General features: G+C 44.5%; 1 protein-coding gene across 8 annotated transcripts; it reads left to right on the top strand.

Moving 5' to 3' along the window:
* The first annotated feature begins 81,894 nt into the window (after positions 1-81,894).
* strbp (spermatid perinuclear RNA binding protein) lies at positions 81,895-266,398 on the top strand. Of its 8 annotated transcripts, none has more exons than XM_045692188.1 (19): positions 81,895-82,087; positions 146,377-146,454; positions 189,010-189,069; positions 190,842-191,236; positions 204,238-204,596; positions 204,816-204,981; positions 212,880-213,042; positions 220,380-220,474; positions 221,279-221,374; positions 225,428-225,539; positions 227,085-227,182; positions 229,842-230,028; positions 232,634-232,842; positions 239,951-240,094; positions 243,315-243,449; positions 249,146-249,286; positions 251,769-251,907; positions 252,190-252,237; positions 265,293-266,398. In XM_045692188.1, the coding sequence occupies exons 4-19, from the start codon at positions 191,234-191,236 to the stop codon at positions 265,385-265,387; spliced, it is 2,190 nt and encodes a 729-aa protein (XP_045548144.1). In that variant the 5' UTR covers positions 81,895-82,087; positions 146,377-146,454; positions 189,010-189,069; positions 190,842-191,233; the 3' UTR covers positions 265,388-266,398. The 8 variants fall into 8 exon arrangements, with proteins under 8 accessions (XP_045548144.1, XP_045548142.1, XP_045548147.1 ...); XM_045692187.1 differs by lacking the exon at positions 81,895-82,087 and adding an exon at positions 83,018-83,192; XM_045692186.1 differs by lacking the exon at positions 189,010-189,069.
* Positions 266,399-288,358: the final 21,960 nt, after the last annotated feature.

The following is a 288,358-nucleotide window of genomic DNA, read 5'->3' as shown; positions in this document are numbered from 1 at the left end:
CCCTAGTGGTCACCCCGTCCTGTCACTAGTGGTCACTCCGTCCTGTCACTAGTAGTCACTCCGTCCTGTCACTAGTGGTCACTCCGTCCTGTCACTAGTGGTCACTCCGTCCTGTCACCCCGTCCTGTCACTAGTGGTCACTCCGTCCTGTCACCCCGTCCTGTCACTAGTGGTCACCCCGTCCTGTCCCTATTGGTCACTCCGTCCTGTCACTAGTAGTCACTCCGTCCTGTCACTAGTAGTCACTCCGTCCTGTCACTAGTAGTCACTCCGTCCTGTCACTAGTGGTCACTCCATCCTGTCACTAGTGGTCACCCCGTCCTGTCACTAGTGGTCACTCCGTCCTGTCACTAGTAGTCACTCCGTCCTGTCACTAGTGGTCACTCCGTCCTGTCACTAGTGGTCACTCCGTCCTGTCACTAGTGGTCACCCCGTCCTGTCACTAGTGGTCACTCCGTCCTGTCACTAGTGGTCACTCCGTCCTGTCACTAGTAGTCACTCCGTCCTGTCACTAGTAGTCACTCCGTCCTGTCACTAGTAGTCACTCCGTCCTGTCACTAGTAGTCACTCCGTCCTGTCACTAGTGGTCACTCCGTCCTGTCACTAGTGGTCACTCCGTCCTGTCCCTAGTGGTCACCCCGTCCTGTCACTAGTGGTCACTCCGTCCTGTCACTAGTAGTCACTCCGTCCTGTCACTAGTGGTCACTCCGTCCTGTCACTAGTGGTCACTCCGTCCTGTCACCCCGTCCTGTCACTAGTGGTCACTCCGTCCTGTCACCCCGTCCTGTCACTAGTGGTCACCCCGTCCTGTCCCTATTGGTCACTCCGTCCTGTCACTAGTAGTCACTCCGTCCTGTCACTAGTAGTCACTCCGTCCTGTCACTAGTAGTCACTCCGTCCTGTCACTAGTGGTCACTCCATCCTGTCACTAGTGGTCACCCCGTCCTGTCACTAGTGGTCACTCCGTCCTGTCACTAGTAGTCACTCCGTCCTGTCACTAATGGTCACTCCGTCCTGTCACTAGTGGTCACTCCGTCCTGTCACTAGTAGTCACCCCGTCCTGTCCCTATTGGTCACTCCGTCCTGTCACTAGTGGTCACTCCGTCCTGTCACTAGTAGTCACTCCGTCCTGTCACTAGTGGTCACTCCGTCCTGTCACTAGTGGTCACTCCGTCCTGTCACTAGTAGTCACTCCGTCCTGTCACTAGTAGTCACTCCGTCCTGTCACTAGTGGTCACTCCGTCCTGTCACTAGTGGTCACTCCGTCCTGTCACTAGTGGTCACTCCGTCCTGTCACTAGTAGTCACTCCGTCCTGTCACTAGTGGTCACTCCGTCCTGTCACTAGTGGTCACCCTGTCCTGTCACTAGTGGTCACTCCGTCCTGTCACTAGTGGTCACTCCGTCCTGTCACTAGTGGTCACTCCGTCCTGTCACTAGTGGTCACTCCGTCCTGTCACTAGTAGTCACCCCGTCCTGTCACTAGTGGTCACTCCATCCTGTCACTAGTGGTCACCCCGTCCTGTCACTAGTGGTCACCCTGTCCTGTCACTAGTGGTCACTCCGTCCTGTCACTAGTGGTCACCCCGTCCTGTCACTAGTGGTCACTCCGTCCTGTCACTAGTGGTCACTCCGTCCTGTCACTAGTGGTCACCCTGTCCTGTCACTAGTGGTTTAGGGTGTGTTAGGCCAAGGCCAGAGTGACAACCCACAGGACGGCAGACCCTCAGGGCCAGGACTGAGCAGCCCAGCAGGGATTGCCTAAATAGTTATCTGCCCTGACGTGGGCATGTTTTCAATACAGACGCCTTTAGTCGTACTGTATTCCATATACGGCATCCAGACCTTATGGAAGTTGCCCACTATACCCTTAATCTTGTAATAAATCAAATCCAGTGATACTTAACTTGACATTGTGGGAGGATAGCCAACCTTCCAGTTCATGGCAATGCATTTCTTAGCCGCTATAAATGCTTAGTTACACAGTTTCTTCAGATAAGTCTCCAGTATCAACATTTCCAAGCAAACAAAAACAGGGAGAAGGGAGAATCTGTAGACATGCTGAGATAAAAGAACACACTCTATGCCAGAATTCAGCCAGCCTTCACAAGACCATATCATATCAGACCATATCATTTTTGAGTGGATGTTATTCTGTATACCTCTGGCCCTTCTTTGGACACTGTGTTAACAAACCTCCAGATGAGCTTCAATGCCATACTACACTCATTCCGTGGCCTCCAACTGCTCTTAAACACTAGTAAAACTAAATGCATGCTCTTCAAACGATCGCTGCCACCAACCACCTGCCCGTCTAGCATCCCTACTCTGGACGGTTCTGACTTAGAATATGTGGACAACTACAAATACCTAGGTGTCTGGTTAGACTGTAAACTCTCCTTCCAGACTCACATCATACATCTCCAATCCAAAGTTAAATCTAGAATCAGCTTCCTATTTCGCAACAAAGCCTCCTTCACTCATGCTGCCAAACATACCCTCGTAAAACTGACTATCCTGCCGATCCTTGACTTCGGCGATGTCATTTACAAAATAGCCTCCAACACTCTACTCAGCAAATTGGATGCAGTCTATCACAGTGGCATCCGTTTTGTCACCAAAGCCCCATATACTACCACCACTGCGACCTGTATGCTCCCGTTGGCTGGCCCTCGCTTCATATTCGTCGCCAAACCCACTGGCTCCAGGTCATCTATAAGTCTTTGCTAGGTAAAGCCCCACCTTATCTCAGCTCACTGGTCACCATAGCAGCACCCACCCGTAGCATGCGCTCCAGCAGGTATATTTCACCGGTCACCCCCAAAGCCAACTTCTACTTTGGTCGCCTTTCCTTCCAGTTCTCTGCTGCCAATGACTGGAACAAAAATCACTGAAGCTGGAGACTTATATCACCCTCACTAACTTTAAGCATCAGCTGTCAGAGCAGCTTACCGATCATTGCACCTGTACATAGCCCCTCGGTAAATAGCCCACCCAACTACCTCATCCCCATATTGTTATTGTTATATTGTTGTAGTTTTTTTGCTCCTTTGCACCCCAGTATCTCTACTTGCACATTCATCTTCTGCACATCTATCACTCCTGTGTTTAATCGCAAAATTGTAATTATTTGGCCACAATGGCCTATTTATTGCCTTACCTCCCTAATCGTACTACATTTGCACACACTGTATATATACTTTTCGATTGTGTTATTGACTGTACGATTGTTTATTCCATGTGTAACTTTGGGTTGTTTTTGTCGCACTGCTTTGCTTTATCTTGGCCAGGTTGCAGTTGCAAATGAGAACTTGTTCTCAACTGTGCTACCTGGTTAAATAAAGGTGAAATACGTAAATAAAATAAAATGTAGGTTCACTGGCATAATGTACGTTTTATGGATGGCCTTAAACTGCAGTAATTTATGTCTGAGATGATATGAACATGACTGAGCATTCAAACACATCTGTATCCATTCATCATCATCATCAACAGTGTCTCCCAGGTCTTCCTCACATTTTTGTTTTACATGCTTTGTTTCATCGGGAAAAGCCTCTATCAAGCCTTGATCCAGTTTGGAAATCAACTTTGGATGTTTGTCAGACTGCCTTAAAATGGAGAATATCTGTATCTGCAAAAATTTCCCTCACCTCCTTCACAGACTGGTCTTCCCTAGCTGCCTGACCTTGCTGAGAGTCCTGTCACCATCTGATCCTCCTAAAATGAGGCATGACAAAGAATTACCTGGTGAATTATTAGGCTGGTGCGGTGGGGGAGATCTTCATGGGCTATACTCAGCCTTGTCTCAGAGTAGTAAGTTGGTGGTCTGTTGATATCCCTCTAGTGGTGTGGGGACTGTGCTTTGGCAAAGTGAATGGGGTTATATCCTGCCTGGTTGGCCCTGTCCGGGGGTATGTACTGACTGCACTAGAGGGCTGCATTCCAACCGGATGCCTGCGAGACCTGCGGTGTGGGCGGGAGCGGGCGGTCAGACAGACGACTTTGGGATGAAAATATTTTTGTATTTGGAAATGGTCCTCTTTCTGCTTTGTATGTGTTAGCCTACCTACTGTACTGAAAGCCTACCTACTGTATTATTCACACACTCAGAATTCGCTACTTCATCTTCAGTAGCCTACCTCTCCTAGTTGGGCGTGAGAGTCCAAGTGCCCCTAGCATGTGTGGTGTCATTGAAATAGAGAAGGCTGCCTACACCAGGGCGGAGAAGCAAGTGGCAGTTAACATACATATGAAATGAACTTAAATATGAGTAGACTCTAGTTTACTACACTGTCTGTAAATAAATATTGATAATGGAAAGAAGTGGAGGGCGCTCAACCAATGTAATCATAATTGAAAAGGCACAACGCGCACATAGGTTAGACTAACATGGTGAGCCAGCGTTGCGCCTTTTCATGTTCAATAAATATTGATGACCCATTTATTTGTCTCTGCCTGCAAATCGTCCTCCTAAATGGTAGGCAATATCCTACACTCCTATGGTCTCCTATGGTCTCAAATCGTTCTCCTAAAAGGTAGGCGATATCCTACACTCCTATGGTCTCCTATGGTCTCAAATCGTCCTCCTAAAAGGTAGGCGATATCCTACACTCCTATGGTCTCAAATCGTCCTCCTAAAAGGTAGGCAATATCCTACACTCCTATGGTCTCCTATGGTCTCAAATCGTCCTCCTAAAAGGTAGGCGATATCCTACACTCCTATGCAAAACGTAGCACGTGTCGCTGTCATCATTCTTGCTGATTCCAGTAGCCATACCAGCAAGATCGTGTGCGCGTGTGGTCTCAGTTAAATAGACAATGCTATAGCCTATAGTGCAATCGGAAAGTATTCAGACCCCTTTACTTTTTCCACATTTTGTTACGTTGCAGCCCTATTCTAAAATTGATTAAATCCGTTTTTTCCCTCAAAAAACAGAAGTACCTTATTTACATAAGTATTCAGACTCTTTGCTATGAGACTCAAAATTGAGCTCAGGTGCATCCTGTTTCCATTGATCATCCTTGCCACAACTTGATTGGTGTCCTCCTGTCCAACTGTGGTAAATTCAATTGATTGGAAAGGCAAACACCTGTCTATATAAGGTCCCACAGTTGACAGTGCATGTCAGAGCAAAAACCAAGCCATGAGGTCGAAGGAATTGTCTGTAGAGCTCTAATACAGGATTGTTTCAAGGCACAGATCTGGGGTAGTGTTTCCAAAACATTTCTGCAGCATTGAAGGTTCCCAAGAACACAGTGGCCTTCATCATTCTTAAATGGAAGAAGTATGGAACCACCAAGATTCTTCCTAGAGCTGGCCGACCGGCCAAACTGAGCAATCGGGGGAGAAAGGCCTTGGTCAGGGTGGTGACCAAGAACCTGATGGTCACTCTGACAGAGCACCAGAGTTCCTCTGTGGAGATGGGAGAACCTTCTAGAAGGACAACAATCTCTGCAGCACTCCACCAATCAGGCCTTTATGGTAGAGTGGCCAGACTGTAGCCACTCCTCAGTAAAAAGGCACACGACAGCCTGCTTGGAATTTGCCAAAAGGCACCTAAAGACTCTCAGACCATGAGAAACAAGATTCTCTGGTATGATGAACCAAGATTGTAGTGACTCTTTGTGGTGATGGGCATTCCGGCTCCCAAACGGCTCTTTAAAATAAATATGTTTTGTATTTTTTCAAGTCAAACAGTTTGTTAAAACAATTCTAATTAAGTTATTAAATGAAATCATACTCTACCTTAACCACAATGTATTTAAAAATGCATTGGTTTGTTATGAAAAAGAATGCTATTAAACATTTGCATTTAAAGTATATATTTTTTTATGTATATAAACAAAGTGCATTTAAAACTAACCATTCAAAACGAATACAATGTGAACAGCATAATAATAAAATATTGCACCATATCAAAGAAAAATAAATAACAATGTGCAAAACTGCAACATCCCAGTTAAAACATTAAACTGGTCTCTCTTTTCTCTCTCTTCTTTATTGCCATGTTATAACCAGCAGCACACAGCAATGCTGACCATATTTTGCTTTGATGAGAGATTTGCATTCAGAAATGCAAGCTGCCTCACTTTCGAGGGGCTGATGCGGTTTCTTCTCTCAGTAATTATTTGTCCCGTTTCGAGAAGACCCTCTCAGAGGGAACGGATGTGGCCACTACGCAGAGTCTCTCTGTCACACTCTGATCTGTTTCACCTGTTCCTGTGATTGTCTCCACCCCCTCCAGGTGTCGCTTATTTTTCCCAGTGTATTTATCCCTGTGTTTCCTGTCTCTCTGTGCCAGTTCGTCTTGTATGTTTAGTCAAGTCAACCAGCATGTTTTTCCCATACTCCTTTTGCTATTCTCCTTTTTCTAGTCCTCCCGGTTTTGACCTTTGCCTGTTTTGGGACTCTGTACCCGCCTGCCTGACCATTCTGCCTGTCATGACCACGAGTCTGTCTGCCACTCTGTACCACCTGGACTCTGATCTGGTTTTGACCTTTTTGCCTGTCCACGACCACTCTCTTGCCTACCCCTTTGGATTATTAAACATTGTAAGACTCCAACCATCTGCCTCTTGTGTCTGCATCTGGGTCTCACCTTGTGCCTTGATACTCTCTGTCATGACTTTAGTAAGCCGTGGGTAGACAAAGGCCTTGTTCTTCCACCAGCTCAGATGATCTGCAGACTTCCTCCAAATAGGACCGGACCTCCATTATGGAATCTGCTGAGAGATTGCTTCGTGCTGCATCCCCAGTTGCTCTCTCGTCAAACAGCATCCAAACAGCAGACGTTTGTGGCACTACTGCTGGGGCTGTCCCTCCATCTGATCCCTCTTCTTCCTGGTGTCCTGGTGCCTGAGCCTGCTGACTGCTGGGGCTGTCCCTCCATCTGATCCCTCTTCTTCCTGTTGCCCTGGTGCCTGAGCCTGCTGACTGCTGGGGCTGTCCCTCCATCTGATCCCTTTTCTTCCTGGTGCCCTGGTGCCTGAGCCAGCTGACTGCTGGGGCTGTCCCTCCATCTGATCCCTCTTCTTCCTGTTGCTCTGGTGCCTGAGCCAGCTGACTGCTGGGGCTGTCCCTCCATCTGATCCATCTTCTTCCTGGTGCCCTGGTGCCTGAGCCAGCTGACTGCTGGGGCTGTCCCTCCATCTGATCCCTCTTCTTCCTGTTGCCCTGGTGCTTGAGCCAGCTGACTGCTGGGGCTGTCCCTCCCTGCTGCTGAGGTTATTGTTTGAAGAGACTCATCAATTGCACTGGCGTCACTGAAGGCTAACTTCTTAAACCTGGGGTCAAGTGCAGCGGTTTCTGAAAGCACGTGATTATATTCCATTCTGTGGAACTTTCTGTCCATTGATGAACATAGGGTGTCCATCAACTCTGTCACATGTCCTGTGGTTACATTTGCTTCTCTCTGGCGGCAGGCTGTGATTTGCTGCAGACCCTTACATAGGAGTATCATTTTTGAGGTTGTCACATAGCTGAAAAGAGAGAACAGTAACTTATTAGTTCAGGTTCATGTTTTGTCTACTGATACTACATTCTCATCTACTGCTCATATACATATATAATATTGGATTAACCTCTATGGGCTAGGTGGGACGCTTGCGTCCCACCTACTCAACAGCCAGTGGAATCCAGTGGCGCGATATTCAATTTCTCAAACATATGACTATTTTACACCATTTTAAAGACAAGACTCTCCTTTATCTAACCACACTGTCCGATTTCAAAAAGGCTTTACAACGAAAGCAAAACATTAGATTATGTCAGCAGAGTACCAAGCCAGAAATAATCAGACACCATTTTTCAAGCTAGCATATAATGTCACAAAAACCAAAACCACAGCTAAATGCAGCACTAACCTTTGATTATCTTCATCAGATGACACTCCTAGGACATTATGTTATACAATACATGCATGTTTTGTTCAATCAAGTTCATATTTATATCAAAAACCAGCTTTTTACATTAGCATGTGACTAGCATGTGACTAGCATTCCCACCGAACACTTCCGGTGAATTTACTAAATTACTCACGATAAACGTTCACAAAAAACATAACAATTATTTTAAGAATTATAGATACAGAACTCCTTTATGCAATCGCGGTGTCCGATTTTAAAATAGCTTTTCGGCGAAAGCACATTTTGCAATATTCTGAGTAGATAGCCCGGCCATCACAGGCTAGCTATTTTGACACCCACCAAGTTTGGCCCTCACCAAACTCAGATTTACTATAAGAAAAATTGGATTACCTTCGCTGTTCTTCGTCAGAATGCACTCCCAGGACTTCTACTTCAATAACAAATGTTGGTTTGGTTCCAAATAATCCATAGTTATATCCAAATAGCGGCATTTTGTTCGTGCGTTCAAGACACTATCCGAAGGGTAAAGAAGGGTGACGCGCCGGCGCGTTTCGTGACAAAAAAAATCAAAATATTCCATTACCGTACTTCGAAGCATGTCAAACGCTGTTTAAAATCAATTTTTATGCGATTTTTCTCGTAAGAAAACGATAATATTCTGACCGGGAAACCCTGTTTTTGTTCAAAGACTGAAAATGTAAACATGGTGGAGGCTCGTGCACGAGCGCCCCAGTCTCATTGTTCTCAGATCGACCACTATCCAAATGCGCTACTGTTTTTCAGCCATGGCCTGCAAAGTCATCATTCAACGTTCTGGCGCCTTCTGAGAGCCTATGGGAGCGTTAGAAAATGTCACGTTATGCCAGAGATCCCCTGTTTTGGATAGAGATGATCAAGAAGGCCAAGAAATAGTCAGAGAGAGCACTTCCTGTTTGGAATCTTCTCAGGTTTTGGCCTGCCAAATGAGTTCTGTTATACTCACAGACACCATTCAAACAGTTTTAGAAACTTTAGGGTGTTTTCTATCCAAATCAAACAATTATATGCATATTCTAGTTACTGGGCAGGAGTAGTAACCAGATTAAATCGGGTACGTTTTTTATCCGGCCGTGCAAATACTGCCCCCTATCCCCAACAGGTTAAATAATGATGTAGTAATGATCATAATGGATCGTAATGATGTAGTCATCTCTACCCTAGGCCAGGGTAGAGATGATGGCATCCTTTGACTCAAGAAACCGTTTCAAAATATATAAATGTTGAATTCCACCTTGTAGTACAGTCTTGTTTAGGCCTCAGCTCAGGCATCCCCATCTGGCTGTCACGTTTGTCGTAAGATGAAGGAGCGGACCAAAGCGCAGCGTGTGTATCGTTCCACATTTTCTTTATTAAACTGTGAAACTATGCAATACATACAAATAAACTGAAAGAACAAAAACAACAAACCGTGACGAAGAGTTACAACATATACTTACTCAAAATCAATCTCCCACAAACCCAGGTGGGAAAAACACCTACTTAAGTATGATCTCCAATTAGAGACAACGATGACCAGCTGCCTCTAATTGGAGATCATTCCAAACAAAGCTCAACATAGAAATACAAAACTAGAACGTAACAACATAGAAAATCTAAACTAGAAAACCCCCCCGTCACGCCCTGACCTACTCTACCATAGAAAATAACAGCTTTCTATGGTCAGGACGTGACACTGGCATTGTGTAGACTTTAGTTTTTCAGCACCTACTGTGCTCCTGTGGAAGTATTCCACAGCTGCTTTCACTTTGTCAACAGTGGGCTTCATCACCTTCAGATCATCTCTTACAATCAGGTTGATTGTGTGGGCAAGACATGAATGATGGGTCCATTTTTACATTTTCATGGCTTTGGTTATGTTAGCTGCATTGTCGCTAACACAACAGACCACTTTTCCATCTACTTGCCATTCTCTGGCCACTCTCAACAGTTCCTCTGCCAAGTTCTCTGAGGTGTGTCTGTCGCAGAACTCAAAGAAGTCCAGAAGACAGCTAAACATCGAAAAATCTTCAATGAAGTGACATGTAACCGACACATAAGAAGTGGTTACCCTTGATGTCCAGCAGTCAGTGGTAAGGCAAACTGCAGTAGCTTTTTGGACTCTTTCCCGCACTGAAGCCTGTGTGCTCTCATACAGTTGTGGAATAAGTGATTTTAAAAGGGTTTTCCTGCTTGGAATTGTGTACATTGGATTTAGACTATTGCTATAATTTCTAAAACCTCTGTCCTCCACTATCGAAAATGGCTGGAAATAGGTGGCAATCATTTTAGCCAATGCAATATCAATTTGGCCTTGGCATAAACTGGTCCATAGAAGACTGTGTTGCTGTGGGTCGCAGAGTAGGCCTACTTGACTGAGTGGATACATCTCCACGTGTGGAGGTGCTGGCTCCACCACTATCACTAGCAGGCCCGCTAGTTTCTCGAAGCTCCGCTTCACAGTTGGGTGCACAGTTCGCATATGCCGGTGTAGGTTGTGCGTTTTGGCAAATTCTACACTGTGCTCTAACATTGACTACATTATTAAAATGCATCCAAATGCCAATGTGCTTCCGACTCATTTTCCAGCTGGTGTTTTCACACCTTCCTCTCTCTCCTCGGTTGCTAAGTGTGTGACTGTGAGTGAGTTGGCTCGGCCCTCCCTCAAGCATCTTTGGTGCATTGGTTGACACTGCGTGTCTGATTGACAGGAACAACAAGTGAGGCTGTTAGTCTGAGCAGACAGTCAGAACGAATGTGTGCGCTTGAACATTTAGGCCTATAATATTATATACATTTTTGTGTTCTTTGAATTAGTTAATTCTATTCATTTAAATATTTTGATTATTCACATCTTAGTATGAATCCGGCTCCCAACGTTCAACTACAAGAACCGGCTCTTAGAGCCGGAGGAAACCTGGCACCATCCCTATGGTGAAGCATAGTGGTGAAAGCATCATGCTGTGTGGATGCTTTCCAGCTGCAGGGACTGGGAGACAGGATCCAGGGAAAGATGAACGGAGCAAAGTACAGAGAGATCCTTGATGAAAACCTGCTCCAGATCGCTCAGGACCTCAGACTGGGGTGAAGGTTCACCATCCAACAGGACAACGACCCTAAGCACACAGCCAAGACAACACAGGAGTGTCTTCAGGACAAGTCTCTGAATGTCCTTGAGTGTGTCAGGCAGTGGGTGTAGCTGGTGCATGAAGTCAGGCGCAGGAGAGCAGAGATAAGTGAACAACGCACTTTACTTAAGAAATAGCACAAAGTAAAACATACCAATGTGCGAACAATAACGGTTGCCACAAAACATTGGTGAAAACAGCACCCGGAAAAAAACAGCCGGAAACGTACCGACCTGAACAATAAACAATCACACACAAAGACATGGGGGAAACAGAGGGTTTAATACATGACCAGTAATTGGGAAATGAAAACCAGGTATGTGGGAAACAAAGACAAAACCAATGGAAAATGAAACGTGGATCGGCGATGTCTAGAAGACCGGCGACGTTGACTGCCGAGCACCGCCCAAACAAGGAGAGGAACTGACTTCGGGGGAAGTCATGACAGAGTGGCCCAGCCAGAGACCGGACTTGAACCTGATCTCTGGAGAGACCTGAAAATAGATGTGCAGCGACGCTCCCAATTCAACCAGACAGAGCTTGAGAGGATCTGCAGAGACGAATGGGAGAAACTCCCCAAATATAGGTGTGCCAAGCTTGTAGCATCATACCCAAGAAGACTCAAGGCTGTAATCGCTGCCAAAGGTGCTTCAACAAAGTACTGAGTAAAGGGTCTGAATATTTCCTTTTATATATATACACAGTTGAAGTTTACATACACCTTAGCCAAATACATTTAAACTCAGTTTTTCACAATTCCTGACATTTTAATCCTAATAAAATTTCCTGTCTTAGGTCAGTTAGGATCACCACTTTATTTTAAGAATGTGAAATGTAAGAATAATAGTAGAGAGAACGATTTATTTCAGCTTTTATTTATTTCATCACATTCCCAGTGGGTCAGAAGTTTACATACACTCAATTAGTATTTGGTAGCATTGCAATTAAATTGTTTAACTTGGGTCAAACGTTTCGGGTAGCCTTCCACAAGATTGCCCCAATAAGTTGGGTGAATTTTGGCCCATTCCTCTTGACAGAGCTGGTGTAACTGAGTCAGGTTTGTATGCCTCCTTGCTCGCACACGCTTTTTCAGTTCTGCCCACAAATTTTCTATAGGATTGAGGGCAGGGCTTTATGATGGCCACTCCAATACCTTGACTTTTTGGTCCTTAAGCCATTTCGCCACAACTTTGGAAGTATGCTTGGGGTCATTGTCCATTTGGAAGACTCATTTGCGACCTAGCTTTAACTTCCTTACTGATGTCTTGAGATGTTGCTTCAATATATCCACATAATTTTCCCCTCCTCGTGATGCCATCTATTTCGTGAAGTGCACCAGTCCCTCCTGCAGCAATGCACCCCCACAACATGATGCTGCCACCCCCATGCTTCACGGTTGGGATGGTGTTCTTCGGCTTGCATGCCTCCCCCTTTTTCATCCAAACATAACAATAGTCATTATGGCCAAACAGTTCTATTTTTGTTTCATCAGGCAAGAGGACATTTCTCCAAATTGTACGATCTTTGTCCCCATGTGCAGTTGCAAACCGTAGTCTGGTTTTTTTATGGCGGTTTTGGAGCAGTGACTTCTTCGTTGCCTTTCAGTTTATGTCAATACAGGACTCGTTTTACTGTGGAAATGGATATAGATACTTTTTTATACCTGTTTCCTCCAGCATCTTCACAAGGTCCTTTGCTGTTGTTCTGGGATTGATTTGCACTTTTCACGCCAAAGTACGTTCATTTCTAGGAGACAGAACGCGTCTCCTTCCTGTGCGGTATGACGGCTGCGTGGTCCCATTGTCACGGTTGTCGTAAGGATTAGACCAAAACGCAGCAGGAATATGTATACTCATCTTCTTTTTATTTTGAAGAAGGAGAAACAACTAAATACATATACAAAAAAGAACAAAACGAAACAGTCCTGTCAGGTGCAACAAACACTAAACAAGGAACAACTACCCACAAAATCCCATAGAAAAACACCCCTCTTAAATAAGACCTTCAATTAGAAGCAACTAGGAGCAGCTGCTTCCAATTGAAGGTCAACCCAACAAACACCAAATAGAAATAGACATACTAGAACATAACCCAACAAACCCCGAAACCCTCTAAACAAACACCCCTCTCAAAACAGAACATAGCCCAACAAACCCCGAAACACTCTAAACAAACACACCCCTGCCACGTCCTGACCAAACTACAATAACAAATATCCCTTATTCTGGTCAGGACGTGACACCCATGGTGTTTATACTTGCATACTATTGTTTGTACAGATGAATGTGGTACCTTCAGGTGTTTGGGAATTGCTCCCAAGGATGAACCAGACTTGTGGAGGTCTACAATTTTTTTTCTCAGGTCTTGGCTGATTTCTTTTGATTTCCCCATGATGTCAAGCAAAGAGGCACTCAGTTTGAAGGTAGGCCTTGAAATACATCCACAGGTACACCTCCAATTGACTCAAATGATGTCAATAAGCATATCAGAAGCTTCTAAAGCCATGACATCATTTTTTCAAATTTTCCAAGCTGTTTAAAGGCACAGTCAACTTAGTGTATGTAAACTTCTGACCCACTGGAATTGTGATACAGTGAATAAGTGAAATAATCTGTCTGTAAACAATTGTTGGAAAAATTACTTGTGTCATGCATAAAGTAGATGTCCTAACCGACTTGCCAAAACTTTAGTTTGTTAACAAGAAATTTGTGGAGTGGTTGAAAAACGAGTTTTAATGACTCCAACCTAAGTGTATGTAAACTTCCGACTTCAACTGTATATACATTTGCAAAAAAATGTAAAAACCTGTTTTTGTTTTGTCATTATGAGGTATTGTGTGTGGATTGATTAGGGGGAAAAAATGATTTAATACATTTTAGAATAAGCCTGTAAAGTTACAAAATTTGAAAAATGTCAAGGGTCTGTATGCTTTCCGAATGCACTGATTGCATGGATGGAGAAGCACGGGGCAGTTATCTTTACAAGAAAATGTACTTCCTAAATAGGCCTGTGATTAGACTATAGTTTACGCCATTGCCTAGAATTTGGCCTAACTATTGATCACCCATATTTCTCTGTCTGAAAATCTTCCCACTCGTAAAGGTAGGCAATAGAAATAGCTCAAGAGAAAGAGCAAGTCTCTCCAACTCTGCTCTCCTCAATCTACATCTAGCATGTTGGCTGATACAGCCCAGTAATACAATATAAGGGCCATGTGAGAATCTCTGGTAATTTAAACTGTTCCTCAAGTTATTTTTGTGCATTTGATATTGCCTATAAGACATAAAATTGCAGGGACCATGGCTGGCAAGTGAGCTGCGTCACATACGCTTAAAATAACATTGCGGGACCGTGGTTGGGTTTGGGACCGGTTCTTCCTGTAGCGGGTGCGAGTCGGACAGAAAGCCAGCGGTGAGGGCGGGAGCAGGATGAAGAAATCGAAATCGGTCCTGCGCAAACCTCAGGACCGATGTACTCCATGACAGAGAAGCCTTATATTGAAACTGTTTATTACTGTGTCAGTGTGAACAGTAGGGAATTAGCTGGCATAGGGAGGAGTAGGGAGGAGTGTGGAGTAGTGGGGGAGGTGTGTGGAGTAGGGGAGGAGTAGGGAGGAGTGTGGAGTAGTGGGGGAGGAGTGTGGAGTAGGGGAGGAGTAGGGGAGGAGTGTGGAGTAGTAGGGGAGAAAGGTGGAGTAGTGAGGATGAGTAGGGGAGGAGTAGGGGAGGAGTGTGGAGTAGTAGGGGAGGAGTAGGGGAGGAGCAGGGAGGACGATGGGAGGAGTTTGGAGGATGAGTGGAGGATGAGGGGAGGAAGGAGTAGGGGAGGAGTGTGGAGTAGTGGGGGAGGACGAGAGGTGGAAGGAGTAGGGGAGGAGTAGGGGAGGAGTAGGAAGGACGAGGGGAGGAAGGAGTAGGGAGGAGTAGGGAGGACAAGGGAAGGACGAGGGGAGGAAGGAGTAGGGGAGGAGTGTGGAGGAGTTGTGGAGGAGTGGGGGAGGAGTTGTGGGGGAGGAGTAGGGGAGGAGTAGGGAGGACGAGGGAAGGACGAGGGGAGGAGTAGGGGAGGAGTAGGGAGGACAAGGGGAGGAGTAGGGGAGGAGTAGGGAGGACGAGGGAAGGATGAGGGGAGGAGTAGGGGAGGAGTAGGGAGGACGAGGGGAGGAGTAGGGGAGGAGGGAGGACGAGGGAAGGACGAGGGGAGGAGTAGGGGAGGAGTAGTGGAGGAGTAAGGGAGGAGTAGGGGAGGAGTAGGGGAGGAGTAAGGGAGGAGTAGTGGAGGAGTGGGGGAGGAGTAGTGTTGAACTGTTGACTGTGTGGTAGCTGGAAGGTGTTAGTAGTAGAGGGGAACAGATGGCCCCTCTGGGCTCCTCAGGGCCACAGATACAGACTGCTAATCTATCTAGGCCTGAGTACGCCACCTCAAATGCTTTGAGACTCTCTGCAGAGAGAGAGAGAGAGAGAGAGAGAGAGAGAGAGGCATGTTTCTGGGAGGCAGGCATGCGACAGAGGACAGACGACACAAACACAAATAATGAGCAGCTCAACTCGGCTTTTCTCTGTCTAGAGACAAGGAACGCAGGTGTGTGTGGGTGTAGAGAGACTGGGAACGCAGATGAGTGGATTTCCTCCTCTCTCTCCAGTCAACCTGCCAAGATGGCTGACGTGGCTTTCTTTCTCGTCAGAACCCTCTCGCTGGCTCTCTCTTCATCTCTCTGTCCCCCTCTCCATCTTTTTCTCTTTATTGCCAGCTCTATCGTTCCCTCTCTCCCTCTCTCCCTCATTCCTGTATCTCTCTCTCTCAATTCAAAGGACTTTATTGGCATGGGAAACATACGTTTACATTGCCAAAGAAAGTTAAATAAAACAAACAAAAATGTAATAAACAATCAGAAATTAACAGTAAATATTACACTCACAAGAGAGTTACAAAATAATATATACATTTTAAATGTTGTATTGGTTATGTACAGTGTTGTAACAATTTGCAAATAGTTGAAATACAAAATGCATAATAAATAGACAGATAAATATAGGTTGTATTTACAATGGTGTTTGTGCACCACTGGTTGCCCTTTTCGTATGGCAACAGGTGATGCATCTTGCCTCTGTGATGGCACACTGTGGTATTTCACCTAATAGATATGGGAGTTGATCAAATTTGATTTGCTTTAGAATTCTTTGTGGGTCTGTGTAATCTGAGGGAAATACAGTGTATTCTGAAAGTATTCAGACCCCTTCACTTTTTCTACATTCTAAAATTGATTAAATTGATGAAAAGAAAAAACGATCTACACACAATACCCCATAATGACAAAGCAAAAACAGGTTTAGAAATTTCAGCCAATTTATTAAAAATAAAAAATGGAAATATTACATTTACATAGTAAGTATTCAGACCCTTTACTCAGTACTTTGTTGAAGCACCTTTAGCAGAGATTACAGCCTTGAGTCTTCATGGGTATGACGCTACAAGCTTGACAAACCTGTATTTGGGGAGTTTCTCCCATGTCTCAGAGCTCTACGGACAATTCCTTTGACCTCATGGCTTGGTTTTTGCTCTGACATGCGCTGTGAACTGTGGGACCTTATATAGAGAGGTGTGTGCCTTTTCAAATCATGTCCAATCAATTGAATTTACCACAGGTGGACAGCTGGATTCCAATCAAGTTGTAGAAACATCTCAAGGATGATCAATGGATACAAGATGCACCTGACCTTAATTTTGAGTCTCCTAGCAAAGGGTCTGAAAGCTTATGTAAATAGGGTATTTCTGTATATGTTTTTATTTTTTTATTTGCAAACATTTCTACAAACCTGTTTTCGTTTCATCATTATGGGGTATTGTGATGTCATTATGGGGTATTGTGATGTCATTATGGGGTATTGTGATGTCATTATGGGGTATTGTGATGTCATTATGGGGTGTTTTGATGTCATTATGGGGTATTGTGATGTCATTATGGGGTATTGTGATGTCATTATGGGGTGTTGTGATGTCATTATGGGGTATTGTGATGTCATTATGGGGTATTGTGATGTCATTATGGGGTATTGTGATGTCATTATGGGGTGTTGTGATGTCATTGTGGGGTATTGTGATGTCATTATGGGGTGTTGTGATGTCATTATGGGGTATTGTGATGTCATTATGGGGTATTGTGATGTCATTATGGGGTGTTGTATGTAGATTGATGACGAACATTTTTAGAATAAGGAAAGTAACAAAATGTGGAAAAAGTGAAGGGGTCTGAAAACCTTCCAAATGCACTGTATTTCTAATATGGTCATACATTTGGCAGGAGGTTAGCAAGTTCAGCTCAGTTTCCACCTCATTTTGTGGGCAGTCTGCACATAGTCTGTCTTTTCTTGAGAGCCATGTCTGCCTATGCCGGCCTCTCTCAATAGCAAGGCTATATTCACTGAGTCTGTACATAGTCAAAGCTTTCCTTAAGTTTGGGTCAATCACAGTGGTCAGGTATTCTGACACTGTGTACTTTCTGTTTAGGGCCAAATAGCATTCCAGTTTGCTCAGTTTTTTTGTTGATTCTTTCCAATGTGTCAAGTAATTCTCTTCTTGTTTTCTCAAGATTTGGTTGGGTCTAACTTTGTTGCTGTCCTGGGGCTCTGTGGGGTCTGCGTTTTGAAAACAGCCCCAGAACCAAATTGCTTCCTTTTTGGTGGTTGTAGAATGGAACGTCTCTTTTCAGGATGTCGATCATCAGCGATATCGTCCTAGTTCTGCTCTGCATGCATTATTTGGGGTTTTATGCTGTACACTAAGAATGTTTTTGCAGAATTCTGCATGCTTTCTCAATTTGAGGTTTGTCCCATTTTGTGAATTCTTGGTTGGTGAGCGGACCCCAGGCCTCACAACCATATGAGGGCAATGTGTTCTATAGATGATTCAAGTATTTTTAGCCAGATCAAAATGTCAAATTTTATGTTCCATTTGATGAAATAGAAGGCCCTTCTTCTCTCTCTCTCTCTGTCTCTCTCGCTCTGTCTCTTTCTCTCTCTCCCTCTCATACCTCTCTATTTACCTTCCTCTCCACTTTCTTACCTTTTTCACCACACCCATCCATCATGTTTTCAAGGTTTCTCACTCCTGTCAACAGCAGAGAACCAGGTGTCTCTGAGGTGGTATACCCACCATTCCACTCCTTTAGTCCCTCCTCCATGGTCTTCTCCAGCCACAGGAAGTTCCCAACCTTGAGTGCCCTTGGCTCCAGAATGAATCCACCCATAGACAGAGAGAGACAGAGAGAGAGAGAAAGAGAGAGAGAGACAGAGAGACAGAGAGAGAGAGACAGAGAGACAGAGAGAGAGAGACAGAGAGACAGAGAGAGAGAGAAAGACAGAGAGAGAGAGACAGAGAGAGAGACAGAGAGAAAGAGAGAGGGACCAAATAAAAAGAGAAAGAGAGAGAGGAGAGAAGAGCAGAGAGAGACCGCAAGACGTAGTGAGAGAGAGAGGGAGAGAGGGAGAGAGAGAGAGAGCGCAAGAGAGAGAGGGAGAGCGAGAGCGAGTGAGAGGGAGAGAGAGAGAGAGGGAGAGAGAGAGAGAGAGAGAGAGAGAGGGAGAGAGAGGGAGAGCGAGAAAACAATTATCAGATCAATCCATCAATCAATCCCTCCTCTCTCACTGCCACCTCCCTACTTCGCTGCTTTCACACACAATCCCTCCTTTCTCAATGCCACCTCCCTACTTCGCTGCTTTCGCACTCACAATCCCTCCTCTCTCAATGCCACCTCCCTACTTCGCTGCTTTCGCACTCACAATCCCTCCTCTCTCAATGCCACCTCCCTACTTCGCTGCTTTCGCACTCACAATCCCTCCTCTCTCAATGCCACCTCCCTCCTTCGCTGCTTTCGCACTCACAATCCCTCCTCTCTCAATGCCACCTCCCTACTTCGCTGCTGTCGCACTCACAATCCCTCCTCTCTCATTGCCACCTCCCTCCTTCGCTGCTTTCGCACTCACAATCCCTCCTCTCTCAATGCCACCTCCCTCCTTCGCTGCTTTCGCACTCACAATCCCTCCTCTCTCAATGCCACCTCCCTACTTTGCTGCTTTCGCACTCACAATCCCTCCTCTCTCAATGCCACCTCCCTACTTCGCTGCTTTCGCACTCACTTTGCTGTATCACATTGAGAGCCACCCGTCAATAGAGATAGATGTATGTGATAAACCAGCAAACGCCACAATGAATGATAATGTTAAGGATCATAATCAATCAAATTAAATGAAACATTGCTGAAACTAAATGAAATCCTGTTGATGATGAGCAGACTTGATCAGCTATTTAGTTTTCAACAGGAAGTCAGCGTTTGTGGGGAAAGTTTGTGCGGTTCTCTAAACAGAGTTATCTGTCTCCATTATCAGTCTGGTTCTCAGTGCATTTAGTCACTGTCTCCGTTATCAGTCCGGTTCTCAATGCATTTAGTCACTACATAAATAGCACTTAGAAACCTAGTGCACAAAGTTAGATAACATGATAGATAGCCTCCCACTTGGTCTCTTCTACACTCACACCTAACATCCCCTGTCAGCTCTCCCCTCCCCTGTGCCATCTCCTCTGTCAACTCACACCCAAACCAGACCGGCCACGTTGCGTGAGCAAACGTTTCAATAAATCTACTGTATAAGTTATTCAAGTAATTTCATCCACACTGCTTGCGTGCATCTGCATAGACAGGTGCTAAAATAGGATTTGGTTCTATTTGAGACGCTTGATGCGCTGCAACTCCCGCCTCTCCTCTATAATCAGCTGGTTCAATCTGTTAAAGCTGGCGCTCTTCTATTTTCAAAACCTAGCGCCAGGATTGGTAATTTACCTGTTTTATATGAGCGGCTTGTGCTGAGGTGGGAGAGTGGCAAAACCTGAGGTGTCCTTAACAACGTGCTCCAAAGTGCCAATTTCAGTACGCGCTGGTGGGGATATTTAAGACCAACCAAAGCTGGTCTTAAAACCTGTTGGGGCTAGGGGGCAGTATTTTCACGGCCGGATAAAAAACGTACCGATTTAAACTGGTTACTACTCTTGCCCAGAAACGAGAATATGCATATAATTACTATTTGGATAGAAAACACTCTAAAGTTTCTAAAACTGTTTGAATGGTGTCTGTGAGTATAACAGAACTCATATGGCAGGCAAAAACCTGAGAAGATTCCATGCAGGAAGTGGCCTGTCTGACAATTTGTAGTCCTTCTGTTGCATCTCTATCGAAATTACAGCATCTGTGCTGTTACGTGACACGTTCTAAGGCTTCCATTGGCTCTCTAAAGCCCTCAGAAAGCGAAATGACGTGTCTCCTGTCTCTGGGCAAAGTACAGCAGCAGAGTTTGTAAGTGGCCTGCCTGGGGACAGTGACACTGGAGATGCGCGTTCACGAGACTTCGGCATTTTTTTATTTCACTCTTTAAATGAATACAACGTTGTCCGGTTGGAATATTATCGCTATTTTACAAGAAAAATAGCATAAAGATTTTAAACAGCGTTTGTCATGCTTCTAAGTATGGTAATAGAATATTTTGAAATTTTTTGTCACGAAATGAGCTCGCGCGTTACCCTTCGGATAGTACCCTGAACGCACGAACAAAACGGAGGTATTTGGATATAACTATGATTATTTGGAACCAAAACAACATTTGTTGTTGAAGTAGAAGTCCTGGGAGTGCATTCTGACGAAGAACAGCAAAGGTAATCCAATTTCTCTGATAGTAATTCGGAGTTTAGGTTGTCCCAAACTTGGTGGGTGTCAAATTAGCTAGCCGTGATGGCTGAGTTATGTACTCAGAATATTGCAAAATGTGCTTTCGCCGAAAAGCTATTTTAAAATCTGACATAGCGAGTGCATAGAGGAGTTCTGTATCTATAATTCTTAAAATAATTGTTATGTTTTTTGTGAACGTTAATCGTGAGTAATTTAGTAAATTCACTGGAAGTTTGCGGGGGATATGCTAGTTCTGAACATCACATGCTAATGTAAAAAGCTGGTTTTTGATATAAATATGAACTTCATTGAACAAAACATGCATGTATTGTATAACATAATGTCATAGGAGTGTCATCTGATGAAGATCATCAAAGATTAGTGCTGTATTTAGCTGTGGTTTTGGTTTTTGTGACATATATGCTTGCTTTGAAAATGGTTGTGTGATTATTTTTGGCAGGGTACTCTCCTGACATAATCTAATGTTTTGCTTTTGCTGTAAAGCCTTTTTGAAATCGGACAACGTGGTTGGATTAACGAGAGTCTTATCTTTCAAATGGTGTAAAATAGTCATATGTTTGAGAAATTGAAGTTATAGCATTTGTGAGGTATTTGTATTTCGCGCCACGCGATTCCATTGGCTGTTGACTAGAGTGGGACGCTATCGTCCCACTGGCCCAGAGAGGTTAACGTGGTTAGTTATGTCATGGATTTTGACTACTGAAGCACAGCCTAGCCAATCTTGAAGCACACTGCCCTATGCTCATGGGACCAGAGAGATTTGCTTTTTTGTGCCCTTAAACCTCATATTTAGAAACATAAAAAAACACTTTGTTTCATTTGTTTAAAAACCAAGCATATCCTTCCCTCCTCTTGTCATGCCCAGTGCATTCGCCAAATAGTCCAGACTATCAATAAAGGGTTTGGCTCTAGAGACCGCTTTGAAATAAATAGTTAATCATCAAAGATTTATTAAAAGACTAAGTTAGGCAGCAGTGAGCCAACATCCCATTTAAAAATAAATCTATGTAGGCTATTACGTTACTTTAGCCTGCTCCTGTAATTATTTTAGCTGTGTGAAACAGTCCTTCCTGTTGGCTATTACGTTACTTTAGCCTGCTCCTGTAATTATTTTAGCTGTGTGAAACAGTCCTTCCTGTTGGCTATTACGTTACTTTAGCCTGCTCCTGTAATTATTTCAGCTGTGTGAAACAGTCCTTCATGTTGGCTATTACGTTACTTTAGCCTGCTCCTGTAATTATTTTAGCTGTGTGAAACAGTCCTTCCTGTTAGCTATTACGTTACTTTAGCCTGCTCCTGTAATTATTTTAGCTGTGTGAAACAGTCCTTCCTGTTAGCTATTACGTTACTTCAGCCTGCTCCTGTAATTATTTCAGCTCTGTGCCCCATCATGTGACGAGAGATGAGGTGGTGACACTCGTATTTAGAAACATTTCAGTTATTTAACAATTTCATGTCGACATGCTTTGTATTCTTTCCATTTCACACAGGCCTGCAGTGGTGCATTCTGGTCATCCTAGTTGACATCCCCATTTCCCTCTAGTCCAGTTACTAAAGACACGCTTCTTCAAACACAGTCTGTCCTATAAAGCCATATCAACTGTAGGCTTAGGCTATATATTGTTTATTGAGAACATGTCTTTGTTAAATCACAATGGACCAGGAGTTGATTACAATGCAAAGACCGTCAATAACCTTGAGACAGTTGCATGCAGGGAGCTATTAAGCCATGGAACGATTGGCTAGTGAGTGGCCATGTCCTCGTCACAGGTACAAATGGTTTATTTGTCAAAACCCAGCCCTTTTGTGCCGCTGCAGCTATTGTGCTCATTCAATGCCTTCTACACGTCAGCACCTGCGACAGCATAGCCAGAAACTACGAAGCATAGACTACTGACGTAATAAAACTACAAATGTGCTCTTCTGATCTTTTGAAATACAATTTATTACTTGTTTAATGGTTCTTTGTGATGGTGTATAACACAAGTGGTCTTGAGTGGTGTTTTGTGTTCATAAACACAACCAAATGATTATTTTTACAATAGCATATATGAAATGTATTTATTATTAGACAGAATGCATTGGCTCAGAGCGGAATTGCGAGTCAGAGCAGAGAAACACTAACTCTAAAATGTAGCTCCAGGTGAAATAAGGGCCATATGCATTTCAGATAAAATAACAAACCAACGTTCATCTCCCAGGACAAAGGATCTACCTATAGCAAGCTGGCTAAATGTCCATGATTGTGTGTTTCGACATGCACCCAAATGAATACGGTTGGTTCACAGCTGGTTGTGAACTTTTACCCTGTGGTGTCATGATCAGGTCGGGTGTGGATGGATCAAATCAACGCTCGCCGGTGTACTTAACATGTCAGTCACACACTCCACATACACTACAATACTGTTTGAGTTTGTGTAGACATTTGATGTAAACGTGGATGACATTTAGACTGCTGTGTTTCCCCTCTTATGGTAGACTAGGTACACACACCGGGAAACAGACCCGATGTCTGTCCCCATGAGGACGGTCTCTTTCAGGCCCGCCAGCCCAGCCACCTGTCCATTGGTAATGAATGATAATGCATTCACGTGGCCATATTTACCAACTGCCAAGACACTTGATTGTTTTGTGGTGAGTGGAGCGATCATAGGCTCTCATTTACATGTGTGTATGTGTGTGTGTGTGTGTTTTTATAGCCCTAGCTACCCACTAATCACACAGAGCAGAGCAGGCAACAGCAAGACCGTTCTCACAAGTCTCTCTCTCTCTCTCTCTCTCTCTCTCTCTCTCTCTCTCTCTCTCTCTCTCTCTCTGCTCTCTCTCTGCTCTCTCTCTCTCTCTCTCTCTCTCTCTCTCTGCTCTCTCTCTGCTCTCTCTCTGCTCTCTCTCTCTGCTCTCTCTCTCTGCTCTCTCGCTCTCTGTTCTCTCTCTCTTTGCTCTCTCTCTCTGCTCTCGCTCTTCTTTCGCTCATCCCTCACATTCATCACAAAGCACCATTAAGTGGGCACTCAATAGCCCACTCGGAGTTAACTCACGCAAACGAGGGAAACGAGGGACACTGAAAGAAAGAATGGAAGCGGATGAGGCTCTGTTGAGTTTCCTCCCTCTTAAACACACTGTATGGGCAAGGAAATGGCCCTCTTCCTTTCCTCCCCACCTCCTCCCCTTCTACCCCCAGCCCCACATCAGGAGTGTTCTACAGTACCCACCGCTCCTCCTACCCCAGAGATCTTCCATAGACATGGTGCTCTGTGCTCAATCACCAGGAGAGAAAACACAGACAGGATCCATCCCAATGATGATCTCAACACAGGAGCTTAGGGCTGTCCACTCAGACAAACCCCAGGGCGGCTACACACACACAGATGCACTAAAGACATAATGCGTCTTTGACCTCATTGTTATCATCTCTGGCCCAGTGGTGTGGAACGGTGGAGGGGAGATGAGGAGAGGAGAGGAGAGGAGGAGAGGAGAGAAGACAGGAGGAGAGGAGGGGAGGTGGAGAGGTGGATGGGAGGAGAGGTGGAGGGGAGAGGAGATGGGAAAGGATGAGAGGTGGAGAGAGGAGAGATGGAGAGGGGAGAGGAGGAGAGGAGAGAAGTGGAGAGGAGGTGCGGTGAGGTGGAGGGGGAGGAGGAAAGGAGAGGGGAGAGGACGAGAGGAGAGGAGAGGAGGAAAGGTAGAGAGGAGGAGGGGAGTGGTGGAAAGGAGAGTAGAGGGGAGGGGAGCAGGGGAGAGGTGGAGGGGTGATGAGAGAGGAGGAGGGGGAGGGGAGCAGAGGGGAGGGGTGATGAGAGAGGAGGAGGGGGAGGGGAGCAGAGGGGAGGGGTGATGAGAGAGGAGGAGAGGAGCAGAGGGGAGGGGTGATGAGAGAGGAGGAGAGGGGAGCAGAAGGGAGAGGGGAGAGGTGATGAGAGAGAAGGAGGGGGAGCAGAGGGGAGGGGTGATGAGAGAGGAGGGGAGGGGAGCAGAGGGGAGGGGTGATGAGAGAGGAGGAGAGGGGAGCAGAAGGGAGAGGGGAGAGGTGATGAGAGAGGAGGAGGGGGAGGGGAGCAGAGGGGAGGGGTGATGAGAGAGGAGGGGAGGGGAGCAGAGGGGAGGGGTGATGAGAGAGGAGGAGAGGGGAGCAGAAGGGAGAGGGGAGAGGTGATGAGAGAGAAGGAGGGGGAGCAGAGGGGAGGGGTGATGAGAGAGGAGGGGAGGGGAGCAGAGGGGAGAGGTGATGAGAGAGGAGGAGGGGGGAGGGGAGCAGAGGGGAGGGGTGATGAGAGAGGAGGGGAGGGGAGCAGAGGGGAGGGGTGATGAGAGAGGAGCAGAGGGGAGGGGAGCAGAGGGGAGAGGGGAGAGGTGGAGGGGTGATGAGAGAGTGGAGGGGAGGGGAGAGGGAGAGGTGGAGTGGTGATGAGAGAGGAGGGGAGGGGAGCAGAGGGGAGAGGTGGAGGGGTGATGAGAGAGTGGAGGGGAGGGGAGAGGGGAGAGGTGGAGGGGTGATGAGAGAGGAGGAGAGGGGAGCAGAGGGGAGAGGTGGAGGGGTGATGAGAGAGGAGGAGGGGAGCAGAGGGGAGGGGTGATGAGAGAGGAGGAGAGGGGAGCAGAGGGGAGGGGTGATGAGAGAGGAGGAGAGGGGAGCAGAGGGGAGAGGGGAGAGGTGATGAGAGAGGAGGAGGGGAGGGGAGCAGAGGGGAGGGGTGATGAGAGAGGAGCAGAGGGGAGGGGAGCAGAGGGGAGAGGGGAGAGGTGGAGGGGTGATGAGAGAGTGGAGGGGAGGGGAGAGGGGAGAGGTGGAGGGGTGATGAGAGAGGAGGGGAGGGAGGGGAGCAGAGGGGAGGGGAGGGGTGGATGGGAGAGGAGAAGAGGGGAGGGGAGCAGAGGGGAGGGGTGATGAGAGAGGAGGGGGGAGGGGAGCAGAGGGGAGGGGTGGAGGGGTGATGAGAGAGGAGGGGAGCAGAGGGGAGAGGTGGAGGGGTGATGAGAGAGGAGTAGAGGGGAGAGGTGGAGGGGTGATGAGAGAGGAGGAGGGGGAGGGGAGCAGAGGGGAGGGGTGGAGGGGTGATAAGAGAGGAGGGGAGCAGAGGGGAGGGGTGGAGGGGTGATGAGAGAGGAGGGGAGCAGAGGGGAGAGGTGGAGGGGTGATGAGAGAGGAGGGGAGCAGAGGGGAGAGGTGGAGGGGTGATGAGAGAGGAGGGGAGCAGAGGGGAGAGGTGGAGGGGTGATGAGAGAGGAGGGGAGCAGAGGGGAGAGGTGGAGGGGTGATGAGAGAGGAGGGGAGCAGAGGGGAGAGGTGGAGGGGTGATGAGAGAGGAGGGGAGCAGAGGGGAGAGGTGGAGAGGTGATGAGAGAGGAGGGGAGCAGAGGGGAGAGGTGGAGGGGTGATGAGAGAGGAGGGGAGCAGAGGGGAGGGGTGGAGGGGTGATGAGAGAGGAGGGGAGCAGAGGGGAGAGGTGGAGGGGTGATGAGAGAGGAGGGGAGCAGAGGGGAGGGGTGGAGGGGTGATGAGAGAGGAGGGGAGCAGAGGGGAGAGGTGGAGGGGTGATGAGTGAGGAGGGGAGCAGAGGGGAGAGGTGGAGGGGTGATGAGAGAGGAGGGGAGCAGAGGGGAGAGGTGGAGGGGTGATGAGAGAGGAGGGGAGCAGAGGGGAGAGGTGGAGGGGTGATGAGAGAGGAGGGGAGCAGAGGGGAGAGGTGGAGGGGTGATGAGAGAGGAGGGGAGCAGAGGGGAGAGGTGGAGGGGTGATGAGAGAGGAGGGGAGCAGAGGGGAGAGGTGGAGGGGTGATGAGAGAGGAGGGGAGCAGAGGGGAGAGGTGGAGGGGTGATGAGAGAGGAGGGGAGCAGAGGGGAGAGGTGGAGGGGTGATGAGAGAGGAGGGGAGCAGAGGGGAGAGGTGGAGGGGTGATGAGAGAGGAGGGGAGCAGAGGGGAGAGGTGGAGGGGTGATGAGAGAGGAGAACTTTGAGCCAGGATGGATTGACAAGCATATTATTCATGTTAGCTCTCTGTGTACTGTTAAGGGACAGTCGTGCTGCTCTGTTCTGGGTCAATTATAATTTCCCTAAATTCCTCTTTGTAGCACCTGACCACATGACTGGACAGTAGTCCAGGTGTGACAAAACTAGGACCTGTCTTGTTAATAGTGTTGTTAAGAAGGCAGAGCAACACTTTGTTATGGACAGACTTCTCCCCATCTTAGCTGTCACGGATTCCCCTGGTACTGTTGGTCCTTCCGTGCACCAGTTCTGGAGGTCTACGTCACCGGCCTCTAGGCGTCACTGAACTGTCTCATTACGCACACCTGGTTCCCATTCCCCTGATTAGTAATTGTATATATGTGCCCTCTTTTCAGAATTGTCTTGTCGGTTATTGTCCCATGGCCGTTGGTCTTGTGAGTACCTGTGCTTTGCTGTTTCGGCTTTCGTGCTGCGTGTTTTGTGTACTTGTTATTACGGGTCTCGTCCCTTGTATTGTTATTACGGGTCTCGTCCTGTGTATTGTTATTACGAGTCTTGTCTCGTGTATTGTTATTACGGGTCTCGTCCTGTGTATTGTTATTACAGGGCTCGTCCTGTGTATTGTTATTACGGGTCTTGTCCCGTGTATTGTTGTGTACTCATTATTACGGGTCTCGTCCCGTGTATTGTTATTATGGGTCTCGTCCCGTGTATTGTTGTGTACTCGTTATTACGGGTCTCGTCCTGTGTATTGTTATTACGGGTCTCGTCCTGTGTATTGTTATTACGGGTCTTGTCCCGTGTATTGTTGTGTACTCATTATTACGGGTCTCGTCCTGTGTATTGTTATTACGGGTCTCGTCCCGTGTATTGTTATTACGGGTCTTGTCCTGTGTATTGTTATTACGGGTGTCATCCTGTGTATTGTTATTATGGGTCTTGTCCTGTGTATTGTTATTACGGGTCTTGTCCCGTGTATTGTTATTACGGGTCGTGTCCTGTGTATTGTTATTACGGGTCTTGTCCCGTGTATTGTTGTGTACTCATTATTACGGGTCTCGTCCTGTGTATTGTTATTACGGGTCTCGTCCCGTGTATTGTTATTACGGGTCTCGTCCCGTGTATTGTTGTGTACTCGTTATTACGGGTCTTGTCCTGTGTATTGTTATTACGGGTCGTGTCCTGTGTATTGTTATTACGGGTCTCGTCCCGTGTATTGTTATTACGGGTCTTGTCCTGTGTATTGTTATTACGGGTCTTGTCCCGTGTATTGTTGTGTACTCATTATTACGGGTCTCGTCCTGTGTATTGTTATTACGGGTCTCGTCCCGTGTATTGTTATTACGGGTCTCGTCCCGTGTATTGTTGTGTACTCGTTATTACGGGTCTCGTCCTGTGTATTGTTATTACGGGTCTCGTCCTGTGTATTGTTATTACGGGTCGTGTCCTGTGTATTGTTATTACGGGTCTTGTCCTGTGTATTGTTGTGTACTCATTATTACGGGTCTCGTCCTGTGTATTGTTATTACGGGTCTTGTCCCGTGTATTGTTATTACGGGTCTCTTCCCGTGTATTGTTGTGTACTCGTTATTACGGGTCTCGTCCTGTGTATTGTTATTACGGGTCTCGTCCTGTGTATTGTTATTACGGGTCTCGTCCTGTGTATTGGTATTACGGGTCTCGTCCCGTGTATTGTTGTGTACTCGTTATTACGGGTCTCGTCCTGTGTATTGTTATTACGGGTCTCGTCCTGTGTATTGTTATTACGGGTCTCGTCCTGTGTATTGTTATTACGGGTCTCGTCCTGTGTATTGTTATTACGGGTCTCGTCCTGTGTATTGTTATTACGGGTCTCGTCCTGTGTATTGTTATTACGGGTCTTGTCCTGTGTATTGTTATTACGGGTCTCGTCCCGTGTATTGTTATTACGGGTCTCGTCCCGTGTATTTATTAGAGGTTTAACCTCGCTCTTTTGTTTGGGTTACATCCCTGTGTTTGTATACGTGTTTGTTTTGGGCTTCGTCCCCGTGCCTTTTCATGGCATGTTGTATATTTTGGGTGGAGTATTAAACCCCCCCATTACGAATTCCGGCGCCTGTTTATTCAACTTGACATTAGCTACTGTTGTAACAATATGTTTTGACCATGACAGTTTACAATCCAGGGTTACTGCAAGCAGTTTAGTCTCCTCAACTTGCTCAATTTCGATTTAGTTGAGGTTTAGGGCTTAGTGAATGATTTGTCCCAAATAAAAGGCTTTTAGTTTTTTAAATATTTAGGACTAAATGATTTGTTGCCACCCACTCTGAAACTGACCGCAGCTCTTTTAAGTGTTGCAGTGTTTTCCCTTGCTGTGGTAGCTGACATGTATAGTGTTGAGTCATCAGCATACTGTACATAGACACACTGACTTTAATCAAATATGTTTTTCCAGCAGCAAATTATGATCAATAATGTTAAAATCTACACTGAAGTCTAACAAAACAGCTCCCACAATATTTTTATTATCCATTTCTCTCAGCCAATCATCAGTGATTTGTGTAACTGCTCTACATGGTGAATGCCCTTCCCTATAAGCATGCTGAAAATCTGTTGTTCATTAAAACCTCTACAGGATCGGTGGGTCCCCCGCGGGACGGTTTCAATTTGTTTACTATGAAATAAATAGCATTGTATCTGGTCAAACACTATTTTTTCCAAAAGTTTACTAAGGGTTGGTAACAGGCTGATTGGTTGGCTGTTTGAGCCAGTAAAGGGGGCTTTAATATTCTTGGGTAGTGTAATGAATATGATGGGACAGAGAGCTGGCTTCAAGCGCAGGGTGAAGCAGGTGTTTATTGTACAGGACCACAGGAGGAGACAGGTAGCTGGGTACAGGGGCAGAAAGTCATACACAGGGACTCCAAAAAGGTAACAGTACAGGCAGGGAAAGGCTAATAACGTAGTCCAGGAGATCAGGGAAGAGGTTGATGACAGGAAATCTGATAGAAAGAAGTGCAGGCAGGGAATAGGAAAAAAGGTGTCGTTAGTGAGGATGGCCAAAAACTATGAAACACAGGACGACTCATATGGACATAAACAGAGCGCCGAATAGAACATGTATCAAAACAAACAATACATCACAATGATGGGGGCAAAGAACTGAACTAAATAGTGTGTGATAATGACATACAGGTGTGTGAACAGGTGATCAGAATTCAGGTGATTGGGATCTGGAGTGAGCTGCGTTCAGAGGATCTAGGTGTTTGAGAGTGAGCTGGAAGCAGATGTTACATGTAGAGGAATGACTTTTGCTTCCCTCCAGGCCTGAGGGCACACACTTTCCTGTAGGCCTAGATCAGGGATGGGCAACTGGAGGCCCTCCTTTTGTAGGCCCACAGACCAATTTCATGTATTAAAAAAAAAAAACTTACTGTTGAGAGTTAGAATAGTAGGATACACCAGGTGCAATTTCAAAATGTGGTTTTTCTCTTGTCAGTCACTGACAGTCACTCAATTAGCCATGTCAGCTAACAGTTTTAGATTGGTAACTTAGTCTAGCAGCCAGCTATCTAAACCTGTAGTCAGCGTGGTGGAATTACCAACCGGGGTGGTGCCCATTGATCATCACTTATCATATTAAAAACTGATAACATTTGCCTCCACCCTACGGCAAAATGTGTAGAATTGTAGGAAATTAGTTATGAATTTGCAAAATCTTCTCTCTGCCCCATGGCAAAATGTGTAGAATTGCAGCCAAATTGCTTTAAAATGGCAACTTGTTCTCTACGCACCATTTTTCATCCAAGTTGTCAGGTGACTTGTAATTGTTAGACAACAATTCATTTTTCACCTCTTCCACACTCACTCATGGAATTCAAAGCTACAATGATTGTCTTTCATAATTTGGTCAGTTATGCATAGATGTGTAAGGTTCAGAATTTGTTGTTGGCATGTCATGCCTATGTTTGCTAATCTTCCCAATAAAAACATTATTTAAGTAATTGGGTTTGTGATGAATGAGCCATCTGATTCAATGAAGGATGGAGTCAAATTTTCCTTTTTGCCCAAGATTTCCTTTAAGGTGATCCAAAGCTTTTTACTATCATTCTTTATATCATTTATCTTTGTTTCATAGTACAGATTCTAATCCTTTTTGTTCAGTTTAGTCACATGATTCCTCAATTTACGGTATAAACGGCTGTGCAGCCAGACATATTTGCCATTCCTTTTACTTCATTTCTCTCAACCATAAAATTGTTAAATTCCTCACCAATCCACAGGGATTTAACAGTTTTTACAGTCATTGTCTTAATGGGTGCATGGTTACTGCAGTAGTAACTGGAATAAACAATTTTATAAATGTGTCAAGTGTAACATCATTTTGCTCCTCATTACACACAACAGACCAACACATATTCTTTACGTCTTCAACATAGAATCACTACAAAACTTATACACTATAAAGCCCAGGCTTTGGAACTTTGGTTTTCCTAGACAAGGCTTACTATATTATGATCTCTACATCTAATTGTAACATGGGTCGTCTAAAGGAGACCAAGGCACAGCGTGTATAGTGCTCATTCTTTTCTTTAATGAAAAACACTTCAACAAAACAACAAACGACCGACAACAGGTCCGTATGGTACACTTGACAAAACAGAAAACAACTACCCACACCCACTCATGAAAAACAGGCTGCTTAGGTATGGCTTCCAATCAGAGACAACGATAGACAGCTGCCTCTGATTGGAAACCATACCTGGCCAAAATATAGAAATAGAAATCTAGAAAACCCCACATAGAAACAGAAAACCAAAACCACCCAAAACACCCACCTGTCACGCCCTGACCACTCTACTATGGAAAATGACCTCTTACAAGGGTCAGGACGTGACAGTACCCCCCCCGAAAGGTGCAGACTCAGACTGCACCCAAACAAAACCCAACAAAAACAACCCCCAACACAAAGGGAGGGCAGGGAGGGTGACAAAAGTATATGGCGGCTCATGTGATACACCCAGAACCTTCCTCTCCCTCCGATCCTCCAGCAACGGAGGTGGCTCCGGTTCAGGGCGTAACCCCCGTTCCGCCCGCAGATCCCTCCGCTTCTGTAACACTGCCCTGTGGATCATTATCGGAGGAATCGGACTGTAGATCATTACCGGAAGCTGTGTGCTGTAGACCACCGCTGGAGGTTCTGACCTACTGGCCGCCGCTGGAGGCTCCGGGCTGCAGACCGCCGCTGGAGGCTCCGGGCTGCAGAGCGCCGCTGGAGGCTCCGGGTTGCAGAGCGCCGCTGGAGGCTCCGGGCTGCAGAGCGCCGCTGGAGGCTCCGGGCTGCAGAGCGCCGCTGGAGGCTCCGGACTGAAGAGCGCCGCTGGAGGCTCCGGGCTGCAGAGCGCCGCTGGAGGCTCCGGGTTGCAGAGCGCCGCTGGAGGCTCCGGGCTGCAGAGCGCCGCTGGAGGCTCCGGGCTGCAGAGCGCCGCTGGAGGCTCCGGACTGAAGAGCGCCGCGGGAGGCTCCGGACTGAAGAGCGTCGCTGGAGGCTCCGGACTGAAGAGCGTCGCTGGAGGCTCCGGACTGAAGAGCGTCGCTGGAGGCTCCGGACTGAAGAGCGTCGCTGGAGGCTCCGGACTGAAGAGCGTCGCTGGAGGCTCCGGACTGAAGAGCGCCGCTGGAGGCTCCGGGCTGCAGACCGCCGCTGGAGGCGCCGGGCTGCAGAGCGCCGCTGGAGGCGCCGGGTTGCAGAGCGCCGCTGGAGGCTCCGGGCTGCAGAGCGCCGCTGGAGGCCCCGGGCTGCAGAGCGCCGCTGGAGGCCCCGGGCTGAAGAGCGCCGCTGGAGGCCCCGGGCTGAAGAGCGCCGCTGGAGGCTCCGGACTGAAGAGCGCCGCTGGAGGCTCCGGACTGAAGAGCGCCGCTGGAGGCTCCGGACTGAAGAGCGCCGCTGGAGGCTCCGGACTGAAGAGCGTCGCTGGAGGCTCCGGACTGAGGAGCGTCGCTGGAGGCTCCGGACTGAAGAGCGTCGCTGGAGTCTCCGGACTGAGGAGCGTCGCTGGAGGCTCCGGACTGAAGAGCGCCGCTGGAGGCTCCGGACTGAAGAGCGCCGCTGGAGGCTCCGGACTGAAGAGCGCCGCTGGAGGCTCCGGACTGAAGAGCGCCGCTGGAGGCTCCGGACTGAAGAGCGTCGCTGGAGGCTCCGGACTGAAGAGCGCCGCTGGAGGCTCCGGACTGAAGAGCGTCGCTGGAGGCTCCGGACTGAAGAGCGTCGCTGGAGGCTCCGGACTGAAGAGCGTCGCTGGAGGCTCCGGACTGAAGAGCGTCGCTGGAGGCTCCGGACTGAAGAGCGTCGCTGGAGGCTCCGGACTGAAGAGCGTCGCTGGAGGCTCCGGACAGAAAAGCGTCACCGGAGGCTCCGGACTGGGAGGCGTCATAATAGGTTCCAGACTAATGACCGTTGTTGCTGGCTCCATGCCATGGATCATCTCTACTGGTTCCGGGCCATGGATTATTCCTACAGGCTTCGTGCCATGGTTTATCCCTACATGCTCCGGACTATTTATAATCCTTCCAGGCTTTTTGCCAAGGATTATTTCTTCAGGTTCCGGGCCATGGATTACCTCTTCAGGCTTCATGCCATGGAATATCCCTACAGGCTCCGGGCCATGGATCATCACTAGAGGCTTAGTGCCATGGATCATCTCTACAGGCGTCGGACCATCGATTATCACTGGAGGCTTTGTATGTGGAGCAGGAACCGGTCTCACCGGGCTGGGGAAACGCACTGAGGACCGAGTGCTCAAATCAGGCACCGGCCGTACTGGATTCTGGAGGCGCGCTGGAGGGAGAGTGCGAGGAGCAGGCACAGGACGTACTGTGCTATGGAGGCGCACTGGAGAGAGAGTGCGAGAGGCAGGCACCTGCTTACCACAAAAAGCACGGGTAGCTGACTCAGGCCTCACCCCTGGCCCAGCCAAATTACCCGTGTGCCCCCCCACAAAAGTTGTTTGGGGCTGCCTCTCGTTTTTCCCAGGTAGGCTCCGATATCTATCGATTACCTGGCCCCAAGTCCAGTTCCTCCTCTTCATCCACTCCGTATGTGACCAGGTGTCCATTTCTGCCCGGGCACGCCGCTTGATCCAGTCATGGTGGGTAGTTCTGTAACATGGGTCGTCTAAAGGAGACCAAGGCACAGCGTGTATAGTGCTCATTCTTTTCTTTAATGAAAAACACTTCAACAAAACAACAAACGACCGACAACAGGTCCGTAAGGTACACTTGACAAAACAGACAACAACTACCCACACCCACTCATGAAAAACAGGCTGCTTAGGTATGGCTTCCAATCAGAGACAACGATAGACAGCTGCCTCTGATTGGAAACCATACCTGGCCAAAACATAAAAATAGAAATCTAGAAAACCCCACATAGAAACAGAAAACCAAAACCACCCAAAACCCCCACCTGTCACGCCCTGACCACTCTACTATGGAAAATGACCTCTTACAAGGGTCAGGACGTGACACTAATGGATTGGGATACTGCTTTAGAGCAGATTTCTGCAGCATTAGTAAAAATGTGATCTTTGATTTCATTCCTATGCTGTTTGTAAATACCCTGGTAGGTTGACTGATAACCTGAACCATGTTGCAGCTTGAAGCTTCCTTTTGAGTGGACAGCTTGATTAAAACCAGTCAATATTTAGGTGACCCAGAAAATATACCTCTCAGTATCTGCCCTACCAAGCAAAAAGGCAGTAACTGCTCATAGCGTGCAACTGAGAAAAATGGCTTTTATTTACTTTGGTTTCACAGTAACTTTATGAAGTTACTGCTAACATGACCCCCATTTTCTCCAAAACAGAATACAATAGAGGCGGGATACTTGTCCACATGATTAAGCATGTATTTAATGTAGAAAAAATTACATTGCTCATTTGGTCAAAAATGTGTTAGTTACTGCCTTTTTGCTTGGTAGGGCAGCGTGGATATCACATACGTCATCAAACATTTCATACACATTATCCAGATACTGACTGTTAGCACTTGGTGGTCTATAGCAGCTTCCCACCAGAATTGGCTTTAGGTGAGGCAGATGAACCTGCAACCATATTCCTTCAAAAGTATTTAACATGAGATCCTCTCTAATCATCACAGGAAGATGGTTCTGAATATAAAAAGCAACACCTCCCTGTATTGTATCATCCAAGGTATTATCTAAGTTTGTTTCAGAGATAGTCAGTATATGAATGTTATCTGTTACTAGTGAGGTATCGATTTCAGGAATCTTGTTTTTAGGCTATATATGTTAATGTGGGCTATTTTTTTCATTTTTCTGGCATTCTTGATTGTTTTTATTGCTTTACTGGAAGGTTTATCAGAGGTAGATAGGACAGTGATATTTATGTTTGAGTTGATAGTGTAGGGTGAACTGCAGACAGTGGACTTCCTACTAGGGCAAACCACCTCAATGCTAACAGTGTAACTCTGGTTCGTAGGCTCATGATTACTGCATACAATAGCTGTAGGATAGACAGGGGCATTCAGGGCAGTTAAAAGGACATAAATTAGGTTACTTACATTATGACTGCCAACGCAGGGGAAGGGAGAGGAGAGAGGTGGAAGGGAGAGGAGGGGAGAGAGGAGGAAAAGAGAGATATGGGAGAGGTGGAGGGGAGAGGAGAGGGGGAGAGAAGGGAGTGTTGATTTACTGGAATCTGCATCTCTCTCCCTTGTGTCCTTGTTCCTCTAGTGGATGTGTATACCGAGAGAGAGCTGAAGAAGAGGGAGGTGAGAGAAGAGGAGATGCAGGAAGGTGTGTGTGTGTGTGTGTGTGTGTGTGTGTGTGTGTGTGTGTGTGTGTGTGTGTGTGTGTGTGTGTGTGTGTGTGTGTGTGTGTGTGTGTGTGTGTGTGTGTGTGTGTGTGTGTGTTAAAAGGAACTGATACTGGTGCAGATAGAACTCCATCACATTAGAAGGAAGGAGGCCATGAATACTGGCCCATCCAATCAGGCTGTCTTTAAATAAAAAATGTATTCATTAACTTGGTTATATTGCCTCCTGACTAATGACAATAGTTGAAAATGCAGTAGGAGGTTCCTGGGATCTAATTGGTTAGATCGTAATCAGATTGGTAAATCAGAAACTACAGTCGAGAAGCGCGTTTATTGTCATGAATCTTGCCCTGGAGGCAGCACTAAGCTATTTCCTTTTAGATGGCCCAGCTTTAAAATAACAATTGTCTATAGTAAAAATTCATGAAAACCAAAATGTGCTTTTTGGTCTTAATTCAAGGTTAGGGTTAGGCATTAGGGTTAGCAGTGTGGTTAGGGTTTGGGTTAGGTTTAAATTCAGATGTTATTATTTTTGTGACCACTCTACAGAGCTGCCTCCAGGGCAAGATTCATGACAATAAATGTCAAGCTGCTCGGGAAGCCCACAATTTGCGCACAACACGGGCTGGAAATATGAAATACCAGAGTGACGAGTTGCGGCTGTCATTGAGAGGCATCTAAATTATCCCTAGGCCTATCGCAACATTTCAAAGCTTAATTGCGGGATAAACACAAGAGTCACGTGTATTATGAATGATCCTTTCAAATGATTTAAGTGTGAAGTCTATTGTAGTTTATTTTGCCTGTGAAGTGTAGTTTATTTTTCTTGGCTACACAAACTCCTTTCTCCGGTCAAACGCTATGTCACGCCCACGGACATGAGTTTATTCTCAGCAATGAGTCTGGATCTGAGAACCTACCTGACAAGTTCTCGATCACAAACACATTTTAACCGTTCTGATTGGTCCCAGAAACCAATGGGTTGGGCCAGAGCCAGAACACATGTGGGTAAAGTGGCATTTTGAACATTGGTCATTGGCTTTGATTCTTCAATTGGTTAGAGATGATCCAATCGCTGATTACTTTGTTTTGTACAACACCCCTCGTTTTGGCAGTCTCAGACTGAAGTATGTAGCGAACACAGAGCAGTGGAAGAATTATTTGAAATTGTCAGGCAATAGTTTATTCCCATTAGTAGGCTACACCAGGACTAACCTCTTGACGCTAGCGGAGAGCATCGACCATGTCCCTGGTGAGTGCACATATTCACGGTCTTTCTCATTGGGTGAGTCAGTGCTACTGGAACGTTTAGGACAATCATTTCCTCCGGTCTAGATGGACATCATATTGCGTAATATGCATCTCTCTTTTTCATAGGTCTAGATTAGATGACTGTGTTCAAGACTAGGACGTTTTTATTGCTCTTTGTCAGTCTCAGCAGAATAGGCCTACCCATTTTTATAGTATGCCTATTATTAAAGATTCTGATAATATCTCCAGACATGTAAAGTGTCATAGAATTACATGAAATGTGTTTATAAAAGGCTTTTTTCCCCCCCTGGATCCCCCAAATATCCTCTAGTGTAAGAAATGTAAAACTTGTAGTTTATTTGAGGTGTAAAAAGGCTTCCCAGATCTCAATCTTGTTTTCTGCTATGAGTCATGAATATTAGAACGAGCATGGAAAAATGGTATTTTCATTACTCAGACCCCAGGTCTTGGAATTCCTTCCAAGCCAACCTAAAACTACAGGACCTGGTGTCCCTGGATGAGTTCAAAGGACAAATAGATGAACAGGTTGTTGAGATATGTAGTTGTTTCTATTTGTCACCCGATGTCACTAGTTTGTGTTCCTTTATGTTAGGAAGCATGTTGTTTTTCTGATTTTGTTTTAGTATTTCACACACACACACACACACACACTGTTGTCAGTGTCTTCTGTCTGTGTTTGTGCTGTTGTCAGTGTCTTCTGTCTGTGTTTGTGCTGTTGTCAGTGTCTTCTGTCTGTGTTTGTGCTGTTGTCAGTGTCTTCTGTCTGTGTTTGTGCTGTTGTCAGTGTCTTCTGTCTGTGTTTGTGCTGTTGTCAGTGTCTTCTGTCTGTGTTTGTGCTGTTGTCAGTGTCTTCTGTCTGTGTTTGTGCTGTTGTCAGTGTCTTCTGTCTGTGTTTGTGCTGTTGTCAGTGTGTTCCGTCTGTTTTGTCTTACATGGTTACATTCGTTGTACTTTTCCCCAACTGCTATGACTGATTGGTGGTTCGAAGTTCAATGGTTGTGAGGTCTAATTCCACATGTGGCAGATATCTTTATTTTCTCAAATCATTTATTTACAATATTCATTCCACTCTGAAAAGTGAAAGTATACCTGTGAGAGGGGTCGCCCTGGTAGTTGTAGGTTTTTATGGGGAAAAGAGCTACTGCTTAAATACTGCAATGCAGGTTGGATTGAATTGAGTCCTTAATCTTCATTTAAGGTGATGATTGCACCTGTCTTCCCAACAAAATACCACAATAAATGTGAGTCCACATTTCAAAAGGTTTTATTTGCACAAGACGGAGGATTTGAATTTACACCGCAAGTGGCAATAGATATCTGGAACTTGGTGCCTTACCACTGTGAGCTAACTGTCCAGAGACATACTTACCACTGTGAGCTAACTGTCCAGAGACATACTTACCACTGTGAGCTAACTGTCCAGAGACATACTTACCACTGTGAGCTAACTGTCCAGAGACATACTTACCACTGTTAGCTAACTGTCCAGAGACATACTTACCACTGTGAGCTAACTGTCCAGAGACATACTTACCACTGTGAGCTAACTGTCCAGAGACATACTTACCACTGTGAGCTAACTGTCCAGAGACATACTTACCACTGTGAGCTAACTGTCCAGAGACATACTTACCACTGTTAGCTAACTGTCCAGAGACATACTTACCACTGTGAGCTAACTGTCCAGAGACATACTTACCACTGTGAGCTAACTGTCCAGAGACATACTTACCACTGTGAGCTAACTGTCCAGAGACATACTTGCCAGTGGACTTTCTGCTAAGTATGCTTTAGTGAGAAAGTGTTGGGATCAGGTACAACTACATTTACCCACCCCCAAAAGGAGCATTTATGAGCAATCCCCCCACCACCACCCACAACTTCTCACCTGAATACATTATTTGAACATTTTGAAGGGGGGTTGGGCAAAGGCTGAAATTGGGGTTGAGAGGTTTTAAGTAACGTTTTAATAGAAATGAAGATATGTCTGTGGAGACATGCAGAGACCCCATAAAGGTGAAATGAAAGGCTATGGAAGACCTCAGCACACAATGAAGTTGTAGCAGCATGAATCAGACAACGGAGTTGAATGTATGGGTTTATTAATATGCTTCACCTGTCAGTAAGTTTTCTGTCTTTCCATGGCTTGCTATCCGCCAACCTGCCACTGACCTACTGTACCTCATATCCCCTGCTTCTTCTCTTCATTGCTCCCCTCTTTCGCTGTAATTCTGTATTTCCCTCTTTAATTTCCAATCTTCTCTTTCATCCATCGGTGTCCCTACTTCTAGTGTCCCTGATCATAATTATCTCTGTGAAAGATTCAAGTTGTTAGGAAATGTAAACTGGTTTTCTTTGGCAAGCAGAATGATAAAGTAAAATAAGATGAGTTTATTGTTTGATGTAAAAAGTGTTGAAACAGAAGCCCCATAATGATCTGACACTGGGAAATATACTTTATAATGACTAAAACCAAATCAGAACTTTGTAGAAATAATAATGGGCCTACATTCATACAGTATCTTGACTGTGTCCAGCTCGCTGATGATTACTGAAATGAAAGCTAGACAGTCGGGGAGCATCGAAAATTCTAAAAACGATGGATAGAGGACAAATTTTAGCACATTTTCAGTGTTGAAGATGGAATGCATCCCCCGGTGCAAAATGAGTTTGACACCCTTGATGTGGTGTGTCAGAGTGAGCTCAGACCTAGATTCAACTAGTATTTGTAATCTTTCAAATACTTAAACTGTGCGTGATTTAAGCTTGTCTGTCGTAATGCAACCACAGGAATAGTCTTAGAAATGCAACCCCCCCACCCCCACCACATCCCCACCCCACCCCCACACCTAGCAGTCCAGGCAAGTTCAATCAAACGCAATCCAGGAAAATTCAATCTAAGTAATTGAATGAAAACAGATATGTTTGGACTCAGGTCTGAGGTGAGCATTAACGCTGGCGTACTGACGGCTCTTTCTCAGTCTGGCAGGGTTCTGTATTATTGATCAGCAGGAAATGCGAGAGTCTCTCCTCCATTCTGTCTGTAAAGGACACAGCAGACACACATGCGCACACAGTCACGCACATGCACACATACATGCATGCCTGCACCAGTCTTACACAGTCAAGGGATATATCCTCCACTTCAAATACCTTGATATGCAGTGCTTGACTTGGACTGAAATAGGTGCCGGTACTGTTTACATTTAGGTGCAGGAGCTCCACAATACTTTTGAACTAATATTCTACAAGAGGAACATGAGCTCAAGCAGTAGATAATGTGAGGTGCTGGTAGTCAGTGTCAGTGAGCTCCTGCCCAAGTCAAACACTGTTGATATTTTTCGCTTGAGAAATCTCAGTTCTGTTTGATACTCATGAAACGGAGGTGGATAGGCAAACGTCTCCAGATTGAACTGTAAGCTATATGCTTTCCTTCTCCTCCTCTCCCCTTCCTCCCTCCTTCCCTCCCCTCCTCTCCTACTAAGCCTCGGAGGGTATGTCTTCTCATAACTCTGAGGTAAGAGGGAGAGGGGGGGCTGAAGAGAAAAGGAGAGGGAGGGAAAAGACAGAGACCTTGAGAGGGACCCTAAGGTTTAGTTCTGGCACGTTGCAGATAAATATGATTCTATAAGTAGATTTATAATAGAACCTGATGGTGAAAGACTTAAAGGCTGTATTCTTGTGGTCGTTTATAGATATTGAACGCAAAGGTAAAGAAAATGGAGATTATCCCTCTTTCTCCCCTCAGTGTTTGACATTTACATGTCAATACTCTCCTATAACAAAATTCTCAGTCTGACATAAGCCAGAAATAGTAGGCCTATTTCCAGTCCTGTAAAAATACTTATAAGTACTTTAAAATACTTGTACTTTTACTTCACTACATTCCTGAAGAAAATAAGGTACTTTTTACTCTATACATTTTCCCTGATACCCAAAAGTACTCGTTACATTTTGAATGCTCAGCAGGACAGGAAAATGGTCCAATTTATCAAGAGAACATCCATGGTCATCACTACTGCCTCTGATCTGGTGGACTCACTAAATACACATGCTTCATTTGTAAATGATGTCTGAGTGTTGGAGTATGCCCCTGGCTATCTGTAAATGATGTCTGAGTGTTGGAGTGTGGCCCTGGCTATCTGTAAATGAGGTCTGAGTGTTGGAGTGTGTCCCTGGCTATCTGTAAATGATGTTGGAGTGTGGCCCTGGCTATCCGTAAGTAAACAGAAAATAGTGCTGTCTGGTTTGCTTAATATAAGCAATTTGATATTATTTATACTTTTACTTTTGATTCCACTGCTGTTCAGATTCGTATTTTTTTCTATCTTTTATTGTATATTTAAAACCAAATACTTTTACTCAAGTAACATTTTACTGGGTGACTCACTTTTACTTGAATCATTTTCTATTAAGGTATCTATACTCAAGCATGACAATATGACACTTTTCCCACCACTGCCTATTTCTGTTCAACATTCATCGAGAGAAACAGTAGGCGCTAAGGCAATATGAAGGAGAAGAGGTGAGCCTGTAAAACAACAAAGCCTTGCTGCTCGTCGTCATTCTGCCTCGTTCTGTTCTGGTGCCTCCATTTCACTGTGACTTGTGAGGAGTGTGGCATGTTGTGTGATGCTATAATTAGAGAGAGAGAGAGAGAGAGAGAGAAAGACCAAACTCCTGGATACATTGTCTTTGCCTCTCTGCTCTCTCATCATCATCATCCTCCTCCTTCTCATTTCCTCCTTTTCACATCGCTGCTTGTTCTTGTCATGTCTTGCCCTCTCTCTTCACCTCGCCTGTTCTATTTCTGTCCTTTTTTGTCTCACTTCTCTTTCTCATTCTTTATTTTTGTCTCTCACAAAGTCAAATGTAAACGTTTGAGCATCTGTGGTAAAATGGTGGCTAAGTAGTTTTGCTAACAAGTCATTAAATCTAAGAATGAGAAACGTGCGCACACACACACACACACACACACACACACACGAAACGCTTTCACCTCCTTATTCCTTGCTCTGTCTGTTTGTGTGGTCATTCCTAGCATCACTCTGCTGGCTACATCCTAGGCACTGCGGTTCAGATTCCACTGCGGTTCAGATTCCACTGCGGTTCAGATTCCACTGCGGTTCAGATTCCACTGCGGTTCAGATTCCACTGCGGTTTAGATTCCACTGCGGTTTAGATTCCACTGCGGTTTAGATTCCACTGCGGTTCAGATTCCACTGCGGTTCAGATTCCACTGCGGTTCAGATTCCACTGCGGTTCAGATTCTACTGCTGCTGTTTTCTATGTTTTATTGTTTGTCAGTTCATGTCTCTGTTAGTTAATTGGCCACTGGTATCATGGTTGCTTGGCAGGAAGACACACCGCTTGTTGTCTTTGTCTGGTATGTGGTGTGTCCACCTGTCAGACAGACCTTCACTGGCCTGGTCCCAGATCTGTTTGTGCTGCTGTCATTGTCTGGTATGTGGCGTGTCCACCTGTCAGACAGACCTTCACTAGCCTGGTCCCAGATCTGTTTGTGCTGCTGTCATTGTCTGGTATGTGGCGTGTCCACCTGTCAGACAGACCTTCACTAGCCTGGTCCCAGATCTGTTTGTGCTGCTGTCATTGTCTGGTATGTGGCGTGTCCACCTGTCAGACAGACCTTCACTGGCCTGGTCCCAGATCTGTTTGTGCTGCTGTCATTGTCTGGTATGTGGCGTGTCCACCTGTCAGACAGACCTTCACTGGCCTGGTCCCAGATCTGTTTGTGCTGCTGTCATTGTCTGGTATGTGGCGTGTCCACCTGTCAGACAGACCTTCACTAGCCTGGTCCCAGATCTGTTTGTGCTGCTGTCATTGTTTGGCATGACACCAAATGACAAGGGGTAGGCATGATAACACAAACAGGCTGGCACCCAAGCTAGACCCATGCTAGTCTGGAGTGATAGCTGTTCCATTGCCACCCATTCTGTTTGACATGATAACACAAACCGACGGATATGCCTCTCTCTGTTGTAATGATATCCTGTGGAGCATTGCCATTAATATCATGCTCCCTCCCTCCCAGACAATAAAGGTATTAATGTGTGTGTGTGGGCAGCAAGCGGAGGCTGCAGCTCATATCTATGAATGATTCAAGGCATTCTGCTTTTAATTTGCGCATTTATTTCCGTTAGTGTTGATCAAAAAGCGCTCCGGCACAAACAAAGCTGTCAGGCAGATCGGTCGGACAGCAATATAATGCCGCTCCTCTGAAATGGCATCTCCAAACAATACACAAGCAACTGTTGATAACAAAATGACCTGTCACACATTTCAAGGGGAGGGTTTGGTTCATTAAGGGTCAGGAAAAGGCAGGGAGACCGAAATAGAACACACACACAGTACCAACTGGGCACACACTGGTTGAATCAATGTTATTTCAATGTTATTTCAATTAAATGAAGTTGAACCAATGTGAAGTAGACGTTGAATAGACTTCTGTGCCCAGTGGGTCCACTTATCCCCTCCCTCCTCTCCCACCTGGCTTTGTGTCTGTCTATATAATCATCAGTTATGCTGTCACATTCCTGTCACCCAACTAGCTACCCTTATATACAACAAGGCCCTGAAATGCTCATTGTTGAATAATGTGTCACAGCATTTTCTCCAACCCAGTTACAGGAGATTACTAGAGGAGCAAACTGAATAGAGGACAATAGGCAGTCATCTTGATGTACTGCCGCCTGGAGTGGCTGGAAATTCTTCCTCTTACAGCTGATGTTTTCTCCTTTTTTCAGATGATTCATGCAGACGGCAGGATACTCATCTAGCCAATTATATGCACCTTATGTCAGGACACTCAGCAGTGCTCTGCAGTATTGGGGACCTCATTTCAACAGACCTCATTTGAACTGACCTCATCTCAACCTGTGCATTTTAGATTTAATGTAAGCAGTAGCCTACTGCTGAAACAAGCTTATAACCCAGAAAGAGGTGTGTGTGTGTGTGTGTGTGTGTGTGTGTGTGTGTGTGTGTGTGTGTGTGTGTGTGTGTGTGTGTGTGTGTGTGTGTGCGCGCGTGCACGCTCTCCAGGATCAGCGTCTCATTGTGTGTGTGTGCCAGCGTAGCAGGGCCGTGATGCTGTAGGGGATTCTGGTCCCACACTGACGCAACCATCCCATTATCGTTACTGCCACCGCCGTTACCTGGATACCTACCGGTATGTAGGCTACCTACGTATATCCTGCCTGCACCCCATCAGATCCCTTTATTTTCCTCCTAATGATATCCGCCTTAGTTCCTCATCCCACTCTGGCAGGAAGAGGAGCCTGACCCAAAGCTCTTCTCGACATCATCCATACCGACCACTTATCACAGGCATTTTGCTGATTTTGTACATTACGATTAGCTCCACGATATTGTCTGTCTGTGTCTCTGTCGACCCATTTTCTGTCTATGTACCAGACAGTGTAATAGATCTCAGTGTACACAGTACAGTATCGCTTCTCAGACTCCCTACTAAACACTACCACTAGCAGTTCTTGGGGGGGGGGGGCAGTGCCCCTGTGACAATAATTTTGGACCCCCTTGTGGCCCCCCTAAATGTGGAGTATGAAATAATTTTTACATAGCAAAAATTAGTTATCGTTCTTTTTTTTACATCCGTTATTAGACAGTGGCAACGATGATGATTATGAACATGGTCTTATGCCTGCTAATGCCTGCAATGCAGTGAAGAAAACGATATGACAACAATAACGTCTAATGTAACTGGCCCCTCTAACAGTACAACTGGCCCCAGCTTGGCACCCCCAGTTGAAATGGTCTAGAACCGCCACTGAACACTATGGGGGGTTGTTTTCCTCAGTGGACTGGCTGGTCTATCGCTGACTATTTGTCAATTCATCTGTCCTAAAAACGCTCGTCCCCTTCGACCACTGTTTTAAAGTGATTACCCAGTCAGCTCACTGGTCTCATTTCTCTGACTGGTCCGTCACATGGTGTCTGTTAACATGACTGTCACTCACGCTGGAGCAGAGTTCAGGCCACATCTCAATAAAAATCAAGTGTCATGAATGATACATTCACTATATACTGTAATCTCACCACATTCCTCACAGACTTGTCTTTGTCAATAGGTCCCTGAAGAAAGACACACGTTTCACCTTCCTCCACAACATCAATAGCACAGCTAGCCTACAGACAAGGCAACTAGCCAACCATAACACTAGGGACATAATATAAAACCCAGAATGGTTTAGTGGCAGCTGAGCAATAACTGTCAACACCAAGGCAGCGGTAGCAAGGAATAATGGAACACGGTTGGTCGCCGAGGGAGATGAATTACAGTTGAGGAAATGCACTGAGTGTACAAAACATTAAGAACGCCTGCTCTTTCCATGACAGACCGACCAGGTGAAAGCAATGATCCCTTATTGATGGCACTTGCTAAATCCACTTCAATCATTGTGGATGAAAGGGAGGACACAGGTTAAAGAAGGATTTTTAAACCTTGAGAACACTGAGACATGGATTGTGTAAGTGTTCCATTCAGAGGGTGAATGGGCAAGACAACAGATTTAAGTGCCTTTGAACGGGGTATGGTAGTAGGTGCCATTCAAGAACTGCAATGCTGCTGGGTTTTTCAAGCTCAACAGTTCCCTGTGTGTATCACCACCCAAAGAACATCCTGTCAACTTGACACAACTGTGGGAAGCATTGGAGTCAACTTGGGCCAGCATCCCTGTGGAATGCTTTCAACACCATGTAGAGTCTATGCCCTGATGAATTGAGGCTGTTCTGAGGACAAAAGGGGGTGCAACTCAATATTAGGAAGGTGTTCCTACTGTTTTGTTAGGGCTCCTGAGTGGCGTAGTAGTCTGAGGCATTGCATCTCAGTGCAGGAGGCGTCACTACAGTCCTTTGTTCGAATCCAAGCTGTATCACATCCGGCCTTGATTGGGAGTCCCATAGGGCGGCGCCCAGCGTCATCCGGGGTAGGCCGTCATTGTAAATAAGAATTTGTTCTTAACTGACTTGCCTAGTTAAATTATTTATCTTACATGTTATTCTACAGTCGTGTTGGGGTTTTAATGACTGTGACATTGGCTGTGTCCCTAACAATGATGTATACAAAAACTATGTTTTAAGTTCAATATTTACTTTTGTCTAAACACGAAAAGGAAAAAGCTAATTTGACCTATGCTCTAACAAGGCTTTTCAGCATCAGCAGCTCGACTACTGCTAGAATACTGTAGCTTTATTGATCTACTGCACTTCAACAATGTCACGCCTACTCTCGGTCCCTCTCTCCAGCGCTCGACGTCGCCGGTCTACTAACCACCGGCCCTGGCAACAATCATTATGCACACCTGCACCCCATCATTATGCCCACCTGGTCATCATTATCTCCTCGATTCCTCCTTTATTTAGCCCTCAGCAGACAGCAGTCACTAGGTAGAATTGCTTCTCATGTTCTGTTCGTCTGCATTGATTCTTTATTAAACTGATCTTCTGCACTGGCTTCCTGGCATATTAAATTACAAACAGACATACTCACATTGGATTGGTTGATTTTTGGATTCAAACCTTCTCTCAAACCACCTAATACTCTTAGTGTAGGATTACCCCATTAATGTACTTGGTAATGTGAACATGTTTTTTCATGTTTGAACCCTAATCAAATTAAATTGTATTTGTCACATGCGCCGAATACAACAGGTGTAGACCTTACTGTGAAATGCTGAATACAACAGGTGTAGTAGACCTTACCGTGAAATGCTCACTTACAAGCCCTTAACAAACAATGTAGTTTTAAGAAAAATAAGTGTTAAGTAAAAAAAATTAAAAGTAACAAATAGTTAAAGAGCAGCAGTAAAATAACAGTAGTGAGGCTTTAAATACAACCCATCCAATGTGAGTACGTCTGAAGTGCAGTCGATCAATAAAGCTAAAGGAATGTACTGTAATATGGGATGATGCAGACTTCAGCCCATGTGTTATTGTCAGAGTTAGTCTAATGTAGTGAACAGTGTTACAAGTTAATGTAGCAGCCTGTATAACAGTAGTTTTATTAGTCATATGTATGGGATACACTGTCCAACAAAATGCTGACTTGCACGTTTCTTCTGGACAATGCAAAAACAATAAGAAATAATGAAAGATAAGAATACCAACATAAAGTCAATGGCTCAGTACAATATAATAAACATTTTAGCATAAGTATAATACAGGACGGCACAATTTATAGTCCAATATTTACACATGTTTTGGCGAAGGGGGGATTGGGGGGCAAGTGTTTTTAAATTGTGCAGTATTTATCCATCCTAATAAGAGTCTGGTAGCAGCTGTTGTGATGTGTGTGTGGATTCACAGACACAGCGATCAGCTTGTTGGGGGTGAACTGGAAGCACACTGCTCTAGCGATGGGACAGAGGAGACGGCTTCGTCCTCAGCCCTATACTACACATCAGGTTTTACGGAGTCAGTGAGGTAACTTTGGTCATATCAGGATTTACCGATACCATGAAAGTGCCTCACCTTTTAGCCAGGTACATTTCTGTGAGAGTGTGAGTGAGAATTATTATGAAAACAAAATGTGCTCCTCTTTGGTTCTCCAGGAACAGGATTAAGAAACCCTATTCTATCTAGACTAATCACATTCCCCACCTCTCCCTGGCTACCGTATGTAGTCCTGTTCCACCTCTATGAGCACACTGACTATCGTGTACCTGTTAGCTTTCTTTGTCGACCACAAGCATCTAGGTTCGGTATGAGATCATTGCTTGGTTTTGAAAAAGTTTCAGTGTTGCAGGTAACTATGGTGCCTGTCTATCATAAAGGGCTTGTAAGTGACACCAATCAGGCCCCCTGAGCGCTGGAGTACCATGATCAGGATAACCAGATTGACATGGAATCAACAGACTAAACGCAATATGCTGCTTGGTCTGATACAGGACTCACCTGGAGTTACCCTCTTTTAGCTTTCTCCAACCCTAATCTAGAGCATCTCATTCTAATAATTAGCTGGCTGATAAGCTACAGGAGGGTAACTCTCCAGGACATCTGAACCTCCAGCTAGTCGTCCCCCCCCCCCCCCCCCTTTACTCTTGTAACCTAGTCTCTCCCTCTACTATAGCTGTCTTTGGTGATTGGACTGAGAGGGATGTAACCTCTGTCCCTCTACTATAGCTGTCTTTGGCGATTGGACTGAGAGGGATTTTAACACAGGCGGCTTGCAGCTACCACATTTAACAATGTGTGATTAATTTACCATTACATCATCTACGATAAAGTGAATAATCTTTGTTTCATATTCTTTTTTGTGTTAAGGAAGTGAATAGTAGTGATGACTGTATTACACAGTGGTGGAAAAAGTACCTTAATACCTTAATAGAAAATGACTCAAGTGAAAGTCACCCAGTAAAATACTACTGGAGTAAAAATATTTGGTTTTAAATATAAGGATAGAGAGTAAATGTAATTGCTAAAATATACTTAAGTATCAAAAGTAAAAGTACAAATCATTTCAAATTCCTTATATTAAGAAAACCAGGTGTCAGCATTTTGTATTTATTTTATTTACGGAAAGTCACTCCGACATTGTCACGTCTGCTCCTGCTCCTCCCCTCCGGTGTACAACATCGCCAGAGTACTAACCAGTGGTACACTGTCAGCAGGCAGGCAGACTGTCATCGCAGTGAGACCCCTGTGTTCCACCCTGCGGATTGCGTCTGGCTCTACCAGGAACCTCCCACTCCGCCTGCCCTACGAGAAACTGAGCCCCCGGTTTGTGGGGTCGTTCAAGGTTCTCATAAGGGTCAATAGGTGACATGCAGGTTCAAACCCAGTCACTGCTGTATCTCACCCTCTTTTCATGTCTCCCTTCTCAGGCCGGTGGTTCCTGGTCCCCTAGCTGATGCTGTCCCCCACGGCATACCTCCACCCCCCCTGGACTTTGAGGGGTACGCTGTCAGATCCCTACTGGACTCCCGACGTCGTGGGGGTTGGCTCCAGTACCTGGTGGACTGGGAGGGGTATGGTCCAGAGGAGCAGTGTTGGGTTCCGGTGGAGGACATTCTGGACCCCAACATCATTCGTGATTTCCACCTTCGCCGCCCGGACCGACCCGCTTCCCATCCTCGGTGTAGTCCCCCTGCTGGTGTTCGACCTGCGGCTATTTTCAGGTCTCTGCAGAGATGTTTGATCCGGTTCAAGTCTGGGATCTGGCTGGGCCACTCAAAGGCATTCAGAGACTTGTCCTGAAGCCACTCCTGTGTTGTCTTGGCTGTGTGCTTAGGGTCATTGTCCTGTTGGAAAGTGAACCTTCACCCCAGTCTTAGATCCTGAGCGTTCTGGAGCAGGTTTTCATCAAGGATCTCTTTACTTTGCTCCGTTCATCTTTGCCTCAATCGTGACAAGTCTCCCAGTCCCTGCCGCTGAAAAACATCCCCTCTCTCTATCTCTTTCTCTTCAACAGTAATGGAGCTGTTTTCTTCACACACAAAATTAGAGTTAATTTCTTGAGATGAGTCAGTTTTCGTGGGTCTCTGACATTCTCACAGACGGGCTGACAGCTTGTAAGAAAGAAAGAGAGAGACGAGAGAGGGCGATAGAGAGATATACAGTACCAGCCAAAAGTTTGGACAAACTTACTCATTCAAGGGTTTTTCTTTATTTTTACTATTTTCTACATTGTAGAATAATAGTGAAGACATTTACATTTTAGTCATTTAGCAGATGCTCTTATCCAGAGCGACTTACAAATTGGTGCATTCACCTTATAATATCCAGTGGAACAACCACTTTACAATAGTGCATCTAAATCTTTTAAGGGGGGGGTTAGAAGGATTACTTTATCCTATCCCAGGTATTCCTTGAAGAGGTGGGGTTTCAGGTGTCTCCGGAAGGTGGTGATTGACTCCGCTGTCCTGGCGTCGTGAGGGAGCTTGTTCCACCATTGGGGTGCCAGAGCAGCGAACAGTTTTGACTGGGCTGAGCGGGAACTGTGCTTCCTCAGAGGTAGGGAGGCGAGCAGGCCAGAGGTGGATGAACGGAGTGCCCTTGTTTGGGTGTAGGGCCTGATCAGAGCCTGAAGGTACGGAGGTGCCGTTCCCCTCACAGCTCCGTAGGCAAGCACCATGGTCTTGTAGCGGATGCGAGCTTCGACTGGAAGCCAGTGGAGAGAGCGGAGGAGCGGGGTGACGTGAGAGAACTTGGGAAGGTTGAACACCAGACGGGCTGCGGCGTTCTGGATGAGTTGTAGGGGTTTAATGGCACAGGCAGGGAGCCCAGCCAACAGCGAGTTGCAATAATCCAGACGGGAGATGACAAGTGCCTGGATTAGGACCTGCGCCGCTTCCTGTGTGAGGCAGGGTCGTACTCTGCGAATGTTGTAGAGCATGAACCTACAGGATCGGGTCACCGCCTTGATGTTGGTGGAGAACGACAGGGTGTTGTCCAGGGTCACGCCAAGGCTCTTAGCACTCTGGGAGGAGGACACAAGGGAGTTGTCAACCGTGATGGCGAGATCATGGAACGGGCAGTCCTTCCCCGGGAGGAAGAGCAGCTCCGTCTTGCCGAGGTTCAGCTTGAGGTGGTGATCCGTCATCCACACTGATATGTCTGCCAGACATGCAGAGATGCGATTCACCACCTGGTTGTCAGAAGGGGGAAAGGAGAAGATTAATTGTGTGTCATCTGCATAGCAATGATATGAGAGACCATGTGAGGATATGACAGAGCCAAGTGACTTGGTGTATAGCGAGAATAGGAGTGGGCCAAGAACAGAGCCCTGGGGGACACCAGTGGTGAGAGCACGTGGTGCGGAGACAGATTCTCGCCACGCCACCTGGTAGGAGCGACCTGTCAGGTAGGACGCAATCCAAGCGTGCGCGGTGCCGGAGATGCCCAGCTCGGAGAGGGTGGAGAGGAGGATCTGATTGTTCACGGTATCAAAGGCAGCAGATAGGTCTAGAAGGATGAGAGCAGAGGAGAGAGAGTTAGCTTTAGCAGTGCGGAGAGCCTCCGTGACACAGAGAAGAGCAGTCTCAGTTGAATGCCCAGTCTTGAAACCTGACTGATTAGGATCAAGAAGGTCATTCTGAGAGAGATAGCAAGAGAGCTGGCCAAGGACGGCGCGTTCAAGAGTTTTGGAGAGAAAGGAAAGAAGGGATACTGGTCTGTAGTTGTTGACATCGGAGGGATCGAGTGTAGGTTTTTTTCAGAAGGGGTGCAACTCTCGCTCTCTTGAAGACGGAAGGGACGTAGCCAGCGGTCAAGGATGAGTTGATGAGCGAGGTGAGGTAGGGGAGAAGGTCTCCGGAAATGGTCTGGAGAAGAGAGGAGGGGATAGGGTCAAGTGGGCAGGTTGTTGGGCGGCCGGCCGTCACAAGACGCGAGATTTCATCTGGAGAGAGGGGAGAAAGAGGTCAAAGCACAGGGTAGGGCAGTGTGAGCAGGACCAGCAGTGTTGTTTGACTTAGCAAACGAGGATCGGATGTCGTCAACCTTCTTTTCAAAATGGTTGACGAAGTCATCCGCAGAGAGGGAGGAGGGGAGGGGGAGGAGGATTCAGGAGGGAGGAGAAGGTAGCAAAGAGCTTCCTAGGGTTAGAGGCAGATGCTTGGAGTTTAGAGTGGTAGAAAGTGGCTTTAGCAGCAGAGACAGAAGAGGAAAATGTAGAGAGGAGGGAGTGAAAGGATGCCAGGTCCGCAGGGAGGCGAGTTTTCCTCCATTTCCGCTCGGCTGCCCGGAGCCCTGTTCTGTGAGCTCGCAGTGAGTCGTCGAGCCACGGAGCAGAAGGGGAGGACCGAGCCGGCCTGGAGGATAGGGGACAGAGGAAATCAAAGGATGCAGAGAGGGAGGAGAGGAGGGTTGAGGAGGCAGAATCAGGAGATAGGTTGGAGAAGGTTTGAGCAGAGGGAAGAGATGATAGGATGGAAGAGGAGAGCGTAGCGGGAGAGAGAGAGCGAAGGTTGGGACGGCGCAATACCATCCGAGTAGGGGGAGAGTGAGAAGTGTTGGATGAGAGCGAGAGGGAAAAGGATACAAGGTAGTGGTCGGAGACTTGGAGGGGAGTTGCAATGAGATTAGTGGAAGAACAGCATCTAGTAAAGATGAGGTCAAGCGTATTGCCTGCCTTGTGAGTAGGGGGGGAAGGTGAGAGGGTGAGGTCGAAAGAGGAGTGGAAAGAAGGAGGCAGAGAGGAATGAGTCGAAGGTAGACGTGGGGAGGTTAACCTCTATGGGCTAGGTGGGACGCTAGCGTGCCACCCGTGGTGCACTCCATCAACAGCAGGTGCATTTCAAGAGCGGCAAATTTGAATCCAAATAAATGTCAAAATTCAAATTTTTCAAAAATACAACTATTTTACACCATTTGAAAGATAAACATCTCCTTAATCTAACCACGTTTTACGATTTCAAAAAGGTTTTACGGCGAAAGCATAAATTTAGAGTATGTTAGGACAGTACATTTACAAGAGTTGTGTGTAATGTTTTGTCAAGTCAAAGACAGGGTCACCAAAACCATAAAACCAGCTAAAATGATGCACTAACCTTTTACAATCTCCATCAGATGACACTCCTAGGACATTATGTTAGACAATGCATGCATTTTTAGTTCTATCAAGTTCATATTTATATCCAAAAACAGCGTTTTACTATGGCATTGATGTTGAGGAAATCGTTTCCCTCCAATAACCGGCAGTCAAGTCAGCGTCACAAATTAAATAATTAAAATTAGAAAACATTGGTAAAATATTATATTGTCATTTAAAGAATTATAGATTTACATCTCTTGAACGCAATCAACTTGCCAGATTTAAAAATAACCTTACTGGGAAATCACACTTTGCAATAATCTGAGCACTGCGCCCAGAAAAATACGCGTTGCGATACAGACTAGACGTCATGTTGGGGAGATCTAAAATCGAAAATACTATGTAAATAATCCATTACCTTTGATTCTCTTCATCAGATGTCACTTCCAGGTATCACAGGTCCATAACGAATGTAGTTTTGTTCAAAAAAGCTCATCATTTATGTCCAAAAATCTCCGTCTTGTTAGCACATGATCTAAGCCAGCCGGACTTCTCGTCATGAACGAGGGGAAAAAATATATTTCCGTTCGTTCAAACATGTCAAACGTTGTATAGCATAAATCATTAGGGCCTTTTTAACCAGAACATGAATAATATTCAAGGTGGACGAATGCATACTCTTTTATAACGTATTGGAACGAGGGTACCCAACATGAACTCGCGCGCCAGGTGTCTAATGGGACATCATCGTTCCATGGCTCTTGTTCGGTCAGATCTCCCTCCAGAAGACTCAAAACACTTTGTAAAGGCTGGTGACATCTAGTGGAAGCAATAGGAAGTGCCAAAATATTCCTCAGCCCCTGTGTTTTTCAATGGGATAGGTTTAAAGTCAATACAACACATCAGGTATCCACTTCCTGTCAGAAAATGTCTCAGGGTTTTGCCTGCCAAATGAGTTCTGTTATACTCACAGACACCATTCAAACAGTTATAGAAACTTTAGAGTGTTTTCTATCCATATATAATAAGTATATGCATATTCTAGTTACTGGGTAGGATTAGTAACCAGATTAAATCGGGTACATTTTTTTTATCCAGACGTGCAAATGCTGCCCCCTAGCCCTAACAGGTTAAAGTCACCCAGAACTGTGAGAGGTGAGCCATCCTCAGGAAAGGAACTTATCAAGGCGTCAAGCTCATTGATGAACTCTCCAAGGGAACCTGGAGGGCGATAAATGATAAGGATGTTAAGCTTGAAAGGGCTGGTAACTGTGACAGCATGGAATTCAAATGAGGAGATAGACAGATGGGTCAGGGGAGAAAGAGAGAATGTCCACTTGGGAGAGATGAGGATTCCAGTGCCACCACCCCGCTGGCTCGATGCTCTAGGGGTATGCGAGAACACGTAGTCAGACGAGGAGAGAGCAGTAGGAGTAGCAGTGTTATCTGTGGTAATCCATGTTTCCGTCAGCGCCAGGAAGTCTAGGGACTGGAGGGTAGCATAGGCTGAGATGAACTCAGCCTGCCGGAGACCTGGAACTCCACGTGGGTCGTGCGCGCTGGGACCACCAGGTTAGAGTGGCAGCGGCCACGCGGTGTGGAGCGTTTGTATGGCCTGTGCAGAGGAGAGAGAACAGGGATAGACAGACACATAGTAGGCAAGCTACAGAAGAGGCTACGCTAATGCAAATGAGATTGGAATGACAAGTGGACTACACGTCTCGAATGTTCAGGAAGTTAAGCTTACGTTGCAAAAATGTTATTGACTAAAATGATACAGTACTGCTGGCTGGTGGAGTAGGCTAGCTAGCAGTGGCTGCGTTGTTGACTTTGAACGTGTAGCTGGCTAGGTAACCTCGGTAGTTTCAGTACTACACCTTGTCATGATACAAAGCAACTTTGTAGCTAGCTAGCTAACATAACACTAATCAAGACGTTCCTTGTAGTGTATTTAGTTTCAACAATGCTGCTCGTCGGTAATAGTTGGCTGGGTTAGGAAAAATGGCGTCGCGGGGGACGGAAATAGCTGGCTAGCTAACCTCGATGGCTGGCTAGCTAACAATTATCAAGCTATGACAAAGACAACTAAGTAGCTAGCTAGGTAACACTGCACTAGTCAAATCGTTCCGTTGTAAAGTAATAGTATCTACAGCGCTGCTAGTCGGTAACGGTTGGCTAGCTGGCAGTGGGTTAATGATGACTAGGTGTGTTGAGTAAGTCTGGCGCCGCGTCGCGGCTGGCTAGCTCACCTCGATAATACTCAAACTCAAAGTCATTAAAACTATGAAATAACACATTTGGAATCATGTAGTAACCAAAAAAGTGTTAAACAAATCAAAATATATTTTATATCTGACATTCTACAATGTAGCCACCCTTTGCCTTGATGACAACTTTGTACACTCTTGGCATTCTCTCAACCAGCATTTCAATTAACAGGTGTGCCTTGTTAAAAGTACATTTGTGGAATTTCTTTCCTTAATGCGTTTGAGCCAATCAGTTGTGTTGTGACAAGGTAGGGGTTGTATACAGAGGATAGCCCTATTTGGTACTTTGAAAGTTCTTCAAGTGCAAAAACCATCAAGCGCTATGATGAAACTGGCTCTCATGAGGACCGCCACAGGAATGGAAGACCTAGAGTTACCTCTGCTGCAGAGGATAAGTTAGAGTTACCAGCCTCAGAAATTGCAGCCCAAATAAATGCTTCAGAGTTCAAGTAACAGTAATCTTGGTTTCATCAGACCAGAGAATCTTGTTTCTCATGGTCTGAGAGTCTTTAGGTGAGTCAGAATCTCTCTAGGAGAGGTGGGTGTAGAAGTCAGGCGCAGGAGAGGAGTAAATACGGAGAAGGCGTATTTAATAACAGTTCATCAAAACACCACAAGCACAGACTAAACAGCAGTCCACAAAACTCATCTAGAACAGAGTCTAGGGAAAAAAACACCTGTATAAAACAATGAACTAAAATAAACGCCACCAAAACCCAAAGACAGGGAAAACGCAAACAAACCCGCACGAAACAGAATGGGTAGGGCGAGAATAAATACAAACTAAACTAGACACAGGTGAACAATCAAAACAGACATGACTAAATGAAAAGGAAAAAAGGATCGGTGGCAGCTAGTAGACTGGCGACGATGACGACCGCCGAGCACCGCCCGAACAAGGAGAGGAGCTACCTTCGGTGGAAGTCGTGACAAGGTGCCTTTTGGCAAACTCCAAGCGGGCTGTCATGTGACTTTTACTGAGGAGTGGCTTCCGTCTGGTCACTCTACCATAAAGGCCTGATTGGTGGAGTGCTGCAGAGATGGTTGTCCTTCTGGAAGGTTCTCCCATCTTCACAGAATAACTCTAGAGCTCTGTCAGTGACTATCAGGTTCTTGGTCGCCTCCTTGACTAAGGCCCTTCTCCCGTGATTGCTCAGTTTGGATGGGCGGCCAACTCTAAGAAGAGTCTTGGTGGTTCCAAACTTCTTCCATTTAAGAATGATGGAGGCCACTGTGTTCTTGTTGATCGTCAATGCTGCAGACATTTTTGGTACTCTTTCCCAGATCTGTGCCTCAACACAATCCTGTCTCGGAGCTCTACAGACAATTCCTTTGACCTCATGACTTGGTTTTTGCTCCGACATGCACTGTCAACTGTGGGACCTTATATAGACAGGAGTGTGCCTTTCCAAATCATGTCCAACCAATTGAATTTACCACAGGTGGACTCCAATGAAATTGGTAGAAACATCTCAATCTTTATCAATGGTAACAAGATGAACTCAATTTCAAGTCTCATAGCAAAGGGTCTGAACATTTATATCAATTAAATAGTACCCGCAAAATACCAGTCTCAACGTCAACAGTGAAGAGGCGACTCCGGGATGCTGGCCTTCTAGACTGAGTTCTGTGGTGGTTAATTTCTGTATTACCAAATGAGGAGAAACAAACTTCACACACCAGTCAGAGTTATACTTAAACTACATCTTTAATAATAAGAGCTTTGCAATAGCATTGACTTTCAACGATTCCCTATTTCTAATGAACCGTTGAGTGACAACACAAAAGGTCAAAGATCTTTTATAGCCAAGATACACCCCTCTCAACCTACATGACGAACAACGGATACATAGAATGGTCACAAGGTTAAGATTTGTATGAAAGGTATCTATAATACATAGCAGACAGCAACTGCTGTGTCAACAGTTTTCATTGTACAGACCAGTGTCTGGCCCTCCTACTCCAAACTGGAACCGTCTCTTCCTGGTACGGTATAGAACAAAAACACCAACTCATCCAATGGCATAACTCAATTGTCAACTCTAGATACTCCCATTTCAAGTAAAACCCCTTCTTGACCCCACTCCTGGACAAGCTCACTGAGGGGAGTGAGTCTCTAGGTCATATACTATCCCAGGATAAGTGCAACATCAGAGAAGACATACAATGCTTCCATACACTGCCATACACCTCCCCCCAATGCCAAAGGAGGGAGTGACTTGCGCACAGACATTGTGGAGACAAGTAATTGGTTCCCCATTAATCACGCCATCCCTTCACATGGTTTAAGAATAGGTAAAGACACATTCACATATGAAGCCAATGTTCCATCCTGTCCTCTTCCCTTTCTGATATTCTGCATAGCACCAGAGACATGTAAAAGACAAGTCTTGATTTGAGTTGACTGAGCCCCAGCTGAGGGAAGAAGTACAACTGCCAACACCAGAGTCCAAAGGGATACATTCTGATTCATCCGCCACAGTTCCTCTGTCCAGTGTCTGTGTTCCTTTGCCCATCTTAATCTTTTCTTTTTATTGGCCAGTCTGAGATGGCTTTTTCAATGCAACTCTGCCTAGAAGGCCAGCATCCCGGAGTCGCCTCTTCACTGTTGACATTGAGACTGGTGTTTTGCGGGTACTATTTAATGAAGCTGCCAGTTGAGGACTTGTGAGGCGTCTGTTTCTCAAACTAGACACTCTAATGTACTTGTCCTCTTCCTCAGTTGTGCACCAGGGCCTCCCACTCTTCTTTCTATTCTGGTTAGAGCCAGTTTGCGCTGTTCTGTGAAGGGAGTAGTACACAGCGTTGTACGAGATCTTCAGTTTCTTGGCAATTTCGCGCATGGAATAGCCTTCATTTCTCAGAAGAAGAGGAATAGACTGAGTTTCAGAAGAAAGTTCTTTGTTTCTGGACATTTTGAGCCTGTAATCAAACCCACAAATGCTGACGCTCCAGATACTCAACTAGTTTAAAGAAGGCCAATTTTATTTCTTCTTTAATCAGAACAACCATTTTCAGCTGTGCTAACATAATTGCAAAAGGGTTTTCTAATGATCAATTAGTCTTTTAAAATGATAAACTTGGATTAGCTAACACAACGTGCCATTGGAACACAGGAGTGATGGTTGCTGATAATGGGCCTCTGTATGCCTATGTAGATATTCCATTACAAATCAGCCGTTTCCAGCTACAATAGTCATTTACAACATTAACAATGTCTACGCTGTATTTCTGATCAATTTGATGTTATTTTAATGAACAAAAATGTCTTCTTTTTTTTTCAAAAACAAGGAAATTACTAAGTGACCCCAAACTTTTGAACGGTAGTGTATGTAAATATATGAGAGAGAGCGCAAAGCCTGAGAGTCTGAGAAAATTGGGAGAGAAAAGGTGTGAGGGTGTAGATAAGGTAAAGTCAGTGAAGGAGAGAGAGAGAAGGATAGAAAGAAGAGTGTGAGAAGAAAGAGACAGCCCAGTGGTCACACACTGTTTGAATCAACATTATTTCCATGTCATTTCAATGAAATTTAAGTTGAACCAAAGTACAATTGACGTCTGTGCCCAGTGGGAGGATTCGGAGGATAGAAAAAGCATTTTTTATATATATATGAGTGAGAAATAAGTAGAGGGAAGATCTGATGAGGTGTCAGATCTGGGTGTGTGATTTGGATAAAACCATCAGCAGGTGTGAATGCAATCAGTGAAAGTTGGCGCTCAGCCCCACAATATGGCGTGTTGATCTGTCAAACTCTCTCTTTCTCTCACCTATCTGTCTGTCATTCTCTATCGCTCTTGCTCTCTCTTCATCCTCCCCTCTCTAAATAAATAAACAGATACATCTAGGTTGTATTTACAATGTTATTAGTGCTCCACTTATTGCCCTTTTCTCATGGCAATGGGCCACAAATCTTGCTGTTCTGATTGCACACTAGTATATTTCGCCTAACAGATATGGGAGTTTATCAATGTTTGATTTGTTTTCAAATTCTCAGTGGGTTTGTGTGATCTGAGACAGGCTCTCTCTGTCTCTCGCTGTCCCTCTCTCTCCTCCCTCTCTGCATGTATTTCTCTCTCCATCTCTCTCTGTAATGTGTAAATGTAAATTGTACTTGTTTGTAATGTCTTTTTAGGTCTGTGTTGGACCCCAGGAAGATTAGCTGACGTTATGGCGTAAGCTAATGGGGATCCGAATTCAAATGAAATTATTTAATGGTTCCTCCTATCGTTTCCTGTAGCTACCATCCTTAACACTCCAAACCTGTCAATCTCATGTCTGTAACTCCCATGACCCTGAGATGGTTATCAGCCATGCAGCTAAAGTGGTTGTGGTGGGTGGTGCAGTAACTGGGTCGTGCAGTAACTATGGTAACTGCACACTTACACACTACAAGACGAGTGACAGAAAATGGAGTCTGTAGACTTAAGAAATGACCTCACTTGACCCTGGCGATCATGTGGCTTTCTGTCACTCTGTGGCCAGACAAGCTGGTAGCTAGTCTGTGGGTCTGGATAGTCTAGCTACTAGGCTTCCTCTTCTCTCCTGGGCACCAGGGTTAGTGTAATTAATGGGGCTTGATGGAGAGAAGGAGGGGCGTGAGCTGTTGGTAATCTATCCCAAGGAGAGAAAGCATTTGGGGAATGTGCCCCATGGATGTTCTCCTGAATCATGATACAGAGGGTCTCTATTTAACCCTGAGTTAGAGCTAAAGGAATAGATGCCCCACGCGCCTCTCCTCCCTCTCATCTCCCTCCTCCTCCATCTCTCTTTTGGAGATGGCGTGATGAGGAGAGGAAGGCTCTGTGTTTCTCATTCTCCCAGTCCTAACCCTTCCACAACCTTGGTTCTAGGATTGCGGACGTACGGACGGGCGAAGACGGACGGCGCTGATGTTTAGGCCAAGGTATGTATAGTTTTTTGTGTGCTCCAGGACAACGGTGTCTAGATGGAATTTGTCCGCCGGGAATACAAATTCCATCTAGACACCGTTGTCCTTGAGCACACAAAAAACTATACATACCTTGGCCTAAACATCAGCGAACAATCTGAGAGACAAGGCAAGAAGGGCATTCTATGCCATCAAAAGGAACATAAAATTCAACATACCAATTAGGATCTGGCTAAAAATACTTGAATCAGGTCTGGGGTCTGCTCACCAACCAAGATTTCACAAAATGGGACAAACACCAAATTGAGAGACTGCATGCAGAATTCTGCAAAAATATCCTCTGTGTACAACGTAAAACACCAAATAATGCATGCAGAGCTGAATTAGGCCGATACCCGCTAATTATCAAAATCCAGAAAAGAGCCGTTAAGTTCTACAACCACCTAAAAGGAAGTGATTCCCAAACCTTCCATAACAAAGCCATCCTCTACAGAGAGATGAACCTGGAGAAGAGTCCCCTAAGCAAGCTGGTCCTGGGGCTCTGTTCACAAACACAAACAGACCCCACAGAGCCCCAGGACAGCAACAAAATTAGACCCAACCAAATCATGAGAAAACAAAAAGATAATTACTTGACACATTGGAAAGAATTAACAAACAAAAAAACAGAGCAAACTAGAATGCTATTTGGCCCTAAACAGAATGTACACAGTGGCAGAATACCTGACCACTGTGACTGAACCAAAATTAAGGAAAGCTTTGTCTATGTACAAACTCGGTGAGCATAGCTTTGCTATTGAGAGAGCCTGTCTTTTCTTGAGAGGCAGACCTGGCTCTCAAGAAAAGACAGGCTAAGTGCACACTGCCCACAAAATGAGTGGAAACTGAGCTGCTTTTTCTAACCTCCTGTCCAATGTATGACCATATTAGAGACACATATTTCCCTCAGATTACACAGATCCACAAAGAATTAGAAAACAAACACGATTTTAATAAACTCCCATATCTACTGGGTGAAATACCACAGTGTGCCATCACTGCAGCAAGATTTGTGACCTGTTGCCACAAGAAAAGGTCAACCAGTGAAGAACAAACACCACTGTAAATACAACCCATGTTTATGCTTATTTATTTTCCCTTTTGTACTTTAACTATTTGCACATCGTTACAACGCTGTATATATACATAATATGACATTTGTAATGTCTTTATTCTTTTGAAACTTCTGTGAGTGTGATGTTTACTGTTCATTTTTATTGTTTATTACACTTATGTATATTATCTACCTCACTTGCTTTGGCAATGTTAACATATGTTTCCCATGCTAATAAAGCCCCTTGAATTAGAGCGAGAGAATAAATAAATTCCTATTCACATCTTTGAGGAGAAATGAGCTGTAAAGACGAGCTGACTCTGGGGATGGAGTGATACATAGCGTGGGCCAAAACCAACAGCACCAGAGAGCCAGTGTGTACAGCAGCACAGTACGTGGCCTGGCCACATCAAAAGTGGATTATATTTCTGATGTAAACATCTCTGCTCATTTTCATAAAAGTGTGGAGGATCTAGAGCAAGACTAATGCCTGAGCTGTCATTAGAGAGCTGAGCTCAGAAGCAAGAGAGGTGGAGGGAGATAGGTGGAGAGGGTGAGGGGGATGGTGGAGGGATGTAGGTGGAGAGGGTGAGGGGGATGGTGGAGGGAGGGGAGGTGGATGGAGAGGAAGAAGGTAAGGGGGTTGGGGAGATGGTGGAGGGATGGGGAGGTGGAGGGAGACAGGTGGAGGGATGTTGATGAGAGGAAGAAGGTGAGGGAGATGGTGGAGGGAGACAGGTGGAGGGATGTTGATGAGAGAAAGAAGGTGAGGGGGTTGGGGAGGGAGATGGTGGAGGGAGGGGGAGACAGGGTTAGGTACCAAGGAGGGGGATGTTGTAGGTAACATGCATAAACTAATGGACGAAAGTGCGCACACACACACACACAACGACAACGTGGTCTACGATCCACTTAGTATACATTCCTATGTTTCTACATACTGTATACACATACTGTTGAATTCCTCTGTAGAGTTACAGTGCAGTGACAGGCTCCTCACTCACCCCTCTGTCACGTTCTACACCACACTCTTTCTCTAAAATAGGTTTGGATCCTGCATGGAATTCACCAAGAAAACCTGGATCTTCAGAGCAACACACAAATACAAGTGTTGTATTTTAATCTACTATAATTCCTGATGCTTTCATTTTTTTCACTTCCTGAAACCTCACTTTCCAGATACTTTGGGTTGTTAGGTTGTCGGTACAAGATAAATAACAAACACAGTTCAATAATAGTCGCTTTTAGGGACTTTTATGTAAGGACATGTAAAACCAGCTGCTCTGCTGCTCGGTGCCAACTTCTGAAAGATCCCAACCTGGCTTAGCATTCGCTATAATCAATCCGACAGACAGTAAATGGGATATAAAATACACTCTTAACTGCTGTACACTATAAATCGTTGCAGTTCTTCCTGCTTCATTTCCTGTCTCAGCCTTGTACACTGTCTTGTGTTATTCATTGTCTTTCAGAATGATGTGGGTCTTTTAGCATTCTGTTATCAGATAAAGCTTTTACTAGTGCCCTGGAGAACCACATTCCCTTTTTTCCGAATATGGAATCTATCTAAAATACGTGTTTTTTTTTTTTAATACTATAATTCTAATGTAAATTAATCTAAATGCACTCATTTTTTACCACACAATAGTCACTATTGTTTTCATAGTGTGCACATACTGTAGGCCTGAACTAGAACACATAATAATGCAGACAGAATAATGTGTAAATGTCTCTGCAGTGCAGTCACCATAAAACCTGTGCAACATCTTTGTGGTCAAATACAATTTATGTTTGGCAGTAATATCATGCTTTTCACTGGGGAAAGACTGTATTCTGGGTGTGCTTAGAATAGAACAGTACAACTCTATGCACTGAGAGACGGAATAAGGAAACAGATGAGATACAGTATGATAGTGTTTATTGTGCACACTGCACAACTGTAACCTTCAAGGCTAGACGGAGTGATTCAGATGGAAGATGGATTCGGACATGGATAATAAGACTTCTTTCACCTTGATAATGTGAAAGCATTATTTGATACATACGGAATGAAGGGCAGAGTGTCTTTTTTCAATCCATTTGCCATCTGCTACAAACCGATCACAACTTGGACTGGTGCATGGATATTGTACAAGCCTACACATTCTCCTTTTTATATATTGTGGACACTATAGCCACTGTATGCCAATCATATAGCATATCTGTCTTTATCAACAACAAAAAAACACAATACAACACGTATTTGTATTTTTACATAGGCTACAGTATTACATTAAAACGTTCATCATTACCATCATCATCCTCATGACCACAACATTATCACCTCCATTATCATCACCGCCATCAAGACCATCAGCATGACCGTCATCACCACCACCATTACCACCATTATCATCACTTTCATCATTACCTTCATCACCACCATTATTACCATCACCACCATCACTACCAACTTCATCAACCACCATCACCACCATCACACCTTCATCACCACCATCATCATCATTACCACCATCATCATTATCACCCCCCATCATCACCACCATCACCACCATCATTATATCATCACAATCACCACCACCATCATTATCACCATCAATACCATCATCATTATCACCACCATCATTATCACCACCATCATTATCACCACCATCATTATCAATACCATCACCACCATCAATACCATCACCACCATCATTATCACCACCATCAATACCATCACCACCATCATTATCACCATCAATACCACCATCATTATCACCACCATCAATACCATCACCACCATCATTATCACCACCACCACCACCATCAATACCATCACCACCATCATTATCACCACCACCACCACCATCAATACCATCACCACCATCATTATCACCACCACCACCATCAATACCATCACCACCATCATTATCATCACCACCATCATTATCACCACCACCACCATCAATACCATCACCACCACCACCATCAATACCATCACCACCATCATTGTCACCACCACCATCAATACCACCACCACCATCATTATCACCACCACCACCATCAATACCACCACCACCATCATTATCACCACCACCACCATCAATACCATCACCACCATCATTATCACCACCACCACCATCAATACCATCACCACCATCATTATCACCACCACCACCATCAATACCATCACCACCATCATTATCACCACCACCACCATCAATACCATCACCAACATCATTATCACCACCACCACCATCAATACCATCACCACCATCATTATCACCACCACCACCATCAATACCATCACCACCATCATTATCACCACCACCACCATCAATACCATCACCACCATCATTATCACCACCACCACCATCACCATCATTATCACCACCACCACCACCATCAATACCACCACCACCATCATCAATACCACCACCACCATCATTATCACCACCACCACCACCACCATCAATACCACCACCACCATCATTATCACCACCACCACCATCAATACCACCACCACCATCATTATCACCACCACCATCATCATCATTATCACCACTATCATGATCATCACCACCATTACTACCACCATCAATATCACCACCACCATCATTATCACCACCACCATCATTATCACCACCACCATCATCACCACCACCATTACTACCATCATTATCATCACCAACATCATTATCACCACCATTACCATCACTATCACCACCATTACTACCACCATTATCACCACCACCATTACTACCACCATCAATATCACCACCACCATCATTATCACCACCACCATCATCATCACCACCACCATTACTACCATCATCATCATCACCACCATCATCATTATCACCACCACCATCACCACTATCATCACTATCACCATCATCACCACCATCATCACTACTATCACCATCATCACTACTATCATCATCACCACCACCATTACTACCACCATCAATACCACCATCACCACCATTACCATCACTATCACCACCATCATTATCACCAATACCACCACCATCACCACCATCATTATCACAATACCATCATTATCACCAATACCATCACCACCATCATCAACACCATTACTACCACCATCAATATCATCACCACCACCATCATCACCACCACCATCATCACCATCACCACCATCACTATCACCACCATCACTATCACCACTATCACCATCATCACTATCACCACTATCACCATCATCACTATCACCATCATCACCATCATCACTATCACTATCACCATCATCACTATCACCATCATCACTATCACTATCACCACTATCATCACTATCACCATCATCACCATCATCACTATCACTATCACCATCATCACTATCACCATCATCACTATCACTATCACCATCATCACTATCACTATCACCATCATCACTATCACCATCATCACTATCACCATCATCACTATCACTATCACCATCATCACTATCACTATCACCATCATCACTATCACCATCATCACTATCACTATCACCATCATCACTATCACCACCACCACTATCACTATCATCACTATCACCATCATCACTATCACCACCACCACCATCACACCTTCATCACCACCATCATCATTACCACCATCATCATTATCACCCCCATCATCACCACCATCACCACCATCATTATATCATCACAATCACCACCACCATCATTATCACCATCAATACCACCATCATTATCACCACCATCATTATCACCACCATCATTATCAATACCATCACCACCATCAATACCATCACCACCATCATTATCACCACCACCACCATCAATACCATCACCACCATCATTATCACCACCATCAATACCATCACCACCATCATTATCACCACCACCACCATCAATACCATTATCACCACCACCACCATCAATACCATCACCACCATCATTATCATCACCACCATCATTATCACCACCACCACCATCAATACCATCACCACCACCACCATCAATACCATCACCACCATCATTATCACCACCACCATCAATACCATCACCACCATCATTATCATCACCACCACCACCACCATCAATACCACCACCACCATCATTATCACCACCACCACCACCATCAATACCACCACCACCATCATTATCACCACCACCACCACCATCAATACCATCACCACCATCATTATCACCACCACCACCATCAATACCATCATCACCATCATTATCACCACCACCACCATCAATACCATCACCACCATCATTATCACCACCATCAATACCATCACCACCATCATTATCACCACCATCAATACCATCACCACCATCATTACCACCACCATCAATACCACCACCACCATCATTATCACCACCACCACCACCATCAATACCACCACCACCATCATTATCACCACCACCACCACCATCAATACCATCACCACCATCATTATCACCACCATCAATACCATCACCACCATCATTATCACCACCACCACCATCAATACCATCACCACCATCATTATCACCACCACCACCATCAATACCATCACCACCATCATTATCATCACCACCATCATTATCACCACCACCACCATCAATACCACCACCACCATCAATACCATCACCACCACCACCATCAATACCATCACCACCATCATTATCACCACCACCATCAATACCATCACCACCACCACCACCATCAATACCACCACCACCATCATTATCATCACCACCACCACCATCAATACCACCACCACCATCATTATCACCACCATCAATACCATCACCACCATCATTATCACCACCATCAATACCATCACCACCATCATTACCACCACCATCAATACCACCATCATTATCACCACCACCACCACCATCAATACCACCACCACCATCATTATCACCACCACCACCACCATCAATACCATCACCACCATCATTATCACCACCACCACCATCAATACCATCATCACCATCATTATCACCACCACCACCATCAATACCATCACCACCATCATTATCACCACCACCACCATCAATACCATCACCACCATCATTATCACCACCACCACCATCAATACCATCACCACCATCATTATCACCACCATCAATACCATCACCACCATCATTACCACCACCATCAATACCACCACCACCATCATTATCACCACCACCACCACCATCAATACCACCACCACCATCATTATCACCACCACCACCACCATCAATACCATCACCACCATCATTATCACCACCACCACCATCAATACCATCATCACCATCATTATCACCACCACCACCATCACTACCATCACTATCATCACTATCACCATCATCACTATCACCACCACCACCATCACACCTTCATCACCACCATCATCATTACCACCATCATCATTATCACCCCCCATCATCACCACCATCACCACCATCATTATATCATCACAATCACCACCACCATCATTATCACCATCAATACCACCATCATTATCACCACCACCACCATCATTATCACCACCATCATTATCAATACCATCACCACCATCAATACCATCACCACCATCATTATCACCACCACCACCATCAATACCATCACCACCATCATTATCACCACCATCAATACCATCACCACCATCATTATCACCACCACCACCATCAATACCATCACCACCATCATTATCACCACCACCACCATCAATACCATCACCACCATCATTATCATCACCACCATCATTATCACCACCACCACCATCAATACCATCACCACCACCACCATCAATACCATCACCACCATCATTATCACCACCACCATCAATACCATCACCACCATCATTATCATCACCACCACCATCAATACCACCACCACCATCATTATCACCACCACCACCACCATCAATACCACCACCACCATCATTATCACCACCACCACCACCATCAATACCATCATCACCATCATTATCACCACCACCACCATCAATACCATCACCACCATCATTATCACCACCATCAATACCATCACCACCATCATTATCACCACCATCAATACCATCACCACCATCATTACCACCACCATCAATACCACCACCACCATCATTATCACCACCACCACCACCATCAATACCACCACCACCATCATTATCACCACCACCACCACCATCAATACCATCACCACCATCATTATCACCACCACCACCATCAATACCATCATCACCATCATTATCACCACCACCACCATCAATACCATCACCACCATCATTATCACCACCACCACCATCAATACCATCACCACCATCATTATCACCACCAACACCATCAATACCATCACCACCATCATTATCACCACCATCAATACCATCACCACCATCATTATCACCACCATCAATACCATCACCACCATCATTATCACCACCACCACCATCAATACCATCACCACCACCACCATCAATACCATCACCACCATCATTATCACCACCACCATCAATACCATCACCACCATCATTATCATCACCACCACCACCACCATCAATACCACCACCACCATCATTATCACCACCACCACCACCATCAATACCACCACCACCATCATTATCACCACCACCACCACCATCAATACCATCACCACCATCATTATCACCACCACCACCACCATCAATACCATCACCACCATCATTATCACCACCACCACCATCAATACCATCACCACCATCATTATCACCACCATCAATACCATCACCACCATCATTATCACCACCATCAATACCATCACCACCATCATTACCACCACCATCAATACCACCACCACCATCATTATCACCACCACCACCACCATCAATACCACCACCACCATCATTATCACCACCACCACCACCATCAATACCATCACCACCATCATTATCACCACCACCACCATCAATACCATCACCACCATCATTATCACCACCACCACCATCAATACCATCACCACCATCATTATCACCACCACCACCATCAATACCATCACCACCATCATTATCACCACCACCACCATCAATACCATCACCACCATCATTATCACCACCACCACCATCAATACCATCACCACCATCATTATCACCACCACCACCATCAATACCATCACCACCATCATTATCATCACCACCATCATTATCACCACCATCAATACCATCACCACCATCATTATCACCACCATCAATACCATCACCACCATCATTACCACCACCATCAATACCACCACCACCATCAATACCATCACCACCATCATTATCACCACCACCATCAATACCATCACCACCATCATTATCACCACCACCACCACCATCATTATCACCACCACCACCACCATCAATACCACCACCACCATCATTATCACCACCACCACCACCATCAATACCATCACCACCATCATTATCACCACCACCACCATCAATACCATCACCACCATCATTATCACCACCACCACCATCAATACCATCATCACCATCATTATCACCACCACCACCATCAATACCATCACCACCATCATTATCACCACCACCACCACCATCAATACCATCACCACCATCATTATCACCACCACCAATACCATCACCACCATCAATACCATCACCACCATCAATACCATCACCACCATCAATACCATCACCACCATCATTACCAACACCATCAATACCATCACCACCATCATTACCACCACCATCAATACCATCACCACCATCATTATCACCACCATCAATACCATCACCACCATCATTATCACCACCATCAATACCATCACCACCATCATTATCACCACCATCAATACCATCACCACCATCATTATCACCACCATCAATACCATCACCACCATCATTATCACCACCATCAATACCATCACCACCATCATTATCACCACCATCAATACCATCACCACCATCATTATCACCACCATCAATACCATCACCACCATCATTATCACCACCATCAATACCATCACCACCATCATTATCACCACCATCAATACCATCACCACCATCATTATCACCACCATCAATACCATCACCACCATCATTATCACCACCATCAATACCATCACCACCATCATTATCACCACCATCAATACCATCACCACCATCATTATCACCACCATCAATACCATCACCACCATCATTATCACCACCATCAATACCATCACCACCATCATTATCACCACCATCAATACCATCACCACCATCATTATCACCACCATCAATACCATCACCACCATCATTATCACCACCATCAATACCATCACCACCATCATTATCACCACCACCATCATCATCACCACCATCATTATCACCACCATCAATACCATCACCACCATCATTATCACCACCACCATCATCATCATTATCACCTCTATCATCATCATCACCACCATTACTACCACCATCAATATCACCACCACCATCATTATCACCACCACCATCATCACCACCACCATTACTACCATCATTATCATCACCACCATCATTATCACCACCATTACCATCACTATCACCACCATCATTATCATCACCACCATCATCATCATTAACACCACTATCATCATCATCACCACCATTACTACCACCATCAATATCACCACCACCATTACTACCACCATCAATATCACCACCACCATCATTATCACCACCACCATTATCACCACCACCATTACTACCATCATTATCATCACCACCACCATTACTACCATCATTATCATCACCACCATCATTATCACCACCATTACCATCACTATCACCACCATCATTATCATCACCATCATCATTATCACCACTATCATCATCATCACCACCATTACTACCACCATTATCACCACCATCAATATCACCACCACCATCATTATCACCACCACCATCATCATCACCACCACCATTACTACCATCATCATCATCACCACCATCATCATTATCACCACCACCATCACCACTTTCATCACTATCACCACCATCATCACTACTATCACCATCATCACCCCCATCATCACTACTATCATCATCACCACCACCATTACTACCACCATCAATACCACCATTACTACCACCATCAATACCACCATCACCACCATTACCATCACTATCACCACCATCATTATCACCAATACCACCACCATCACCACCATCATTATCACAATACCATCATTATCACCAATACCATCACCATCACCACCATCATCATCATCACCACCATTACTACTACCATCAATATCATCACCACCACCATCATCACCACCACCATCATCACTATCACCACTATCACTATCACCACTATCACCATCATCACTATCACCATCATCACTATCACCATCATCACCATCATCACTATCACTATCACCATCATCACTATCACTATCACCATCATCACTAACACCATCATCACTATCACTATCACCATCATCACTATCACCACCACCACTATCACTATCATCACTATCACCATCATCACTACCACCACCACCACTATCACTATCACTGTCACCACCACTATCACTATCACCATCATCACTATCACCATCATCACTATCACCATCATCACTATCACCATCATCACTATCACCACCATCATCACTATCACCATCATCACCACCATCATCACTATCACCACCATCATCACTATCACCACCATCATCACTTTCACCATCATCACTATCACCACCACTATCACTATCACCATCATCACTATCACCACCACTATCACTATCACCATCATCACTATCACCACCACCACCACCACCACCCACAATCATTGTCATCATTATCACCACCATCATCACCATCACCATCATCTTTGTCAACATCATATTGTGTGTAGTGTACTATCTTGTGTTTTAATATGAAGGAGGGGGGTTATAATAAGGAGATGGTGGATCACAGATGGAGGGCTTTACTATGGCTTTGTGTTCTTTACACACGGAGCCCCCCCGCTGCACCTGTCTCTGGGATAATACAGGGGCACGGAGTGTACCACGGTGGTGCTTCATCACACACCTCTACAGTGCAGCGTAACACACAGTACATCTACAGCAGGGGTAAATTCCAGTTGAAGTCACTCAATTCAGGAAGTTCAAAAAAGGAAACGCTTTTGAAATAAACATCTCCTTTTTAGTTGATTGAGAAATCGATCAAAATGGATGTCATTTTCTGTTTATTTCCTGAATTGACTGACTTAAATTCGAATTGACCCCAACCCTGATCTACAGGCGTTTCATCTATAGACAAATACCACAGTCTATCCAGGCTGCTTCTGAAATGGCACCCTATTCCCTACAGTGTAGTACTTTTGACCAGATCCCATAGGCTAGTAGTAAAGTGGTGCAATATAGGGAATAGAGTGCCATTTCGGACGTACTCTAGCTAACCTCTTACATCCTCATCAGCCTGTGAAGCAGACCTGTTGGGTCGAATACGTATTTAAAATATTAGAAATATGAAATACTTTGAGGTGCGCTTGATTTAGCTTGCCTGGTATGAGGAGGTTGCACTTCTGGGAATATTTTATTGGTTCCATTGTGCCTGACAAGCTACTGTATATCAAGCGCACCTCATGTGTTTCAAATATCTGAAATACATATTCGACCTCGGTCTGCTTTAAATACAGGCCACCGTGTCTTAGTCGTTCATCTAACTACAGTACCACCAGAAACCTTGTACTGGAGACCTTTCAAACAGCATCTATTAAGCATTTATTTCGTTTTTCATATGGTCGAAGTTTATATAGTATAAATCCATTTGGGCTATGTCCTCTTCTGTGAGCTGTCGGATAGACAATGTTCCCTGTAGCATTTTTCTGAATCTATATATCATACTAGTGAGGTCACCTTTCTGATGTTCCTGTACTACTCAGGGCAACATATTTTGTACATCATCACATCCTGGTTTCCCAGAATTCCCACTCTCTGCAATTGACATGTTCCAAGCATTTGTTTTCCTCTATTCTCCTGCACTTTCTAGTGTGTTGCTTTGAAGTGATGAAGAGTAGAGGGGCATAGAGAGTCTCTAGAGAGATATAGGGGGTAGAGAAGGAGATGGAAGGAGAGAGGAGGAGATGTGGAAGATGAAAGGACCAAAGGTTTCAGAGAAAAAGGGTAGGGGGGACGATAGAAGAGAGGGATAGGGTAGTGCTTGCTTCAGTCTCACATCCCATCCTCTGCCGAGGGTAACCAATGGGGTTCAAGGTCATATCAACGCTCCAATCAAACATCTCCAATCCATGCCTCTCTGGTTTAACCGGTCTGCCCTGAACTAGCAGACTGAGATCAAAAGATAACACACAGACTCTCTCTCTCTCTCAATCTTTCTCTCTCAATCTTTCTCTCTCCCCATCTCGCTCTCTCTCTTTCAATTCAATTTCAATTCAAGGGGCTTTATTGGCATGGGAAACATATGTTAACATTGCCAAAGCAAGTGAAGTAGATAATAAACAAAAGTGAAATAAACAATAAAAATGAACAGTAAACATTAACAAAAGTTCCAAAATAATAGACATTTCAAATGTCATATTATGTGCACATAGTACAAAAGGTAAAATAAATAAACATAAATATGGGTTGTATTTACAATGGTGTTTGTTCTTCACTGGTTGCACTTTTCTTGTGGCAACAGGTCACAAATCTTGCTGCTGTGATGCCACACTGTGGTATTTCACCCAAAAGATATGGAAGTTTATCAAAATTGGGTTTGTTTTTGAATTCTTTGTGTGTCTGTGTAATCTGAGGGAAATATGTGTCTCTAATATGCTCATACATTTGGCAGGTTAGGAAGTGCAGCTAAGTTTCCACCTCATTTTTGGGCAGTGTGCACATAGCCTGTCTTCTCTTGAGAGGCTAGCAAGGCTATGCTCACTGAGTCTGTACATAGACAAAGCTTTCCTTAAGTTTGGGTCAGTCACAGTGGTCAGATATTCTGCCACTATTCTACTCTGTTTAGGGCCAAATAGCATTCTAGTTTGCTCAGTTTTTTTGTTAATTCTTTCCAATGTGTCAAGTAATTATCTTTTTGTTTTCTCATGATTTGGTTGAGTCTAATTGTGTTGGTGTGTTTGTGAACAGAGCCCCAGGACCAGCTTGCTTAGGGGACTCTTCTCCAGGTTCATCTCTCTGTAGGTGATGGCTTTGTTATGGAAGGTTTGGGAATTGCTTCCTTTTAGGTGGTTGTAGAATTTAAATGCTCTTTTCTGGATTTTGATAATTAGTGGGTATCGCCCTAATTCTGCTCTACATGCATTATTTGGTGTTTTACGGAGAGGATATTTTTGCAGAATTATGCATGCAGAGTCTCAATTTTGTGTTTGTCCCATTTTGTGAATTCTTGATTGGTGAGTGTATTCCAGACAACCATAAAGGCCAATGGGTTCTATAACTGATTTCAAGTATTTTTAGCCAGATCCTAATTGGTATGTTGAATGTTATGTTCCTTTTTTTGGTATAGAAGGTCCTTCTTGCCTTGTGGAAGTTACCTGTGGCGCTAATGTTTAGACCAAGGAATGTATAGTTTTTTGTGTGCTTTAGGGCAACGCTGTCTAGATGGAATTTGTGTTTCTGGCAACTGGACCTTTTTTGGAACACCATTATTTTCTTCTTACTGAGATTTACTGTCAGGGCCCAGGTCTGACAGAATCTGTGCAGAAGATCTAGGCGCTGCTGTAGGCCCTCCTAGGTTGGGTACAGAAGCACCAGATCATCAGGTAAACAGTAGACATTTGACTTCAGATTCTCTCGTACCACATTCAGCGTTACCACAAAACAGTAGTACTCTTCTCTTTTGGTTTTTGGCTGGACTTTCAAAGTAGGCTGATATGTACTTGGAGACTCTGTCAAACCAGTCTATTTGGTAGAACCCATTTGGCACCTGGGGGGAACCATTTCATGAAAAGCGATTCTAGGACTATAGTAACCCACACAGACACCACCCTCAGCGGGGGAGCCCCCAACCGGATGCGTCTTGTTTCCATGGGAAATGTTTTTTTTTTGGTTTTTTGTTGTTGTCAGGACCAGAAAAGAAACTCCTGCTACATTAACACACACACACACACACACACACACACACACACACACACACACACACACACACACACACACACACACACACACACACACACACACAGCTGTCTTAATACTCCACTTGTAAGGACTTTTTCAGGACTAACAATTTGATTCCCATTTAAAATGTTATTTACCTTAACCCTAACTCCTAACTTTAACACTGAGCTTAACCCTATCTCCTAACTTTAACCCTAAACCCTAAGCTTAACCTTAACCCTAACTCATAACTTTAACCCTAAACCTAACCCCTAACCTTAACCCTAACCCCTAACTTTAACCCTAAACCTAACCCCTAACCTTAACCCTAGCTCCTAATTTTAAACCTAACCCCTAACCTTAACTCCTAACTTTAAACCTAACCTTAACCCTAACTCCTAACTTTAAACCTAACCTTAACCCTAACTCCTAACTTTAAACCTAACCTTAACCATAACTCCTAACTTTAAACCTAACCTTAACCCTAACTCCTAACTTTAAACCTAACCTTAACCCTAACTCCTAACTTTAAACCTAACCTTAACCCTAACTCCTAACTTTAAACCTAACCTTAACCCTAACTCCTAACTTTAAACCTAACCTTAACCCTAACCCCTAACCTTAACCCTAACCCCTAACTTTAAACCTAACCCCTAACCTTAACCCTAACCCCTAACTTTAACCCTAAACCTAACCCCTAACCTTAACTCCTAACTTTAACCCTAAACCTAACCTTAACCCTAACTCCTAACCCCTAACCTTAACCCCTAACTTTAACCCTAAACCTAACCCCTAACCTTAACCCTAACCCCTAACTTTAAACCTAACCCCTAACCTTAACCCCTAACTTTAACCCTAAACCTAACCCCTAACCTTAACACCTAACTTTAACCCTAAACCTAACCCCTAACCTTAACCCTAACTCCTAACTTTAAACCTAACCTTAACCCTAACTCCTAACTTTAACCCTAAAGCCTAACCTTAACCCAACTCCTAACTTTAACCCTAAACCTAACCCCTAAGCCTAAAATAGCCTTTTTACAAGTGAAGTCTCTGAATTTTAGTTGACTATTCTTTTGGACGTTTGGTACTCACAGGTATAGTAAAACGTGTCCACACACACACTCCTTTAGGCGTGTAGTAACTGTCATAAGTAACTCCAATAAAAAGATTAAAACATGAGGTACTGATTTCACTGCTTTACATAATCATGTTCTTTACTCTGCTTCCTCTTAATGTATGGGATCTGGAGATAGTGGTACAATCATGTTCTTTACTCTGCTTCCTCTTACTGTAGGGGATCTGGAGATAGTGGTACAATCATGTTCTTTACTCTGCTTCCTCTTACTGTAGGGGATCTGGAGATAGTGGTACAATCATGTTCTTTACTCTGCTTCCTCTTACTGTAGGGGATCTGGAGATAGTGGTACAATCATGTTCTTTACTCTGCTTCCTCTTACTGTAGGGGATCTGGAGATAGTGGTAATACCAGGCATAATATGGTTTCACTCTTTCAGAGCAGAGCAGGCCTGTGTGGTCTGTATTAGACTGCTTAGTGGAGGAGGATTGACTGACAATGTCAAGTCTTAACATTAGATGCTACTGTACTGTGGTGGTGATGGACATGTCTGTGTGTGACATGCTGTTGAAAAGCCTAGGGTGATGTGTGTGTTTGATGGTGTCAGTGGACAGAGGGCATCATAGCGTCAGGAGAAGACTAAACCCGCCAACCGAGAAAGTGAGCTACACACACATAATTGTGTGTCCGTGTGTGCATGAGTGTGTGTGTGTCCGTGCGTGTATGTGAGACTGAGTGGGAGGATGTGACAGAGGGCTCTCACCTTACTGTCCCTCATTACTGATGACAGATGTTCACTAGTCAGGTTTACTCAAGCAGACAGAGCACACTGTAGGAGAGGGACAGGTGTGACTGTGTGTGGTGCTGGCAACCTGGACCACTGAACACACGACAACCTGAGAGAGGAGGGCAGGACAGGACAGGAGAGGACAGGACAGGAGAGGACAGGACAGGACAGGAGAGGACAGGAATGGAGAGGACAGGACAGGAGGAGGACAGGACAGGAGGAGGACAGGACAGGACAGGAGAGGACAGGAGAGGACAGGACAGGAGAGGACAGGAGAGGACAGGACAGGAATGGAGAGGACAGGACTGGAGAGGAGAGGACTGGAGAGGAGAGGATTGGAGAGGACAGGAGGAGGAGAGGAGAGGACTGGAGAGGAGAGGAGAGGACTGGAGAGGAGAGGACTGGAGAGGAGAGGACAGGACAGGAGAGGACAGGAGAGGTCAGATTCTTTTTTTAGACTGAATAATTCAGGAAGAGTGTCTGGCCTTTATTCTCATCTTTATTCTGTCTGAAGACTCCAGTTCCTCTCTAGTGTTATGCCTCTGAAGACATTTCTAAAAACAACTCCTTTAGAGATGTCAGATAGCAGGCTTTTGAGAGAGAGACTGAGAGAGACAGACAGCGTGTGAGAGAGACAGACAGCGTGTGAGAGAGACAGAGTGTGTGAGAGAGACAGAGTGTGTGAGACAGACAGACAGACAGACAGACAGACAGACAGTGTGAGACAGACAGACAGACAGACAGACAGACAGACAGACAGACAGACAGACAGACAGACAGACAGACAGACAGTGTGAGACAGACAGACAGACAGACAGACAGACAGACAGACAGACAGACAGACAGACAGACAGACAGACAGACAGACAGACAGACAGACAGACAGACAGTGTGAGACAGACAGACAGACAGACAGTGTGAGACAGACAGACAGACAGACAGTGTCAGACAGACAGTGTGAGACAGACAGACAGACAGTGTCAGACAGACAGTGTGAGACAGACAGACAGAGTGTGTGAGAGAGACAGAGTGTGTGAGACAGACAGACAGTGTGAGACAGACAGACAGTGTCGAGACAGACAGACAGACAGACAGACAGACAGACAGACAGACAGACAGACAGACAGACAGACAGACAGACAGACAGACAGTGTGAGACAGACAGACAGACAGTGTGAGACAGACAGTGTGAGACAGACAGACAGAGTGTGTGAGAGAGACAGACAGACAGACAGACAGACAGTGTGAGACAGACAGACAGTGTGAGACAGACAGACAGACAGACAGACAGACAGACAGACAGACAGACAGACAGACAGACAGACAGACAGACAGACAGACAGTGTGAGACAGACACAGACAGACAGTGTGAGACAGACACAGACAGACAGTGTGAGACAGACACAGACAGACAGTGTGAGACAGACACAGACAGACAGTGTGAGACAGACAGACAGACAGACAGACAGACAGACAGACAGACAGACAGACAGACAGACAGACAGACAGACAGACAGACAGACAGACAGACAGACAGACAGAGAGTGTGAGAGGGAGACAGAGAGTGTGAGAGGGAGACAGAGACAGAGAGAGGGGGGATAGGAGAGAGACAGAGAGAGACGGAGAGAGGGGGGAGAGAGACAGAGAGAGGGGGGAGAGAGACAGAGAGTGGGGGGAGAGAGACAGAGAGAGGCGGGAGAGAGGCGGGAGAGGGGGAGAGAGGCGGGAGAGCGAGAGAGAGCGTGTGAGAGAGAGACAGCGAGTGTGAGAGGGAGACAGAGAGAGAGGGGGAGAGAGACAGAGAGAGGGGGGATAGGGGAGAGAGGGGTGATAGGGGGAGGGAGAGAGGTGGAGGGGAGGGAGAGAGACAGAGAGGGGGAGGGGAGGGAGAGAGGTGGAGGGGAGGGAGAGAGACAGAGAGGGGGGGAGAGAGAGAGAGAGAGACAGAGAGAGGGTGAGAGAGAGAGAGAGAGAGACAGAGAGGGGGAGAGAGAGGGGGAGAGAGACAGAGAGAGGGGGAGAGGGAGACAGAGAGAGGGGGAGAGGGAGACAGAGAGGGGGAGAGGGAGACAGAGAGGGGGGAGAGGGAGACAGAGAGGGGGAGAGGGAGACAGAGAGGGGGAAAGAGGGAGACAGAGAGGGGGAGAGAGAGACCGAGTGAGAGAGAGAGAGAGAGAGAGGGGGAGAGAGACAGAGAGAGGGGGGGAGAGAGACAAAGAGAGAGACAGAGTATCGTGGAGCTAATCGTAATGTACAAAATCAGCAAAATGCCTGTGATAAGTGGTCGGTATGGATGATGTCGAGAAGAGCTTTGGGTCAGGCTCCTCTTCCTGCCAGAGTGGGATGAGGAACTAAGGCGGATATATTTACACTGCATACATTAAAATTAGGGCTGCCAGAGTTAATCAGTTAACGCGAATAAAATTGTGAAATTTTTGTGCACACATTTTTTTATTGTCTGAAAACATCCAAAATACATCATCTATACCTGATTTTACTTACTGTTACTTTGGACAAAATCAACACATCAATATTCTTGTTATGCTTTTTGTATAAAAACAGTTAAATTACAGCTCAATTTGAGCAAATTCTGAATTTGTGATTAATCGTGATTAGTCACAGCAAATCCTGTGATTAACATTCTTTGACAGCCCTAGTTAACATACATGTCCATTTGACATACATACAGTATACTGTATATAACACATCCTATCACATGTTATAAACACTGGACAAAAAATACTTAAATAAACATAAGCTGACTGACAAACATGCTTAGGCATACAAATGAAATGTACATAAATGTTAATACTGTATGTGTCATGTAAACATACAGAAATGGGGAGCAGAAAAAGCCATGGTTTCAAGATACCTAAATGTTATATCTGTCTCAGTAAGAACACGTCATTTTCATTCACAGCTGTTGCCTCTTTATGCGACGTTATTTCCTTTCTTAAACGAAAGGTTTGTTTAAAACTGCCAGACCTTCCTCAATGTGCTTCTCATTCCGGCCAAATCTGAGGAGGAAAAGGGTCTGTTTCTGCCAAAAACTACACGGCTCTATGTATCACAACTGTAGCTTAAATTACACCAAAAATGAAATAGATTTACAGTAGTGAATAGACAGTGACAGCAGTATTCTTCAGTGAGACCTGGTTCTCTGAGATCAGCATCTGCAGCCCACATGTAATCTAAAATTATACTTCCAGCAGCCGACAGTACAGCAGCCATTGACTGTAGCTTCGCTGTGGTCTCTATGGCTGTGTCCTCTATGGCTGTGTCCTCTATGGCTGTGTCCTCTATGGCTGTGTCCTCTATGGCTGTGTCCTCTATGGCTGCGTCCTCTATGGCTGCGTCCTCTATGGCTGCGTCCTCTATGGCTGCGTCCTCTATGGCTGCGTCCTCTATGGCTGTGGCCTCTATGGCTGTGTCCTCTATGGCTGCGGCTGCGTCCTCTATGGCTGCGTCCTCTATGGCTGCGGCTGCGTCCTCTATGGCTGCGTCCTCTATGGCTGCGTCCTCTATGGCTGCGTCATCTATGGCACCTTATTCCCTATATAAATCACAACCTATTGTCCCTGGTCAGAAGTAGTGTACTGCGTAGGGTTGGGTGCTATTTGGGAAACACACATCCTATATGACCAGGAGGTGGACACCAGGAGGTGGACACCAGGAGCAGGAGAGTGGTGAGGAGTGTTACTGGGGTCTGGTGCTTTTAATAGACTAACCGGCCGCCCTACGTGTCAACCACAGTGTGGGCTAGGAACCACAGGTACTGCAGATGGCAAATGAAAAGGTACAGAATAAAATGACAATTTACAAACAAATGTTAACACACTGAGGTCACAAGTAGTGAGTTAATATGTATTAGAGGATAATGTAAGGGCAGTTATTGAGGGTAAAATGTGAGACTGTTCTAGACCAGTATATATGCCTCTGTGTGAAGTATGATTTTGTTCTAGACCAGTATATATGCCTCTGTGTGAAGTATGATTTTGTTCTAGACTAGTATATATGCCTCTGTGTGAAGTATGATTTTGTTCTAGACCAGTATATATGCCTCTGTGTGAAGTATGATTTTGTTCTAGACTAGTATATATGCCTCTGTGTGAAGTATGATTTTGTTCTAGACTAGTATATATGCCTCTGTGTGATGTATGATTTTGTTCTAGACTAGTATATATGCCTCTGTGTGATGTATGATTTTGTTCTAGACCAGTATATATGCCTCTGTGTGAAGTATGATTTTGTTCTAGACTAGTATATATGCCTCTGTGTGAAGTATGATTTTGTTCTAGACCAGTATATATGCCTCTGTGTGAAGTATGATTTTGTTCTAGACTAGTATATATGCCTCTGTGTGAAGTATGATTTTGTTCTAGACTAGTATATATGCCTCTGTGTGATGTATGATTTTGTTCTAGACTAGTATATATGCCTCTGTGTGAAGTATGATTTTGTTCTAGACTAGTATATAGGCCTTTGTGTGAAGTATGTTTTTGTAAAGGGGAAAGGGTATGCATGCAAGTTTTGTTTTTGTAAAAGAGAAAGAACATAAATGCAAAGTATTTTTTTTGTAAAATGTGTGTGTGAGTGCGCTCGTCCGTCCGTGTGTGCGCTCGTTCGTGTGTGTGCGCTCGTCCGTGTGTGTGTGTGTGTGTGTGTGTGTGCTTGTCCATGTGTAGGCCTGTGTATGTGTGTGTGTAGCCTACTGTGTAATAAAAGTGCAATTATTGTGTGTCAAATGTTTCTGTAAAAGAGAAAGGACACAGTGTGCACTGTGGGTGTGTGTAGACTACTGTGTGTATATCATAGGTATGCTGTTCCACAGGAGAGACCAGACCAGACAGACCAGAGTGCTGTGCTGCATGCCTGAAGTGGGGCCTGAAGTGGGGCCTGAAGAGTCACACCCAGCTGTGAAACGTTCCTGTAACTAGTCCTGCAACTGTAGCATTTGTCTGCACTCAAATGTCCCTCAGAAGCCTGTTTTAAAGAGCCTTTCTGTTTGCCTCCTGTCTATTCTGTGTGTGTGTGTGTGTGTGTGTGTGTGTGTGTGTGTGTGTGTGTGTGTGTGTGTGTGTGTGTGTGTGTGTGGGGGGTAATTTTTATGGGTTGTTTATTTCATTATATAGAGATTATATAGTGTAATATCTGATGTAATATTAACCTTGAAAAGTGGTGCTTGTGTGGGAGCATAACAGGTTTCCTCATACATAAAAAGCATTGCTGTAGCATCCCTTTTGTCCTGGCCTCACAGCAGGCTTCTCTGTCATAGTGTCGCAGTAATATACATGGATAGTGAGATTTTTTTTTTTATAGCGTCCCAAACGATTCGCCCCCTTCACCATGCTTCCTCCTTCACCAGGCAATGCGCTAAAGTCAAGTTACATACTACTTACTCACTGTAGCCCTTCATATAGAGCGGCTCCTATACAGTGGGCTCAGCTGGTAACGGTATTATTACCGAGTTTGCTGTTTCCATCCGTCAATCGTCCTGCTAGGCTGAACAGGTGCGGAGAGGAAGGGGCAATGGCAGTTTCAGCGACTCCTGGTCCTCCAATTAGGAAAAGCACACATTACCACGTGAACAAAGCCGTTGTCTGAGTGATATGGGGACAAGCAGGGGAACGCACATTTAACTGGATCTAGGTTAAAGGTACCGGGCGGAGACTGAAACCAAGCTATTACGGTAATTGATTTATCGTCACACATTTCTGCTGCGGTTATGTGGATTCGGTCGGACTGGTCAGCGGTTGGTTGTTGTCGCTGTGATGTTTGTTAGGCTACATGCGGGCATAGTGAATCCTGATCCAAAGAACGGACATCGCTAGCACAGGCATTGTAGGCTATTAGGCAACGGTACCGTGGGACTTGCTATACTCCTCAATCAAGCGTCATAAACTATTGAATGGTTCTGAGCCCCCTCAGAACCATTTGAATTCAAGTATGCTAATTGTAATGTATCCATTTGACGCCCCTGCTATTGTGAGAATAGTCTATTTGTTGGTGCAGCTAGGCAGGCTGCTATAACCTACTTGAGTTATTTTTTAGACTGTGTGGCTGGAAGAAATCAATGCTCAATTTGAATGGAGACACAAATAGCCTGGAAATGAGACATTTCTTGAACAAAATAAACGTTTTATTTATCCAAAAAGAATGTTCCCATACAAATGCCACAGGGTAGTAATTGAAGTCCCCGTAATAAGTTTGTGTCTTAATCAATATCCTATGTGTTACATTTACATTTGAGTCATTTAGCAGACGCTCTTATCCAGAGCGACTTACAGTAGTGAATGCATACATTTCATACATGTTTTTTTTTTTTTTTTCTGTGCTGGCCCCCCGTGGGAATCGAACCCACAACCCTGGTGTTGCAAACACCATGCTCTACCAACTGAGCTACAGGGAAGGCCGTGTTAATGTGAATAGTGTAGCTCTTACTACACATTTAACAAGTAAATGCATAGACATGTTATTTATAGTAGTTGGTATAACTGTTATATATCTCAGCGAGATGTTTTGATATCCGTGCACCATGCCAGTCTACCCATCCTGCCAGTATACCCAGCGCTCATAATGAACTGATCCCGTCCACGCCTGCGCAGTTACCGCTCATCTTTGAATTTGGTGTAAGAAAGAAAGTAGCAGGCAGTTCGTGCTGGTGTCAAACCTGCGAGCTCTTTCGCTGAACGTCGGCACTTGGTTTTTGGTCCTAGCAGCGAGTGTCACAACTGTGCCTGTTATCAACCAACGTATGTTTGGATAACTTTTCCCTCTTCAGTAACACTTCAACCGTAAGTAGTCAGCATATATTTTACATCGAACCCTTTTTGTTCGGGGATAAAGTAGTCACACAGCTTTCGGGCTCCGGTCTGGTCTGTAGCGGGCTCCGGTCTGGTCTGTAGCGGGCTCCGGTCTGGTCTGTAGCGGGCTCCGGTCTGGTCTGTAGCGGGCTCCGGTCTGGTCTGTAGCGGGCTCCGGTCTCGTCTGTAGCGGGCTCCGGTCTGGTCTGTAGCGGGCTCCGGTCTGTAGCGAGCTCGCTCCAACTCTGGACGGAGTGGCATGCATGATCACCGGGACCTGTGTGTCGGTGTATCTGTTGTAGCTAGCTAACTTTGTAACAACTGTGTAACTAATTGTTCTAGACAACTAAGGAAAATATACTGTTTTGTGAATTGGTACATTGTTGCTAGTTTAATAAACTCTAATGGTAAATGTAAATAACGAACAAATAACTTTTTTGACTATCAAGCAAACGATATACTCAGTCGCTGTACCTCGATGTTTTCACCACCTGTGCTGTTGGACGAGTATTTCTATAGGACTGACTAATCCGTTTGTCACCTTTTTGACACTAGTAACTATTGATATACATGTGAATATTTGTTTGCTCAGAAAAGCAGCCGTCAATAGACGCTGTTATAACTTCGTCTGTGTTCATCAGCTGCTGGAGCAGGTGCCAGTACTTCCGCAGTGAACAGGCTGTTAAGAGGACTGTTTAGCCTAGTACTAATTCTACTATGGCTAAATCACATCAACACTAAACAGTCAACATTTGCTTCATAATATGTAGCAATTTTAAATTAATCGTTATCAAAATTAGTACTAGAAATTGTTAAAATAAATGCATCGTGTTTGTGGCGTGTCTTGGAAATGTATTTGTAAATGGTTGTAGATTTTACTTCTGGTTTTGCTGTAATGACTGTGCTCTGTCTAATGTCTGGAAGCAATACTCGAGTAAACAAGTCGAGGTCTAAAGTAAACAAACCATTATGTTGCTTTATTGTCATGTTCTCTGTGAAACTCTCCAACATGAGTGTCTGGGAACAAAGAGAAAAACACTGGGGCTTATTTCCTCATTGAGGTTTGTCCCTCTCATCTCTTCCTCATAGCTGTGTGTGTGTGTGTGTGTGTGTGTGTGTGTGTGTGTGTGCTAGCGAGTGTGAGTTTAGCGTAATGCTCCGCGTATGGCTCGAACTTGCTCTTTTTGCTGGCAGAAATAGCAAATAGTTTGTGGGCATAGATGTGTGGTGCCAAAATGTTTTGTTTATTGAATCTGATTGAATTTGTTATGTAAAGGTACAGAATAACAGATTTGAAATATTGGGCAATATGCTTACATGTAGCTTCCTCCAACCTACCTGCTTTTTCAAGTGTCATAAATGAGCAGGTTTTGGTGCTGGAGTGGACTCCAGTGTATGGCCATCTGAATAGAGTGAGAGATGGTGCGTTCCCATGGGGTAAAGGTTAAAGTTCAGAGCTTTGTCACTTTAGAAAGACCCTCTGTCACATTTACTGCCACTCTGATGACTCCATGGTCTTTGTTTTCTCCTGTTGAGCGCCCAGTGGGAGATGTGTATGATGCTTAGTTCATATATTGCAGAGATGTCTGGTCAAGTGGTTCTCACCTGGGGAATGTTATGTTTACGAGAGAAAATTACAGTGACCAGACACATAAAGATACCTTTATCTTGAATGCAATCAAGTTTTTATGTTATTTCTGTTGGTGAAGAGGAAGCTGTGGTCAGAAAAATGTGTGAATTCACTGCACAGTTAGAATGAGAACATCCTGTTTTCCAGTTCAATCACCACATAATGTAACTGTACTCCTCTAAGGACTTGACTCTTGATAAACGTAGTCAGAGAAAATGTGAAGTCACACATAGAATTTAGAATATACAGTGTGTAACTGTTTACCCATCCTATGAACTCAGTAAACGGCCAGCAGTTTTCATTATTAAAAGGGGAATACAGCAGCGCTCCTCTCCTATACAGTTTCAGTTGTCATTATTAAAAGGAGAATACAGCAGCGCTCCTCTCCTATACAGCACCATACAGTTTCAGTTGTCATTATTAAAAGGAGAATACAGCAGCGCTCCTCTCCTATACAGCACCATACAGTTTCAGTTGTCATTATTAAAAGGAGAATACAGCAGCGCTCCTCTCCTATACAGTTTCAGTTGTCATTATTAAAAGGAGAATACAGCAGCGCTCCTCTCCTATACAGCACCATACAGTTTCAGTTGTCATTATTAAAAGGAGAATACAGCAGCGCTCCTCTCCTATACAGTTTCAGTTGTCATTATTAAAAGGAGAATACAGCAGCGCTCCTCTCCTATACAGTTTCAGTTGTCATTATTAAAAGGAGAATACAGCAGCGCTCCTCTCCTATACAGTTTCAGTTGTCATTATTAAAAGGAGAATACAGCAGCGCTCCTCTCCTATACAGTTTCAGTTGTCATTATTAAAAGGAGAATACAGCAGCGCTCCTCTCCTATACAGTTTCAGTTGTCATTATTAAAAGGAGAATACAGCAGCGCTCCTCTCCTATACAGTTTCAGTTGTCATTATTAAAAGGAGAATACAGCAGCGCTCCTCTCCTATACAGTTTCAGTTGTCATTATTAAAAGGAGAATACAGCAGCGCTCCTCTCCTATACAGCACCATACAGTTTCAGTTTTCACTGCCGTGGATACAGAAAGGTGATTGGATGACTTGGAATTGGCTAATCTTCCATTAATAGAATTTCCGTTGACCATGGACTAGATGATGGAGTCAGTGTGATTTATGACACACACACACATATTTAGACTTTAAAACCAGTTTTTACTATGAAGAACTCAGCCTTGTCTTTGTTTGTATGCATACTGTATGTGTTCTGGATGCAGCTTTGCCTAATAGATGAAAAGGGATCATTTTCCTCAGTCACTCTCGATGTGACTGAGATGTATGTGGGTCTCTTTTCTCTTTCTCTCAATTACATTTTGAATTTCTTTTTAAGGGCTTTATTGGCTTGGGAAACATATGTTTACATTACCAAAGCAAGTGAAATAGATAATAAACAAAAGTGAAATAAACAATAAAAAATGCAACAGTAAACATTACACTTACAAACGTTCCAAAAGAATAAAGACATTTCAAATGTCATATAATTTGCAAATGGTTAAAGGACAAAAGGGATAGTAAATAAGCATAAATATGGCTTGTATTTACGATGGTGTTTGTTCTTCACTGGTTGACCTTTTCTTGTGGCAACAGGTCACAAATCTTGCTGTTGTGATGGCACACTGTGGTATTTCACCCAGTAGATATGGGAGTTTATCAAAATTGGGTATGTGGGTCCACTCATTTTGTGGGCAGTGTGCACATAGCCTGTCTTCTCTTGAGAGCCAGGTCTGCCTACGGCAGTTCAATTCAATTCAAAAGGCTTTATTGGCATGGGACATTTTTTTACATTGCCAAAGCAAATGGAATAGACAATAAACAAAAGGGAAATAAACAAGGAAAATAAACAATCAGTAAACATTACACTCACAAAAGTTTTAAAAGAATATAGACATTTCAAATGTTATATTATTGGTTATGTATTCAGTGTGCAAATAGTTGAAGTATAAATGGGGAAAATAAATAAACAGATAAATATAGGTGTAGGATATGCACGATATATCGGTGAACATATCGGTATTGGCCGATGTCTAGTTTAATGCCGATTTATTAAAAACCGATGTCAAAGCTAACGTGTATACCTATATAACGTAGGTATATGACGTAATAACGGCACTTCAAATTTTGCGCTATACGTGCAACACAGCATTCCTAACCTAGCCCACAATGTCTGCTGTGTGGATCGAGCAGTCATCAAGTCGAGCAGTCATTTGAATGAGTAAGACAATTTCAGCGAGACAACTCAAAGGCGAAATCCATTAAAGCCAAGATAATGGAATTCATAGCCCTTGACAATCAACCGTTCTCTGTCGTGGGTGATGTTGGCTTTCGCTGACTGGTTGAGCACCATACACACTACCAAGTGCGCTATTTTTCAGATGTTGCCCTACCGGAGTTACACAGTAATGGCGTCACTGCTATCAGCTTCACAACATTCATACTATGGAACGCCGTTTGGGTCTTTGTGTGTCCAAAAAGATACAGTAGCACTGTCAAAGCTGTACATAAAATTCTGCAAACAAGCAAACCCCGGACACAAACGATGTGTTTACAATACCGCGTAGGTAATAAAGCATCATTTGTTCGACTGCAACTTCTGGGGTAGTTAGCTTTAACTTGGTATCTAGCTAGTACCAATAGAACCAGCCTGAAAACAATGACCAGTAGAAACTGCAGTCATTTTCAATATTCTTAGCAATGATTTAGGAATCCTTGTGAGTAAGTATTAGCTAGTTTGCCACTTGTTGTTCTCCTATTGAAATTGAACTTCAGTTCAAGAAAATAAATAGCTACTTAACCCTGTTGCCCAAAGCTAATGTTATAAGCAGCCAGCTTGCTTCATCTGGCGACTGAGGCTCGACCGGAGAGGGTTATGTTTTGTGACGCTAGCCACAATAAGAATTAGGCACAATAGTGGAATTTGTGGTTTTCCTTCAAAATAAAAGAATGTCATTGACAGTGATGCAAATTAATACAAACAGTAGAATTATTCCATACTTTTATTTTGAAGGCTTACTGCAAAGTCCACAATTGTGGCTAATCCTTATTGTGGCTAGCTTCACATAGTTGGCTCAGACCACCATTAATGAAATAAGAACTGTCTTGTAAATTAGGGTTATTTTAGATGATGACACCGAGCTATATAGTTAGCTAACTATAGCTACTGAAACAGATTATGTCATGTTATTTGACATGTCAACTAGTGTTATTTGACGTGTATCTTTTTTGACACACAAAGACCCAGACGGCGTTCCATAGAAGTCCTGGTTGAGAATGAAACGACTGAACAACCAAACAGCACAGCTAGCAAGTGGGTTTTGAAAGAAATAGGTTTTGATGATGTTTTAATGGTAATGGGGACATACGTAAATGCCAACAAAATACTTTTTTGGGCAGTATGGTGTGTGTGTGTGTGTGTGTGTGTGTGTGTTGGGTGTGTGTATGTGTATATATATATATACAGATCAAAAAAATAAAGGGAACACTTAAACAACACAATGTAACTCCAAGTCAATCACACTTCTGTGAAATCAAACTGTCCACTTAGGAAGCAACACTGATTGACAATAAATTTCACATGCTGTTGTGCAAATGGAATAGACAACAGGTGGAAATTATAGGCAATTAGCAAGAGACCCCCAATAAAGGAGTGGTTCTGCAGGTGGGGACCACAGACCACTTCTCAGTTCCTATGCTTCCTGGCTGATGTTTTGCTCACTTTTGAATGCTGGCGGTGCTTTCGCTCAATGTGGTAGCATGAGACGGAGTCTACAACCCACACAAGTGGCTCAGGTAGTGCAGCTCATCCAGGATGGCACATCAATGCGAGCTGTGGCAAGAAGGTTTGCTGTGTCTGTCAGCGTAGTGTTCAGAGCATGGAGGCGCTACCAGGAGACAGGCCAGTACATCAGGAGACGTGGAGGAGGCCGTAGGAGGGCAACAACCCAGCAGCAGGACCGCTACCTCCGCCTTTGTGCAAGGAGGAGCAGGAGAAGCACTGCCAGAGCCCTGCAAAATGACCTCCAGCAGGCCACAAATGTGCATGTGTCTGCTCAAACGGTCAGAAACAGACTCCTTGAGGGTGGTATGAGGGCCCGACGTCCACAGGTGGGGGTTGTGCTTACAGCCCAACACCGTGCAGGACGTTTGGCATTTGCCAGAGAACACCAAGATTGGCAAATTTGCCACTGGCGCCATGTGCTCTTCACAGATGAAAGCAGGTTCACACTGAGCACGTGACAGACGTGACAGAGTCTGGAGACGCCGTGGAGAACGTTCTGCTGCCTGCAACATCCTCCAGCATGAACGGTTTGGCGGTGGGTCAGTCATGGTGTGGGGATATTTCTTTGGGGGGCCGCACAGCCCTCCATGTGCTCGCCAGAGGTAGCCTGACTGCCATTAGGTACCGTGATGAGATCCTCAGACCCCTTGTGAGACCATATGCTGGTGCGGTTGGCCCTGGGTTCCTCCTAATGCAAGACAATGCTAGACCTCATGTGGCTGGAGTGTGTCAGCAGTTCCTGCAAGAGGAAGGCATTGATGCTATGGACTGGCCCGCCCGTTCCCCAGACCTGAATCCAATTGAGCACATCGGGGACATCATGTCTCGCTCCATCCACCAACGCCACGTTGCACCACAGACTGTCCAGGAGTTGGCGGATGCTTTATTCCAGGTCTGGGAGGAGATCCCTCAGGAGACCATCCGCCACCTCATCAGGAGCATGCCCAGGCATTGTAGGGAGGTCATACAGGCACGTGGAGGCCACACACACTACTGAGCCTCATTTTGACTTGTTTTAAGGACATTACATCAAAGTTTGATCAGCCTGTAGTGTGGTTTTCCACTTTAATTTTGAGTGTGACTCCAAATCCAGACCTCCATGGGTTGATAATTTGGATTTCCATTGATTATTTTTGTGTGATTTTGTTGTCAGCACATTCAACTATGTAAAGAAAAAAGTATTTAATAAGATGATTTCTTTCATTCAGATCTAGGATGTGTTGTTTAAGTGTTCCCTTTATTCTTTTGAGCAGTATATATATATATATATATATATATATATAACTTTTATTTAACGAGGCAAGCCCGTTAGGAACAAATTCTTATTTACATTGATGGCCCGGACGACACTGGGCCAATTGTGCGCTGTCCTATGGGACTCCCAATCATGGCCGGATGTGATTCAGCCTGGATTCGAACCAGGGACTGTAGTGACGCCTCTTGCACTGAGATGCAGTGCCTTAGACTGCTGCGTCCATGTGTGTGTGTTAACTATTGAACTGTACTAGAATGCTTAAAAGACTGCTAAAATGTTAAATAGTGGTTATCGGTATCAGGTTTTTTTGGCAAGGAAAATATCGGATATCGGTATCGGCCAAAAATGTCATCAGTGCATCACTAATGTGTTGTATTTACAATGTTGTCTGTGCTCCACTTGCTGCCCTTTTCTCAAGACAACGACCCACAAATTTTGCTGCTGTGCTTGCAGATCTCTTCTACCCTCACTCTCTTCTCGCTCTCTCCCTTCTCCTCTCTACTATCTCTCACCCATCTCTCTCTCTCCCTCTTTCTCTGCATATCTTTCTTTCTCTCTCTCTCTCCTTACTATCTCTCTCCTTTCTTTCTCTCTCTGCATCTCTCTCTCCCTCTCTTCTCTCTCTCCCCCCTCTCTTCTCTTTCTCCCTTTTCCTTCCCTCTCTCTCGACATCTCTCTCTCTCTCTTCTCTCTCTCCCCCCTTTCTTCTCTTTCTCCCTTTTCCTTCCCTCTCTCTGCATCTCTCTCTCCCTCTCTTCTCTCTCTCCACCCTCTTCTCTTTCTCCCTTTTCCTTCCTTCTCTCTCGGCATCTCTCTCTCCCTCTCTTCTCTCTCTCCCCCCCTCTCTTCTCTTTCTCCCTTTTCCTTCCCTCTCTCTCTGCATCTCTCTCTCCCTCGCTTCTCTCTCTCCCCCCTCTCTTCTCTTTCTCCCTTTTCCTTCCCTCTCTCTCTGCATCTCTCACTCTTGCTCCATCTCTTCTCCTTCCTACTGATTGGAACTATTCCTGCATTCCATGCAGAGGTGAAAGGAAATGTGAACGGCGGGAGTGAATATGAGCTTTTTCTCTCTGTCAGTCTCCAGGCCAGGGTAGTTAAGGTCTGTCTGCTTCTTCTTTCTCTCCTGAGATTGGTCAGCAGAAACTGTCTGAAACTGAAAAGCATCGCAGCCATTGTTCTCTGGCCAGTCGGGAAGATCAGACGTTATATTGTTTGTTGTATTTTTTTTGCATGACACAAACGTTTTTTTCTCGTGTATGGATGCAGTCAGATGGAGAAGAGTGAAGTGAAGGGTGGAGAATAGGTGTGTGTGTGTGTGTGTGTGTGTGTGTGTGTGTGTGTGTGTGTGTGTGTGTGTGTGTGTGTGTGTGTGTGTGTGTGTGTGTGTGTGTGTGTGTGTGTGTGTGTGTGTGTGTGTGTGTGTCTATTTGTGAGGTTAAGAGAGATAGCATCACCGAGTCAGCAGGTTTTAGCCAGGCTGGCCCTTTTTATTGCTAAGAGCAGGAAGATTCTAAACAGCTCTTTTAAGAGCTGAAGGCCAGTATCCTCCCTGAGGTTGTGTGTGTGTGTGTGTGTGTGTGTGTGTCAGGGTTTCTGTTAGGAAAATGTGGCGCCAGACATTTGACCAGCAGCATTTTAATTTACAGGACATTGTGAGAAATTTACCGGACCCCATTAACTGGTAATTGCCGGCTTTTGGCCCCCCCCCAAAAAGCCAATAAGTAAAAAGAAAGAACAAAAAAAATCCTATTGTGAAATCATGCATTTTTGCCTGTTCTTTGATGTAAATACCAGTCGATGTAAATATATTTGACTGGTCATGCTTATTGGTCTATAGGTTCATTTGCATAATTCAGTGTTCTGAGTTCCCATCAAACGACAACTGAAAACAGGCTTCATCAGCACGTCACACACCACTTTGCAATGAACTGGAGGCCGTATTCATTTTGAAAACATAAACGTAATTGTTTGAAACCTGAACTTTTTAATACATATTATGAGGCATGTCTTATCTTGCTTCAAAGTAGCCTATTATATCTCCTCTCCTAAATTTATAACTGATATTTTCATCTCTGTCACATGAAACAGCTCGCATGTGCAGTGCCCTTTTGACAACAGTGTTTTCCCGCAAATTGCATTATGGAACGAACGTTTGCGCGTAGCCTACTGCCTTGTGCGCATTGCTAATGTGACGATATCATAGTTTAGCTATTGCTTTATAACGTTTTTTTCTCTTATACCGCACATGCGAGCTGGTTCATGTGACGGATGAAAATATCAGTTTGAAATTTAGAAAGATGGGAGATCTAAAGATGCAACAACTAGCATGGGCTGCTAATATGACTAGGATTGTGCCTTTGGCTACGGAACAATGAAATAAAGTTGATTTGAAAACCAATACAACAGGAGAGAAATAGGCTACTTATTTCAATGGCATATGGAAGTCTTTTTATAAAATAATTTCCGCCACATTTATAGAAATGGATTTAGGCTAGGCAGCTTTGATGAAACGTAAGTAAAATGTTCAGGTTTCACACAATTATATTAAATCAAATGTTATTGGTGACATACACATTTTTAGCAGATGTTATGGCGGGTGGAGCGAAAGGCTTGTGTTCCTAGCCCCAACAGTGCAGTAGTATATAACAATTCACATCGATACACACAAGTTAAGAAATATATCAATATTAGATTGAGCAATGTCGGAGTGGCATTGACTAAAATACAGTAGAATAGAATACAGTATATTCATATGAGATGAACAAAGCAGTATGTAAACATTATTAAGGTGACTAGTGTTCCATTATTAACCTCTTACATCTAGATGTTCCGCTAGCGGAACACCGCTCCAATATCCAATGATAGGGCGTGGCGCGAATTACAAATTCCTCAAAAATCCCAAAACTTCAATTTTTCAAACAAATGACTATTTTACACCATTTTAAAGACAAGACTCTCCTTTATCTAACCACATTGTCCGATTTCAAAAAGGCTTTACAACGAAAGCAAAACATTAGATTATGTCAGGAGAGTACCCAGCCAGAAATAATCACACACCCATTTTTCAAGCTAGCATATAATGTCACAAAAACCAAACCCACAGCTAAATGCAGCACTAACCTTTGATGATCTTCATCAGATGACACTCCTAGGACATTATGTTATACAATACATGCATGTTTTGTTCAATCAAGTTCATATTTATATCAAAAAACAGCTTTTTACATTAGCATGTGACGTTCAGAACTAGCATACCCATCGAAACTTCCGGTGAATTTACTAAATTACTCACGATAAATGTTCACAAAAAACATAACAATTATTTTAAAAATTATAGATACAGAACTCTTTCATGCAATCGCTATGTCAGATTTTAAAATAGCTTTTCGGGGAAAGCACATTTTGCAATATTCTGAGTAGATAGCCCGGCCATCACAGCCTAGCTATTTTGACACCCACCAAGTTTGGCACTCACCAAACTCAGATTTACTATAAGAAAAATTGGATTACCTTTGCTGTTCTTCGTCAGAATGCACTCCCAGGACTTCTACTTCCACACCAATGTTGTTTTTGTTCCAAATAATCCAAAGTTATATCCAAATAGCGGCGTTTTGTTCTTGCGTTCAAGACACTATCCAAAGGGTGACGCGCCGGCGCATATCGTGACAAAATATTTCAAAATATTCCATTACCGTACTTCGAAGCATGTCAAACGCTGTTTAAAATACATTTTTATGCGATTTTTCTCGTAAAATAGCGATAATATTCCGACCGGGAGACGTCGTTTTCGTTCAAAGACTGAAAACGTAAAATGGACTCTTCACGTGCACGCCCGTTTCATTGTTCTCAGATCGACCACTATCCAAATCCCCTACTGTTTTCCGCCCAGGGACAGCAGAGTCATCATTCCCCGTTCTGGCGCCTTCTGAGAGCCTATGGGAGCCTTAGAAAATGTCACGTTACAGCAGAGATCCTCTGTTTTCGATAAAGATGCCCTAGAAGGCCAAGAAATGGTCAGAGAGGGCACTTCCTGTTTAGAATCTTCTCAGGTTTTGGCCTGCCATATGAGTTCTGTTATACTCACAGACACCATTCAAACAGTTTTAGAAACTTTAGGGTGTTTTCTATCCAAATCAAACAATTATATGCATATTCTAGTTTCTGGGCAGGAGTAATAACCAGATTAAATCGGGTACGTTTTTTATCCGGCCATGAAAATACTGCCCCCTATCCTAAACAGGTTAAAGTGACCAGTGAATCCATCACGCTGCAAGTCCTGCCTCTCCCATCTCCTCATTGGTTTATAGAAGCAGGTACCCACGTGCCATCTCCTCATTGGTTATACCCACGTGGGTGATTGAAAGTTTTGCCGGTCGTCGTGGTAATATTATGAAAGTTTAGATGCCGATCACCATATAAGTTCAAAGATGAAAAAGCTTGGAAGGAGGAGAGATGACTAGAAACGATTCGGTTGACCGTTTTATGTGTGGATTAATTGTCATTTCAGGTAAAATAACAACTCAATGTTTATATCCCAGGACAAATTAGCTAGTAACAGCAAGCTAACTAAATAGGACAAATTAGCTAACATGTGCAAGGTAGCTAGCTAAATTGCCATACATGCTTATTGCTTTTCGACCTGTCCCCAAATTAATGTAATTGGTTCAGAGTTTGTTTTGATATTTTAACCTGTGTGTCGTGATTGCGTTTGGTGTGGGGGGACAAAATACATTTATGCACGATGGTGCACACGCGCAGCCGGTTTGGGTTCCGTGTTAGGGACAAAGACACATTTCTTCAGCCTCCTGAGGTTGAAGAGGTGCTGTTGCGCCTTCTTCACCACACTGTCTGTGTGGGTGGACCATTTCAGATTGTCAGTGACGTGTGCGCCGAGGAACTAATCTTTCACCTTCTCCACGGCAGTCCCGTCGATGTGGATAGGGGCGTGCTCCCTCTGCTGTTTCCTGAAGTCCACGATCATCTCATTCGTTTTGTTGACATTGAGGGAGAGGTTATTTTCCTAGGCACCACTCTGCCAGGGCCCTCACCTCCTCTCTGTAGGCTGTCTTGTTGGTAATCAAGCCTACTACTGTTGTGTCGTCTGCAAACTTGATGATTGAGTTGGAGGCGTGCGTGGCCACGCAGTCATGGGTGAACACGGAGTACAGGAGGGGGCTGAGCACGCATCCTTGTGGGGCCCCTGTGTTGAGGATCAGCAAATTGGAGGTGTTGTTTCCTACCTTCACCATCTGGGAGCAGACCTGGGAGCAGTATACATCAACCATATACTAGTATCAATGAATGGGAAAAAAAGTTTTATTTAGAAATGGGATTTTTTTCTTCTCCTGGACAATTTTATTTATCGGCTTTTCCATCAAAAGTTGGCAATTACTGGGTAAAGGAAACCCTGGTCTTTGTGCGCACGTCTCTGAAGAATCTCCCGCACAGCACCGACGGGAATTCTGCTTTCTGCACATTTCCATATTCTGTTTATTGGACTGTTGGTAGCCAGCAGAGTCTGGGCCAATTCTAGGGTATTTTACTAAACCTCCATTGCTCCAGCCAACTGGATTTATAGAAATATTAAATTCAAATGTGCTGTTGGGATCTGCGTAAATCAATAAAAACCCTTTACATTATTAGGTAGGTAAGGAAGTAGTAGCAGACATCAGCTTATAGTGTTGCAGCGATAGGTGAAGGCTAAAACGTGTGTGTGTGTGTGTTTTTTACCCATGTATGTCTGTGTGTGTGTGTGTGTGTGTGTGAGGCCAGTGGAAACAAAGCTTCTGTTCTGTGTTGCTGTAAATGGGTTGTATAATAGTGGGAGAAGCTGACAGTAGTGAGCAGAGTGCTGAGCAGAGCCACGCAATGCAGTAAGGCAGCAGAAACAGATAGTTGCCAGCAGTATACCACCCTGCCAGCAGTATACCACCCTGCCAGCAGTATACCACCCTGCCAGCAGTATACCACCCTGCATCTCACTGCTGACTTGCCTCTGAAGCTAAGCAGGGTTGGTCCCTGGATGGGAGACCAGATACTGCTGGAAGTGGTGTTGGAGGGCCAGTAGGAGGCACTCTTTCCTTTGGTCAAATTTTTTTCCCAATTCCCCAGGGCAGTGAATGGGGACATTGCCCTGTGTAGGGTGCTGTCTTTCAGATGGGATGTTAAATGGGTGTCCTGACACTCTGTGGCCGCTAAAAGATCCCATGGCACTTATCGTAAGAGTAGGGGTGTTAACCCCGGTGTCTTGGCTAAATTCCCAATCTGGCCCTCATACCATCACGGTCACCTAATCATCACCAGCTTCCAATTGGCTCATTCATCCCCCCTGTAACTATGCCCCAGGTTGTTGCTGTAAATGAGAATGTGTTCTCAGTCAACTTACCTGGTTAAATAAACAAAACATATATAGACATGTGCTTCCCAAATGGCTCCCGATATAGTGCACTACTTTTGACATGGACCTGGGCAAAAGTAGTGCACTATGTAGCGGATAGGTTGCCATTTGGGACACAGATACAGAGATGTGCTACAGCAGTCAGAAACTAGAGCTTAACCAGGCAGAGTGAGGCATGGATAGGAATGGCCATGTAAGGCATCCTGTACAAGGTAGAGGGGAGAAGATGGACCATGGGAGGTCATAACACATGTACTGGCGTGCGCACACGCACACACACACACACACACACACACACACACACACACACACACACACACACACACACACACACACACACACACACACACACGGGAGAAAAAGGGGAAAAAAAGCAAACACTGCTATCTGTCTCTGTAGCTTACTAAACGTGACCAATTAAAAGTGTTATCCTTGAATGAAATAAAATAAATAATGTTTTAGCAAAGTCACTGAGTGACTTAATTTGTAGCAGTATTTGTATGACTCGGATGTAAACCAATTTCTGCACATAATTTGAAAGAAATAAGCTTTTTGTACGTATGGAAAATTACTGGGATCTTTTATTTCAGCTCATGAAACATGGGACCAACACTTTACATGTTGCATTTATTTTGTTCATTATAGTATAAATCAGAGTAGTTTAACATGCTAAGTAGATGCAAAGTATCAAAAAAGTAGTAAGTAGTTGAAAAGTTGCTAATATGCTAAAGTTGTCCACGATGAGATTCGAACTTGCAACCTTTGGGTTGGTAGACGTAACATATCATAGTAATTTGAGGGTTCCGGATTTACATTTACTATGTTATGTCAAGTCTATGAGATCAGGCTGGGATGATAAACACCTGTAGTGATTTACATTTACTATGTAATGTCTAGAAAGTATTCAGACCTCTTCACCTTTTGATACATTACAGCCTTATTCTAAAAATCATTAAATAGTTTTTTCCCCTCATCAATCTACACACAATACCCCATAATGATAAGGCAAAAACAGGTTTTAAGAAATGTTTGGAAATGTGTATATATGTAAAAAAAACTGAAATATCACATTTACATAAGTATTCAGACCCTTTACTCAGTACTTTGTTGAAGCACCTTTGGCAGCGATTACAGCCTCGAGTCTTCTTGGGTACAAGCTTGGCACACCTGTAATTGGGGAGTTTCTCACATTCTTCTATGCAGATCATCTTAAGCTCTGTCAGGTTGGATGGGGAGCGTTGCTGCACAGCTATTTTCAGGTCTCTCCAGAGACGCTTGATCGGGTTCAAGTCCGGTCTCTGGCTGGGTCGCTCAAGGGCATTCAGAGACTTGTCCCGAAGACACTCCTTGGTTGTCTTGGCTGTGTGCTTAGGGTCGTTGTCCTGTTGGAAGGTGAACCTTCGCCCTAGTCTGAGGTCCTGAGTGCTCTGGAGCAGGTTTTCATCAAGGATCTCTCTGTACTTTGCTCCGTTCATCTTTCCCTTGATCCTGACTAGTCTCCCAGTCCCTGCTGCTGAAAAACATCCCCATATCATGATGCCACCATGCTTCACCGTAGAGATGGTATTGGCCAGGTGATGAGTGGTGCCAGGTTTCCTCCAGATGTGGCGCTTGGCATTCAGGGCAAAGAGTTAAATCTTGGTTTCATCACACCAGAGAATCTTGTTTCTCATGGTCTGAGAGTCCTTTAGGAGCCTTTTGGCAAATTTCAAGCGGGCTGTCATGTGCCTTTTACTGAGGAGTGGCTTCCATCTGGCCACTCTACCATGAAGGCCTGATTGGTGGAGTGCTGCAGAGATGGTTGTCCTTCTGGAAGGTTCTCCCATCTACATAGAGGAACTCTAGAGCTCTGTCAGAGTCACCTCCCTGACCAAGGCCCTTCTCCCCTGATTGCTCAGTTTGGCCGGGCGGCCAGCTCTAGGAGGAGTCTTGGTGGTTCCAATTTTCTTCCATTTAAGAATGATGGAGGCCACTGTGTTTTTGGGGACCTTCAATGCTGCAGAAATGTTTTGGTACCCTTCCCCAGATCTTTGCATCAAAACAATCCTGTCTCGGAGCTCTACGGACAATTCCTTCGACCTCATGGCTTGGTTTTTGCTCTGACATGCACTGTCAACTGTTGGACCTTATATAGGTAGGTGTGTGTCTTTCCAAATCATGTCCAATCAATTGAATTTACCACAGGTGGACACCAATCAGTCTGTAGAAAGATCTGAAGGTTGATCAATGGAAACAGGATGCACCTGAGCTAAATTTCGAGTCTCATAGCAAAGGGTCTGAATACTTATGTAAATACATATTATTATTTCATTTTATAATTTTTTTGTATAAAATTCTAAAACCTGTTTTCACTTTGTCATTATGGGATATTGTGTGTAGATTGATGAGGAAAATGTTTTATTCATCGATTTTAGAATAAGGCTGTAACGTAACAAAATGTTGAAAAAGTGAAGGCGTCTGAATACTTTTACATAAGTAATAGGGTGGTATTTTTTAATTTTACGTTTATTTAACTAGGCAAGTCAGTTAAGAACAAATTCTTATTTACAATGACGGCCTACCCTGGCCAAACACTGAAATTGTGCACCGCCCTATGGGACTCCCAATCACGGCCGGTTGTGATACAGCCTGGAATCGAACCAGGGTCTATTGTGACGCCTCTAGCACTGAGATGTAGTGCCTTAGACCGCTGCACCACTCGGGAGCCCTATTAAGGATGCACACTGAGCCTGAGCCTCATCCTCCATCACTGAAATAGTGTGACAGTGAAACCCGTATCTGGCCCTCCGTGGGTCACTGGCTGCTGTCGTCTATTCTTTCAGTGCCACTTCCTCCTTTTACCTGGGATGAAGTGTGGAGCTTCGCTTGCTGTCAGGTCACACTGGCCATTCCTTTTCTCTCTCTCTCTCTCTCTCTCTCTCTCTCTCTCTCTCTCTCTCTCTCTCTCTCCTGCCTCTGCCTCTGCCTCTGTTGCTGTCACGATCTTAGTCCCTCGCTATCTCATTTTATCTTATTTCAACCAAATAAATCATGTTAGATAATGTACTAGTACCTTTCAGCTAACATGCAAGAGGAAAATAACTCTTCAACACACATTCTATTTCCTCCTTTTGTTAGAGAAAGGATTCAAAATATGTAGGCTATTAATCTGTGCTGAAAATATTTCTAAATGTAAAAGATGAAATCGCTACCTGACAATCCATTTTGATGTGCGTGTTGTTTAATGAAGTACGTTAACCCCGTTGACCATTATAAAATATGAATTGGTGGGCTTTTTATGTTAAACGGTAGCATATGATAATCAGTGCAGTAGATAATCAGTTAGAGCACTGAAACAGCATCTATCTGATCACACTTGCAGCTTTATGTAATAAAGAGCTGCATCTGTTGGGCCACTCTGATATGGCTGATTTAGAAGAGGGATGGGGGGGAGATTTAAGAGGGGGGGCGATGGAGATTTAAGAGGGGGGGCGATGGAGGGATGGAAGGGGGGTTCGCTTTGTTTGACTGAATATTAGCCACCCCCTAAGAGAATGAACCAATTAGAGCATGATTTTATGTTTGCAGCTCGCTCAGTGGTTGAACTGTTACATCTGTATGGTCAGGACTAGGAGACATCTGTATGGTCAGGACTAGGAGACAGACACAGGGCGTAGCTAGAGGGAGGACACAGGGTGTAGCTAGAGGGAGGACACAGGGCGTAGCTAAGGGAAGGACACAGGGCGTAGCTAAGGGAAGGACACAGGGCGTAGCTAGGGGAAGGACACAGGGCGTAGCTAGAGGGAGGACACAGGGCGTAGCTAGAGGGAGGACACAGGGCGTAGCTAGGGGAAGGACACAGGGCGTAGCTAGGGGAAGGACACAGGGCGTAGCTAGGGGAAGGACACAGGGCGTAGCTAGGGGAAGGACACGGGGCGTAGCTAGGGGAAGGACACGGGGCGTAGCTAGGGGAAGGACACGGGGCGTAGCTAGGGGAAGGACACGGGGCGTAGCTAGGGGAAGGACACGGGGCGTAGCTAGGGGAAGGACACGGGGCGTAGCTAGGGGAAGGACACGGGGCGTAGCTAGGGGAAGTACACGGGGCGTAGCTAGAGGGAGGACACGGGGCGTAGCTAGAGGGAGGACACGGGGCGTAGCTAGAGGGAGGACACGGGGCGTAGCTAGAGGGGAGGACACGGGGCGTAGCTAGAGGGGAGGACACGGGGCGTAGCTAGAGGGGAGGACACGGGGCGTAGCTAGAGAGGAGGACACGGGGCGTAGCTAGAGAGGAGGACACGGGGCGTAGCTAGAGAGGAGGACACGGGGCGTAGCTAGAGAGGAGGACACGGGGCGTAGCTAGAGGGAGGACACGGGGCGTAGCTAGAGGGAGGACACGGGGCGTAGCTAGAGGGAGGACACGGGGCGTAGCTAGAGGGAGGACACGGGGCGTAGCTAGAGGGAGGACACGGGGCGTAGCTAGGGGAAGGACACAGGGTGTAGCTAGAGGAAAGTAGACCAGGAGTGTAAAGTTGTGGCTAGCTAGCACTCTCATAAAAAGTCATGAAGATGAATGAATAGTGTGAGGAATGAGGATGTGATGGTTGTAATGACTGTTTCCAGTTTCACCATCCACACTGAGCTGTGTTTCAAATGGATTCAACAGTAACAGATGGTGCTTGGTCAGGGGTTATTTACAGGCACCTGGGTCCTGGGAACCCAAAGAATCAGAGCACAGCAACAGATAACACTACAGTTATGTAACAGTATAGCTTCCGTCCCTCTCCTCACCCCAACCTGGGCTTGAACCAGGGACCCTCTGCACACATCAACAACTGACACCCACGAAGCATCGTTACCCATTGTGCCACAAAAGCCACGGCCTTTGCAGAGCAAGGGGAACAACTACTTCAGGTCTCAGAGTGAGTGACGTCACCCGATTGAAACGCTATTAGCGCGCACCACCGCTAACTAACTAGCCATTTTACATCGGTTACAGTTAGAAGGCTTGAGGAGAGAGGGCAGCCGTCCTCACTCAGTCCCCACAGGGATATCGTTGTCCCAGCGAGCCAGGTGTGAACACGTGTGTAATGATATATGTGACTCGTTTCGGGAAGCTAGGCGAAAGTCGCACGTCACTACATCACAGGAGAGACATTTGAACATATTAAATGCATTTTTGGGGCAGAAATGCCTTCTGGAACATGTGAACTTTTATGTGCCGTAATAGCAAACTGCAATTATTAAATTACGGACCTAGTTGGTTTATTCATGGGAAAAGACAGGAACCTTCCACTAGCCTTGATTGGCCAAGATAATGGATGGCCTGGACATGCCGAGAGATGAGTTGGGATTGGTCTGCCATGTAGCACGCTTCTGTCTATAACATGAGCTGCTCAGTATTTGTAGGTGATCCTTTCTCACGCTGCGTTTTTGAAAGATATGTTAGCCATGGAGAACTGCAAAAGTGTTGCTACTGCTCTCAACAACATTGCTGCCCTGAATTAAGCAGGTGCTATCGACAAAGATCAGTATGAAAAAGTTGAGATGGACTACTTTCTGCACAAGGTCAGTGTGAACCAGAGTAACTTGACACAACGGGCCAAACAAGCTGTGGCTACAAACAAAACGAAAATGACACAGGACATCTTATTTAGTTAAAATGGTTCCAGTCGGCCGTGAAGCGTTCATCCATGTATACGGGTAAGAGTCTAGCTACATTTTCAGGTATTATACATTTCTAATTTTGTCAGTAAGTCATTTTCATTGCAAGTTAAAGCATACTGTTAGCTAGCTAGTGAACGTTAGCTTGCTGGCTCGCTAGCTAATGTTACGTGTACGATCTGCGTAGTAATATTATTAGTATCTCAGAAGTCCATTTTCATTGATAGTTATAGCCTAATGTTAGCTAGCAAGCTAACATTGAACCTAGTTGGTTAGCTTTAGCCACCTGCAGATTCATACTACAGCATTTCATGCATGGTGGCTAGCTATGACAATCCGTTTATATTGCTAGTACTGTATGGGCTGGTATTATGGTTCATTGTTTAGCTAACTAGCTACCTGTCTAAACAAAAGACTCGACTTCGTCAGATGATTACGTGACCCATCAAGTTAGCCAGGTGTGTCTGGGTGTGATTAAAGTAATATATTGTATATGTCTAGACAGTAAAGAGCCCTCCGCTTCGCTAGATGTAGCTGGAGGGTAGTTAGAGCATTTCTTTCACATGGTCCATCAATTTAGACAAGTCTCTGATTATAACATATTTATTACAATGGACACTTTTTATTTTTGATATTGCTACTATGCAAATATGCACGTAACTAATTCATTGTACCTGTGCATGTGACAAATAAACATTAATTTTATATGATATAGTGTGTGTTTACCAGAGATGGTAATGTGAAGAACAACATGACCTGCACCAAAGTCAGATTAGGATATAGGCCAAGGACTGGATAAAGTGTATTTTTACCTGGACTTTTCCTTATTGTAGGCTACTACTTTCACCACTTTTAGTCTTGAAAGTTTGTTGTTTACTTCACTACCTTACTCATTCTATTTAGCACATGGCCTCACATGTGAATCCTTAAAGAGACAGTCAAGGCTAAGGCTTAATAGGTTGTGAACAATGCTGAATGGGTGTAGACAAAGAAGAGCTCTCCAGTAAGTGTGCCAAAACATTCAAGGGCCATTTTCTGAAAAGTTGATTAACTTTCAAAGCAGAATTACTTTCCAATTGTTCTTCAACTCCAGTGTATCATTTATCCTTTTGTAGATCTGAGACTATACTTTTATTCAGTGTAAAAAAAAACACCAATTTTGCTACGTAAGACCGAATCGAGGTGGTCGGTCACATATCGTAACATTTTGACAATATCGGAATATTATTTTTGCCCTAGTTGGCTGTACCTGCACCAAAACTCTTCATAGCTTGTTCTTCATCTTCTTTTTCAGTAGGGAGCCAATTTGTTTCAGCACTTTTTTATTTCCATGACTGATCAAAACTCATTTTCTCATGGCTCTCTCTTGTCCCTCTGCAGCAGACATATGGTGAGAAATATGTTTGGAACATGGCAATAAAATCACAGTATCGAATCGTAGTACATGTTGGATCGGCACTCCGGTATCGTGATAATATTGTATCCTGAGGTCCCTGGTAATTCCCGGCCCTAAGCTTTACATTCTGCCAACCCAGAGGCTATTGCACCCCTATCAGAACCTGACACTTGTTGTTCTGAACATGTTGATGTGTATGTCAAAGGCAAATAGGATAGACAGGGTTCCATTCTAGTCTAATCAGAACCTCTGGGCTCAACAGCAGCTGGGAAGTCAGTCATATTTCTGTAGAGATCTCAGGCAGAGAAACAGCCTAGCTGTCAGTGTCGCTCCAGTAGTCACGTGACTGACAGGCAGCGTCCCTCACGTTTACCCTGAGAAGACAAGCACCAGCCAACCGGCCGCTGCTCTGCTCTCTGCCTACTTAACATCTTGTCTTGTCAAGGAATTGTTATCTTGGTCTCGTTGTATGCTCATTTGTCTTTTTGTTGTGTGTGTCAGGCAGCTCTTTTGTCTGGGCTGTAAATTGAACTGTGTCTGTGCATACGTGCGCGTACGTGTGTGTACACGCGAGACAATTAGGATCTATCCAAATCGTTTTACAAAGTGTGGAAGTAACGAATGCAGACTGACATATGGAGTCGTCTCTCTCTTGCCTTGCGTGCTGCATCACTACCAATGTCTATCAAATGACAGCTGTGTGAGTTTAGTATTATAGTCTTGCCTCCATGTCTAACATCCCAAAGCCCTGCCAAGTCCACAGGTAAACAGGGTAAATATGGTCACGTGTGGCAGAGCATTTAGATCTGGTTAATGACCTGTGTTACCTCACAACGTATTTGGCTATTTGGCCTGGTGTCACTATACCGAACAAAAATAGAAATGCAACATTTCAATTGTTGCACCCCCCCTGAAATAAAAGATCCCAGAAATGTTCCATACGCACAAAAAGCTTATTTCTCTCCAATGTTGTGCACAAATTAGTTTACATCCCTGTTAGTGAGCATTTCTCTTTTGCCAAGATAATCCATCCACGTGACAGGTGTGGCATATCAAGAAGCTGATTAAACAGCATGATCATTACACAGGTGCCCCTTGTGCTGGGGACAGTAAATGGCCCCTCTAAAATGTGCAGTTTTGTCACACAACACAATGCCACAGATGTCTCAAGTTTTGAGGGAGTGTCCAAATTGGCATGCTGACTGCAGGAATGTCCACCAGAGCTGTTGCCAGAGAACTGAATGTTAATTTCTCTACCATAAGCCTCCTCCAACGTCGTTTTAGTGAATTTGGTAGTACGTCCAACCGGCCCAACAACCGCAGACCACGTGAGTCCAGGACCCCCACATCCGGCTTTTTCACCTGTGGGATAATTTAACCTCTTACATCTAGACGTTCCGCTAGCGGAACACCTGCTCCATTATCCAATGATGGGCGTGGCGCGAAATACAAACTCCTCTAAAATACAAAAACTTCCATTTTTCAAACATATGACTATTTCACAGCATTTTAAAGATAAGACTCTCCTTTATCTAACCACACTGTCCGATTTCAAAAAGGCTTTACAACGAAAGCAAAACATTAGATTATGTCAGCAGAGTACCAAGCCAGAAATAATCAGACACCCATTTTTCAAGCTAGCATATAATGTCACAAAAACCTAGAAGACAGCTAAATACAACACTAACCTTTGATGATCTTCATCAGATGACAACCCTAGGACATTATGTTATCCTGTTAGGGCTAGGGGGCAGCATTGACACGGCTGGATAAAAAACATACCCGATTTAATCTGGTTACCACTCCTACTCAGTAACTAGAATATGCATATACTTATTACATATGGATAGAAAACACCCTACATTTTCTAAAACTGTTTGAATGGTGTCTGTGAGTATAACAGAACTCAAATGGCAGGTCAAAACCTGAGAGATTCCTTTACAGGAAGTGGCCTGTCTGACCATTTGTTGAACTTCTTTTCCATCTCTATCATTTACTAAGGATCTCTGCTCTAACGTGACACTTCCCACGTCGTCCATAGGCGCTCAGAGCCCGGGAAAAAACAGAATGTCGTCATTCCAGCCCCAGGCTGAAACACATTATCGCCTTTCTCAAGTGGCCGATCAAGAGACACTAGCTTATGCGCGTGACCCCGACCGCCCCCGCCTTTGGGATTTTTTCCTCTGTTTGCCGAAAAGGAGATTCCCTGTCGGAATATTATCGCTTTTCTACGAGAAAAATGTCGTAAAAATTGATTTTAAACAGCAGTTGACATGCTTCGAAGTACGGTAATGGAATACTTAGAATTTTATTGTCACGAATTGCGCCAAGCGCGTGACACTTCTTTACTATTTCGGATAGTGTCTGGAACGCATCGAACAAAACGCCGCTATTCGGATATAACGATGGATTATTTTGGACCAAACCAACATTTGTTATTGAAGTAGCTGTCCTGGGTGTGTATTCTGACGAAGACAACAAAAGGTAATGACATTTTTATAATAGTAAATATGATTATGGTGAGTGCTAAACTTGCCGGGTGTCTAAATAAGCGAGCCCGTGATGCCTGGGCTATGTACTTAGAATATTGCAAAATGTGCTTTCACCAAAAAGCTATTTTAAAATCGGACATATCGAGTGCATAGAGGAGGTCTGTATCTATAATTCTTAAAATAATTGTTATGCTTTTTGTGAACGTTTATCGTGAGTAATTTAGTAAAATGTTAGCGAATTCCCCGGAAGTTTGCGGGGGTATGCTAGTTCTGAACGTCACATGCTAATGTAAAAAGCTGGTTTTTGATATAAATATGAACTTGATTGAACAAAACATGCATGTATTGTATAACATAATGTCCTAGGGTTGTCATCTGATGAAGATCATCAAAGGTGAGTGCTGCATTTAGCTGTCTTCTGGGTTTTGGTGACATTATATGCTGGCTTGAAAAATGGGTGTCTGATTATTTCTGGCTTGGTACTCTGCTGACATAATCTAATGTTTTGCTTTCGTTGTAAAGCCTTTTTGAAATCGGACAGTGTGGTTAGATTAACGAGAGTCTTATCTTTAAATGGCTGTAAAATAGTCATATGTTTGAGAAATTGAAGTAATAGGATTTTTAAGGTTTTGAAAATCGCGCCACAGGATAGCAGTGGCTGTTACGTAGGTGGGACGAATTCGTCCCGCCTAGCCTAGAGAGGTTAAACAATACATGCATGTTTTGTTCAATCAAGTTCATATTTATATCAAAAACCAGCTTTTTACATTAGCATGTGACGTTCAGAACTAGCATACCCCCCGCAAACTTCCGGGGAATTCGCTAACATTTTACTAAATTACTCACGATAAACGTTCACAAAAAGCATAACAATTATTTTAAGAATTATAGATACAGACCTCCTCTATGCACTCGATATGTCCGATTTTAAAATAGCTTTTTGGTGAAAGCACATTTTGCAATATTCTAAGTACATAGCCCAGGCATCACGGGCTAGCTATTTAGACACCCGGCAAGTTTAGCACTCACCAATATCAGCTTTACTATTATAAAAGTTTCATTACCTTTTGTTGTCTTCGTCAGAATGCACTCCCAGGACTTCTACTTCAATAACAAATGTTGGTTTGGTCCAAAATAATCCATCGTTATATCCGAATAGCGGCGTTTTGTTCGTGCGTCCCAGACACTATCTGAAATGGTAAATCAGGGTCGCGTGCGTGGCGCAATTCGTGACAAAAAAAATCGAAATATTCCATTACCGTACTTCGAAGCATGTCAACCGCTGTTTAAAATCCATTTTTATGCCATTTTTCTCGTAAAAAAGCGATAATATTCCGACCGGGAATCTCCTTTTAGCTAAACAGAGGAAAGAAAACAAAGCATTCGGTCGACGCGGGCACGCGCCTGAGTCTCACAGTACTGTAACCAGCCACTACCCAAACACGCTACTTTGTTTCAGCCAGAGCCTGCAAAGCCACGATTCAGCTTTTTACCGCCTTCTGAGACCCTATGGCAGCCGTAGGAAGTGTCACGGGACAGCTAAGATCCTCACTCTTCAATAAACAGAGACAAGAAGAACGACACCTTGTCAGACAGGCCACTTCCTGCCTGAAACCTTGTCAGGTTTTTGCCTGCCAAATGAGTTCTGTTATACTCACAGACACCATTCAAACAGTTTTAGAAACTTTAGGGTGTTTTCTATCCATATGTAATAAGTATATGCATATTCTAGTTACTGGGTAAGAGTGGTAACCAGATTAAATCGGGCACGTTTTTTATCCAGCCGTGAAAATACTGCCCCCTAGCCATAACAGGTTTAAGAAGGGGGGGTTCTTTACCTGTGGGATAATTTAAGAAGGGGGGTTCTTCACCTGTGGGATAATTTAAGAAGGGGGGGGTTCTTTACCTGTGGGATAATTTAAGAAGGGGGGGTTCTTCACCTGTGGGATAATTTTAAGAAGGGGGGGTTCTTCACCTCTGGGATAATTTAAGAAGGGGGGGGTTCTTCACCTGTGGGATAATTTAAGAAGGGAGGGTTCTTTACCTGTGGGATAATTTAAGAAGGGGCGGTTCTTTACCTGTGGGATAATTTAAGAAGGGGGGGGTTCTTCACCTGTGGGATAATTTAAGAAGGGGGGGGTTCTTTACCTGTGGGATAATTTAAGAAGGGGGGGTTCTTCACCTGTGGGATAATTTAAGAAGGGGGGGGTTCTTCACCTGTGGGATAATTTAAGAAGGGGGGGGTTCTTCACCTGTGGGATAATTTAAGAAGGGGGGGGGTTCTTCACCTGTGGGATAATTTAAGAAGGGGGGGTTCTTTACCTGTGGGATAATTTAAAGGGGGGGGTTCTTCGATGAACTGTAACTCAGTAAAATCTTTGAAATTGTTCTATGTTACGTTTATATTTTTGTTCAGGATACATGTTTTGGCTTTGAAATGTGATTCTGATAATGAAAAAATAAGCCCTCCTGGTACGCACACACACGCACGCGCACACACGCACGCACACACACATACGCACACGCACACATACACAGACACACGCACACACACACACACAGACACACACACGTTTGTTTTACAATCCTTGTGGGGACCAAACAATTGATTCCCATTCAAAATCATATTTTCCCTAACCTTAACCCCAAAACCCCATTCCTTCCAGGGGTCATTCCTCACAGCACAGCAGCCAGCAGCACTAGCAGCACTATAAACCCTTAAGGCTGGTGTGTAATTGGAAGTATCCCAGGCTCTTCTGAGGAAACCTCCAGCTGCATATCCATCCCTCATTTCTCAATTCCATAAATCCTCAGGATTTGACCCTGTGCCAGCCAACAGAGCACCCTCCCTCCCTCTTTCCCTCCCTCTTTCCCTCCCTCTTTCCCTCCCTCCCTCCCTCTTTCCCCCTGGTGCAAGTATAGACCAATTTGTACATTGAGAACGAAATACAGGATCGACAAATTTCCGTAGCTAATTGTAGTTATTTCGTTGTGTATTTTGTAAGATGGCAATTAGGCTTAATGCCATGATGGGGGGGTCAGGGGAGGTGCGTACGGTGACGGGGCGTCAGGGGAGGTGCGTACGGTGACGGGGCGTCAGGGGAGGTGCGTACGGTGACGGGGCGTCAGGGGAGGTGCGTACGGTGAAACCTGGTACTGGGGATGTTTCTAGGACAGGCCAAGGTGAGCTGAGATGCCAGAGGAAAATATGCAGCCAGGTGTCTGTGGTTTCTCAAGGTGTGTTTGCTTTATGTGTGTGTGTGTGTGTGTGTGTGTGTGTGTGTGTGTACTAGAGGTCGACCGATTTATGATTTTTTTTCTAATCTTCATTAGCCACAAGCTGCCGGGAGGCTAGCTACCAACTTCGGTCCACGACTGGGGGCCGGCCTCCCCATAGACAAACATTGGCAGTAGAATGGCCTTACTGAAGAGCTCAGTGACTTTCAACTTGGCACTGTCATAGGATGGCACCTTTCCTACATGTCAGTTTGTAAAAATTCTGCCCTGCTAGAGCTGCCCCGGTCAACTGTAAGTGCTGTTATTGTGAAGTGGAAACGTCTATAAGCAACAACGGCTCAGCCGCGAAGTGGTAGGCCACATAAGCTCACAGAACAGGATCGCCAAGTGCTGAAGAGCGTTGCGCGTTAAAATCGTCTGTCCTCGGTTGTAACACTCACTACCAAGTTCCAAACTGCCTCTGGAAGCAACGTCAGCACAAGAACTGTTTGTCAGGAGCTTCATGAAATGGTTTTCCATGGCCGAGCAGCCACACACAAGCCTAAGATCACCACGCTCAATGCCAAGCGTTGGCTGGTGTGGTGTAAAGCTCGCTGCCATTGGACTCTGGAGCAGTGGAAACGCGCTCTCTGGAATGATGAATCACGCTTCACCATCTGGCAGTCCGACGAACAAATCTGGGTTTGGCGGATGACAGGACAACGCTACCTGCCTGAATGCATAGTGCCAACTGTAAAGTTTGGTGGAGGAGGAATAATGGTCTGTGGCTGTTTTCCATGGTTCGGTCTAGGCGCCTTAGTTCCAGTGAAGGGAAATCTTAACACTACAGCATGCAATTATATTCTAGACAATTCTGTACTTCCAACTTTGTGGCAACAGTTTGGGCATGGCCCTTTTCTGTTTCAGCATGACAATGCCCCCGTGCAAAAAGCGAGGTCCATACAGAAATGGTTTGTTGAGATCGGTGTGGAAGAACTTGACTGGCCTGCACAGAGCCCTGACCTCAACCCCATCGAACACCTTTGGAATGAATTGTAACGCCGACTGTGAGCCAGGCTTAGTCACCCAACATCAGTGCCCGACCTCATTAACCTCTATGGGCTAGGTGGGACGCTTGCGAAAGCAAAACATTAGATTATGTCAGCAGAGTACCCAGCCAGAAATAATCAGACACCCATTTTTCAAGCTAGCATATAATGTCACATAAACCCAAACCACAGCTAAATGTAGCACTAACCTTTGATGATCTTCATCAGATGACAACCCTAGGACATTATGTTATACAATACATGCATGTTTTGTTCTGTCAAGTTCATATTTATATCAAAAACCAGCTTTTTACATTAGCATGTGAATAGCATGTGACTAGCATTCCCACCGAACACTGCCGGTGAATTTACTAAATTACTCACGATAAACGTTCACAAAAAGCATAACAATTATTTTAAGAATTATAGATACAGAACTCCTCTATGCACTCGATATGTCCGATTTTAAAATAGCTTTTCGGTGAAAGCACATTTTGCAATATTCTCAGTAGATAGCCCGGCATCACATGGCTAGCTATTTAGACACCCAGCAAGTTTAGCACTCACCAAAGTCAGATTTACTATAAGAAAAATGTTATTACCTTTGCTGTCTTCGTCAGAATGCACTCCCAGGACTTCTACTTCAATAACAAATGTTGGTTTGGTTCAAAATAATCCATAGTTATATCCAAACAGCGGCGTTTTGTTTGTGCGTTCAAGACACTATCCGAAAGGGTAAATAAGGGTGACGAGCATGGCGCAATTCGTGACAAAAAAATTCTAAATATTCCATTACCGTACTTCGAAGCATGTCAACTGCTGTTTAAAATCAATTTTTATGCCATTTTTCTCGTAAAAAAGCAATAATATTCAGACCGGGAATCTGCATTTAGGTAAACAGACAAAGGAAAAGAAAGCATTCGGTCGAAGCGGGCACGCGCCTAAGCCCATAGTACTCTGATCGGCCACTTGCCAAACGCGATAAAGTGTTTCAGCCAGAGGCTGCCTCGATATTGTTCAGCTTTTTCCCGGGCTCTGAGAGCCTATGGGAGCCGTAGGAAGTGTCACGTTATAGCAAAGATCCTCAGTCTTCAATAAAAAGAGCCAAGATGAAACACAACTTGTCAGACAGGCCACTTCCTGCATGGAATCTTCTCAGGTTTTGGCCTGCCATATGAGTTCTGTTATACTCACAGACACCATTCAAACAGTTTTAGAAACTTTAGGGTGTTTTCTATCCAAAGCCAATAATTATATGCATATTCTAGTTACTGGGCAGGAGTAGTAACCAGATTAAATCGGGTATGTTTTTTATCCGGCCGTGTCAATACTGCCCCCTAGCCCTAACAGGTTAATGCTCGTGTCTGAAGTGTCTGAAGTCCCTGCAGCAATGTTCCGATATCTAGTGGAAAGCCTTCCTTAGAAGAATGGAGGCTGTTATAGCAGCAAAGGCGGGACCAGCTCCATATTAAGGCCCATGAGTTTGGAATGAGATGTTCGACGAGCATACGTACATATGGCCATGTAGTGTATCTGCATCTGTTTCCTTGGCTCTGGCTTCACCCACCCTAATACAGCCAATCAGAGTTGAATTGGCAAAGCTTCTGTGTCTCCTGTGGCAACGGTATTATATCATGCACTTAGTCTCCAGGGTATTGTAGTCATATCTGGACTACTGAAAAACAGGGAAGTTATCATGTAGGAGACCGTTTAACTCACATCATTTAGATGTTCTCTTGTCAGTTCTACTTACCATAGGAAAACAACTGCAACATTTACCTGTCTCCCATTCCTCATATAGAGTTTAGTTTCTTATCTCTATCTGAAATGGAACTTGTTTTTTAATATAGAGTAGGGTCATCTCAGAACAAAAACAGAATTAACCCTCCATTCCAAGGCCTGTACTCACGAAGTGTCTCAGAGTAGGAGTGCTGGTCTAGGATCAGTTTAGATCATAATGATTACGATTATATGGACAGAGGGGACCTGATCTTAGATCAACACTGCTACTCTGTATCACGATTACCAGGATCAGTAGAGAGGCAGAGTCAGGTGCAGGAGACAGAGGTCCGGAGTGATAGTGGTTTTTAATAGGAAATCCGGGAACAACACAAGAAGCCGAAAGGCACAGGGCGCACATAAACTCAACTAGGGAAAACACGTTCCCAAACAAAAGACGCACGGGGCGCAGCCCGGTAAATATATATAACAAAGAGCGTAGCACTCACTAACAACTGTCCAGAGTTGACATAAAACAATCCCGCACGAAATCCTGAACTGAAAAGACACACTAAATAACCTAACTAATGACAGACAAGAAACATGTGCGGATCAGACAGACAAAACCAAAAGACACAGAAACATAGATCGGTGGCAGCTAGTAGGCCGGCGACGACGACCGCCGGGCGCCGCCCGACCGAGGAGGGCGCCACCTTCTGTGGATACTGTGACACTCTGAGATGCTTTATGGGGCTAGATTCTGCAGGCCAGGTTTTGCAGGCAAGGTGGGGTGACTGGCACAGCTCTGGATGGAGCTGCAACGTTAAAAAGACTTGGCACACTGCAATCTATGATCTTATGTGATTTATTGACAATATATTGATCCTTAGGTCTTCACCAGGCTTGTTCTGTGAATAGAGCTGCCTGGTTAGGGCAATGTTGTGATTATCTGTTAGTCTCCATTCTCAGCGAGGAGTGTGTGGAGCTGTCAAGCCCCACAAATACAAATTCCATCTAGACACCGTTGCCCTAAAGCACACAAAAAAACTATACGCACCTCGGCCTAAACATCAGCGCCATAGCTATGTTCACAGCTTTGTGGAAATATCTGAGAGACGAGGTAAGAAGGGCCTTCTAAGCCATCAAAAGGAACATAAAATTCAACATAACAATTAGGATCCAGCTAAAAATAGTTCAGTTATAGAACCCATTGTCCTTTATGGTTGTGAGGCCTGGGGACCGCTCACCAATCAAAAATTCACAAAATGGGAAAAACACCAAATTGAGGCAAAGGGTGGCTACTATGAAGGCGCTGATGTTTATAGGCCGAGTTACGTCTAGTTTTTAGTGTGCTCTAGAGCAACGGTGTCTAGATGGAATTTGTATTTGTGGTCCTGGCAACTGGACCTCTTTTGGAACACCATTATTTTTGTCTTACTGAGATTTACTCAGGGCCCAGGTCCAACCAAAATCTGTGCAGAAGATCTAGGTGTTGCTGTAGGCCCTCCTTGGTTGGGTACAGAAGCATCAGATCATCAGCAAACAGTAGACATTTCACTTCAGATTCTAGTAAGGTGAGGCCGGGTGCTGCAGACTGTTCTTGTGCCCTCGCCAATTCATTGATATACACTGCTCAAAAAAATAAAGGGAACACTTAAACAACACAATGTAACTCCAAGTCAATCACACTTCTGTGAAATCAAACTGTCCACTTAGGAAGCAACACTGATTGACAATACATTTCACATGCTGTTGTGCAAATGGAATAGACAACAGGTGGAAATTATAGGCAATTAGCAAGACACCCCCAATAAAGGAGTGGTTCTGCAGGTGGGGACAACAGACCACTTCTCAGTTCCTGTGCTTCCTGGCTGATGTTTTGGTCACTTTTGAATGCTGGCGGTGCTTTCACTCTAGTGGTAGCATGAGACGGAGTCTACAACCCACACAAGTGGCTCAGGTAGTGCAGCTCATCCAGGAAGGCACATCAATGCGAGCTATGGCAAGAAGGTTTGCTGTGCCTGTCAGCGTAGTGTCCAGAGCATGGAGGCGCTACCAGGAGACAGGCCAGTACATCAGGAGACGTGGAGGAGGCCGTAGGAGGGCAACAACCCAGCAGCAGGACCGCTACCTCCGCCTTTGTGCAAGGAGGAGCAGGAGAAGCACTGCCAGAGCCCTGCAAAATGACCTCCAGCAGGCCACAAATGTGCATGTGTCTGCTCAAACGGTCAGAAACAGACTCCATGAGGGTGGTATGAGGGCCCGACGTCCACAGGTGGGGGTTGTGCTTACAGCCCAACACCGTGCAGGACGTTTGGCATTTGCCAGAGAACACCAAGATTGGCAAATTCGCCACTGGCGCCCTGTGCTCTTCACAGATGAAAGCAGGTTCACACTGAGCACGTGACAGAGTCTGGAGACGCCGTGGAGAACGTTCTGCTGCCTGCAGCATCCTCCAGCATGACCCGTTTGGCGGTGGGTCAGTCATGGTGTGGGGTGGCATTTCTTTGGGGGGCCGCACAGCACTCCATGTGCTCGCCAGAGGTAGCCTGACTGCCATTAGGTACCGACCCCTTGTGAGACCATATGCTGGTGCGGTTGGCCCTGGGTTCCTCCTAATGCAAGACAATGCTAGACCTCTTGTGGCTGGAGTGTGTCAGCAGTTCCTGCAAGAGGAAGGCATTGATGCTATGGACTGGCCCGCCCGTTCCCCAGACCTGAATCCAATTGAGCACATCTGGGACATCATGTCTCGCTCCATCCACCAACGCCACGTTGCACCACAGACTGTCCAGGAGTTGGCGGATGCTTTAGTCCAGGTCTGGGAGGAGATCCCTCAGGAGACCATCCGCCACCTCATCAGGAGCATGCCCAGGCGTTGTAGGGAGGTCATACAGGCACGTGGAGGCCACACACACTACGGAGCCTCATTTTGACTTGTTTTAAGCACATTACATCAAAGTTTGATCAGCCTGTAGTGTGGTTTTCCACTTTAATTTTGAGTGTGACTCCAAATCCAGACCTCCATGGGTTGATAAATTGGATTTCCACTGATTATTTTTGTGTGATTTTGTTGTCAGCACATTCAACTATGTAAAGAAAAAAGTATTTAATAAGATTATTTATTTCATTCAGATCTAGGATGTGTTGTTTAAGTGTTCCCTTTATTTTTTTGAGCAGTATATATGTTGAAGAGGGTGGGGCTCAAGCTGCATCCCTGTCTCACCCCACGGTGGAAAGAAATGTGTATTTTCTGACAATTTTTACCTCACACTTTTTGTTTGTCTACATGTATTTTATAATGTTGTATGTTTTGGGTGTTCAGTCCTTGGTTCCAAATATTGGGGAAGATGCCAGAGCTGAGGGTGATGTTAAAAAGTATAGCCAATTGGAATTTGTGGTCTGTATTCTTTATAATTTCACTTAGGATACCATCAACACCAAAGGACTTTGTGGATTAGAGGGTTTGTGTTTTGTCCTGTAGTTCAGTCAATGTAATTGGAGAAGAGAATCCAGTGGGTTCTGGCAGTCTTTAATAGTCGATTTTAAGATTTGTATTTGGTCGTGTATATATGTTTTTGCTGTTTGTTCTCTATTTCTTTCTTAGGTTTTTGCCTTCAAAACCTAAGAAAGGAATTGAGAAATCTTTACAACCAATAACATAGAGAACCAGAAAACCTGAGATTTCACTATGGTGAATCACTAAAACTATTCAGAAATACACTAGGGAAAAATAATGAACAGCATGTCAGAACTCCGCTAACTGTAATTGAAGAATCCATAGAATCTAACCACTTCTGGGAAAATTCCAACACACTAAACAAACAACACAAGGAGTTATCTATCCAAAACGGAGATGTGTGGATAAACCACTTCTCCAATCTCTTTGGCTCTATAACAAAGAACAAACAGCAAAAACATACATGATCAAAAGGTTGTCTGCTTGACATTTTTTGATTTGATAGGAAGCTGAGATTGCCATGGGAAACATATGTTTAGATTGATAGGGAAGCTGAGATTGGCATGGGAAACATATGTTAACATTGCCAAAGCAAGTGAAATAGATAATAAACAAAAGTGAAATAAACAATAAAAATGAACAGTAAACATTACACTTACAAAAGTTTCAGTGGAATAAAGACATTTCAGATGTCATATTTTGGCTAGGTACAGGGTTGTAAGGATGTGCAAATAGTTAAATTAAAGTACAAAAGGGAAAATAAATAAACATAAATATGGGTTGTATTTACAATGGTGTTTTTTCCTCACTGGTTGCCCTTTTCTTGTGGCAACAGGTCAGAAATATTTCTGCTGTGATGGCACACTGGTATTTCCTCTCTCTCTTGGTGTCTCTTACCTCGCTCTCTTTCTCTCTCTCTCTCTGGGTTGAATTTCTCCAGGACCAGATGCTCAGGTTATGCCGTAGTCAGCTCCTACTATGTCTGACCTCCAGAACTCTGTCTGCCTGCTGCCTATTTAAGTCTACTGTGATATCTGAACCTGACCTGAGCAGGTTAATCCAGATGGTAAATGAATGAATTAAACCAACCAAAAATTATAGTAAGTTAGACTATCCACCAAAATGCATCCGTTTTAATATTATGCTATTTAAGATTCATTTTTAAAACAAACATGCATTTTTCTCTTCACTTAGGGTAAGTGACCATTAGTCACAGTATAGACCTTGGTTTACTACAGCGTTTCATAGCTTGATCCAGTCAGAATTGGATACACATTAGGCGATTTAAATAGAACAGAACAGTAAATGTTTGAGTCTGACTGGTTCAGTAATGTAAGGGGTCGCGTTAGCTTTCTGAAGTCTTCATTTTCAAAACGCTGACATCCCAAAATTTGCATTTTAAACAATTTCATCTGCGTTTTTATATTGAAAGTCAACAATGTTTTTTTGCTTTAACCTCTATGGGCTAGGTGGGACGCTTGCGTCCCACCTACTCAACAGCCAGTTGAATCCTGTGGCGCGTTATTCAAATACCTTAGATATGATATTACTTCAATTTAAAAAAAATATGACTATTTTACACCATTTTAAAGTTAAGACTCTCGTTAATCTAACCACACTGTCCGATTTCAAAAAGGCTTTACAACGAAAGCAAAACATTAGATTATGTCAGCAGAGTACCCAGCCAGAAATAATCAGACACCCATTTTTCAAGCTAGCATATAATGTCACATAAACCCAAACCACAGCTAAATGTAGCACTAACCTTTGATGATCTTCATCAGATGACAACCCTAGGACATTATGTTATACAATACATGCATGTTTTGTTCAATCAAGTTCATATATCAAAAACCAGCTTTTTACATTAGCATGTGACTAGCATGTGACTAGCATTCCCACCGAACACTGCCGGTGAATTTACTAAATTACTCACGATAAACGTTCACAAAAAGCATAACAATTATTTTAAGAATTATAGATACAGAACTCCTCTATGCACTCAATATGTCCGATTTTAAAATAGCTTTTCGGTGAAAGCACATTTTGCAATATTCTCAGTAGATAGCCCGGCATCACAGGGCTAGCTATTTAGACACCCAGCAAGTTTAGCACTCATCAAAGTCAGATTTACTATAAGAAAAATGTTATTACCTTTGTTGTCTTCGTCAGAATGCACTCCCAGGACTTCTACTTCAATAACAAATGTTGATTTGGTCCAAAATAATCCATCGTTATATCCAAACAGCAGCGTTTTGTTCGTGCGTTCTAGACACTATCCTAAAGGATAAATAAGGGTGGCGAGCATGGCGCAATTCGTGACAAAAGAATTCTAAATATTCCATTACCGTACTTCGAAGCATGTCAACCGCTGTTTAAAATCAATTTTTATGCCATTTTTCTCATAAAAAAGCGATAATATTCCAACCGGGAATCTGCGTTTAGATAAACAGACAAAGGAAAAGAAAGCATTCGGTCGAAGCGGGCACGCGCCTAAGCCCATAGTACTCTGAGTGGCCACTTGCCAAAAGCGATAAAGTGTTTCAGCCAGAGCCTGCCTCGATATCGTTAAACTTTTTCCCGGGCTCTGAGACCCTATGGGAGCCGTAGGAAGTGTCACGTTATTGCACAGATCCTGAGTCTTCAATAAAAAGAGCCAAGATGAAACACTACTTCTCAGACAGGCCACTTCCTGCTTGAAATCTTCTCAGGTTTTGGCCTGCCATAGGAGTTCTGTTATACTCAGACACCATTCAAACAGTTTTAGAAACTTTAGGGTGTTTTCTATCCAAAGCCAATAATTATATGCATATTGTAGTTACTGGGCAGGAGTAGTAACCAGATTAAATCGGGTACGTTTTTTATCCAGCCGTGTCAATACTGCCCCCTAGCCCTAACAGGTTTTAATAAAGTGATAATGGGCTTGCAACTCTAGTTTTTAATCACACAAAATAAATTAATGCAAAACATTCGCCATAAAATATATTTGTTTTCATCAGATGACAACGGAAGTGCAGCGCTATTTGGCTAGCAGCCATACATAAGTAAATTGGCTTACAATGAAAGAGCAAGGTATTTTTTGCAAATATGATGCATGGCCATCAGATTTCTTATGTTTACCATAAATATAATGTAGCCAGCTACATTTCCTAATGTTTTGCTTGAAGTTAATCTTGCATTTTAACTTGCTAAAACTACCAGAGAAAAGTAACCATCACCTCTTCCTGTCTGCCATCAGTCAGAGCGCTGTCTGCTGATCGAATGCCCGTTCGAGAAAGATAAACAACTGATAATACATTTACGTAATTATTCAGACTCTTTTCTCCGTACTTTGTTGAAGCACCTTTGGCAGTGATTACAGCATCAAGTCTTCTTGGGTATGACGCTACAAGCTTGTCACACCTGTATTTGGGGAGTTTCTCCCATTCTTCTCTGCAGATCCTCTCAAGCTCTGTCAAGTTGGATGAGGAGCGACGCTGCACAGCTATTTTCAGGTCTCTCCGATCGGGTTCAAGTCTAGGCTCAACCGAGCCATTAAAGGACATTCAGAGACTTGTCCCGAAGCCACTCCTGCGTTGTCTTGGCTGTGTGCTTAGGGTTTGTCCTGTTGGAAGGTGAACCATCACCCCATTCTGAGGTCCTGAATACTCTGGAGCAGGTTTTCATCACGGATCTCTCTGTACTTTCCTCCGTTCATCTTTCCCTCGATCCTGACTAGTCTCCCAGTCCCTGCCACTGAAAAACATCCCCACAGCATGATGCTACGACCACCATGGTTCACCGTATGGATGGTGCCAGGTTTCCTCCAGATGTGACGCTTGGCATTCAGGCCAAAGTGTTCAATCTTGGTTTCGTCACACCAGAGAATATAGTTAAATATTGGAACCGCTATATTTAAATGATGCCCGAGAAGCCGGTGTTTGGAAGATATATTGGCATGGGTGTTGTTAGGACCAACCACTTAAGTGTTTTGAGAGGAAGAATTTGAGGACCTCCATCATTCAGGAATATTGGTGTATAGCAATGAGACATTTAGAGTGATTAGCCAATCTTCTTCACTAATAGTTATTCAGTCTAAATGTTCCATTGCCATACCTGCTGGCAGCGTTCTTATCTCTTGCTTGCTAGCTAGCCAACTACGGCTAACTTACAGTCACGTCAAAAAGTGCAGCCAGAATAACAGCAAAGTAGCTGCATTTACGTTTGTCTAAGCTGTTTTCTAGTGACATTTATTTGGATACATCCATAACAATAAGCTGAGGAGGTGCGATTTCACCTGGCATAGAAAATGTGCTCACTCGTCAGGACACTGTTGTTCAGAGGAGCTAACCAATAACACAGCAAACACAATCACTTCAAACTGAAGCTGGAAAGACAGCAAATTAGCTACGTTTTGTTATTACCTTTTTTCATTTATATATTTTTTTGTATATATCCATAAAAATGATGCTGAATCATGATTTTAACTAGCTGAGAAATGCTGCCTGCCTGTCTGTCTTGTCCCGACTCCCGACACATTCATTACTATGGGACAGCAGATCATATTTGAATATTGAAATAATGTTGCATATGTCAGAGAGACATACCACAAGGTTTATACAAATCTCCACTGCTGAAAATGAAATGTTAGTCTAAAATCAAATCATTTGTCACGTGCGCCGAATACAACAGGTGTAGACCTTACAGTGAAATGGTTACTTACAGGCTCTAACCAATAGTGCAAAAAAAGTGTTAGGTGAACAATAGGTAAGTAAAGAAATAAAACAACAGTAAAAAGACATCCTATATACAGTAGTGAGGCTATAAAAGTAGCGAGGCTACATACAGACACCGGTTAGTCAGGCTGATTGAGGTAGTATGTACATGTAGATATGGTTAAAGTGACAATGCATATATGATGAACAGAGAGTAGCAGTAGTGTAAAAGAGGGGTTGGCGGGTGGTGGGTGGGACACGATGCAGATAGCCTGGTTAGCCAATGTGCGGGAGCACTGGTTGGTCGGCCCAATTGAGGTAGTGAGTGGTTCAAGAAATGTGAGATAAGATGCTTTTTATAGTGGAGATCAAGTGTATAAGTTGTTTAGCTGGGTTGATGAGATTGTGGATTGCGCAGTCAGATGGAACGGAGTAAATAAGCATTTTAACGTCATAGATTTAGCCGGTGGCAACTTGTGGAATAGACACCAGCTGGAATGCGGTTTTAACCAATCAACATTCAGGATTAGACCCACCCGTTGTATAAAAATGATTCCTTTATGATCTGGAGGGGTTCCGAAATTAAATTAAACAAATTTCTTAACTAAATGAACTCAAGAGTACAATCAATTTCCTCTATTATGGAAAAGAACGTTAACTTTATACATTTCTTCAGTGGTGGAAAAAGTACCCAATTGTCATACTTGAGTAAAAGTAAAGATACTTTAATTGAAAATGACTCAAGTAAAAGTAAATGTTGCCCAGTAAAATACTACTTGAGTAAAAGTCTAAAAGTATTTGGTTTTAAATATACTTAAGTATCAAAAGTACATGTAATTGCTGAAATATAATTAAGTATCAAAAGTAAAAGTACGAATAATAAAAAATTCCTTATATTAAGCAAACCAGACGGCACAATTTTCTAGATTTTTTAATCTAGAAAATCAGAGGTAGTAGGGATGACCAGGGATGTTCTCTTGATAAGTGTGTGAATTTAACCATTATCTGTCCTGCTAAGCATTCGAAATGCAACGAGTACTTTCGGGTGTTGTGGAAAATATATGGAGTAACAAGTACATGATTTTTTTTAGGAATGTAGTGAAGTAAAAGTAGTCAAAAATATAACTTTAAAGTATTTTTACTTAAGTACTTTACACCATTGTATTTCTTAGATGTACTTGTTACAAAGATGGGCCAATCACTTAACCTCTTGGGGCTAGGTGGGACGCTAGCGTGCCACCTGTGGTGCACTCCATCAACAGCAGGTGCATTTCAAGAGCGGCAAATTTGAATCCAAATAAATGTCAAAATTCAAATTTTTCAAAAATACAACTATGTTACACCATTTGAAAGATAAACATCTCCTTAATCTAACCACGTTTTACGATTTCAAAAAGGTTTTACGGCGAAAGCATAAATTTAGAGTATGTTAGGACAGTACATTTACAAGAGTTGTGTGTAATGTTTTGTCAAGTCAAAGACAGGGTCACCAAAACCATAAAACCAGCTAAAATGATACACTAACCTTTTACAATCTCCATCAGATGACACTCCTAGGACATTATGTTAGACAATGCATGCATTTTTAGTTCTATCAAGTTCATATTTATATACAAAAACAGCGTTTTACTATGGCATTGATGTTGAGGAAATCGTTTCCCTCCAATAACCGGCAGTCAAGTCAGCGTCAGAAATTAAATAATTAAAATTAGAAAACATTGTTAAAATATTATATTGTCATTTAAAGAATTATAGATTTACATCTTTTGAACGCAATCAACTTGCCAGATTTAAAAATAACCTTACTGGGAAATCACACTTTGCAATAATCTGAGCACTGTGCCCAGAAAAATACGCGTTGCGATACAGACTAGACGTCATGTTGGGGAGATCTAAAATCGAAAATACTATGTAAATAATCCATTACCTTTGATTCTCTTCATCAGATGTCACTTCCAGGTATCACAGGTCCATAACGAATGTAGTTTTGTTCAAAAAAGCTCATCATTTATGTCCAAAAATCTCCGTCTCGTTAGCACATGATGTAAGCCAGCCGGACTTCTCGTCATGAACGAGGGGAAAAAATATATTTCCGTTCGTTCAAACATGTCAAACGTTGTATAGCATAAATCATTAGGGCCTTTTTTAACCAGAACATGAATAATATTCAAGGTGGACGAATGCATAGCCTTTTATAACGTATTGGAACGAGGGTACCCAACATGAAGTAGCGCGCCAGGTGTCTAATGGGACATCACCGTTCCATGGCTCTTGTTCGGTCAGATCTCCCTCCAGAAGACTCAAAACACTTTGTAAAGGCTGGTGACATCTAGTGGAAGCAATAGGAAGTGCCAAAATATTCCTAAACCCCTGTGTCTTTCAATGGGATAGCTTTAAAGTCAATACAACACATCAGGTATCCACTTCCTGTCAGAAAATGTCTCAGGGTTTTGCCTGCCAAATGAGTTCTGTTATACTCACAGACACCATTCAAACAGTTTTGGAAACTTTAGAGTGTTTTCTATCCATATATAATAAGTATATGCATATTCTAGTTACTGGGTAGGATTAGTAACCAGATTAAATCGGGTACATTTTTTTTATCCAGACGTGCAAATGCTGCCCCCTAGACCCAACAGGTTAACTACTACAGTTTACAGAAAACCTACAGATAAAGATACTGACATCTGATAGTTATCACCCTCTCCTCATACAAAGACTTTACCAGTCAGCCAACTTCATAGACTGCGTTGCATCTGTGACACATATGATAGACAATCAAATTATCTCCTTGAGCGTTTCCCACTTGAGAGGATTCCCCCGATACCTGTCTTTATAAAACTAAGAACAAAACTAAGAACAGAAGCCAGTTACTTAAGAAGAAACAGAAGAAGAAACAGTTTTCTGTAAACTATATTCTTACTTTCAATGATAGCTGTAATGGCATCAAGTCGAGATTAAGCGTCAATGTTTGACGACTATATTGTCAATAAACACTGGCATAAACTATCATCAGACTCCTCTTTAAATTCTGCCTCCCAGAATCCATCTTTATTCACCTATAAACAATCCAGAAAATTCCATGAAACATATTGGTTAAATCAGATGTCAGTGAGAGAAAATTGAGGCCTTCATAGAAGGATGCGCCTTGGAGAACATAAATCCACTATCAAACGTCAAGATATCACCTCACCAGTTACGACACTTTTTAGAACAAAATCATTCTATTATTGAATTGAGATGCGTTGAAAATTCTGGCAACAAATTACTCCAAAGAGAAGATGTGGAAAAATAAGTTAAATTCTGTATCCCCACACGGTTTTCAGCTCCTTCCTATAGGCCAAATTTAGACTTATACAACAACACTGTCCATATCAGTTTGCATATCATTTCTGAGTTAGCCCTACATATTTATCAACTGCTGAGCCTGATGTCCTTTGTGGTAAGCTAGCTCATGCAGACACCTAAGGAAATTGATTTGTGAATGGTTCACGGCTGATACTCCCATACCCTATCATTCTGGATTTCTGAAGTGCTGCTTTGTTGTTTTATTTGAAAACTAAGATGCTTTATTGCATTTCAAATCATGAATGACTCGTATGCTGTATGATGACATGAATGAATGATATAATTCTGTATTTCTGTAGTGACATCTCTGATTGGCAGATGAGTGGCAACCCTAATTAGAAGCATCTGCTACTCATCGGTTGCTCACCTGTGTTCCCTATAGATGCTGTTTTGAATTCAAGCGATTTGTAGCTACACACTGAAGAAGGCTGCAAAGCCAAAACGTCTGTGTAACCTGTCCCTGATGCAGTGAAAATAATACAAAAATGGGGAAATTAAGTAGGCTTTATACGACATCTTTTTGAGTGCGGCCCCATCACACCTTTTGTTTGTTTGAATTCACAGGTTTTACAAGCCAGCCAAGCTTCGGGGAGAGTGTGATGGTCCCCTTTTTGATTTGCCCCTCCCGTGCCCCTGTTGTTCAGAGCCTTACCAAAACTGGCTCCATCTAGAGCCAGAGGCTGCTTTCACAGAGTAGCGTGCAGTGTTCCAAATGTTAGAGCTGAATAGATTGATCTTGATGGCATAATGGGAATAGCCAAGTTGTTTGTTTGTTTAGGAAACTTTAGTTCTGATCTTTTTTAGAGAGATTTAGACAGGCAGAGATTTAGACAGGCAGACAGACAGTGCAGAGACCCCAGGTGCCTGAATCCCAGCCCAGCAGCATGGAGGGGGATGAGACTGAGAGAAGCTTCCTCCTCCACCACATGCCTGGCTGGCTGGGGTGGTGAATTTCACAGTTTCTAAAACACAAGATGGTGAAAGCACAAGAGGTGCAGGCTGTAACCATGGCAACCCGGAGACTAAATGAAATAATTGGGTCTGGGCTGGCCCAGATTGTGTTAAAAAAGGAGGTAGAAAGATTAAACCCTTCTTCTTCTTCGTCGTTGTTGTTGTTTCCAAACCTTGGCCTTGTTTAACAGTGTCTTCTGGGCTGGGTTGAGCTGTCTGGGTTGTTGGCACTAGCTAGGTCAGGATGATGGATGAGTTGGCTAGTTACAGTCCTCAAAGTGTCCTACATACCTGGATAACAGACCTAGTGGGTTCACATAGTGGCCTATTTGTTCTTTTACGAAAACTTTTAGTATATTATTGAGCGTGTATGGAGAATCAGATGGGCGAGGTTTGCGCTTTTGTGACTATTCCATTGGTTGCATTGTGCCAGACAAGCTCAGTCAAGCACATATAAAGTATTTTGGATGAAAACAAATATTATAATTTTTTTTAACCAGGTCTTCTAGATTACTGATTTTAAATCTCTCCACTCCACAGGCTTGCCAGACAGACAGACAGCCAGACAGACAGACGGACTAGTACCTGAGTTATTATTGTTCAGATTTAGGCCTAGTGATTATATTATGATGAACATTTTGGGACAATAATGGAAATGAACGAAGTACTTGAAATAAATACCCCTCTTAATCTCTGATGTTATGTTGCCTGCCTTTCTCTTTGCCATCTAACATAGAGTGCTTTTAGTACAGATCACTGAATGACATGATCCAACCCACACCACATAACTGTCCGTGAGCGTAGCGACTAGCTAGAGTAGATACAGTGCCTTCGGAAAGTATTCAGACCCCTTGACTTTTTCCACATTTTGTTACGTTACCGCCTTATTCTAAAAGGAAAAAAAATCCCCTCATCAATCTACACACAATACACAGGTCGTTGTCCTGTTGGAAGGTGAACCTTCGCCCCAGTCTGAGGTCCTGAGCGCTCTGAGGAAGGTTTTCATCAAGGATCTCTCTTTACTTTGCTCCGTTCAACTTTCACCTTGATCCTGACTAGTCTCCCAGTCCCTGCCGCTGAAAATCATTCCCACATCATGATGCTGACACCACCATGCTTCACCGTAGGGATGGTGCCAGGTTTTCTCCAGATGTGACGCTTGGCATTCAGGCCAAAGAGTTCAATCTTGGTTTCATCAGACCAGAGAATCTTGTTTCTCATGGTCTGAGAGACTTTCGGTGCCTTTTGGCAAACTACAAGTGGGCTGTCATGTGCCTTTTACTGAGGAGTGGCTTCCGTCTGACCACTCTACCATAAAGGCCTGATTGGTGGAGTGCTGCAGAGATGGTTGTCCTTCTGGAAGGTTTTCCCATCTCCACAGAGGTACTCTAGAGCTCTGTCAGAGTCACCTCCCTGACCAAGGCCCTTCTCCCTTGATTGCTCAGTTTGGCTGGGCGGCCAGCTCTAAGAAGAGTCTTGGTGGTTCCAAACTTCTTCCATCTAAGAATAATGGAGGCCATTGTGTTCTTGGGGACCTTTAATGCTGCAGACATTTTCTGGTACCCTTCCCCAGATCTGTGCTTCGACACAATTCTGTCTCTGAGCTCTACGGACAATTTCTTCGGCCTCATGGCTTGGCTTTTGCTCTGACATGCACTGTCAACTGTGGGACCTTATATAGCCTAGAGGTTGACCGATTAATCGGCATGGCCGATTAATTAGGGCCGATTTCAAGTTTTCATAACAATCGGTAATCAGCCTTTTTGGATGCCGATTACATTGCAATCCATGAGGAAGCTGTGTGGCAGGCTGTCCACCTGTTACGCGAGTGCAGCGTCAACAGGACCTTGTGGCTGCAATGAGCCAAGGTAAGTTGCTAGCTAGCGTTAAACTTCTTATAAAAAACAATCAATCTTCACATAATCACTAGTTAACTACACATGGTTGATGATATTACTAGGTTAACTAGCTTGTCCTACGTTGCATATAATCAATGCGGTGCCTGTTAATTTATCATCGAATCACAGCCTTCTTCAACTTTGCCAAACGGCTGATGATTTAACAAAAGCGCATTCGCAAAAAAAGCACATTCATTGCTCAAATGTACCTAACCATAAACATCAATGCCTTTCTTAAAATCAATACACAGAAGTATATATTTTTAAACCTGCATATTTAGTCAAAATAAATGCATGTTAGCAGGCAATATTAACTAGGGAAATTCTGTCACTTCTCTTGCGTTCAGTGCAAGCAGAGTCAGGGTATATGCAGCAGTTTGGGCCGGCTGGCTCGTTGCAAACTGTTTGAGGACCATTTCTTCCTAACAAAGACCGTAATTAATTTGCCATAATTTTACAAAATTATGACATAACAGGTTGTGCAATGTAACAGGAATATTTAGACTTAGGGATGCCACCCGTTCAATAAAATACGGAACGGTTCCGCATTTCACTGAAATAATAAACGTTTTGTTTTCGAAATGATAGTTTCCGGATTCGACCATATTAATGACCAAAGGCTCGTATTTCTGTGTGTTTATTATATTATAATTAAGTCTATGATTTGATATTTGATAGAGCAGTCTGACTGAGCGGTGGTAGGCAGCAGCAGGCTCATAAGCATTCATTCAAACAGCACTTTACTGCGTTTGCCAGCAGCTGTTAGCAATGCTTGAAGCACAGCGCTGTTTATGACTTCAAGCCTATCAACTCCAGAGATTAGGCTGGCAATACTACAGTGCCTATTAGAACATCCAATAGTCAAAGGTATATGAAATACAAATGGTATAGAGAGAAATAGTAGTCGCGTCATAATTTCTATAATAACTACAACCTAAAACTTCTTAACTGGGAATGTTGAACCACCAGCTTTCATATGTTCTCATGTTCTGAGCATGGAACTTAAACGTTAGCTTTTTTACATGGCACATATTGCACTTTTACTTTCTTCTCCAACACTGTTTTTGCGTTATTTAAACCAAATTGAACATGTTTCATTATTTATTTGAGACTAAATTGATTTTATTTATGTATTATATTAAGTTCAAATTAAAGGGTTCATTGTTCATTCAGTATTGTTGTAATTGTCATTATTACAAATATACATATAAAAATCATCCGATTAATTGGTATCGGCTTTTTTCGGTCCTCCAATAATCTGTATCGGCGTTGAAAAATCATAATTGGTCAATTTCTAATATAGACAGGTGTGTGCCTTTCCAAATCATGTCCAATCAATTGAATTTACCACAGGTAAACACCAATCAAGTTGCAGAAACATCTCAAGGATGATCAACGGAAACAGGATGCACCTGAGCTCAATTTCAAGTCTCATAGCAAAGAGTCTGAATACTTATGTAAAAAAGGTATATCTGTTTTATATTTGTAATAAATTTGCAAAAATGTCTGAACCTGTTTTCACTTTGCATTATGGGGTATTGTGTGTAGATGTGGGAAAAAAATCATATAATACATTTTAGAATAAGGCTGTAAGGTAGCAAAATGTGGAAAAGGGAATAGGTCTGAATACTTTCCGAAATGCACTGTATGCTGCCTGTACATGGCCCTAGCCTGGCCAGGGGAAAAAGATAGTGTTCAACGGAAATTGGTTGATTTCTTTTGATTTCCCATGATGTCAAGCAAAGAGGCACTGAGTTTGAAGGTAGGCCTTGAAATACATTCACAGGTGCACCTCCAATTGACTCAAATGATGTCAATTAGCCTATCAGAAGCTTCTAAAGCCATGACATCATTTTCTGGAATTTTCCAAGCTGTTTAAAGGCACAGTCAACTTAGTGTATGTAAACTTCTGACCCACTGGAATTGTGATACAGTGAACTATAAGTGAAATAATCTGTCTGTAAACAATTACATTACTCATCTCATATGTATATACTGTACTCTATACCATCTACTGCATCTTGCCATCCTGATGTAATGTATCACTAGCCACCTTAAACAATGCTGCTTTATATGTTTTCATACCCTACAATACTCATCTCATATGTATATACTGTACTCTATACCATCTACTGCATCTTGCCTACGCCGTTTGGCCATCACTCATTTATATATTTTTATGTACATATTCGTATTCATTCCTTTACACTTGTGTGTACAAGGTAGTTGTTGTGGAATTGGTAGATTACTTGTTAGATATCACTGCATGGTCGGAACTAGAAGCACAAGCATTTCGCTACACTTGCATTAACACCTGCTAACCATGTGTAAGTGACAAATACATTTGATTTGATTTGTTGGAAAAATGACTTGTGTCATGCACAAAGTAGATGTCCTAACCAACTTGCCAAAACTATAGTTTGTTAATTAACAAGAAATTTGTGGAGTGGTTGAAAAACGAGTTTTAATGACTCCAACCTAAGTGTATGTAAACATTCACCTTCAACTGTAATTTATGAGCAGGGTCCACCTCTCTGGACGACCCCCCGCCCACCTCCAGTCCTCCAGCTCTGGTACTTTATGGGGAGCAAAGGGGTCGTGTTTGTGTTTTCTCCAGACCAACACAGAGGAGTCTTTGTGGGAGTTGACAGTTCCCACTCCTACTATCCAAAGACTGCAGCACTGTGTGTGTATATCACTGGCTCCCTGCAGTAGGCCCATTTCAGAGCCCCAAACCTAAACCCTTACCTTTTATTTGGATAATCGGTTTACTGCTGAGGTGGCTGGGTGTTGGTTCCTGGGAATGTTAACATTAAGTCAATTGTTTGTTTTTGTTTATGCTAGATTACTTGTTGATATTTTAATCTGTCTTCTGCTGTTTTAGAGACTTCCTGATTGATCACATTCAGAGATTTAACCTAACATTACAGATGGTCAAGCCACAATACAGCTGCATACAAAGTAATTTTAATTTTGAGTAACAGCCCATGCCTTCCATTAACAGCTATATTATGCAGAGTACATTTAATTGGTTGCACAATACAAGCAAAACATTGGCAGGCATGGTGCTTGTTGCCTGCTGTGGATTGTGAATAATTGAGTTGAATGGCATTTTAAAGGGCCGGTTCTGTGACTCATACCAATGACTAGCGAATAGCAGCGATGCTCGGAAACTCCTTGAACCATCCCACGTCACTCATTTCCTGATTGGAATTCAGTGGAAGTCAAAGATCTGTAGAGGGATGTGGTGAAGTTCCGTTTTGTCTGGAGCAGGGCTAGAGGATAGGGCTAGAGGATAGGGCTAGAGGATAGGTCTAGAGGATAGGGCTAGAGGATAGGGCTAGAGGATAGGGCTGAATGATAGGGCTAGAGGATAGGGCTGAATGATAGGGCTAGAGGATAGGGCTGAAGGATCTATGAAGCCCGTCTGCTCCTCTCTCTCAGTATGTGTGTGTGTGTATGTGCTATTGCGTTTGTGTAGTGTGCGTGTTTGTGTGGTGTGCGTTTGTGTATGTACTATGTCATTCAGAATGCTGCTCAGAGAGTCTTGTACATCTTGTTGTCTCTGGGTTATGTGTAGGGAATTTTCTACAATTCCTCTCCAACAATATCCATATTGACAGCTACCTATCTTGAAGAGGCTCCTGAAAGCTCTGAGATTAAGCGTCAATGTTTGACGACTATATTGTCGGTGATATTATGTTTTGATTTAAAGGGATACTTTGTGATTTTGGAAGCCCTTTATCTACTTCCCCAGAGTCAGATGAACTCACTGATACCATTTTGATGTCTCTGCATCCAGTATGAAGGAAGTTGGATTTAGTTTTACGATCCAATGCTAACTAGTGTTAGCACAAAGACTGGAAGTCTATGGTATCTACTAGCATGCTAGCAGTTACCATAGACTTCCAGTCATTACGTTAACACCAGTTAGCAATTGTGCTAATGCCAGTTAGCAACTTACTTCAAACTTAGGGCCGACTCCATTTAGTCAACTGGTCGATTCTTTGGTCGATAGACTGTTGGTTGACCGAGATTTCTTTAGTAGCACATTTGTTTATAATAATCATGGGGCACAAGACACCTGTCTGATTGGTGCCTGTCTGATTGGCTCCTGTCTGAGTGGACTAATCCATTGTGGAGGCTGTGGGGATGGAACAGTCCATCACTAAGACATGTGCTATTGAAATTGTATATCAAATCAAATGTATTTATGTTGCCCTTCTTACATCAGCTGTTATCTTAAAGTGCTGTACCGAAACCCAGCCTAAAACCCCAAACAGCAAGCAATGCAGGTGTAGAAGCACGGTGGCTAGGAAAAACTCCCTAGTAAGGCCAAAACCTAGAGAGGAACCAGGCTATGAGAGGAACCAGGCTATGAGAGGGTGGCCAGTCCTCTTCTGGCTGTGCCGGGTGGAGATTATAACAGAACATGGCCAAGATGGTCAAATAATAATAATCACAGTGGTTGTCAAGGGTGCAACAAGTCAGCACCTCAGGAGTAAATGTCAGTTGGTTTTTCATAGCCGATCATTCAGAGTATCTCTACCGCTCCTGCTGTCTCTAGAGAGTTGAAAACAGCAGGTCTGGGACAGGTAGCATTTCCGGTGAACAGGTCAGGGTTCCATAGTCACAGGCAGAACAGTTGAAACTGGAGCAGCAGCACGGCCAGGTGGACTGGGGACAGCAAGGAGTCATCATGCCAGGTAGTCCTGAGGCATGGTCCTAGGGCTCAGGTCCTCCGAGAGAGAGCGAGAAAGAAAGAAAGAAAGAAAGAAAGAAAGACAGAGAGAGAAAGAGAGAATTAGAGAGAGCATACTTAAATTCACACAGGACACCGGATAAGACAGGAGAAATACTCCAGATATAACAGACTGACCCTAGCCCCCCGACACAAACTACTGCAGCATAAATACTGGAGGCTGAGACAGGAGGGGTCAGGAGACACTGTGGCCCCATCCGATGATACCCCCGGACAGGGCCAACCAGGCAGGATATAACCCCACCCACTTTGCCAAAGCACAGCCCGCACACCACTAGAGGGATATTTTCAACCACCAGCTTACCATCCTGAGACAAGGCCGAGTATAGCCCACAAAGATCTCCGCCACGGCACAACCCAAGGGATGCGCCAACCCGGACAGGAAGACCACGTCACTGACTCAACCCACCCAAGTGACGCACCCCTCTTAGGGACGGCATGGAAGAGCACCAGTAAGCCAGTGACTCAGCCCCTGTAATAGGGTATTATATGGTTATTTTACATAAGAATAGTTGTGCAACACTAATAAAAATTATATTATTTTATAACAAATGTGCTTTCTCCCACATTGGATAGCGGTATCTGTCCGCAGTTCTGAAACACATCAGTGCGCTGTTGAATTGCCGTCTTTTCCTAGAGACAATGTTGCTATGTGCATAATAGTAAAGTTAATCAGCATATTGGTGTTGAGAACAATGCGGCGGAGGCAGAAGCAGAATGAGGAGATGAGAAAACAGCCCTTGCCTTAATTGTCTAAGAAAAGTGAGGAGAGAGGAAACCCCAACTTAAATAGGTCTATGATTAATAGCCTAACTGTTAAATGTGCCTGGCTTTATAAATCATCCATATATATCTACAGAAATGAGACAGATCATGCTACTGATGCTTGTTTGAGTGTTTGTTTAATAGCCTCCTGATTCTGTGAGCACCAAGCTTCACGTAACCAGAACATGTCGAATAAACAATTTCACAAATGCGGCAGTTTTTGATATTTTCTATGCTATAATAAAGGCTTCACCATGTTTCTCTCTCCTTAGAACAACTTCAGGTATTATTTCTTATTTATTTAGACCGCATGATAAACACTTGATGTTCTGTGGTGGTCACTGCAGCAGAGACCGCACGATAAACACTGTTGATGTTCTGTGGTGGTCACTGCAGCAGAGACCGCACGATAAACACTGTTGATGTTCTGTGGTGGTCGCTGCAGCAGAGACCGCACGATAAACACTGTTGATGTTCTGTGGTGGTCGCTGCAGCAGAGACCGCACGATAAACACAGTTGATGTTCTGTAGTGGTCGCTGCAGCAGAGACCGCACGATAAACACTGTTGATGTTCTGTGGTGGTCGCTGCAGCAGAGACCGCACGATAAACACTGTTGATGTTCTGTAGTGGTCGCTGCAGCAGAGACCGCACGATAAACACTGTTGATGTTCTGTGGTGGTCACTGCAGCAGAGACCGCACGATAAACACTGTTGATGTTCTGTGGTGGTCACTGCAGCAGAGACCGCACGATAAACACTGTTGATGTTCCACAGTCACTCGCTGTCATTTTTTCTCACCACAGCGCCGCAAGTCTGAGCCCGGCCCGGCACAATCAAATCAATTGCTGGTCAGACTCCCTCTTGTCATTTGTGTGTAGGGGTGGACGGTATCCAGATCATATCGTGACTGTGCAATACCGGGATATACGTTATTACCCGTAGTGCACACAAGGGGCACAATGCTTTTTTAATTTCAAATTTACCAAAATGCTAACAAGTAGTAAAGAATCCTCATAGTGGATGCAAGGTAAATGCTAACAAGTACTAAAGAATCCTCATAGTGGATGCTAGCTAAATGCTAACAAGTACTAAAGAATCCTCATAGTGGATCCTGAGTTACAGGCAGTTAGATTTGGGTATGTCATTTTAGGTGAAATTTTTTAAAAAGGGGGCAGATCCTTATTAAGAGGTTTTTAAACAAACCACCTGTCCTCTCGACAGCCACTGTGATTAAACAAACCACCTGTCCTCTTAAGAACTCTATAGGCTAACTTTGACTGTGAAGGGATGGAAGGCAGTGCCTATTTGCACCCTCAAAGAAAGTTGAGTGACTTCTCTCTGATACTTTTCGCTGCAGGGATGAGACAAGGGGAGTGGGTGGCATCGCTGTGGGATGCATCTGTCTCAATGTTTGGCTGTCCCAAATGGCAACCTATTCCCTTTATAGTGCACTACTTTTGACCAGGGCCCATAGGGTATGAAACAAAGGGCTCTGGTCAGAGTAGTGCCCTATTTAAGGAATATGGTGACATTTGGGACGTACTCTGTCTGGTCCCGAAGGCACGACAGGATAGATGGTTCTAGACTTCAGAGGATAGTGAAGTTTTGTTTTATTCTCAAAGGAGCAGAATGTATTTTCATCATTAGTACCAAGACTGCTGCTGTTATGTCTGAGGCCAGCCAGCACCACTCTGACCTTTAGTGATGGACTGACGGAGAGACAAGGTGATAGGTGTGACAGTTTCCATTTGCACCTTTTAAAGATGAAATCTGCAGTAGGAGTTAACCGCGTGCATGCCCCCGGCCGCCACAAGGAGTTGCTAGAGCATGATGGGACAAGGACGTCCCAGCCGGCCAATCCCTCCCCTAACCCGGACAATGCTGGGCCAATTGTGCACCACCTCATGGGTCTCCAGGTCACAGCCTGCTGTGACACAGCCAGGGATTGAACCCGGATCTCTAGTGACGCGTCTAGCACTGCAGTGCAGTGCCTTAGACCGCTGCGCCACACAAGGAAAGTCGAGTGACTTCTCTCTGATACCACTAGCTAATTGGTATCTGTGCTCTGCCTCTATATCAGTGAGGCTAGGTTCAAATGACAAAACATTAGGGCAAGAACTTTTGTTCCAATAGGCTATTTAGAGATCGAGCCATCCTAACAAGAAATGGGTTAAAATGTCATAGCCTAATTGCTGAAGACAATGACCCCATTGCACCACTTGGTGGCTGCTGTATGATGTCACTGTGTCTGGGCTTCATTAAGGTACAGTTGATCATTGTTAGCTGCTTGGTGAGTTGTGGTGTATTGTATCACAGCACCTAAGGCTTCCAGAAGCCTGCTGGGTCCTGTGAGCTGTGGACACTGTTGAACCATTTTTTTCTTAGCAGAGTTTCTTAGCCTTATCCTTTCTCTCAACATTTAAGCTAAGGGATAAGTACTGCTAATTCTGTCAAGGGTAACAATTGATCTGAATCAAGGTTTTTATGCCTCTTGTAGTTTACAGCGGGAGGCCCGCGGTATACAGCGGGAGGCCCGCGGTACACAGCGGGAGGCCCGCGGTACACAGCGGGAGGCCCGCGGTACACAGCGGGAGGCCCGCGGTGCACAGCGGGAGGCCCGCGGTACACAGCGGGAGGCCCGCGGTACACAGCGGTAGGCCCGCAGTGCACAGCGGGAGGCCCGCAGTACACAGCGGTAGGCCCGCAGTATACAGCGGGAGGCCTATTTATTATAAACCTACATCTTCTAAATTGAATCCCTATTTGCCGGCGGTTAACCGGTGTCTCCGTCTGTGGACAGTGTTGTATAGTTGAACTGTATTTGTCTCTCTCATTCATTTTTTGGTTCTTCTCCCCAAGTGATGATGTGCCTGACGGTGGTGTGAAAAACTAGGGTTGGGTAACGTGATGCTTCAGTGGACTTGAATGCCTCAATCATATTGTCTGTGTCTGTCAAGCAACGATTTGGGTTTATTCGGTGTATCAATTCAAAATGTGGTTTACTTTTGCCTTACTTAATCTAGGGACAACTTTGCAGTCTCTGCATAGATTGAGGCCTCATCCTGGCATAGGCCTAACCTAAAGCTATGTTCATTCCCTGCTAACTCACTTTTTAGTATGGAAAAATGGCCCATTTCCTGTTTTACAAGAAAATAGGCCTACAGGAAGGCTCTATAGCTTAGTGACGGTGGTGGTATGGGGGTCTCCCAAATGACACACCATTTCCTATAAAGTACACTATTTTTGTTAAGTTAGTTTGTTATTAGGATCCCCAATAGCTGTCGGTCATGCAGCAGCTCCTCTTCCTGGGGTCCACATAAAACACGACATAATACAAAACACTGATAGATAACAACAGCTCAAGGACAGATAACAACAGCTCAAGGACAGAGCTACAAACATTTAAAATCAAATAAAAAGTCCTGTAACCACAACACTAAGGCCTATCTACAGTATTCACTGTCAGTGATATACACGCCGATATAAATATAATCAATCATATCCACGTATATCATACATGTCAACATCTAAACAAGTTATTTGGTGAGATAGGGGAGAGGCGTTGTGTCATGAGGTACTGTTTAATATTTTTTTTTAATTTACAAATTGGATTGTTTTCCTGGAGTAAATTCAGCTGGAAGGGAGTTCTGTGTAACCATGGCTCTATATAACACTGTACGTTGCCTTACATTTGTTTTGGATTTGGGGACTGTGAAGAGACCCCTAGTAACATGTCTGGTGGGGACTGTGAAGAGACCCCTAGTAACATGTCTGGTGGGGACTGTGAAGAGACCCCTGGTGACATGTCTGGTGGGGACTGTGAAGAGACCCCTGGTAACATGTCTGGTGGGGACTGTGAAGAGACCCCTGGGGACATGTCTGGTGGGGACTGTGAAGAGACCCCTGGTGACATGTCTGGTGGGGACTGTGAAGAGACCCCTGGTGACATGTCTGGTGGGGACTGTGAAGAGACCCCTGGTGACATGTCTGGTGGGGACTGTGAAGAGACCCCTGGGAACATGTCTGGTGGGGACTGTGAAGAGACCCCTGGTGACATGTCTGGTGGGGACTGTGAAGAGACCCCTGGTGACATGTCTGGTGGGGACTGTGAAGAGACCCCTGGTGACATGTCTGGTGGGGACTGTGAAGAGACCCCTGGTGACATGTCTGGTGGGGACTGTGAAGAGACCCCTGGGGACATGTCTGGTGGGGACTGTGAAGAGACCCCTGGTGACATGTCTGGTGGGGACTGTGAAGAGACCCCTGGGGACATGTCTGGTGGGGACTGTGAAGAGACCCCTGGTGACATGTCTGGTGGGGACTGTGAAGAGACCCCTGGGGACATGTCTGGTGGGGACTGTGAAGAGACCCCTGGTGACATGTCTGGTGGGGACTGTGAAGAGACCCCTGGTGACATGTCTGGTGGGGACTGTGAAGAGACCCCTGGTGACATGTCTGGTGGGGACTGTGAAGAGACCCCTGGTGACATGTCTGGTGGGGACTGTGAAGAGACCCCTGGTAACATGTCTGGTGGGGACTGTGAAGAGACCCCTGGTGACATGTCTGGTGGGGACTGTGAAGAGACCCCTGGTGACATGTCTGGTGGGGACTGTGAAGAGACCCCTGGTGACATGTCTGGTGGGGACTGTGAAGAGACCCCTGGGAACATGTCTGGTGGGGACTGTGAAGAGACCCCTGGTAACATGTCTGGTGGGGACTGTGAAGAGACCCCTGGTAACATGTCTGGTGGGGTGTGTCTTTCTGAATTCAGTTGTTTATACAAACAATTTGGGATTTTCAACACGGTGATATTTCTCAGAATTGTCCAGAGCCTGTTCTAAAGTAGTGCACTATATAGGGATATAGGGTGATATTTAGGATACAACCATGGGTGAAGAGTGAACAGGTTCATCCTGTGTGGCCACATAAGCTCAGATCGATCCCTGCTGCCTCCACCCACCTCAGTAATGCAATGTGTCAACACAATGAAACGCAATGTGTCAACGCAATGAAACACAATGTGTCAACACAATGAAACGCAATGTGTCAACACAATGAAACACAATGTGTCAACGCAATGAAACGCAATGTGTCAACATAATGAAACGCAATGTGTCAACGCAATGAAACGCAATGTGTCAACGCAATGAAACACTGTCAACACAATGAAACGTAATGTGTCAACACAATGTGGCACTTATTTCCGTATTGAACACATCACACAATGAATGTAGCCTCCTCTACAGTACAGTGGTGATTCTAGAAGCATGGTATACACACTGTTTTAGTCTAAATTAGATACCTAGTTTCTCAACATTTTGGTCACAGTCTTTTCCAATGTATCAGATCTAGGCTATTTCTTTATATTTCTTTACCCACATGTGTCCTTAAAAAAGGTCAAAGTGCAATACAAGGCTAGAATGAGTACTTTAGGAAAGTTGACTGTAGCCTAATCTATTCGGTCTCCTTGCTTTGCAGTGTAATCAATGTTTCTTCAGGACATTGATCTAGTCACAATTAACGTATCTACAGTTTGTAATGAGTGTCCTGCTAGAGCCTGACCAATCAATGCCCACGTAGCAGCAGCTCTACGAGCCTTTCAGCTGATACAGCACAGACCTTTAAAGTCCCTTTTCATCATCTAGTAAGTAGCTTTGCTAGACTACACTATAGAAATAGCCTAAAAGTACACTCAACATGGCCGCCGGCCTGGCCCACCTGTCACGAAACATTGACTTGAGTGAGAATGACCCTTCTGGAAATTCTATTTCTATGACCTCACACCAAGTTAGATTCTATCTCCCTCTGTGCCGTTGATGAATGGAACACATTCCAATCATCTGAGTAATCTTAATGGGGGAATCAGCAGTGTGGTGTTAATAGGATCTAGTTATGTTGATATGCATTCTGTAGGCAGCCAGGGCTATTCCTGTTTGAGCCATGTTGACAAGTCATATAAGGCTAGTTAATACTTTAGTCTGCACACACAGAAACCTGACGTTGCATTTGTGCGGCAGAAGCCAGTCAGAAGACTGGTCAATCTTTTACTAATTCATAAACCTCCCATTGCTCAGATCCCTTGTAAAAAGCTGTGGAAGCAGTTTGTAGTGATCCTGATTGTGTTGCTGTTGTATTGAAACCATGCAAAGCTGCTTGTGGTTGTCAGTGTTAACAGTGTTTCTACCAGACTCCTCTGTGTGCTTCATAAAGCTCTGTTTTGAAATGCCCACATCCCAGCCAGGCATTTATTCTTCCTCTCTCTTTCTCTATTTCTGTCTCCCGCTCTTTCTCTATTTCTCTCTCTCTCTTATTCTCTATTTCTCTCTTTCTCTCTTTCTCTATTTCTGTCTCCCGCTCTTTCTCTCTATTTCTCTATTTCTCTCTCTCTCTTTCTCTATTTCTCTCTCTCTCTCTTTCTCTATTTCTTTCTCTCTCTCTTTTTCTCTCTCTCTATTTCTTTCTCTCTTTTTCTCTCTCTATTTCTTTCTCTCTCTTTTTCTCTCTCTTTTTCTCTCTCTTTTTCTCTCTCTCTCTCTCTCTCTCTCTCTCTCTCTCTCTTTCTCTCTATTTCTCTTTCTCTCTCTCTATTTCTCTCTCTCTCTCTCTCTCTCTTTTTTTCTTTCTCTCTCTCTCTATTTCTTTCTCTCTTTCTCTCTCTCTCTTTTTCTCTCTCTCTCTTTTTCTCTCTCTCTCTCTTTCTCTTTCTCTATTTCTCTCTCTCTATTTCTCTCTCTTTTTCTCTATTTCTCTCTCTATTTCTCTCTCTATTTCTCTCTCTATTTCTCTCTCTATTTCTCTCTCTATTTCTCTCTCTCTCTCTCTCTCTCTCTCTCTCTCTCTCTCTCTCTCTCTCTCTCTCTCTCTCTCGCTCTCAATTCAATTCAATTCAAAGGGCTTTATTGGCTTGGGAAACATGTTTATATTGCCAAAGCAAGTGAAATAGATAATAAACAAAAGTGAAATAAACCATATTTTTCTATAAACAATATTTACAATGGTGTTTGTTCTTCACTGGTTGACCGTTTCTTGTGGCAACAGGTCACAGATCCTGATGCTGTGATGGCACACTGTGGTATTTCACCCAGTAGATATGGGAGTTTATTAAAATCAGGTTTGTTTTCTAATTCTTTGTGGATATGTGTAATCTGAGGGAAATATGTGTCTCTAATAAGGTCATACATTTGGCAGGAGGTTAGGAAGTGCAGCTCAGTTTTCAACTCATTTTCTGGATTTTGATAATTAGCGGGTTTTGGCCTAATTCTGCTCTCTGTCTGTCTGTCTGTCTGTCTGTCTGTCTGTCTGTCTGTCTGTCTGTCTGTCTGTCTGTCTGTCTGTCTGTCTGTCTGTCTGTCTGTCTGTCTGTCTGTCTGTCTGTCTGTCTCTGTCTCTGTCTCTGTCTCTGTCTCTGTCTCTCTCTCTCTCCTTGTCTGTATGTTTCTCTCTCTCTCTTTGTCTCTCTGTCTCTGTGCCGTTGATGAATGGAACACATTCCAATCATCTGAGTAATCTTAATGGGGGAATCAGCAGTGTGGTGTTAATAGGATCTAGTTATGTTGATATGAACTACAACTACCGTCACAGAATATCAAATAATAATGTAAATAATAATCATACAACATTTAAATAATAACAATAAAATGGTAACAGTCAATAGGAGAAATATAATAAATATAAACATGTAAAATGAAACTATAACTAACTTATAACTAAATAACAGTAATCTTCACCATTACATCAGTACAACAACTACCACCATCATTACTGCTACCACCACCATCATTACATCAGTACAACAACTACCATCATCATTACTGCTACCACCACCATCATTACATCAGTACAACAACTACCACCATCATTACTACTACTACCACCACCATTACATCAGTACAACAACTACCACCATCATTACTACTACTACCACCACCATTACATCAGTACAACAACTACCACCATCATTAGTACTACTACCATCATCATTACTACTACTACCACCACCATTACATCAGTACTACCACCACCACCATCATTACTACCACCACCATCATTACATCAGTACAACAACCATCATCATCATTACTACTACGACTACCACCACCATCATTACATCAGTACAACAACCACCATCATCATTACTACTACCACCACCACCACCATCATTACTACTACCACCACCATCATTACTACCACCACCACCATCATTACTACAACCACCATCATCATTACTACTACTACCACCACCATCATTACTACAACCACCATCATCATTACTACCACCACCACCATCATTACATCAGTACTACAACTACCACCATCATTACTACTACCACCATCATTACATCAGTACTACAACTACCATCATCATTACTACTACCACCACCATCATTACATCAGCACTACAACTACCATCATCATTACTACCACCACCATCATTACTACTACCACCATCATCACTACTACTACTACCACCATCATTACATCAGTACTACAACTACCATCATTACATCAGTACTACAACCACCAGCATCAATACTACAACTACCACCATCATTACATCAGTACTACAACTACCATCATCATTACTACAACTACCACCATCATTACATCAGTACTACAACTACCATCATCATTACTACTACCACCACCATCATTACATCAGTACTACTACTACCATCATCATTACTACAACTACCACCATCATTACATCAGTACTACAACTACCACCATCATTACTACTACCACCACCATCATTACATCAGTACTACTACTACCATCATCATTACTACTACCACCACCATCATCACTACTACCACCGCCATCATTACTACTACTACCATCATCATTACCACCACCACCATCGTTACATCAGTACTACAACTACCATCATCATCACTACTACTACCACCATCATCATCACTACTACTACCACCACCATCACTACTACCACCACCATCATTACATCACTACTACTACCACCACCACCATCATTACTACCACCACCATCATTACATCACTACTACTTCCACTATCACTACTACCACCACCACCATCATTACTACCACCACCATCATTACATCACTACTACTACCACCACCATCACTACTACCACCACCACCATCATTACTACCACCACCATCATTACATCACTACTACTACCACCACCACCATCACTACTACCACCACCACCATCATTACTACCACCACCATCATTACATCACTACTACTACCACCACCACCATCACTACTACCACCACCACCATCATTACTACCACCACCATCATTACATCACTACTACTACCACCACCACCATCATTACTACCACCACCATCATTACATCAGTACTACAACTACCATCATCATTACTACAACTACCATCATCATCACTGCTACCACCACCATCATTACATCAGTACTACAACTACCATCATCATTACTACTACCACCACCATCATTACATCAGTACTACAACTACCACCATCATTACTACCACCACCATCATTACATCAGTACTACAACTACCACCATCATGACTACCACCACTATCATTACATCAGTACTACAACTACCACCATCATTACTACTACCACCACCATCATTACATCATTACTACCACCACCACCATCATTACTACAACTACCATCATCATTACTACTACCACCACCATCGTTACATCAGTACTACAACTACCATCATCATTACTACTACCACCATCATCATTACATCAGTACTACAACTACCATCATCATTTCTATTACTACCACCACCATCATTACATCAGTACTACAACTACCATCATCATCATTACTACTACCACCACCACCACCATTATCATTACTACCACCATCATCATTACTACTACCACCACCATCATTACTACTACTACCACCATCATTACTACTATGACCACCATCACTACTACTACGACCACCACCATTACATCAGTACTACAACTACCATCATCATTACTACCACCACCACCATCATTACTACCACCACCACCACCATCATTACTACCACCACCACCACCATCATTACTACCACCACCACCACCATCATTACTACCACCACCACCACCATCATTACTACCACCACCACCACCATCATTACTACCACCACCACCACCATCATTACTACCACCACCACCACCATCATTACTACTACCACCACCACCATCATTACTACTACCACCACCACCATCATTACTACTACCACCACCACCACCATCATTACTACCACCGCCACCATCATTACTACCACCACCACCATCATTACTACTACCACCACCATCATTACATCAGTACTACTACTACTACCATCATCATTACTACCACCGCGACCATCATTACTACTACCACCACCATTACATCAGTATTACAACTACCATCATCATTACTACTACCACCATCATTACATCAGTACTACAACCACCATCATCATTACTACTATGACTACCACCACCATCATTACATCAGTACTACAACCACCATCATCATTACTACTATGACTACCACCACCATCATTACATCAGTACTACTACTACCATCATCATTACAATCACCACCTCCACCACCATAATTAAAGTGCTCTCATTACCACTATCACCACCATCATTACAACAGTACTACTACTACCATCATCATTACTACTACCACCATCATTACATCAGTACTACAACTACCATCATCATTACTACTACCACCATCATTACATCAGTACTACTACTACCATCATCATTACTACCACCACCATCATTACATCAGTACTACTACTACCATCATTATTACTACTACCACCTTCATTACATCAGTACTACTACTACCATCATCATTACTACTACCACCATCATTACATCAGTACTACTACTACCATCATTATTACTACTACCACCTTCATTACATCAGTACTACTACTACCATCATCATTACTACTACTACCTTCATTACATCAGTACTACAACTACCATCATCATTACTACTACCACCTTCATTACATCAGTACTACTACTACCATCATCATTACTACCACCACCATCATTACATCAGTACTACTACTACCATCATCATTACTACTACCACCTTCATTACATCAGTACTACTACTACCATCATCATTACTACAGTACTACTACTACCATCATCATTACTACTACCACCATCATTACATCAGTACTACTACTACCATCATCATTACTACTACCACCATCATTACATCAGTACTACTACTACCATCATCATTACTACCACCACCATCATTAAATCAGTACTACAACTACTATCATCATTACTACTACCAGCACCATCATTACATCAGTACTACTACCACCATCATCATTACTACTACCACCACCACCACCATAATTAAAGTGCTCTCATTACCATCACCCTACTACCCGTACCACTACTATTTGGCAAATACATATTTGGCTGCAAGAGGAGCCCATGAGTATTTTTAGTTTTTCCTCTGTGTTTAATAAATTAAAATTTGGAATACATATAGTCGTTTCTGTGAATAATGAATCTCTTTGTGAGGAATATTTCTCACAGTACAGGAGAAAGTGCATCTCTGTCTCTACCTCCCCTGTCGTGCAGTGACCACGTACACGCTCCTCTTTGGGCAGCCATGTCTTTTTATGTCTGCCGGTTTCTATTGCCAATCGGTGGTCACTCAGCCTGTACTTGGTAAGAATCTGTCTCTGTCTCTCTCTGCAGGCCTTTACTTGGTAAGGATCTCTCTCTGTCTCTCTCTGTCTCTCTCTGTCTCTCTCTGTCAGCCTGTACTTGGTAAGAATCTGTCTCTGTCTCTCTCTGTCTCTCTCTGTCAGCCTGTACTTGGTAAGGATCTGTCTCTGTCTCTCTCTGTCTCTCTCTGTCAGCCTGTACTTGGTAAGGATCTGTCTCTGTCTCTCTCTGTCTCTCTCTGTCAGCCTGTACTTGGTAAAGATCTGTCTCTCTCTCTGTCAGCCTGTACTTGGTAAGGATCTGTCTCTGTCTCTCTCTGTCAGCCTGTACTTGGTAAGGATCTGTCTCTGTCTCTCTCTCTCTCTCTCTGTCAGCCTGTACTTGGTAAGGATCTGTCTCTGTCTCTCTCTGTCAGCCTGTACTTGGTAAGGATCTGTCTCTGTCTCTCTCTCTCTCTCTCTGTCAGCCTGTACTTGGTAAAGATCTGTCTCTCTCTCTGTCAGCCTGTACTTGGTAAGGATCTGTCTCTGTCTCTCTCTGTCAGCCTGTACTTGGTAAGGATCTGTCTCTGTCTCTCTCTGTCAGCCTGTACTTGGTAAGGATCTGTCTCTGTCTCTCTCTGTCAGCCTGTACTTGGTAAGGATCTGTCTCTGTCTCTCTCTGTCAGCCTGTACTTGATATGGATCTGTCTCTGTCTCTCTCTGTCAGCCTGTACTTGGTAAGGATCTGTCTCTGTCTCTCTCTGTCAGCCTGTACTTGATATGGATCTGTCTCTGTCTCTCTCTGTCAGCCTGTACTTGGTAAGGATCTGTCTCTGTCTCTCTCTGTCTCTCTCTGTCAGCCTGTACTTGGTAAGGATCTGTCTCTGTCTCTCTCTGTCAGCCTGTACTTGGTAAGGATCTGTCTCTGTCTCTCTCTGTCAGCCTGTACTTGGTAAGGATCTGTCTCTGTCTCTCTCTGTCAGCCTGTACTTGGTAAGGATCTGTCTCTGTCAGCCTGTACTTGGTAAGGATCTCTGCTTCATATCTCTGACAGAGTAGAGATAATCAGCCAATTCATATTCTCTGGTTAGTCGGCTTTGAGATTTTGTTTCGTTTTTCCAATGTTGTAAATATGAGTCCTTTGATTGGTTCATGATTTAGTTTATTGGAATTGTTTCTTTTGAAGCAGTGCTGGTGTCAGCTTGGATGGTGAGGTCCAACACCAGCTGACTGAGAGGGCTCGTGTAACCATGTAGTCTGAGAGTAAGTGTTTAATAAATAAACGGTACATTAAACAAGAAACACAAACAACGCACCGACATGAAACAGAGTCAATAACACCTGAGGAAAGAGCCAAGGGGAGGGACAGATATAGAGAAGATAATCAAGGAGGTGATGGAGTCCAGGTGAGGGTGACAGGTGATGATGGTGACAGGTGTGTGGGATAATCAGCAGTCTGGTGACCTAGAGGCCGGAGAGGGAGTACACCTTGCAGCTCCTTCCTGGACTCAGCTCTTGCTCTGTCTCTCTATCTGTTCATCACACTGTACCATACATTCTCTGTTCCATGGATAGAAGATGATGGTGGGTCATCAACGCAGCAGTAAATGATATGCAAATTCATTCATCCTACATTGTAAAGATGCCACTGACTGTTTTTGCCTTGTTCATCATCAAACTATTTCCAGACTCGAAGGAAGGAAGGCTGGCTGGCTGGCTGATAGGGGAGGTGGTGTAGAGGAGAGGGCAGTAATAATAAAGGAAGAACTAAACCCTGCTTGGCACATTGCTGGTTATCATGGTTGTCAGGTCAGGTGTGACTGAACCCCCTGATGCTGGACTGCAGGGGACTAACATGAGAAGTTAAGGGTTTAGGTTGGACTCCCAAACGTTATGTTCTGTAACCAACTCACACTGGCCGGTGACAGTTATTACCCATTGAAAACTATTGGACGTATGTGTTTGTCTCTGTCTGATTACCTGCTGGACGTGATGGGGTAAATGGTTCTCTCCATCACACTGTACCTCCTGTGAATGGAGCCGCTAGCTGTGTGGGTGTGTGTGTGTGTGTGTGTGTGTGTGTGTGTGTGTGTGTGTGTGTGTGTGTGTGTGTGTGTGTGTGTGTGTGTGTGTGTGTGTGTGTGTGTGTGTGTGTGTGTGTGTGTGTGTGTGTGTGTGTGTGTGTGTGTGTTGGCAGCTGTAATCAGTCAGTCGTGGAGCTCACAGACCAGAGCGATTACGGGACTCCGCTGCCTGTTCTGCTTCTCTCTGCTCTCCTCCTGTTCTGCTTCTCTCTGCTCTCCTCCTGTTCTGCTTCTCTCTGCTCTCCTCCTGTTCTGCTTCTCTCTGCTCTCCTCCTGTTCTGCTTCTCTCTGCTCTCCTCCTGTTCTGCTTCTCTCTGCTCTCCTCCTGTTCTGCTTCTCTCTGCTCTCCTCCTGTACTGCTTCTCTCTGCTCTCCTCCTGTACTGCTTCTCTCTGCTCTCCTCCTGTTCTGCTTCTCTCTGCTCTCCTCCTGTTCTGCTTCTCTCTGCTCTCCTCCTGTACTGCTTCTCTCTGCTCTCCTCCTGTACTGCTTCTCTCTGCTCTCCTCCTGTTCTGCTTCTCTCTGCTCTCCTCCTGTTCTGCTTCTCTCTGCTCTCCTCCTGTTCTGCTTCTCTCTGCTCTCCTCCTGTTCTGCTTCTCTCTGCTCTCCTCCTGTTCTGCTTCTCTCTGCTCTCCTCCTGTTCTGCTTCTCTCTGCTCTCCTCCTGTTCTGCTTCTCTCTGCTCTCCTCCTGTTCTGCTTCTCTCTGCTCTCCTCCTATTCTGCTTCTCTCTGCTCTCCTCCTGTGCTGCTGTTGACTCTCCACACAGCAGAGGCAGAGTGGCCAACTGGTGTGTCACAACTGTGACGTTTTTCTCAGCTCAGACCTTGGATCGTGGGAGTTCTCGCTCTGTCAACTAAATGACATAAATGAGTCATTTTGATTATTGGATGGAATAGGCTATTATAATGTGTAGTATACAACACAATGGAAGGTGTTGATGAGTGATCTTTGACCTCTGTGTTTCCAGGTAGAGATTCCCCACACATCCTGAGACTGTCATTGTGACCCTGGGCTGCAGAGGGACACGAGGACAGTGCAGCACAAGGTAATGATCACGTGACAGGGTCACTGTGCTGCCCTGACTACTGTAACCAGGCTAGTAATGATCACGTGACAGGGTCACTGTGCTGCCCTGACTACTGTAACCAGGCTAGTAACACAGTGTACTGGATAACCCCATTGGACAGCAGCTCTGTGTCAGATGGGACCTAGTGTACAGTCCGCTGGTCTTGGACAGGATTGCTGTTATATTACCTGGAGCATGGAGATGGAGTGAATGTCCTTGACATTTAATGGGAATTGTCTTCTTGTCATTTTTTATATTGTACACTGAACAAAAATATAAACGCAACATTCAATAATTTCAAAGATTTTGCTAAGTTACGTTTAATATAAGGAAATCAGTCAATTGAAATAGATGAATTGGGCCCTAATCTATGGATTTCACATGACTGGGAATACAGATATGCATCTGTTGGTCACAGATACCTTTAAAAATAGGTAGGGACGTGGATCAGGAAACCAGTCAGTATCTGGTGTGACCACCATTTCCCTCATGCAGCACGACACATCTCCTTAACATAGAGTGGATCAGGCTGTTGATTGTGGCCTGGGGCTGTGCATTATCATGCTGAAACATGAGGTGATGGTGGTGGATGAATGGCACTACAATGGGCCTCAGGATCTCGTCACGGTATCTCTGTGCATTCAAATTGCCATCGATAAAATTAAATTGTGTTCATTGTCAATATCTTATGCCTGCCCATACCATAACCCCACCGCCACCATGGGGCACTCTGTTCACAACATTGACATCAGCAAACCGCTCGCACACACAACAGGACGCGTCCATGAAGAGCTCCAGTGGCAATCAAAGAGAATCATTTTCCCACTGAAGTCGTTTTGGACACCGAACTGCAGTCTGGTCAAGACCCTGGTGAGGACGACGAGCACGCAGATGAGCTTCCCTGAGACGGTTTCTGATAGCTGGTGCTGAAATTATTCAGTTGTGCAAACCCACAATTTCATCAGTTGTCCGGGTGGCAGGTCTCAGACGATCCCGCAGGTGAAGAAGCCGGATGTGGAGGTCCTGGGTTGGCGTGGTTACACGTGGTCTGTGATTGTGAGGCCGGTTGGATGTACTGCCATATTCTCTAAAATTATGTTGGAGGTGGCTTTTGGTAGAGAAATGAACATTAAATTCTCTGGCAACAACTCTGGTGGACATTCCTGCAGTCTGCATGCCAATTGCCAGCTCCCTCAAAACTTGAGACATCTGTGGCATTGTGTTGTGTGTGTGTGACAAAAATGCACATTTAAGAGTGGCATTTTATTGTCCCCATCACAATGTGCACAAGGTTCACCTGTGTAATGATCATGCTGTTTAATCTGATTATTGATATGCCACACCTGTCAGGTGGATGGATTATCTTGGCAAAGGAGAAATGCTCACTAACAGGGATGTAAACAAATTTATGCACAAAGTTTGAGAAATACGTTTTTTGTGCGTATGGAACATTTCTGGGATCTTTTATTTTAGCTCATGAAACATAGAACCAACACTTTACATGTTGCATTATATTTTTGTTCAGTACAGTTCAATAACCCAGTGAAACTAAAGTGTATATGAAACCATTATTCCAGGCGGTGTTATAGCTAGCAAGATGAGAGACCGGGAGACCGTCAGGAGGGGTGAGGGAAACTGGGGGGGCAACCAGGAGGGAGTCCCCTCAGTGTGGTGCATAATGCTGGGGGCTGAGAACACCGAGTGGCTCACTGTGAGTCCTGCGGAAAACAAGCAGCACCCCTGCCTGGGTGTGTGGGTGTGTGTGGGTGTGTGAGCTTTTCATGTTCTACCTCTGACTCAGCAGCAAGGCCACTGACCTTTCTGTCCTCACCAGTCACCCACATTCAAGTACACACACACACACACACACACACACACACACACACACACACACACACACACACACACACACACACACACACACACACACACTGAGTGGATAAGACGTGTGTGTGTATATGTGTGGTCCTTAATTTACCATATTAGATTAGATAGCCTATTTTACTCTACAAGAAAATCAGACTGCCAATTTAGCCCTAACGACACGCAGCCGTTTATATTTTGGTTATTTAGGCGCTCCTCTTATCCAGAGCGTACATTTACATTCGTACTGGTCCCCCGTGGGATTTGAACACATAACCCTGGCATTGCAAGAGCTATTCTCTACCAACTGATCCACACGGGACCCTTTAGTCACTTTCATGAGAAGTAGCCCAGAATGCATTATGTTTTAACATACCCTTCTGTAGTCTCCCAATAAGGCTGCAGTTTCTATATTAAATGATGCACCGGTCTGTGACATGTTTATGCTTCTCCATCGTTAGTGTTTACCAAGCAGTGTGTCAGTCAGTCAGTCAGAGCACCAGCCTTTGAGTGCGTCTGCTGCAGATAACCTAGCAGTTAAGGCATTGGGCCAGTAACCGAAGGTCGCTGGATCGAATTCCCCAAAAATCTGTCTGTGCCCTTGAGCAAGGTGTTTAACCCTAAGTCACTCTGTATCAGAATGTCTGCTAAAATGTGTAAATGTTTATGTCTTGTACAGTAACCAATAGACCCCAAAGGGCCCTGGTCAATAGACCCCATAGGGCCCTGGTCAATAGACCCCATAGGGCCCTGGTTAATAGACCACATAGGGCCCTGGTCAATAGACCCCTTTAGGCGCTGGTCAATAGACCCCTTTAGGCCCTGGTCAATAGACCCCATAGGGCCTATGTGGTCAATAGACTCCTTTAGGCCCTGGTCAATAGACCCCATAGGGCGCTGGTCAATAGACCCCATAGGGCGCTGGTCAATAGACCCCATAGGGCCCTGGTCAATAGACCCCATAGGGCCCTGGTCAAAAGTAGTGCACTATAGGAAATAAAGTGTCATATGGGATCTAACTTTGGTGTGTCGACCTGCAACTTGTTCCCAGGCTGAACCTGGATATTTACCCCTCACCCTTTCCAAAGGCTGTCTGTCTCTGATTATAAAGACAGGAAAGGCTGAACAGGTTGCCTGGCTACGCAAACTCCTTGCTTCGGACAAACGCTACGCCACGCCAACAGACGATAGTTTCTTCTCCTCAATGAGTCTGGATCTGAGAACCTCCCCTATGATTTCTAGAACACATTTACATTACATTTACGTCATTTAGCAGACGCTCTTATCCAGAGCGACTTACAAATTGGTGCATTCACCTTATGATATCCAGTGGATCAACCACTTTACAATAGTACATCTATATCTTTTGGGGGGGGTAGGGGGAGGTTAGAAGGATGACTTTATCCTATCCTAGGTTTTCCTTAAAGAGGTGGGGTTTCAGGTGTCTCCGGAAGGTGGTGATTGACTCCGCTGTCCTGGCGTCGTGAGGGAGCTTGTTCCACCATTGGGGTGCCAGAGCAGCGAACAGTTTTGACTGGGCTGAGTGGGAACTGTGATTCCGCAGAGGTAGGGGGGCCAGCAGGCCAGAGGTGGATGAACGCAGTGCCCTTGTTTGGGTGTAGGGCCTGATCAGAGCCTGAAGGTACGGAGGGGCCGTTCCCCTCACAGCTCCGTAGGCAAGCACCATGGTCTTGTAGCAGATGCGAGCTTCAACTGGAAGCCAGTGGAGTGTGCGGAGGAGTGGGGTGACGTGAGAGAACTTGGGAAGGATGAACACCAAACGGGCTGCGGCGTTCTGGATGAGTTGTAGGGGTTTAATGGCACAGGCAGGGAGCCCAGCCAACAGCGAGTTGCAGTAATTCAGATGGGAGATGACAAGTGCCTGGATTAGGACCTGCGCCGCTTCCTGTGTAAGGCAGGGTCGTACACTGCGAATGTTGTAGAGCATGAACCTACAGGATCGGGTCACCGCCTTGATGTTAGCGGAGAACGACAGGGTGTTGTCCAGGGTCACGCCAAGGCTCTTAGCACTCTGGGAGGAGGACACAATGGAGTTGTCAACCGTGATGGCGAGATCATGGAACGGGCAGTCCTTCCCCGGGAGGAAGAGCAGCTCCGTCTTGCCAAGGTTCAGCTTGAGGTGGTGATCCGTCATCCACACTGATATGTCTGCCAGACATGCAGAGATGTGATTCGCCACCTGGTTATCAGAAGGGGGAAAGGAGAAGATTAATTGTGTGTCGTCTGCGTAGGAATGATAGGAGAGACCATGTGAGGATATGACAGAGCCAAGTGACTTGGTGTATAGCGAGAATAGGAGAGGGCCTAGAACTGAGCCCTGGGGGACACCAGTGGTGAGAGCACGTGGTGCGGAGACAGATTCTCGCCACACCACCTGGTAGGAGCGACCTGTCAGGTAGGACGCAATCCAAGAGTGAGCCGCGCCGGAGATGCCCAACTCGAAGAGGGTGGAGAGGAGGATCTGATGGTTCACAGTATCAAAGGCAGCAGATAGGTCTAGAAGGATGAGAGCAGAGGAGAGAGAGTTAGCTTTAGCAGTGCGGAGAGCCTCCGTGACACAGAGAAGAGCAGTCTCAGTTGAATGACCACTCTTGAAACCTGACTGATTTGGATCAAGAAGGTCATTCTGAGAGAGATAGCAAGAGAGCTGGCCAAGGACGGCACGCTCAAGAGTTTGAGAGAAAAGAAAGAAGGGATACTGGTCTGTAGTTGTTGACATCGGAGGGATCGAGTGTAGGTTTTTTGAGAAGGGGTGCAACTCTTGCTCTCTTGAAGACGGAAGGGACGTAGCCAGCGGTCAAGGATGAGTTAGTTGATGAGCGAGGTGAGGTAAGGGAGAAGGTCTCCGGAAATGGTCTGGAGAAGAGAGGAGGGGATAGGGTCACGTGGGCAGGTTGTTGGGCGGCCGGCCGTCACAAGTCGCAAGATTTCATCTGGAGAGAAAGGGGAGAAAGAGGTCAAAGCATAGGGTACGGCAATGTGAGCAGGACCAGCGGTGTCGTTTGACTTAACGAGGATCGGATGTCGTCAACCTTCTTTTGAAAATAGTTGACGAAGTCATCCGCAGAGAGGGGGAGGAGGATTCAGGAGGGAGGAGAAGGTGGCAAAGAGCTTCCTAGGGTTAGAGGCAGATGCTTGGAACACAAAGTCGCAAACACATTCTAACTGTTCTGATTGGTCCCAGAAATTGATGGGCCTTATTCTAAAATGTATTAAATCAATCTACACACAATACTCCATAATTCTTTGCAAGTGTATTAAAAATAAAAATGTAGATTACATTTACACAAGTATTCAGACCCGTTACTCAGTACTTTGGTGAAGCACCTCTGGCAGCAATTACAGCCTTGAGTCTTCTTGGGTATGACGCTACAAGCTTGGCACACCTGTATTTGGGGAGCTTCTCCCATTCTTCTCTGCAGATCTTCTCAAGCTCTGTCAGGTTGGATTGGAGCGTTGCTGCACAGTTATTTTCAGGTCTCTCCAGAGATGTTAGATCGGGTTCAAGTCCGGGCTCTGGCTGGGCCACTCAAGTATATTCAGAGACTTGTCCTGAAGCCAATCCTGCGTTGTCTTGGCTGTGTGCTTAGGGTCGTTGTCTTGTTGGAAGTTGAACCTTCAACCCAGAGGTCCTGAGTGCTCTGGAGCAGGTTTTCATCAAGGATCTCTCTGTACTTTGCTCCGTTCAACTTTGCCTCAATCCTGACTTGTCTCTCGGTCCCTGCTGCTGAAAAACATCCCCATATCATGATGCTGACACCACCATGCTTCACCGTAGGGATGGTGCCAGGTTTTCTCCAGATGTGACGCTTGGCATTCAGGCCAAAGAGTTCAATCTTGGTTTCATCAGACCAGAGAATCTTGTTTCTCATGGTCTGAGAGTCTTTAGGTGCCTTTTGGCAAACTCCAAGTGGCTGTCATGTGCCTTTTACTGAGGAGTGCCTTCCGTCTGGCCACTCTACCATAAAGGCCTGATTGGTGGAGTGCTGCAGAGATGGTTGTCCTTCTGGAAGGTTATCCCATCTCCACAGAGGAACTCTAGAGCTCTGTCAGAGTGACCATTGGGTTCTTGGTCACCTCCCTGACCAAAGCCCTTCTCCCCTGATTGCTCAGTTTGGCCGGGCGGCCAGCTCTAGGAAGAGCCTTGGTGGTTCTAAAATTCTTCCATTTAAGAATGATGGAGGCCACTGTGTTCTTGGGGACCTTCAATGCTGCAGAAATGTTTTGGTACCCTTCCCCAGATCTGTGCCTTGGACACAATCCTGTATCAGAGCTCTACGGACAATTCCTTCGACCTCATGGCTTGGTTTTTGCTCTGACATGCACTGTCAACTGTTGGACCTTATATAGACAGGTGTTTGTGTGCCTTTCCAAATCATGTCCAATCAATTGAATTTACCACAGGTGGACTCCAATCCCGTTTTAGAAATATCTCAAGGATGATCAATAGAAATTGGATGCACCTGAGCTCAATTTCGAGTTTTGTAGCAAAGGGTCTGAAAAGTTATGTAAATAAGGTATTTCTGTTTATAATATTTTATACATTTGCAAAAGTTTAAAAACACTGTTTTCGCTTTGTCAGTATGGGATATTGTATGTAGGTTGCTGAATATTTTTTTATTATTTAATCCCTTTTAGGATAATGCTGTAACGTAACAAAATGTGGTTAAAGTCAAGAGGTCTGAATACTTTCTGAAGGCACTGTGCATAGTGAAGGATAGAGCAGCGGAAGAATTCAGTTTGAGTTGTCAGGCAACTGAACAGGTGCTGATCATGATTTAAGGCCTTCTTCTGGCAAAAGGAAGAGCTGAAGCACAGAGAATGGTCCTGCTGGGTTCAATAGTATTTCTTCTCTTTCAAATACTTTGAACGTTTGTTTGCTTGAGCCTGCCTCGAGACGGAGTGCCACATGGGCAGGGTTTGCGCTTTTGGGACTATTCCATTGTTTCCGTTGTGCCAGAGCCAAGCAAGCGCAATCAAGCACAGCTAATGTATTTAAAAGAAAATAAATAGAGCCTGGTATTTGAACCTAGGTCTCCCTCAGCCAGGACAGAGCTGAAGCAGAGGGAAGACAGACCAGACTCTGTCTAGCTCGCTTTGTCTCTGTATAGCTCTCTCTGTCTCTGTATAGCTCTCTGTCTCTGTATAGCTCTCTGTCTCTGCATAGCTCTCTCTCTCTGCATAGCTCTCTCTGTCTTTGTATAGCTCTCTCTGTATAGCTCTCTCTGTCTCTGCATAGCTCTCACTGTCTTTGTATAGCTCTCTCTGCATAGCTCTCTCTGTCTCTGCATAGCTCTCTGTCTCTGCATAGCTCTCTCTGTCTCTGCATAGCTCTCTCTGTCTCTGCATAGCTCTCTCTGTCTCTGCATAGCTCTCTCTGTCTCTGCATAGCTCTCTCTGTCTCTGCATAGCTCTCTATGTCTCTGCATAGCTCTCTCTGTCTTTGTATAGCTCTCTCTGTCTAGCTCTCTCTGTCTCTGTCTAGCTCTATCTGTCTCTGTCTAGCTCTCTCTCTCTCTGTATAGCTCTCTCTGTCTCTGTCTAGCTCTCTCTCTCTCTGTATAGCTCTCTCTGTCTCTGTATAGCTCTCTCTGTCTCTGCATAGCTCTCTCTGTCTCTGCATAGCTCTCTCTGTCTTTGTATAGCTCTCTCTGCATAGCTCTCTCTGTCTCTGCATAGCTCTCTCTGTCTCTGCATAGCTCTCTCTGTCTCTGTCTAGCTCTCTCTCTCTCTGTATAGCTCTCTCTGTCTCTGTATAGCTCTCTCTGTCTCTGCATAGCTCTCTCTGTCTCTGCATAGCTCTCTCTCTCTGCATAGCTCTCTCTGTCTCTGCATAGCTCTCTCTGTCTCTACATAGCTCTCTCTGTCTCTGCATAGCTCTCTCTGTCTCTGCATAGCTCTCTCTGTCTCTGCATAGCTCTCTCTGTCTCTGTATAGCTCTCTCTGTCTCTGCATAGCTCTCTCTGTCTCTGCATAGCTCTCTCTGTCTCTGCATAGCTCTCTCTGTCTCTGCATAGCTCTCTCTGTCTTTGTCTAGCTCTCTCTGTCTCTGTATAGCTCTCTTTGTCTGTATAGCTCTCTTTGTCTCTGTATAGGTCTCTCTGTCTCTCTAGCTGTTTTTCTGTCTAGCTTTCTTTGTTTCTCTGTCTTTGTCTCTCTCTGTCTAGCTGTGTTTGTCTCTCTCTGTCTAGCTGTCTTTGTCTCTCTCTGTCTAGCTGTCTTTGTCTCTCTCTGTCTAGCTGTCTTTGTCTCTCTCTGTCTAGCTGTCTTTGTCTCTCTCTGTCTAGCTGTCTTTGTCTCTCTCTGTCTAGCTGTCTTTGTCTCTCTCTGTCTAGCTGTCTTTGTCTCTCTCTGTCTAGCTGTCTTTGTCTCTCTCTGTCTAGCTGTCTTTGTCTCTCTCTGTCTAGCTGTCTTTGTCTCTCTCTGTCTAGCTGTCTTTGTCTCTCTCTGTCTAGCTGTCTTTGTCTGTCTCTGTCTAGCTGTCTTTGTCTGTCTCTGTCTAGCTGTCTTTGTCTGTCTCTGTCTAGCTGTCTTTGTCTGTCTCTGTCTAGCTGTCTTTGTCTGTCTCTGTCTAGCTGCTCCTGATGTGTTGCAGATGTGGCAGCAGTGTTTGTGTGGCAGCCAGGGCTCTCATCCCAACACGGCTGTGATTTATAACCCAGGACACAGAGCAATGCTTTCAACCATCGGGACAACCTAAACAACAGTGTGGTGTGTGTAGACATGGTGACCGGGGAGTGCTGGCCTGCTTGGTTGTCTGACTGTCTGACCTGAGGTTTGGCTCCCTACCACAGAGTTGGCTGGCTGGACTCTTGCTCCTTGGTCAGTTCTGTTGACCAGGCTCGCTTTCATCTGGCCACTGGGTCAGCCACAGACTGAACTCTATTAGTTGGTTACAGACTGAACTCTATTAGTTGGTTACAGACTGAACTCTATTAGTTAGTTACAGACTGAACTCTATTAGTTAGTTACAGACTGAACTCTATTAGTTAGTTACAGACTGAACTCTATTAGTTAGTTACAGACTGAACTCTATTAGTTAGTTACAGACTGAACTCTATTAGTTAGTTACAGACTGAACTCTATTAGTTAGTTACAGACTGAACTCTATTAGTTGGTTACAGACTGAACTCTATTAGTTGGTTACAGACTGAACTCTATTAGTTAGTTACAGACTGAACTCTATTAGTTAGTTACAGACTGAACTCTATTAGTTAGTTACAGACTGAACTCTATTAGTTAGTTACAGACTGAACTCTATTAGTTAGTTACAGACTGAACTCTATTAGTTAGTTACAGACTGAACTCTATTAGTTAGTTACAGACTGAACTCTATTAGTTAGTTACAGACTGAACTCTATTAGTTAGTTACAGACTGAACTCTATTAGTTAGTTACAGACTGAACTCTATTAGTTAGTTACAGTCTGAACTCTATTAGTTAGTTACAGACTGAACTCTAGTAGTTAGTTACAGATATGGAATTCTCTGATCTTTGATAAATATTACACAGTAGTGATGTGGTCCAGTAGTGATGTCAGTTTGCTGGTTCCCTTTGGTGTCTGTTCTGTTTATTGATGACGTTGTTTTAATCACCAACAATCAACATCTGTGCTCCTTGTGCTTAAGTACAACTTGGAGTGCGCTGTTGGACATCGTGTGTGTGTGTGTGTGTGTGTGTGTGTGTGTGTGTGTGTGTGTGTGTGCGTCTAATTGATTGCTCATGGTGTTTTGTGAATGACTAAACCATGCACCACCCTCCTTTACCAGCACATAACTTCCCAGTGTTTTGTTGTCATGATCAGTTGGTTTTCTGGCAGCTTGCTGCCGTTTTAGCGTTCAACTCTGGGTTGACTTTCCGCTCATTCCTTTGAACCGTCTGTCTGCTTCTCTCTCTCTTTCTCTCTCGCCGCAGAGTCCTTGATGAAGCAATGACTTTGGCAGTGGGATGTTTCTGCCTCTCTTTCCGTCAGTCTCTCTTTCCGTCAGTCTCTCTTTCCGTCAGTCTCTCACTCTCCAGGTAGCAGCACCCTATTCCCTGCAATGTGCACTATTTTTAACCAGATCCCTATGGGCCCTAGTGCACTTAATAGTGAATAGGGTGCCATTTGAGAGGCCTTGCTGTCTGGGTTTATGTTGATATTCAGATATTCATGGATTGAAACATCAGAACTCAGCTCCCTCTTACAGCTCCACAATATCCCATAATATCTAACGTGACCTGTGTGTGTGGACGTTAACATGGCATTGAAAACACAATCACTAGCCTTATCTCAGACTCGGATCGTTAAGCTTGCTTTGTCCCAGTTTTCCACCGACTCAATGTAAAATATTAATGTGTCAGTTAGAATGGATCCTAGGTCAGTTATCTAGGTGTAAGACGATACTCCTCCAGTCTCTGTCCTCTCTTTTTTCCGTTGGATCGGATGTCCGTCCGTAGGTTTCTAGTTGCTTTGCCATATGTGTCCTGTATGTTGCCCCTTTATGATCCCTCAGCTGTCATGGAGAAGGACTATTCATGCTTGAAGACTTTGTCACCCAGGACCTGTCTCCTTCCAGCTGGCTTTATTACAGTAATACACTACGTTTTCCTACAGTGTTTAGGCCTATACAATACACATCTACACATGTTTAATCACTGGCTACTCACACTTATATTACTGCCATATTGCTCTGTAAGGAGATTCTCAGACCCTGTCATCCCTGTCTTACTTTCTGTGCTGTGTTTTCCTCTGTAAGATGGTCGGTTCACCCGAGTCCAGCCCAGCCCAATACAATATTATTTAATCATCACTACAGCAGTATCTCTGCTATGCATTGTTTTGTCTGCCCGAGTTAGTTTCCATTATTCTACCTCTCCACATATACAGTCTGTTTTTTTCTTCATTCTGCTGGAGTATCTTATGGAAAAAAGTCCTAAACTCACTCAATATCGCCTAGTTACAGCCCGTGGCATGTCCAGCACATGTTGAATGGGGTGACCAAGGTGAGGCACAGACCACGTTTAGGGGGCCATAACATTTTGAATGGGGTTGCCAGGGTGAGGCACAGACCCAGTTTAGGGGGGCCATAACATTTTGAATGGGGTTGCCAAGGTGAGGCACAGACCCAGTTTAGGGGGGCCATAACATTTTGAATGGGGTGACCAAGGTGAGGCACAGACCCAGTTTAGGGGGCCATAACATTTTGAATGGGGTGACCAAGGTGAGGCACAGACCCAGTTTAGGGGGGCCATAACATTTTGAACCGTAATCAATGCGAGGTGTATTTTTTCAATATAATTATGATGTTTCAGCCCATTCAGTACATTTCCCTGTTCAAATAAATCATCTATCAATTCCAAAAGTCTTGTTACAGTGTTTGAGTTCAAGGATTTGAAATAAGGGTATTAGCATACAGCAGTTAATCCACTGGTGTTGTACTGTACCCTACCAACTCAGCCAGTTGAAGATAACTCAAAATGCAGCCCTCATTCTACTTTCCACCCATCGTAGTTTTAGGAAGGATGTCACGTCCTGAACAGGTAAAGAGGTCATTTGCCATATGGTCAGGGCGTGGCAGGGGGTTGTTTTGTGTGGGTTTTGTGGTTTTCTGTTTCTATGTGGGAGTGTTCTAGTTTTCTATTTCTATGTGTTGTTTTTCCATGTTTGGCCGGGTATGGTTTCCAATCAGAGGCAGGTGTCTTTCGTTGTCTCTGATTGGAAGCCATACTTAGGCAGCCTGTTTTCCTTTGGGGTTTGTGGGTAGTTGTTTTCCGTTTGAGTCTTAGTACCTGATGGGGCTGTTGAAGTGTTTTCATTAAAGAATTAAGAATGAGCACTATCCACGCTGCGTCTTGGTCTCCATTCCACGACCCCTGTGACAGATAAGAATATTCCTGGAAAATATGTTGTAGGTGCAACATAAAATAAAGTGCAAGGGTTTGAGTGAGAGGTCTAACTGGTGTCTCCAAGTGGACACACACCTCTCCAAAGTGTTCACAGTTCCGAAGAAATGTAAATGCACATTTATGACTCAAAGGACAGTCTTCAACTATAAAGTGCTTTTTTTTAGCTCTCCTATCTGTGTCGTTGAGGAACTAGAGCGAACACACTTGTAGCTGTTTGTGTTAGAACACAGCCTTGCATCCCCGCCTTTACACAATTACTGTTGTTGTTTAGGCAATCCAAAAAACGGTCCATTATAAATTGCATTCTGGGTCAGGTGGGCATCATTTAAAAGATAAGCAGATGGGGATGTTGGTCTGCTGCATTCAGATGCGTGGTCCGCGTCAAATCTTCTCCACAACTGGGCTGGCCAATCAGGTTTCAGACGGCATGTCCTTATATGATACCAAAGTACACAACGGTTTTGGCTTGCACGTAAAGAAAAAATGGAGAATACCTTCCTTGAATTTTATTATGTATTAATTGTGTTATGTTTTATGTACTTTTGTCTTTTTTAAGTACATGACCAAATGAATTTCTACCTGGTGGGATGATAAAGCTGATCTAATCTTATCAGTCTATGTGACCAGGACTGCCCTGAGAGACCAGCAGCACCTCAATACAGCCTAGTTGCACCAGATACTTTTGTTACAGAAGAATTTGAGCATATCTTCCCTCGGTCTATGACAAAAAACATATCTAATACAACACTACACAAATGTTATGACGTGTGCCTTCCTTAGATATTCTATGTGACTTGACTTGCCTTGTACTGCGAGGTCGGGGTGTATGGAATGCATGTTAACAACCCTCTGCTCTCACAAAGCAGCACATCAGGTTCCACTAGGTTTTACACTGTGTGTGTGTGTGTGTGTGTGTGTGTGTGTGTGTGTGTGTGTGTGTGTGTGTGTGTGTGTGTGTGTGTGTGTGTGTGTGTGTGTGTGTGTGTGTGTGTGTGTGTGTGTGTGTGTGTGTGTGTGTGTGTGTGTGTGTGTGTGTGTGTGTGTGATGCTTCAGGCAGGGAATGGTAGGTGGTAGGAGGAGTGTGTTAAATGCTTGAAGTGTTCATGGATGACAGTTTGTTTTCTCCACAGCAGTCAGTGTAGCTGTTCTAGTGTTTACCCAGAGCAATCTATGAACACTGTTTTTAATACTTAGCTACTGCCCTTAGCTTACACTACACTAACACCTGGCTGCTGGACACATCACCTTGCTCATTCATCTCTCTTCTTCACTTCCTTTTGAATCTCTTTTCTGTCCCACCATCTTGCAGTAAGGAATATGCAGTAAGGTATATGCAGTAAGGAGTATGCAGTGAGGAGTATGCAGTGAGGAGTATGCAGTGAGGAGTATGCAGTGAGGAGTATGCAGTGAGGAGTATGCAGTGAGGAGTATGCAGTGAGGAGTATGCAGTGAGGAGTATGCAGTGAGGAGTATGTAGAGAGACACTGAATGAGTTTAGTTGTTGTATGACAAGCGATATAGAGGTGTGGCCTGATGTCCCTCCAATATATGTGTGTCACCTCAGTGTTGTGTGTGTGTGTGTGTGTGTGTGTGTGTGTGTGTGAGAGAGAGTGTGTCACATCCACACACTCTCTTAGGTCAGCTCCCTGAACGGTAGCCTGGTTAAAAATTCAGGACATTGCTGAGGCTTGCCCTCTTTCTGCAAACACACACACACACACACACACACACACACACACACACACCCACACTTAACATAACATAATATCCTCTTCAACCAGTTGGTCTCTCTGCAGTCCTGGATTGGGACAGTGGGGGGTGGGGGTGGCGGGGGGGGGGAGAGCTTCTCTTTCACAGCAGCAGGGCATATTCATCTCTCCTCGTCTCTCAGAAGCCCCCCGCATCAACTGGAAAGAATGCTTGTTCTGCTGTTTGTGTTGCTATACCTTTTGGTACAAACACACCTTTGTCTACACTCCCTCAAGGCCCTTCTCTTAGGTTCAGCCCCAGTCTGATCTTCATCTCTCAGCTGAATGACTATCTGAGTTTGAGAGAGAGTATACTGTAGCCATTGTTCAGTCCGTAGGATTCTGGCACAGCAACACTGTATTGGTTTGGCTGGAAGAAACTGTATTTTTTTCCCCTGTTTGAACAAAAAATATAAGAAGCAATGATTTTTTTCCTTCTAACTCTCCCAGGAGAATAAAATGGCTCAAGAAGGAGATAATCTGGTGTTAAAGGTGTTGCTGCAGGATACTATCACTCCCCTGGGTTAGCTCAGCCCAGAAAGGTTTGGGACGCGAGGCTGCTGAAATAATCATTCTTCACATTATGTGGGAGCGGCAGCAGGGTTGGTTCTGTCACTGCGGACGGTTTTAGACTGACTGAAATAGAGCTGTGAGAGAGCTGTGAGAGAGCTGAGAGAGAGCTGAGAGAGAGAGAGAGAGAGAGAGAGAGAGAGAGAGAGAGAGAGAGAGAGAGAGAGAGAGAGAGAGAGAGAGAGAGAGAGAGAGAGAGAGAGAGAGAGAGAGAGAGAGAGAGAGAGAGAGAGAGAGAGAGAGAGAGAGAGAGAGAGAGAGAGAGAGAGAGAGAGAGAGAGAGAGAGAGAGAGAGAGAGAGAGAGAGAGAGAGAGAGAGAGAGAGAGAGAGAGAGAGAGAGAGAGATGACCCTGGACTGACTGACTGGCTGTGAAATATTAATCCTACCACTGTGTCATAACGGCAGTCATTCAGCTATTCCACCTCACCTGATCCTCAGGAGGCTTAGCTATAGGGCTAGCTGTGTATGGTACACACGCACACACAGGGATGTGTAGTGTATGGATTCATATAAAACACACAGATAACAGAGGTTTCTTTTTAATTGACCCCCACAATGAAATCGGGTAGGGGACTGTGGATCTCTCTGTCCACCCGTTTGTTTGTTAGTCACACGCGACATCTCACACAGCACTGACCTGATTCTGATTGACAGTTTAGGGGGGCCATAACATTTTGAATGGGGTTGCCATAGAGATCCGTCTTTACAAAAATACACTGACCTGATTCTGATTGACAGTTTAGGGGGGCCATAACATTTTGAATGGGGTTGCCATAGAGATCCGTCTTTACAAAAATACACTGACCTCATTCTGATTGAACTTGGTTTAGGGGGGCAATAACATTTTGAATGGGGTTGCCATAGAGATCTGTCTTTACAAAAATACACTGACCTGATTCTGATTGACAGTTTAGGGGGGCCATAACATTTTGAATGGGGTGACCAAGGTGAGGCACAGACCCAGTTTAGGGGGGCCATAATATTTTGAATGGGATTGCCAAGGTGAGGCACAGACCCAGTTTAGGGGGGCCATAACATTTTGAATGGGGTTGCCATAGAGATCTGTCTTTACAAAAATACACTGATTGGCCAGATGGTGGCGCTATAACAAAAGATTGAAAATGAAAAGCTTGAAAGGTCACGCCCCTTACCCCATTTGACCTAAAGTCATGCAATTTGGTAGATAGGTCCCCCTCCTCACGAGGAACAAATTTACCTCAGGGACCCATACTGCTCTACCATCCAAAAAGGCAGTAACTGCTCATAGCGTGGAACTGAGAAAAATTGCTTTTATTTACCTTGGTTTCACAGTAACATTATGAAGTTACTGCTGACATGACCCTCATTTTCTCCAAAACAGAATACAATAGAGGCGGGATACTTGTCCACATGATTAAGCATGTATTTAATGTAGAGAAAATGACATTAACTCATTTTCGACCAAATGAGAAGTTACTGCCTTTTTGCTTGGTAGGGCAGCATAAGGTCTGCCATGATGGATGTTCTGCCATACTTGAATTTTGTGAAAAACACTTAAAATTATTCTGGCACCGAATGACCAATCTGCATGAACCATGATATTTTTTTATTTCACCTTTATTTAACCAGGTAGGCCAGTTGAGAACAAGTTCTCATTTACAACTGCGACCTGGCCAAGATAAAGCAAAGTAGTTCGACAACATACAACAACACAGAGTTACACATGGAGTAAAACAAACATACAGTCAATAATACAGTAGAAAAATAAGTCTATATACAATGTGAGCAAATGAGGTGAGATAAGGGAGGTAAAGGCAAAAAAAGGCCACGGTGGCAAAGTAAATACAATATAGCAAGTAAAACACTGGAATGGTAGATTTGCAGTGGAAGAAAGTGCAAAGTAGAAATAATGGGGTGCAAAGGAGCAAAATAAATATGTGGCATCTATGGACAAATGGCTCTCAACACAATATTTTCCAGATTAGTACTTAAAACAACATGGCTACTATTGACCAATAGACATTCATATGGGCGTGGTCTGGCACTTAAATGCATATAAATAAGTCGAGGATATTCGTATTGTAACACAATTTGGAAAACATGTTGCAAACACTGCCAAGATTCTTGTTTATGAATCAAGCAGATCTTTGTGACATTTGTTTTGATTACTAGTTGATTCACAGTTATTGATTGGACTCACTAGTCCGTGCACATAAGTGTTTTAACTGCCATAGCTACACTTCCCCATTTCTTTCTGAAAGAGAGAGAGACAGTGTTTTTCTGTGATTCTGGTGGTGTCTGGCTCTCCGTCTCTGGCAGACAGATCCCAGGATTTGGTTAATGATTGTTGTTGTCGAGCAGAGTGCCCAAATTGACCTGGAATGAATGGATTCACTGATCCGCTCCGACTTGGCACAGCGAGAGTGAGGGAGAGAGAGAGAGAGACAGCGACACAGAGAGAGAGGTAGGTACTGCAGCAGTGGCATACACAAACACAAACACACACACACAGTAATCTAAACACACACCTGCTTCCGCATCTATTCTCTGACTCTGAATTGCCTTTTCTATCGCTTGTCCAAATACACAATTCCATTTACCTTCTCAGTCGCTATTTAACTCTCGCTCTCTCCTCCATCTCTCTTTTTCTCCCTCCCTCCCTCCCTCCCTCCCTCCCTCCCTCCCTCCCTCTCGTGCTCTCTCATCCCTCTCTCTCTCTCTCTTTCTGACTCACATCCACAGAGGCTATGATCCTGCGCAGTGTAGATCTAGAGGCCCTAGCTCTAGCGTTAGATGGCTGGCTGTGCTGATTTCAGCAGGAACAGATGGCACTGCAAGGTCCTGAGAAACTGCTGCTGCACAACACAGCACAAGGTTGGCCTGCAGTGCCTCAGTGCCTGTACTGGGCGCTATGTTACAATGGGAGAAGCAGCCTATGCCAGTCTGCCTATCCATCCACTATAGTTTCAATGTGAGGGGAGGCGGAGGAGTCCTGTCATGCATGCCAATCTCCCCTTTAACCCCCAGCCTCAGACCTTCCAATTCCAGGTGTATTGAACCCCCAGCCTCAGACCTTCCAATTCCAGGTGTATTGAACCCCCAGCCTCAGACCTTCCAATTCCAGGTGTATTTAACCCCCAGCCTCATAGACCTTCCAATTCCAGGTGTATTTAACCCCCAGCCTCAGACCTTCCAATTCCAGGTGTATTTAACCCCCAGCCTCAGACCTTCCAATTCCAGGTGTATTTAACCCCCAGCCTCAGACCTTCCAATTCCAGGTGTATTTAACCCCCAGCCTCAGACCTTCCAATTCCAGGTGTATTTAACCCCCAGCCTCAGACCTTCCAATTCCAGGTGTATTTAACCCCCAGCCTCATACCTTCCAATTCCAGGTGTATTTAACCCCCAGCCTCAGACCTTCCAATTCCAGGTGTATTGAACCCCCAGCCTCAGACCTTCCAATTCCAGGTGTATTTAACCCCCAGCCTCATAGACCTTCCAATTCCAGGTGTATTGAACCCCCAGCCTCAGACCTTCCAATTCCAGGTGTATTTAACCCCCAGCCTCAGACCTTCCAATTCCAGGTGTATTTAACCCCCAGCCTCAGACCTTCCAATTCCAGGTGTATTGAACCCCCAGCCTCATAGACCTTCCAATTCCAGGTGTATTGAACCCCCAGCCTCAGACCTTCCAATTCCAGGTGTATTTAACCCCCAGCCTCAGACCTTCCAATTCCAGGTGTATTGAACCCCCAGCCTCAGACCTTCCAATTCCAGGTGTATTGAACCCCCAGCCTCATAGACCTTCCAATTCCAGGTGTATTGAACCCCCAGCCTCAGACCTTCCAATTCCAGGTGTATTTAACCCCCAGCCTCATAGACCTTCCAATTCCAGGTGTATTGAACCCCCAGCCTCAGACCTTCCAATTCCAGGTGTATTTAACCCCCAGCCTCAGACCTTCCAATTCCAGGTGTATTTAACCCCCAGCCTCAGACCTTCCAATTCCAGGTGTATTGAACCCCCAGCCTCATAGACCTTCCAATTCCAGGTGTATTGAACCCCCAGCCTCAGACCTTCCAATTCCAGGTGTATTTAACCCCCAGCCTCAGACCTTCCAATTCCAGGTGTATTTAACCCCCAGCCTCAGACCTTCCAATTCCAGGTGTATTTAACCCCCAGCCTCATAGACCTTCCAATTCCAGGTGTATTTAACCCCCAGCCTCAGACCTTCCAATTCCAGGTGTATTTAACCCCCAGCCTCAGACCTTCCAATTCCAGGTGTATTTAACCCCCAGCCTCAGACCTTCCAATTCCAGGTGTATTGAACCCCCAGCCTCAGACCTTCCAATTCCAGGTGTATTTATCCCCCAGCCTCATAGACCTTCCAATTCCAGGTGTATTGAACCCCTGATTGTCCGCTCCCACCCTAGGAAACACATTGATTTACCCACTGCCTGGATGCAAAACACAACTTGCTTTATTCGGCTCTGGACACACACACACACACACACACACACACACACACACACACACACACACACACACACACACACACACACATATATATATATATACACACATATATATATATATATATATATGTATGTGTGTGTGTGTCCAGAGCCGAATAAAGCAAGTTGTGTTTTGCATCCAGGCAGTGGGTAAATCAATGGGTTTCCTAGGGTGGGAGCGGACAATCAGGTGTGGTGGGAAGAATATCACTCCTCTCTGCCTCACTCAATCGCTTTCTCTCCTTACCTCTCTCTGATTCTCTCACTTTTCTATTTCCTTTTCTCCCTGATCCTAGTGAGGCTGGGGGTTAAATACACCTGGAATTGGAAGGTCTATGAGGAACACACATATATATATATACATACACACACACACACACACACACACACACACACACACACACACACACACACACACACACACACACACACACACTTACTTCCTGCCGCTGCTCTTCCTTTCCCCTTCTCTCTCTCTCTCTCCCGCTTCCTTTCTTCCTTTCTCTCTCTCCTTTAATAACAGAGGCTTGATCTTTCACTCTGAAGGAGCAGCTGAATGACTAACCAGACAGACAGACAGACAGACAGACCAGGCAGGAAAACAGACAGACAGACAGACCAGGCAGGAAAACAGACAGACAGACCAGGCAGGAAAACAGACAGACAGACAGACACACATACAGAAAGACTGTCTAGGCAGGGAAAGACAGACCTGGCCGCGCATCACGTTACCCTGGACTGGCCGCGCATCACGTTACCCTGGACTGGGAAATGACAAGTACGCCCCCTTTATGAGAGTGTAGAGATTAAAACAACATGTTTTATTGCCATGGAGAGGTGAAGTGAAATGTGTGGGTTTACAGGGTCAGCCATAGTAGTACGGCGCCCCTGGAGCATATTAGAGCACATCGGCAGATTTTCATCTGGTCGGCTCAGGTATTCTAACCAGCAACGTTAAGGTTACTGGCCCAACGCTCTAACCGCTAGGCTACCTGCCACCTATCAATACTTTGTATGTTCATAAATTAACTACAGTAGCTGTACTGAAATTGAACTGAACCGTGACCCCAAAACCGCGAAACCTACCGAACCGTGACTCCAAAACCGCGAAACCTACCGAACCGTGACTCCAAAACCGTGAAACCTACCGAACCGTGACTCCAAAACCGCGAAACCTACCGAACCGTGACTCCAAAACCGCGAAACCTACCGAACCGTGACTCCAAAACCGCGAAACCTACCGAACCGTGACTCCAAAACCGTGAAACCTACCGAACCGTGACTCCAAAACCGCGAAACCTACCGAACCGTGACTCCAAAACCGCGAAACCTACCGAACCGTGACTCCAAAACCGCGAAACCTACCGAACCGTGACTCCAAAACCGCGAAACCTACCGAACCGTGACTCCAAAACCGCGAAACCTACCGAACCGTGACTCCAAAACCGCGAAACCTACCGAACCGTGACTCCAAAACCGCGAAACCTACCGAACCGTGACTCCAAAACCGCGAAACCTACCGAACCGTGACTCCAAAACCGTGAAACCTACCGAACCGTGACTCCAAAACCGTGAAACCTACCGAACCGTGACTCCAAAACCGTGAAACCTACCGAACCGTGACTCCAAAACCGCGAAACCTACCGAACCGTGACTCCAAAACCGCGAAACCTACCGAACCGTGACTCCAAAACCGTGAAACCTACCGAACCGTGACTCCAAAACCGCGATACCTACCGAACCGTGACTCCAAAACCGCGAAACTACCGAACTGTGACTCCAAAACCGCGAAACCTACCGAACCGTGACTCCAAAACCGCGAAACCTACCGAACCGTGACTCCAAAACCGCGAAACCAAAACCGCGAAACCTACCGAACCGTGACTCCAAAACCGTGAAACCTACCGAACCGTGACTCCAAAACCGCGAAACCTACCGAACCGTGACTCCAAAACCGTGAAACCTACCGAACCGTGACCCCAAAACCGCGAAACCTACCGAACCGTGGGTATGGTGAACCTTTATACCCCTAATATAGGGAGTAGGGTGCGATTTGAGGCGCAACCTAAGAGATGAACCTTGTTTTGGCTGGGGTCCTGGGGAAATTTTTATTTGGACGGCCAAACGGCTCAGTTAGTTTGTTTATTGCGCTTTTCATCAGGTAAATGCAGACCCAAATGGCACGCTATTCCCTATTTAGTACACTACTTTTGACCAGGGCACATAAGGATCTGGTCAAACGTAGTGCACTATATAGGGAATAAGGTGCCATTTGTGATAAAGCCTAGTAGAGAGTAGACACAGAAGAGTGGTGTTTTGGCCGGGACCCTTTTGTTGTTTTGGATGGTCACTTTGTTTGTTAACTAGTACACTTTACTGTGATGTCACAACAAGGACAGATGGAGTAGTTTCCAAGAAAGCAATCAAACAGATTAATCCTTTTGTATAGAGAATTCTGTGATTCATCGAGCACATTTAGGGGAGTTGAGCATCGTGCACATTTAGGTGAGTTGAGCATCGTGCGCATTTAGGTGAGTTGAGCATTGTGCGCATTTAGGTGAGTTGAGCATTGTGCGCATTTAGGTGAGTTGAGCATCATGCGCATTTAGGTGAGTTGAGCATCGTGCGCATTTAGGTGAGTTGAGCATCGTGCGCATTTAGGTGAAATTGTTCTGGTTCATATACAGAGGCGGTCCAGATGTAGGTTGGTTCCGACATCATATACTGTACAGCAGCTGAGTCATGGTTAGTATTTTGTTGATGTTTGATATACTGTACAGCAGCTGAGTCATGGTTAGTATTTTGTTGATGTGTTTGATATACTGTACAGCAGCTGAGTCATGGTTAGTATTTTGTTGATGTGTTTGATATTGGTGTACAGCAGCTGAGTCATGGTTAGTATTTTGTTGATGTGTTTGATATACTGTACAGCAGCTGAGTCATGGTTAGTATTTTGTTGATGTTTGATATACTGTACAGCAGCTGAGTCATGGTTAGTATTTTGTTGATGTGTTTGATATACTGTACAGCAGCTGAGTCATGGTTAGTATTTTGTTGATGTGTTTGACATTGGTGTCCAGCAGCTGAGTCATGGTTAGTATTTTGTTGATGTGTTTGACATTGGTGTCCAGCAGCTGAGTCATGGTTAGTATTTTGTTGATGTTTGATATACTGTACAGCAGCTGAGTCATGGTTAGTATTTTGTTGATGTGTTTGATATTGGTGTGCAGCAGCTGAGTCATGGTTAGTATTTTGTTGATGTGTTTGATATTGGTGTCCAGCAGCTGAGTCATGGTTAGTATTTTGTTGATGTGTTTGATATTGGTGTACAGCAGCTGAGTCATGGTTAGTATTTTGTTGATGTATTTGATATACTGTACAGCAGCTGAGTCATGGTTAGTATTTTGTTGATGTGTTTGATATACTGTACAGCAGCTGAGTCATGGTTAGTATTTTGTTGATGTGTTTGACATTGGTGTGCAGTAGCTGAGTCATGGTTAGTATTTTGTTGATGTTTGATATACTGTACAGCAGCTGAGTCATGGTTAGTATTTTGTTGATGTGTTTGACATTGGTGTCCAGCAGCTGAGTCATGGTTAGTATTTTGTTGATGTGTTTGATATACTGTACAGCAGCTGAGTCATGGTTAGTATTTTGTTGATGTGTTTGATATACTGTACAGCAGCTGAGTCATGGTTAGTATTTTGTTGATGTGTTTGATATACTGTACAGCAGCTGAGTCATGGTTAGTATTTTGTTGATGTGTTTGATATACTGTACAGCAGCTGAGTCATGGTTAGTATTTTGTTGATGTGTTTGATATTGGTGTACAGCAGGGTTCCCCAATTGGCAGACCCCCAGATTGTATTTATGACATTTTTTATTGTTGGACATAAAAGACTGTAGAAAAACCAGCAAATCAACTCCAAGTGATTTTTAATTTTGGAAATTGGTTCCAAAGTATTCCAACGGATAATAGAGAGATAATGTATATGTGATCGTATGTGACTGTAAGCAAGGTAGGGCTGACTCCATTTAGTTGACTGGTCGATTGATTGGTCGACAGGCTGTTGGTCGACCAAGATTTCTTTAGTCGAGTGGTAGCAAAAAAAATATAATGGTTTGCAAGACACCTGTCTGATTGGCTCCTGTCTGAGTGGACTCATCCATTGTGGAGGCCGTGGGGATGGTACAGTCCATCACTAAGACATGTGGTACTGAAATTATTCTTACATAATATAACCATATACAATGGTGCAACACTAATAAAAATAATATAATTTTATAACATTATTTTACAATGCTTTCTCCAGGGTTGGATAGCGGTCGCTGTCTGCGGTTCTGAAACACATCAGTGCGCTGTTGAATTGCCGCCTTTTCCTAGAGACCATGTTGCTATGTGCATAATAGTAAAGTTAATCAGCATATTGGTGTTGAGAACAATGCAGCGGAGGCAGCAGCGAAGTCAGGAGATGAGAAAATAGGAGAGTGAGGAGAGAGGAAACCCCAACTTAAATAGGTCTATGATTAATAGCCTAACTGTTAAATGTGCCTGGCTTTATAAATCATCCATATATATCTACAGAAATGAGACAGATCACGCTACTGATGCTTGTTTGAGTGTTTGTTTAATAGCCTCCTGATTCTGTGAGCATCAAGCTTCACGCAACGACTTATCAAGTAAACGATTTCACAAATTGACCTGTTTTTTATATTTGCTTTGCTATAGTACTTGTTTTTGTTAGAACAGCCTCTCTGGTATTATTTTTAATTTGTTTAGTGTTGTTTACACTGCTCCAAATTGTCAGAAAAATTATATTTATAATAATAACGCTGATCATCCTCTCAAGAAAAAAATCAACCCACTGTTCCTAGGCCGTCATTGTAAATATGAAATGTGTTCTTAAATTACTTAGTTAAATAAAGGTTCAATAAAAAAAATGTAAATCAAAGATCAGGGTGTGACACAGGGCCTTCCTCCTGCAGATGATCCCAGGTGTACAGTGTAAACCTCAGGACCTTCCTCCTGTAGATGATCCCAGGTGTACAGTGTAAACCTCAGGGCCTTCCTCCTGTAGATGATCCCAGGTGTACAGTGTAAACCTCAGGGCCTTCCTCCTGCAGATGATCCCAGGTGTACAGTGTAAACCTCAGGACCTTCCTCCTGTAGATGATCCCAGGTGTACAGTGTAAACCTCAGGGCCTTCCTCCTGCAGATGATCCCAGGTGTACAGTGTAAACCTCAGGGCCTTCCTCCTGTAGATGATCCCAGGTGTACAGTGTAAACCTCAGGGCCTTCCTCCTGCAGATGATCCCAGGTGTACAGTGTAAACCTCAGGGCCTTCCTCCTGTAGATGATCCCAGGTGTACAGTATAAACCTCAGGGCCTTCCTCCTGCAGAAGATCCCAGGTGTACAGTGTTATCTCAGGGCCTTCCTCCTGCAGATGATCCCAGGTGTACAGTGTTATCTCAGGGCCTTCCTCCTGTAGATGATCCCAGGTGTACAGTGTAAACCTCAGGGCCTTCCTCCTGCAGATGATCCCAGGTGTACAGTGTTATCTCAGGGCCTTCCTCCTGCAGATGATCCCAGGTGTACAGTGTTATCTCAGGGCCTTCCTCCTGCAGATGATCCCAGGTGTACAGTGTTATCTCAGGGCCTTCCTCCTGCAGATGATCCCAGGTGTACAGTGTTATCTCAGGGCCTTCCTCCTGCAGATGATCCCAGGTGTACAGTGTTAACCTCAGGGCCTTCCTCCTGCAGATGATCCCAGGTGTACAGTGTTATCTCAGGGCCTTCCTCCTGCAGATGATCCCAGGTGTACAGTGTAAACCTCAGGGCCTTCCTCCTGCAGATGATCCCAGGTGTACAGTGTAAACCTCAGGGCCTTCCTCCTGTAGATGATCCCAGGTGTACAGTGTAAACCTCAGGGCCTTCCTCCTGTAGATGATCCCAGGTGTACAGTGTAAACCTCAGGGCCTTCCTCCTGTAGATGATCCCAGGTGTACAGTGTAAACCTCAGGGCCTTCCTCCTGTAGATGATCCCAGGTGTACAGTGTAAATCTCAGGGCCTTCCTCCTGTAGATGATCCCAGGTGTACAGTGTTATCTCAGGGCCTTCCTCCTGCAGATGATCCCAGGTGTACAGTGTTATCTCAGGGCCTTCCTCCTGCAGATGATCCCAGGTGTACAGTGTTATCTCAGGGCCTTCCTCCTGCAGATGATCCCAGGTGTACAGTGTAAACCTCAGGGCCTTCCTCCTGTAGGTGATCCCAGGTGTACAGTGTAAACCTCAGGGCCTTCCTCCTGTAGATGATCCCAGGTGTACAGTGTTAACCTCAGGGCCTTCCTCCTGCAGATGATCCCAGGTGTACAGTGTTATCTCAGGGCCTTCCTCCTGCAGATGATCCCAGGTGTACAGTGTTATCTCAGGGCCTTCCTCCTGCAGATGATCCCAGGTGTACAGTGTAAACCTCAGGGCCTTCCTCCTGTAGATGATCCCAGGTGTACAGTGTAAACCTCAGGGCCTTCCTCCTGTAGATGATCCCAGGTGTACAGTGTAAACCTCTGGGCCTTCCTCCTGTAGGTGATCCCAGGTGTACAGTGTAAACCTCAGGGCCTTCCTCCTGTAGATGATCCCAGGTGTACAGTGTTATCTCAGGGCCTTCCTCCTGCAGATGATCCCAGGTGTATAGTGTTATCTCAGGGCCTTCCTCCTGCAGATGATCCCAGGTGTACAGTGTTATCTCAGGGCCTTCCTCCTGTAGATGATCCCAGGTGTACAGTGTAAACCTCAGGGCCTTCCTCCTGTAGATGATCCCAGGTGTACAGTGTAAACCTCAGGGCCTTCCTCCTGTAGATGATCCCAGGTGTACAGTGTAAACCTCAGGGCCTTCCTCCTGTAGATGATCCCAGGTGTACAGTGTAAACCTCAGGGCCTTCCTCATACAGAGACGGATGTACAGATGTCGCCCAGAGAAATGGTTCTAAAAACAAAGCATTCTTGTAATTTATGCTGCTAATCTGTGGAGTTAAGTTAAAATCCCTTTGCTGCTGCTGGCTGGGATGGACCTGTGTGTGTGTGCGTGTGTGTGTGTGTGTGCTTCTTCTCTGAGTGTGCGCACTTCTCTCTCTGTGTGTGTGTTTGAGCCCTCTTGTCCCGTGTCCAGCTGTGTCCTCATTCCCTAATGGGTATTTGCGTCTGTCATAGAACATGCTTCCCCAACCCACCATCAAATAAATATGGTTTTATTAATAACACTATTCCTCTCTGGTCTGCACTGGATTTGACAATGAAATAATTTGATTGGCAGATGAAGAGAGAGTTGGATCGGTAGAGGAACTTAATCCAATAGTTGAACCATCCAGATAAGAGAGATCATAGTCCAACTGCTTTCACAGAACTAAAGCATCAGTGGAATGTTGGACCAGAGACTGGCGGAATGGTGTGTGTGTGTGTGCGCGCGTGTGTGTGTGCGTCACTCACTCACTCACTCACAATCTGGACATGTGCTCTTCTCTGCTCTGCGTTAGCCCGATTAGCCCAGATGGGGTTTGTAACATTCTTTACCCTGATTAGCCCAGATGGGGTTTGTAACATTCTTTACCCTGATTAGCCCAGATGGGGTTTGTAACATTCTTTACCCCGATTAGCCCAGATGGGGTTTGTAACATTCTTTACCCTGATTAGCCCAGATGGGTTTGTAACATTCTTTACCCCGATTAGCCCAGATGGGGTTTGTAACATTCTTTACCCTGATTAGCCCAGATGGGTTTATAACCTTCTTTACCCTGATTAGCCCAGATGGGGTTTGAATTGAACTAAACTTAACCGTCCAATCAACATCATTGTGTGTGTGTGTGGGTGGGTTTCCTGTCTGAAATGTCCTTGTGGAACAGGGAGGCATAAATAACACTGTATATATTACTGTCAGCACACACTGGACGGACTCCGGGATGCTGGCCTTCTAGGCAGAGTTCCTCTGTCCAGTGTCTGTGTTCTTTTGCCCATCTTAATCTTTTCTTTTTATTGGCCAGTCTGAGATATGGCTTTTACTTTGCAACTCTGCCTAGAAGGCCAGCATCCCGGAGTCGCCTCTTCACTGTTGTCGTTGAGACTGGTGTTTTGCAGGTACTATTTAATGAAGCTGCCAGTTGAGGAATTGTGAGGCGTCTGTTTCTCAAACTAGACACTCTAATGTACTTGTCCTCTTGCTCAGTTGTGCACCGGGCCCTCCCACTCCTCTTTCTATTCTGGTCTGGTTGAGCTGGTTGAGCTAGTTTGCGCTGTTCTGTGAAGGGAGTAGTACACAACGTTGTACGAGATCTTCGGTTTCTTGGCAATTTCTCGCATGGAATAGCCTTCATTTCTCAGAACAAGAATAGACTGATGGTTGCTGATAATGGGCCTCTGTACGCCTATATAGATAATACCATTAAAAATCATTAAAAAATACTACTGCTGCATTCTGCTACCGCGTTCTACTGCTGCATTCTGCTACCACGTTCTACTGCTGCATTCTTTTACCGCGTTCTACTGCTGCATTCTTCTACCGCGTTCTACTGCTGCATTCTTACACCGCGTTCTACTGCTGCATTCTTCTACTGCGTCCTACTGCTGCATTCTTCTACCGCGTTCTACTGCTGCATTCTTACACCGCGTTCTACTGCTGCATTCTTCTACTGCGTCCTACTGCTGCATTCTGCTACCGCGTTCTACTGCTGCATTCTTCTACCGCGTTCTACTGCTGCATTCTTACACCGCGTTCTACTGCTGCATTCTTCTACTGCGTCCTACTGCTGCATTCTTCTACCGCGTTCTACTGCTGCATTCTTATACCGCGTTCTACTGCTGCATTCTGCTACCGCGTTCTACTGCTGCATTCTTCTACCGCGTTCTACTGCTGCATTCTTCTACCGCGTTCTACTGCTGCATTCTGCTACCGCGTTCCACTGCTGCATTCTGCTACCGAGTTCCACTGCTGCATTCTTCTACCGCGTTCTACTGCTGCATTCTTCTACTGCGTTCTACTGCTGCATTCTTCTACCGCGTTCTACTGCTGCATTCTTCTACCGCGTTCTACTGCTGCATTCTGCTACCGCGTTCAACTGCTGCATTCTTATACCGCATTCCACTGCTGCATTCTTCTACCGCGTTCTACTGCTGCATTCTACTACCGCGTTCTACTGCTGCATTCTTCTACCGCGTTCTACTGCTGCATTCTCCTACCGCGTTCTACTGCTGCATTTTCCTACCGCGTTCTACTGCTGCATTCTTCTACCGCGTTCTACTGCTGCATTCTGCTACCGCGTTCAACTGCTGCATTCTTATACCGCGTTCTACTGCTGCATTCTGCTACCGCTTCCTACTGCTGCATTCTGCTACCGCGTTCTACTGCTGCATTCTGCTACCGCGTTCTACTGCTGCATTCTTATACTGCTTCCTACTGCTGCATTCTTCTACCGCGTTCAACTGCTGCATTCTTCTACCGCGTTCTACTGCTGCATTCTGATACTGCGTCCTACTGCTGCATTCTGCTACCGCGTTCTACTGCTGCATTCTGCTACCACGTTCTACTGCTGCATTCTTCTACTGCTTCCTACTGCTGCATTCTTCTACCGCGTTCAACTGCTGCATTCTTCTACCGCGTTCTACTGCTGCATTCTGCTACCGCGTTCTACTGCTGCATTCTGCTACCGCGTTCTACTGCTGCATTCTGCTACCGCGTCCTACTGCTGCATTCTGCTACCGCGTTCTACTGCTGCATTCTTCTACTGCTTCCTACTGCTGCATTCTGCTACTGCGTTCTACTGCTGCATTCTGCTACCGCGTTCAACTGCTGCATTCTTATACCGCGTTCTACTGCTGCATTCTGCTACCGCTTCCTACTGCTGCATTCTGCTACCGCGTTCTACTGCTGCATTCTGCTACCGCGTTCTACTGCTGCATTCTTATACTGCTTCCTACTGCTGCATTCTTCTACCGCGTTCAACTGCTGCATTCTTCTACCGTGTTCTACTGCTGCATTCTGCTACCGCGTCCTACTGCTGCATTCTTCTACCGCGTTCTACTGCTGCATTCTGCTACCACGTTCTACTGCTGCATTCTTCTACTGCTTCCTACTGCTGCATTCTTCTACCGCGTTCAACTGCTGCATTCTTCTACCGCGTTCTACTGCTGCATTCTGCTACTGCGTCCTACTGCTGCATTCTGCTACCGCGTTCTACTGCTGCATTCTGCTACCGCGTCCTACTGCTGCATTCTGCTACCGCGTTCTACTGCTGCATTCTTCTACTGCTTCCTACTGCTGCATTCTGCTACCGCGTTCTACTGCTGCATTCTGCTACCGCGTTCTACTGCTGCATTCTTCTACCGCGTTCAACTGCTGCATTCTGCTACCGCGTTCTACTGCTGCATTCTGCTACCACGTTCTACTGCTGCATTCTTACACCGCGTTCTACTGCTGCATTCTGCTACCGCGTTCTACTGCTGCATTCTGCTACCGCGTTCTCCTGCTGCATTCTGCTACCGCGTTCTACTGCTGCATTCTTACACCGCGTTCTACTGCTGCATTCTTACACCGCGTTCTACTGCTGCATTCTGCTACCGCGTTCAACTGCTGCATTCTGCTACAGCGTTCAACTGCTGCATTCTTCTACCGCGTTCTACTGCTGCTATCTGCTACCGCGTTCTACTGCTGCATTCTGCTACCGTGTTCAACTGCTGCATTCTTCTACCGCGTTCTAGTGCTGCATCTTCTACCGCGTTCTACTGCTGCATTCTGCTACCGCGTTCTACTGTTGCATTCCGGAACCCTGCTGGGTTCTAATGAGAAGATCTTTGCTCAAAACCCCATATAGGTCTTGAACTTAAACAATGATATGTATTTCTGTTGTAGCGTAGGCCTAATTAGCCAAGCAGTTCAGTAGCATTCAAAGTGGTTTAGGGTCTATTATACTTATTTTATGCAGATGTAGGAAGAGGATGAAGTGCTCTGAAGTCCGCTTGCTTGGCCCTTCCACTGTTCTCTTTCTGCCTCTGGTCAATGCAGAAGTGTTGATGAGAGAAAAGTTGTTTTAGCCATACTGTGTGTATGTGTGGTGTGTGCTGAAGACAGAGAAGTTGTTAGTTTCCTCTTTCTTTCTCCAGTGATTAAAACAATGTGAGCTTGTCATCTCTCTGCAGCAGCTCTGGGCTCAGGAGACTCTGTAATTACACACAGATTACCTCATGTTTAGATGTTGTTCTATTTATTTTTAAAGACTGTGAAAGGGAATGGTATTGTGTTTCAGCTGAAAGGCCTAAAAGGTTTTTAGATAATTGAAGTGAAATGTTAACTAAATGACAATTCTTATTAAAAAAAACATTTTGTTTTCAGAAATTATAAAATAGTTTGACAAGCTTTTAAATGATTTCAATGTAATTTCCAGTGATGAAGACATGGATGTCTCATGGTATGGTGGGTTATGCAAAATGGGTCAACTTTAAGCACATTTATCTCTTGAATGTTTTCTCTCTTGAATGCTTCTACAACAGGCAAATATGTATGGAAGGTTTTGTTCAAATCAAAAGGGGTGCTGTCAAAAAGAGATTGAATTCAAACGAATAGACCCCTATCTCTGTTCTCCATCAGGAAGAGGCTGGGCTGTCTCCACTCTCAGACAGATCCTTGCAGAGAGAGAAGCAGAAACACAGACCAGCCAGGCAGCAGTCCAATCAACTAGCAGAAGTTCACATAAGAGAATGCATCTCGTCTTCAGTGCAGGGCATGGATAGAATGGAGTAGGGGGTATATACACGCACGCACGCACACACACACACATAGCAACAGCATCCGTTTTGACAGATGGTTGGTGAGACCTAGATGTCAACACATGATGCCAGAAATAAAGTAGCAATAACGTGAATTTATAGACAGAGTTTAGGATTAATATGACCAGCACACACACAGACATTCAGGTGAGCTGCTGCAGTATCTTAGCAGCGTTGGCCTAATGAACAAGAAATAGCATTGAAATATCACACACAGACCTGGTTGGTTCGTCTATAATATCTTCTTCTTTTGCGCTGATGGTTATCAGGGTCGCTTTGAATTAAATTGGTCGCGTGGGGCGTCCTCTGTAAATTCCATTTAATTCCTTCCCCTCTTTCCATGTGTGCATCCTAAATGTAACCCTATTCCCTTTATAATAGAGCTGGGAATGGCCAGGGACCTCACGATACGATATTATCACGATACTAAGGTGCCGATTCGATATGTATTGCGATTCTATATGTATTGCGATGTCATCTGCAGAGGGACAAGAGAGAGCCATATGATTTTTTGTTGTTGTTGATCAGTCATGGAAGTAAAAGTGCTGAAAACAAATTGGCTCCCTATTTAAAAAGAAGATGGAGAACAAGCTATGAAGGAAAAATACTGCAGGTACAGCCAACGAGGGCAAAAATAATATTGTGATATTTAACTTCATCCATTTTTTTCTCCTATCAGAACTGTATAGTGTACTTCTTGTGACTAGGTCCCATAATGCACTAGAGTGCCATTTGGAACGCAAACTATCTAATGCTATTGTCCTCTACAGGGAAAACTGTGTGTGTGTAAGTCTATGCTGGCCCCGAGGCCCCCGCTTGTCCTCCTGAGAGAACCACACAATTACCTAGTAATGAGAAATCTCAACATTATATCTGTTATGATGGAAAAGAGAAAATGAGGGAAGAAGAAGAGATGAAAGGGCATCATGACATTTAGACTAGACCCTCTTCATCATGATCATTTAGACTAGAACCCTCTTCATCATGATCATTTAGACTAGACCCTCTTCATCATGATCATTTAGACTAGAACCCTCTTCATCATGATATTTAGACTAGACCCTCTTCATCATGATAATTTAGACTAGAACCTCTTCATCGTGATAATTTAGACTAGAACCTCTTCATCGTGATAATTTAGACTAGAACCTCTTCATCGTGATCATTTAGACTAGACCCTCTTCATCATGATATTTAGACTAGACCCTCTTCATCGTGATAATTTAGACTAAAACCCTCTTCATCGTGATCATTTAGACCAGAACCTCTGTTCTCCTGAACAATAACTGAACTTTACTCAGTTTGAAAATCAATCATTAAACATTATTAGGATGTAACACTTTTTCCACATTTATTGACAAAAAAGTACCTATAATGCCACATCTTTTCAAATACTTGTCACAAAGTGCTTTGCCTGGCTACCCAGACTCCAGGCAAACGCTACATCCTCAGACGTTAATTTCTTCCCTGGAATGAGTCTGGATCTGAGTACCTCTCCGACCCTTCATCAATTGCAAACACATTCGGGGGTGTCTGATTGGTCCAGAAACCAATGGGTTGGACCAGACCCAGGACAAATGCAGGTAAAACAGCGGTTTGAAAGTCTACAAAGCTGTCATTTTTTAGTTGATTTATTTCACCTTTTATTTAACCAGCTAGTTGAGAACAAGTTCTCATCAAGGCACAGGGTGGCTTCTTTGAAGAATTTGTCTTCACTATTATTCTACAATGTAGAAAATAGAAACAATGAAGAAAAACCCTGGAATGAGTAGGTGTGTCCAAACCTTTGACTGGTTCTGTATATGTAATATATATTTTTAGACTGTTTGAAAAAAATGCTTCGGTGGCCTGCCCAATGATTTTAATGGCAGACAATTCCCTCTCTGTAACAGGCAGTGTGCTTGGACGTGCTGGGATGCTGTAGTCTCTCATTATTTAGGTTGAATACCTAGTGTGTGGGTCTAGGTCTGCAGTTGTTTCAGTGTGATATAAGGCTGCAGTGAGCTGGGCCGTGCTGGGCTGCTGTAGTCTTGGTGGGGGAAGCAGGTCCTGGCTTCACTGTAGACCTAATGAGTGATTACCCCAGAGAGGACACCAGAACCACTAGCTGATGAAAGGAAGAGAGGGGTGGGAGGGATGGAGGAGAGAGGGTGGAAGAGCAAGGGATAGAGGGGAAGTAGAGAGAGTGTTTGTAATTAGTCGCTTTGAGCCATGGGTAGCGAGGGACACTTGTGTGTTCGTGACACACAGACACATAGGAAGAAAAACACCAACGGTTTCCTTAGCTACTCTTCCTTATCACAGTGGGAGGATAAAATATGTCTTCTTATATGACTTATACTGTAATACTAGATTACAGACAATCTAGTACTAATACTCAACCCTTTTCTTATGTTACTAATCCTTACTACTGGATCACGTTCTAATACTACCAGTAATACTAGATTACAGACAATCTAGTACTAATACTCAATCCTTTTCTTATGTTACTAATCCTTACTACTGGATCACGTTCTAATACTACCAGTAATACTAGATTACAGACAATCTAGTACTAATACTCAATCCTTTTCTTATGTTACTAATCCTTACTACTGGATCACGTTCTAATACTACCAGTAATACTAGATTACTCTTTTCCCAACCTTTGTTTCCAGTCAAACAAAAAGTTGTTGTTTTTGTTTGTAATAAACCCTTGTCTGTAATGAGCTAATAAGGAAAATGGCAGTTAGGATTAAGTGAGTGTTGTGCCACGGTGCCAGTGATTACATTCTAACTGGCAATGTGAAGTGTGTGTGTGTGTGTGTGTGTGTGTGTGTGTGAGTGGTGCCAGAACCCTGTTAGTGAATGTGTATCCCCCTCCAGCTAGGTAGAAAAATTGGCTGGCATGTTCCTCTCAGTGGCAGGTGAGGATGTAATTGTTTGCAGCGGTAGGACTGCAGCCTGAGGCTCTGTGCACAGAGCCAGCTTCTCTTTGACTGACAGATCCTACTCTTTCTCTCAATCTCTCTCTCTCTCCTTTCACATTTACATGTGAGTCATTAATCAGGGGAGTGGTAGTTGGGAGCCTCACAGCCACCACCTCTTCATTCCTTGTTAATGATCCTCTCGTGGAGGGCCAGAGAGGGGGATGAGGTGAGGAAAGGAGAGAGAAATAGATGGTCTGCTGTGGAGGTGTTGGCAGCAGTACTGCTCTGTGTTAAGACATAGGGCTGAAGTAAACACAGACGTGAAAGTGGAACTGAACTAAATTCTTTAAATGTTTGGGAAGGACGTATAGTAAGACATTTGTGAAAACTCTATAGCAATATAGAGTGGGAAAGTAGCCGTGCGTTTCGACAATTACAAAACCTAGAAATAAAACATCTGTCTTGTCCAGGACCGTAGTCTATGCAGACTGGTACACCATAGCCAATCAGAGCCACAGTAGGCCCTCATACAAACAAGCCTTTGCCACAGAGGCTCACCATCATTCACTTTGAACTGGACTGTGTGTTTACAGGCAGTAGCAACAATGCGACTTTACATCATTAGAACGCATTTGCCTAAAGCCACAAAATACACCTGAATGGATTTCTGTAAATATGTAAATACCACAGGAGTCCTCTTCTATTTGGGAACTTTACAGTCTTATTGATCAAACATCCATGAAAATGTATGCTCTCTCTCCCCCTCAGTTATGCACATCAACAACAACAACAAAATCAACAACTAATGCTAGCCAGAGCAAGATGAACTAAAATATAACGAAGGAACATTAGATAAACCCTCTCAAACCTTTTCAGCTAGTTGGCCGTCAAAATTGCACTGATAAATGATGGGGAAGTGTAGCCTACTTGTCCTTCTGCAGCTTGCCTGCCTGGCTAAAGTTGGCTAGGTTGCTAGCTACAGGCTTGCGAAAGTATTCACATTATTCCTATTTTGTTGCCTTAACCTGGAATTAAAATATATTGGGGGAGTTGTGTCATGCTTCACTGTGGGGATGGTGTACTCGGGGTGATGAGAGGTGTTGGGTTTGCGCCAGACATCGTTTTCCTTGATGGCCAAAAAGCTCAATTTTAGTCTCATCTGACCAGAGTACCTTATTCCATATGTTTGGGGAGTCTCCCATATGCCTTTTGGCGAACACCAAACGTGTTGGCTTATTTTTTACTTTAAGCAATGGCTTTTTTCTGGCCACTCTTCCGTAAAGCCCAGCTCTGTGGAGTGTCCGGCTTAAAGTGGTCCTATGGACAGATATCCCAATTTCCGCTGTGGAGCTTTGCAGCTCCTTCAGGGTTATCTTTGGTCTCTTTGTTGCCTCTCTGATTAATGCTCTCCTTGCCTGGTCCATGAGTTTTGGTGGGCGGCGCTGTGGGATATTATGTAGACAGGTGTGTGCCTTTCCAAATCATATCCAATCAGTTGAATTTACCACAGGTGGGCTCCAATCAATTTGAACAATGAATGATCAATGAAAACAGGATACACCTGTGCTCAATTTCGAGTCTCATAGCAAAGGGTCTGAATACTTATGTACATAAGGTATTTCTGTTTTTTATTTTTCATAAATTTGCTAAGGAGAGGAGTGAGAAGAGGTGAGAGAAAAAATAGGATGGCGGAGTGGAGAGAGGATGGAGAATGGAAAGGAGGAGAGGAAAGCATAAGTGAAGAGTTGGAGGTAGAACTAGGAGAGGAGGGGAGGATAGACAAGAGTGCTTGTTTTTCGGAGAGGGTCGGTCCCAGCCGGCGTCTGTCTTTTTAAACCCTCTCCTCTACACAATACTTTTTACTGTGTTCGTGTTCACAACCAGAAAGTACTAGGTGAAATACAGCCTCACATCTCACTGCTCATGTTAATGGTCCCTCTCCACCCTTGCTCCTCTCCTCCTGTCCTTTCTTCTCCTCTCCCAGCTAATCTCTACTCTACTCTACTCTGCTCTGCTCTGCTCTACACTTCTCTGTTTCTATGCTGCCTGGCCTTGTAAGATGATTAATGGAGAGTAAGGCCAAACAAACCATTCTTGTCTTATTTAGTTATACTGACTGGTGTTGATGTGATGAAATAGAACCAACCCAACCACTCTGTGTCTGTGTATGCGTGTGTGTGTGTGTGTGTGTGTGTGTGTGTGTGTGTGTGTGTGTGTGTGTGTGTGTGTGTGTGTGTGTGTGTGTGTGTGTGTGTGTGTGTGTGTGTGTGTGTGTGTGTGTGTGTGTGTGTGTACTGTTCTGAGGTGCTGCATTTGTTATCTCTCCTGTCTGTTGTGTGTTTAGTGAGGTTAATTGAGTGTTTTAGATCACTGGGTGGGTGACTTGCTGCCCTGTGGGTGCATCCTTATCAGTAAAGTCTCATCCTATACAGCACACTGTACATGCATGGGGTCTATGGTTTCTAAATGTATTTATAGAACTGGTGGGTCTAATCCTGAATGCTGATTGGTTAAAAGCGCATTCTAGCCAGTGTGTATTCCATAAGTTACCACCGGCTAAATCTATGACGTTAAAACTGTCTCATCAGCCCAGGCAGGGAGGTTATAAACTTAATCTCCACTTTAAAAAGCATCTAGATATTATCTCACATTTGTTTTAGACTAACATTTAGTTTTCAACAGCGGAGATTTGTATTAAACTTACTGTCTGTCTCGCCGACATTTACAACGCTGTTTCAATATTCAAATTCGATTTTCAACTCTCCAGTAGTAATGAACGTGTAGGGGTCGGGAGGAGAGAGAGAAGCAGGCAGCATTTCTCAGCCAGTGGAAATCATGAATCGGCTGCCATAATTTTTATTGATATATACAAAGAAATGTCAATTGAAAAAAGGTAAACCGAAGTGCAGCTAGTATACAGTCTTTCCAGCTTCAGTTTGAAGTGATTGTGTTTGCTGTGTTATTGGTTAGCTCCTCTGAACAACAGTGTCCTGATGAGAGAGCACATTTTCTATGCCAGGCGAAATCGTGCCTCATTAGCTCATTGTTATGGATGTAGCCAAATAAATATCACAAAGAAAACAGCTTTAACCAATGCAGCTACTGGCTGCACTGTTTGACTTGACTGTAAGTTAGCCGTAGTTGGCTAGCTAGCAAGCAAAGGATAAGAATGTTGCCAGCCAGTATGGCAATGGAAAATTTAGAACAAACGACTGGGTCACGTCTATAGATACAGAAGAAAAAGACTGAACGACTGGGTCGCGTCTATAGATACAGAAGAAACAGACTAAACGACTGGGTCACGTCTATAGATACAGAAGAAAAAGACTGAACGACTGAGTCACGTCTATAGATACAGAAGAAACAGACTGAACGACTGGGTCGCGTCTATAGATACAGAAGAAAAAGACTGAACGACTGGGTCACGTCTATAGATACAGAAGAAACAGACTGAACGACTGGGTCACGTCTATAGATACAGAAGAAACAGACTGAACGACTGGGTCGCGTCTATAGATACAGAAGAAACAGGACTGAACGACTGGGTCTCGTCTATAGATACAGAAGAAAAAGACTGAACGACTGGGTCACGTCTATAGATACAGAAGAATAAGACCGAACGACTGGGTCGCGTCTATAGATACAGAACAAAAAGACTGAACGACTGGGTCGCGTCTATAGATACAGAAGAAACAGACCGAACGACTGGGTCGCGTCTATAGATACAGAAGAAAAAGACTGAACGACTGGGTCGCGTCTATAGATACAAAAGAAACAGACTGAACGACTGGGTCACGTCTATAGATACAGAAGAAACAGACTGAACGACTGGGTCACGTCTATAGATACAGAAGAAACAGACTGAACGACTGGGTCGCGTCTATAGATACAGAAGAAAAAGACTGAACGACTGGGTCACGTCTATAGATACAGAAGAAACAGACTGAACGACTGGGTCGCGTCTATAGATACAGAACAAAAAGACTGAACGACTGGGTCGCGTCTATAGATACAGAACAAAAAGACTGAACGACTGGGTCGCGTCTATAGATACAGAAGAAAAAGACTGAACGACTGGGTCGCGTCTATAGATACAGAAGAAAAAGACTAAACGACTGGGTCGCGTCTATAGATACAGAAGAAAAAGACTGAACGACTGGGTCGCGTCTATAGATACAGAAGAAAAAGACTAAACGACTGGGTCGCGTCTATAGATACAGGACTGAACGACTGGGTCGCGTCTATAGATACAGAAGAAAAAGACTGAACGACTGGGTCACGTCTATAGATACAGAAGAAAAAGACCGAACGACTGGGTCGCGTCTATAGATACAGAAGAAACAGGACTGAACGACTGGGTCGCGTCTATAGATACAGAACAAAAAGACTGAACGACTGGGTCACGTCTATAGATACAGAACAAAAAGACTGAACGACTGGGTCACGTCTATAGATACAGAAGAAACAGGACTGAACGACTGGGTCGCGTCTATAGATACAGAAGAAAAAGACCGAACGACTGGGTCGCGTCTATAGATACAGAAGAAACAGACTGAACGACTGGGTCGCGTCTATAGATACAGAAGAAACAGACTGAACGACTGGGTCGCGTCTATAGATACAGAAGAAACAGACCGAACGACTGGGTCGCGTCTATAGATACAGAAGAAAAAGACTGAACGACTGGGTCGCGTCTATAGATACAGAAGAAAAAGACTAAACGACTGGGTCACGTCTATAGATACAGAAGAAACAGACTGAACGACTGGGTCGCGTCTATAGATACAGAAGAAAAAGACTGAACGACTGGGTCGCGTCTATAGATACAGAAGAAAAAGACCGAACGACTGGGTCACGTCTATAGATACAGAAGAAAAAGACTGAACGACTGGGTCGCGTCTATAGATACAGAAGAAACAGGACTGAACGACTGGGTCGCGTCTATAGATACAGAAGAAAAAGACTGAACGACTGGGTCGCGTCTATAGATACAGAAGAAAAAGACTGAACGACTGGGTCACGTCTATAGATACAGAACAAAAAGACTGAACGACTGGGTCGCGTCTATAGATACAGAAGAAAAAGACTGAACGACTGGGTCGCGTCTATAGATACAGAAGAAAAAGACTGAACGACTGGGTCGCATCTATAGATACAGAAGAAAAAGACTGAACGACTGGGTCGCGTCTATAGATACAGAAGAAACAGACTGAACGACTGGGTCGCGTCTATAGATACAGAACAAAAAGACTAAACGACTGGGTCGCGTCTATAGATACAGAACAAAAAGACTGAACGACTGGGTCGCGTCTATAGATACAGAAGAAACAGACTGAACGACTGGGTCGCGTCTATAGATACAGAAGAAAAAGACTAAACGACTGGGTCGCGTCTATAGATACAGAACAAAAAGACTGAACGACTGGGTCGCGTCTATAGATACAGAACAAAAAGACTGAACGACTGGGTCGCGTCTATAGATACAGAACAAAAAGACTGAACGACTGGGTCGCGTCCATAGATACAGAAGAAACAGACTGAACGACTGGGTCGCGTCTATAGATACAGAAGAAAAAGACTGAACGACTGGGTCACGTCTATAGATACAGAACAAAAAGACTAAACGACTGGGTCACGTCTATAGATACAGAAGAAAAAGACTGAACGACTGGGTCGCGTCTATAGATACAGAAGAAAAAGACTGAACGACTGGGTCGCGTCTCTGGCAACCAAACCATCAGAACGAACGACCAGCCTGCTTGGGTAGCAACCCTAGATTTGTTTTAGAACTATATTTTATGGAAGGATGAAATAATGTGAATAAATTAATCAAAATAACGTTTTTAATGAAAGTATTTCAATCATTATTTGAATATGTTGGTAACCCGTTACGGTAACCCGTTACCTGAATATGTTGGTAATACGGGGTAATCCGTATAAAAGTGATAATGCCCTCGAAGCCGGTGTTTGGAGGATACATTGGCTAGTCACGAACTTTCTAGATAACACAAACAGCCTAACAACACCCATGACATTATATCCTCCAAAACCAGCTTCGAGGGCGTTATCACTTAAATAACAGACTGTCTGTGATCAATACTAGCCCCATGCTGCAAGGGCGTGCATGTGTGTGTTGTAGAACAGTGTCTGTTAAAGTAAATGTCCAGTGAAAATCTCACTTTTAAAAGTTCATATTCTGTTAACTCATAGCCAAATAATGTTGTTGACTCGTCCTTTGTGGCCAAAGCATAAATTTGAGAAAAAAAAACACTTAAAAAAAAACAATCTCAAAGTTGTATCTCAAACAGACAGTTTTAAAAAACACTATTTCCTCATAGATGATGATGTCATCCCTCCTAAGGAGGATGTGCTGGCCAATCAGCGGTCTACTCGCATTAATATTTGTAGTGACCGGTATACACCCAAACCATTCTATTGTTGGGGTACGCCCATACCATTCCAACACGGAAAATATGCTTTTTAACTTCATTACAATTCTTTGGAAGGAAAACAATTTCACTCATATTGCAATTAATTATAGGTCATATTTCAAAGAAATCTGGAAACACTGGACATTTACTTGTAGATTATTAGCCTACAGTGGAGCAGCATAGATAGAGATGCTTACAGAGGACACAACTGGCAGTGGGTGTGAAAGGTCACTGCTGTCATACACAGAGCAGATGAAGGGAAGACCCTAAATCAGGGCTAGGCCACTAGATTCAGCTGTGGGATGATTTTTGTCAGCGGATGGTCGGGGGGCTGGAACATAATTATAATAATTTGTAAAATGCAAATTGACCACAACTAAGCCCAAAAATAGATTGTATTTGAAAATAAAAATAATTTCATTACCTTGATTACATTGAAACACAATCACGTCTTTTTTTTCAGGGGAATACTTGGTGAACAGATTTCCTATTTATTTATTGTTTTGGCTACATTCCCAGTGATTTTTGCCTTAATTTTTTATTATATTTTCACAAAAACTACCCGCCCCCCCCCTAAACCGACTTGCGGGTCGGTTTAGGCCCACAAGGCCGTCTGTTACCGACCGCTGCCCTAAACGGTCCTTATGTTATTAACTGTTAGGAGTCAACCTTCACTGACAACTGTTCTCCCTGTCTAGTGGCTTGATCTATCCAGGCTTAGCTCATGTTATCAAACACCCTGGAAACTAGACCAATCAAGCGTGTGTGTGTGTGTGTTTACAGCAGGTGTATGCGTGTATGTCTGTAAGAAAGAAAACAATTAGAAGGAGCAAACAGGAGAAAGGGAGACAATACGACAATGTGACTTGTTCTCTTGTCAGACAGAGAGGCTAGCTGCATACTGCTGGCTCTTTGATTGCTGTGTGGTTTCCATCTTGGTGGAGTCATTTCCATGGTTAAGTGCCTGTCAGGCCCAGTTCATTTTCTTCCCCTCTGTAGGGCTAATGATTTCACTACGGGCAGCGGAGGACAGGACAGACTGCATGGGGCTCAATGCTGCAAGAGAGCCATTTGTATCACATTCAAAGGAAGACACACATACACACACACACACACACACTGGAGCTTTCTGCAATTTGTATCACAATTATAGGCAGGCAGGACTCAGTCACAGTGGTGTACAGCTCTGCTCTCATTGCTGACTAGACGAAGGGTAGCTGGAGTCTAAATATTTTGCGTCTGACTTGGGGAAAAATGTCAGCGAGTTCTCTCTTTCAATCACAGTTTCGACAGGAGTGAATATGAGGCCTAGTCTTGTGTCGCTGCAAAGTCAGTTCCTCTCTGAAATGTAGAAATGTCATCATACTGGTTACAGCATCTCACTCTCTCCAGATGATTTGGTGTTTTGCCAAACTAGTAGGTTTCCTGTTTGGCAACTTCTGTTCTTTATGTAACTACATTCCCTTTATGAATACTGGCTCACTGTGTTTCTCAACTCGAGTTGAGATGCCCAACCTCTCCATTCTATACTGAAAGTTGTTACCACCCACCCACATCTTCCATCCCCCATTGTTGTTGACTTGCAGACTAGTTTACATCCTGGTTTGGTTTTGCATAATGGTTCCTGAGAGGGCGAGGTCACTTCCTGTTGTGAGACTGTGACATGTGACATGGCATATCTGCCCAGTATCACTGTGGGTTGAACGTAAACATTCCAGCCTGGACCCAGATCTGTTTGTGCTGACTTGCAAACTGCTATGGTCACAATGACTGTTCACAATGACCATAGGAGTTACATACAGCACAAACAGACCTGAGACTAGGCTAGAGCCGTTACAGTTGATAGAAAACTGCACTTCCCATTTTGGGAACCAACCACCATGTGTGACTGTAAACCAATGGTGTTTTGTGTTACAACAATCCTTAACGACAGTCTGGAAAGCTCCTCCATACAGCTCCTGGTGGTGTGGTGTTGTTTTAGTAGCGCTCTCGGTGGTGTGGTGTTGTTTTTAGTAGAGCTCTCGGTGGTGTGGTGTTGTTTTTAGTAGAGCTCTCGGTGGTGTGGTGATGTTTTAGTAGCGCTCTCGGTGGTGTGGTGTTTTAGTAGAGCTCTCGGCGGTGTGGTGTTGTTTTAGAAGAGTTCTCAGTGGTGTGGTGTTGCTTTACTGTTCTGTTCCAAGATAATGGGGTTGCTTGGTAGCGTTGCATGTGGCTGGTGGCTAGTTAAACCCAGAGTCATATATTTAAATACATGGCTCTTGAAAAACCATAAAGTGCCCCTGTGGCCTCACTGACATAGCAGTGGTATGTGGTGGTTTTATCTATAGCAAAGCAGCACTCAGTCAGTCAGTCAGAGCAGCTAGAGACCAGAGCAAGCTGAGAGGATATACTGCTGGTTGGGGAACCTCCTCCTCTACTGGGATGTGTCTATAGCACCCAGTCAGTCACACTGCAGTCAGAGAGGGCAGGTTCTGGTAGGGCAGCGACGACAGATTCAGGGAGAGAGTGTCAGCCTCTTATTTGATGCGTATGTTTTGAGAGGCGGGGAACCATACAGGACAGGGTGGAGAAGTTTAGTCTGGCTGATGCTGGTCTGTCACTTTAGCCAGGCAAGGAGAGGTACGGTTACATCACAGCTATACCGCTGCTGTTTGGGACAAGAGGTCCCGAATGTATGTGCTCTCTGCCCTCTTGACACATGTTACTGGTGTGTGTGTTCCTGCCTGCGTCCTGTCCACCTCTGGTTCTTCCACCTGCCAGCCCATAGCTGCCCAGTTGACCTAATCCATGGTTGTTTTCCAGGGAAACCACGACCACTCCCCTCATGGTTGGATTAATGCAGATGACCACCGGAATTAACAGGTCAAACTTTCCACCGATTGACACTCCCCTCGTTAATCTGTGATACATGATGAATGATGATTATGAGTTATTATTCTGCCAGGCTAAATCCTTCCATTAACATAGTGAGAGGAGCAGACGAAGTGAGAGAGAGACGAGGTGAGAGGAGCAGACGAAGTGAGAGAGAGACGAGGTGAGAGGAGCAGACGAGGTGAGAGAGAGACGAGGTGAGAGAGAGACGAGGTGAGAAGGAGACGAGGTGAGAAGGAGACGGGGTGAGAAGGAGACGAGGTGAGAGACGGGGTGAGAAGGAGACGAGGTGAGAAGGCGACGAGGTGAGAGGAGCAGACGAAGTGAGAGAGAGACGAGGTGAGAGAGAGACGAGGTGAGAGGAGCAGACAAGGTGAGAGGAGCAGACGAGGTGAGAGAGAGACAAGGTGAGAGAGAGACGAGGTGAGAGGAGCAGACGAGGTGAGAGAGAGACGAGGTGAGAGAGAGACGAGGTGAGAAGGAGACGAGGTGAGAAGGAGACGGGGTGAGAAGGAGACGAGGTGAGAGACGGGGTGAGAAGGAGACGAGGTGAGAAGGCGACGAGGTGAGAGGAGCAGACGAAGTGAGAGAGAGACGAGGTGAGAGGAGCAGACAAGGTGAGAGGAGCAGACGAGGTGAGAGAGAGACAAGGTGAGAGAGAGACGAGGTGAGAGGAGCAGACGAAGTGAGAGAGAGGCGAGGTGAGAGGGAGACGAGGTGAGAGGGAGACGAGATGAGAGAGACGAGGTGAGACGGAGGTGAGACGGAGACGAGGTGAGACGGAGACGAGGTGAGAGGGAGACGAGGTGAGAGGGAGACGAGGTGAGAGGAGCAGACGAGGTGAGAGGAGCAGACGAGGTGAGAGAGATGAGGTGAGAGGAGTTTGACGAGGTGAGAGAGAAACGAGTTGAGGAGCAGACGAGGTGAGAGGGAGACGAGGTGAGAGGGAGACGAGGTGAGAGGAGCAGACGAGGTGAGAGAGAAACGAATTGAGAGGAGCAGACGAAGTGAGAGATAAACGAGTTGAGAGGAGCAGACAGAGAGACGAGTTGAGAGGGAGACGAGGTGAGAGGGAGACGAGGTGAGAGGGAGACGAGGTGAGAGGAGCAGATGAGGTGAGAGAGAGGTGTGTTACAGGGAGAGCTGACAGACAGATAGGCCAGGCTCGAGTGGGCAGCAGAATCATTTAGGCTAGATAAATCACAGAAACTGGAGCAGGCCGTTTTTGAAAATGCATGTCTCTGTGTTAGTGTATCTGTCTGTCAGTATGTGTGTGTAACTGTCAATGTGTCTGTGTAACTGTCAGTGTGTGTGTGTGTGTGTGTGTGTGTGAGTGTGTGTACATAACAGCAGATAAAAACAAGCTTCACATCAGTGGTTTTTCCACAGCGCTCCTCCCAGATCATGAAATATGAATAAGGCCCGACTGTCTCGTCTTCAGCTTATCAATGTGCTCTCCTCTCTCTACCTGCAGACAAAGACTAGGCCATAATGCTGCTGAGGTGTGTGTGCACTAAAGTAGGAAAGGGGGTGAGGAGCGGTCATGTATTGTAGCTGTAGGATCATTATTAAGGAGGGTTTTGGTAGATAATATACTATTGTCTGGATGCATTTGACTGATCAGTATTTTTCCTTTCTCTTTTTCCTTCACTCTCTCTCTCTCTCTCCCTGTCTCTCTTGCTCTGTCTCTCTCTGTCTCTCTCTCTCTGTCTCTATCATCCATCCATCCTTCTTTCTCTCTCCATTTCTCTCTCTCCCTCCAGGTGAGACAGAGGAAGTCCGGTCTGTAGTCTGGGGGGCTCGGTGAGAGGGGAGCGTATAAGGAGAAGTCAGAGAGCAAAGGAAACCCCTGACCTGTCCTGATAACACAGAGTCACACCGGCAACGCACCCGGAAACTCACCCGGCAACACACCCGGAAACTCACCTGGCAACGCACCCGGAAACTCACCCGGCAACGCACCCGGAAACTCACCCGGCAACGCACCCGGAAACTCACCCGGCAACGCACCCGGAAACTCACCCGGCAACGCACCCGGCAACGCACCCGGAAACTCATCTGGCAACGCACCTGGCAACGCACCCGGAAACTCACCTGGCAACGCACCCGGGTCACAAAAGGAGACAAACAAGGAGCCCCCACTCCTCCTGCAGGCATGGTAAGGTGTGTGTGTGTGTGCGTGTGCGTGCGTGTGCTTGCATGAGTGTGTGTTTCTGCTTGTGCAAGTGCTTCCTGTCAGAATGTGTATGATGAGTGAGGAGTATCAATATGTTAATCTATTCTGTTAGACAGTGAAAGCTGCTTACTATTTTCTACAGTAGACATACAGCTCAATACAGTTATTGAGTTATTGTTCAGCAGAGATACTTGTTTAGTAGATAACACCCTGGGAAGTCTGCAGCATCGATGCTTTTTCTTTTTTTCCTTTTTTACATATTTTACTAGGCGGTTCAGTTGAAAACAAAGTTATTTACAACGATGGCCTGGAAAGAGGCAAAAGGCCAGCGTTGTGAAGACAGAGTTGAAGAAGGTGGATGTTGAGGTGTGTAATATTACTCTGATCAGTAAGACAACAGTGCACCTAGACTTGGGCCATGACTTGGTTCATCAACAGGGAGAGAGAGAGAGGGAGAGGGGGGAGAGGGGAGAAATAGAGAGTACAGGAAGTGAGTGAGAGAGGACTTCAGGAACACATTAGAGAGAGGAGAGGAAGAACGAAATGGAGAGAAGAAGATAGGAGAAAACGAGCGAGGTAGGGAGAGAGAGGAAGGAGAGAGAATGAGAAAGGAGAGGAAGAGAACAAGGGACGGAGGGTGGAGGAAGAGAGGGAAAGAGAGAGAGAGTGGTGGAGGAAGAGAGAGTGGTGGAGGAAGAGAGAGTGGTGGAGGAAGAGAGAGAGTGGTGGAGGAAGAGAGAGAGTGGTGGAGGAAGAGAGAGAGTGGTGGAGGAAGAGAGAGAGATAGGTGGAGGGAGAGAGAGAGAGAGAAGTCGAGGAAGAGAGAGAAGTCGAGAGAGAGAGTGGAGGAAGAGAGAGAGGTGTAGGAAGAGAGGGAGAGAGATCAGGGATTGATTAATGGTTCTTACCCCTAACTGAAGTTGAGCCCCAGGGGAGCGCAGACAGCACCATGAATTATTAAAACCTGGGGGGGGGGGGTGGAACGAGGGCAGGAGGTGTATAGGGGGCGTTCATAAATAACCCTGGATAATGAGGGCTGTGCTCACCATAGCTAGGCTGTTTAGGAAACACACACAGATAAATGTGCAGACACACACACACAACCTCACCACATACATCACCACCCCACACCACTCCACACCACATACTAGGGTTGGGCGGTATCCAGCGTTCTATACCTTCATGCTGTGCCATCCCAGGATATACGGTATTACCAGTAGTGCAGACAAGGGGCTCTATACATTTTTTTAAATGAAAAAATACCCCCAAAACGCCACTTACCAGAAGGAAAACAAAGTGCTAACAAGTACTAAGGATTTATCATAGCAGATACTAGGTAAATGCTAACGAGCGCATGAAAACATTTATTACTAGGACAGACAACCCAGTTCATAAAGGTATGCAAGTATCTCAAAACGCAGTTTGTAGCACGCACAAAACAAATATCTTAATCCAGGAGGGGATTGTCTCTACTGCTGCTACCAAGAAGCTTGATCTTGCAAACTAACGTTAGCCACTTAGCTAACATTGGCAAGTTCGCAAAACCCAGCTGGAGAGAATTCATTTGGCACGCCTTAGATAGTTAGCTTAATAGTTATAAGAAATTAAGCTGTAATGTAGTACATATATCACTACATTAGTAGTGAATTTCATACAAGTGTAACTTGATCACCTCACTTAAGTTGCGCTGCGTAGATGACTCACCTCACGAAGCTCCCATTTTGTTCTTTGTTGCTTCTTTCAAACCGCTGTTTTGGGAAACTAGTACCGGTTTTGGGGCAGCAGGTAGCCTAGTTGCCAGTTGGGCCAGTAACTGAAAGGTTGCTAGATCGAATCCCCGAGCTGACAAGGTAAAAAATCTGTCGTTCTGCCCCTGAACAGGCAGTTAACCCACTGTTCCTAGGCCGTCATTGAAAATAAGAATTTGTTCTCAACTGACTTGCCTAGTTAAATAAAAAATTCTAATTAAAAAAGCTTCATAATGAAAAAGCTTCATAGTACCGGAAAGCTTCATACTACCGGTAAGCTTCATAATGAAAAAGCTTCATAGTACCGGAAAGCTTCATACAACCGGTAAGCTTCATAATGAAAAAGCTTCATAGTACCGGAAAGCTTCATACTACCGGTAAGCTTCATAATGAAAAAGCTTCATAGTACCGGTAAGCTTCAGAATGAAAAAGCTTCATAGTACCGGTAAGCTTCAGAATGAAAAAGCTTCATAGTACCGGTAAGCTTCAGAATGAAAAAGCTTCATAGTACCGGAAAGCTTCATACTACCGGTAAGCTTCATAATGAAAAAGCTTCATAGTACCGGTAAGCTTCATAACAGGCAAATTATCTAACAGGCAAAATGATGAACACGATCTGCTTTATCTATTACCTAGTGCACAAGTTGACTGCAGGTATTTATTTTAAAAGTACTAATATTCAAAGCCCAAAACACGTCATTAACCAGAATGCTAACAAAATGCTAATATGTACGAAGGAGTCCTCATAGAGAATGCTAACTAAATGCTAACGAGTGCATTGCGAACATTTTGTGCAGTTATTGACCTAAACTATATAAGTATAAAAGTAACTACTCACATTTTCTGCACGCACAAAACTAATATTAGGCAGCAAGGCTTTTGATCCAGGAAAGGATTCTCTGCTGTTACCTCGCAAATGCTTGATTTTGGAAGAAGCTAACCACTTTGCTAGAAAGCGAACTAGCTACTAAATTAGCAAACCAAATGCACAACTGCAGAGCATTTAGCAGATTTTAGACAGTTAAGTTAATAGTTATAAGATATCTAGCTGGCAAACATTTAGTTGTGAATTCCATACCATACTTAGATCACCTGGCGCATGCTGCATGACTACAAGGCTCTGGTCTTTCATTGTTGTGTGCTTGTAAACAAACACCACGTGACTGGGGACTACCATATGCTACATATTAATGTGACAGGTGAAATGAAGAACGCAATGTTCTTTATCTCCTAACATATTGCACAAGTTGACTGCAGGTATTTACTTGAAAAGTAGCTACAAATATTGAAATTTATAAAAAATTATTTTAAAAAGAAATAGTTTCAATGGTATTGAAAAACCATCCCGTGGCTTTTTCCAAATACCCTGGTATTCGGTATATACTGTATACCGCCAAAGCCTACCACATACCACAGCACAGCACATACTCCACACCACAGCACACGACACCACAGCACACCACATACCACACCACAGCACACCACATACCACACCACAGCACACCACGCCACACTATACCACACCACACCATACCACACCACAGCACACCACAGCACACCACAGCACACCACGCCACACTACACCACACTACACCATACCACACCACAGCACACCACAGCACACCACATACCACAGCACACCACGCCACACTACACCACACCACACCATATCACACCACAGCACACCACAGCACACCACATACCACACCACAGCACACCACGCCACACCACAGCACACCACACCACATACCACACCACGCCACACCACACCACACCACATACCACACCACAGCACACCACACTATACCACACCACACCATACCACACCACAGCACACCACAGCACACCACATACCACAGCACACCACGCCACACTACACCACACTACACCATACCACACCACAGCACACCACAGCACACCACATACCACAGCACACCACGCCACACTACACCACACCACACCATATCACACCACAGCACACCACAGCACACCACATACCACACCACAGCACACCACGCCACACCACAGCACACCACACCACATACCACACCACGCCACACCACACCACACCACATACCACACCACAGCACACCACATACCACACCACATACCACAGCACACCACGCCACACCACACCACACCACACCACATACCACACCACAGCACACCACATACCACACCACAGCACACCACATACCACACCACACCACAGCACACCACATACCGCAGCACGCCACACTACACCACACCACAGCACACCACATACCAGACCATACCACACCACACCAAAGCACAGCACAACATACCACAGCACAGCACATACCACACCACACCATACCACACCATACCACACCACAGCACACCACACCACACCACGCCACGCCACAGCACACCACATATCACACCACAGCACGCCACGCCACACTACACCACACCACATACCACACCATACTACACCACACCACACCATACCACACCACAGCACACCATACCACACCACAGCACACTACAGAGCCCTGCTTCTTTATTGTTTTTTAATTCGATTTTATCATTTGTGTGTAGACAGACAGACACAGACAGACAGACACAGACAGACAGACACAGACAGACAGACAGACAGACAGACAGACAGACAGACAGACAGACAGACAGACAGACAGACAGACAGACAGACAGACAGACAGACAGACAGACACATTCCGTCTAGCATCTATATCTCTATTGACTTCTCAGGGAAGTCAATTGTTATACTCCTCAGTTCCTCCTCAGCTCTGCTCTGGCCAGGACAAAATGAATATCATTAGTTAAGTTACCTGGGCTCATATTCCAGAAGCATCTAAATGTGCTGATCTAGGATTAGGTCCCGCCTGTTATTCATTATGATTTAAAATATCAAAATCGATCCTAGTTTTGTATTGTAGTTCTGGAACATGGAATATTATCATTAGGTATGCGCTTAACAATGCACACTGGGTATTGTAGTGTTTATGGTAGAAGTGTGTAAAATGGCAGTTGCTGTCAGGACCTCAAACAGAGCTAGGACTTACTGATTGTGTGTGTGTGTGTGTGTGTGTGTGTGTGTGTGTGTGTGTGTGTGTGTGTGTGTGTGTGTGTGTGTGTGTGTGTGTGTGTGTGTGTGTGTGTATACAGTATACTGGATCTCTCATTGTCTCTCTCTATACCAGATTTATAGTGGTTGACTGACCCCACTCGCTGAGACTAAGTAATTGGGAAAAGGATCCGGCTTTCCGTGTGTGTGCATTCTGTGTGCGTGTGCCTTCCCTGCGCATGTGTGTGTGTGGTAATTCGAAAGGTTGTTAAAACCACAATAAAACGGGGCCATCTTTTCTGCAGGAGCTACCAAGCGTTGTGCTGATAAATCACAGGCTGAATTTTTTATGCAATCTGCCCGGGGCTGGTCCTATCCCTCTCCTCTCTCCTCCATGTCACTCTGCTGGCCTGCCCTTCCACGACCCTGGATACATTCATCACACACTGTTCACCCAATACTCTCTATGGCCATGTGACACACACGCACAAGTGTGCGAAACACTCCACATGGCACACACACACAAACATTCCTCACACACGATACATACCTCTACACTTTACACTCACAATGGGAATGGTACACACACATCACTGAACAGTATGTGCATTGTTCCCTAGAGAGCAACTCTCTCTCTCTCTCTCTCTGCTCTCACTACACACTAGTTATTGTATACAAAACGTTAAAATGAAGTTAGGGTCCTTAACGTTAAGAAAATCCCTATATTTAAAAACATATATTTTTTCTTCACAATATTAAAATCACAGTGCAGCTGGCCTGCCTGCTCTTTCTCTTAGCTAATGATGCGAGAGTGTGTTCAGTCTTCGGTCTATTGCATGTAGAATATCCTAGCCTATTAATGGCACTGATGTTTTTGCTTTTCTAGTCTATTCATTGATGATAGGCCCTGTTTTACAGAAGTTGCGAGACATTGCACGCCAAAAATTGCGAAATACGTCTGCCTGGTGGCCGACCTGCCTTCTACTGTGTCCCTTCCCTCTCTCTCCGTCCTTCGCTTGCTCGTTATGAAAGATGCAAGTGTTTGTTCTCGGAAGTACTTCAAAAATCCTGAATCTTAGGAGTCGATTCCTGGCAGAAGATGTTTTCTTTCTAGTAAACGTCTTCGTAAGTCACGGTATTTAACAAACTTTAAAGTACTTTTTTAGGAGAAAGTGGTCTTTAGATTATTTGATTGACAGTTCTGGTCGCCTATTGATGGACGTTGTCCCGCTGTAGAAGCGGCATTCCTTTACAGACAAGTAAAATGCCCGTTTAGTTGCGCTTCGAAGTTATCTCCAGAGAAGGTTTTGTGTCGGCATTTAAAAGCCGTAGTGTATCCTTCCAGACAGACACACATGCCGTAGCCGAGGCGCTTTCAAGGGTATATGACTGCGGTCATACATACATAATAGGACCATTGTTCTGCATTGACGTGGAATTTTCAGATTTTTTGTTGTCATTTTAACAGAAAAAAATGGCTGTTTAAACATTAATCAAAATATTCCATTTGTCACATTCCTAACCGCACACAATCTCTTGACCTTGACACCTGGTCAGCCAGTTTATGGGGGAATAGTGAGGGTGTGTGTCTGTATGTGTGTGGGAACAGGGCTTTGCGTGCTAACAGACCAGTAAGTGGTTAGCGTGCTAACAGACCAGTAAGTGGTTAGCGTGCTAACAGACCAGTAAGTGGTTAGCGTGCTACCAGACCAGTAAGTGGCTGGACTGAAGATATTATTATTGGAGGGCAGTGCTGCACATTCACTACACAGCACAGCTCCACATGTATTACACTGTCTAATGTGTTTATGTAATGTGGCTGACTGGCTTCAGCCGCAGTGGAGCGGTAAATGTCCGGTGTAATTGGTTTGGTGTAAAAGCAAGCATAGAGCAAAGGTAAATACAACACTCTTGGCAGTTGGAACGCATACACATACACACACACACACAACAACATACTCGCTTCGCAGAGTCCACTGTGTAAACACAAAAACACAGACACAGTACACACCTCCATTTCATCTCACAATTATTAAATACAGTAGTCAAATAAATGTTAGTAATTACAGGTACACCGTCCCACACTGTGGTTGCGCTACAGCTCATGTCCTAAGCAACAGACTGACTGATAGCTGTGAAAGTGGTCGTCTGTGGTTTGCCTGTACATACATTGCATTCGGAAAGGATTCAGACTCTTTGACTTTTTTCACATTTCAATACGTTACAGCCTTATTCTAAAATAGATTTGTTTAGCAAATTTATAAAAAATAAAAACAGAAATATCACATTTAAATAAGTATTCAGACCCTTTACTCAGTACTTTGTTGAAGCACCTTTGGCAGCGATTACAGCCTCGAGTCTTCTTGGGTATGACGCTACAAGCTTGGCACACCTGTACTTGGAGAGTTTCTCGCATTCTTTGCAGATCCACTCAATCTCTCTCAAGTTGGATGGGGAGCGTCGCTGCACAGCTATTTTGAAATGAAATGAAATCAACGTTTATTTGTCACGGATGCCGAATACAGCAGGTGTAGACCTTACAGTGAAATGCTTACTTACAGGCTCTAACCAATAGTGCAAAAAAAGTGTTAGGTGAACATTAGGTAAGTAAAGAAATAAAACAACAGTAAAAAGACATGCTATATACAGTAGCGAGGCTATAAAAGTAGCGAGGCTACATACAGACACCGGTTAGTCAGGCTGATTGAGTGGTATGTACATGTAGATATGGTTAAAGTGACTATGCATATATGATGAACAGAGAGTAGCAGTAGCGTAAAAGAGGGGTTGGTGGGTGGAGGGTGGTGGGACACAATGCAGATAGCCCGGTTAGCCAATGTGCGGGAGCACTGGTTGGTCGGCCCAATTGAGGTCGTATGTACAGAGAGTAGCAGCAGCGTAAAAAGAGGGGTTGAGGGGGGCACACAATGCAAATAGTTCGGGTAGCCATTTGATTACCTGTTCAGGAGTCTTATGGCTTGGGGGTAAAAACTGTTGAAAAGCCTTTTTGTCCTAGACTTGGCACTCTGGTACCGCTTGCCATGCAGTAGTAGAGAGAACAGTCTATGACTGGGGTGGCTGGGGTCTTTGACAATTTTTAGGGACTTCCTCTGACACCGCCTGGTGTAGAGGTCCTGGATGGCAGGCAGCTTAGCCCCAGTGATGTACTGGGCCGTACACACTACCCTCTGTAGTGCCTTGCGGTCGGAGGCCAAGCAATTGCCGTACCAGGCAGTGATGCAACCAGTCAGGATGCTCTCGATGTTGCAGCTGTAGAACCTTTTGAGGATCTCAGGACCCATGCCAAATCTTTTTAGTTTACTGAGGGGGAATAGGCTTTGTCGTGCCCTCTTCACGACTGTCTTGGTGTGTTTGGACCATTCTAGTTTGCTGTTGATGTGGACACCAAGGAACTTGAAGCTCTCAACCTGCTCCATTACAGCCCCATCTATGAAAATGGAGGCGTGCTCGGTCCTCCTTTTCCTGTAGTCCACAATCATCTCCTTAGTCTTGGTTACGTTGAGGGATATGTTGTTATTCTGGCACCACCCAGCCAGGTCTCTGACCTCCTCCCTATAGGCTGTCTCGTCGTTGTCAGTGATCAGGCCTACCACTGTTGTGTCGTCTGCAAACTTAGTGATGGTGTTGGAGTCGTGCCTGGCCATGCAGTCGTGGGTTAACAGGGAGTACAGGAGTGGGCTGAGCACGCACCCCTGGTGAGCTCCAGTGTTGAGGATCAGCGTGGCAGATGTGTTGCTACCTACCCTCACCACCTGGGGATGGCCTGTCAGGAAGTCCAGGATACAGTTGCAGAGGAAGATGTTTAGTCCCAGGGTCCTTAGCTTAGTGATGAGCTTTGAGGGCACTATGGTGTTGAACGCTGAGCTGTAGTCAATGAATAGCATTCTCACATAAGTGTTCCTTTTGTCCTGGTGGGAAAGAGTAGTGTGGAGTGCTATTGAGATTGCATCATCTGTGGATCTGTTTGGGCGGTATGCAAATTGGAGTGGGTCTAGGGTTTCTGGAATAATGGTGTTGATGTGAGCCATTACCAACCTTTCAAAGCACTTCATGGCTATGGACGTGAGTGCTACGGGTCTGTAGTCATTTAGGCAGGTTGCCTTTGTGTTCTTGGACACAGGGACTATGGTGGTCTGCTTGAAACATGTTGGTATTACAGACTCAATCAGGGACATGTTGAAAGTGTCAGTGAAGACACCTGCCAGTTGGTCAGCACATGCCCGGAGCACACGTCCTGGTAATCCGTCTGGCCCCGCAGCCTTGTGTATGTTGACCTGTTTAAAGGTCTTACTCACGTCTGCTACGGAGAGCGTGATCACACAGTCGTCCAGAACAGCTGATGCTCTCATGTAGAGGTCGACCGATTATGATTTTTCACCGCCGATACCGATTATTGGAGGGCCCGGAAAAAACCCCGATGCCGATTTATTGGAGGACCAAAAACACGATACCGATTTTTATTTTTATTTATTTGTAATAATGACAATTACAACAATACTGAATGAACAATTATTTTAACTTAATATAATACATCAATAAAATCAATTTAGCCTCAAATAAATAATGAAACATGTTCAATTTGGTTTAAATAATGCAAAAACAAAGTGTGGGAGAAGAAAGTTAGTGCAATATGTGCCATGTAAAAAAGCTAACGTTTAAGTTCCTTGCTCAGAACATGAGAACATATGAAAGCTGGTGGTTCCTTTTAACATGAGTCTTCAATATTCCCAGGTAAGAAGTTTTAGGTTGTAGTTATTATAGGAAGTATAGGACTATTTCTCTCTATACGATTTGTATTTCATATACCTTTTGACTATTGGATGTTCTTATAGGCACTTTAGTATTGCCAGTGTAACAGTATAGCTTCCGTCCCTCTCCTCGCTCCTACCTGGGCTCGAACCAGGAACACATCGACAACAGCCACCCTCGAAGCATTGTTACCCATGCAGAGCAAGGGGAACAACTTCTCCAAGTCTCAGAGCGAGTGACGTTTGAAACGCTATTAGCGCGCACCCGCTAACTAGCTAGCCATTTCACATCGGTTACACCAGCCTAATCTTGGAGTTGATAGGCTTGAAGTCATAAACAGCGCAATGCTTGAAGCACAGCGAAGAGCTGCTGGCAAAACGCACGAAAGTGCTGTTTGAATGAATGCTTACGAGCCTGCTGCTGCCTACCACCGCTCAGTCAGACTGCTCTATCAAATCATAGACTTAATTATAATATAATAAACACACAAAAACGAGCCTTAGGTCATTAATATGGTCGAATCCGGAAACTATCATCTCGAAAAGAAAAAAAATTATTTCAGTGAAATACGGAACCGTTCCGTATTTTATCTAACGGGTGGCATCCCTAAGTCTAAATATTCCTGTTACATTGCACAACCTTCATTGTAGTGTCATAATTACGGAAAATTCTGGCAAATTAGTTCGCAACGAGCCAGGCGGCCCAAACTGTGCAATGAACGCAAGAGAAGTGACACAATTTCACCTGGTTAATATTGCCTGCTAACCTGAATTTCTTTTAGCTAAATATGCAGGTTTAAAAAATATATACTTCTGTGAATTGATTTTAAGAAAGGCATTGATGTTTATGGTTAGGTACAGTCGTGCAACGATTGTGCTTTTTTCGCAAATGCGCTTTTGTTAAATCATCCCCCGTTTGGCGAAGTCTGCTGTCTTTGTTAGGAAGAAATAGTCTTCACAGTTCGCAACGAGCCAGGCGGCCCAAACTGCTGCATATACCCTGACTCTGTTGCAAGAGAAGTGACACATTTTCCCTAGTTAAAATAAATTCATGTTAGCAGGCAATATTAACTAAATATGCAGGTTTAAAAATATATACTTGTGTATTGATTTTAAGAAAGGCATTGATGTTTATGGTTAGGTACACGTTGGAGCAACGTGTACCTAAGCGATTATATACAACGCAGGACAGGCTAGATAAACTAGTAATATCATCAACCATGTGTAGTTAACTAGTGATTATGATTGATTTTTTATAAGATAAGTTTAATGCTAGCTAGCAACTTACCTTGGCTTCTTACTGCATTCGCGTAACAGGCAGGCTCCTCGTGGAGTGCAATGTAAAGCAGGTGGTTAGAGCGTTGGACTAGTTAACCGTAAGGTTGCAAGATTGAATCCCCGAGCTGACAAGGTAAAAACCTGTCGTTCTGCCCCTAAACAAGGCAGTTAACCCACCGTTCCTAGGCCGTCATTGAAAATAAGAATGTGTTCTTAACTGACTTGCCTAGTTAATCTGTTGAGGACAGACGTTCCGCTAGCGGAACCCCGTTCCGCCTGCGGAACCCATAGCCAACAGCCAATGGCATCGCACGGCGCGAAATACAAAACCAACTAAAATACCACAATTCAATTTTCTCAAACAATCAACTATTTTACACCATTTTAAAGATAAGACTCTCGTTAATCTAACCACATTGTCCGATTTCAAAAAGGCTTTACAGCGAAAGCAAAACATTAGATTATGTTAGGAGAGTACATAGGCACAAATAACCACACAGCCATTTTTCAAGCAAGCATATATGTCACATAAACCCAAACCACAGCTAAATGCAGCACTAACCTTTGATGATCTTCATCAGATGACACTCCTAGGACATTATGTTATACAATACATGCATGTTTTGTTCAATCAAGTTCATATTTATATAAAAAAACAGCTTTTTACATTAGCATGTGATGTTCAGAACTAGCATACCCACCGAAAACGTCCGGTGAATTTACTAAATTACTCATGATAAACATTGACAAAATACATAACAATTATTTTAAGAATTATAGATACAGAATTCCTTTATGCAATCGCGGTGTCCGATTTTAAAATAGCTTTTCGGCGAAAGCACATTTTGCATTATTCTGAGTACATAGCTCGGCCATCACGGCTAGCTATTTTGACATCCGCCAACTTCGGGGTCACCTGAACTCAGAATTACTATTAGAAAAATTGGATTACTTTTGGTGTTCTTCATCAGAATGCACTCCCAGGACTTCTACTTCAACAACAAATGTTGTTTTGGTTCCAAATAATCCATAGTTATATCCAAATACCTCCGTTTTGTTCGCGCATTCAGGTCACTATCCGAAGGGTAATGCGCGAGCTCATTTCGTGACAAAAAAATTCAAAATATTCCATTACCGTACTTAGAAGCATGTCAAACGCTGTTTAAAATCATTTTTTATGCTATTTTTCTCGTAAAATACCAATAATATTCCAACCGGGCAACGATGTATTCATTCAAAGAGAGAAAGAAAAACATGGCGAGTTCTCGTGACCGCGCATCTCCAGTCTCACTGTCCCCAGGCTGACCACTTACAAACTCTGCTCCTATACTTTGCCCAGAGACAGCAGACACCCCATTCCACTTTCTGGTGGCTTTAGAGAGCCAATGGAAGCCTTAGAAAGTGTCACGTTACAGCACAGATGCTGTAATTTCGTTAGAGATGTAACAGAAGGACAACAAATTGTCAGACAGGGCACTTCCTGCATGGAATCTTCTCAGGTTTTTGCCTGCCATATGAGTTCTGTTATACTCAGACACCATTCAAACAGTTTTAGAAACTTTGGAGTGTTTTCTATCCAAAGCTAATAATTATATGTATATTCTAGTTTCTGGGCAGGAGTAATAATCAGATTAAATCGGGTACGTTTTTTATCCGGCTGTGAAAATACTGCCCCTTATCCATAACAGGTTAAGAATGATGGAGGCCACTGTGTTCTTGGGAACCTTCAATGCTGCAGAAATGTTTTGGTACCCTTCCCTAGATCTGTGCCTCGACACAAACCTGTCTCGGAGCTCTACAGACAATTCCTTCGACCTCATGGCTTGGTTTCTGCTCTGACGGTGGTGCGTTGTCAGGAGGTGCGTTGTCAGGAGGTGCGTTGTCAGGTGGTGCGTTGTCAGGTGGTGCGTTGTCAGGTGGTGCGTTGTCAGGAGGTGCGTTGTCAGGAGGTGCGTTGTCAGGAGGTGCGTTGTCAGGAGGTGCGTTGTCAGGAGGTGCGTTGTCAGGAGGTGCGTTGTCAGGAGTGTGTTGTCAGTGTGTTTGCGAGATTGTGTGTATGGGAGAATGTGCCTTAGACTTTTATTGTGTTATTTTTGTGTGTGAGTTCATTGTGTTCTTTACTCTCCCCCTCCCCCACAGAGGTCCTTCCGTTCGTTTGGTAATGATGACCGTCACATCATGGCCAAGCACTCCTCCATCTACCCATCATCGTCTGAGCTGGAGGCGGTCCAGACCCTGGTGTCCACCGTGGAGGGTGCCCTCAAACACGTCTCTGATTGGATAGACCAGAGCAACGTTCAGTCAGTGCAGAGCAACAGCCAGACAGACGCAGCAACCGGCCAGACAGACGGTCAGTCCGACGCAGCAGTCGGTCAGCCCAACCCCACAGACAGCCTGGTGCCAAAGGATAGTAGAGGTGACCATGACCTTAACCCTAACGACGACCCCAATGTTAGTCCCAGATCCAGCCCAGATGACTCCACAGACGGCGGCAGCAGGTGGGCATCTGGTTCTAACCGATGCATGCTGGGATATAGGGGGCTGTCTGGTGACTGCTGGTTAGACTAACATTTTTGGTCTTCAGGTCCTGACATATTTTATGATCTTGTTGATTTTATGAGGTTTTTGGGATGACCTTGGTTTAAATAATTGACCTAGGTCTGATAGGTGGTTTAAATGTTTAGAGTGTAACCCGGCTATCTGTCTGTTTTCCTCAGTGAGCCCAGTGGAGGCGTTCTGTGTGGCGTGATGAGGATCGGCCTGGTGGCTAAAGGTCTGCTCATCAAACAGGACATGGACCTGGAGCTGGTGCTGATGTGTAGAGAGAAACCTACAGAGACACTGTTGTGTACTGTCTGTGATAACCTGCCGCTGCAGATACAGGTAAGAGAGAGTGACACACACACACACACACACACACACACACACACACACACACACACACACACACACACACACACACACACACACACACACACACACACACACACACACACACACACACACACACACACACTGTGGCATATTTGGCTCATGTATTCTCCTTCTGTTGGTAAGAAACACTCAACACCTGTGTGCAAAAGGTAGATGGACTTTTGTAATGTAGTAAATACTGGCCCAACATCCTGTAAGAAGTCAGTCAGTCCTCCTTATCACACCATCATCCATCCACAGGGTTCAATTCTCGGGCCGACTCTTTTCCCTGTATATATCAATGATGTCGCTCTTGCTGCGGGTGATTCCTTGATCTACCTCTACGCAGACGACATAATACTCTATACATCTGGCCCTTCTTTGGACACTGTGTTAACAAACCTCCAAACGAGCTTCGATGCCATACAACACTCCTTCCGTGGCCTCCAACTGCTTTTAAACACTAGTAAAACTAAATGCATACTCTTCAACCGATCGCTGCCCGCACCCGCCAGCCCGCCTAGCATCACTACTCTGGACGGTTCTGACTTAGAATATGTGGACAACTATAAATACCTAGGTGTTTGGCTAGACTGTAAACTCTCCTGCCAGACTCACATTAAACATCTCCAATTCAAAGTTAAATCTAGAATTGGCTTCCTATTTCGCAACAAAGCCTCCTCTCATGCTGCCAAACTTACCCTCGTAAAACTGACTATCCTGCCGATCCTTGACTTCGGCGATGTCATTTACAAAATAGCCTCCCAACACTCTACTCAGCAAATTGGATGCAGTCTATCACAGTGCCATCCGTTTTGTCACCAACGCCCCATACACTACCCACCACTGCTACCTGTATGCTCTCGTTTGCTGATCCTTGTTACATATTCGCCGCCAAACGCACTGGTTCCAGGCCATCTATAAGTCTTTGCTAGGTAAAGCTCCGCCTTATCTCAGCACACTGGTCACCATAGCAACACCCACCCGTAGCATGCGCTCCAGCAGGTATATTTCACTGGTCACCCCCAAAGCCAACACCTGCTTTGGCCGCCTTTCTTTCCAGTTCTCTGCTGCCAATGACCGGAACGAATTGCAAAAATCACTGAAGTTGGAGACATATATCTCCCTCACTAACTTCAAGCATCGGCTGTCAGAGCAGCTTACCGATCACTGCAGCTGTACACAGCCCATCTGTAAATAACCCATCCAACCAACTACCTACCTCATCCCCATATTTTTCTTTCCCCCTGCTCTTTTGCACCCCAGTATTTCTACTTGCACATCCTCATCTGCACATCTATCACTCCAGTGTTAATTGCTAAATTGTAATTACTTTGCCACTATGGCCTATTTATTGCCTTACCTTAATTTGCACACACTGTGTACAGATGTTCTATTGTGTTATTGACTGTATATTTGTTTATCCCATGTTGTAACTCTGTGTTGTTGTTTTTGTCGCACTGCTTTGCTTTATCTTGGCCAGGTCGTAGTTGTAAATGAGAACTTGTTCTCAACTAGCCTACCTGGTTAAATAAAGGTGAAATTAAAAATAATAATAAATAAAATTATTGGAACTGTCTTGTAAATTCAACAAAAAAAGAAACGTCCCTTTTTCAGGACCCTGTCTTTCAAAGATAATTCATAAAAATCCAAATAACTTCACAGATCTTCATTGTGAAGGGTGTTAACACTGTTTCCCATGCGTGTTCAATGAACCATAAACAATTGATGAACATGCACCTGTGGAACAGCTTACAGACGGTAGGCAATTAAGGTCATAGTTGTGAAAACTTAGGACACTAAAGAGGCCTTTCTACTGACTCTGAAAAACACCAAAAGAAAGATGCCCAGGGTCCATGCTCATCTGCGTGAACGTGCCTTAGGCATGCTGCAAGGAGGCATGAGGACTGCAGATGTGGCCATGGCAATAAATTGCAATGTCCGTACTGTGAGACACCTAAGACAGCGCTGCAGGGAGACAGGACGGACAGTTGATCGTCCTCGCAGTGGCAGACCACGTGTAACAACACCTGCACAGGATCGGTACACCTGAACATCACACCTGCGGGACAGGTACAGGATGGCAACAACACCTGCCCGAGTTGCACCAGGAACGCACAATCCCTCCATCAGTGCTCAGACTGTCCGCAATAGGCTGAGAGAGGCTGGACTGAGGGCTTGTAGGCCTGTTGTAAGGTAGGTCCTCACCGGTCCTCACCAGACATCACCGGCAACAACGTCACCTATGGGCACAAACCCACCGTCGCTGGACCAGACAGGACTGGCAAAAAGTGTTGTGGTTTTGTCTCACCAGGGGTGATGGTTAGATTTGCGTTTATCGTCGAAGGAATGAGCGTTACACCGAGGCCTGTACTCTGGAGCGGGAGCGATTTGGAGGTGGAGGGTCCATCATGGTCTGGGGCGGTGTGTCACAGCATCATCGGACTGAGCTTGTTGTCATTGCAGGCAATTTCAACGCTGTGCGTTACAGGGAAGACATCCTCCTCCCTCATGTGGTACCCTTCCTGCAGGCTCATCCTGACATGACCCTCCAGCATGACAATGCCACCAGCCATACTGCTCGTTCTGTGCGTGATTTCCCGCAAGACATGAATGTCAGTGTTCTGCCTTGGCCAGCGAAGAGCCCGGATCTCAATCCCATTGAGCACGTCTGGGAACTGTTGGATCGGAGGGTGAGGGCTAGGGCCATTCCCCCCCAGAAATGTCTGGGAACTTGCAGGAGCCTTGGTGGAAGAGTGGGGTAACATCTCACAGCAAGAACTGGCAAATTTGGTGCAGTCCATGAGGAAGAGATGCACTGCAGTACTTAACCTCTCTTGGGCAGGTGGGACGCTAGCGTCCCACCCACGGTTCACACTATTCAACAGCCAGTGAAAAATCAGGGCGCCAAATTCAAATCAACAAAATGTCATAATTCAAAGTTCTCAAACATACGACTATTTTACACCATTTGAAGTTCTCCTTAATGTAACCACATTGTCCGATTTCAAAAAGGCTTTACGGCGAAAGCATAAAGTTAGATTATGTTAGGACAGGTACAACACAAGAAAAACCACACAGCCATTTTCCAAGCAGGAGAGGGGTCACAAATACCAGAAATTCAGCTAAAATTAAGCACTAACCTTTGACGATCTTCATCAGATGACACTCCTAGGACTCAATGTTTTGTTCGATAAAGTTCATATTTATATCCAAAAACAGCATTTTACATTGGCGCGTGATGTTCAGAAAATATTTTGCCTCCAATACTACCGGTGAATCAGCACAACAATTTACGAAAATACTCATCATAAACATTGATAAAATATTCAACTGTTATTCAAAGAATTGTAGATAACCATCTCCTTTATGCAACCGCTGTGACAGATTTCAAAAAAGCTTCACGGGGAAAGCACACTTTGCAATAATCTGAGTACGGCGTTCAGAAACTTACACTAGGCAATACAGATACCCGCCATTTTGGAGTCATCTAAAATCATAAATAGCGTTGTAAATATTCACTTACCTTTGATGATCTTCATCAGAAGGCACGTCCAGGAATCCCAGGTCCACAATAAATGTTGTTTTGTTCGATAAAGTCCATAATTTATGTCCAAATACCTCCTTGTTGTTTGCCCGTTCAGTAAGCTACTCCAAATGTAGGAAGCGCGCCCAAAATGTAACGACGAAAAGTTAAAAAAAAGTTGTATTTACGTTCGTTGAAACATGTCAAACGTTGTATAGCATCGATCTTTAGGGCCTTTTTAACATAGAACTTCAATAATATTCCAACCGGACGATTCCAATGTCTTGAAAAACTTCAGAGTGTTTTCTATCCAAATCTACTAATAATATGCATATTCTAGTTCCTGGGCCCGAGTAGTAGGCCGTTTAATTTGGGTACGTTTTTCATCCGGCCGTGAAAATACTGCCCCCTATCCTAGAGAGGTTAATGCAGCTGGTGGCCACACCAGATACTGACTGTTACTTTTGTGGAACTTGTTCAGTTTATGTCTCAGTTGTTGAATCTTGTTATGTTCATACAAATATTTACACATGTTAAGTTTGCTGAAAATAAACGCAGTTGACAGTGAGAGGACGTTTATTTTTTTGCTGAGTTTACATTTACGTCATTTAGCAGACGCTCTTATCCAGAGCGACTTACAAATTGGTTTAGGAACTCTTATAGGAACTTTCTTTTAGGCTTTGTCTTATAGGAATTGTCTTATAGGAACTGTATTATAGGAACTGCACTTCATAATTCCAATCATACCTGCTTCTCATGAGCATGCAGCTCTACTGTATAGTAGTGTATGCCGACATCCTCCTACGATCTTGTAACGTGACGCATACGGCCTCGTATACACAGTATTCAGTATATTTTTATCCATAGCCATATCAGGGCATGTTGTCCCATGTGTCAGTGGGATGTTGTGTTAAACTTGTGGGACATTTACATGGTTCTGTCCTATTACTTCAACCCCTTCCAATCTCCACTCTCCCCCTCTCTCATTGCCCCCTGTCCTCTTCCCTGGCTGGCCCCTTCCATGTTAACTGACCAGTCAGAGAGGCAGGCAGGCAGTCCCAGGCGGGGTAAAGAGGCAGTGTCATGCATGCTGGTCCTGTGTCTCAGGACAGTGTCATGCATGGTAATCCTGTGTCTCAGGACAGTGTCATGCATGGTAATCCTGTGTCTCAGGACAGTGTCATGCATGGTAATCCTGTGTCTCAGGACAGTGTCATGCATGGTAATCCTGTGTCTCAGGACAGTGTCATGCATGGTAATCCTGTGTCTCAGGACAGTGTCATGCATGGTAATCCTGTGTCTCAGGACAGTGTCATGCATGGTAATCCTGTGTCTCAGGACAGTGTCATGCATGGTAATCCTGTGTCTCAGGACAGTGTCATGCATGGGAATCCTGTGTCTCAGGACAGTGTCATGCATGGGAATCCTGTGTCTCAGGACAGTGTCATGCATGGGAATCCTGTGTCTCAGGACAGTGTCATGCATGGTAATCCTGTGTCTCAGGACAGTGTCATGCATGGGAATCCTGTGTCTCAGGACAGTGCCCCGAGATCCCAGTGCTTTAGATCACAGTTTCATGGAATGCAGATTGGTCCTGTGTGGTTCGCTGCACGGTTAAACAACCCCACCATGTCAGCCTCCACTAGGATACAGTGTAGAGAGAGAGACTGAATACACTAGGATACAGTGTAGAGAGAGACTGCACTAGGATACAGTGTAGAGAGAGAGACTGAATACACTAGGATACAGTGTAGAGAGAGAGACTGAATACACTAGGATACAGTGTAGAGAGAGAGACTGAATACACTAGGATACAGTGTAGAGAGAGAGACTGAATACACTAGGATACAGTGTAGAGAGAGAGACTGAATACACTAGGATACAGTGTAGAGAGAGAGACTGAATACACTAGGATACAGTGTAGAGAGAGAGACTGAATACACTAGGATACAGTGTAGAGAGAGAGACTGAATACACTAGGATACAGTGTAGAGAGAGAGACTGAATACACTAGGATACAGTGTAGAGAGAGACTGCACTAGGATACAGTGTAGAGAGAGAGACTGAATACACTAGGATACAGTGTAGCGAGAGAGACTGAATACACTAGGATACAGTGTAGAGAGAGACTGCACTAGGATACAGTGTAGAGAGAGAGACTGAATACACTAGGATACAGTGTAGAGAGAGAGACTGAATACACTAGGATACAGGATAAAGAGAGAGACTAAATACTCTAGGATACAGCATAAAGAGAGAGACTGAATACTCTAGGATACAGCCTAGAGAGACACTGAATACACTAGGATACAGCATAAAGAGAGAGACTGAATACACTAGGATACAGCATAAAGAGAGAGACTGAATACACTAGGATACAGCCTAGAGAAAGACTGAAACGACTGAATACACTAGGATACAGCATAAAGAGACACTGAATACACTAGGATACAGCATAAAGAGAGAGAGACTGAATACACTAGGATACAGCATAAAGGAAGAAAGACTGAATACACTAGGATACAGCATAAATAGAGAAAGACTGAATACACTAGGATGCAGCATAAAGAGAGAGACTGAATACACTAGGATACAGCATAAAGGGAGAAAGACTGAATACACTAGGATACAGCATAAATAGAGAAAGACTGAATACACTAGGATGCAGCATAAAGAGAGAGACTGAATACACTAGGATACAGCATAGAGAGACTGAATACACTAGGATACAGCATAAAGAGAGAGACTGAATACACTAGGATACAGCATAAAGAGAGAGACTGAATACACTAGGATACAGCATAAATAGAGACTGAATACACTAGGATACAGCATAAAGAGAGAGACTTAATACACTAGGATACAGCATAAAGAGAGAGACTGAATACACTAGGATACAGCATAAATAGAGACTGAATACACTAGGATACAGCATAAAGGGAGAACGACTGAATACACTAGGATACAGCATAAAGAGAGAGACTGAATACACTAGGATACAGCATAAATAGAGACTGAATACACTAGGATACAGCATAAAGGGAGAACGACTGAATACACTAGGATACAGCCTAGAGAAAGACTGGCTGTGTATCCTTGTGTGTCTGTGTGTGTCTGTTTTTATGTATTGTTGATAGTGTGTGCATGTGTTTATGGCAGTGCACTCGTGTGTGTGTGTGTGTGTGTGTGTGTGTGTGTGTGTGTGTGTGTGTGTGTGTGTGTGTGTGTGTGTGTGTGTGTGTGTGTGTGTGTGTGTGTGTGTGTGTGTGTGTGTGTGTGTGTGTGTGTGTGTGTGTGTTTGTGTGTGTGTTTGTGGCTGTCTGAGTGCTGCTGACACCCTAAAATTCATAATCTGATCTTAAGCCGGATCACTGGGGCCAGTAATTGGTAATTTATTTCCCGTATATGAGGAGTGAATTAATAAAAAGGACTGGCACACACATCTTAACTGTGTGTATATTAGGGAAGATGCATAAAAAGGAGACACACATCGTAACTCTGTGTGTGGAATTAATAGCGACAGAACTAGCTTTGAGCCTCCACATCAGAACTAGCTTTGAGCCTCCACATCAGAACTAGCTTTGAGCCTCCATACCAGAACTAGCTTTCAGCCTCCACACCAGAACTAGCTTTCAGCCTCCACACCAGAACTAGCTTTCAGCCTCCACACCAGAACTAGCTTTCAGCCTCCACACTAGAACTAGCTTTAAGCCTCCACACCAGAACTAGCTTTCAGCCCCCACATCAGAACTAGCTTTCAGCCTCCACACCAGAACGAGCTTTCAGCCTCCACATCAGAACTAGCTTTCAGCCTCCACATCAGAACTAGCTTTCAGCCTCCACACTAGAACTAGCTTTCAGCCTCCACATCAGAACTAGCTTTCAGCCTCCACACCAGAACTAGCTTTCAGCCTCCACACCAGAACTAGCTTTCAGCCTCCACACCAGAACTAGCTTTCAGCCTCCACACCAGAACTAGCTTTCAGCCTCCACACCAGAACTAGCTTTCAGCCTCCACACCAGAACTAGCTTTCAGGCTCTACATCAATCACATTTTTTATTTCTCTTTCTCCCCTCTCTCTTCTTATAATCTGTTTTGTAAATGCATTGTCTGTGAGTGGATGTGTGTGTGCGGAAGTGTCTGTATGTAAGTATGTGAGTGCACGCACAAGTGCTTGTGTGTGTAATGTAGTGTTGGTGAATGGGTTTGCGCTTAACGGCTTTCACAGCCTGGACTGAGACCAGCAGAGATCGTAATGACCCAGTCAACGTTCAAGTACAGTTTATCCTGGCTATGACCTTTAACCCTTGACCTCTGTGATTGAACTCTGACCCCTAATAGAAGTTAACAGAGGAGAAGTACGAGGTGCACCGATGCGTGCCAGAGGCGGCCATCTTGGTGTGTAGCACGACGGAGCCCAAACTCACCCTGAAGGTCACCCTCAGCTCCCCACAGATGAGAGAAGACAGCAACACGGATGAACAAGGTACCACGGATGAACAAGGTACCACACGCACCTCTGTGTAAAACCTAGCTGCTGTTTTCCTTTTTATGTTTGTCTGTTGTCTCTTCCCCCCTCCAACTGAGGTAGTGAAGTGGGGGTAGGGGTGTGTGTGTCGAGCAGCAGCAGTGTTGTTAGCAGCGCTCCCCTGGTACACAGTAAGCTTGATCACTGAATATATCCATGTTCCCTGCTCCTCCCTGAGCCTGTATTCCTCCAACTTGGGGAGACACTACATGCATAAGACACTACTTCTTGTTCAAACCAAATAGACAGGCGCACACAGTCTGGGCCATATAAGGCTCATGTAGTCTCAAATCGGTATTGACATGTCTTCCTGCAAGCCAAAATAAAAGTGGTAGATGTTTAGTGGCGGCCATAGTTATTCTTCACCCTACTATGCTGCCCTGTAGCATGTAATGTTGTCAACAGCATGGCTACATTGGCCTGTAAAACAACCTTGGGCCTCTATGTCAGGGTTAACTAAACACAGCTGCAGGGATAACTAAACAGCTACAGGGCTAACTAAACAGCTACAGGGCTAACTAAACAGCTGCAGGGCTAACTAAACAGCTACAAGGATAACTAAACAGCTACAGGGCTAACTAAACAGCTACAGGGCTAATTAAGGGATAACTAAACAGCTACAGGGCTAATTAAACAGCTACAGGGATAACTAAACACCTACAGGGCTAATTAAACAGCTACATGGCTAATTAAACAGCTACAGGGCTAATTAAACAGCTACAGGGCTAACTAAACACAGCTGCAGGGATAACTAAACAGCTACAGGGCTAATTAAACAGCTACAGGGATAACTAAACAGCTACAGGGCTAACTAAACACAGCTACAGCGCTAACTAAACACAGCTACAGGGCTAACTAAACACAGCTACAGGGCTAACTAAACACAGCTACAGGGCTAACTAAATACAGCTACAGGGCTAACTAAACACAGCTACAGGGCTAACTAAACACAGCTACAGGGCTAACTTAACAGCTGCAGGGCTAACTAAACAGCTACAGGGCTAACTAAACACAGCTGCAGGGCTAACTAAACACAGCTACAGGGCTAACTAAACACAGCTACAGGGCTAACTAAACACAGCTACAGGGCTAATTAAACAGCTGCAGGGCTAATTAAACAGCTGCAGGGCTAACTAGACAGCTGCAGGGCTAACTAGACAGCTACAGGGCTAACTAAACAGCTGCGGGGCTAACTAAACACAGCTGCGGGGCTAACTAAACACAGCTGCAGGGCTAACTAAACACAGCTGCGGTCTAACTAAACACAGCTGCAGGGCTAACTAAACACAGTTGCAGGGCTAACTAGACAGGCCCTCACTAATCCTGACTAAGCAAGATGAGATTGCATGAGAGACAGGGATGGGGTTAAAATCCAGTCAATTCCGAAAGGAAACAAAATTCATATTTCAAAAGGGGGGGTCTAGACCCGACAAATCAATACCGGAGCCATCCATCGTGTTGGCGCTCCATCCTGCTCGACAGAAAGGTCTAAATAAGAGTTGATACGGGTACGGCTGTAGATTACAGTGAACGACAAGCCCCTCTCGTACCCAATGTATTTCTAGCGAGCGACAGACGGGTCAAGGACCCTGTCCCAGTGAGGAACGGCTCAATATTACACAGCAACTCATTGGCAACGGGAACTCATCACAGCAATTGGTATGAACCCAGGCTGCATTTGTCTGGGTGGCTGTCTGTACACAGTGTGTCTTCAGTGTACACAGCTGAAAGAACACAGACATTTCCAGGGTCGAATACCGTTGCATTGATTTGAAAGTGAGGCACGATTGATATGAAGATGGAAACAATGTGATTGGTTTGGTCTCAACAGACATTTAGTTCTACGGGTGTAAAATCGCCTGCCGTGCCTTGCCACTTTGGATGGTAATGTCTACAAACCGACCATCAGTCCTAGTTCTGTCTGTACACAGCTGAAAGAACATGACCATTTCAAGGGTTTAAAGTTGGCCACTCTGGATGACACGCTGCGTTGAGAGCCACTCCATTTAAATAGAATGATAGATATGAATGCACTTCTGCTTTAAATTCTATTAAGATAGATAGGGGCAATACCATGAATACATGTTGCCTATGTAGCTTGTTTCTGGTCACGGGTTCAGGAATTCACTTAAAATGAAAGCCATAGTCAGTCAATAAATAATACAACACTAGTTATATTGACTCACAATCTGTGGATAAAAACATTAAAGATACAGTTGAAGTCGGAAGTTTACATACACTTAGGTTGGAGTCATTAAAACTATTTTTTCAACCACAAATTTCTTGTTAACAAACTATAGTTTTGGCAAGTTGGGTAGGACATCTACTTTGTGCATGACACAAGTAATTTTTCCAACAATTGTTTAAAGACAGATTATTTCACTTATAATTCACAGTATCACAATTCCAGTGGGTCAGAAGTTTACATACATGAAGTTGACTGTGCCTTTAAACAGCTTGGAAAATTCCAGAAAATGATGTCATGGCTTTAGAAGCTTCTGATAGGCTTATTGACCTCATTTGAGTCAATTGGAGGTGTACCTGTGGATGTATTTCAAGGCCGACCTTCAAACTCAGTGCCTCTTTGCTTGACATCATGGGAAAATCAAAAGAAATCAGCCAAGACCTCAGAAAAAAATTGTAGACCTCCAAAAGTCTGGTTCATCCTTGGGAGCAATATCCAAACGCCTGAAGGTACGAAGTTCATCTGTACAAACAATGGTACGCAAGTATAAACACCATGGGACCACGCAGCCGTCATACCGCTCAGGAAGGAGACTCGTTCTGTCTGCTAGAGATGAACGTACTTTGGTGCGAAAAGTGCATATCAATCACAGAACAACAGCAAAGGACCTTGTGAAGATGCTGGAGGAAACGGGTACAAAAGTATCTATATCCACAGTAAGACGAGTCCTATATCGACGTAACCTGAAAGGCCGCTCAGCAAGGAAGAAGGCACTGCTCCAAAACCGCCATAAAAAAGCCAGACTGCGGTTTGCAACTGCACATGGGGACAAAGATCGTACTTTTTGGAGAAATCTCCTCTGGTCTGATGAAACAAAAATAGAACTGTTTGGCCATAATGACCATCATTATGTTTGGATGAAAAAGGGGGAGGCTTGCAAGCCGAAGAACACCATCCCATCCGTGAAGCACGGGGGTGACAGCATCATGTTGTGGGGGTGCTTTGCTGCAGAAGGGACTGGTGCACTTCACAAAATAGATGGCATCATGAGGTATGAAAATTATGTGGATATATTGAAGCAACATCTCAAGACATCAGTCAGGAAGTTAAAGCTTGGATGCAAATGGGTCTTCCAAATGGACAATGACCCCAAGCATACTTCCAAAGTTGTGGAAAAATGGCTTAAGGACAACAAAGTCAAGGTATTGGAGTGGCCATCACAAAGCCCTGACCTCAAACCTATAGAACAATTTGTGGGCAGAACTGAAAAAGTGTGTGCGAGCAAGGAGGCCTACAAACCTGACTCAGTTACACCAGCTCAGTCAGGAGGAATGGGCCAAAATGCACCCAACTTATTGTGGGAAGCTTGTTGAAGGCTACCTGAAACATTTGACCGAAGTTAAACAATTTAAAGGCAATGCTATCAAATACTAATTGAGTGTATGTGAACTTCTGACCCACTGGGGGGAAAAAAGCTGAAATAAATCATTCTCTCTACTATTATTCTGACATTTCACATTCTTAAAATAAAGTGGTGATCCTAACTGACCTAAGACAGGGTATTTTTACTTGGATTAAATGTTAGGAATTGTGAAAACTGAGTTTAAATGTATTTGGCTAAGGTGTATGTAAACTTCTGACTTCAACTGTAGATAGCCAATGCTCCTATTACGGTGCAGAATATATCAATTTACAGCACTGCCGTTCATTCATAACCAGCAGGAGCTCAGTGAGGAGCTGAGGTAGAGGGGTCTGACTGAGGAGAGATGATTCATTCATAACCAGCAGGAGCTCAGTGAGGAGCTGAGGTAGAGGGATCTGACTGAGGAGAGATGATGAGAGGTGGAGAGAGAGACTAGGAGAATAGAAAAATGTGTGAAATGAACCTGTGTAAAGGCTTGAGTAGCCCAATGTAGAGTTGATAAGCTGTTGTCCAGTCACACCTCACAGAGGACAGCGGTGATGTTACAGTGCAGTAGCTGCGGCAGAGCTAGACATACGCAAGAGGTTACAGTAGGCCTAATGAATACAGAAAGGTAAGAGGATACAGTAGGACTAATGAATACAGAAAGGTAAGAGGATACTGTGTGAGCCTAATGCATACAGAAAAGTAAGAGGATACAGTGTGAGCCTAATGAATACAGAAAAGTAAGAGGATACAGTGTGAGCCTAATGAATACAGAAAAGTAAGAGGATACAGTAGGACTAATGAATACAGAAAAGTAAGAGGACACAGTAGGACTAATGCATACAGAAAAGTAAGAGGACACAGTAGGACTAATGCATACAGAAAAGTGAGAGGAAATAGTAGGCCTAATGCATACAGAAAAGTAAGAGGATACAGTGTGAGCCTAATGAATACAGAAAAGTAAGAGGATACAGTAGGACTAATGAATACAGAAAAGTAAGAGGACACAGTAGGACTAATGCATACAGAAAAGTAAGAGGATACAGTAGGCCTAATGCATACAGAAAAGTAAGAGGATACAGTGTGAGCCTAATGAATACAGAAAAGTAAGAGGATACAGTAGGACTAATGAATACAGAAAAGTAAGAGGACACAGTAGGACTAATGCATACAGAAAAGTAAGAGGATACAGTAGGACTAATGCATACAGAAAAGTAAGAGGACACAGTAGGACTAATGCATACAGAAAAGTGAGAGGAAATAGTAGGCCTAATGAATACAGAAAGGTAAGAGGACACAGTAGGACTAATGCATACAGAAAAGTAAGAGGATATACTAGGCCTAATGAATACTGAAAAGTAGGTCTGTACTGGAGTGGCTACAGTAGGACAAGCAGAACAGATGCTGCTGATAGTATGACTAGGATACAGTTTTACCCTGCTCTGCACTCATTTAGCTATAAGGCCAGTTTCTCAGGAACGTTGAGTAAAGAGAGCTTCGCTGCTACTTCCCCTCTTCTTCCCTGTTCAGAGGAAGTACACACGCACACACACACACACACACACACACACACACACACACACACACACACACACACACACACACACACACACACAACACAGAGACAAACAGATTCACTCACTCACTCACACACTCACTCACTCACTCACTTACTCACAGAACCCAACAAATAAACCATTACATCACACAAAGAAAGACTAATGCTGTGGTAATAAGGAGATAACAATGTAAGATAAACATTGTTCAAGTGCTTTTTGTCTTATCATAATAACCATAGCCTTGCACCCCAGACAAAACCTACACCTACATCTCTCCAATTCTCTTAGATCAAATGTGTTTGAGGTATGGTTTGATTTGGGATTAGGAATGTATGTGAGTCTGGGCGCGTTTGAGATCGACTACATTGCCGTTGGCGACTGCAGACTGATTGTTCTACAATGAATAGTCAGTATTCAGTCCGTCGCCGACTGCAATATAGTCGATCTCAAACACACACTTCTGTTCCACTTTATGTTGTATGTATACTACCGTTCAAAGGTTTGGGGTCACTTAGAAATGTCTTTGTTTTTGAAAGAAAAGCAATTTTTGTCCATTAAAATAACATCAAATTGATCAGAAATACAGTGTAGACATTGTTATTGTTGTAAATGACTATTGTAGCTGGAAACGGCAGATTTTTGGGGGGAATATCTACATAGGCTTCCAAAGGCCCATTATCAGCAACCATCACTCCTGTATTCCAATGGCACGTTGTGTTAGCTAATCCAAGTTTATCATTTTAAAAGGGTAACTGATCATTAGAAAACCCTTTTGCGATTATGTAAGCACAGCTGAAAACTGTTATTCTGATTAAAGAAGCAATCAAACTGGCCTTCTTTAGACTAGTTGAGTATCTGGAGCATCAGAATTTGTGGGTTCGATTACAGGCTCAAAATGGCCAGAAACAAAGAACTTTCTTCTGAAACTCGTCAGTTTATTATTGTTCTGAGAAATGAAGGCTATTCCATGCGAGAAATTGCCAAGAAACTGAAGATCTCGTACAACTCTGTGTACTACTCCCTTCACAGAACAGCGCAAACTGTCTCTAACCAGAATAGAAAGCTGAGTGGGAGGCCCCGGTGCACAACTGAGCAAGAGGACAAGTACATTAGAGTGTCTAGTTTGAGAAACAGATGCCTCACAAGTCCTCAACTGGCAGCTTCATTAAGTAGTACCCGCAAAACATGAGTCTCTTCGTCAACAGTGAAGAGGCGCCTCAAAAAAAGCCAAATCTCAGACTGGCCAATAAAAATAAAAGATTAAGATGGGCAAAAGAACACAGACACTGGACAGAGGAACTATGCCTAGAAGGCCAGCATCCCGGAGTCGCCTCTTCACTGTTGACGTTGAGACTGGTGTTTTGCGGGTACTATTTAATGAAGCTGCCAGTTGAGGAATTGTGAGGCATCTGTTTCTCAAACTAGACACTCTAATGTACTTGTCCTCTTGCTCAGTTGTGCACCAGGGCTTCCCACTCCTCTTTCTATTCTGGTTAGAGCCAGTTTGAGCTGTTCTGTGAAGGGAGTAGTACACAGCGTTGTACGAGATCTTCAGTTTCTTGGCAATTTCTTGCATAGAATAGCCTTCATTTCTCAGAACAAGAATAGACTGTCGAGTTTCTTCTTAAAGTTCTTTGTTTCTGGCCATTTTGCGACTGTAATCGAACCTACAAATGCTGATGCTCCAGATACTCAACTAGTCTAAGGAAGGCCAGTTTTATTGCTTCTTTAATCAGAATAACAGTTTTCAGCTGTGCTAACATAATTGCAAAAGGGTTTTCTAATGATCAATTAGCCTTTTGAAATTATAAACTTGGATTAGCTAACACAACATTGGAACACAGGAGTGATGGTTGCTAATAATGGGACTCTGTACGCCTATGTAGATATTCCATAAAAAATCATCAGTTTCCAGCTACAATAGTCATTTACAACATTAACAATGTCTACACTGTATTTCTGATCAATCTGATGTTATTTTAATGGACCAAAAATGTGCTTTTGTATCAAAAACAATGACATTTCTAAGTGACCCCAAACTTTTGAGCAGTAGTGTGTACAGTGATATATATATATATATATATATATATATATATATATATATATATATATATATATATATATATATATATATATATATATCCCATTCTTATTTCACCAGTGGAGGGTGTTGAGCTGTCCGACCCTGCAGACATGCTGGACAGGCACAGATGCCTGGTGGCCCTGGCGGCTCTGCGACATGCCAAATGGTTCCAGGTTGGCTCTCAGTTCTACTTAACCTCTCCATTGTTATTGTAGCCTTATGATCATAGGAACATGAATGAATCAAATTAACCAATCAAATTAATCAAAATATATAATTTATTTGAAATGGCAGCTATCTGCAAACTATAATTGAAAACATTCTTATGATAAAACAATCAATTTCTCTCATACAAAAATGACTCATTCATTTAATCTCTCAATCGTGCTCTGTGTAGTACAATAGCCGAGAGAGAGAGAGAATTGTAAGCCTACAAAAGCAATTGTTTCTTTTGGCTGTTCTGAAACCTTCCTGACTGACAAAATATGATAAAACAATCAATTTCTTTCATACAAAAATTACTCATTTATTTAATCTCTCAATCGTGCTCTGTCAATGCTTACCTTTCATTTGGCTGTTCTGAAACCTGCCTGACTGTCATAATTGTGAATGCTTACCTTTCATTTGGCTGTTCTGAAACCTGCCTGACTGTCATAATTGTGAATGCTTACCTTTCATTTGGCTGTTCTGAAACCTGCCTGACTGTCATAATTGTGAATGCTTACCTTTCATTTGGCTGTTCTGAAACCTGCCTGACTGTCATAATTGTGAATGCTTACCTTTCATTTGGCTGTTCTGAAACCTGCCTGACTGTCATAGTTGTAAACCTTTTTTCTACCACTCTCAACTCAACAAAACAACAAAAACCACAACTTAGTTCTGGGCTATTCAGCTCCATTTACTAACATTTCATTTACTGACATTATACAGTAGTACTCCTCTAGTACTCATATCGTTGTTACCTCCTCTCCTCTCAGGCCAGAGTAAACGGCTTGAAGTCGTGTGTCATCATCCTCAGGATCCTGAGAGACATGAGCAATAGACTGCCAGCCTGGGAGCCACTCAAAGGATGGGTGAGTCTGTCTGTACAAAGTCTGTCACAGTCTGCACAGTTGAAAGGGGTACAGTAGTGGTGCGCGCCTCAGCTGTTTGTTCACCCACCTGGATTTTGCTAATAACCCATCCACAACCGCCTGACTGTGAAAATATGAGGCCTACACCCAACCCTAACCAGCAAATATAGAAAATGCCTGTAGGCTACAGTCAGAGACGGCGAAACGATTTTTTGAGGGGGGGGCGCAGGATTCTTTTTGCCTGGTTTTAAATATGTTTCTGCTTATAATTTCCGACATTTTGGTAGACTATTTGTTAGTCAACTTATGTATAATTAGATACTGTAGATGCAGCGTCTCTTCTGTCATTATATGTTGACCTAGAAGACTAAATAAACCTTTTCTCACCAGAATAATGTCATAAATGATAGAATGAATGTTTCAATCTAGTTGACATTGGTAAAGTTTTCCCTGTCGTCTCTGCTTCTTTCTCGGAGCAAAGACTTAAAATAAAAAAGTACAAAAATATTCAGTGCAAAACATGAAAATGACATCAGATTGACCGGTTGTACGGAAATAGAAAGCTGTGTAAACGACCCAACATGTTTCTGATAAGATTTCAGTTCTGCTTGGATGCATATTTAATGTGGTTGAAATACTATCAGCTTTTATGATGCTGATAAATATAGCACCTCTACAGACGGTATCTAACTGACCATTCACGTTCTCTCAAGATACTGAAATAAATCATATTTCTCCACTCCTGTTCCCCAGTAATAATGTAGCCTACATTTGGTGTATTATTTTGCAATAAATGTTTAATTCTGCAGGAGTTAACATTAAGGCTATGTGAGAGGTTATAGACCTACAGTCAGTGTCCAGATTTCAGTGTCCATTTTACCCATCTGAACAGTAGGCTACAGTTCCCTTGATGTGTCATTGGCCTATTTGAAGTGCGATCTTGTGACTGTTGAATTTGTATAGCGCCTCACAATCCATAAAACTGTTATCATCCTCTTTTACCGCTTCACCAAATCTTTCCCAAACATTACTTTCTGGTCCTCCCTTCTCTTTATTTTCAACTCTACATTTCACAGCTTTTCTCTTATTGAAATAAACTCCAACATTGCTTCCATGGATCTACGTTAACTTTTTCTGCCCGTTCCCAAAAGCATTTGGTGATTAGCGTGTAGAATATTTGGTGATTAGCGTGTAGGCTATTTGGTGATTAGCTTGTAGGCTATTTGGGGATTGGCGTGTAGTTTATTTGGTGATTAACGTGTAGGCTATTTGGGGATTGGCGTGTAGGCTATTTGGTGATTGGCGTGTAGGCTATTTGGTGATTGGCGTGTAGTTTATTTGGTGATTAGCGTGTAGGCTATTTGGAGATTAGCGTGTAGGCTATTTGGTGATTAGCGTGTAGGCTATTTGGTGATTAGCGTGTAGGCTATTTGGTGATTGGCGTGTAGGCTATTTGGTGATTGGCGTGTAGGCTATTTGGTGATTGGCGTGTAGGCTATTTGGTGATTGGCGTGTAGGCTATTTGGTGATTGGCGTGTAGGCTATTTGGTGATTAGCGTGTAGGCTATTTGGTGATTAGCGTGTCGGCTATTTGGTGATTAGCGTGTCGGCTATTTGGTGAACGTACAGGCCTTACATTTTAGGCTTACCCACTAATGACAGATAACCTAAAATAATGAAAGAAAAACCTCAATGTAGTCTATAGAAATCAATTAACACAAAAATGATACATAACGTTTTTTTTAAAGGCATTGTTTTCTTTTTATTCAACTCGCCACCCACCCGCCCTCCATCCACACAATATTTCATGACCCTAAACCCGCCTGCCCGGTGGATATAACCGTGGGGACTGCGGGTTATGAGTAAACCTGCCTATATAACAGTGGGGACTGAGGGTTATGAGTAAACCTGCCTATATAACCATGGGGACTGCGGGTTATGAGTAAACCTGCCTATATAACCATGGGGACTGAGGGTTATGAGTAAACCTGCCTATATAACCATGGGGACTGCGGGTTATGAGTAAACCTGCCTATATAACCATGGGGACTGCGGGTTATGAGTAAACCTGCCTATATAACCATGGGGACTGAGGGTTATGAGTAAACCTGCCTATATAACCATGGGGACTGCGGGTTATGAGTAAACCTGCCTATATAACCATGGGGACTGAGGGTTATGAGTAAACCTGCCTATATAACCATGGGGACTGCGGGTTATGAGTAAACCTGCCTATATAACCATGGGGACTGCGGGTTATGAGTAAACCTGCCTATATAACCATGGGGACTGAGGGTTATGAGTAAACCTGCCTATATAACCATGGGGACTGCGGGTTATGAGTAAACCTGCCTATATAACCATGGGGACTGCGGGTTATGAGTAAACCTGCCTATATAACCATGGGGACTGCGGGTTATGAGTAAACCTGCCTATATAACCATGGGGACTGCGGGTTATGAGTAAACCTGCCTATATAACCATGGAGACTGCGGGTTATGAGTAAACCTGCCTATATAACCATGGGGACTGCGGGTTATGAGTAAACCTGCCTATATAACCATGGGGACTGCGGGTTATGGGTAAACCTGCCTATATAACCATGGGGACTGCGGGTTATGAGTAAACCTGCTTATATAACCGTGGGGACTGCGGGTTATGAGTAAACCTGCCTATATAACCGTGGGGACTGCGGGTTATGAGTAAACCTGCCTATATAACCGTGGGGACTGCGGGTTATGAGTAAACCTGCCTATATAACCATGGGGACTGCGGGTTATGAGTAAACCTGCTTATATAACCGTGGGGACTGAGGGTTATGAATAAACCTGCCTATATAACAGTGGGGACTGAGGGTTATGAGTAAACCTGCCTATATAACCGTGGGGACTGCGGGTTATGAGTAAACCTGCCTATATAACCATGGGGACTGAGGGTTATGAGTAAACCTGCTTATATAACCGTGGGGACTGAGGGTTATGAGTAAACCTGCCTATATAACCATGGGGACTGAGGGTTATGAGTAAACCTGCCTATATAACCATGGGGACTGCGGGTTATGAGTAAACCTGCCTATATAACCATGGGGACTGCGGGTTATGAGTAAACCTGCCTATATAACCATGGGGACTGCGGGTTATGAGTAAACCTGCCTATATAACCATGGGGACTGAGGGTTATGAGTAAACCTGCCTATATAACCATGGGGACTGAGGGTTATGAGTAAACCTGCCTATATAACAGTGGGGACTGAGGGTTATGAGTAAACCTGCCTATATAACCGTGGGGACTGCGGGTTATGAGTAAACCTGCCTATATAACCGTGGGGACTGCGGGTTATGAGTAAACCTGCCTATATAACCATGGGGACTGAGGGTTATGAGTAAACCTGCCTATATAACCGTGGGGACTGAGGGATATGAGTAGTTATGAGTCAACCCGCTGATATAACAGTGGGGACTGCGGGTTATGAGTCAACCCGCTGATATAACTGTGGGGACTGCGGGTTATGAGTCAACCCGCTGATATAACTGTGGGGACTGCGGGTTATGAGTCAACCCGCTGATATAACTGTGTGGACTGCGGGTTATGAGTCAACCCGCTGATATAACTGTGTGGACTGCGGGTTATGAGTCAACCCGCTGATATAACCGTGGGGACTGCGGGTTATGAGTCAACCCGCTGATATAACCGTGGGGACTGCGGGTTATGAGTCAACCTGCTGATATAACCGTGGGGACTGCGGGTTATGAGTCAACCCACTGATATAACCGTGGGGACTGCGGGTTATGAGTCAACCCGCTGATATAACTGTGGGGACTGCGGGTTATGAGTCAACCTGCTCATCACTAGTGTACAGGTGTAGTTTGCACATCCAGCATATTCCCAGTCCCAAGGAGTAAATAATAAACTGCATTTGAAAAATAAAGAAACTCCAGCATATAGGTATTCTTCAATGTATCCATTAACAAAGATCTTTCCGAACAAAAGTGGTTTGTGATACTTGAACGTAATCCTGAACTTAATCTTGATCTCTCTCTGTCTCATCCCAAGCCCCTGGAGCTGATTTGTGAGAAGGCCATAGCCACGTGTAACCGGCCGCTGGGTGCAGGGGAAGCCCTACGTAGAGTCATGGAGTGTCTCGCCTCGGGAATCCTGCTTCCAGGTACAGTACCTACCAGTCTCTCTCTCTCCCTCTCGCTCTCTCTCTTCTAGGTTTTCTGTCTCTCTCTGTCTTTCTCGTTCTATCTATCTGTCTGTCTCTACTCTCTCTCTTCCCCGTTACAAACAGAAATGGGAAAACAACAATCCTGTTAATGCTTTCTGATGATCAGGTTGATGATCCGGCTGATGATATTTTACGATATTGATATTTTAATACTAACTCATTAGTATTGAATGATGTAGGAATCAGAGGCTCATTCAGTTCACCTGGGCGAACAGGCAATAAGGAGAAGGAGGGGGAGGTCTGTATGAAATAAGGAGGAGGAGGGGGAGGTCTGTATGAAATAAGGAGGAGGAGGGGGAGGTCTGTATGAAATAAGGAGGAGGAGGGGGAGGTCTGTATGCAATAAGGAGGAGGAGGTCTGTATGAAATAAGGAGAAGGAGGTGGAGGTCTGTATGAAATAAGGAGGAGGTGGAGGTCTGTATGAAATAAGGAGGAGGAGGAGGTCTGTATGAAATAAGGAGGAGGAGGTCTGTATGAAATAAGGAGTAGGAGGTCTGTTTGAAATAAGGAGGAGGAGGTGGAGTTCTGTATGAAATAAGGAGGAGGAGGTCTGTATGAAATAAGGAGGAGGAGGTCTGTATGAAATAAGGAGGAGGAGGGGGAGGTCTGTATGAAATAAGGAGGAGGGGGAGGTCTGTATGAAATAAGGAGGAGGAGGGGAGGTCTGTATGAAATAAGGAGGAGGAGGGGAGGTCTGTATGAAATAAGGAGGAGGAGGGGAGGTCTGTATGAAATAAGGAGGAGGAGGGGAGGTCTGTATGAAATAAGGAGGAGGAGGTGGAGGTCTGTATGAAATAAGGAGGTGGAGGTCTGTATGAAATAAGGAGGAGGAGGTGGAGGTCTGTATGAAATAAGGAGGAGGAGGTCTGTATGAAATAAGGAGGAGGAGGTGGAGTTCTGTATGAAATAAGGAGGAGGAGGTCTGTATGAAATAAGGAGGAGGAGGTGGAGTTCTGTATGAAATAAGGAGTAGGAGGTCTGTATGAAATAAGGAGGAGGAGGTGGAGTTCTGTATGAAATAAGGAGGAGGAGGTCTGTATGAAATGAGGAGGAGGAGGGGGAGGTCTGTATGAAAGGAGGAGGAGGAGGGGGAGGTCTGTATGAAAGGAGGAGGAGGAGGGGGAGGTCTGTATGAAATAAGGAGGAGAAGGAGGGGGAGGTCTGTATGAAATAAGGAGGAGAAGGAGGGGGAGGTCTGTATGAAATAAGAAGGAGGGGGAGGTCTGTATGAAATAAGGAGAAGGAGGGGGAGGTCTGTATGAAATAAGGAGAAGGAGGGGGAGGTCTGTATGAAATAAGGAGGAGGAGGGGGAGGTCTGTATAAAATAAGGAGGAGGGGTGAGATCTGTAGTTTTGAAAGCACTGGAAGGGATGGAACAATATGGCACTGTATTGATATTGTAAGGAAAGACCAGAATATGATGATGAGGAAGTCACATTGATGATGCAACTTTTGAATAAAGTCTCCTTCCGACCCCCAGGAGGACCAGGGTTACACGACCCATGTGAGAAGGAGCTGACCAACACCCTGACGGCCATGACAGACGACGAGGCTGAGGCCATCACCTACGATGCACAGGTAACACCTCACTTCACACCTGTGGAAGTTGTCACTTATAACCCTCGGGATAAATAACCTTGCCTGAGACCTGATGCCCTGTGCTAATGCCCCAAGGCTTTAGCTCAGTGGGGATAAAACAGTCTTGTGGCATGCAGGAGACCTAGGTTTCAACCCAGTCGGTCATTCCAGGAGGCCATTACCTATGGAGTCCTCGGTGTAGTTGTCTGCAGTGAGTGTTTAGTGTTGAGAGCAGCTGGCCAGGGGGGCTCCATCCTCTTATCTCTTCTGTAGCCTGGAGATTAGACTCCTGTCAGACAGGGGAGAGCCCTTAAAGATGCTCTGCTAAGCTACCTGCTCTTATCTGGGCTCTGGTGAGTGGAGTGGACCGCATCGACACACTTTATCAATTCAGCCTCACCGCCTCCCACCCAGGATCTGAACCTTAATGATGAGCATGGAAAATCACTGCCTTGGCGACCGATCAATCCTGCCTCATTACCCCTGGGACACGTGTGTGTGTGTGTGTGTGTGTGTGTGTGTGTGTGTGTGTGTGTGTGTGTGTGTGTGTGTGTGTGTGTGTGTGTGTGTGTGTGTGTGTGTGTGTGTGTGTTGCTTCACAGTTCCCGCTGTTCCATAAGGTGTTTTTTTTATCTGTTTTTTAAATCTAATTTTACTGCTGTCATGTGCTTATTACTGAGGAGTGGCTTCCATCTGACCACTCTACCATAAAGTCCTGATTGGTGGAGTGTTGCAGAGATGGTTGTCCTTGTGGAAGGTTCTCCCATCTCCACAGAGGAACTCTGGAGCTCTGTCAGAGTGACCATCTGGTTCTTGGTCACCTCCCTGACCAAGGCTCTTCTCCCCCAATTGCTCAGTTTGGTCGGGCGGCCAACTTTAGGAAGAGTCTTGGTGCTTCCAACAATCCTGTCTCAGAGCTCTACGGACATTTCCTTTGACCTCATGGCTTGGTTTTTACTCTGACATTCACTGTCAACTGTGGGACCCTATATAGACAGCAGTGTGCCTTTCCAAATGATGTCCAATCAATTGAATTTACCACAGGTGGATCAATGAAAACAAAATGCACCTGTGCTCAATTTCGAGTCTCCTAGCAAAGAGTCTGAATACTTATGCATCTATTTATTTTTATTAAAAAAATCTAAAAACCTGTTTTCGCCTTGTCATTATGGGTTATTGTGTGTAGATTGATGATGGAACATTTTTACTTAAACCATTTTAGAATAAGGCTGTAACGTAACAAAATGTGGAAAAAGTCAAGGCGTCTGAATACTTTCGAATGCACCGCATACACCCTAGAGAGAGGATAGACAAGATAGAGAGAGAGAGGATAGACAGGATAGAGAGAGGATAGGAGAGAAAGGAGAAAGAAGATAGAGAGGATGGTGGAGAGAGAGGTTGGAGAGAGGATAATGAGGATGGAGAGAGGATAGAGAGAGAGGATAGGAGAGAAAGGAGAAAGAGGAGAGAGAGGATGAGAGAGAGGATGGATGGAGAGAGAGGATGAGAGAGAAAGGAGAAAGAGGAGAGAGGATGGAGAGAGGATAGAGAGAGGATAGGAGACGGAGAGAGAGGATAGGAGACGGAGAGAGAGGATAGGAGACGGAGAGAGAGGATAGGAGACGGAGAGAGAGGATGGAGAGCGTAGAGAGAGAAGATGGAGAGAGGATAGGAGACGGAGAGAGGATGGAGAGAGAGGATGGAGAGAGAGAATAGTAGAGAGAGGATGGCGAGAGGAGAGAGAGAGGAAGGATGGAGACATATCTGTGTGTGGGTGTGTGTGTGTGTTTGTGTGCTTTTAGCCCTAAAGGCATCTATTTCATCTTCGGTAAGTCTGTGCTGCTTCTCCTTTCATCATTCTCTCAGTGACGAACAGCTAGTGTTAAACTGCCAATCACGATATCCACAATATATTTCCCTGCAGACATAGTCGTAGATACAGTGAACCATGGAGACCCAATGACTTCTCTATGTCACCTGTCTCAGCCACAGCAAAGTGCTGCTCAAATGATCTGCTTGTATTGTTGACCTGGACTTGGTACTGGAGCCACTGTTGCTAAGTAAACTCAGTGACGCCTGGCAACTGTGATGGCAGTTGTTGCTGAAGAGGTACGTGTTCATAAAAACAAACAACAGTAAAACCATTTGTTTTATTTACATTTATTTCTACTGTCTGTTTTAGACTATAGACTGTTGAGGGGCTTTGACTTGTCTTTCTACTGTCTGTTTTAGACTATACATTTTAGTCATTTAGCAGACGCTCTTATCCAGAGCAACTTACAGTAGTGAATGCATACATTTCAATTCATTTCATACATTTTTTTTTCCTTTTTTCTCCGTACTCCGTACGTACAGACTGTTGAGGGGCTTTGACTTGTCTTTCTACTGTCTGTTTTAGACTGTACTGTTGAGGGGCTTTGTCAGATTGGCCGAGACAAGGCTCGAACCCCCATTGCCAGGGGGGAGATGTGTGGTCCGGAGTTGTTGGCAGCTTTACCACTAGACTACACTCCAGTTGTCCTGTCTCTTTCTCTTTGTGTCTGTCCTCCTGCCTGTCTCTTTCCTCCTTAGTCTGTTGTTAAGTCTTTCCCTCTCTGTCTCTCTCTCTCTCTCTCTCTCTCTCTCTCTCTCTCTCTCTCTCTCTCTGTCTCTCTCTCAGCACGCTCTGAGACTGATAGCGTTTGGTCAGATCTACAAGGTGCTGGAGATGGACCCTTTGCCCTCTAGTAAACCCCAGAAGTACCCCTGGTCAGACAGGGAGGGCTCCGGGCTAAAGAGGCCTTATGAGGACGGGCCCACGGACGACAAAGACCTCATCAAGAAAATGAAGAGGAACCTGAGGAAAGGTCAGCTCTGCCCCCCTGACCTTGCTCAGTCATTTGACCTGGGCCATGTGATAATATAAGATGAAGATAAACTTAATTGTCCACAGACATTTTTCTTGGACAATTTCGGCCAGTAGTTTCTCTAGTTGGCTATACAGAATAAACAGATCTAGGACCAGGCTATAATAAACTGATCTAGGACCAGGCTATAATAAACTGATCTGGGACCAGGCTATTATAAACTGATCTGGGACCAGGCTATTATAAACTGATCTGGGACCAGGCTATTAGAAACTGATCTGGGACCAGGCTATTAGAAACTGATCTGGGACCAGGCTATTAGAAACTGATCTGGGACCAGGCTATTAGAAACTGATCTGGGACCAGGCTATAATAAACTGATCTGGGACCAGTCTATAATAAACTGATCTGGGACCAGGCTATTAGAAACTGATCTGGGACCAGGCTATTATAAACTGATCTGGGACCAGGCTATAATAAACTGATCTGGGACCAGGCTATAATAAACTGATCTGGGACCAGGCTATTATAAACTGATCTGGGACCAGGCTATTAGAAACTGATCTGGGACCAGGCTATTAGAAACTGATCTGGGACCAGGCTATAATAAACAGATCTGGGACCAGGCTTTCCTTTCCCCGTCTCTATCTCTAGTTCTTTCGCTGAAGTCAGATACTGGAAATCAATCATTATTGATTTCTACATTTTCTCTAAGCCATCCAGCTGTCCCTTATCCTGTCCTCCCAGTTAGAGGAAAATAGATTGGTTAGAAGGAAACAGATTTAGGAATGAGCTTCTGGAATAGAACAGTGCACACAGCCACACATCACAGTCAGAATGTGAAGCTGTTGCCTGAGGATTCTATCAAACTGTTTTTGTGTTTTGAGATAGTAGTTGGTGGTTGGGTAGTACTATGTTAGAATTAGGCAGAAATGATGGTTTTTGGAATAGGGCTGGGTGATATGGCCAAATATCATATCATATGGTATTTTTCACATTTTTGATGGTATTTGATGGTATTTGATGGTATTTGATGGTATTTGATGTTTTTGATGAATAAAGGTTGTAGATTTTCTTTCTGAGTAGTGAGTGATCCTAGGGTGGCAACACATACACAATACGTAAGGTATTTCAGTGGGTCTTTCTCCATTCTGATTGTTTTATACTGTTCAATTCAACCTAAAATAATTTCCTGCATTTTCATCAATTTCTGCATTTCCTGCACTCATTTCAGATCATTTCCACACTGCCACGATATGGGCAAAAATACTAGGCCTTATTTTAACCAAATGTTGCAATTGGGATTTAGATCAAAACACTTGGGAGAACTTTTGGAATCATGGAAATAGATTGTTTATTATAATTCTATAGTTAGAATATAAATAATAGTGGACACTTTGAATACAGTGTTGTTTGGCATGACAACGAATTAAAATGCCATGGATGAGTTTTTGTGACAGGGTAGGAACCAAAGTGATGTTCCGTGTTTCCTCGGGGAGCCTATAATCTTTGGCTACATTAAATCTTTATTCAGATAGCCAACATATTAATGCTTCATCTATTCCTCTTTGATTTAGAAGATACTGTTGCACAAACAACATGCTGATTTAGGCCTCCACCAGTGCTGGTATCAGGCTGTATTAGCTAGCTACGTTTGCTCTGACTCAGTACTTTTATTAGCTGGTCAGCTAACTAGCGATTAGCATTAGTGGCTAACACGATTTAGCTTAACTTGCTAAGAAAATGCAAACTAGCTGTTTGCAGATGTAAGAAACACAAACTAATATTGTAATAATAGAACGCTTGTGGATGTATATTAAAATCAAATTGAAAACAGCACTGTTGCCATCAACATTGTTGCATGTGCTGCATTGACCATGTAGACTGAACGCAAGTGTCTTGTGGTCAAGCAACAACAAATGCGCTCCTTGTGTGACTAAGTCTAGAGAGAGAGCTTGTCACATTTAACAAACCAAATATTAAAGTACCGTTAGAGAAGGTGAAGTAAAAACCCAAACTGGTCCGTGCATCAATACCGGATATACAGTTTACCGCCAGCTCTACTTTGGAAGCAAGGGTCCACTTTTGTAATATTCAAAAACACAATAAAAATCTCCAAAGCAACTTCTCACATACAGTGTTCTGTCAATAAGCATTTATAGTATCACCATGTATTTAAGACATTTGTTGATTGAACAACAATCACTGATATTTTGTTTACCCTCTCTTGTATCTCTCTCCCAATCTCTCGCTGTCTCTCTATCTCTATCTCTCGCTGTCTCCCTTTCTCTATCTCTCTCTGTCTTCCTTTCTCTCTCTCTATCTGTCTTCCTTTCTCTCTCTCTATCTGTCTTCCTTTCTCTCTCTCTATCACTCGCTGTCTCCCTTTCTCTCTATCTCTCGCTGTCTCGCTTTCTCTCTATCTCTCGCTGTCTCCATTTCTCTCTATCTCTCGCTGTCTCCCTTTCTCTCTCTCTCTCCCTTTCTCTCTATCTCTCGCTGTCTCCCTTTCTTTCTCTCTCTCTCTCTCTCCCTTTCTCTCTATCTCTCTTTCTCTCTCTCGTTTTCTCTCCTTTACTCTTTCTCTACTCTACCTCTCCTCCAGTCCTCGACAGCAAAGCAATAGACACCAACCAACCAATGAATGCTCTGATGCGTCTGAATCAGATACGTCCAGGTCTGCAGTACAAGCTGCTGTCCCAGTCCGGCCCGGTCCACGCTCCTGTCTTTACCATGTCTGTAGATGTAGACAGCACTGTACACGAAGCCTCAGGCTCCTCCAAGAAAACCGCCAAGCTGCATGTTGCTGTGAAGGTAAAATATGCCAGGTCACTGAGAGAAGGGGTGGATACATGTTGGGAAGGGGAGGTAAATAAAAAGTGTGGGTCGGAGGGGGAAGGGGCTAAATAAAGGGCAAGTACCCCTGGTCAACTGGTCTGGCGCTGCAGTGGATAGCAGCCGTTTGACAGGCTCCTGATCAATTCTACTATTTACGCTGATCTTAACTTTTTTTTGTACATAATACCCTCTGTTCCTATGACTGAAAATCACTTCTGGAGATCAGAAGAGCGATCAATAACCTCGGATTACAGTTTCTACTTCGAGTCAGCAGCTCTGGACATTCTGCTTACTCCGGACCAGGCCCTAATGCCCGGAATTCGAAAGAGGAAGCGACTGCGCAAAAGAGGCAGACGAGCCGGCATCCTGACCAAAATACGTTGGCGAGATAATAAACCTTCTCTACCCTCTGTTCCGTTGGCGAGATAATAAACCGCCTCTACCCTCTGTTCCGTTGGCGAGATAATAAACCGCCTCTACCCTCTGTTACGTTGGCGAGATAATAAACCTCCTCTACCCTCTGTTCTGTTGGCGAGATAATAAACCACCTCTACCCTCTGTTCCGTTGGCGAGATAATAAACCTCCTCTACCCTCTGTTCTGTTGGCGAGATAATAAACCACCTCTACCCTCTGTTCCGTTGGCGAGATAATAAACCTCCTCTACCCTCTGTTACGTTGGCGAGATAATAAACCTCCTCTACCCTCTGTTCTGTTGGCGAGATAATAAACCACCTCTACCCTCTGTTCCGTTGGCGAGATAATAAACCTCCTCTACCCTCTGTTCTGTTGGCGAGATAATAAACCACCTCTACCCTCTGTTCCGTTGGCGAGATAATAAACCGCCTCTACCCTCTGTTCCGTTGGCGAGATAATAAACCGCCTCTACCCTCTGTTACGTTGGCGAGATAATAAACCTCCTCTACCCTCTGTTCTGTTGGCGAGATAATAAACCACCTCTACCCTCTGTTCCGTTGGCGAGATAATAAACCTCCTCTACCCTCTGTTCTGTTGGCGAGATAATAAACCACCTCTACCCTCTGTTCCGTTGGCGAGATAATAAACCTCCTCTACCCTCTGTTACGTTGGCGAGATAATAAACCTCCTCTACCCTCTGTTCTGTTGGCGAGATAATAAACCACCTCTACCCTCTGTTCCGTTGGCGAGATAATAAACCTCCTCTACCCTCTGTTCTGTTGGCGAGATAATAAACCACCTCTACCCTCTGTTCCGTTGGCGAGATAATAAACCTCCTCTACCCTCTGTTCTGTTGGCGAGATAATAAACCTTCTCTACCCTCTGTTCCGTTGGCGGGATAATAAACCTCCTCTACCCTCTGTTCTGTTGGCGAGATAATAAACCACCTCTACCCTCTGTTCCATTGGCGGGATAATAAACCGCCTCTACCCTCTGTTCCGTTGGCGAGATAATAAACCGCCTCTACCCTCTGTACATCTCGCTGGCTTTTCCATGCATCGTCAAGACCGGTCGGCAGCCTTGGGTAAGATGAGGGGGGAGGGGTGTGTCTCTCTGTAAACAACAGCTGGTGCGCAATCTCTAATATTAAGGAAGTCTTGAGTTTTTGCTTGCCTGAGTTAGAATACTTCATGGTAAGCTGTAGGCCATAATATATATCAAGAGAGTTTTCACCTATATTTTTTGTATCTGTCTATTTACCACCACAAACTGATGCTGTCATTAAAACCGCCCTCAACGAGCTGCATAGGGCCAAAATCAAACAAGAAAATCCACACCCAGAGGCAGCGCTTCTCGTGGCCAGTGATTTTAATGCAGGAAACATTTTTTACCAACATGTCACCTATAACTCATAAGTCTATCCTCCTGATTCCTCCTTACAAGCAAAAACTGAAACTGGAAGTACCAGTGTTCCGATGAAGCGGACTCTAAGCTACAGTACTGTTTCGCTAGTACAGACTGAAATATGTTCCGGGATTTATCTGGTGGCATTGAAGAGTTTACCACATCATTCACCGGCTTCATTCACCCCTGGTCGGGCTCGGGACGGACATCCAGCGAAAAATCCTATCTCAATTAGCATAACAACATTTAATTTATTTTTTTCAAATATAGGACTATGTTATATCGTTTTATAGATACACCTCTCCTGAATCGAACCACGTTGTCCGATTTCAAAAAGGCTTTACAGCAAAAGCAAAACATTAGATTATGTTAGAGGAGTATATCGTAAAAGTAGCCACATAGCCATTTTCCGACCAACCACATGCATCACAAATAACTAAAAAACAGCTAAATGCAGCACTAACCTTTGACAATCTTCATCAGATGACACTCCTAGGACATCATGTTACACAATACATGCATTCCTTTGTTCGATAAAGTTCATATTTATATATAAAAACAGCATTTTACATCGGCGCGTAACGTTGACTAACTATTTTCCCTCAAATGCGTCCGGTGAAACAGAGCTACAATTTACTAAATTACTATTCGAAAACATTTTTAAAATGTAATATTGTCATTCTAAGATTTATAGATTAGCATCTCTTGAAAGCACCTGCAATGCCAGATTTAAAAATAACTTTACTGGGTAATCACACTTTGCGATAAAAGGGGATGCGATACTCAGAAAAATAGGCTACCGTTACAGGTCAGCGCCATCTTGGAACAATCGCATATCAAATCTACTCTTGTATACTATTGTCAATAATCCCTTACCTTTGATTATCTTCATCAGAAAGCACTTCCAGGAATCCCAGGTCCACAACAAATGTATTTTCGTTCGAAAAAGTTAATCCTTTACGTCCCAATAGCTTGTTCTTGTTAGCGCGTTCTGAAGGCTGCACCAAAAGTTTCGTCGGCCGCGGGACTCCTCTTTCAATAAAATGCTTTTTTAAATGTAGGTTCGTTCAAACATGTCAAACGTTGTATAACATAAATCTTTAGGGCCTTTTCCAATAAGATTCAAGGGGGACGGTTGTATTGTCTTTCTAAACGTTTCGAAAGGGGAGGGTAGCCAGGGGCGCCTGCGTGATAATGGTGATGGCCCTCCTCATGTGACCACTTTCCACAGCGTCTCATTCAGTCAGTTTTCACAGTAGGAGACTCAAACCACTTTGTAAAGACTGGGGACATCTAGTGGAAGCAATAGGAAGTGCTCAATGAACCATTGCTCACGGTGTGATTTATAGGCAAAGTGATGAAGTTGAGTCCGCAATTCAGAATTCCACATCCTGTTACGATCGGTCTCGGGGTTTTGACTGCCACATGAGTTCTGTTATACTCACAGACACCATTCAAACAGTTTTAGAAACTTTAGGGTGTTTTCTATCCACAAGTATTAATTATATGCATATCCTAGCTTCTGAGTTTGAGTAGCAGGCCGTTTAAAATGGGCACAATTTTTTTTCAAAAATCGCTGTAGCGCCCCCTATCCTAGGCGACCGTCAAGAGGTTAATAAGTGCATCAACGACGTCGTCCCCACAGTGACTGGACGTACGTACGTATCCCAACAACCTTCCCCTCAACATCAGCAATAGATAGATAGGAGCTGATCCTGGACTACAGGAAACAGAATGCCAATCACGCCCCCATCCACATCGACAGGGCTGTAGTGGAGCGGGTCGAGAGCTTCAAGTTCCTCTGTGTCCACATCACTACGGGATTTACATGGTCCAGACACACCAAGACAGTCGTGAAGAAGGCACGACACTGCCTCTTTCCCATCAGGAGGCTGAAAAGGTTTGGCATGGGTCCTCAGATCCTCAAAAGGTTCTACAACTGCACCATTGAGAGCATCTTGACTGGCTGCATCACCACTTGGTATGGCAACTGCTTGGAATCCGACCTCAAGGCACTACAGAGGGTGGAGTGTTAGGCCGAGTACATCACTGAGGCCGAGCTCCCTACCATCCAGGTCCTCTATACCAGGCGGTGTCAGAGGAAGGCCTGAACATATCTCAAAGATTCCAGCCACCTAAGTCATAGACTGTACTCTCTGCTACCGCACGACAAGCAGTACCGATGCACCAAGTCTGGAACCAACAGGACCCTGAACAGATTCTACCCCCAAGCCATAAGACTGCTAAATAATTAGCTAAATAGTTAACCAAATAGCTACCTGGACTATCTGCATTGCCCTCTTTTTGCACTAACTCTTTTGTCTCATCAAACACTGCTGCTACTGTTTATTATCTATCCTGTTGCCTAGTCATTTGACCCCTACTGTACCTATATGTACATATTTACCTCAATGACCTCGTACCCCTGCACATTGACTCAGTACTGGTACCCAGTGTATATAGCTAAGTTATCGTTACTCATCGTGTTACTATTTTTCTACCTTTCTCTGTAATGTTGTTAAGGTCCCATATGTAAGCATTTACATGGTCCACACCTGTTGTTTTCGAAGCATGTGACAAATAACATTTGATATGATTTGATTTGTGAGTGTGTTTTACAATGCAGTGTACAGTGTGGGAGTGTTGCAGGCTTTTCAGACTACTGAGCTGAGCTGTACTTTGCCGGCCTGCTTACACATTCACCATACTAGATGGAGCGGTGCTAGGAAGGACTGTGAAACTAAAACCTCTGAGCCGGGTCGGTTCAGTTCGGGTCGGTGTGATAGAACTAGTAGATAGTACTAATAGTTGTATAGTTGCAACAGCATGGGGGCATTAGTGTTTGTACACAGGGTCACAGTCTAGACAGACAGATAGGTAATATTATTGTATAAGATATTATATAAGTTAGTAGGCCAGAGACACATCTGTTGTGTTGTGTGAGCAGAGGAGAGGAGAGCAAGTGTCGGTCATACAGTGTTGTGTTGTTGGGCTCCAGTTGTGGTCACACAGGGATGACTCTAACCCCTCCGCCCCCCTACTGGATACTGTGGGGTAAGGCGGCCAAATCCGTGTAATCCCAAAGTTGTTGTGAACAAAGAGACTCTCCCAATCATAGAGCTGGGATTATCCTCTATCCTCCAACTGTTGCCATAAAAGGTCCCGATGCTACTCAGCTGCACTCTGCTTCTTCGCTGCTTTGATCTGGTGCCCCGGGGACGCACCCGCAGGGACGCACGCGCAGGGACAGGGACGCACGCGCAGGGACAGGGATGCACGCGCAGGGATGCACGCGCAGGGATGCACGCGCAGGGACAGGGACGCATGCGCAGGGATGCACGCGCAGGGACAGGGACGCACGCGCAGGGACAGGGACGCACGCGCAGGGACAGGGACGCACGCGCAGGGACAGGGACGCACGCGCAGGGACAGGGACGCACGCGCAGGGACAGGGACGCACGCGCAGGGACAGGGACGCACGCGCAGGGACGCACGCGCAGGGACAGGGACGCACGCGCAGGGACAGGGACGCACGCGCAGGGACGCACGCGCAGGGACAGGGACGCACGCGCAGGGACATAGCTGAGGACACCGAGGTCCAGACCTCTGTAATGTTTTCAAAAAACTGTTGAGAGTTAAAATGTTTTGAAACTTGGTTGTGCATCAGCAGTTCTCCTCTTGTAATATGTCACTCAGTTAGGAGGCAGGTAGCCTAGCGGTTAGAGCGTTGGGCCTCTTGTAATATGTCACTCAGTTAGGAGGCAGGTAGCCTAGCGGTTAGAGCGTTGGGCCTCTTGTAATATGTCACTCAGTTAGGAGGCAGGTAGTCTAGCGGTTAGAGCGTTGGGCCTCTTGTAATATGTCACTCAGTTAGGAGGCAGGTAGCCTAGCGGTTAGAGCGTTGGGCCTCTTGTAATATGTCACTCAGTTAGGAGGCAGGTAGCCTAGCGGTTAGAGCGTTGGGCCTCTTGTAATATGTCACTCAGTTAGGAGGCAGGTAGCCTAGCGGTTAGAGCGTTGGGCCTCTTGTAATATGTCACTCAGTTAGGAGGCAGGTAGCCTAGCGGTTAGAGCGTTGGGCCTCTTGTAATATGTCACTCAGTTAGGAGGCAGGTAGCCTAGCGGTTAGAGCGTTGGGCCTCTTGTAATATGTCACTCAGTTAGGACGCAGGTAGTCTAGCGGTTAGAGCGTTGGGCCTCTTGTAATATGTCACTCAGTTAGGAGGCAGGTAGCCTAGCGGTTAGAGCGTTGGGCCTCTTGTAATATGTCACTCAGTTAGGAGGCAGGTAGCCTAGCGGTTAGAGCGTTGGGCCTCTTGTAATATGTCACTCAGTTAGGAGGCAGGTAGCCTAGCGGTTAGAGCGTTGGGCCTCTTGTAATATGTCACTCAGTTAGGAGGCAGGTAGCCTAGCGGTTAGAGCGTTGGGCCTCTTGTAATATGTCACTCAGTTAGGAGGCAGGTAGCCTAGCGGTTAGAGCGTTGGGCCTCTTGTAATATGTCACTCAGTTAGGAGGCAGGTAGTCTAGCGGTTAGAGCGTTGGGCCTCTTGTAATATGTCACTCAGTTAGGAGGCAGGTAGCCTAGCGGTTAGAGCGTTGGGCCAGTAACTGAAAGATTGCTGTTTCGAATCCCTGAGCTGACATGGCTCTGTCGATGTGACCTTGAGCCAGGCACTTAACCCTAAGTGGTCCTGTAAGTGGCTCTGGATACACTGCTAATGACTAGAATAAATCAGCCCATGCCAGTACTACTTTGTTTTATTGGTAAATTAGTCTAGTTAGTCTAGTTAGTCACACACACACACGCGTGTGTGTGTGTGTGCGTGCATGTCCAGCTGCAGCACAATCACCAATTTGGGTCAGACACAAAGGGTGTTCCTGTTCCATCCACACAGAGAAAGGTACCGGTCCACTGACTACAGAAGCCCCAACAGTACTGTGCTGCTGCTGGTGAATTAGCCTGTAGGGAACCTGGTATTATAGTAATACAGTGTTGGAGATTAAACTCAGTCACTCAGAACTGGAATTCAGGACCGATAGTAGTATTGTTAAGAAGTGAATGAACATTGGGATAGTTTTAGAGGAAGGAATCAGAAGTGGTTGTATATGGATTTGTGCCTGACTTGCTTTCATTCCTCTTCATCTCCTCTTCCTCCATCTATTCCTTCCCACTTTCTCACTTCCTCCTCTCCTCTTTCTCTTCTAATCCTCCTCCACTTCTCTCTATCGCTCTTCCGCTTATCCTCCTCTCCTCCTCTGTCTAGGTCCTTCAGGCGATGGGTTACCCCACAGGGTTTGATACGGACCTGGACTGCAGTGCAGACGAGAAGTCAGACGGAGAGGGGAGGAGTGAATCGTCCACACACAGCAATAACACAACACACTCAGACAGCTCAAATACACTGGAGGTACACTACACACACACACACACACACACACACACACACACACACACACACACACACACACACACACACTCACTTTACTTTACATATTTTATTTGAATCCACCAATCAAATGTACAAGAAAAGGATCCGGACATTTCAAAGGTCCCTGTATACGTGGCACTCAAGAACCAGAACGCATCCCCTTCTCCAAACAGCTAGGCTGCCCACGACAGCTGAAACAGAGCAGTACCTAGCCAACTGGTCTCCTTCTCCAAACAGCTAGGCTGCCCACGACAGCTGAAACAGAGCAGTACCTAGCCAACTGGTCTCCTTCTCCAAACAGCTAGGCTGCCCACGACAGCTGAAACAGAGCAGTACCTAGCCAACTGGTCTCCTTCTCCAAACAGCTAGGCTGCCCACGACAGCTGAAACAGAGCAGTACCTAGCCAACTGGTCTCCTTCTCCAAACAGCTAGGCTGCCCACGACAGCTGAAACAGAGCAGTACCTAGCCAACTGGTCTCCTTCTCCAAACAGCTAGGCTGCCCACGACAGCTGAAACAGAGCAGTACCTAGCCAACAGGTCTCCTTCTCCAAACAGCTAGGCTGCCCACGACAGCTGAAACAGAGCAGTACCTAGCCAACTGGTCTCCTTCTCCAAACAGCTAGGCTGCCCACGACAGCTGAAACAGAGCAGTACCTAGCCAACTGGTCTCCTTCTCCAAACAGCTAGGCTGCCCACGACAGCTGAAACAGAGCGGTACCTAGCCAACTGGTCTCCTTCTCCAAACAGCTAGGCTGCCCACGACAGCTGAAACAGAGCGGTACCTAGCCAACTGGTCTCCTTCTCCAAACAGCTAGGCTGCCCACGACAGCTGAAACAGAGCGGTACCTAGCCAACTGGTCTCCTTCTCCAAACAGCTAGGCTGCCCACGACAGCTGAAACAGAGCGGTACCTAGCCAACTGGTCTCCTTCTCCAAACAGCTAGGCTGCCCACGACAGCTGAAACAGAGCGGTAACTAGCCAACTGGTCTCCTTCTCCAAACAGCTAGGCTGCCCACGACAGCTGAAACAGAGCGGTACCTAGCCAACTGGTCTCCTTCTCCAAACAGCTAGGCTGCCCACGACAGCTGAAACAGAGCGGTACCTAGCCAACTGGTCTCCTTCTCCAAACAGCTAGGCTGCCCACGACAGCTGAAACAGAGCGGTACCTAGCCAACTGGTCTCCTTCTCCAAACAGCTAGGCTGCCCACGACAGCTGAAACAGAGCGGTACCTAGCCAACTGGTCTCCTTCTCCAAACAGCTAGGCTGCCCACGACAGCTGAAACAGAGCGGTACCTAGCCAACTGGTCTCCTTCTCCAAACAGCTAGGCTGCCCACGACAGCTGAAACAGAGCGGTACCTAGCCAACTGGTCTCCTTCTCCAAACAGCTAGGCTGCCCACGACAGCTGAAACAGAGCGGTACCTAGCCAACTGGTCTCCTTCTCCAAACAGCTAGGCTGCCCACGACAGCTGAAACAGAGCAGTACCTAGCCAACTGGTCTCCTTCTCCAAACAGCTAGGCTGCCCACGACAGCTGAAACAGAGCGGTACCTAGCCAACTGGTCTCCTTCTCCAAACAGCTAGGCTGCCCACGACAGCTGAAACAGAGCGGTAACTAGCCAACTGGTCTCCTTCTCCAAACAGCTAGGCTGTCCACGACAGCTGAAACAGAGCAGTACCTAGCCAACTGGTCTCCTTCTCCAAACAGCTAGGCTGTCCACGACAGCTGAAACAGAGCAGTACCTAGCCAGTTGCTTTGCCCTAGTTTTTTGTCAGGCCCGCATACTGGAGGCCACGCCCTGCAAGTCTGTGTACCTGGCCGAGACTGCCAAATATCAGCGCCACCAGCTTGCACCTACACCCGAGGCATCCCAGTGTGCCACGAGGGGCTGGTATTTAAGCAGCTTCTTGGCATCCTTCTATGAACAGCAGCCATTTACAACATGGGCAATGGACTCCATTACATTTGACTCATGTAGAATACAAAATGGATCAAGGTTTGCAGGATACCAGAGTGCTAGATCATATTTTATTGGTAGAACTTGCAGCCTTAACAGTAAAGGTGAGAATGTCCTTACCAACGACAGCATTCTGGTACATGGAGACAAAGTGGTTAGCATTGTCTTTGATGAGCATAACATATCTACATGTATATGGGTATCCATAATAAATTAACAATGAAAATGTCCCTGTCTCGTAACGGGCACACGTGCGCACACACACACACACACGCAAGGCAACCAGAAGCAATATACACTACATGACCAAAAGTATATGGACACCTGCTCGTGGAACATCTCATTCCAAAATCATGGGCATTAATATGGAGTTGATCCCCCTTTGCTGCTATAACAGCCTCCACTCTTCTGAGAAGGCTTTTCACTAGATGTTAGAACATTGCTGCAGGGACTTGCTTCCATTCAGCCACAAGAGCATTAGTGAGGTCGGTCACGGATGTTGGGCGATTAGGCCTGGCTCTCAGTCGGCCTTGAAATTCATCCCAGAGGTGTTCAATGGGGTTGAGGTCAGGGCTCTATGCAGGCCAGTCAAGTTCTTCCACACCGATCTAGTCAAACCATTTCTGTATGGACCTCACTTTGTGCATGGGGGCATTGTCATGCTAAAACAGGAAAGTGCCTTCCCACTGGAAGCACAGAAATGTCATTGTATGCTGTAGCGTTAAGATTTCCCTTCACTGCAACTAAGGGGCTTAGCCCAAACCATGAAAAACAGCCCCAGACCATTATTCCTCCTCCAACAAACTTTACAGTTGGCACAATTCATTCGGGCAAGTAGCATTCTCCTGGCATCCGCCAAACCCAGATTCGTCCATCGGACTGCCAGATGTTGAAGCGTGATTCATCACTCCAGAGAACGCGTTTCCACTGTTCCAGAGTCCAATGGTGGCGAGCTATACACCACTCCAGCCAACGCTCGGCATTGCGCATGGTGATCTTAGGCTTGTGTGTGGCTGCTCGGTCATGGAAACCCCTTGTTTGTCTATGGAGAATGCATGGCTGTGTGCTCGATTTTAAACACTTGTCAGCAACAGGTGTGGCTGAAATAGCCAAATCCACTAATTTGAAGGGGTGTCCACACACTTTTGTATATATAGTGTAGATTCTCTGGTGATCCAGTGTTGCTGGTTATGTTATCTGTCGGTAATCAGATTTCTTTTCTGTTCTTGTGGTCTCGCAGGTCCGAACTCAGGGTCCTATTCTGACGGCCAGCGGTAAGAACCCCGTCATGGAGCTCAATGAGAAACGCAGAGGTCTGAAGTACGAGCTCATATCAGAGAGCGGGGGCAGCCATGACAAACGCTTCGCCATGGAGGTGAGGAATGCACCGGCCATTTCTCCACTGGAACAGTATATAAGACACACACACACACACACACACACACACACACACACACACACACACACACACACACACACACACACACACACACACACTGACTTTCAAAGAACTTTGATACAACTCAATGGAGGTTGGTGCACACTAGCTGGCTAGCTCATCAGATACTACATCAGTCCATCAGTCTTTCCCAGAGCAGTGTTGTGTTGTCCCATCCAGTCATTCCTCCCTCCAGAGCAGTGTTGTGTTGTCCCATCCAGTCATTCCTCCCTCCAGAGCAGTGTTGTGTTGTCTCATCCAGTCATTCCTCCCTCCAGAGCAGTGTTGTGTTGTCCCATCCAGTCATTCCTCCCTCCCTCCAGAGCAGTGTTGTGTTGTCCCATCCAGTCATTCCTCCCTCCAGAGCAGTGTTGTGTTGTCCCATCAGTCATTCCTCCCTCCAGAGCAGTGTTGTGTTGTCCCATCCAGTCATTCCTCCCTCCAGAGCAGTGTTGTGTTGTCTCATCCAGTCATTCCTCCCTCCAGAGCAGTGTTGTGTTGTCCCATCCAGTCATTCCTCCCTCCAGAGCAGTGTTGTGTTGTCCCATCCAGTCATTCCTCCCTCCACTCGCTCAGCTGTGATGTTTTCTGTCACGCCTCAGTGACTCAGTGATAGATTCACATCAATTTGCGGAGGTCAAGTCTGTCACACCTGACATGTAGTGTGTTTCCTGTCTGATGGATGCAGGTGTTGGAGCTATAGATCCTTCCTCTGGCTGGTGTCATTAGTCAGCACCAGTAGCAATACAATACCACCAGACATACTGGATATCTCTATACCACCAGACATACTGGATATCTCTATACCACCAGACATACAGGATATCTCTATACCACCAGACATACTGGATATCTCTATACCACTAGACATACTGGATATCTCTATACTATACCACTAGACATACAGGATATCTCTATACTATACCACCAGACATACAGGATATCTCTATACTATACCACCAGACATACAGGATATCTCTATACCACCAGACATACAGGATATCTCTATTCCACTAGACATACAGGATATCTCTATACTATACCACTAGACATACAGGATATCTCAATACTATACCACCAGACATACAGGATATCTCTATACTATACCACCAGACATACAGGATATCTCTATACTATACCACCAGACATACAGGATATCTCTATACTATACCACCAGACATACAGGATATCTCTATACCACCAGACATACAGGATATCTCTATACCACCAGACATACTGGATATCTCTATACCACTAGACATACAGGATATCTCTATACTATACCACTAGACATATAGGATATCTCTATACTATACCACCAGACATACAGGATATCTCTATACTATACCACCAGACATACAGGATATCTCTATACTATACCACCAGACATACAGGATATCTCTATACCACCAGACATACAGGATATCTCTATACCACTAGACATACAGGATATCTCTATACCACCAGACATACAGGATATCTCTATACCACCAGACATACAGGATATCTCTATACCACCAGACATACAGGATATCTCTATACCACCAGACATACAGGATATCTCTATACTATACCACTAGACATACAGGATATCTCAATACTATACCACCAGACATACAGGATATCTCTATACTATACCACCAGACATACAAGATATCTCTATACTATACCACCAGACATACAGGATATCTCTATACTATACCACCAGACATACAGGATATCTCTATACCACCAGACATACAGGATATCTCTATACCACCAGACATACTGGATATCTCTATACCACTAGACATACAGGATATCTCTATACTATACCACTAGACATATAGGATATCTCTATACTATACCACCAGACATACAGGATATCTCTATACTATACCACCAGAAATACAGGATATCTCTATACCACCAGACATACAGGATATCTCTATACCACTAGACATACAGGATATCTCTATACCACCAGACATACAGGATATCTCTATACCACCAGACATACAGGATATCTCTATACCACCAGACATACAGGATATCTCTATACCACCAGACATACAGGATATCTCTATACTATACCACCAGACAGGATATCTCTATACTATACCACCAGACATACAGGATATCTCTATACTATACCACCAGACATACTGGATATCTCTATACCACTAGACATACAGGATATCTCTATACCACCAGACATACAGGATATCTCTATACCACCAGACATACAGGATATCTCTATACCACCAGACATACAGGATATCTCTATACCACCAGACATACAGGATATCTCTATACCACTAGACATACAGGATATCTCTATACTATACCACCAGACATACAGGATATCTCTCTACCTCCAGACATACAGGATATCTCTATACCACCAGACATACAGGATATCTCTATACCACCAGACATACAGGATATCTCTATACTATACCACCAGACATACAGGATATCTCTATACTATACCACCAGACATACAGGATATCTCTATACCACCAGACATACAGGATATCTCTATACCACCAGACATACTGGATATCTCTATACCACTAGACATACAGGATATCTCTATACCACCAGACATACAGGATATCTCTATACCACCAGACATACAGGATATCTCTATACCACTAGACATACAGGATATCTCTATACCACCAGACATACAGGATATCTCTATACCACCAGACATACAGGATATCTCTATACCACCAGACATACAGGATATCTCTATACCACCAGACATACAGGATATCTCTATACTATACGACCAGACAGGATATCTCTATACTATACCACCAGACATACAGGATATCTCTATACTATACCACCAGACATACTGGATATCTCTATACCACTAGACATACAGGATATCTCTATACCACCAGACATACTGGATATCTCTATACCACCAGACATACAGGATATCTCTATACCACCAGACATACAGGATATCTCTATACCACCAGACATACAGGATATCTCTATACCACCAGACATACTGGATATCTCTATACCACTAGACATACAGGATATCTCTATACTATACCACCAGACATACAGGATATCTCTCTACCTCCAGACATACAGGATATCTCTATACCACCAGACATACAGGATATCTCTATACCACCAGACATACAGGATATCTCTATACCTCCAGACATACAGGATATCTCTATACCACCAGACATACAGGATATCTCTATACCACCAGACATACAGGATATCTCTATACTATACCACCAGACAGGATATCTCTATACTATATCACCAGACAGGATATCTCTATACCACCAGACAGGATATCTCTATACCACCAGACATACAGGATATCTCTATACCTCCAGACATACAGGATATCTCTATACCACCAGACATACAGGATATCTCTATACCACCAGACATACAGGATATCTCTATACTATACCACCAGACAGGATATCTATATACCACCAGACAGGATATCTCTATACCACCAGACAGGATATCTATATACCACCAGACAGGATATCTCTATACCACCAGACAGGATATCCTGTAGTAAAACAGTAAAACAAAAGTTAAAATCAAATCAGATCAAATGTGATTGGTCACATACACATGGTTAGCAGATGTAATTGTGAGTGTAGTGAATTGCTTATGCTTCTAGATCTGACAGTGCAGCAGTATCTAACAGGTAATATCTAACAATTCCACAGCAAAACCTAATACACATAATCTAGTAAAGGAATGGGATGAGAATATATACTGCTCAAAAAAATAAAGGGAACACTAAAATAACACATCCTAGATCTGAATGAAAGAAATAATCTTATTAAATACTTTTTTCTTTACATAGTTGAATGTGCTGACAACAAAATCACACAAAAATAATCAATGGAAATCCAATTTATCAACCCATGGAGGTCTGGATTTGGAGTCACACTCAAAATTAAAGTGGAAAACCACACTACAGGCTGATCCAACTTTGATGTAATGTCCTTAAAACAAGTCAAAATGTGGCTCAGTAGTGTGTGTGGCCTCCACGTGCCTGTATGACCTCCCTACAACGCCTGGGCATGCTCCTGATGAGGTGGCGGATGGTCTCCTGAGGGATCTCCTCCCAAGCCTGGAATAAAGCATCCGCCAACTCCTGGACAGTCTGTGGTGCAACGTGGCGTTAGTGGATGGAGCGAGACATGATATCCCAGATGTGCTCAATTGGATTCAGGTCTGGGGAACGGGCGGGCCAGTCCATAGCATCAATGCCTTCCTCTTGCAGGAACTGCTGACACACTCCAGCCACATGAGGTCTAGCATTGTCTTGCATTAGGAGGAACCCAGGGCCAACCGCACCAGCATATGGTCTCACAAGGGGTCTGAGGATCTCATCTCGGTACCTAATGGCAGTCAGGCTACCTCTGGCGAGCACATGGAGGGCTGTGCGGCCCCCCAAAGAAATGCCACCCCACACCATGACTGACCCACCGCCAAACCGGTCATGCTGGAGGATGTTGCAGGCAGCAGAACTTTCTCCACGGTGTCTCCAGACTCTGTCACGTCTGTCACGTGCTCAGTGTGAACCTGCTTTCATCTGTGAAGAGCACAGGGCGCCAGTGGCGAATTTGCCAATCTTGGTGTTCTCTGGCAAATGCCAAACGCCCTGCACGGTGTTGGGCTGTAAGCACAACCCCCACCTGTGGACGTCGAGCCCTCATACCACCCTCATGGAGTCTGTTTCTGACCGTTTGAGCAGACACATGCACATTTGTGGCCTGCTGGAGGTCATTTTGCAGGGCTCTGGCAGTGCTTCTCCTGCTCCTCCTTGCACAAAGGCGGAGGTAGCGGTCCTGCTGCTGGGTTGTTGCCCTCCTACAGCCTCCTCCACGTCTCCTGATGTACTGGCCTGTGTCCTGGTAGCGCCTCCATGCTCTGGACACTACGCTGACAGACACAGCAAACCTTCTTGCCACAAATCGCATTGATGTGCCATCCTGGATGAGCTGCACTACCTGCGCCACTTGTGTGGGTTGTAGACTCCGTCTCATGCTACCACTAGAGTGAAAGCACCGCCAGCATTCAAAAGTGACCAAAACATCAGCCAGGAAGCATAGGAACTGAGAAGTGGTCTGTGGTCCCCACCTGCAGAACCACTCCTTTATTGGGGGTGTCTTGCTAATTGCCTATAATTTCCACCTGTTGTCTATTCCATTTGCGCAACAGCATGTGAAATTTATGGTCAATCAGTGTTGCTTCCTAAGTGGACAGTTTGATTTCACAGAAGTGTGATTGACTTGGAGTTACATTGTGATTTTTAAGTGTTCCCTTTATTTTTTTGAGCAGTGTATAAGTATAAAATATATGGATGAGCAGTGACAGAGCGGCTAAGATGCAATAGATAGTAAAGAATAGATAGTGAATGATACAGTATACAGTATATACATATTAGATGAGTAAATAAAATAAAAATCCTTATCGATGCAAACTCAACAGACACATCTTATCAGCTCTTCTTCACCCAACGCATGCTTACTTGAACCTACGTGTGTGTGTGTGTGTGTGTGTGTGTGTGTGTGTGTGTGTGTGTGTGTGTGTGTGTGTGTGTGTGTGTGTGTGTGTGTGTGTGTGTCTCCCTCTCTCTCCAGGTGGAGGTGGATGGTCAGAAGTTCCGGGGGGCGGGGCCTAATAAGAAGGTAGCGAAGGCATCCGCTGCATTGGCTGCTCTGGAGAAACTGTTCTCTGGTCCCAACGCCACCGCTATCAAGAAGAAGATCCCTCAACACGCTGTACGTTAGCAGTCTCTCTGATCAGATATCAATACAGCCTGTTTACAGGAGTCTGAGTGGTCAGTTAGTAATATCTGTCTTTTAGAGCAGGCCTCTCCAGCCCTGTTCCTGGAGCATTATCGTCCTACAGTGAGGGAAAAAAGTACTCTCCAGGAACAGGGTTGGAGTGAAACCCTATACAGTGAGGGGGAAAAAGTATTTGATCCCCTGCTGATTTTGTAAGTTTGCCCACTGACAAAGAAATTATCAGTCTATAATTTTAATGGTTGGTTTATTTCAACAGTGAGAGACAAAATAACAACAAAAAAATCCAGAAAAACGCATGTCAAAAATGTTATAAAATGATTGCATTTTAATGAGGGAAATAAGTATTTGACCCCTCTGCAAAACATGACTTAGTACTTGGTGGCAAAACCATTGTTGGCAATCACAGAGGTCAGACGTTTCTTGTAGTTGGCCACCAGGTTTGCACACATCTCAGGAGGGATTTTGTCCCACTCCTCTTTGCAGATCTTCTCCAAGTCATTAAGGTTTCGAGGCTGACGTTTGGCAACTCGAACCTTCAGCTCCCTCCACAGATTTTCTATGGGATTACAGTCTGGAGACTGGCTAGGCCACTCCAGGACCTTAATGTGCTTCTTCTTGAGCCACTTCTTTGTTGCCTTGGCCGTGTGTGTTGGGTCATTGTCATGCTGGAATACGCATCCACTACCCATTTTCAATGCCCTGGCTGAGGGAAGAAGGTTCACACCCAAGATTTGACGGTACATGGCCCCGTCCATCGTCCCTTTGATGCGGTGAAGTTGTCCTGTCCCCTTAGCAGAAAAACACCCCCAAAGCATAATGTTTCCACCTCCATGTTTGACGGTGGGGATGTTGTTCTTGGGGTCATAGGCAGCATTCCTCCTCCTCCAAACACGATGTGTTGAGTTGATGCCAAAGAGCTCCATTTTGGTCTCATCTGACCACAACACTTTCACCCAGTTGTCCTCTGAATCATTCAGATGTTCATTGGCAAACTTCAGACAGGCATGTATATGTGCTATCTTGAGCAGGGGGACCTTGCGGGCGCTGCAGGATTTCAGTCGTTCACGGCGTAGTGTGTTACCAATTGTTTTCTTGGTGACTATGGTCCCAGCTGCCTTGAGATCATTGCCAAGATCCTCCCGTGTAGTTCTGGGCTGATTCCTCACCGTTCTCATGATCATTGCAACTCCACGAGGTGAGATCTTGCATGGAGCTCCAGGCCGAGGGAGATTGACAGTTATTTTGTGTTTCTTCCATTTGCGAATAATCGCACCAACTGTTGTCACCTTCTCACCAAGCTGCTTGACGATGGTCTTGTAGCCCATTCCAGCCTTGTGTAGGTCTACAATCTTGTCCCTGACATCCTTGGAGAGCTCTTTGGTCTTGGCCATGGTGGAGAGTTTGGAATCTGATTGATTGATTGCTTCTGTGGACAGGTGTCTTTTATACAGGTAACAAGCTGAGATTAGGAGCACTCCCTTTAAGAGTGTGCTCCTAATCTCAGCTCGTTACCTGTATAAAAGACACCTGGGAGCCAGAAATCTTTCTGATTGAGAGGGGGTCAAATACTTATTTCCCTCATTAAAATGCAAATCAATTTATAAAATTTTTGACATGGGTTTTTCTGGATTCTTTTGTTGTTATTCTGTCTCTCAGTGTTCAAATAAACCTACCATTAAAATTATAGACTAATAATTTCTTTGTCAGTGGGCAAACGTACAAAATCAGCAGGGGATCAAGTACTTTTTTTCCATCACTGTATAGGGTTTCACTCCAACCCTGTTCCTGGAGAGTTACCATCCTGTAGGGTTTCACTCCAACCCTGTTCCTGGAGAGTTACCGTCCTGTAGGGTTTCACTCCAACCCTGTTCCTGGAGAGTTACCGTCCTGTAGGGTTTCACTCCAACCCTGTTCCTGGAGAGTTACCGTCCTGTAGTGTTTCACTCCAACCCTGTTCCTGGAGAGTTACCGTCCTGTAGGGTTTCACTCCAACCCTGTTCCTGGAGAGTTACCGTCCTCATCAGTAATCAATACTGCTTGTTTATATTTACATTTAGCAGACGCTCTTATCCAGAGCAATTTACAGGAACAATTAGGGTTAAGTGCCTTGCTCAAGGGCCCGATGCTCTTAACCTCTAGGCTACCCGAAGAATCTTAACAGGTATCAATACTTCCTCTCTTACCTTCTCAACCTGAGACAGTCTCTAATAGAGATTCTTTCCAAACTATCAATACAGCCTGTTTACAGAGTAGTCTGATCAGTCATCAGTACAGCCTGTTTACAGAGTAGTCTGATCAGTCATCAGTACAGCCTGTTTACAGGGTAGTCTGATCAGTCATCAGTACAGCCTGTTTACAGGGTAGTCTGATCAGTCATCAGTACAGCCTGTTTACAGGTTAGTCTGATCAGTCATCAGTACTGCTTGTTTACAGTAGTGTTTCTGTGTCCCTGTAGACGAAAGGTTCCCTAGCTGCAGCAGTGGCAGCCTCAGCAGTAGCAGCCCAGGTGGCCAGGGGGAGAGGTAGAGCGGCAGCCCTGACCAGTGGAGCCTTCATTACCACAGCCACTGCACCAGGATACACACAGATACCAGGTACATGGAAGTATGTCTGTCCTGTCCAGTTCCCTGCCATAACTCTCTCTCTCTCTCTCTGTGTGTGTGTGTGTGTGTGTGTGTGTGTGTGTGTGTGTGTGTGTGTGTGTGTGTGTGTGTGTGTGTGTGTGTGTGTGTGTGTGTGTGTGTGTGTGTGTGTGTGTGTGTGTGTGTGTGTGTGTGTGTGTGTGTGTGTGTGTGTGTGTGTGTGTGTGTGTGTTATCATTATGTCCAGTCAACCAGCGATACTAATAGTCTATATGGCTTTAACATGTGTGACAGGCTTTGGGACTCCATATGGCTACAGTGCTGCAGCAGCCCCAGCCTTCGGTAAGTCTATAGGGTTAACACCCACCTCACTATTCTTTTACTTCCTACACCTGTTGGAGGCTCTACTGGAAAACAACACTGTATATTCCCATTGAATCTGAGTTACATATAGAGGTCGAAATTTAAACTGAAGAATTGGGCGAATTTAAAAGCTAAATTAAAAGTGGAACTGATCATAACCTTTTGGTTCTTACTGTGGTTGGAGCAAGCCTGCTGCGCTTCTTCGCCTGCCTGAGTGTCTAGACTGCTGCTTGTTCTACCCTTCTGCTTGTCTGTCTGTCTGTCCGTCCGTCCGTCAGTCAGTCTGCCCATCCTGACTCTGGACATCTCTCTCCTCTCCTCAGTGTAACATCTCTCTCCTCTCCTCAGTGTAACATCTCTCTCCTCAGTGTAACATCTCTCTCCTGTCCTCAGTGTAACATCTCTCTCCTGTCCTCAGTGTAACATCTCTCTTCTCTCCTCAGTGTAACATCTCTCTCCTGTCCTCAGTGTAACATCTCTCTCCTCTCCTCAGTGTAACATCTCTCTCCTCTCCTCAGTGTAACATCTCTCTCCTCTCCTCAGTGTAACATCTCTCTCCTCTCCTCAGTGTAACATCTCTCTCCTCTCCTCAGTGTAACATCTCTCTCCTCTCCTCAGTGTAACATCTCTCTCCTCTCCTCAGTGTAACATCTCTCTCCTGTCCTCAGTGTAACATCTCTCTCCTCTCCTCAGTGTAACATCTCTCTCCTCTCCTCAGTGTAACATCTCTCTCCTCCCCCCTGCTCTCTATCCACAACCAGACACAGCCAGATAGCCCATTCAAAGCTGCCCAGCCCAGGCAGAGACCGATGCCACCAACACACACAGGGACCGTCTATATGGGTTATAACCACTAACACTACCTCTGTAGAATACCTTCTAACCAAAGCTAGCTCTACTGTAATGCAGTACAGTACACACACACACACACACACACACACACACACACACACACACACACACACACACACACACACACACACACACACACACACACACACACACACACACACACACAACCTCTTCCAACCAATTGTATCTCAAAGCTCTACTATATCCTTATAAACAAGGGATACATTAACAGCGGAACTGTTGAATTCACTCTACACTAGGGCTGTTCCCGACAAAAAAAAGGGTTTTAGCATTTATATGCCTACATTTGCACGCTGGCCAGGTAGCCTAGACCTACTTCTATGCATAATCAGGTGCGGGTGCATCCTCACTCAACCAGAGCACTACAAATAAGATAGAGGAATACTGGAGGTACAGGTGTGCCATCCCGCGGCCTCCACAATGGATTAGTCTACTGAGACATGCGTGAATCAGACAGGTGTCTCCTGTGCCATACATTGTATATATATTTGCTACTGCTCGACTAAAAAAAATATTGGTTGACCAACAGCCTATCGACCAAACAATCGACCAATCAACTAAATAGGATCAGCCCTACTGTCCACATAGTGTAGGCTTCCCACTCCTAGATTAGACCGGCTGGTCCTCTGGCTAGACTGGCTGGTCCTCTGGCTAGTCCTCTGGCTAGACTGGCTGGTCCTCTGGCTAGTCCTCTGGCTAGACTGGCTGGTCCTCTGGCTTGACTGGCTGGTCCTCTGCCTCGACTGGCTGGTCCTCTGGCTAGACTGGCTGGTCGGTCAGTCAGCTGTGGCCTGCTCAGTCTCTGCCAGGCAGCCAGTAGCTTGTGTAAGATCTCTGGAGGGTTTGAATATCTCCCATAGTCTCTTTCATTGCTACAAAACTAGATCAGATTCAATGTGCTCTGCTCCCCTCCCCTCCCCTTTCACTCTCTCAGCATAATTCAATATAGCACTTAGCGGTTTGAGGACAGCAACACTCACAATGCTCAATCACTCACACCCACTTTGTCTTACAGATTTATACACTCAAAAACATATGATCATGTAAAAAAAGATATACATACTCTCTCTCGATCTCTCTCTTCTCCCTCCCTCCCTCCCTCCCTCCCTCCCTCCCTCCCTCCCTCCCTCCCTCCCTCCCTCACACAAACCCTAATCTTAGAACAAACTGGTCCTTGTGTGTTGTTGCGTGGCATTGGGAAGCCCCTCCCCTCTTTCACAGAGAGAGCTGCCTGTTTCTGGTTCTGGGGCTTTGAATGAGTCTCATGTTCAGGATGGGAGACTGGACCGGGCTGGTTACAGGGTAGACACAACATATTCTAAAAGGAACCGCCAGAGAATCATGGGTTCGTATTCACAAAGAGTCTCAGTGTAGGAGTGCTGATATAGGATCAGTTTTGCCTTTGAATAAGATTATATGGACAGGTGAGACCTGTCAATATAGAGCACAGCACTCCTGCTCTGATATGCTTTTTGAATATGGGCCTTAACCTAGCATGGGGCTGGACTCCAGGCTCCATATTCCTTTATTTAGACTGGAGTGGAGTGCTGCACGTTTGGTATTATCCAGTTATACAGTGGGTATCATAAACATTCACCCCGTTGGATCTTTCCACATTTTGTTGCGTTACAAAGTGGGATTGAAGGAGATTTAATTGTGATTGTTTTGTCATTGATCTACACCAAATACTCCATAATGTCAAAGTGAAAAGAAAATTCTACATATTTTTACAAATGAATAAATTTTTTTCATAACTAAAATATAGTTGTTGCATAAGTATTCATCCCCTTTTTTCAGGGGGTGAATCACATAAGTCACATGGACTCACTCTGTGTGAAATAATAGTGGTTTATTTGAAGAAAGAATTTCATGTATTTTGCAGCAGAGGTCAGAACAAACGGACTGCAGCTTTTGTCAGCGTTTGGAGAACAATAGTCATCCACCCACATTTCTAGATGACATCACATTGCCATACTGTTATTATTTACATCCATTAAATAATTGTAAAATAAGAAAGACACTGCACTGAAATGTGTTTGTTCTCCAAATGCGGACGAAGGACGGACGCAGAAACGCGTCCTTTTGTGAAGACTGCTGCTGCTAAAAATCTACATTAAAAGTTCAAGAATATTTCAGTGAGTGCAGGTTTTTCCCTTTCTTCAAGTATATGTCTTTTGAACCCGGCACCCAAATACTTTTGTTACTACTACAAGAATTTGAGCTGAGCACGCCAGTTTCTCTGTGTGAAATAATAGGGATTGACATGATTTTTGAATGACTTCCCCTTCCTCTGTCCCCCATACATACAACATCTAAGGTCCCTCAGTCCAGTATTCCATTTCAAACACAGATTCAATTACATATATCAGGGAGCTTTTTTGAAAGCCTCATAGAGAAGGGCACTGATTGGTAGATGGGTAACAATAACAAATCAGACATTGAATATCTCTTTAAACATGGTCAAGTTAATAATGATGCTGTGGATGATGTATTAACCACCTAGACACATTGAAGATGCAGTCCTCCTTCTGAACTGAGCTGCATCAAGAATGCAACAAGGCACTAAAGTAATACCTTAAAAAAACATGACAAATGAATAAACGTTTTGGCCTTAATGCAAAGCCTTATGTTTGGGGCAAATGCAACACAACACATCACTGAGTAACTGTGGCCTTAATACAAAGCCTTATGTTTGGGGCAAATACAACACAACACATCACTGAGTAACTGTCTCATTTTTTTCAAACATGGTGTTGGCTGCATCATGGTATTGGTATGCTTGACATCGGCAAAGACTGGGTAATTTTTCCAGGATAAAAACAAACGCAGTGGAGCTAAGCACAGGCAAAATCCTAGAGGAAAACCTGGTTCAGTCTGCTTTCCACCAGACACTGGGAGATGAATTCACCTTTCAGCAGGACAATAACCTAAAACACAAGGCCAAATATACACTGGAGTTGTTTACCAAGAAGACAGTGAATGTTCCTGAGTGGCCAAGTTACAGTTTTCATTTAAATCTGCTTGAAGATCGACTTGAAAGTTGCTCTCTAGCCATGATCCCCAACACCTTGACATTCTGAAATGAATAATGGACAAATATTACACAATCCAGATTTGCAAAGCTCTTAAGCCTTGTTCACACTGCAGGCCTTAATACATTCAACTAATTAGCTAGGTAGCTATTTAGCTATTAGCTAGGTAACTATTTAGCTATTAGCTAGGTAACAATTTAGCTATTAGCTAGGTAACTATTTAGCTATTAGCTAGGTAGCTATTAGCTAGGTAGCTATTTAGCTTACTAGCACATTCACTCATTTGTTTGTAAAAAAAAAAAAATGAACAACCACATGTTCTTGTCAAACTGTCAACAGAGTAGCTAGCAAGCAACAAGATATGCCAAGTAACCACTTGAGGGTAAGTATATCAGATTTCACAGTTTAGACACAAGTCACATGGCCAGGAATCAAATTTGTATCGGACTTTAAACCACCTACGAAGGTGGTTTGAAATGTGGCTTGAAATATCTGATTCCATGTACTTTTTGGTTGTTCAGACTGCAGGAAAAATAGCAGATTCGATATGCAAAGAAAATAGGACTTGAGTCACTTCAAACTGCCAATGTAAACGAGGCTTCAGAGACTTGCCTAATAAGACTCACATCTGTAATCACTGCCAAAGGTGTTTTTAACATGTATTGACTCAAGGAGGTGAATACTTATCTAATCAAGATATTAATGATTTCTTTTTCATTCATCTTTAAAAATGTTAGAATTTTTCTCCCACTTTGACATTACAGAGTAGTATGTGTAGATCGTTGACCAAAAATTATAATTACATCCATTTTAATCCCACTTTGTAACACAATAAAATGTGAAGAAATCCAAGTGGGTGAATACTTATGATAGTCTATGGGCCAGGACCATATAACTATATGGTCTAAAATACCCAATTTATCCCTTAACCCTTGTGGCTCGGTCCGACCCAGCCTGGTCTCTGCCTGCTATATTACGAGTGTTCCTTCAGTACCTGCCCAGTCATGGCATTATTAAGGAAGTCCTGGTATTGGCTGCTGTGAGATCAGATAACATATATCCTGTCCACTACCCCCCCCCCAGTCCCCGTCAGTGCTTCTGCGATGTTGTTGCATGCTGGTTAATCGTCCCCACTATAGTCTGTCTATCTATCTCTCTATCTGACTCTCACTGGTGTGTGGCGATCAGCCTCGTGTTGCTGCTTTGGGATTTCTATATGGGTTCAAGACTGTGAGAAACACACACTCAAAAACACAATAATACCCTTTCCATATTACAGTACCTATAAACAAAGACACAAAGAAACCAGCCAACCAACCACAGCCCTGCATTGTTCACCACCATTGACATGTTGGTCTTCCTTCCTCCTCCTCTCTCACACATTGCCCCTCTCTCTGTGTTCTACTGTATAGCTCTGCACACAGGGTCTGTCTAGGGCCTAGACCATAGAAATTAAATGAATAGAGCAATGCTGCTTTGACGATAGCATTTAAAAAATGGATAACCTGGTATTCTATTAATTCTAGTTCTGTGGCCTAGACTCTGGGTATAGTAGCTAGTAGATCAGAACAGAAGCGTTTGTTTTTCTTTTGTCCTGCCTGCCATGGACTCATGTGGAGTATTCTCTGTTTTCATGTCTCCCCTCAAGGTTTCTCCCCCAACAGAATGCTTCTGTTGCCTGTTATGAAAATGCCTGCCTACCCCGTCCCCCACTACTCCTTCTTTTAGCACAGGGACCCCAAAACACCCCACTAGAAGGGAGTCTTTTTATTTGTCCTACATGTGGAGGGAGAAGTGAACAAAAGGACTTGAGCAGAAGATGATTTGTAAAAGAAGTGTATTTTGCTGATAAAGATTTCTTTAAAAAATAAATAAATAAAAACTTGAAGGATTTGTACTGTGAATTGTTACCTCATTCTTTTGAATCTAAATTATATCAGACTTTTTTGTTATTTGTTGTTTCTGTTCTTCAGTAGGAACAATTTAGGCCTTGCAATTTGACACAGAACACATTCTCTGTAAACCTGAGCTGTGTGAAGGATGATTAGGAATTATAACGGAACTATTGTGGACAAATAAACCTTTATATATCCTACAACAATCTGAGCACTGCCTGTTGTCTAACTGAAACAAGGGACAGTAATAGTATATACAGCCTTATGGGCTACGCTATTGTAGCACTTTCTATTTGGCTAGAGAAGCTATTTGAAGCTATTTCCTGGTTGGAACAGGAAGTTACATAGGAAGTTGCATGGACTTGACAAGGAACAGGAAATGCTGCTCTTATGAATAGGAGGTAGAGTGTAGGTGAATATGGTGGTGGCATGGGAGCAGAGTTTGTAGCAGTGTAGTGATTCAGGACCAGAGGTCAACATAATTATAATAATTTGTACACTGTAAATTGACCACAAAATAAATTGTATTTGAAAATAGATATTCTAATAGATTGAAGCTCAGACCCACTGCTGTCATTTCATTACATTTCAATTCATTTTATTCAGGGAGAATTCCAATTAGAATTTCAGTTGAAATCCTGAATTGACTGAATGAAATGGAATTGACCCTGGTCATGGATATCTTGATGAAGTCATCACCTGTTCTGTCCTGTCATAACCCTGAGTCTGACCCCTCATAACCCTCACAACCCTGAGTCTGACCCCTCATAACCCTCACAACCCTGAGTCTGAACCCTCACAACCCTGAGTCTGACCCCTCAAAACCCTCACAACCCTCAGTCTGACCCCTCACAACCCTGAGTCTGACCCCTCACAACCCTGAGTCTGACTCCTCATAACCCTGAGTCTGACCCCTCATAACCCTCACAACCCTGAGTCTGAACCCTCACAACCCTCAGTCTGAACCCTCACAACCCTCAGTCTGAACCCTCACAACCCTCAGTCTGACTCCTCACAACCCTGAGTCTGACTCCTCATAACCCTCACAACCCTGAGTCTGACCCCTCATACCCCTCATAACCCTGAGTCTGACCCCTCATAACCCTAAGTCTGACCCCTCATAACCCTGAGGCTGACCCCTCAAAACCCTCACAACCCTGAGTCTGACCCCTCATAACCCTCACAACCCTGAGTCTGACCCCTCATAACCCTGAGTCTGACCCCTCAAAACCCTCACAACCCTCAGTCTGACCCCTCACAACCCTGAGTCTGACCTCTCATAACCCTCATAACCCTGAGTCTGACCCCTCATAACCCTGAGTCTGACCCGTCACAACCCTGAGTCTGACCCCTCATAACCCTCATAACCCTGAGTCTGACCCCTCACAACCCTGAGTCTGACCCCTCATAACCCTGAGTCTGACCTCTCATAACCCTCATAACCCTGAGTCTGACCCCTCACAACCCTGAGTCTGACCCCTCACAACCCTGAGTCTGAACCCTCACAGCCCTGAGTCTGAACCCTCACAACCCTGAGTCTGAACCCTCACAACCCTGAGTCTGAACCCTCACAACCCTGAGTCTGACCCCTCAAAACCCTCACAACCCTCAGTCTGACCCCTCATAACCCTGAGTCTGACCCTCACAACCCTCAGTCTGACCCCTCACAACCCTGAGTCTGACTCCTCACAACCCTGAGTCTGACTCCTCATAACCCTGAGTCTGACCCCTCATAATCCCCATAACCCTGAGTCTGACCCCTTAAAACCCTCACAACCCTGAGTCTGACCCCTCATAACCCTCACAACACTGAGTCTGACCCCTCATACCCCTCATAACCCTGAGTCTGACCCCTCATAACCCTAAGTCTGACCCCTCATAACCCTGAGGCTGACCCCTCAAAACCCTCACAACCCTGAGTCTGACCCCTCATAACCCTCACAACCCTGAGTCTGACCCCTCATAACTCTCACAACCCTGAGTCTGACCCCTCATAACCCTGAGTCTGACCCCTCATAACCCTCACAACCCTGAGTCTGACCCCTCATAACCCTCACAACCCTGAGTCTGACCCCTCATAACCCTCACAACCCTGAAGCTGATCCCTCATAACCCTGAGTCTGACCCCTCAAAACCCTCACAACCCTCAGTCTGACCCCTCACAACCCTGAGTCTGACCTCTCATAACCCTCATAACCCTGAGTCTGACCCCTCATAACCCTGAGTCTGACCCCTCATAACCCTGAGTCTGACCCCTCATAACCCTGAGTCTGACCCGTCACAACCCTGAGTCTGACCCCTCATAACCCTCATAACCCTGAGTCTGACCCCTCACAAGCCTGAGTCTGACCCCTCATAACTCTGAGTCTGACCCCTCACAACCCTGAGTCTGACCTCTCATAACCCTCATAACCCTGAGTCTGACCCCTCATAACCCTGAGTCTGGCCCCTCAGAACCCTCACAACCTCCACGCCACTCTCTCACTGCACATTGGGTTCCCGAACCCATCCCGTGAACGCCATTCACAGTTCACACAGCAATCTGATATGGCTGCTTAGTTGGCTGGTTCCCCTGAGTCCTATCAAATACACCTACAGCACAGCACAGCACAGCACAGCACAGCACAGCACAGCACAGCACAGCACTGGACACATGGAAATATGGAACCACAGCTACACACTGGAGAATGGAAAGCAGCAACAAGGGACCCTATCCAACCAATTGAGACTTGCTATGTAATTTGTCCTGGGCCCGGTTTCCGATAGCGATATAATTTAGGCTTACGAGTGTTTAACGATGCATCTTTCCTACAACGGACGAAGATGTAACATGTTTCCCTAAAGACCATGCAGAGAGAGAACAGTCACTAGGTGCGTCGTTGGAGCATGTCGATACTGATAGGATTGAAAGAAAGGAAGCGCTGCTCTCAGATCAGCTTTCTCCATGAAAGCCTTTCCTAAACATTATAATTATTTCACAATACTGACAACGGATCAGCTCCTAGAGAGATTTTACCGCCTACGGCTGCAAATATATAGCCGGCTTATTCTAATACTTACCCAATTAAATGCACTAAATCACAGATTTGGCAAATCATTGTGCACACGTTACGCTACACATCATGAAATATATTGAGACAAATTACAGACAATAGCCTACAAGTAGCAAAATACAACTCAGTTGATTGAACATGAAATGTATTTCAATATGATTGAAACAGGTCTATAGCTTACTGTTTCGAATTTAATGCAGTCATCTGGTTTTTCATTTGAACCATATTTTTATACGTCACTTTTTGTATCAATTGCAAAGACATTGGCAACATTTTATTTGTAGTCGACTGGTCACAGAGAGATGGATAAACCATGTGATTCTATGTTTAGAGGCGATCTTCTGTGTATAAAGTGACGCGGGAGGGCAAAAACACATCTAACGACGCACTTAGCTGAGGCAGGCGTTAGATTACAAGTGTTTTTAAGTGCAACGTTAATAACGATGCTTTTGGGAAACAGCTCTGAGATTTAACAATGCTCCTACGAAGGTTCTAATGTTGAACTTCGCCTTCAGATGCTTTTGGGAAACAGCTCTGAGATTTAACAATGCTCCTACGAAGGTTCTAATGTTGAACTTCACCTTCAGATGCTTTTGGGAACAGCTCTGAGATTTAACAATGCTCCTACGACGGTTCTAATGTTGAACTTCGCCTTCAGATGCTTTTGGGAAACAGCTCTGAGATTTAACAATGCTCCTACGAAGGTTCTAATGTTGAACTTCGCCTTCAGATGCTTTTGGGAAACAGCTCTGAGATTTAACAATGCTCCTACGAAGGTTCTAATGTTGAACTTCGCCTTCAGATGCTTTTGGGAAACAGCTCTGAGATTTAACAATGCTCCTACGAAGGTTCTAATGTTGAACTTCGCCTTCAGATGCTTTTGGGAAACAGCTCTGAGATTTAACAATGCTCCTACGAAGGTTCTAATGTTGAACTTCGCCTTCAGATGCTTTTGGGAAACAGCTCTGAGATTTAACAATGCTCCTACGAAGGTTCTAATGTTGAACTTCGCCTTCAGATGCTTTTGGGAAACAGCTCTGAGATTTAACAATGCTCCTACGAAGGTTCTAATGTTGAACTTCGCCTTCAGATGCTTTTGGGAAACAGCTCTGAGATTTAACAATGCTCCTACGAAGGTTCTAATGTTGAACTTCGCCTTCAGATGCTTTTGGGAAACAGCTCTGAGATTTAACAATGCTCCTACGAAGGTTCTAATGTTGAACTTCGCCTTCAGATGCTTTTGGGAAACAGCTCTGAGATTTAACAATGCTCCTACGAAGGTTCTAATGTTGAACTTCGCCTTCAGATGCTTTTGGGAAACAGCTCTGAGATTTAACAATGCTCCTACGAAGGTTCTAATGTTGAACTTCGCCTTCAGATGCTTTTGGGAAACAGCTCTGAGATTTAACAATGCTCCTACGAAGGTTCTAATGTTGAACTTCGCCTTCAGATGCTTTTGGGAAACAGCTCTGAGATTTAACAATGCTCCTACGAAGGTTCTAATGTTGAACTTCGCCTTCAGATGCTTTTGGGAAACAGCTCTGAGATTTAACAATGCTCCTACGAAGGTTCTAATGTTGAACTTCGCCTTCAGATGCTTTTGGGAAACAGCTCTGAGATTTAACAATGCTCCTACGAAGGTTCTAATGTTGAACTTCGCCTTCAGATGCTTTTGGGAAACAGCTCTGAGATTTAACAATGCTCCTACGAAGGTTCTAATGTTGAACTTCGCCTTCAGATGCTTTTGGGAAACAGCTCTGAGATTTAACAATGCTCCTACGAAGGTTCTAATGTTGAACTTCGCCTTCAGATGCTTTTGGGAAACAGCTCTGAGATTTAACAATGCTCCTACGAAGGTTCTAATGTTGAACTTCGCCTTCAGATGCTTTTGGGAAACAGCTCTGAGATTTAACAATGCTCCTACGAAGGTTCTAATGTTGAACTTCGCCTTCAGATGCTTTTGGGAAACAGCTCTGAGATTTAACAATGCTCCTACGAAGGTTCTAATGTTGAACTTCGCCTTCAGATGCTTTTGGGAAACAGCTCTGAGATTTAACAATGCTCCTACGAAGGTTCTAATGTTGAACTTCGCCTTCAGATGCTTTTGGGAAACAGCTCTGAGATTTAACAATGCTCCTACGAAGGTTCTAATGTTGAACTTCGCCTTCAGATGCTTTTGGGAAACAGCTCTGAGATTTAACAATGCTCCTACGAAGGTTCTAATGTTGAACTTCGCCTTCAGATGCTTTTGGGAAACAGCTCTGAGATTTAACAATGCTCCTACGAAGGTTCTAATGTTGAACTTCGCCTTCAGATGCTTTTGGGAAACAGCTCTGAGATTTAACAATGCTCCTACGAAGGTTCTAATGTTGAACTTCGCCTTCAGATGCTTTTGGGAAACAGCTCTGAGATTTAACAATGCTCCTACGAAGGTTCTAATGTTGAACTTCGCCTTCAGATGCTTTTGGGAAACAGCTCTGAGATTTAACAATGCTCCTACGAAGGTTCTAATGTTGAACTTCGCCTTCAGATGCTTTTGGGAAACCAGGCCCTGGTTCATTTCTGTGGTTGTTTTACTTTTTTATTTGTTTTATTGGTGAGTGCATCAGTGTGACTCAGCTGTCCAGTCAGTCTTCTCCCCGGGGCCAGCTACCGGAGTTTAGCCAGTTCAGTCACAACGCTGCTCCCTACCTGGCCTGATGGCTCACTACACATCAACATACATACTGTTCTGTATACAAAACAGTGAAGTCCAAATTGGAATTCATTGAGCATCCATCTATATTTTTACCCAAATATAGATTTTCTGTTAAACCATAGAAGTGATCTTATATTGACTCCTAAAATATATCTAATATGAGGATATTTGGGTCAATCTGAGATGGTTGTGTGTCCGTGCTGGCCCGTGGCTGAGAGGATGTGGTCCCCATCACCATTGAGAGAAAAGCCCCTTGGGTTATGGTCCATTTAGGACGGCCATCTCCATGGTTATCACTATGAGGTGCAGCCATAGACCAGAGGTGCCAGTGTCCTCTCCAATGGTTGGTTGAAACCAAGTTCAGTGACAGCCAGGGGAAGCCCATTCTGTGTCTGATCCCAACCCCCCTACCATGGGCTCCCTCTCGCTTCATCTGCCATGGGCTCCCCATCTCTCTCTTCCTCATTTCCTCTCTCCCTCTCTCCTCTCCCATGGGCTCCCCCTCTCTCCCTCTCCCATGGGCTCTCCCTTTCTCCCTTTCCCATGGGCTCCCCCTCTCTCCCATGGGCTCTCTCTCTCCTCTCTCTCCTCCTCTCCCTTTCCCATGGGCTTCCCCTCTCTCCCTTTCCCATGGGCTCTCCCTCTCCTCCTCTCTCCATCTCCTCCTCTCTCCCTCTCCCATAGGCTCCCCCTCTCTCCGTCTCCCATGGGCTCTCCCTCTCTTCCTCTCTTCCACGGGCTCCCCCTCTCTCCGTCTCCCATGGGCTCTCCCTCTCTCCCTCTCTTCCATGGGCTCCCCCTCTCGCTTCATCTCCCACGGTCTCTCCATCTCTCTCTCCCTCTCTCCCCGTCTTCCTCTCTCTCCCTCTCCTATGGGCTCCCCCTCTCGCTTCATCTCCCACGGTCTCTCCATCTCTCTCTCCCCCTCTTCCTCTCTCTCCCTCTCCTATGGGCTCCCCCTCTCGCTTCATCTCCCACGGTCTCTCCATCTCTCTCTCCCTATCTTCCTCCCTCTCTCCCCCTCTTCCTCTCTCTCCCTCTCCCATGGGCTCTCCCTCTCTTGTCTTGATGGCAGCCATCCTACTATACTCTCCAAAATCACAACATTGGATTTGATTTGTCAGAGTTATGTACTAATCACATTGTCTTAAAAACATAACGTTAAAGCCGCTACATGTCTTATCACATCTCTCTGCTTTAAAATTTTAAATGAATGAGCTCCAAAGTTTGTTTGTTTTTAAATGTCCAATAGTTTTCCGTTTTAATTTTAGTTGGATTGATTTTGTCGGAAAGTGGTAACCGTTGCAACTTAAGTTGTTGATGTCTTTATTAACCTGACCCTCCCCAGTGCAATGAAAACCCCACCTACAGTACAGCCAGACAGAGCAGAGATAGCAACCTATGGAGAGAGTAAGTCATGCTGCCTCCTACAGGGCCACCACAGTAATTACACTATCTGTCTCTGCTCTTCTCCTCACTGTAGGTGGTCTTTTCATTGACAATCCCTTTTACCAGCCTCGGACCATCGCACCATTTATTATTCAGTTGGGTCCTCAAGATCTCTTCTCTGACTTCTAGAACCATCAGGTTGTGTTGCTTCTAAACTATCTGACTACAGTGCTGCTCCAGGCTTGCCCTTTGACCCAGCAGGCTGTCTGTCTGTCTGTCTCCCACCAACATTTACAGAGCCAGCGAGTGGTCAAACGGAACTCCTCTCACTCTGTTCTGTCTCCTCACGACCCAAATCAAAAGAAACAAACCTAAAAAAGCAATATTTGATTGGACTTTTTTGAATCTCATCTGCATCAAAACTAAAAGCTGAGGACCTTGATCTTTGGGTCTTTTTCTTATATAGCAATACGACACCTTAACTTTTTTGGCTTCAAGCTTACTTAAGATGATGTGAATGTTCCATTGAGTCTTACCCAAGCACAGCATTGCAATATATCACTTCAATTGTATATTCACTGAGTGTATGTGTGCCTATACCATGGAATATATGCATTTATATGTCTGGTATAAGTTTCTATATAAATATATATTACATGTGTTGATACTATGTATGATGTACATATGTAAATATATGATATACTTATTGTTGGTATAAATTATTTTAGAAAGTTATATGTAATCACAATCCCACAATATAGATTTCTTCTTCCAGTTTTATACACACTGAGCAATTGACTTTACTCTAGTACTGGACATGCAATATAAACCTGTTTCTTAATTCACCTGTGCTTATAGAATAGCTTAGTGATTTTTCCTTCCTTTCACCTCGATGTCTTCTCGTCTGAGCCTTTTGCTAGCACGGCCTGGTCAGACGAGAGGCGCTCGTTCACTCAACCTTGTAAACCAACCGCCCTCTCTACCACACTTACACACTGCACATACACACATACACACGCCCTTCCTGTGTGACACTACAAACACACAACCTCCTGTTTACTTCCTGTCAGAAAGCACACTTTTCTCAGTGGAACATTTCTCACTGCGCCACTGTCTCTCTGCTCACAGGATATCTTGTACTGGACCGTACGATTTGTCCTTTTAATAAGCTGGCTGTGTTGGGCAGCTAGGGTAACTGAACACAGAAACCCCCTCCTAGACAGGACCAACCACGGTCCTCTGTCTCTCTCATGCCTACAGCATGAACGTGGGACCAAAAGCACAGTTTGTCAGCTTGTGAAGGTGATGGGTGGCCCAGTTACTTTAAGTAAAGCATGCTACTCAGACAAAGCAACACACAGGGCTTATTACTGTCAACTCAGTCGCAGACCAACCAGCCTTGTCACCATGGAGCAGTCCAACCACACATTGATTAATGGCTACATCTAATTATAATGTATACTCCGACATTATGTACATTAAATCTCGTAATATATGCTAGAATATATTTCATAACCCCCAGCTATACATATCTCTAGTTGATATATTTATATACTAAATACACTACCGGTCAAAAGTTTTAGAACACCTACTCATTCAAGGGTTTTTCTTTATTTTTACTATTTTATACATTGTAGAATAATAGTGAAGACATCAAAACTATGAAATAACACATATGGAATCATGTAGTAACCAAAAAAGTGTTAAACAAATCAAAATATATTTTATATTTGAGATTCTTCAAATAGCCACCCTTTGCCTTGATGAGAGCTTTGCACACTCTTGGCATTCTCTCAGCCAGCTTCACCTGAAAAGCTTTTCCAACAGTCTTGAAGGAGTTCCCACATATGCTGAGCACTTATTGGCTGCCTTTCCTTCACTCTGCAGTCTGACTCATCCCAAACCATCTCAATTTGGTCGAGGTCGGATGATTGTGGAGGCCAAGTCATCTGATGCAGCACTCCATCACGCTCCTTCTTGGTCAAATAGCCTTTACACAGCCTGGAGGTGTGTTGGGTCATTGTCCTGTTGAAAAACAAATGATAGTCCCACTAAGCCCAAACCAGATGGGATGGCGTATCGCTGCAGAATGCTGTGGTAGCCATGCTGGTTAAGTGTGCCTTGAATTCTAAATAAATCACAGACGGTGTCACCAGCAAAGCACCCCCACACCATAACACCTCCTCCATGCTTTACAGTGGGAAATACACTGCAGAGATCATCCTTTCACCCACACTGCCTCTCACAAAGACACGGTGGTTGGAACCAAAAATCTCAAATTTGGACTCCAAACCAAAGAACAATTTTCCACCGGTCTAATGTCCATTGATCGTGTTTCTTAGCTCAAGTAAGTCTCTTCTTCTTATTGGTGTCCTTTAGTAGTGGTTTCTTTGCAGCAATTTGACCATGAAGGCCTGATTCACACAGTCTCCTCTGAACAGATGATGTTGAGATGTGTCTGTTAGTTGAACTCTGTGAAGCCTTTATTTGGGCTGCAATTTCTGAGGCTGGTAACTCTAATGAACTTATCCTCTGCAGCAGAGGTAACTCTGGGTCTTCCTTTCCTGTGGCGGTCCTCATGAGAGACAGTTTCATCATAGCACTTGATGGTTTTTGCGACTGCACTTGAAGAAACTTTAAAAGTTCTTGAAATTTTCCGTATTGACTAACCTTCATGTCTTAAAGTAATGATAGACTGTCATTTCTCTTTGCTTATTTGAGCTGTTCTTGCCATAATATGGACTTGGTCTTTTACCAAAAAGGCCTCTCTTCTGTATAACCCCCCCCCCACAACACAACTGATTGGCTCAAACACATTAATAAGGAAAGAAATTCCACTAATTAATTTTTAACAAGGCACACCTGTTAATTGAAATGCATTCCAGGTAACTACCTCATGAAGCTGGTTGAGAGAATGCCAAGCTGTCATCAAGACAAAGGGAAGAATCTCAAATATAAAATATATTTTGATTTGTTTAACACTTTTTTGCTTACTACATGATTCCATATGTGTTATTTTATAGTTCTGATGTCTTCACTATTATTCTACAATGTAGAAAATAGTACAAATAAAGAAAAACCCTTGAATGAGTAGGTGTTCTAAAACTTTGGACCGGTTGTGTAGTATACTACACTACATTGATATGTTATATCTAACTGATCAGGTGAAACCATAGTAAACTGTAGTTGATATGAGTTTGTGTGGGGTTAAGTTAGTGTATGGTGGTGAACTACAGTGCCCAGCAAGTTTACCAACTCAGCATCAAGGCCATATTATCTGGTCTTGAATAAGTGGGCATCCTACTGTATAACAGGATTAATCACTACATTCGTCCTATATCAAGATGAATTACAAACTATAGGATCAGATAAGGTATATTGTTGTTTTTTTAATCTTATTTATATAAAAGCTTCTAACATAATATTCAATCAACCGCAAATCAACATTTTGCTAGTACATTCTGTAATATCACTTTGTTACTTTGTTATCCTTAAAGTTGCACTATGCAGAAATCGCTCCTCCATTTCCTGGTTGCTAAAACTCTAATATTTCACCTAATTTAACTCTAATAGTTCACCTAATTTCAGTTTGTGACAAAATAAGATAGTATAGAGAATCATTGTACCATCTAAACTGCTGTGAAATCTATTTTCCATAATCAAAAATATTGTTGTTTCAGCTGTTTGAAGCTGGTGTGCAAAACCGAAAGTAAAATACACAAAAACAAAACTTAAAAACAGGAAGCATAGAAATAGCCCACATAGAACAGACATACCGCTTCTTAGACTTGCTTTCAAGTAGAATAATAGATCTATGTCTCACATTTCTATGTGAATTTGGTGGGGTTGCCCAAAAATGTACATATTGTCACTTTAAAGTAAATGCACTAGGCTGATACGAATATATCTGACAACTGGCTCCTGCCTAGACAATACACATCCCAAAGGGATGAATATATCTGACAACTGGCTCCTACCTAGACAATACACATCCCAAAGGGATGAATATATCTGACAACTGGCTCCTACCTAGACAATACACATCCCAAAGGGATGAATATATCTGACAACTGGCTCCTGCCTAGACAATACACATCCCAAAGGGAATGCACATTATTGAAGCATAGCTTTATAGCATTGGTTGGTGGGTCACATCTTCACAAACATATGGTATGTATTTATGTATGTGGCTTCAGTTGCTAAGAGCTTCTGATGTTTGGTCCTCGCCACACTTGTGGATGTTCAACATGACAGCCTTTAAAAAACACAACTTCAGTCAGAAGGAAACGGATGAACTATTACAGAATGTAACCTTACATCAAAACCTTTGGTTCTTCTTATTGATCTTCATGGCAGTTTGATCTTCAGAGTTTTTGTCATTTTAAATGTCTTTTATTTTATTTTGTTTTTTAAATTATGTGGGGAAAGTTATTGAGCCTCAGTGTAATTTTGAACTGATTAGGGCAGAAATCCTGTTAAGTCTGAATGACATCATGGGTAAGTTATTGTTGAGTTATACGCATCACAGTTATACATATCACAGTTATACGCATCACAGTTATACATATCACAGTTATACATATCACAGTTTTACGCATCACAGTTATACGCATCACAGTTATACAAATCACAGTTTGACGCATCACAGTTATACATATCACAGTTATACATATCACAGTTATACATATCACAGTTATACATATCACAGTTATACGCATCACAGTTATACGCATCACAGTTATACGCATCACAGTTATACATATCACAGTTATACATATCACAGTTATACGCATCACAGTTATACATATCACAGTTATACGCATCACAGTTATACATATCACAGTTATACATATCACAGTTTTACGCATCACAGTTATACGCATCACAGTTATACAAATCACAGTTTGACGCATCACAGTTATACATATCACAGTTATACATATCACAGTTATACGCATCACAGTTATACGCATCACAGTTATACGCATCACAGTTATACATATCACAGTTATACATATCACAGTTATACATATCACAGTTATACGCATCACAGTTTTACGCATCACAGTTATACATATCACAGTTATACATATCACAGTTATACGCATCACAGTTATACGCATCACAGTTATACATATCACAGTTATACATATCACAGTTATACGCATCACAGTTATACGCATCACAGTTATACGCATCACAGTTATACGCATCACAGTTATACATATCACAGTTATACACAGCAAGTAAAAGATCAAACTGAACTAAACTATATCTACATTTCAAGGTTCCGTAATTTGGTCGTTTGGTAATGATCGGTAGATGTCAAACACACAAGCCCCTTTCTGATCCTAAGTGTTTGTGTACCGGTAATTGAAATTCATCAGTCGTCATCTATTATCAGGAAACGAATCACTCTGCTTGATTAAATGACAGCCAGTCACAATTATTAATTAAATGATAGCCAATCATTCCTATTGATTAGGCTCCTGGTACCAGTGTCTCATTGAGAATGTGTATAACCCTAACCCATGCAGAGTAATACTCCAACCAAAGCCTCACATGGAGAAAAACAACTGCAGGGATAGTCCATCTGAGAACCAATTGGATATTCCAAATAATGTTTCTGGATGAGAGGGTTTAGTCCCAAGCCAGCATACCAACCTGTTTATCTCACATTTCACTCCTTGTTTTCCATGTCATTACTAAACAAGTGGCAATGACACAGAGTAAAAGGAGTGGATGTTAGCTAAACAGACTGGTACCCAGGCTATTTAGTCCCATGACTGCCTGAAAACCATATGGCACACTACTTGTGATGGTTGTGCATCCAGGCTGGACATCCTGGCTGGGCTGACTTGGACAGGCACCTCTCTGTTCCATCGCTCATAGCAGAGCTGAGAGTCCTATTTAAAGGGATAGTTTTATGTGGTTTTACCTCAATCTTTATTGTTTCGGACCTCTAGAAGTTATGTTTGTCTTAGAATTAAACAAATCTGGCTTTACGGCCAGAAAGTCATTGGGGGGGGGACGACCCCGTTAACACAACATTCTGTTCTCTCTCTGAGGGCTGTGTGTTGTTGAGACATGCTCTGATCAGATGGCCTTCATGAATAATAGACTACTGGATGTCAACCTACTGGATGTCATCCTACTGGATGTCAACCTACTGGATGTCAACCTACTGGATGTCATCCTACTGGATGTCAACCTACTGGATGTCATCCTACTGGATGTCAACCTACTGGATGTCATCCTACTGGATGTCAACCTACTGGATGTCATCCTACTGGATGTCAACCTACTGGATGTCATCCTACTGGATGTCAACCTACTTGATGTCAACCTACTGGATGTCAACCTACTGGATGTCATCCTACTGGATGTCAGTGTTGGTTGGCTTTAAATTTCTCCCTCTGATTGTCGGGGTCTTTTGACCCATGCCTCTGCTCCCTAAGGGGGTCCACAATACAAAACAATGTTTCTCAGTAGTATACACTGGGTTCAAAAACTATTTTACATCATTTAACATACTTCAACTGGGCTTGAGTTTGCCTGGTGCAATGGAACCAGTGGAATAGTCGCAAAAGTGAAACAATCAGTCCATATGCACTCCAGAAAGGATACAGTTAAAATGATTTTAAAAATATTTCAAATAGTATTTGTAGTACATTGTAACCTGTAGTGTAGTGGAGAGAGCCGAGCCTCAGTTACTGCTTCTCAATGGGTAGACTGTACTACTGCACACACAGCTCTATATTCTAGCATATATTACGAGATCCACGTGATGAGAAGACCAGGCAGAATATATAAATGGCTTGAAATACACTACATGACCAAAAGTATGTGGACACCTGCTTGTCGAGCATCTCGTTCCAAAATCATGGGCATTAATATGGAGTTGGTCCCCCCCTTTGCTGCTATAACAGCCTCCACTCATCTGGGAAGGCTTTCCACTAGATGTTGGGGACTTGCTTCCATTAAGCTACAAGAGTGTTAGTGAGGTCGGGCACTGATGTTGTGCGATTAGTCCTGGCTTGCAATCGGCGTTCCAATTCATCCCAAAGGTGTTCGATGGGGTTAAGGTCAGGGCTCTGTGCAGGCCAGTCAAGTTCTTCCACGCCGATCTTGACAAACCATCTCTGTATAGACTTTGCTTTGTGCATTGGGGCACTGTCATGCTGAAACAGGAAAGGTCCTTTCCCAAACTGCTGCCACAAAGTTGGAAGCACAGAACGTCTAGAATATCATTGTATGCTGTAGCGTTACGATTTCCCTTCACTGGAACTAAGGGCCCTAGCCCGAACCATAAAAAACAGCCCCAGACCATTAGTCCTCCTCCACCAAACTTTACAGTTGACACTATGCATTTGGGCAGGTAGCATTCTCCTGGCATTCGCCAAACCCAGATTTGACCGTTGGACTGCCAGATGGTGAAGCATGATTCATCACTCCAGAGAACACGTTTCCACTGCTCGGCCATGGAAACCAATTCATGAAGCTCCTGATGAACAGTTATTGTGCTGACGTTGATTCCAGAGGCAGTTTGGAACTTGGTAGTAAGTGTTGCAACCGAGGACAGGCGATTTTTATGCTCTTCAGCACTCGGCGGTCCCGTTCTGTGTGCTTGTGTGGCCTACCACTTTGCGGCTGATCCGTTGTTGCTCTTAGACGTTTCCACTTCACAATAACAGCACTTACAGTTGACCGTGGCAGCTCTAGCAGGGCAGAAATTTGACAATGTGCCATCCTATGACGGTGCCACGTTGAAAGTCACTGAGCTCTTCAGTAAGGCTATTCTACTGCCAATGTGTGTCTATGGAGATTGCATGGCTGTGTGTTCGATTTTATACACCTGTCAGCAAATGGTATGGCTGAAATAGCAAAATCCACTAATTTGAAGGGTTGTCCACATACGTTTGTATAATGAGGATGTCTTTTAGTTAGGATATTAAGGAATATCACAGCCCTGGTTAATTGGTGATGAACAATGATTATGTTTGTTTGAATGATATTGTTTGATTTGTGTGACGGATTGTAAATTACAATCTGTACATTACAATCTGTACATTACAATCCGGGTCGTTAGAGCCCTGAATGCTGATTGGCTGAAAGCTGTGGTATATCAGACCGTATACCACGGGTGTGACAAAAACACTTTTTTTTACTGTTCTAATTACATTGGTAACCAGTTTATAATAGCAATAAGGCACCTCAGGGGTTTGTGGTATATGGCCAATATACCACGGCTAAGGGCTGTGTCCAGGCATTCCGCGTTGTGTCGTGCTTAAGAACAGCTCTTAGCCGTGGTATATTGGCCATACACCACAAACCACATAGGTGCCTTATTTCTGAAATATAACCTTGTCCCTCCCGATGTCCACTAAACTGTCGCTATGATAGGTCCTCCTGCCTGACATGGGATACAACAAGCACAAAACCACATTAGCAATATTCTACCACCTTCTACTCAGGGCCCACCGGACACACGCACCACACACACTGTAGGCGGAGTTATTCCAGCCCACCTCACAATCACCCACCCTCATCATCCTCCTTGTCGCGCACATCCTCAGTACTATAACACACAGTGTAGACTCTTCTCCTATGGGGCTCTACTACTCCAGCTCAACGATTGTATTTAGGGTAAGCCACAGGCTGTTACTGAAGATATACTACAGGAATGGAGCCATTTGTTCCAGAGGAATGACTTCCACCCCCCATAAACATGTACCTTGGTGCTTTACAATGGGCTGTAGCTGTGTATAGACTTCTTGTAAAGTGGTTTACTTAAGGGGTTTTTTATATGTGAAAATCTTCCTACAGCTATCATGATTCACTGAGAGAGAGGGGGACTTGTGTGTGGGACTAGGACAAAGTAGAATGCCGAGAATTCAATTTTGTGATCCAGCCTGCAGCAGTTGTGAAATATGAGTCAGATCTGGTTTTGGCCTATGAGAGCGAGGCTTCGCAAAATGAAAATGCTGAACTGAACGTTTTCTTCATGTCCGTCCGTGCTCTAAATAGCTGCAGCATATAGTTCAGGGTTAAGTCTCTCACAGTATGGGAGATAGTCTTTCACAAGTGGAAAACCCATCCCATGTGCAATATTACAATGTTCCAATATCCTGACTGTCGATCGAAAGGCTTTGGTTTGGAATGTACACTGTTGTTGTAGAGGTAAATGTATAACCATAGCAGAGCTACAGTAATTGCATTTTTGTAAAGACATATATAAACAGAATATATATGATAAACATATATACATCTATAAATCTTTTTGAAACTACTTGTGTGAGTCATTTGGGCACTTCCTGCCTGGTTTGTGTTTACATTTCTACTTATTTATTTACAATGTTTTTTGAGCTTGGCGTTTTCTGAGCGATGGACTCGTCCCTCCATCTTTCTGTAAATAGAATCCTCCATTTTAGTTTTATTATTCTGACCGAGAGGAAACTGTGGAATTACATTTGCGCCAATAAAATCAAGTGAAGGTTCAGGATTTTTTTGCCACAAAAGTAACTCCATAGAAATCAGCCCAACTTGTTGGAGTGGTGCGTTTCATACTTTTTATTATAATCATGTGGCATAAAATAATAAAGTATATAAATTTGAACTATAAAGTTATAATCAACAAGGTAATCCAATGTGAAGTGGTGATTGTGCACAAACCTCTGTGAGCGAGCTGTGCTTAAATATAGAAGCTATTCATTCGAAATGACGGCAGTAGATGTTTGCTAGCTGTGGTATTAAATTATTAGTAGCAAAGTCACCATGGTGACATGTTTGCCATCATTTATGCTTGAAAAAATAAAAATTGCTGAATATTATTTAAAGTGTCAAACCTTTGTTATATTACCATGAAATAAATGCAGACTATAAACCATTTATTTGCTGTGTGGTGTATTATTTTAATATCCTTGTCTCTTTTCCTTCAAAAGCAGAGATCGAATGTTTTACAGCTAGTTTGATGGAAGTTATGATAGTGGAGACCGAACAGTATATTATAATAGAGTATAAAAGGCTGAGTATATAAAATAATGTATATAAAAGGCTGTATATTAGGCTGAGTATGAAAAGCTGTATATAAGGCTGAGTATTAAAGTCTGATAATATACAGTCCATTCGGAATGTATTTAGACCCCTTGACTTGTTCCACATTTTGGTACGTTACGGCCTTATTCTAAAATTTATTGAATTACTTTTTTTCCTCATCAATCTACACCCAATACCCCATAATGACAAAGCAAAAACAGGTTTTTAGACATTTTTGTAAAAAAATATAAATAACTTATGTAAATAAGTATTCAGACCCTTTGCTATGAGACTTGAAATTGAGCTCAGGTGCATCCTGTTTCCATTGATCATTATTTCTGATGTTTCTACAACTGGATTGGAGTCCACCTGTGGTAAATTCAATTGATTGGACATGACTTGGAAAGGCACACACCTGTCTATATAAGGTCCCACAGTTGACAGTGCATGTCAGAGCAAAAACAAAGCCACGAGGTCGAAGGATTGTCCGTAGAGCTCCGAGACAGGATTGTGTTGAGTCGCAGATTAGAAGGGTACCAAAACATTTATGTATCATTGAAGATCCCGCAAGAACACAGTGGCCTCCATCATTCTTAAATGGAAGAAGATTGGAGCCACCAAGACACTTCCTAGAGCTGGCCTTTATGGTAGAGTGGCCAGACGGAAGCCACTCCTCAGTAAAAGGCACATGACAGCCCTCTGAGTTTGCCCAACGGCACCTAAAGACTCTCAGACCATTAGAAACAAGATTCTCTGGTCTGATGAAACCAAGATTGAACTCTGAATGCCAAGCGTCACTTCTGAAGGAAACCTGGCACCATCCCTAAGGGGAAGCATGGTGGTGGCAGCATCATGCTGTGGGGATGTTTTTCAGCGGCAGGGACTGGGAGACTAGTCAGGATCGAGGGAAAGATGAACAGAGCAAAGTACAGCGAGATCCTTGATGAAAACCTGCTCCAGAGCGCTCAGGACGTCAGACTGGGACAAAGGTTAACCTTCCAACAGGACAACGACCCTGAGCACACAGCTAAGACAACGCAGGAGTGGCTTCAGGAAAAGTCTTTGAATGTCCTTGAGTGGCCCAGACAGAGTCCGGACTTGAACCCGATCGAACATCTCTGCAGAGACCTGAAAATAGAGTTTGAGAGGATCTGTATAACATAATGGGATTAACTCTCCAAATACAGGTGTGCCAAGCTTGTAGCGTCATACTCAAGGCTGTAATCGCTGCCAAAAGTGTTTCAACAAAGTACTGAGTAAAGGGTCTGAATACTTATGTAAATGTGATTTCTGTTTTTATATTTAATATATTTGCAAAAATGTCAAAAAAATCTGTTTTTGCTTTATCATTATGGGGTATTGTGTGTAGATTGATGAGTAAAAAGGCTTTATAAACTGGGTAGTTCGAGCCATGAATGCTGATTGGCTGACAGCCGTGGTATATCAGACCATATGCTGAGTAGGCTGAGTATATAAGGCTGTATATAAAGCTGAGTATATAAGGTTGAATATATTTTTACATTTAACTAGGCAAGTAAGTTAAGAACAAATTCTTATTTAATATGACTGCCTACCTGGGAACAGTAGGTTAACTGCCTTGTTCAGGGGCAGAACGACAGATTTTTACCTTGTTAGCTCATGGATTCGATCCAGCAACCTTTTGGTTACTGACCCAACACTCTAACCACAAGGCTACCTGCCGTATAAAAGAGTAGAAGAATATACTAGGGCTACTAGTGTTTTTTCTCAGTAGAAGATCTTACATCTAATACTGAACAAAAATATAAACACAACGTGTAAAGTGTTGGTCCCATGTTTCATGAGCTGAAATAAAAGATCTCAGAAATGTTCCATACTCACAAAAAGCTTATTTCTCTCAAATGTTGTGCATGAATTTGTTTACCTCCCTGTTAGTGAGGACTTCTCCTTTGCCGAGATAATCCATCCACCAGATAGATGTGGCATATCAACAAGTTGATTAAACCGCATGATCATTACACAGGTGCACCTTGTGCTGGGACAATAAAAGGCCACTCTAAAATGTGCAGTTTTGTCACAGAACACAATGCCACAAAATATCTTAAGTTTTGAGGGAGCGGGCAATTGGTATGCTGACGGCAGGAATATCCGCCGGAGCTGTTGCCAGAGAATTGAACGTTCATTTCTCTACCATAAGCTACTTCCAACGTAATTTTAGAGAATTTGGCAGTACGTCCAACCGGCCTTATAACCGCAGACCACATGTAACCACAGCAGCCCAGGACCTCCACATCCGACTTCTTCACCTGCAGGATCGTCTGAGACCAGCCACCCGGACAGCTAATGAAACTGAGGAGTATTTCTGTCTGTAATAAAGTCCTTTTGTGGGGAAAAACTCATTCTGGTTGGCTGGGCCTGGCTCCCCAGTGCGTGGGCGCCCCTGCCCAGTCATGTGAAATCCTTAGATTAGGGCCTAATTTATTTATTTAAATTTACTGATTTCCTTATATGAAATTGTTGCATGTTTCGTTTATATTTTTAGTTCAGTATAGTTCGATGCAAGTCTCGATGATAGTGTCCAAGGAAAAGGCTGAACAACATGCCAGGGATTGTAGGTATTTTTTCTCAGAAGTAAAGATTGAATCTTGTTTTACAGTTAGTTTGATGATAATTGGGGCGGATGAGGAGGCTAAAGAGTCCTGGGATAGTTGAGGAAAACAATTTACATTTTAAGTCATACCATGGCTGTGATAGTGGGGACCAATTTGAAGGCTGAGTAATGAACTAGGGGGTAGTTGTGCAAAACAGCTGTCAATCACACGCAGAGCAGCATAGCTTCTGAGTGAGTCAGCGTATTACATGACATCTCTAATGACATCTCCAATATTCAACGCTGGGGGGCGGGGTCTGTAAACGATCATCTTGAGTCATTACACACACACACACACACACACACACACACACACACACACACACACACACACACACACACACACACACACACACACACACACACACACACACACACACACACACACACACACACACACACACACACACACACACACACACACACACACACACACACACACACACACACGGCTAGAACCTCAGATGACTGTTAGTATGCACTTCAATTCAAATGTATTCTGAGGATCACCGTCTGTGGTTATCCTTTCTCTTCTCACTGTATCACATCTCCAATAAAGCTCCTGTCATTTTTTGAGCACTGTGTTACAAATCAGGCGGTTACTTAACAAGATATTAGTAGTATAAATAACGGTCACATATTCCTAATATTAGCCCCTGTGTGTGAGGTCCTGTTTGTCCATCAGAACCGGGTTCGAATACTATTGCAACTCCTATTTGTTTCATTGCAGCTGTTAAACTCAATCAAGCCCAGATAAAGCATTTAAAATGAACCCAGGTCTGCTGTCCATACTGAAATGAGTTTCTGTTTGGTAAGATGACACCAGTCCATCAGCACAGTAATCTGAGGCTTGTTGCATCATAAGCAAACTGACACAACCTGATCCTCCAAGATTCTGCAGATACACAGTGTACAAAACATTAAGAACACCTTCCTAATATTGAGTTGCACTCAGAACTACCTCAATTCATCAGGGCATGGACTCTACAAGGCATGTACTATACAAGACATGTTCTCTACAAGGCATGTACTCTACAAGGCATGTACTCTACAAGGCATGTTCTCTACAAGGTATGTACTCTACAAGGCATTTCTACAAGGCATGTACTCTACAAGGCATGTACTCTACAAGGCATGTACTCTACAAGGCATGTACTATACAAGGTATGTTCTCTACAAGGCATGTACTCTACAAGGCATGTCTACAAGGCATGTACTATACAAGGCATGTACTACACAAGGCGTCGAAAGCGTTTCACAGGGATACTGGCCCATGTTGAATCCAATGCTTCCCACAGTTGTGTCAATTTGGCTGGATGTCCTTTGGGTTGAGGACCATTCTTGATACACATGGGAAATTGTTGAGCATGAAAAACCCAGCATCGTTGCAGTTCTTGACACAATCAGTGCACCTGGCACCTACTACTATTCGCCGTTCATAGGCACTTAAACCTTTTGTCTTGCCCATTCACCCTCTGAATGGTACACATATACAATCCATGTCTCAATTGTCTCAAGGTGTAAAAATCTTTCTTTAACCTGTCTCCTCACCTTCATCTACACTGATTGAAGTGGAAATAACAGGTGACATCAATAAGGGATCATAGCTTTCACCTGGATTGACCTGGTCAGTCTATGTCATGGAAAGAGCAGGTGTTTTGTACACTCAGTGTAGATTAGATTACACCTCATAGGCCTTCTGACTCTGACCCAACACACCTGACAAGGCCAGATCCCTCCAACTCTGACCCAACACACCTGACAAGGCCAGATCCCTCCAACTCTGACTCAACACACCTGACAAGGCCAGATCCCTCCAACTCTGACCCAACACACCTGACAAGGCCAGATCCCTCCAACTCTGACCCAACACACCTGACAAGGCCAGATCCCTCCAACTCTGACCCAACACACCTGACAAGGCCAGATCCCTCCAACTCTGACTCAACACACCTGACAAGGCCAGATCCCTCCAACTCTGACCCAACACACCTGACAAGGCCAGATCCCTCCAACTCTGACCCAACACACCTGACAAGGCCAGATCCCTCCAACTCTGACCCAACACACCTGACAAGGCCAGATCCCTCCAACTCTGACTCAACACACCTGACAAGGCCAGATCCCTCCAATTCTGACCCAACACACCTGACAAGGCCAGATCCCTCCAACTCTGACCCAACACACCTGACAAGGCCAGATCCCTCCAACTCTGACCCAACACACCTGACAAGGCCAGATCCCTCCAACTCTGACCCAACACACCTGACAAGGCCAGATCCCTCCAACTCTGACTCAACACACCTGACAAGGCCAGATCCCTCCAACTCTGACTCAACACACCTGACAAGGCCAGATCCCTCCAACTCTGACCCAACACACCTGACAAGGCCAGATCCCTCCAACTCTGACCTAACACACCTGACAAGGCCAGATCCCTCCAACTCTGACCTAACTTAGGCTAATGGACAGGGCCAGATTGGCTGGATGGACTGGAGCCTATTCTCAATTTGTGATTAATCTCGTCTTCTCCGTCGCCTCATCCAATTAATTTTGAAAAGGAGGTGAGGAGAGAGCACACGAGGAATCAAGGAAAGACACATTGAGAAAGGAAAAGTATAGGACCACCCAACATCTACACTGACAGATGGAACACTGATGAGGAAGGAAGAGGTGTAGAGAACTTGATTTGCACTGTAAGGAGCCGCTAATAGGAGCTGATTTAGCTGCTGTACTGGGTAAATATCGACATCTCCCGCTCCCTGTTCAGCAGTGTGGATGTAGGAGACCAGAGCTGTTTATCAGAGACACCGTCCATCTGGGAAAGTAATCAGGAACAGCGGGAGGGTTTTGGTATAACTCTCTCTCTCTCTCTCTCGCACGCACGCACGCACGCACACACCAGCTCCGTGACCAGGCTCAGGATGCTCCTATTTTAGACCCTGGAGACTGCCAAATGTGTTAAGCAGAGGTGATAAAGGGTCTGAGCTGGAGGTAGGAGGGATGGAGTTGGGTGGAGGTGGAGTTGGGGGTGGAGGGGTCTGCGAAAAAGGGAGCGTGGTGTCTCTGAGGCCAAACCGGTGTAACTTGTCTGGTCCCTCTAGACTCCCAAATCACAGAGCGATGCTGCCTCACTGCCTGCCTCACTGCCTGCCTCAGTAGCTTTCTGCAACTCAACCCCATAAACATCTTGCCCATATTCCACTCTCTGCTGCCAGCTGGTTGGCTGTATTTTTAGCGAGGTAAGTAGTGATTGGGGGAAAGGGGGGGGGGGGTTGTTCGGTGTTTGATTGCATAATTCCCGACGCTCGTTACTCACTGCCGGTAATAGGTTTTCCACGCCTCGCAAATAGAAACCTCAGCCCGGTGATAACTTTATGGGGTCCCCGAAGTTATAAACACTCTTAAACCATATAAGAAAGCTGCCACAATCCATACACACCATACACTCTGTACATTTAAAATCAGGGACAACTGAGGGGAGTAATGTTTCATGTTTAAAAATAGCTCATTCATTACTGAAAACCAGTGGCGCAACTTTGGTTTTAGAAGTGGGGGGACATATTATATATATATATATATATATATATATATATATATATATATATATATATATATATATATATATATATATATATATATTTTTTTTTTATCCAGTCAGATAAAATCTCTAAACAGCCTACCCGACCGCTCAGAAGCGTGCGTCCACATGGTCCTAAAGCACACTGTTGCCTCGTTTTGTATCACAGTCCATTGATAAAACTGGGGGGGGACAAAAATGCAATTCCAGAATGTGGTGGGGACATGCCCCCCCATCCCCAGTGAAAGTTGTTCCCCTGCTGAAAACAAAACAACAAATCAAACCGCCAGTCAAACGAGAGTCAAACGAGAGTTGTCTGACAGGGAGTCAGGGTATGAGTTGTCTGACAGGGAGTCAGGGTATGAGTTGTCTGACAGGGAGTCAGGGTATCAGGGTATGAGTTGTCTGACAGGGAGTCAGGGTATCAGGGTAAGAGTTGTCTGACAGGGAGTCAGGGTATCAGGGTATGAGTTGTCTGACAGGGAGTCAGTTATCAGGGTATGAGTTGTCTGACAGGGAGTCAGGGTATCAGGGTATGAGATGTCTGACAGGGAGTCAGGGTATCAGGGTATGAGTTGTCTGACAGGGAGTCAGGGTATCAGGGTATGAGTTGTCTGACAGGGAGTCAGGGTATCAGTTGTCTGACAGGGAGTCAGGTATCAGGGTATGAGTTGTCTGACAGGGAGTCAGAGTATGAGTTGTCTGACAGGGAGTCAGGGTATGAGTTGTCTGACAGGGAGTCAGGGTATCAGGGTATGAGTTGTCTGACAGGGAGTCAGGGTATCAGGGTAAGAGTTGTCTGACAGGGAGTCAGGGTATCAGGGTATGAGTTGTCTGACAGGGAGTCAGGGTATCAGTTGTCTGACAGGGAGTCAGGGTATCAGGGTATGAGTTGTCTGACAGGGAGTCAGGGTATCAGTTGTCTGACAGGGAGTCAGGGTATCAGGGTATGAGTTGTCTGACAGGGAGTCAGGGTATCAGGGTATGAGTTGTCTGACAGGGAGTCAGGGCATCAGGGTATGAGTTGTCTGACAGGGAGTCAGGGTATCAGGGTATGAGTTGTCTGACAGGGAGTCAGAGTATCAGGATATGAGTTGTCTGACGGGGAGTCAGGGCATCAGGGTATGAGTAGTCTGACAGGGAGTCAGAGAATCAGGGTATGTATTGTCTGACAGGGAGTCAGGGTATCAGGGTATGAGTTGTCTGACAGGGAGTCAGGGTATCAGGGTATGAGTTGTCTGACAGGGAGTCAGGGTATGAGTGGTGTGACAGGGAGTCACGGTATGAGTTGTCTGACAGGGAGACTGTTTTCAGAAATACAGAAGAAATTACGCAGAAAAAAACATAAAAAACAGAGAGCTTTTCATATTACAATCTTCTGTGATTTCCCTCCCCCAAAACAACAGTTCTCAAGAGATTATTTTGTATGAAGGTTTTGTTTATTTGGAAAGAGAAATATGTCTTTTGATACAATCTGATGTAATATTATGTAATAACCCCATTTCATCTGTCCAGTCAGACCACAGAGAGAGAAACCCCATTATATCTGTCCAGTTAGACAAGAGAGAGAGAAACCCCATTATATCTGTCCAGTCAGACCAGAGAGAGAGAAACCCCATTATATCTGTCCAGTCAGACCACAGAGAGAGAAACCCCATTTCATCTGTCCAGTTAGACCAGAGAGAGAGAAACCCCATTATATCTGTCCAGTCAGACCAGAGAGAGAGAAACCCCATTATATCTGTCCAGTTAGACCACAGAGAGAGAAACCCAATTTCATCTGTTCAGTCAGACCACAGAGAGAGAAACCCCATTATATCTGTCCAGTTAGACCACAGAGAGAGAAACCCCATTTCATCTGTCCAGTCAGACCAGAGAGAGAGAAACCCCATTATATCTGTCCAGTTAGACCACAGAGAGAGAAACCCCATTATATCTATCCAGTCAGACCAGAGAGAGAGAAACCCCATTATATGTGTCCAGTTAGACCACAGAGAGAAACCCCATTTCATCTGTCCAGTCAGACCACAGAGAGAGAAACCCCATTATATCTGTCCAGTTAGACCAGAGAGAGAGAGAAACCCCATTATATCTGTCCAGTCAGACCACAGAGAGAGAAACCCCATTTCATCTGTCCAGTCAGACCAGAGAGAGAGAAACCCCATTACATCTGTCCAGTCAGACCACAGAGAGAGAAACCCCATTATATCTGTCCAGTCAGACCACAGAGAGAGAAACCCCATTATATCTGTCCAGTTAGACCAGAGAGAGAGAAACCCCATTAAATCTGTCCAGTCAGACCAGAGAGAGAGAAACCCCATTATATCTGTCCAGTTAGACCACAGAGAGAGAAACCCCATTATATCTGTCCAGTTAGACCAGAGAGAGAAACCCCATTATATCTGTCCAGTTAGACCACAGAGAGAGAAACCCCATTTCATCTGTCCAGTCAGACCACAGCGAGAGAAACCCCATTATATCTGTCCAGTTAGACCACAGAGAGAGAAACCCCATTTCATCTGTCCAGTCAGACCACAGAGAGAGAAACCCCATCTACCTGTCCAGTTAGACCACATAGAGAGAAACCCCATCTACCTGTCCAGTCAGACCACATAGAGAGAAACCCCATCTACCTGTCCAGTTAGACCAGAGAGAAACCCCTCTACCTGTCCAGTTAGACCACATAGAGAGAAACCCCATCTACCTGTCCAGTTAGACCACATAGAGAGAAACCCCATCTACCTGTCCAGTTAGACCACATAGAGAGAAAGCCCATCTACCTGTCCAGTTAGACCATATAGAGAGAAACCCCATCTACCTGTCCAGTTAGACCAGAGAGAAACCCCATCAACCTGTCCAGTTAGACCAGAGAGAAACCCCTCTACCTGTCCAGTCAGACCACATAGAGAGAAACCCCATCTACCTGTCCAGTTAGACCACATAGAGAGAAACCCCATCTACCTGTCCAGTTAGACCATATAGAGAGAAACCCCATCTACCTGTCCAGTTAGACCACATAGAGAGAAACCCCATCTACCTGTCCAGTTAGACCACATAGAGAGAAACCCCATCTACCTGTCCAGTTAGACCACATAGAGAGAAACCCCATCTACCTGTCCAGTCAGACCACATAGAGAGAAACCCCATCTACCTGTCCAGTTAGACCACATAGAGAGAAACCCCATCTATCTGTCCAGTTAGACCACATAGAGAGAAAGCCCTTCTACCTGTCCACTCAGACAACAATATGAGAAACCCCATCTACCTGTCCAGTCAGACCACATAGAGAGAAACCCCTCTACCTGTCCAGTCAGACCACATAGAGAGAAAGCCCATCTACCTGTCCAGTCAGACCACATAGAGAGAAACCCCATCTACCTGTCCAGTCAGACCACATAGAGAGAAACCCCTCTACCTGTCCAGTCAGACCACATAGAGAGAAAGCCCATCTACCTGTCCTGTCAGACCACATAGAGAGAAACCCCATCTACCTGTCCTGTCAGACCACATAGAGAGAAACCCCATCTACCTGTCCAGTCAGACCACATAGAGAGAAAGCCCATCTACCTGTCCTGTCAGACCACATAGAGAGAAACCACATCTACCTGTCCAGTTAGACCACATAGAGAGAAACCCCATCTACCTGTCCAGTTAGACCACATAGAGAGAAACCCCATCTACCTGTCCAGTTAGACAACATAGAGAGAAACCCCATCTACCTGTCCAGTTAGACCATATAGAGAGAAACCCCATCTACCTGTCCAGTTAGACCACATAGAGAGAAACCCCATCTACCTGTCCAGTTAGACCACATAGAGAGAAAGCCCATCTACCTGTCCAGTTAGACCATATAGAGAGAAACCCCATCTACCTGTCCAGTTAGACCACATAGAGAGAAACCCCATCTACCTGTCCAGTCAGACCACATAGAGAGAAACCCCATCTACCTGTCCAGTTAGACCACATAGAGAGAAACCCCATCTACCTGTCCAGTTAGACCACATAGAGAGAAACCCCATCTACATGTCCAGTTAGACCACATAGAGAGAAACCCCATCTACCTGTCCAGTTCGACCACATAGAGAGAAAGCCCATCTACCTGTCCAGTTAGACCAGAGAGAAACCCCTCCACCTGTCCAGTTAGACCACATAGAGAGAAACCCCAAATACCTGTCCTGTCAGACCACATAGAGAGAAACCCCATCTACCTGTCCAGTTAGACCAAATAGAGAGAAACCCCATCTACCTGTCCAGTTAGACCACATAGAGAGAAACCCCATCTACCTGTCCAGTTAGACCACATAGAGAGAAACCCCATCTACCTGTCCAGTCAGACCACATAGAGAAACCCCATCTACCTGTCCTGTCAGACCACATAGAGAGAAACCCCATCTACCTGTCCAGTTAGACCACATAGAGAGAAACCCCATCTACCTGTCCAGTTAGACCACATAGAGAGAAACCCCATCTACCTGTCCAGTTAGACCACATAGAGAGAAACCCCATCTACCTGTCCAGTTAGACCACATAGAGAGAAACCCCATCTACCTGTCCAGTTAGACCACATAGAGAGAAACCCCTCTACCTGTCCAGTTAGACCACATAGAGAGAAACCCCATCTACCTGTCCAGTTAGACCACATAGAGAGAAACCCCATCTATCTGTCCAGTCAGACCACATAGAGAGAAACCCCATCTACCTGTCCAGTTAGACCACATAGAGAGAAAGCCCATCTACCTGTCCAGTTAGACCACAGAGAGAGAAAGCCCATCTACCTGTCCAGTTCGACCACATAGTGAGAAACCCCATCTACCTGTCCAGTTAGACCACATAGAGAGAAAGCCCATCTACCTGTCCTGTCAGACCACATAGAGAGAAAGCCCATCTACCTGTCCTGTCAGACCACATAGAGATAAAGCCCATCTACCTGTCCTGTCAGACCACATAGAGAGAAAGCCCATCTACCTGTCCAGTTAGACCACATAGAGAGAAAGCCCATCTACCTGTCCAGTTAGACCACATAGAGAGAAAGCCCATCTACATGTCCAGTTAGACCACATAGAGAGAAAGCCCATCTACCTGTCCAGTTAGACCACATAGAGAGAAACCCCATCTACCTGTCCAGTCAGACCACATAGAGAGAAACCCCATCTACCTGTCCAGTTAGACCAGAGAGAAACCCCTCTACCTGTCCAGTTAGACCACATAGAGAGAAACCCCATCTACCTGTCCAGTTAGACCACATAGAGAGAAAGCCCATCTACCTGTCCAGTTAGACCACATAGAGAGAAACCCCATCTACCTGTCCAGTTAGACCACATAGAGAGAAAGCCCATCTACCTGTCCAGTTAGACCACATAGAGAGAAAGCCCTTCTACATGTCCAGTTAGACCACATAGAGAGAAAGCCCACATACCTGTCCAGTTAGACCACATAGAGAGAAAGCCCATCTACCTGTCCAGTTAGACCACATAGAGAGAAAGCCCATCTACCTGTCCAGTTAGACCATATAGAGAGAAACCCCATCTACCTGTCCTGTCAGACCACATAGAGAGAAACCCCATCTACCTGTCCTGTCAGACCACATAGAGAGAAACCCCATCTACCTGTCCAGTTAGACCAAATAGAGAGAAACCCCATCTACCTGTCCAGTTAGACCAGAGAGAAACCCCATCTACCTGTCCAGTTAGATCACATAGAGAGAAACCCCATCTACCTGTCCTGTCAGACCACATAGAGAGAAACCCCATCTACCTGTCCAGTTAGACCACATAGAGAGAAAACCCATCTACCTGTCCAGTTAGACCACATAGAGAGAAACCCCATCTATCTGTCCAGTTAGACCACATAGAGAGAAAGCCCATCTACCTGTCCAGTTAGACCACATAGAGAGAAACCCCTCTACCTGTCCAGTTAGACAACAATAAGAGAAACCCCTCTACCTGTCCAGTCAGACCACATAGAGAGAAACCCCATCTACCTGTCCAGTTAGACCAGAGAGAAACCCCTCTACCTGTCCAGTTAGACCACATAGAGAGAAACCCCATCTACCTGTCCAGTTAGACCACATAGAGAGAAACCCCTCTACCTGTCCAGTTAGACCAGAGAGAAACCACTCTACCTGTCCAGTTAGACCAAATAGAGAGAAACCCCTCTACCTGTCCAGTTAGACCACATAGAGAGAAACCCCATCTACCTGTCCAGTTAGACCACATAGAGAGAAACCCCATCAACCTGTCCAGTTAGACCACATAGAGAGAAACCCCATCTACCTGTCCTGTCAGACCACATAGAGAGAAACCCCATCTACCTGTCCAGTTAGACCACATAGAGAGAAAGCCCATCTACCTGTCCAGTTAGACCACATAGAGAGAAAGCCCATCTACCTGTCCAATTAGACCACATAGAGAGAAAGCCCATCTACCTGTCCAGTTAGACCACATAGAGAGAAACCCCATCTACCTGTCCAGTCAGACCACATAGAGAGAAACCCCATCTACCTGTCCAGTTAGACCAGAGAGAAACCCCTCTACCTGTCCAGTTAGACCACGTAGAGAGAAACCCCATCTACCTGTCCTGTCAGACCACATAGAGAGAAAGCCCATCTACCTGTCCTGTCAGACCACATAGAGAGAAAGCCCATCTACCTGTCCTGTCAGACCACATAGAGAGAAAGCCCATCTACCTGTCCTGTCAGACCACATAGAGAGAAAGCCCATCTACCTGTCCTGTCAGACCACATAGAGAGAAAGCCCATCTACCTGTCCAGTTAGACCACATAGAGAGAAAGCCCATCTACCTGTCCAGTTAGACCACATAGAGAGAAAGCCCATCTACCTGTCCAGTTAGACCACATAGAGAGAAACCCCATCTACCTGTCCAGTTAGACCACAGAGAGAGAAACCCCTCTACATGT

Source organism: Salmo salar, chromosome ssa13 (assembly GCF_905237065.1).
Source record: "Salmo salar chromosome ssa13, Ssal_v3.1, whole genome shotgun sequence".
Lineage (NCBI taxonomy): Eukaryota > Metazoa > Chordata > Actinopteri > Salmoniformes > Salmonidae > Salmo > Salmo salar.
Note: the sequence above shows the minus strand (reverse complement) of the source record. Positions and strands in the feature narration are given on the sequence as shown.

Bases quoted from the DNA above. Each gene is read 5' to 3' on its own strand.
- strbp (XM_045692186.1), top strand. The intron at 232,843-239,950 runs GTAAAATATGCC...TCCTCTGTCTAG, and splicing joins AGCTGCATGTTGCTGTGAAG to GTCCTTCAGGCGATGGGTTA. The intron at 243,450-249,145 runs GTGAGGAATGCA...CTCTCTCTCCAG, and splicing joins ACAAACGCTTCGCCATGGAG to GTGGAGGTGGATGGTCAGAA.